We start from the raw sequence: 275,726 nt of genomic DNA on the forward strand, positions 1-275,726 counted from the left end.
GTTATAATCTCCATCATTTATTCATATTTCCATTAAACATAAAGTCGTCAACTATTACAGTACATAGACTCTACACTTCAATAAGTTAAGAAAACCAAAATCTCCAATCATTTTGTTTATTTCATTGCTTTGCTAGGCTTTTCCACTGCTATATTTTTGTAAGTTTAACATATTCGGGTAATCGTTATTCAAATAAGATAAAACGTAAACTTCGGCGGCAACGAAGCTATAATATCCTTCGCAGGTTCAAGTTTTCTTATAAGATCTTGATTTTGATAGCACAGTTTGTATAGCAGCTCTATATGTACGAATAATAACGAGAGTATTAGAAAAAAGGGGATCCTACCCCACTTGGTGAATCCCTTTATTTATTTGGGATGATTATTGGGCGGTTTGTGAGAGGGAGCTTCGAGGTTTGGGGTTTGGGGATTGTGGCCCCGGAGCGCTTCATTGTAAGGGAAAAGCAAGCTTTTGTTTGTTAAGTGCAAGTTTGTATGTACATTTTTGAAACCACATAATTAAATTAAATAAATAAATAAAGAAAAAAAAAGAAAGGAAAATAAAAGAAAAGAAAATAAAATAAAATACAATAAAAAATAAATAAAAATAATAATAATAAAAAAAAAATTAAATTATATAAAAACAAATAAATTAAATAAAAAATAAAGAAATAAACTAAAATAAAGTTAACCGGAAGTTCGAAAATTTTTCTATTAGGTATATAGTATATTACGAGAATGAGGTATATAGGATCTGATCCAACCCATTTTTGGCACACGGGCATACTGATATCAGATAAATATTCTCTCTGAGTTTCTATAATATATCCCAAGGATTGACAGATATTTTCGATTAAAAGTTCGCAATAAGAATTAGGATCCATAATTTCGGTACCTGGGAGCTTAAATAGTTTTGTTTCGATTTATATAATTTTCGGTCATAAGCTGGCACACTTCAAAGTCAATATTCGTGCAATGTTTTATCCCGATACATTCATTGGTGTTTACTTTGTATACTGGAAAGTGAAAGAATCAATTGGATTTTAAAATTGTGTTACATTTGAAGTATTTGTGGTTGTAGTCCGCTATCACCAATTTTTACACTGCGGCATAAGAATGTGAGAATAATGCCACCTACCGAATTTGTTTAAAATCGGTAGAGCGGGTTCCAAGAAATGGGTTTCTACCTAAATGTAGGCAGTGCCACGCCTATCGTCCAATATTAACCACGGCTTCTATAAAGTACTCTCGTACTATCTCGGATGTAAAATTTCATGTCTTTGACGTATTGGGGAGGGGTTATCATCTCATGATCGTCCTTTCTTTTTTGCCATGGAACAAGTGCACAATATGTTGCAAGAGTATAAAAATATGGACTTAGCTCACAAATGGAAACGTTTTTGGCTATTATTTTTAACTTAAAAAAATTTGATGACCCTCCGTTTTTCTTTCACTTAAAAAACAAGTTTTTGGAACATATTGACCTTTCCGGTTTCCACAGCGCATGCGGAAAGACTTTTCTCTCAAATTAAGTTAAAAGTAAAACTCATAACCAGCTGGACACCAAAACTTTGAGTGGCACGAAAGATTATTTAAAAACAAACGACATTTTAAAACATTTAATAACTACAATTTACATACAATACTTAAGTAATAAAAATGTATAAACTTTTTAACATTTTGTTTGTTTATTATAATTTAAGTTATATAAGTTTTTATTTTATAAATTAATTTGAAGACTTACTTTTATTAAAATCTTTTAAAATGATATTTGTTTTGAAAACAGATTTTTTTCTTAACTTTGGTAGATTTTTGAAGATCCTTACATTAAGGATTTTTCTTGAAAATTTTCTGGCAACACTATCCTACATATATATCAGTGGTCGGCATGAGAGGAACTGCGACTGTGTAGGTGAGCATGAAATTAAGGACACCCAGGGAGAGCTCTGTTATCTTAAATTTTGTGAATCCTTATAATTTATATATTGTGCGATTAAAATAAATATATTATACCCTAAAAACCTTCGCTTTCTTGTCTTTAAGTAAAGTAAAACACAAAATGTAATTCATAATCTTAAGCATTCATAATGACAAAGAATTTCATGCAGGGCACATTTCGCTTAGCGGCTTGACCATGTATGAATATGTTTCGACAATGACTAAAGTTAGAACCAGTCCCCGACGTTCCACCCGTATTAAACAAAATTTGTCAAAAGTTATGCCCGTAGTGGCAACGCAGAAATCAGTTGTTCTGTTTTGTTTTCATTTCACCAATGTTGTCATTGCTCAATTTGTATACATAAATTTGCACACATTTAGCTTTTCAGATATCATTTTTTATAATGTAAAAACTCAAAACTAAAATCCAACTCTTAAAAATATTCTACCTTTATATTTAAAAATAATTATATTCGACTGTAATTTTGAGATAGTTTAAGAATTTTTCAAATATATTCAAGTTTTTATTTTAATTACTACAAAATATCGAGAATACCTGGATTGTAAGAGAGCAATCACCTATCTCGTGAGAATAATCAGCTAATTCGTTTCTACGGAAAAAAAATCAAACGGCCTAGAAAGCTAGGCGATAGAAGTAAAACTTCATGGATCTCGTTAGGCTCTTGAAATGAAATACTCACCCTAGCCAGCAAGTTTTATGAGATAGAATGTTTCCGACACTAATAAAATTATTTTTTTCTGACAAAACGTTGACAAAAACCAAATGACAACTTTGGCGACATACATACATAGCAGCTCGCATACATATAGATTTCAATTTCCGACTTTTAGCATCGTTGCATGCGAGGTGAATAATAGGATCAATTGTAAAATTGAAATTTAGCTGATTCTTCAATTTTACTGAAACCATTCACAAATTCAATTTCATTCATTTTTATTTAAACTTCATTTTCGCGCATTTGCGGTAGGATTTCCATATAAAAACCAAATTTGGTTGACCAGGCGCACAGAAAAAAGAGCGCAGTGCAGAGTTATAAGCGATCGCACTTCGTTTTGTAGCATAGGCGCGTTCCTTATGATTGAATTTGAAAAATGTAGGGCGAGCTTGCTCGAATCTTATTGGGCGTCTTCGATTTTTTTGTCGCTTGCGCCAATGCTTACTTTTTTACAAATAGCATATTGAGGGACATACATACATATGTACGTATGTGTACATATATGCAAATATATTTGGACATGCGAATGAAGGAAAGGCAATTTGAAGAATATTCACATACAAATTGTTAATTTGAAAGAAGTACACGACGAAAGCTACTTATTGCAAATTTACATCAAATATATTGCCTGAGTTCAAATCCTATCACAGGAGTTGTTTTATTCCTTTTTTAATTTTTATAAACCTTTTTTATTACATTTATTTTAATTTAATTTTAATTTTTCCCTCATTATATAAATGTTATTCAAAACTTATTATTGATTTTTGTTATTCTAATTTTCCTTGATACGCATGCCAAAGAACATCTGCGTATATATTAGCCGTTAGTTAATAAGGTGGTGAAAATTTGCTTGGTACCTTCTTAGAGTGGGGTAGTTTGTTGAGTTCGCCTTTAAAGAGCGGAGGGTTCCTTTTTGACGTGGTGTAATTTAATTTTCAAATTTGCGCGTTTTCGATGTTTCTTTTTAATTATTTACATTTTAGCACATCTAACTTTTGCGCCTTCTCCATTTATTACTGTCGATTTTTCGTTTCATTCGATACTGGAATTACAGCCCAACGAGCGCAAAGAAGTTTCACTTCAAAAATCAAATTTTCACGGATATCCCACCCTATGGTCGATATAAACGATGGTTAGTATTCATTTACATTGTGCTCTCATAAGATAGGTCGTATTAGCTGATTTGGTCTACGGTTTTACGTCAGTGACTGTTTCCAGCATAATAGCACATTAGGGTTGGGCATGACAAGGCTACCAAAACTGAATGAAATACTCATATAACTAATTACAAATATTCGTACAGTACCCGGAGTAATGGTCACTACAGTAAATAATATCTTTAATTTTTTTTTCATTAATTTTTAATCAATGTGTGGTATATATCTTGGATGAATTAGGTTCAACAATTTGACATTTTTATTATTAATTTGAATATTTTAAACAAACGAGCTACAATAAAAAATTTTCAAAAATAGATATAAGCGAAACATATTAAGTTTTGCATAAAATTCTAATATAAATAAATAATAAGTACGTACATATGTTTGCAACAATAAGTAAAATAATATCAACAGAATTCACCTACATTTACAAGCGTAAATAGTCCCATCACATCTTCGATCAATAAGCTACTTGAGACAATTCCACGATTTAAATACGGGTCCAAACTTAGAATTCAATTCACGTGTATTTTGTTTCCATATATTCGGACCGTATTCTGTCCTCTTTTCGGAGCAAAAGTTCCATATTGTTAATGTTTCATCATTGCCAGATGTCGCCAATCTGGTTCCATCAGGGCTCCACACCACGAAACGTACTCCACTTTCCGGAATGCATAGCAAATCTACAACACGATTCAAGGAAGACATGACGAGTATTTTAAAATCCCAGCAACCATCGTCACCTTTAAGAAATAAGTTCAAAATTGTTTTTACACTGTATTGATACAAAACGCTCCTGCTGAAAATTTATTTGAAGTAAAGCAAATGTTAAATCATATAATATTTAAAAATATAGTGTAAGGGAAAATTGACAACCAGTTAATTTTAAACAAGATGAGTCATACCTTTATCTTTCTTGACATTTTCTTCTTTCTTTCTTATCATTACATTTTTGCTCACCTTCCAGCCTTTTATACTAATTGATATTTATATAGTTATATACTTGATATACAATATATAAATGAACAGGATTATGATTTATTAGCTGTATGGGTGCAAAGGGAAGTATTGGCACGTCTTACCCATTTTGGACACAAGGTCACAATATTATCAGAAAAAGATTATATCCGAATATCAATAATCAATAATAAGATCTCATTGGTTGAGTTTTGACTTATATGCTTTAATTTAAAGAATCAGATTAAATTTAAAAATGTTATATATGGGAAGTAGGCGTGTTTATACAATCCGCTTCCGGTTTTAAGTCCGGATTTAAAATATTACTTAAGAATGTGTAAGAATATTACCAAGAAATTGGAGAAGTAATTATTGATATATATGATTTTACTTAAAGGAGGGCGATGCCACGCCCATTGTCCAATTATATTATATAAGTTATGAAATTTAATGATTCTGATTTATTTGCGTTTTAGTTATGGTACTTTATACAATAGGTTTTCGATTAAGGGTATTTTGTAGGCGTGTCACATATCCAATTCAAGCCTACATGGACGAACAAACGGACAATCACCCGAATTTCAATTCGTCGCATGATCGCTTGATTATTTATAAAGGGTATAGAACTTTAAATTGCAATAAAATAACGATGGATTATTCGATTGACATGAGTTTTATTTATCCGAAAGATTATATTGTGGCATTACATTTTAAATATGATTTCTGGCATATGGATCGGATGTAGTCCAATCTGGACGTCCAATTTTCGATTACTCTTTTCCGACATTTGTGGCCGTATATCGGCTAAAACACGGCTAATGTTGTCTTCCAAATGGTTAAGCTTTTGTGGCTTACGCGCATAGACCAATGACTTTACATAACCCCACAGAAAGTAGTCTAGCGCTGTTATATCACAAGATCTTGGAAGCCAATTCACAGGTCCAAAACGTGAAATTAGGCGATCACCAAACGTGTCTTTCAATAAATCGATTGTGGCACGAGCTGTGTGACATGTTCCGCCATCTTGTTGGAACCACAGCTCCTGGACATCATGGTTGTTCAATTCAGTAATGAAAAAGTTAGTAATCATGGCTCTATACCGATCACCATTGATTGTAACGTTCTGGCCATCATCGTTTTTGAAGAAGTACGGACCAATGTTTCCACCAGCCCATAAAGCGCACCAAACATGCATCTGAGGATAAACTTCACTCCAAATGCGGCAGTTTTGTTTGTTGACGTAGCCATTCAACCAGAAGTGCGCTTCATCGCTAAAAAAAAACAGAAGAACGTAGTGCGCAATACGTATTCTGCACAGAACCATTATTTTCGAAATAAAATTGCACTATTTGCAAGCGTTGTTCGGGCGTAAGTCTATTCATCAGAGATAAGGAGATGCCCAACTCGTCTCTCACTGGAAATGAGAGCGCAATTGATAAACGTCAAAACCTACTGAACTCAAGCAACTGTCAAAGTTCAGTAGGTCTGACGTTTAGCAATTGGAAAAAGAGGGACGGCCAGATTAAAATCCTACAGAAAAATATGTAAACAGAGAGATTTTGTGCTGCTGTTGAAGATCACTAACCAAAATTAGAAAACAATGAAAATGAAAGAAAACGCGAAATTAAAATGTATGTGATGATATTTTTTTGATTACGTATTGAAAGTTCAAAAATCAATTGTTTAATATATCACAAAATCACAAAAAGAGAGTATAAAAAGTTTCTGCATATGTTTAACGGATACATGTATAATAATATTTAATCTTAATAAATGATGGGTATTTTAATTTAAATTCCGATCTGGCTACAATGGAAAATGTTATAAAAAACACTAATTTTGAGGCGCTCTCACACTGGAAAGAGTTGGACATCCCATTATCCCTGCTATTCATGATGAATTGCTAAACCAAACTGAGAATAAGTCACTTTACAGCTGTTAAATCAGTCGCCATCTTGAACAGTAATGCCAACTAAAGTTCTATGCCTCGAAAAAACACCCGTTATATCATATGTATTGTCAATATGATAAAAAAAATGCATTTCTAAAAATATATTGAGTTACTGATGCAACTTACCTGCCATAGAAACACTCACAAGAAGTTCAGCCGTAATTTTACTAAAGCTGATATAGCTTATAATAATTCTTCGGTCCATCCTCTGGTAGTATGCCACTATTTCTTTGCTTGGGACGTGTAGAACTACAATTGATGCCGGAGCCGTTTCGGCTTAAAATACATATATAGATATATACAGGTACTTCCATCGAAAAATTACATTCAAAATTTTTTTTCGTACAAAAAACTTTTTTTCGTCTTCTTTGAGGCAAAATATTGGAAACATATTTTTTTATTTCGACTCAATATGAAAAAATTTTGAAGCTATGAATTTTCGAAATTTCAACTTTTGGAAAAAGTACCTTTTAACATTTGCGAATTCGAAGAAAGTAGTTCTATATAAGAATACCATAACTAGCCGGCCTATTCTTTACGATTTTTTCTAAGCTATCTAATGGGATAAATGTTGAATTTATTCGACTTTTTTTATGAATAAATAATTTTTTTTCCAATTTGGAACCAATTTTATTCAGTTTCTTTTATTGAAAAAATAAAGCATACAAATAAATACCTTTCACAAAAATCGGATTGATTACACCAGTGTTTGTTCTTTAAATTTAACATTTTTTCTTCATAAGCGAGGTGTAAATGATTCAGAATAATTCTAAAAAATATCTAATACATCTTGTTTCCAAGATATTTATTATTATACCCTAAACAGGGTATATTAAGTTTGCTACGAAGTTTCTTACATCCAGAAGAAAACGTCGTAGACAGTATACTCGTAAAATTTATATATAAATGGACAGCGTGACGAGCTGTGTCTATTTAGCCATGTCCGCCCGTCCGCCTGTCTGTATATACTAAAGTAGACTCTTAGTTTTTGAGATATTTTGAGATACAATTTTTCACACATATTTTTCTCCCGAAGAAGCCGCTCATTTGTCGAAACCGCTGCTATCGAATCACATTAATAATATATAGCTGCCATAAAAACTGAGCGATCAAAATGAAGTTCTTATGTTATATGAAAACTTTTTCATTGGTGAAGGGTATTCTAACTTTAGTTTTAATATAAAAATTTTGACTTTGATCTTTGAAAATTGCGAGAGTATAAAAATGAAAACTGTAATATAGCTATAAAACACTTACGATACGAGTATTAAAATTTTATTATTTGCTTTAATGTAATCTAATTGTCTAAGTGTAGCAACTACTTTAAGTACTTACCTATAACCAAATCATCTCCATTCCAAGGGTGCCAATCAAAATGAGTGTGCAGTTTGCGTTTTGAACAAACTACTAGATATACATCACAGGAACACCAATTATATACGACGATATCTCCACTTGTATCCCCGCTGGCAATGTATCTCATATTCGGTGACAGCATTATTCTGTTAATCGGCAACTTGTGACGCCGAACCTTTCTTACTACTTTTAAATCCGGCACAGAGAGAACATATAAGCACCCCAACCCTGTTCCGCCTATAATTTGTGATCCAGAGTGGTTCCATATTAAGCAATGCAAGTCTGAGTGGTCTGCAGAGAATACTTTTCCATTTATGGCCAAAGACTTTGTTGAATTAACAACTTTCCACAATTCTAAAACTAATAAAAATAATTATTATTATTCAAATGTATAATTTAAAATAATTTTAAATACTCTTTGCAAGCGGTTAAATTCATATATTATATTTGTGTGTACCAACATGTGTATATAAATATATAATATAATATAATATATACACTCCAGTTCACTTATAGCATTTTCTTTTCAAGATTAAAATGTTCCCTCATTATATGGCAACATTATATAAGTGCCCCATTACATTTTATAAAAATGTTCCAATTTTTGGATGACAGAAAAACGAAAAATATCAACCTACTCCCTTGTAATTTTCATTATCGAGCTTAAAAAATTGATCGATTCATTATAAATAGTAAATTTAAAAAGAAATATTTATTAATAAGTAAGAAAGGACAACTTAAGGTTTTCGAATATATTTTAATTAAAAGTAGGAAGTATTGCATTCATAAGTAACAATCAGAATATACACTATTGTTAGAAAAACATTCTTTCCGAATTTCATAAAGATTTTTTACATATTGACCTATACCATAGATGCGATATAAAGTCAACCGGAAGTTCGAAAGTATTTATATTATTATTATATTGAAAAGTTATAGTCCGATTTTGACAATTTTAGGACATATGATTAAACATCTTGAGGGTACTATTTGTGCAAATTTTTACTCTGCTAACTGCATTGATGTTTTACAAGTATTTGTATATTAGAAAGTGAAAGAATCAGATGAAATTAAAGTTATGTTATACGGGAAGTCGGCGTGATTTATCATCTGATTTCGCCTAGTATCTGAGAGAAATGTTTCATTGTTCAATTTTTACACCGGGTCCTATAAGCCCTTCGCTACCATGCTAGTTGTGAAAGATAAAGCTTGTTGCCATTTTCACAGCGTATGAAAAAGTGCTAAAAATACTTCCTCCTAGAAAATTTGGTTGAATTAGCTTCAGCGGCTTGGATGATTTGTACATTAAACCACTTAGGGAGCGGGGCTACTCCCACTTTAAAAAAAAAAATTTCTGTCACTTGGTGTCCCTTGTTACCTTGATCCCCTGTACCATATTACAGTTCGATATCTTAATTTAGTGCTTAATTATGGAACTATAGGTTTTCGTTTAATGGCGTTTTATGGGCAGGGAAATGATCCGATTACGTCCATCTGCAATACCGAGTACCTTTGGGTGCCAAAGAACATATGTAGCAAGTTCATCAATATATCTCAACTTTTACTCAAGTTACGAAGTGCACAGACAAAGAAGCGGACGGACAGACAGTCACCCGGATTTCAACACATTTCGTTAACCTTATCATTTATATATATAACTTTATACCCCTTTATTTATTTGGGGGGAAAATGGTGAAAGGAAAATATATACATACTACATGCTTAGACAGATAGACCTGCACTACGCAGTAAGGGGTTGGTTGGGGCGGTTTTGTGAGAGGGGCTTCGAGGTTTGGGGTTTGGGGATTGTGGGCCCGCGGCGCTTCATTGTAAGGGAAAAGCAAGCTCTCGCGTTTTAACTAAAAGTGTGTTTGTGGGTGTGTGGTGGAACTTTTCTCGTATAGTAAAAGTGCATGTGAGTTTTTTTAAAGCACATTTTGTTGATATTTTTAATTTAAGTGCATGTTTGTATGTACATTTTTGAAACCACATAAATATGAAGATTGGTTATTTTGTTTTGTTCTTAACGAACATATAAAAAGCCTACAATTAAAAATATATTTCACTAGAGGACCCCGTCCACGCGTTGATGTGGCTAAGGTATACATTAATTACATACTATTTAAGACAGTAAAATTGTTTGATTTGCTCTTATATATCTTTGACTTGCAGTATTTCGAGTTCTGCGGTCTAAGTTTGTACATCTGCTTGGTGGCATTTTTAAAAACGAAAATCCAACTGAAAATAAAAAATTACTCCCTATATTTTCTGTTTAACCATGTATACGAAATTTTAATATTGTGTAGTCATCAAAAATTACTAAAAATCAATATTAAGCTGTGAACTTACCGTGATTAACAAACACTTATTAGCAAACATCAAACTTCTTAATCTTTAAAACAAAACAAACGTCAGATTACCACTGATTACTAAATAGGTTGTGCGAAATTTGTATACTGCGTTCTGAAATCTAACTCATTGTATACATATTTTATTATATTATTAAATACTTACATTAAATTGAAATCATCACTGGTATTATTAATATTACCGTCAAAGTCGGTACATTTAATTATGGCGAGTAATTTTCAAAAATTAGTTAATTAGTGCGATAGAATTTAATTAAGTAACCACGTTTCCGAACAAACGATGCTCTTTCAATATAGTCTATGGCTGTGAATGACGATGACATTCGTTATGCGCGTTTTTTAAAATTTGCAAAATTAAATGTATTTTTTCAATCTTTCTGAGACATTTTCTTAGTATTTTTTCCCCTAAGAACCTTCTACAGAGTATTAGAAAACTTAAAAACGATCTAGCCGTTCTCAAGTTATGGCGTGACAACGGGAAACGGGTTTCATTTTTATATATATAGATTATTAATTTTTATTTTTAATAATTTGCGACAGTAGATGTTTAAGGCTTCAAAGCCTATAATAATAAATTTATTGTAAAGGAAATAACTGTCGTTTTCGAGAATTTGATTGTTTCCATATCAAAGCTCCGTTTGAACACCACCATAATTTATTATGGTCCTTAAAAGTTTATGTGTAACAGTAGATACCGAGTTCCTCCAAAAGCCGGTGTATAACATTGAAGAGGAGAGTACAGAATATAATTAAATGAATCTTTCTAGATTATATAATTTACATCCAGATGTTGTGCGCTGTGAGTATCATTTTCATAATCATTCTTATGTTAAAATCAACCGACTACAAATTAGTTGTGCCTTTATACATTTTAATCAAGTACATACTGGATAGTAATTTAAATTATAGTGAAATAAAATAAAATTAGAAAGTTTAAGCTTACAGTTTTTATTTTAAGGGTTAAGAAGAAGAAGAAAAATAAGTATATAAATACATATTTTTCAAATATCAACCTCATTTTAAATTATCGTGGACAAAGGGATATAACACAATGGAATTCAAGTTTTATATTTCATTATTACATGTTTTTAAAGCTGCCTATTTTGCACCATTTTGGAAAAACTAGATAATAAAGGGCTTGCAGTAAATCAAAATCAATCGAAAGTGAGCCTCTTTTAACGCATTATAATGAAGAAAATGAAGTGTTGTCAACGACGGCATTATCATCGTCGTCGTCATCGACCCCCATTGTAGAGATAACACATCCAACTCTACCCCCTACAGAAATAACTCAACCATCTACAACAATCACAACATCGTATATAGTTGACTTTACAACTGAAGCGAAGCCTATAAGAATTTTTACTATAGATAAAGCTATAGAGGCCTTTCGTAAAGAGATTATTGAAAAGGAATCTGATATTGGAGGATTCATTGAAACAAAACAAGCATTTTATCAACATTTCAAATTGGAATATAATAATTTTGATATCCCGATTCGTTGTACTTATGATAGTAGATAAGTATATTGAAAAACTATTGAGTATCAAGTGCTTTGAATATCGTGAAATTGAAACTGAAGTTGAACTTCTGTAGACATCCCAACTTTTAAACCAAATGTACAGTGATTGTTTACTATTAATTATTGAATATGTGGCACTTTCCATGTAAAATTTATAAGTTTTAATGTAAGCTTTTCTTTGTTTGTAGTTGTCTTCATAACAAAAGCATCTTCTTTAGCTCGTATTAAAACTACAAGTAATTCATGTTTACAATTAATAATAATTTTATCGAAATCTTCAGCAAATCCAAGTAAGTTTTTCAATGGTTTACAAAAATTTAAATGATCAGTCAGGAATATTTTCAAAAGGGCACCACCCTGCATTTTTTAGATTTGTACTTTCAAATGTGTTAAGTGATACATAATTTTTGATTTCTGTTGCAATACCCAACTTTCTAGTGCGATCGTATCGTATCTCCTCGAATAAATTGGACATACAATTATTTAGCAGCTGTACAGTTTTTGAAAATAGTGAATCTTATTTGATATTAACCCCTCAATGTATAAAATACTTTCATTTTGTAGCACATATAGGTCTTGATTTTGTATGGGATCCGAATTTCATCATTGTTTTGAAACGATTGTAAGTATGGTATGTAGCTATGATAATCCTTTTTAATATGCTATTATCAAAAATGGGCTTGTACAAAACGTTTATTATATCACTCTTTTTTTCAAAATAAATCCTAGACTTATTAGAAACTCCTTATTCGATGGGGTTAAATCAATTTTATGTTGAACAAGAGAATTTTCCTCTTTAGAGCATAGATTTTTTGCTTTTGTAGCCAATACTTTTGAAGATGATTCAAAACTAAAAATTCTCTTTTTTTTCTTTAGATGGGTTTTAAATGTAGTCTTATTGATATGTGTTCTCCACGAAAATTAATCAGGCTACCCATTTGATCAACAACTTTAAGAACTAGAGTGCTTATTTGATGAGTATTAACTGGTAAATATATAACATTAATAGGTATTTCTGAGATTTTATATCCTGGGCTAACTCTAAGAGAAACTGATGTATTGCATGCATAGATATTTCGTTTATATATGCGCCGTTGATGATATTACATTCAATGGATATTGCGTTTATTTTTGTTATATCCACAGGATTTTCAGAGTAATGAACAATCCTGGCTCCAATATTATTTTACTGAAACCTAATAATGGACAAATTCAGTATTTTTTATCAAAATTCACTTCTTCGTTATTACTCATAATTTCGGTTTGAAATGTATTAGGATTACCTTTTATATCAATAAACCCTCGATTCAAAGGTTCATATATGTTGACAATTTTCTCAACTATATCCTCCAGTTCATATGTTCCAACAGGTATCTCAACAACACTCGATCCAATGTCAAACAAATTATTTTTTCTCACATTTGGTATTGTGTGATACGAGTTCAAACTAAATAACCTACAAACATAATCTGGTTTGAGATCTATTGGAGGGAAATAATTTGCAACCCGTATAGTTGAATTACCATTTATTGTTAATGTAATCGACATGTTGATTGGTTATCATTAGATACTTAACTGAAATAGCTTTTAAAACACTTTTTTATTTATAATACATATATATTTATTTATTTATTTTTTAATTTAAGTCATTAACATTCACCCAGGAATTGTGTTCAGAAGAAAATTCTAACCATTTAACATAAACTCTATTGTTTTATTATTCAGAATTACATTTATTTCTCTGATTTGGTGTTCTAATTTGTTTTTCATCTTATTTAACGTTTCTAAAAGGAATACTTTCGAAATGACATCATCGTCTTCTATAGGAGCAGCTAGGTTAATTATTATTTTCTTGTTTAAATTAAGATTTTTGTTTCGGTCTAGACTTGTTTTCACTTTTGACTTATTATTGTTAAATGAGGAATGTTTAAATTTATTTATACTTATATTATTTAATAATATTGGCTTCTCGCAACTCTTCAATAATTGATATAATCTCGTTTTGATGGTTGTTATGACCGGCACTTGTTAAAGATCCAAGCAATCTCAATCTATTTTGTTCACTTAGTTTGTGAACACTTGTATCTAATAAAATCTGTCGATAAGTCTTCAAATCACACTTTTTATAATGTTGCGGGTTTTTATGAGATATTAACTCAAACAGACCTGGTGTCATTTTCCATTTATCCTTTTCGATCTGTATAACATCTTTAGAATTAATTTTTAATATAAGCCTTTTTAAATATATATAAATATTTGGGCTGATATAATGATTTTGAATAAATGTATATATTATATTTCGGAAATTAAGCCGGTTTGGGCTTTTAATTAAACTGAGCATAACATTAGTTTTTCCACAATCAACGTTCGTATGAAATTCGGTAAAAGTGCACTATGACTAGTAACATTTTTAGCATTTATATAATTGTCTGCGTTATTAACCTTAAATTGGAGACGTTGTTTAACTACTTTCATTTTGTTTACTAAAATATAAACCATTACTTTTATAATAAAAACATCATTTAATTATAACTCACCCACACTAACCCATATTATTATTGTAAAAAAAAATCACCTAATGGGACTAATACATCAAAGGATTGGGCAAGGTTTTGTAAATATTTTGATTGATTCTTTGCATATTGAACTTCATTTACCCGAATATCAATTTTGTGGTCCGGTAACAAAACGCCGACAATGGTTAGAAAGAGGAGATAAAAGTGTAAATCCATTAGATGCAGCCTGCAAAGAACATGATATTGCATATCCCCAAGCAAAAGATATAATTATTAGACTCCAAGCTGATAAAGTTTTATCTGAGAAAGCCTGGCAGCGTGTTACATCTAAGGACAGTGATTTCAAAGAACGACCAAACGCTTGATTCGTTACAAATGCAATGAAAGCAAAACTCAAACTGGAAATGGGTATTAAAAGTAAGAAAAGAAATACATTTAAAAGTAAAAAACGTATAAAGATGAAAAAGGGAAAGTATCATTTAACAATTTTTTTTGAGGAAGGCGCAGTCATTTAATGAGGCTTATAACATTTCTCAGGATGCTATAAAGTCTAGCTTTAAAAACAAAGAATAAACATACCGAGAATAGTTTCACTCCCGAAAATTGGTGGAATTTTACTATTATTTCCTATTTTAACGGCGTTAGGTGCACTTGGTGGTATAGCATCTGGTGGATCAGCTATAGCAAAAGTTTTGAATGACGTCAGGAATGGAAAGGAGCAGTTTGCTCAGGCTAGCCGGCAGATTAGATATATGGAATCAATCGCAATGAGGAGGGGTTTATTCCTCAAGCCTTATAAAAAGATATGTTGTTTATATTTACAACCCTATCCAAAAAACGAATTAAAAGACAGTTAACAAACGTAGATTTAAAAAGTAAGGAAGGGCTAAGATCGGGTGTAACCGAACCTTTTTTACTCTCGCAAAGTCAAATGGTATACTCGTTTGAGATTTCTTTGCGGATTGACCGATATTTTCGGTAGAAGGTTAACTATAAACACTGAGGTCCACATATTCAGTACCTGGGGGCGTTAATAGGTTTGGTTCGATTAAGACAGTTTTTGGTCACAAGGTGGCATACTTTAAACGTATTATTCTTGCAAAGTTTTACCCCGATTAAATCATTGTTACTTGATTTGTATACTGGAAAGTTAAAAATCAGATGAAATTTAAAATGGTGTTATATGGGAGAGAAGTGTAGTTGTAATCCGATTTCGCCCATTTTCGCACTATATAAAAATACTAGAAGAATATTATGTCCCAAATTTGGTTGTAATCGGCTAAGCAGATCCAAAGATTTGGGGTTTCACCTAAATGTGGGCGGTGCCACGCCCATTGTCTAAATTCGACGGACAGACAGTCACCCGGATTTCAACTCGTCTCTTCATCTTGATTATTTATATATATCTAACTCAATTAGTTTTAGGTGATTCAAACAACCGTTAGGTGAACAAAACTATTATACTCTGTAGCAACATTTTGCGAGAGTATACTGAAATATTGCAAACATCTTAAACATTTCAAGGGAATTTTTATTCGAAATTCTTTACCGAATAAACCAAAATCTCAAGAATGTACGATTCTTAATATAGATGATGCTGATGGTCCTGGTACTCATTAGTTATCTTACTATAAAAACAAAAATTATAAAGAATATTTTGATAATTTTGGAAATTTACAGCCACCGATAGAACTAATTAATTACCTGAAGCCTCCAATATATTACAATTATGAACAGAAACAAAAATATACATAATATGTGGTCAATTATGTTTGTAATTTTTATTAAATAAAAAATAAACATTGTAAAATATAAACTGTTTATTTAATTTTTCTTTTTTTCTTTCTTATATTACATAATAAAGTACTACTAATATAATGTTTCAAAATAACCATAAGCATAAGTATCAATATGATTATCCCGTACAATTCGTTAACATCTATATTGATTAGAGCTACTTTATAAATATTTTGAGTATAAGCCGTAAGAAATTAAGATCTAAATACAATACATACATTGTTGCATTATACACTTTATTTTCCAATAGACATTCTCTAAAATCACTTAAACTCAATGCTGACACACTTTTTTATTCCTTTAATTTTTATACCCTGAACAGGGTATATTAATTTTGACACGAAGTTTGTAACATCTAAAAGTAAACGGCAGAGACCACATAAAGTATATATTATATATAAATGATCACCGCGACGGGCTGAGTTGATTTAGCCATGTCCGTCTGTCCGTCCGTCCGTCCGCCCGTCTGTATGTACGCGAACTAGTCCCTCACTTTTTGAGATATAGATCTGAAATTTTGAACACGTCTTTTTCTTACCAAGAAGCTGCTCATTTGTCGGAACGGCCGATATCGGACCACTATAGCATATAGCTGCCATACAAACTGAACAATCGGAATCATTTGTTTGTATGGGAAACTCTTTCATTTGACGAGGTCTCTTCACTAAATTTGGCACGGATTATTAGTTAAGGCAACAATGTAATCTCCGAAGAAATTATTCAGATCGGATGACTATAGCATATAGCTGCCATACAAACTGAACAATCGGAATGAAGTGCTTGTATGGAAAACTCTTTCATTTAACAAGGTATCTTCACGAAATTTGGCATCTATTACTTTTTAAGGCATTCAATTAATCTCCGAAGAAATTTTATAGATCGGATGACTATAGCATATAGCTGCCATATAACCTGAACGATCGGAATGTATGGAAAACTCTTTCATCTGACGAGATATCTTCACGAAATGTGGTATGGGTTTTTACTAAAAAAAGTTATGCAATTTTTAAAGAAATTGTTCAGATCGGACTACTTTAGCATATAGCTGCCATATAAACTGAACGATCGGAATCAAATACTTGTATGGAAAACTTTTTCATTTGACGAGATATCTTTATACCACTATAGCATATATCTGCCAGACAAACTCAACGATCGGAATCAAGTGTTTGTATGTAAAAATTGTTCATTAGATAAGATATCTTCACGAAATCTGGCATGGATTTCTCTCAATGGCAGCTATATGCCATACAAACTGACAATCTAAATTAAGTTCTTATATGAAAAAAATTGTTTACGACAAGTTATCTTCACGAAATTTGGCATGGATGATGATTGTCCAAGATATCGCTACAATCTTCGAACAAATTATTCATATCAGACCACAGCTATCATAGAAACGTACCGATCAAAAAAAATTTTTGTATGGAAGTTTTTAGTATGCATTATTGCTTAAGATATGACTTCAATCTTCAAACGAATTGTTAAGATCGGACCACTATAGCATACAGCTGTCATATAAACTGACCAATCAAAATCAAGTTCTTGTATGGGAAATTTTTTTATATGACAAAATATCTTCACAAAGTTTGGCATGACTTACTTTTTTCATTAAATAGAGAATCCATTTTCTCCGAAATGTAATATAGCTTGTAATAGAAAATTAAATTCTTAAATTTTTCCTATATGGTAAATAGTGAGTAACATAACTAATCAATCTTCTCCAATATATTTACATTGTAATCAGATTTAAACACTTTACAAAAAATATATTATAAATAAATCAAATTAATTAATAATTTATACTGTCCAATTTGAGCTTTCAATAAAATGTTTCTTATATCTGCCAAAAACTGTTTTGCTTGTGCCAAAAGTAAGGTATGACATGTAGCTAATTGGGACAATAAGTTGAAAATTGTGTTAAGAATGGATACATATGAGTAAGGAGCAAAAATATTATTTAATTAACCATAAAATAAACAAATCCCTAATTATTCAAGAAATATTATTATATATTAATTATAATAGAACACTAACTTTGAAAACATAGTTATTTAGTTTTAAAACCCTAATTAACTGATGGGTAGGTACAAAACATTCTAGGTAGAATAACAGGTAGGAAATAAACATTGTTCGAAGCGTAACTCAAAACCATAACCTAGGTAAAAAAAACTTCGATAATGCCCCTTTTGTATTTAACGGGGAAATAATATTTTTAATACCCATAAAATAAATAAATCCTTAATAATTCAAGATATATTATATTTATTAATAATAATTTTAAAACCCTAATTAACTGATGGGTAGGTACAAAATATTCTAGGTAGAATAACAGGTAGGAAATAAACATTGTTCGAAGCGTAGCTCAAAACCATAACCTAGGTAAAAAAAACTTCGATAATGCCCCTTTTGTATTTAACGGGGAAATAATATTTTTAATACCCATAAAATAAATAAATCCCTAATAATTCAAAATATACTATATTTATTAATAATAATTTTAAAACCCTAATTAGCAGGTACAAAACAAAACCTATGGAGAAAGTAAACATAGTTCACAGGGGAGGTAGAAAATATAACGTAGGTAAAAAAGAACCTCTACAATGCAACTTTTGTAATTAACGCCATTTCTTCGAAAATTCAACATTTCTTCGAAAATTCCTTGATGATACCAAGAAGTGCAAAAGAGTTTACAGATGTGAAGTCAGGCTCTAAAACATTCAATAAATAGGGCCCAACACATCGGATCACTTCAGTTTATGCGAGCAGCTTAAACTTTCAACAAGGCACACAACTTTTAAATCAACGAAAAAAATTATTTTCAAATAATAAGCATTATTTTAAGTTTATTATTATTTTTTAAGAATAAGCATTATTTTAATTCTATTTTACGTATTAACATTCGGAGCCGATGGCCACCGTTCCTCTATGTAATTAGTTTTAATATTTGTAGATTATTCCTAATAAACAATAATAATAAAATTAATTCTAATATAATTTTTTCACTGTTTATTTTTAGTATATTTTTTATTTGTATAAACATCTTATTAATTTATAAAAATGCCAAGAGTATCTAGACAATCGCAGGAACAAAGACATCGCAATGCTCTGAATCGAAGCCGACAACAATATAGTCAAAATTTGGAAAATAATAGACAGAAAAACGCCGACTATATTGCAGAATTACGCAGCTCAAATTTGGAGTACCGCAATGAGGAGAGAACACGTGACAGTTCTGCACGTTCCACTAGACGACAGAACCTACTTCACAGAGCAGCAGCGTAATACAGTAGACGTTTGAATTCAGAATATAGAGTAGCGGAACAGGAGCGCAACACAATAGGTCGTTCGAACAGGCGCTTGGAACCGCAATATAAAACTGAAGAGCAGGAACGCAACACTGCGGACCATTTAATTAGGAGAACCAATCCGGAATATAAAGTAGATGAGGCAGAAGTAAGAGGCCTGCTTAATGCCCGTCAGGAAAATTTACCGCTTGAAATGGAAGAGGATTTAAATCCAGGTGGTCAGGAGACTTTAATGGACAATGAACCCATTGAAAATCGATCCATTGCACGGGTTGCAATGGCACCAGGATAAGGCCCAAAGGACGTTACAACCGACGACGATGCTCAGGAATTGTCGTATCCAACGATTTACTGCGGAAAAAAGAGGACATCCACAACAACTTACAGTAAAATTGCACGTTCTGAAATTCGACGCTATGATCGGCGCTGTGTGCGCGTGGACGTGCTCCTGTATATTTATAAGTTCTACGAGTTGGAGCGCATTAAAAATGCAATTTCCATTTGCCTGCGTAAAAAGTGTGGATCGAGGAATATAACTACTGCAAATGTGAGGAATGAAAATTTTGTCAGCAACCTTATCCAGCATGATGAAGGCTATCATGTACCCAAAGGACTTCGACCCTCACCTGCACATTGGAAGGGTGAAAAGAAGAAAGTTTTAGCCATGATCCGGCAGTTTGTATTGCGGTATTCTATCTTGGAGTTTTGAAGCGTTTGATGCACTGTATTCGACGTGTTCGGCCCAAATATCGCGAAGATGGAAGTTGGCGTTTGTTGCACGATAATGCGCCGTCTCATCCATCGACGCTTGTGGCCGATTATTTGACCAAAAATCACATTTTAACAATTAATCACTTCCCGTATTCACCTGATATGGCACCGTGCGACTTCTACCTTTTCGAAAAAATGCATTTGCCGATGAAAGGAAAGCGTTATGCAGACGTGGAGGCTATTCAAAGGCTTGCACTGGCATACTGGCGGCCATACCGGGCAACGAGCTAAAACACTCGTTCGACATGCTTTTGGACCGTGCAAAAAGCTGTATTAAAGCAGAAGGAGACTTTTTTGAATAAAATTATTGATTTTGCCGATAAAACCATTTGTTTTGTCTTTTTTTTTAAAGTCCTGTATATCTCCCAGAGTGTCCGATATTTCCGGTAAAAAGTTCGCAATAGAGGTTTACATAACCGATATCTGCGGGCTTTCATAGTTACGGTCTAATCGAACATTTTTAGGCCTAAGGGGTACTCGACGTTGAGTTTGCCGGTGTGCCAAATAAAATAAAATGTTAATTAAAATTCAACAAAATGTAACTTTAATTACCTTTAGTATATAGGGTAAAAATATAGACAATTTGTGTGGGTTAATTGTACAATATTTATGTGTGTGTTTGTTAAGTGTTATATGTATAATTCAATTTATGTGTTATTTATAGGTTAGGCTTAGACTATACATTTAACTACAACCTGATGTGGCTTAAATAATCCCGCGTAGATTTTGGTGGTGCTGCTGTTGTTGTTGTTGTACTGCTGGGGCGATCTAATTTTCGCGCCTTTTCTGTCCGTCCGCGTTGATATCTGCTCCTTGGTCTGCTGATTAATTCCAGTTGGAATTATGAGCTATGTTGGTGCCGTTGAGCCTTTTGCATTGTCCTCTAATTCGTATTTATACGAGTTAGGAGAACAATGCAGGGATGTGTTCATTTGGTATGAACATTCCGGCCGCCTTACAGGGTCTGCGAATAAGTTATTAGATCTATTTCGCTTTGGGTTAAGGAATATTGTTTTAAAATGGGTTGAGTTGTTACTTAGGGTTTAAATCGCACAAGCACCGGTTAGAGTCCAACCGAGTGCGGTGTTTTTTGCGATCACGGTGCTGTTGTCTGGGTTGAATAATCCGGGTTTCATTATCCTTGGGTAGATGTCTGCTCCCAGTTCCATCATGATTTTATCATCCTTGTAGAACATAGGGTCGGCTAGGAATAAGTGGTCGAATCTCTTAAAGATTTCGCCACCTATATCACGATTGTAGGGTCGGGTCGGTAATTCCTGCGTCATAAGGCAGTTAGCTCCGACATGCCAGTCGGGATCAGTTAGTGACCCTATGACGATTTTTCATATGCGATGAGAGTCAAGGTACGTTTTCGGTAACCTCAATCTCTGAACTAGCTCCGAGGCAATAATTGTCACCTTTCGGGTCGGGTTAATTATGGCACGCATTTTATTCGATTGGCCATCGTGTTTTATTTTTATCATGGCAGTGGGTATAAGGGTCGACTTGGCCAGTAGTGTTGGAATCTCTTGATCTTTGTGCAGTCGTTCGTCGCCCTTTGTTGTTTTGGTTTTCTCTTTGCAAAACAACCTGGGGTGTCCATGTAGGGTTTAATGGTGCTCACCGTTACACATGTTGCATCGTTTTGCGCTGGTGCATCTTTGTGTTGAGTGCGATCTGGCTAAGCAGTTGACGCAGTACTTGTACTTAATTACTGCGTCAAACTTTTCGTGAATGTTCATTTTTATAAATTTTGAACATGTCATGTTAGATATTCTTCTTTCCATCGTTTGCAGAAGTGTTGATGGAGTATTTTTAACTTTTGCCATCTATGTGCGATGCTTAGCTGCGTATCTTCTAAGTTGCGTTCTGCGGGGGTTAATAAGGGAATGGCCTGGAGATAAAGGTTCTATATTCCTGGGGTCTTCACTTAGTGGGCTTAAAGGTCGAGAATTCAAGCAGCTTTCGATTCGGGTTAGAAGGATAGATAATTCTTCGGAAGTGAATTTTTGGATCTGAGACACCTTTTTTAAGTGGCTCTTTAAACTTTTCACTCCTGCTTTCCAGAGTCCAGCCATGTGTGGAGCTTCTGAAGGATTAAAGTGCCAGTTGATGTTTTAGTGATTTTATGAATTCTCGTCGATCTTTGATTAAGAGTTTAGATGCTCCCACGAAATTAGTACCATTGTCAGGTGTATTGCTTTGGTTGCAAAACAAACAAATACGCATACATAACCTTTTGTGATCAAGCACGCTCTGCCGGTGTAATTTTTTATGTCATAGGGACCGGCGAAGTCGATTCCTGTTGCTGCGAATGGGCGGGTTAGAGTGGTACGTTCCGCTGGAAGAGCTGCCATTATTTGGGTAGTTTCTCTCTTCTTGTGTAAGACGCAAGTTTTGCACTGATGAATAATGGACTTGATGAGCGTTTTAAGCTTCGGTATCCAAAATTCCGTACGCATGAGTCGTAAAGCTAGTTGGTTGCCACCAATCGTTGTTAATCGACTGCTATAGGGTAGTATAATCGGATGACTCTCGTTATATGACAATGCGGCTGAATAGCTCAATCGGCCATTAACTCGCATTATTCCTTTAAGGTCGATTAAAGGGTCAAAATGTTACTTTTTCTGTGTATGCTGGTTTTTTGAGTTAAAGCTTCATACTCCTCCTGAAAGTGTTTTCTTTGGGTTAAAATAATTAACTTCATGCGGGTAGTTTTAAACTCGTCTGGAGTTATTTCCAACGTTGTGTGTGGCTGTTGTGATCTGTTGGGTGACGCATTCGAGCAGAATCTGAATAAATAAATATGCTATGAATCAAATGGCTTTGGGTAGTGATGAAAATCTATCCAGTATAACCTCTTGTGTTGTGTTGACGAAAGTCTTGATTGGCCGCAGTTCCAGTGTTGTATCGATTGCTTTTCGGGTAATTGGCCAATGTTTCGGGTCGAGTTTTAGCCATTGGGGTCCGTGCCACCAGAGGTCATTGTTAACCATTTCCAGAGGTGTGCATCCGCGACTGCCCAGATCTGCCGGGTTGTCCTGGCTTTCGATGTGACTCCAATTTTCGGTTCCAACTTTTTCTGCAATTGTAGCAACTCGGTGGGATACAAAGGTTGTACATGAGCATGGGGGTTTGCTTAGCCAAGAAAGGACATTGTAGAATCCGTCCAAAGGTGAGTGCGGTACTGAGTAATGTTTAATTGGGGTAGGGTCGCATACACTAGATTCGCCAGAAGAACCGCTCCGCAAAGTTCTAGCCTTGGTAAAGATATACTTTTTATTGGGGATACACGAGTCTTGGATATCAAAAGAGTTGTCCAGGTGTTTGTGTTTGTAGAACCACTGATGTATAGATTTGCTGCATAAGCTTTTTCTGATGCGTCAGAGAATCCGTGGAAATTGATGATCGCGGATGTCGAAAAGTGGGTCCACCGAGGAATTTCCATCAGATTTAGGGTTTCGTAATCCTTTATGAAGTTTTCCAGCGATGGAGAGTTAAGGGTTTTAAACTTTCATCCCAATCGGATTTATTGAGCCATATTTGTTGCATTATTATTTTGGCTGTGACTACAACGGGACTGAGCCAACCAGCTGGGTCGAACAATTTTGCTATAATCGATAATACTTCTCTTTTAGTAAACGATGTCTTATCGTGAATAGGGTTGATGAGAAAAAAGAAAGCATATTTTTTTGCATTTCATCTGATCCCCAGTGTTTTTGTGCTATTGGATTCCGGTAAACTAAGTAAATTGGTATCCAACAGGTGTTCTTGTGAGATTCCAGATAAGACTTTTGGGTCATTTGAGGTCCATTTGCGTAGAGCAAATCCTTCAGACACCAAAGATGAAGTGAGTTCGTCTCGTGCTATCTTCGCAGTTGCTACGTCATGTGCTCCTGCAAGTACATCATCGACGTATATTCCGTTTCGAAGTATCTGTGCTGCTGGGTGGGTTCCTTGTACATCATCCGCTAATTTGAGGAGGGTACGGATAGCTAAATATGGGGCACAGTTAATACCAAACGTAACAATTTGTAGTTCAAAATCTTCTATGGGGTCGTTAGGCGATCTTCTAAATAAGATTCTTTGAAATGGAGTGTGTTTGCTTTCAACAAGTATTTGACTATACATTTTTTGAATATCTGCATTGAATACAATTCGAAACATACGCCACTTTAAAACTAGGATTACCAGGTCTGCTTACAGAATAGGTCCAGTGTGCAATACATCGTTGAGGCTGTTTCTATTTGAGGTGGGGCATGATACGTTGAATACCACTCGCAGTTGAGTCGTTAAGCGATCGGGTTTGATGACTGCGTGATGTGGTAGATAGTATGTTTTTGTCTTCTCTGCGGGATCATATTATATTATATTTTGGTGATATGACCGAGTTCCAGGTACTTGTTGATGGCCTTGTCGTATTCTGTTTTTATTTCAGGTTTTCTAGATAGGGATATTTTTTATTTCTTAGAAACTGAGCTAAAGCTATATGTCTTGAGTTGCCCAAGTTTTTTTTTCTGGGGTTTTAAAGGGTAATGTTACCACGTAGCGCCCAGTTGAGTGTCTTCGGGTTGTTTTTTGATAATGTTGCTCACACAGTATATCCGAAGTTGAGGGTAGATTCTTTTTCGGAGCTTCTTCGACTTCCCAAAATTGTGTGAGCAACTTGTCTGGGGTCGTCTTATTGAAAAATGACAATATTGAGGTTAAGATGGGTTTTTCAGATGTGGGTCCGGAAAGAATCCAACCGAATTCTGTTTCTTGGGCTAGTAATGACCCGAGTACATTTCTCTGTACTACACTGAGAATTATTTGTGGGTACAGATCACTTCCGATAAGGATGTCGACAGGTCTGGGTTTATAGAAGTGAGGGTCAGCTAAACTAAAACCGAATTCTTTATTAGAAATTATTCTATCAAGTGAGTGAGTGGGTTAGTTATCGGTTAAAGTTTTTAAGATAAACGCGTGTCTTGTTATCTTAAATTCTCTTTTTGTTGGTGAACGAAGAGTGAGTTCGCAAGTTTTGGTAGCTGTTGCGGGGACTGTGTTGTTCAATCCGGTCACTTGTGCGTTTTTCTTGAATGTGGGTATGTTCAATTTTCTGTGGAACTTCTCGGAAATGAACGTAGCTTCTGACCCAGAGTCGATTAGTGCTCGAGCTGTATATAATTGCCCTTTGTAAAAAACTTGCACTATGGCAGTACCTAGCAAAACCTGCTTCCTACTTGAGTTATGTGGGTCTTGAGTTTTATTTTCAGTGGATTGTAAGAGGGTTTTGTAGGCTTGCGGGACTAAGGGTTTGGGAGGTACGAATATTGGTAGAGTCAAGAGGCGGGTTCGAGGCTCTTGATCCTTGCGGGAGAGATTGGGAGCGGAATGAGGCCTCCATATGCAGAAGAGTGTTATGTTTCTTTCTACATATTCTGCATGAGTATTTGCTCTTGCAATCCTTGAAGCTATGCGATAATGCAAGGCAATTAAAACAGTAACCATTATTTTTTATTACGGTTATTCGGGTCTCGACATTCATTTGTAAAAACTTTGGGCATTCTCGAATGGAATGTTGAGTTCTACATAATTTACAACTCTCAATGTCCTTGGGTTTTTTTGAGATGATACTCCCTCTTACAGGGTTTTCACTAGCGTGTAAATCAATTCGAAGTTCCAGAGACGTTCGCGTGAAAGGTATTAAATTTGCTGTCTTTTCCTTTTCTATAAGGCCCACTGTCGTGTTGGGTAACTGGAACGGGGTCAGTTAGATTTCCTACTGCTTTCAAAGATTTGTATCTATGGGTGAGAAACGCGTCGAAAGTTTTCCATGATGGTATTTCGGAGTTGTCTTCTAGGGTATCCTCAAATTGATGAAGTAAAATTTTAGGTAGTTTCAATCCACATAAGAAGATTAAGATTGGGTCCCAACTAGTCGTGTCTATGTATACATTATGAAGATTTGTAAGACAATTGTTGACGGTTCTCTGAAGGTGTTTAATAGCGCTTCCACTTTCCTGGTTTGCTTGGGGTAAATTGATCAAAATTTTTAATTGCGCGTTGACTTGAACTCGCTTTGTTTTCGTATTGCGATACCAGGTCCCTCCATGCCATCAAGAAACCATTATTTGTTAATGGTCCGTTTTTAACTATTGCTCTTGCTTCTCCTCGGGTTTTTTGAATTAGGTGAAACATTTTATATTATATTGTAAGTACGTACTTATGAGCAATTTAAACATATATATATGTTAGGTGTATGTACGGATTGGTACCAAGAGTAACGCTACTTGGCTCTCAAAAAATATATATTATATATTGTAAGTACGTACTTATGTATGTATTATGAGTAAAGTGCTAAACGGAATATGGCAATAATAAATTCCCAAATACTTTGCACTTAATACCTGTTAAGCACAAGATTTATTTTATTATATATATTTGGGGAAAACTTTAGTTTCGCATCCCACGATTTCAGGGGTAAGAAGGGTATGGTTGGATAGAGGAGATTCTCCAGATCTCGAATATATATAATTATTGCCGGAAACTTATAGTTTTCGAGATATTTGCATTTTAAGTTGAAAATTTCACAAATTTCATTTTACAATTTCTCGATTTATGGTTATCTTTTCTTTTATATTATGCACCTATTACACACTAACACTTCACTACAATGTTTCTACATACTATTTATTTTATATTAAATATTTAAGTATTTGCTTTAAATAAGCATTCAATTTTTACACAATTTTCGTAATATGAACAATAACAAATGGGTTCCATGTTGTCAGATAATAAGTGTTGCCATATCCAAACGGATGAAAGCCATCAAAATAAATAAAAAACCCAATCACTCTCTACAAAATATTATGAACTTAATTTTCCATTTTAATAAAAGAAAAAGGTTTTATGGCTTAAACGTATGTTTTATTGCATCTGATAATTTCACAAATGGATCATGATGCTGATTTACTATATTTTTACGCCATAAGTATTCGTATATAAAATTTTCAAAATCTTCACTGTTATTGTAATTATCCTTAATGAAAATTGAAGTTTATAGAGAGTGATATATTCTCTTTAACATTACTTTTTTTTTAGTTAAGATTTTTTATTTGCACTGGCGGCCTTCGGCCGCGCTTCAAAAAAATAACCCTGGTCGGTCCAACACCGGGGTGTTCATAATTCAATCGCGTCAAACTTCTTTCTGCACTGGCGGCCTTCGGCCGAGCTTCAAAAAATTAACCCTGGTCGGTCCAACACCGGGGTGTTCATAAGTATTCGTATATAAAATTTTCAAAATCTTCACCGTTATTGTAATTATCCTTAATGAAAATTGAAGTTTATAGAGAGTGATATATTCTCTTTAACATTACTTTTTTTTTAGTTAAGATTTTTTATTTGCACTGGCGGCCTTCGGCCGCGCTTCAAAAAAATAACCCTGGTCGGTCCAACACCGGGGTGTTCATAATTTAATCGCGTCAAACTTCTTTCACCTCACGCTTTAAAAAAAAGGACAAAAAAAAAAAGGCTTTAAAAAAATAACCCTGGCCAATCCAATACCATAATTTATCAATAGAAGGGAATGAACAAAATTATAGTTCATGTATTTGGGGTAATCCTCTCTTATTGTTCATTTTAATTCGCTTTCACAATATATATTTATATATATATATATAATAGATATGACAACACTTATTATCTGACAACATAGAAGCCATTTGTTATTGTTCATATTACGAAATTAAATGCTTATTTAAAGCAAATACTTAAATATTTAATATAAAATAAATATGTAGAAACATTGATGTGAAAAGTTAGTGTATAATAAGTGCATAATATAAAAGAAAAAATAACCATAAATCGGGAAATTATAAAATGAAATTTGTGAAATTTTCAACTTAAAATGCAAATATCTCGAAAACTATAAGTTTCCGGTGGCAATAATTATATATATTCGTGATCTGGATAATCTCCTCTATCCAACCATACCCCTCTTAACATCCTATTTTTCTACGTTGATTGTTATGCTAGAAAAAGTAAAAAAAATAGTTAAAAATAAATTTATAAAATTTTACAAATTTATGTCAACTTACCTCTGTCCTTTAAACATGCAAATTACTTGCATATTTCACTAGTATTTTTATTTCCCTTTCTGCGATGTTTCTATTGGCATTAATGACCAATATATTTTTTCCTTCGCACTCATTCAATATTTATTTATATGGGAAATAAAAAATCTGTTAAGTAAAAGTAAGAAAGGGCTAAGCTTGGAAGTAACCGAACATATTATACTCTGGCAACTTGTAAGGATCAAAGCAGGGAAAAAAATTTCAAATGTTAAGAAAACATTATTTTAAAAAATGTTGTGCAACAATTAAACATTAATTATTCGATGAAATCGTAGATGGATTACAATCAAATTTGGTATTTTATTAAGTTATATTATAGGTCACAGACTCACTTAGTTTTATTACTATATTATACTTCTCGTCAGCTAAAATTGTATTAAAATAATCTTCCAATAAGATAAGTATATGGGATCTAAACTCAACTGAAGAAGATAAGTTGGAGCCAGAGGATCGCAATTTATTATTTTAGGGATATATAAGGACCAATGTCTAGACCAATTTCATTCATTTTCCTTGTAAAAAAACTTGTTCATTTAATTATATGAAAATAATTATATGGGAAGTCGGAAATTATTATACAGATTATATTGCGGACAGAAGAAGGGATGCGCTGATTGAGTTAATTTTGACATTGCTGAGGTATACTTAAGATCATATTTTCAACCAATTTTACAAATATATAACTCACACATTCAACGACATGTCCGGCATTAGGTTTGAAAAAAACGAAAACAACGGGTAATTCGAAGACTAAATTCACATATTTTCGGCATTAAACTATAGTACAGCTATACTTTAAGTGTGTTCCGCGGAACCCTAGGGTTCCGTGATACCTCTGTCGGGGTTCCACAAGAATTTAGAAAAAAAAAATCAAAAGACCTATCTCTGAGACAAAACGCTATGAACGTTATTTATTTTTTTATTTGTATTTGTACAAACATGTGTTACAATAGCTGGTACAAAATGTCATAAGTTTGGTATCAACAATTTTTTACTTGTACAACCCGTTCGCTCTAAGTTTGCCGGTCTGTGTAATGCGCGTACCCTCCCCCATGTGACAACAAAACTTATAATGTGTCATAGTTTTACCCAAATACATACACAATTTTTGTTGTTCGAACGTACTTAAGTTTGCCGCTGGCGATAGGTCATACCTTGAATACTTGTGAGCGCGCAGTTTCTTTGATAAAAGCCGCCTCTGAATTAGCACTATAGTTGTCAACAAGCGACTTTCGCCTCTAACTTTTAAAGGATAAACTCGATATTGTTTTCAACGCAATTTTTAAATTTCTGTTTTTATTTTTGCTTTTTGTTTATCAAAAGCACCGACTCGAGTATTTTTGAGAATATTCGAGATCGAGTCTAGGACTAAGTATAAAAGCGGCGATTGCGCGTCGCGCGTCGTCAGTTGACGATTAGCGTTCGGAGCGATAAGTTACTACCTACTTACAAGCTCGCTAGCGAGAAACTAGTGTTCATTGTTTTACTGCCTGCTGTATTCTGTTGTCTCAGTTTTATCGGTACATTTCTTCACTATAGGTGCTAAATTTAGTCTCTTATACGCAGTAACTATTGTGCATTATTTAAACCCCACTATCCTGACGTGTAACATTATAAATAAAGAAGAATGGAACGTTGGCTTAAAGGTGTTAAACGTGTTGCAATAACATCTTCTAATAACGCTGAATGTTCAAAAGCAGTGCGCGCGAAGAATATAGCAATCACCGATCCAGAAGATGATGCCTCGACGTCAAGCTTGACGGTTTCAAAAACGAAAATAAGGAAGTATGATGAATCTTATATCAGTTTCGGATTTGTTGATTCCAACGGCTCACCTCTCTGCATGCTCTGTAGTAAACTGCTTCCTAATAGTTCCATGGCACCTGCCAAATTGCGCCGACATTTAGAAACTGTACACCCCGAGTCTAAAGACAAGAATAAAGAATTTTTTGTTCGCAAAAAATATCAGTTATTAGAAAGTCAAAAAAATATGATGCATGTAACACAAACTATCAACGAAAAGGCCACGGAGGCATCATATTTAGTTAGCTATCGCATTGCACAAGCAGTTGAAGCGCACACTAGCGCTGAGAATTTAATAAAACCATGTGTATTAGACATAACAAAATGTATGCTCGATGAAAAATCTGCAAAGCATCTATCTACTGTTCCGCTATCAAACGATACTGTTTCACGACGAATCCATGATCTGGCAAACTACGTCAAACAAGAACTAGTTACACGTCTACAAAATACACGATTCGCCTTGCAAATGGACGAGTCGACTGATGTCGCTGGTTTGGCTACCCTGCTGGTTATTGTGAGATATCTATATAAAAGTTCTTTTGAAGAAGACATGCGTATGTGTTCACCGCTGCTTACAAACACTACCGGGGAAGAAATTTTTAATAAAATAAATATATTCTTTGAAGAAAATAATCTCAGTTGGAACAATTGTATTGACATTTGTACAGATGGGGCCAAGGCGATGACATGTAAAACAGCAGGAGCAGTGTCACGAATGAAAAATAAAGCACCTAATTGTAGTTCCAGTCATTGTATTCTGCATAGACAACCACTTGCGATGAAGCAAATGCCGTCAAATCTAAAATTAGTTATGGATAAAGCTGTAAAAATAATTAATTTTATTAAATCACGACCACTACAATCCCGATTGTTCTCATTATTGTGTGAAGATTATGGCAACAAACATAAAACACTGCTGCTCCATACAGAAGTGCGATGGCTGTCTCGGGGTAAAACTTTAACAAGGCTATTTGAACTCAGAGCCGAGTTACAAATGTTTCTTTCAGCACATACTTCTTTTAATTTGAAGGACCGTTTGTATGATAAAAATTGGTTGTTTCGATTGTCTTTTATGGCGGATATCTTTCAAAAACTTAACGAATTGAATTTATCGTTGCAAGGCAAACAGGTAACAGTGTTTCAGGCCTATAATAAAATAACTGCTTTTAAAAGAAAATTAGATTTTTGGATCATTTGCATTGGTAAGAAAGAAATAAAAAGCTTTACGTTACTCGGTGAGTTTATAAGCGAAAACGACTTAGAAATGTTCGAAGATGATATGTTTGCAGAATTGGTCAATTATCTCAGTTCGTTGCGCGCATCTTTTGAAAAGTATTTTCCCGAAGAACACAATACAAAAATTAAAGTGAATTCATGGATTCATAATCCTTTTTTACCTAATTTGGAAAAGCCTGAAAACATGTCAAACGAGATATATGATCTCTTTTAGAAATGTCATCCGATACAAGTATGGAGTCACTATTCAAAATGACGCCTCTCAATGAATTTTGGTGCAGAATCCAAGATGAATATGCAATGCTTGGCCAAATGGCTCTGGATATTCTTCTCCCGTTCCCAACTACATATTTGTGCGAGACAGGATTTTCTACTTATGCAGCCACAAAAACAAAATATCGCAATAGACTGGACGCCGAAGCTGATATGAGACTCCAACTTTCTTCCATCAAACCTGATATCAACCAATTGATGAAAAATAAAAAACAGTTTCATACCTCGCACTAGTTAGATTTTTTCTTTTTTAAAGTTTTCTATTATTGTCCTTGCCAAGTGGTGAAGTGAATAATAATTAGTCACTGTTACATTTTCCTTTTATTATGCTGATTAATAAAGAATACACTTATAAAAACAATTGTTTCATTGTAGGATTCCATCAAGTATTTTGCTTCCCAAAAGGGTTCCGTCATTAAAAAAGTTTGAGAACCACTGCTATAGTATATCCAATATTATACGTTGAACTATAGTTCATGGTTAATTTTGCTAAGATATCTTACATATTGACTGATATACTTGTATATGGCATAAGGCCAACCGGAAGTTTGAAAATCTTATGTTAGCTTTATAAGAGATAGGGGTAATATTGACCCGATTTTATCTATTTTTGGCAATACAACATACAGGTTGATTGAAAAGCTTCTGCGCTCGAAATGAAAAAATACCGTTTTTGGTACGAAATATATTGTAAAAGTAGAAGTCCGTGGTCTTCGAAAAAGTTACATAACTTGAAAAACGGAAAAACTCGAGCCTTTAAACATTTAAAAAAAACCGTAAGTAATCCAAAACTCCACAACTCCAAACGCAGGATTTTCAAATTTCCGTCTGCGATGAAATACAAATCTATCATTTCAACTGACAATGTTTTCAATATGTTTGCAGAATTTTTCAAGTCAAAATACTGTAATAATTCTTCCAAAACTTTTTCTTATCAGCACGTGCTGTGTTCGAATACTTTAATTAACGCTCCAATTATTTCTGAAGAAGACGTCCTACTTAATTGAAATAAGTTAAAACCATCTTTTAGTTACGGCCCAAACATGATACCCTCATGCTTCCTAAAAAATAGTGCCAAATATATTTACTTGCCTTTGACAAGGATATTTAATTCCTCTCTTAAACACGGTATATTTCCTTCAATATGAAAACAGTCATTTATAATTCCACTGCATAAAAGTGGATTTAGATCCAACATTGAAAACTATAGAAGTATCGCAAAACTATCAGTTATACCTAAACTTTTTGAAGCAATCATCACTGACCATATAACCTTTTCGATTTCACCGTTAATTTCCTAATCTCAGCATGGAGTTCGTAACGGGAAATCGACTCTAACAAACTTGCTTGAATTTATAAACCATGTATCATTGGGTTTTAGGGAATATAAGCAAACGGATGTTATATACACAGACTTTAGCAAAGCTTTCGATAAAGTAAACCTCTCGATTCTCATACATAAACTTGATCTGCTGGGCTTTCAGCCAAGATTTCTTCAATGGGTAGCTTCCTATCTTTATAACACAACGAGTGATATTTGAGGATACACCTTCAGATACAATTAATGTTTCTTCAGGTGTTCCGCAAGGTAGTCATCTTGGCCCGATTCTGTTGTTGTTGTTTATTAACGATATTTCTTCAGTAATTGAATTCTCAAAAATTTTATTATACGCTGACGACGTAAAGCTTTTTAAATCATACACTTCAACTGAACAAAGGTGTCTGTTGCAAACAGACTTAAACAACATGGTTGCATGGTGTGATAGAAATGATGTGCCATTGAATCTGAATAAATGTAAGACTATGTGCTTTTCCCGTAGATCTGTGCACCCCTCTTCTTATGTAATAAAACACCTTATTCTAGAGCAAGCTTTTAACTATTGTATGTTGATTTGGGAGTTAATATAGACCCTAAGCTTAGTTTAAGTCTTCATATTGATCCCACGGTCTTAAAAGCAGTCCTGTCCTCAGTTTTGTTAAACGTTGGTCTAAAGAATTTAGAGACCCGTATATTACTAAAACACTTTTTACAACTTTGGTTAGACCTATATTGGAATATGGCTCTGTTGTGCTAGGAACCCTAACTACCAAATCCATTGTGACAAGTTAGAGTCTGTTCAAAAACAATTTTTACTTTTTGCCTTAGCGCATTTCCGATGGGATTCTAAGGTAAGCCTACCTCCATACACTAGTCGTTTAAAACTTATTAATCTACCTACACTTTCTAGTCGTAGGGAAATGCTTGGCATAATATTCTTAGTGAAAATCTTGAATAGAACAGTTTGTAGTTCTATTCTCCTGTCTGAAATTAAATTTAATATCCCGATTCGCTTTTCGAGGCAGTTTAGACCTTTACTGTTAAAATCCTGTAGATTAAATTTTGAACTAAACGAGCCATTCCGCTGTATACATACATATGTCATGATTTTAATTCTCATTCCAGCACATTTGACTTATCTGACTCACTTTTCAAAATTAAAAAGACTTTATTGTTTTCTCTTAATGAATGCAAATGTAACAATATATTATATTGTAACTATAAATCTTAGCTGTTGAAATTTTTGTTTCTGTAGCTGAGCAGTTTTAGATCTCAACACTTAAAAAACTGTCTTGTCTTTTCTGACTCGGCTAATTCCGCACGTATGCGGATTGCGCCCCTCGCGTCGGTTTGGCGGGAGGAGGGTAATCGTTGGGTTATTATTAAAATATATTTTTTTATTCAATATAATCTCCCTTAACTTCAGTACACTTATTCTATTGATTTTCCAATAATTTTATGCCTCCCTATAATGACTTTCCGGAAGCTGGGTAAATACCCGTCTAGGGCTGTAATAGCTTTTTCATTCGACGAAAAAAGCTTTCCACGAAATAATTGTTTCAGTTTTCTGAGGAAGTAGTAGTCGCTGGGAGCCAAATCTGAATACGTATTTTAATTCGTTCAGTTTTGTCATTGTTAAAACACCATTGGTGCATTGTCTTTATAAAAGAATTATTTATTTGTGCTGCAAACCACGTCTTTTCTCACAAATTTTTTCATCCAGCTGATCCAAAAGGCTGCAATAATATTTGGAGTTGATTGTTTTACCTTTCTGCAGATAATCAATCAAAAAGATTCCTTTCGCATCCCACAAAACTGATACCATAACTTTCTTTGCTGATCGTTGTGACTTCACCTGCTTTGGAACTGAACAACCAGTTGTAAACGTTCTTGATTCAATTTAGGATCATGGTGGTAGATACAAAGCTCATATATAGCTCCATAGTTATTAAATTACGCAAGAAATCGGTTAAATACTGATTAAAACGCTCCAAATTATGATCAGAAATTATTATTGTTTTCGATCCAGTTTTGGTTGAATTGTTAACGTGTTGGGCACTAACTTTCCAAACAGCTTTTAGATATGTAATTCTCCTTGTAAAATATGAAGTACTCGTTCGTTTGAAATGCTTTTGACATTAGCAATTTCACGCTTAGTCAAACTTGGATCTTCACTAACAATATTAGGAACATGCTCAATGATTTCTGGTGTGGTTGCGGTACTTGTACGACCACGTTTAAGTTCACCAACCCAAAATTCAACGGTGCGGTGAGGACTCTTTATACACTTCTAACAATTGTTCATAAATTCCCTTTGCTTTTAAACCTTTCAAAACAAAGAATCTAATCACTGGGCGATATTCAATTTTTTTTTCATATTAAAAAAATACTCTGACAGGTCAACTTCAAATGGCTTGTAAACGAAGAATTAATTGACAGAATGACTTGTAACTTTTCATGTGTTCTTACGACAGATGTACCATCATGTTGAGAAAAGGCACAAAGATACACTTTTATTAGGAAAATACGCTCTCTCATTTTTATTGAGATAACTCACATATTGGCTGATATATGCGGTATAAGGTTACACGGAAGTTCGAAAATATTTACATTAAATATAGGGGGCTAAGGGAAATATTGACCCGATTCACCCTATTTTTAATACGCAGACATACTATCATCAGAAAATCATTCTCTCCGAATTATATATCTCACACATTGACCGATATTTTCGATAAAACGTCAACTATAGGCACTTGGGTCCGCATATTCCGTACCTAGGGGCTTGAACAGTTTTTGTTAGATTTGAACAATTTTTGGTAATAAGGTAGCACATTTTATAGGGACTATTCGTGCAAAGTTTTATTCCGATATACTAATTGGTGCTTTATTTGTATACTAGAATGTGAAAGAAGATGGAATTTAAAATTGTGTTACATGGGAAGTAGGCGTGGTTGTGATCCGATTTTCTCTCTGTTCTTCGCACTGTAACATCGGAATATTGTAAGAATGTGTTGTAATGAGTTTGGTTAAAATCAGTCGAGCAGATTCCGAGATACATGTGATTTCACCTAAAAGTGGGCGGTGTCTGACGCATTTAGTTACTGATTTACACTTTTAGTAGTTTTTAACAAAACCGCTACATAGGGAGTTCGAGGGGTTATTATCCGATTTCCGGTTGAAAATATTTACTGTGCAAATTTGGGTGATATAGCTTATTGGTTTGGGATATACATATTTATATTAAACTTATTGGGGATCACGCCCACTCTTTCAAGATTTTCAAATTACAGGTGCCCCTCCTTAATTAGATTCGTTGTGCCAAATTAGAGCTCTGTATCTTAATATACTATGGCTTAGTTATAGCACTTTACACGTTTTAGATTAATGGCGTTTTGTGGGCGTGGAAGACAAGAATTTGCGAGAAGCTCCCTGGAATGTCCGACTTATTAAAAATGACGCGATCAGTGTGGCACGCAAATGATACATCGTTCGCTGCTCTTTTCGCGTAAGCTCCTGTGAAATAGTACAAAACGAATTGCATAATAAACATTTTTTTAGGAGGCCTTTAACCAAAAAGCACATACAAAAAGTGGACAAGGTGATGAAAGAACATCTACGATGAGCCCGCTCTATAATTCTTTGAAGTTGATCAAGCCGACTTGGCATGTTGAAGCCAAATAACACTTCAAATTTAATAAATGTAAGTATATACATACGTACACATAGCCAATAAAGTCTGCGTTCATCCGAAACATTTTTTTAAGTGAAGTAAAACCACAATGTAAATACATAGGTAAATCAGTTAAAATTGTTTGCATGTATTTCTTCTTTATATTCTTAAATTTAAAATGCAAGAACAAAAATGTGTATTCCTATTTTCATTTTTGAGATAACGGGATTTTAGTGTAATAACAATTAAATATAGGCACCAGAAAGTCTGCGTTCAGTTAGCTTGAATTGTAAATACCGTTACTTCTCATGAATTTGTTCCTTTATAATAAGTCATTTAAAGAGCTCGTGACGCGTTTTAATAATATTTAAAAAAATGGAAACTAAAGGAAAAGAAATTAGTCTGTCGGAAAAACAAATTAAGATGTGAAAAGAAGGCGAAAGTTTCAGAAAAATTGGGCAAACTATTGGAAGTACGTATTCTTCTGTCCAGCGTGTCGTAAACAATTAAAAAAAAAACGGAATTTTAACGTCAAAACCGCCATCTGGCCGGCCAAAGTCTAACTATTTTCGCAGTATGATTCAGGTCATTATCTTGCTGGAACCAAAACGTCAAAGATAATCCAATATTCTCTGCACGTTGTTTCAAATTGTTTTTTAAAATGTTCAAATATCACTTATTCATTGTGGATTCAATAAATTCAAGCTGACACACACAAGCTGACAAGCCACACAATTTGTCGACCTTTTATGCCAAAAATGCAAAATTTGCTTTCATCCGAAAATATTATTTGTCTCCAGAATTCCGGCGACTTACATTTGTATGTATTTTTGTAATTATTAGCAAAATCTAATATTATTAGATTATAAATCTTAAATATTATTAAAACGCGTCACGAGCTCTTTCAACGACTTACTATATTAAAACACAATAGAATCTACGCTAAAAGAAGGAACAAATTCATGAGAAGTAACGGTATTTACAATTCAAGCTAACTGAACGCAGACTTTCTGGTGCCTATATTTACTTGTTATTACACTAAAATCCCGTTATCTCACAAATGAAAATAGGAATATATGTACATTTTTGTTTTGCATTTTGAACTTAAGAATATAAAGAAAAAATGCATGCAAAAAATTTTAACTGATTTACCTATGTATTTACATTGTGTTTTTACTTCACTTAAAAAATGTGTCGGGTGAACGAAGACTTTATTGGCTATGTGTATATACATACATAATAATTTATTTTAAAAAATTACTAATTGTTTTCCATGTGTAAATTTTCTAATATACAAGACAGTCCGTCGATCTTGACCTTTCAAACAATACTGTATGAGTCGGAAACTAACATACATATGTATATCTGACGATATAGCACAATCTGCGCTATCCACATTTACGACTCAATTTATGTCAATATGTGACTCCTCCACCCTAGATAAATAACTAATTTTTAATTATTTTAAAATTTGGGGCTCACACCGGAATGCTACAAAGTTATTTATTATTTGTATTTTCTCAATTAGTGTAAACTTACATCTTATTATAATTTTTTTTTGTTTTAGCTTTTTCTTCTACATTGTTGTTTCTATTTTATTTTTCTCATGTTGTGGACTTAAAAACGAGCTAATCATATTGAATTTTAATTAAATTTTACGTTTACATATTTTTGTTACACATTTAAATATATTATACATATTACCAAGATTCATATTGCTTAGTTCGCTTATGCCATAGTTTATATTTTTATGTATTTTTAATTCTTAAAGTTTATTTATATTTTTTTTGTTTGTTAATTTCTCTGAGAAATTTATTACTTTTTGAAACTGTAATGCATCAGTTTCTTTTTTTTTCTTCTAGAATATCCTTTTTGTTTTGATATGATTTATTTCTAATCTTAATTTTACAATAATAACAAATTTTTAATGCATTTTCTTTAAGTACAATTTCTCTGTTGTTTTGATTTCCATCTTAATGGAGTTATTAGTGTTAGATCTTTATGACATATGAGAGGAGTCCTGTCTCTACGGGTTTTAATTTTTAAATACAAATATTGAATCTTTCAATTTCTTCTTTTGATAATATATTATATTAGGGCATATATTGTCTCGCATTCCATTTACATACATACATTTTCCGCTATACAGTTTCTGTTTCCTTGTTTGTGCGATATACATTTGTAAGTATATGTTTGCCATTCTTCCTTCGCATAAACAGGTAGGCAGAAACTAAATATTATATATTAAGTTATCTACATGCTTGTTGTTTGTAAACTGCTGTGTGAGAAGGGAAACTGCCTATTCTCCTGTGCTGATCTGTACGGTAAATGACAATATTTGTGCATACAAGCTATGGCAAATCATATTCGAGCTTTGTCATCGATCAGCCAGCCAGGAAGGTGGATGGACACACTGCGGTAAGTGAAATATATCATAATTCTTTGTTAATTTAAATGCTTGTGTATTTAAAAATAAACCAAATACGCGTTAAATTCGCCTCACTTTATCGGTGACAAATTCTTTATTTCGCATGACCGTACGTTTGCGTGTTTGGTTTGTGAAATTAATTTTCGATGGGTAAGTCACCGCCGCCAGACTTCAGCCAGTTCGCCAGGCATGGATGGCAGTGATCCTGCAGCATCGTCAAAACCCAGCCAGGGTAACTATGCATCAGTCACCGCCAATATAGCCACGGATTTACCAGCCGATCCTATAGAATATATAGTTGATCCGCAGCCAACTGGCCCCTGTAAAGGAAATTCCACCTATTCGGACCAACTTTAAACATGTAAGCCGACTTCCAGTACAACCTTATTCCCGGGCCAGGCCCAGACTATTGATTGCTCTTGATCATTGCCATTTGGGATTACCATCGACAACTATGAAGGTAAACCCGCATGATCCATTTATTGCCAATACCGGGATGGGTGGTGTTTGGTCCAACTTCAACTACGCTACCCTCTCCAGCATTGTGTTTATTTATAAACCGCCAAGCTGATCAGTCTCTCCACAATATGTTAGCTGACTTCTTCAAGACCGAGAATTTCGGTGTCAGAGCCGAAGCGGACACTCGGGCCAGAGCTATCCTGAAGTTCTACACTTGTCGAGTAGATGGACGATTTGAAACAAGTCTCATATAGAGAACTGACAACATAAGGTTACCTGATTGCTACAACATGGCGTAGAAACGTCTAGTCAGCATAGAGCAAAGGATGCGTCGAGATGCAATTTTCGCCACTTAGCAAAAGAACATCATAAAGTCCTACGTCAGAAAGAAATATGCTCGGAAATTGTTGCTAGTAGGAGCCGCTATGTCTACCCCTAAAACTTGGTATTTGCCACATATTGCCGTTGTAATCCCAACAATTCCGGAAAGCTGCGCATGGTATTTGACGCCGCTCCTGAGGTGAGTGGAGTCTCCCTCAAATTGCAGCTCCTGAAGGGTCCACAAGAATATCGGCCCTTGCCGTCGATATTATTCCATTTTCGTGAAGGCGCGGTAGCTGTATGTGGAGACATCAAGGAGATGTTCCACAAACTCCTTATACGCGAAGACAATAGATGCGCACAGCGGTTTCTCTTGCGTAGTTGTGACGCTTCTCATCGGCTGGAGGTTTACGAAATGTGCGTGATGCTGTTTGGTACTGCCTGTTCACCATGCCACAGAATATGTCAAAATAAGTTAACGCGCTGGAGCATTAAGATGATCACAGAACCACTGCCCGTGCAGTTAAGGCGATATTGAACCACCACTATTTCGATTATTTCGTTGATAGCTTCTGCCCGGAAGAGGAGGCCATTTCTATATCCCAAAATGTCCGAGCGATTCATATGGATGCTGTTTTGAGCTTCGCAATCTTTCATCAAATGCATCAAGGGTAGTTGGCACACTCAATGGTACTGATGTCTCACGTCCAATAAATAACAAAGAAGGTTTCGGTTTTAAATTGAAATTCCATAATAATCGTGAAGCAGTGGTAAATGGAGAAAGACGTCCGTCTAAAAGAGAACTCCTAAGCATTTTCGACCCTGTAGGATTTCTGAACAACTTAGTCGTTGGCGCCAAACTGCTTATGCGTGAGTTATGGAAACACGACGTTAACACTGTCTGGGAGAAGTAGCGTAAACAACTATCAGAGGTTGTGGAATACACCATACCTCGTTTTTATTCTGGAAATGGTGTACCTCAAATACTTCAACTTCACATATTTGTCGACGCTAGAGAAGATGCCTTCGACACTGTTGCCTATTTTCGATCACAAACTCCATCGGGTAAACGTGATGTAACATTCGTTTCCTCTAAGTCAAAATGCGTGCCAATGAAAAAGCTTACTGTTCCACGGCTTGAACTTCAGTCAGCTTTTTTGGGCAGTCGTCTCATGTGCATCCGCGATGAACATTCTCTTGATATCATAGACTGTATTCTGCGCAGTGACTCAAAAACGGTCGTCAAATGGATTCAAAGTAAGCATCGTCGTTACAAGCCTTTCGTACAGCATAGAATAGCAGAGATATTAGCCACTACAAGCGTTTCTAATTGAACGACGAAGCTACTAATACGCCTTATGCCACCTAGTACAACTTGAAATGTATGCAACAGGGATCTAGTTCGTCGAAAACGGTCAACAGAATACGAAGAAGACGTCCTCAGACGCATTGAAGCAGCTAGCTGATTGCCAGTTGTGGTGTATGCCGTTTAAACAAAGCTACCCCGGTAGCTTCTTGGATGGGACTGCTTCCTGTAGACAGACTCACTCCCTATGTGAGACCGTTTAGCTGCATAGGACTCCATTACTTTGGACCACTAACTGTCACTGGCTCATGACTTGAGTACCGACTCCTGTATCATTGCTATACGTAATTTTGTGAATGGAAAGAATTTCGTTGTTGCTGACCGAGAAGCCAAGAAGTATTCGACTGCATACGTATACAAATTGAATTATCGCAGAAAAATATCCAGTGGGTATTTAATTTACCATTTAATCCATCAGAAGGTGGGGGCAGCCGATAACTCCCAATGATTTCATGGGAAGGTGTTCTTTAAATGTTTTTAGCGCTATACTATTGTATTAACTTCTGTAGTTGAAAAACTTAAACCATTATATGCTAATATCCTATTGTGTAATTTATTTCTAGTTTTATTGATTTTGAAATGATAATATTCTATCGTTAAGTCGAGACTGATGGTCTTCAACTCATCCATAAGTTCCGCTGAACTTCTCTTTTCCCCGCAAAGGCTCAGAAGTATTTGTTTTAATGTTTTCCAATTACTATCTTGTCCATATTTGTGAATTATTTCCCTTGTTTTTCCTACGCATCTTCCTTTCTGATAATTAAAATAAACTCTTTCATTATTAGCATCAAATGTTGTTATTGTGGGTAATATGTCTTCAATTTGCCTAATAAACGTCCGTTGAACTCTGCAATTCCATTAATGCAGTTTAAAAGGAGTCGAAAAAGTGGCATGGTAGCTGCCTCCATTTTGAGAGAATTTAGTTTCAATTGATATTAAAAAATATATTTGTATTTATTCTAAATCAACTCTATAATTTGTGTAAGAAGTTCCTATTGGGTATTTTAATTGATCGTCTACAGTTTGAGGGGTGCTGCTTACTGTTATCAGAGAATGTTAATGGATAGAGAAGGAGCAAATGTTAGCTGTTCTAAAATGTAAATTGATATGAGGGAGCATCGAAAATGCGCACGTTCGAAAATAAAATGTCACCACACCTTTCAGGGTACGCAACGACTACACCACTCTATAAGCAAATAACAAACATACTTACATACATACATATCCACAGATGTTCTTTGATATGCGCATGATCAAAACTTAAAATAATTAAAAGGAAAATAATTGACTTATGAAAAGAAAATGTAAATAAGGGTCGGCTTTAGAATAACGTCCCACGCTTTCGGGTATAAAATGGGTATGGGCGGATAGAGGAGATCCTCCAGATCAAGAATATATATAGATAGGCGGGACCACGCCCACGTTTAACAAAAATTTAACTGCCCCTTAAGATGCCCCTCCCTATTGTGATCCTGTATACCAAATAAGAGTCTTGTATCTTGTTGTGGAGTTTAGTTATGGCAATTTATTTGTTTTTGAATAATGGCGTTTGTGGGCGTGGCAGTGGTCCGATTACGCCGATCTGCAATACCAACCGTCTCACGGTATCAAGAAACATGTCTACCAAGTTTCATAAAGATATCTCAATTTTACTCAAGTTAGAGCTTGCACGGACGGACGGACAGACAGTCACCCGGATTTCAACTCGTCTCTTCATCCTGATCATTTATATATACATAACCCTATATCTAATTCGATTAGTTTTAGGTGATACAAACAACCGTTAGGTGAACAAAACTATTATACTCTGTAGCAACAGGTTGCGAAAGTATAAAAATATCTGATAGGATTTGAACTTAGGCAAAATATTTCACGCTGCAATAAGCAAGTGTGCTATACAAGCAGCACAAGAGACAATATTTAGTCCACTTTGTCTAATCTGTGAACTCAAACAAACTATTGTTTTTCACTTGCTTCAAATATACATATGCCTATATGTGAATATTCTTGAAATTGCCTTCCTTCATTCGCATGTCCAAATATATTTGCATATATGTATGTACACATATATATGTCCCTCAATATGTCTTTCGCAAAAAATCAAACATTCGCGCAAGAGACAAAAAAAACCTAGACGCCATCATCGGCCAATAATATTCAAGCGAAATCGCGGCATATTTTCTATGTATTTCATATTACAACGACAACAAATTAATTCATAAGGAACGTGCGTCTGCTTCAAAGCAAAGTGCGTTCGTTCATAACTCTGCGCCGCGCTATTTTTTCTGTGCGCCTGGTAAACCACATTTGGTTTTCATATAGAATTCCTATGCAAATCCTACGAAATTAAGTTTATAAAATGAATTTGAATGGTTTCAGTAAATCGAGAAAACTTCAATTTTACAATTTGTATCACTGAAAATGCTACCTATCCCCGGGTTGGTATGTTGCCCACAAGCTGCTTCCTCACAACATTTGCTAAAAATCAGAAATTGAAGAATTTGTCTGATGTTCCCTTCAGAAAGGAGAATTGGCAACATGACCTATTAGCGAGTTAAAATAATATTTTTATTTTATTCATATTATGATATAGTGCATTAAATTATAAAATTTATATAAAATTGCGATTCATATGAAATCATTAACTACTTCTATATACTCTAAGCACACTCCTTACAGTACTTTTATATGTGTACTTATTATCATTATATCATAGTTGGTCGATTTAGCCCATTTTAGCTAAATACGACGCTATGAAAATGCAGCCCAATTGGTAATCGCAATATTTCAAAAGAGCATAAGTCAACTTTCAATAGCAAACCACTGCAAAAAGGACAAACGAGACAACATAGCCGATCGACACTGTCGCAAAATTGTCGATTGATACAAATTTTGCCAACTCCGCCACGATGCGCAAAATTCGGTGTCAATATGTATGCGAGCTCGTATGCATGTATGTGAATATGTATGATTGTCGACAAAGTCGTCTTTTCGTTTTTTTCAACATAATGTCCGCGCGAACTCGCCGTTATTTTCTTGGCTTGCCACCATGCACAGAGGCGTGTCAAGTGAGGATTCATAATATATTAATATGTTGCCTAATTTGTATTGAAAAGTACTAATGCATTAATGATTTATTTTCTTAATATATATGTAAAAATATAAATACCAATAAATTTAAACCTATAATCGTTTTTCGTTTAAATTCGATAAATAAAATATATATCTGATATAATTATGTGGCAGTGCGCCCCAATCCCTCCTTGCCTGCGATCGTTCAACTCGCAAAAAGCAAAAAGCGTAGACAAAAGCAGAGAATGTTGATGAGTAGAGAAGGAGCAAATGTTAAATGAAAACTTTTTGAGTACTAATTTGTAATTCCACAAGAGGGAACATCGAAAAGTATAACTTCGAAAAAGAAAAATACACCACACAATATGCGAAATGCTATAAATAGACACAACGAATATTCCTATATGAAAAATCGTTGCGCATACCTATTTAGATTTATGTTTTCAATTTCTATGATATGACAAATTTATAATTATGAAAAACCTTTTGAATTAAAAATCTGTATTACCGGTAAAAACCCCAGAATTCATAATAAAATAAACATTTAATAAGCTAGTTTTCTAAATTATGTATGTGCGTTGCGTAAGCAATATACTTATTAAACAAATGATAATAATAAAACGGTGGCTAAGCGGCCACGTTTCCACTTTTGTGGTGGCTTATGTCGTAAGCGCGAAGGAGTTAAGCTCATTCCGAATACGAGCATATACGTTCGAATCGTAAAATACATAAAATTAAAATTGTATATAATTTTTTTATTTTATTAATTGGAATCTAAGCATATCATAATTTAATTACTTTAATAGCATATTTTACTTCCTGAGATAATTAAAATATATCAGGAAAATATAATATGTTCATATGTTTAGGTTTATTGAATATTTCCTTATTATGCGTATTTACACAAATGTGATAATCACACATACATTCTTAAATACACGTACGCTGATGCTTGCTTCTTCTTGCCCCGCACAAGCAATGACTTTTGTCTACGCTTTTTGCTTTTTGCGAGTTGAACGATCGCAGGCAAGGAGGATTGGGGCGCACCGCCACATAATTATTTCAGATATATATTTTATTTATCGAATTCAGTTTGAAAACGATTATAGGTATGAATTTATTGGTATATATATATAATATATATTATATTACGAAAATAATTCATAAATGCATCAGTATTTTTCAATACAAATTAAGCAACATATCAATATATTATGAGCCCTCACTTGACACGCCTATGTGCATGGTGGCAAGCCAACGAAATAACGGCGAGTTCGCGCGGACATTGTGTTGTTGAAAAAAACCAAATGACGACTTTGCCGACAAACATACATATTTATATACATACATACAAACGAGCTCGCATACATATTGACGCCAAATTTTGCGCATCGTCGCGGAGTTGACAAAATTTGTTTCAATCGACAATTTTGCGACAATGTCGATCGGCTATGTTGTCTCGTTTGTCCTTTTTGCAGTGGTTTGCTATTGAAAGTTGACTTATGCTCTTTTGAAATATTGCGATTACCAATTGGGCTGCATTTTCATAGCGTCGTATTTAGATAAAATGGGCTAAATCGACAAACTATGAAATGATGATAATAAGTAAACATATAAAAGTACTATATGGACTGTGCTTAGAATATATAGAAGTAGTTAATGATTTCATATGAATGTCAATTTGATATAAATTTTATAATTTAATGCCATAAATAGTGCATAATATGCAAAAATGTAAATATTATTTAAACTCGCTAAGAGGTCATGTTGCCAATTCTCCTTTTTGAAGTGAACATCAGACAAATTCTTCAATTTCTGATTTTTAGCAAATGTTGTGAGGAAGCAGCTTGTTGGCAACATACAAACGCGAGGGGGATGGTAGGATTTTCAGTGATACAAATTGTAAAATTGAAATTTTGCTGATTCTTCAATTTTACTGAAGACATTCAATTCAAATTCAATTTCATTCATTTTTATGCGCATTTGTGGTAGCAATTCTATATGAAAACCAAATGTGGTTTACCAGGCGCACAGAAAAAATAGCGCGGCGCAGAGTTATGAACGAACGCACTTTGCTTTGAAGCAGCGCACGTTCCTTATGAATGAATTTGTTGTCGTTGTAATATGAAATACTTAGAAAATATGCCGCGAGTTCGCTTGAATATTATTGGCCGATGATGGTGCGTCTACGTTTTTTTTGTCACTTGCGCGAGTGTTTGACTTTTTGCGAAAGACATATTGATGGACATACATATGTACATATATGCAAATATATTTGGACATGCGAATGAAGGAAGGCAATTTCAAGAATATTCACATATAGGCATATGAACATTGAAGCAAGTAAACAACAATAGCTGTTTGAGTTCACAGATTAGTCAAAGAAGCATGAATATTGTCTGTGGTGCTGCTTGTATAGCAGACTTGTTTATTGCAACGTGAAATATTTCGCCTAAGTTCAAATCCTATCATATTTTTATATAGTCTTTTTTTATTTTTAAAACCCTTTTTTATTAAATGATATTTTAATTCTATTTTCATATTATTTCCCTCATTATTTATATTTTCTTGTCGGAAGTCAATTAGTCAATTAATTTCGTTTTTATTATTTCAATTTTTGTTTATGCGCATCTCAAAGAACATCTCTGCATATGTATGTATATACATTTTGCTTATAGAGTGGTGTAGTTCGTTGCGTAAATTGACAGCTGTGGTGACATTTTATTTTCGAACTTGCGCGTTTTCGATGTTCCTTCTTAGCAATTAACATTTTAGTACTGCTAACATTTGCTCCTTCTCTACTCATCAACATTCTCTGACAAAAGTCATTGCTTGTGCGGGGCAAGAAGAAGCAAGCATCAGCGTACGTGTATTTAAGAATGTATGTGTGATTATCACATTTTTGTAAATACGCATAATAAGGAAATATTCAATAAACCTAAACATATGAACATATTATATTTTCCTAATATATTTTAATTTTCTCAGGAAGTAAAATATGCTATTAAAGAAATTGAATTATGATATGCTTAGACTCCAATTAATAAAATAAAAAAATTAAATAAAATTCGTTTTAGGATTCGAACGTATAGGCTCGTATTCGGATTGTGCTTAACCCCTTCCCGCTTACGACCTAAGCCACCACAAAAGTGGAAACGTGGCCGCTTAGCCACCGTTTTATTATTATCATTTGTTTAATAAGTATATTGCTTACGCAACGCACATACATAAGTTAGAAAACTAGCTTATTAAATGTTTATTTTAATATGAATTCTGGGGTTTTTACCGGTAATACAGATTTTTACAATAATTAAGAAGGCTTTTCATAATTATAAATTTGTCATATCATAGAAATTGAAAACATAAATCTAAATAGGTATGCGCAACGATTTTTCATATAGGAATATTCGTTGTGTCTATTTATAGCATTTCGCATATTGTGTGGTGTATTTTACTTTTTCGAAGTTATACTTTTCGATGTTCCCTCTTGTGGAATTACAAATTAGTACTCAAAAAGTTTTCATTTAACATTTGCTCCTTCTCTACTCATCAACATTCTCTGGTTCCGTCTTGTGAGAAGCTCAAATTAGTACTTTTTAACATTTGCGCCGCCATTTTTTGAATAGAATTAACATTCTCTGACCTTACTAAATTTTTGTTTGTCTTTGTTATTTTCCGTACCGAAAAACAATTTGGTAGTTCACATTTAAAACTATGCTGACTTCACCTACACTTTTAACAGGAACTCGCTCTCTGTTCGCCAAAATTACTTCATTATGCTCTGCCGCTCTTAACTTCGAAAGTTATTTCTGATCGTTCGTCATATGCAGGGATGGGCACGACCACAATCAAACGACCTTCTTAAAATGACTGTGTGTTGTTGCTCTTACTGTGTGACAAATCGAATTGACGATCAAAAACAATCAATCTATTTGCAGAAGTCGAATGAGCGAGTTTATTATCATGCTATTGCATAGCTTCTATCGCGTGCTTTGAGCCTGGGGACTAAATCAGGAATTATTATTTTGGTAAATAGCTACCCCACCTTTTGAAACATTGGATTGTTAATGGTAATAAATTTCCACTTATCTTGGCTGGCGATTTCAACATCAACTTCGCTGAAGAAATCAGAGCGATTGACAACTTTTCTTTCGGATGAACTGAATTTGAAAATTAGTAATGATCCACAAGAATCCATCCCAAACTAATGTTTTTTACTTCAGTTACCATAAACCTATAGTTTCAATGATAAAAATTTTATTCAACAAAAGAAAACCATTTGTTTTATCGGTCACCACGCTCAAAAAGTGAAACTTAAATTAATATCAAAGAGAAAAAAATAAAGAAATAATTATAATTGCATAAGTTGATAAAAAAAAGCTATGCCATAGCTGTACCACGGCAGTCGCCAAGTGCCACACGTATTTTATTATTTTAGGTTGGATGGCAATTAAATTATAGTTTGACAATTTAGAATTTAAAAAAAGTCAGTATATGATATTTCATCAAGTAAGAACTAAAAAAAATTTCATTCGAAAAATGTGGACCTCCATCCGCATCAACCTATTTAGTCAACTGACTATATACATATGTATATACGTAGAATTTTGATACTGCCAAGCAAAGCACTACTCTGCGACAAAATACACGCTCTTTCTTGAAAAGAAAACTACAATATATTAAATCTCTTAAAATAAAGATTAGAAACCTACGTAAAAGTCAATAAAAAATCTGATCACACAAATAACCCACTGATTTTGCAATTTATTGCTGCGGGATTCTTAGTGGTACTTCGTTGTTTTGCTTGTCATCTGTTCAGTAGCTCATGGTTTTTTGACCTATAAGACGTCTAAATATATGTACATGTATATTTTAATCACAAAAGATTTTCAAAATTAACGTTTAAAACTAAATTTAACAAAATATTTTAGTATTTCAAAACACTTACAAGTTTTAAATAACCTAAACATGAACCTTATTAGCCAAAATATGTATATACGTTGACAATTGGTACTGCTAAGCAAAACAATACTCTGCGACAAAATACCCGCATTTTCTAAAAAAAAAACTATATTAAATCCCTTTAAATAAAGTTTAGAAATATACGTAAAGTCACCAAAATATCTGATCTGAAAAATTACCCACTGATTTCGCAATTTATTTCTGCGGGATTCTTAGTGGTAGTTCATTGTTTTACTTGTCATATGTTCACTAGCTCATGGTTTTTTGGCAGCACTGAAAGTTCATGAGCTCTCTCAAAAGGCAAAGAGAGGCGTTTCGGATCATTTTATCAGAGAACGTAAATAAATAGAGAAGGAGCAAATGTTAAATGAAATCTTTTTGAGTACTAATTTGTAATTCCAGATGAGGGTACATCGAAAAGTATAACTTCGAAAAGGAAAAATACACCACGCAATGTGCGAAATGCGAAAATGGAGTAGTTTAATTGTGTACCATGAAGGGTGGCCAATCAGCTGAAAATTTTAATACCTGTTGGTACTGCAATAATTATTGTAGCTGAAGTGAAGTAGGATCGAGTGTCAACGATGCGAAATTCCTAAATGAAAAATCGTTGCGCATACCTATTTAGATTTATGTTTTCAATTTCTATGATATGACAAATTTATAATTATGAAAACCCTTCTGAATTAAAAATCTGTATTATCGGTAAAAACCCCAGAATTCATAATAAAACAAACATTTAATAGGCAATTTTTCCAACTTATGTATGTGCGTTGCGTGAGTAATTGCTTATTGAGCAAAGGATAACAATAATGGTCTCGGTATTTTGTATTAATTAAATAAAAATAATGAATATATTTCAAATCTTCTTAAATTAACTCAAAATTAGTGTCGAATACAATTATTTATAATTATGTAGACAATTTTTATACTCTCGCAACATGTTGCTACAGAGTATAATAGTTTTGTTCACCTAACGGTTTTTTGCATCACCTAACACGGATCCAATTAGATATAGGGTTATATATATATAAATGATCAGGATGAATGATACGAGTTGAAATCCGAGTGACTGTCTGTCCGTCTGCTCGTCCGTCTGTGCAAGCTGTAGATGCATTGGGGGCGTAATCGGATCGCTGCCACGCCCACAAAACGCCATTAATCAGAAACAAATAAATTGAAAAAGCTAAGCTCCACAATAAGATACAAGACTATTATTTGGTATGCAGGATCACATTAGGTAGGAGCAACTGCAGTTTAAAATTATTTTAAAAAGTGGGCGTAGTCCCGCCCCTAATAGGTTTAATGTGCATATCTCCTAAACCGCTAAAGCTATAAAAAAAAAGTTCACTGAAAACAAATATTTTTAGCCCCTCTATCGACGGTGTGAAAATGCGTGAAATAGGATGGCAACTCCGCGTGGCACCGCCCACTTTTAGTTGAAAACACATATCTTGGGATCCGCTCAACCGATTTCTACCAAATTTTGTACATAACATATTCTTCTCATATTTCAATGCTATAGTGCAAAACTGGGCGAAATCGGATTACAACCACGCCTTCTTCCCATATAATACCATTTTAAATTCCATCTAATTCTTTCACTTTCCACTATGCAAATGAAGCAAAATATATAAAGAAATCTCAAATTCGTATACCGTTTGCCTTTGCGAGGGTATAATATGTTCGGTTATATCCGAACTTAGCTCTCTCCTATTTGTTATTAATTGGATTTTAGTTTTGATGTTTTACATTATGACAATTATAACTTAAAAACTAAAAGTGTGAAAAATCGTGTGTATGCACATATTGTGCAATGGCAACATTCTTCAAATGATAAGAAATTCGAAAGTGAATACAAATTTTTTATATATTTATATATATATTAAATATAAAAAAGTCTATTTCAAAATATGGACGACGAAAAACTAATATATTTTTGGTGGAAGCTCCAAGGCAGCTTTATGATAAAAGTAGTCCCTATTATAGATTTTTGTCGAAAAGGGATAGGGAATGAGATACACACAATGGGTATGTTTGGATTTGTTATTTACGAGTTTGCTTAATATAAAAAGTAAGTTGAAGAGAAGTTTGCCGAAGAAGATGGCTAGCGCTTCGCGCGCGATTCGGCAGAGAAGTTAAGAAGTCTATAGTCAAAAAGTACTAGTTTGAGCTTTTCACAAGAGGGAACATAGAAAAATACAACTTCGACTCTTTTGAAATACACCACGCATTGATTGAAAGGGGGAAAGGCTATAAATAGACACAAAGAATGTTCTTAAACGAATTATGCGCATGCTGCTTTATATTTGCATATTACAAAAAATCACAATTTTTGTAATTTAAAATAATCCTTCAATATAAGAGGATCATTGGTTAAGGCCGCAGAATTTACAACAAAATAAGTAATTAATACATAAATTTTCAACACATTTTTGTGCGTTGCATGATCAATATTTAATAGGCAAAGGATAACAATAAAACAATGGCTAAGCGAACACAGTTTTACTTCTGTGGGATCGCACATCGTTAGCGTGAAGGAGTTAATCCATTCCGAATACAAACGCTTACATTCGGATCCTTCAAACTCATGAGACTTAAATTTATTTTTCTTTTATTTTATTATTTAACATTTAGCTGATCTCAATTCAGTTACTTAAATAACATATTGTAACGGATTTCTCGATAAATCGTCTAACTATAACTCACTATTGAGCTCGATCACTAGATTGTTAAATTAAAGTCCCAATTTAATGCTATACACTTATCTTTATTTTCAAGTTCAACAACTTAACACTTATTGCTCGCTATTCGAACTTACAACTTATTGCTTATAGCCTAATTGCTCTTTACACGGCAACACTCTAATTAGAACTGTGTCTGCTGCACAGTCCGGCAGCCCTTATATAGTAAATTTTTAACAAAAGTTCGCTACTAGAACATTCTGGCAACTACGAATTCGCTGTCTAGTTGCTTCTGGCAGTTTATCGTCAATTCTGATTTGTTCTGGTACTCGTGTTCGCCACACTGCCCTCTACCTAAGTCTGATCGTCCCGATTAGACATATTTGCGGTACCAAACGCTGCAAGCCGTTTCAGATGAACCACCTTTATATTATTCCTTGATCTTCCAATGGTCTGTATGCGATGTACACTACATCACTGAGTCGTTTAATAACCTGGTATGGTTCTTCATAATTACACTGTAATTTGGGAGACAGCCCTTTCTTTCGTTGTGGGTTATATAACATTACCCAATCGCCTTCAATAAACCCCTCAGAGTTTATTGCCTTGTCGTATTTTGCTTTCATCGCTCATAATTTTGGTGCGCTGTCTCACCATAGCATGTATATCCCTCATCTCGTCTTCTAGGATGCTATTGAACTCCTTAGTATTCCTTCCTCCGTTGGCGTTAATTCCAAATTTTAATAAGTTCCGATAAGCCATTAGGAACAAGGATATATGGGTATCCCAATCTTTCTGATATTTGTCTACAACTTTCCTCAAATGTTCTTCCAAAGTTCGATTGAATCATTCTACCATGCCAGCGGACTGCGGATGTAGTGCAGTTGTACGGGTTTTCCGGATACCCAGCTTCTGGCATATCTCCTGTATTAGAGCTCATTCAAAATTTCTTCCTTGGTCAGAATTCTATTGGAACACCACATCTCGATACCCAATTGTTGATGAATACATCCGCTACTGTTCCTGCCTCTTGGTTAGGAATTGCGTATACCTCTGGCCATTTGCTGAAATAGTCCATGACTACCAAAACATACCTGTTTCCTAATTTACTGATAGGAAATGGACCAGCTACATCCACGCCTACTCGATCAAACGGCGCACCTGAATTGTACTGCTTCATCTGACCATGACTCCTGGACCGCGGCCCTTTAGCAGCAATGCACTCGACACAATTGGCGATCCACTCCGTAACTGATTGACGACAACCAACCCAATAAAATCTTTGTTTTAATTTCCCCAAGGTTTTAGTGATACCCATATGTCCCCCACTTGGACCGTTGTGCAGCTCGTTGAGAACTTCAGGAATTCTTATTTTTGGAACAATCATCAGAGCTCGTGAACTTTGCCCATCTTCGCTTTCCCATACGCGATGCAAGCAGCCAGACACTAACTTCAAACTATTCCATTGTGCCTAATAAGCCTTTGCGACTGGGCTTTCTGCAGCTATTTCTTTTCTCGTTGGACGTTTATTCATCTCCAATCCGTGTATTACACTTTTCAAATCTGGATCCTCTTGCTGACATTTCCGTAGCTTCTCCGGATCCCAATCTGATATTATATTCATTAATCGGACATCTATAATGTCTTTTTTGGCCTCAGCTTTTGAGCAATGTCTGCATTTCCATGACTACTACCTTTGCGATGTTCTATAGAGAAGTCGTAACTTTGGAGTCAATCCAAATCCACCGTGCCAACTGTCCTTCAGGGTTCTTGAATTGTATAAGCCATTTTAATGCTGCATGATCTGTCTTCACCCGAAATCGCTGGTCATAAAGGTACTTATGAAAATGTTTGATGCACTTCACCAACGCCAGTAATTCCCTCCGAGTGACACAATAATTTCTCTCTGGCTTGCTTATGGTCTGGCTGTAATACGCAACCACTTTCTCATGCCCATCAATGACTTGTGATAGAACGCCTCCTACTGCAAATCCACCAGCATCCGTATCCAAAATATACGTTGATCCTGGGGCCGGGTATGCTAACATTGGCGCAGTACTTAACCGTTTCTTCAGAGTTTGGAAAGCTACTTCCTGTTCTTTATTCCATTCAAAAACTCTGTTATTTATTCCATTCAAAAACTCTGTTCTTTTTCGTGAGTTCATGGAGGCTACTAGCTACGCTGGCAAAATTTGGAAAGAATCGTCTATAATAAGTACACAGTCCAAGGAAACTCCGCAATTCATGTAAATTTTAAGGAGCGGGCCAAACTCTTACTGCCTCGATCTTTTCATTAGCTGTGCAAATGCCCTCCGTTGTCACTTTGTGTTCTAAGTAGCTTACTTCCTTTTTGAAAAGGGAACACTTCTTTGGACTCAGCTTCAGACCAGCGCTAGCTATTTGTTGGAAAACCTCTTCCAAGTTCTTAAGGTGTTCATCGAAGCTTTTACCCAACACCATGATATCGTCGAGGTATGCCAAACAGGTCTTCCAGTGTAATCCTTTTAGTACCTGGTCCATAAGTCTCTCAAAAGTAGCAGGTGCGTTACATAATCCAAAGAACATTACGGTACATTGCCATAGAGCATCTCCAACGGTGAAAGCCGTCTTTTCTTTGTCTTCTTCGTTCACCTCCACTTGCCAATAACCACTTTTCAAATCAAGTGTTGAGAACCATTTTGTGCCTGATAACGAGTCCAGTGTATCATCGATTCTAGGTAGTGGATAACTGTCTTTCTTCGTTACATCATTCAACCTTCTATAGTCCACACAAAATCTCATGTTGCCATCTTTTTTCTACAAGTACTACAGGTGAGCTACACGGACTCTCTGATGGTTCGATTACACCGCTTTTGCTCATTTCACGTATGGTCTGGCTTACAACTTCACGTTTTGCTAAAGGAACGCTTCGAGGAGCCTGGCAGATTGGTCTTGCATCACTTGTGTTAATAAAATGTTTCACAACTTTGGTTCTTCCTGGTTTGGCATTGTCTTTATCAAATATGGATGAGTATCTGAGAAGAAGTTGTTTAGCCATAGTTTGATAGTTTGTCTCTAGTTCCTCAGTCTATGCGTTAATTTCACTCGATATATCGTTTTCGTCCATAGAATCTTCCTCAATACGCATTTCGCAATTTATCACGGCCTCAATCTCTTGACACTGCCCTAATACAGCTCCTTTGGAGAGTTTGATTGGTAACTTGCACTCATTAAGTACTCTTACTGGAACACGTTTATCTTGTCTTGTCGTAGCCAGGGTTTTGCCTATGAGTAAGTTTGGTGTAGATTCTTTTGTGGCCTCAACAATCCACCACTTTTTTGACCCGTAGTCTCCATCTATTTCTGCCCGAATAACTGCTTCTGATGTTGGTGGAATCTGCTGGCTCTCTGTTGTTATCACTCGTCTAACGTTGTACTTATTATCGTAACCGAACATAAGTGGCACTTCCATATTTCTATAGGACATAATCCTGTTTTTCATGTCACTTTTGATTCCTTGATTCGCTAGAAAGTCTGCTCCAATTATGACTTCGTCAACGATATCTGCCACTATAAAATTGTGTAACATGGCTGCCTTTCCAATTACGATCTCGCACGTTACCTTTCCGAGAACTAGGGTATCTCTACAGTTGCAGTACGCAACTTTGCCCCAGGTAACGGTCTCACTTCTTTCTCAACCAGATCATATCGAATTATGGAATGTGATGCGCCCGTATCCACAGTCAGTATGCGCTTTTTACCGTCTACACACCTACTAACGGTAACGTTACTCGTATTCCTGCTTATTTGTGAAATGGAGATTACAGGGCATTTGCTTGCGGGAGCCAGCCCGTGCCCTTTTCGGCTGGCTCGCTTTAGTTTAACGATTGGTTTGATTTGACGTTTACGTCCAACTGGATTATTGGGCTGGTTACAGTTGCGTGAAATATGGCCACTTTTTCCGCAGTTGAAGCATTTAAGCACACCATAATTTTTCTTATGCGCTTCCGTAGATTTTTCCAGTGCTTTCTGCATGTTGTAAATTTTTTCAAGTAATTGGTTCACTCAAGTGTGTTCCTCTATTTCTAATTTGTGAGCTTTAAATGTTTGATTGCAAAGCAGAGATGCAGTTTCCTGTGTCAGAGCATATTAAACGGTTTCTGCAAACGTTAATTTTGGACATGCTAATGCAGCGAATCGTGTCGTGTTATCTCGTATTCCATTGACGAAAGTCTGAATTTTCGTGTCCTCGATGTATTCCATGGATTTATCTGCATAAGCTAAGTGAGCTAACCTCTCAATCTCTCCATACCGTCTTTTTAATGCACCCATCAACGTTTCATAACTACTCGCCTCGCAGTTTGGAATGGTCTGTAATATCTCCGCTGCAGATCCTTTTAATGCAACGAACAATGCAGTTACTTTATTCGTCTTTTCGAATTGAAGCTTAAAAACGTGGAACGGAACAGTAACATCAAAGGATGGAGGTTTTACCTTGGCAGAAGCTGACGACATAATTGGCTGATTTAATTGTAGCTCACGGAGACGATCTCTTAATTCATCCACTTCAGTTTTAATTTTATCCCGCTCTTCCGAAATCTGTGAGAACACTTCTGCTATTTGGGAGGTCATCTTGCGCTGCGAACTTCGCTTCCAACTGTGAGGACACCTGTGCTGCTCTTTAAATTGTGTCGATATTTCTGTTGATATTTGAGACATACGTGTATCCTCCTTAATTTGTGTCGATATATCCGTTGATATTTAAGACATACGTGTATCCTGTTCTTTAATTTGGGTCGATATTTGCGTTGACATTTGCGATATTGCGGCAAAAACCATGTTTATGTCCTCAATCTTTGACGAGCATTGAGCCTCTTCCTTTTCTTCTATCTTTGATGTCTCTTCTTCTAATTCCATGTGAAAGACATATTCCTCAAAATTAATGTTTTCCGCCTCCATGGCCTCTCTCAACCGTGATTGTAATTCAGTTTTTAATCCATTGGTCTCCAAACCCCGTTGCTCCAGCTCCTTTTTCAGTTGTGGAATCTTCAGATCGTTAAACTTTTCCATTTTCAAATAATTATCTCCTTGGGAATTTATTTGACAATCCCACTTCTGACACCAATTGTAACGGATTTCTCGATAAATCGTCTAACTATAACTCACTCTTGAGCTCGATCACTAGATTGTTAAATTAAAGTCCCAATTTAATGCTATACACTTATCTTTATTTTCAAGTTCAACAACTTAACACTTATTGCTCGCTATTCGAACTTATAACTTATTGCTTATAGCTTAATTGCTCTTTACACGGCAACACTCTAATTAGAACTGTGTCTGCTGCACAGTCCGGCAGCCCTTATATAGTAAATTTTTAACAAAAGTTCGCTCCTAGAACATTCTGGCAACTACGAATTCGCTGTCTAGTTGCTTCTGGCAGTTTATCGTCAATTCTGACTTGTTCTGGTACTCGTGTTCGCCACAATATTTTACTCACTGAAATAATGAGAATATTTCAGGAAAATATGTTTATATGTTTGGGTTTATTGCATATTTCCTTATTTATGCGTATTTACACAAATGTGGCAATCACACATGCATTCTTAAATACACGACGCTGATGCTTTCTTCTTCTTGCCCCGCACAAACAATGACTTTTGTCTACGCTTTTTGCTTTTTGCGAGAAGCAAGTTGAACGATCGGGTATTTTTATACTCTCGCAACCTGTTGCTACAAAGTATAATAGTTTTGTTCACCTAACGGTTGTTTGTATCACCTAAAACTAATTTAGTTAGATATAGATTTATATATATATAAATGATCAGGATGAAGAGACGAGTTGAAATCCGGGTGACTGTCTGTCCGTCCGTCCGCCCGTGCAAGCTCTAACTTGAGTAAAAATGGAGATATCTTTATGAAACTTGGTAGACATGTTTCTTGGTACCGTGAGACGGTTGGTATTGTAGATGGGCGTAATCGGACGACTGCCACGCCCACAAAACGCCATTAATCAAAAACAAATAAATTGTCATAACTAAGCTCCACAATAACATACAAAGCTGGTATTTGGCACACAGGATTGCATTAAGGAGGGGCATCTGCGGTTAAACTATTTTTTAAAAAGTGGGCGTGGTCCCGCACCTAATAGGTTTAATGTGCATATCTCCTAAGCCGCTAATGCTATAATAACAAAATTCACTGGAAGCAAATGTTTGTAGAACCTCTACCTACAGTGTGAAAATAGTTGAAATCGGGTGGCAACTCCGCCCACGCCAGAGACATTAAATTTTATCTCTGGGATGGTATGAGATGACTTTATAGGAATCGCGTTCAATATTAGTCAGTGGGCGTGGAACCGCCCACTTTTAGGTGAAAACCCTTATATTGGGATCTGCTTAACCGATTTCAACTAAATTCGGTACATGACATTATTTTCATATCTTTATGTTAAAGCTTACAACCACGCCTACTTCCCATATAACACCATTTTAAATTCCATCTGTTTCTTTCACTTTCCACTATGCAAATCAGGCAACAATGATTATATCGGGGTAAAACTTTGCGTGAATAATACGTTTTAAGTATGCCACCTTCTGACCAAAAATTGTCTAAATCGAACCAAAACTGTTCAAGCCCCTAAGTACTGAATATGTGGACCACAGTGCCTATAGTTGACCTTCTACCGAAAATACCGGTCAATCCACAAAGAAATCTCAAACTTAGCCCTTCCTTACTTGTTATTAATAGAGTTTATTTTAAAAACTTTTAAATAAGTATAAATTTATGTGTATTTGTATTTTTACGTAAATATTATAATATTATATAAATAAGTCCTAAGATATCAGTATTTCTTAATACAAATTAATCAATATGATAATACAATATAAATCCTCCGTTGAAACTATGAAATAATGATATTAAGTAAACATATAAATGTACTGTATGAAGTGTGCTTAGAATATATAAGTAGAAGTAGTTAAAGATTTCATATGAATGGCTATTTTATATACATTTTATAATTTAATGGTGGTATATTAGCTGTTCCTTTATAAGTTTACTTGGTTCCTGCTTAGAGTGGTGTAGTGAGGGGAAGATACCTTTTTGACGTAGTGTAATCAGAGAACTTAAAACAATGAGAAGGTGCAGGTTCGACAGCGAACAATTTGTAGGAATTTATCAAGGAGTTCACCACAGATGCACGAGAAACAAATAACATTTTTCGCTTTTATAACAGCGGTGAATCTGTACACATACGCTCTCTTAACATAACCAACCGACGAATATTGAAGAGAATATAATATGTGAGCAAAACTGGGCATATTGATATGCCATTTGAAATATATTCCCTTTTATTGAACTATTATTTATTATTTTTTAAATTATTTTATGTTAATTCATTTTTACTTTATTATGAGAAATATATCAAAATACTTTTAAATTATTACTATTAAAGTATTTTGATATATTTCTTAAAATAAGTCATAAAAGTACAGAATTGTGTTTTGCCGTCGGTATTTCACATTCATGCTTCAATTTTTCTTTTCAAATGCATGTGTAAACATATGTAACAGGACATACATATATAATATTATGTCGTTTACACATTTGTATGTATTTTTATGTAGATATGTACACTCATTACTTCATGTGAAATCTCCGTTGACACATTTTTTGCTTTTATGTCAAAAAGTCAATCTGTCGAAGAACTGACGCGACGACAAAGCGTCACAACATTGTTTTGTTGGTAGAAAATCCGAGATGTGCCATACACACTCTTACAAACATACATCGCATATGGGCAAGTGCCAAGTCAATGTGTGTACAAAAAATTCGAACGTACTTACTGTGTGACAAATACAGTCAATCCCGGTTAAGTGCCAAAACCAAAGATGAAGATTTTTTGCGCTTTGTAGTACATAAGCGATTGTGGTACTTAAGCGAGAGGTACCAAAAAAAATTATTTCTATGTATTTAAAAAAAAATTACCGTTTCCTTTAAAAAATTAAGAAAAAAAAAGTGAGATGCAGCAAGACACCGGCAGATAAGAGGGATTGGAGGAGTGATACTTAACCGGGGTTTACTGTATACATAAATCAGAGGAATATTGAATATTTTCTTTAAAAAGTTTCTTGAATTGTAAATCGACAAATTTACTATGTTGTCACTTTTATTCTAAAATATTTTAATACTCATATTTGAGGGGTTGTCACTTTTCCCTTCTAGAGGGAATATCAGAAATTTGTTCAATTTATGATTTTTAGCTTTTGCCATCGTCGCGAAAAGACGCTTGTAGGCAAACGCATGCTCGGGGAGATGTGTAAGGCGTTTGCTTTTATGAATGAAACGACTTAGCTTATTGCTTGTGCGCCAGCGTTCATGAATGAAAATGTTGTTGGTGTGTGATTTACTACAAATTTAGGATTTGTCAATTTGGCTGCCATATTGATTTCTGGTGCTGATGCTATTTGAGACAATTGTTGTTTTTGTACAACAATGTTTGTATTTTTCTTATTGGCTGACGTACTTACATTTGTACGCTTAAATGTATGTAGATTTGTGTATGCATTACTTATTTTGCGCGGTCATATGCATATTTGTACATACATACTTACATGTAGAGCAGTGCGCTCACATGTATTTATTGATAATTGATAATATATTATTATATTATATAATATAAGATATTGATGTACATACATAAATTATTAATTCTGTAAAAATTGAAATTAGAAAATTATGAAAATAGTAAAATATCATTTTTTGCATAATCTTTCACATTTTATCAATGTAGCATTTGTGCAAAAAAATAGTAATTTATCAATTTTTCATCATAAAAATCGTTTATATGGCAAAAAATAATCATGAATATGTGAAGTGGCATTTGTATTTCTTGTTTTCTCATTCATTTCATTTCATTTTTCTCTTTATATTGGTAGATACGTATTTGGTCAGAGAACGTTGTTAAAAATTCTCATTTCTGTTAAATAACAGCAAAACTATACAGAAAGTGGTGAACTCCTTGATCTCAAATTTTCAGCCAACCAATCGAGCATCATACAAAATTCAATTTGCACCTTCTCATTGTTTTAAGTTCTCTGGTTCATGGTATGCCGATTGTCAAAATGTTCCTCCTGACGGAGGGTTACTCGCCAACATTAGTGCATTTCACCACAAACAAATTATAAGCTGATTTCACCAGAATTTTACCCCTGCGGAGCGCAAAATAGCAGAATTGAGCATTTTGAATGTTAAATGAGAAAAATAATGCTAAATTCAATGTTAAGAAATGTACGCTTACAAATTCGTATATTTACAATGCGCAAACGACTTTGCATATAATTTTAAGATATTCTGCATATACAGGGCGGCTCACGAATCGTGCTACAAAAATTAACCGTATTAAGTTTCTTTTTTATCAATTTTTGTTGTATTGTATAGAAAATTTTAATTTTATTTTATACAATTAATTATTCCTCCATGCTTGGCCACGCATATGCGACACCTAATTAGCAAATTAATGCGGGCTGGAGGGTTCAAGTCGGGATTGCCTCAAATATCTATTTAATGGACTGCTTCAGTTCAGTCAGATTTCTGGGTTTGATTTTGTACTCCTCTTGCTTGACATAACCCCATAAGAAAAGACCAAGCGGTCGCAAATATTCTTATACATATATATGTAAGTATATGTATAATTATGTGTGCATGTAAACAAATATGAAAGTACCCATTATAATTGTTAATTTGTCTATATGCAACGTATGTGTGTAAATATGTACATTCATTGTTTCATGGGAAATCTCCGTTGCCACGGACAACCAATGGCCGAAGCTCACGTTTTTTGTTTTCTTGTCAAAGAGTCACTGTGTCGAAGGACTGACGCGACGACAAAGCGTCACAACATTGTGTTGTTGGTAGAAAATCCGAGCTGTGCCGAAAAAATATTAACGAACGGCCGCCGATTGTCACCGCTTCCCTTGCCGCTCTAACAGCTTTGCCCACAAACCATCGTAAATATGTATGTTTATATATGAGCATGCATACATATTGACGCAGATTTTTATGAGACACGGAAAAATATTTTAAAATTGTAAAATATTTTAAATCGACAAAAGCTTTGTTGCCAGTTTTGTCAATTTTTTCTGTGTTTTGTGGGCGTGCGTAGTTGCAACTTTTCCCTTCCAGAGGGAATATCAGAAATTTGTTCAATTTATGATTTTTAGCTTTTGCCATCGTCGTGAAAAGACGCTTGTTGACAAAAGCATGCTCGGGGAGATGTGAGGGCAGAGAACTTAAAACAATGAGAAGGTGCAAACAGAGAACTTAAAACAATGAGAAGGTGCAGGTTCGACAGCGAACAATTTGTAGGAATTTATCAAGGAGTTCACCACAGATGCACGAGAAACAAATAACATTTTTCGCTTTTATAACAGCGGTGAATCTGTACACATACGCTCTCTTAACATAACCAACCGACGAATATTGAAGAGAATATAATATGTGAGCAAAACTGGGCATATTGATATGCCATTTGAAATATATTCCCTTTTATTGAACTATTATTTATTATTTTTTAAATTATTTTATGTTAATTCATTTTTACTTTATTATGAGAAATATATCAAAATACTTTTAAATTATTACTATTAAAGTATTTTGATATATTTCTTAAAATAAGTCATAAAAGTACAGAATTGTGTTTTGCCGTCGGTATTTCACATTCATGCTTCAATTTTTCTTTTCAAATGCATGTGTAAACATATGTAACAGGACATACATATATAATATTATGTCGTTTACACATTTGTATGTATTTTTATGTAGATATGTACACTCATTACTTCATGTGAAATCTCCGTTGACACATTTTTTGCTTTTATGTCAAAAAGTCAATCTGTCGAAGAACTGACGCGACGACAAAGCGTCACAACATTGTTTTGTTGGTAGAAAATCCGAGATGTGCCATACACACTCTTACAAACATACATCGCATATGGGCAAGTGCCAAGTCAATGTGTGTACAAAAAATTCGAACGTACTTACTGTGTGACAAATACAGTCAATCCCGGTTAAGTGCCAAAACCAAAGATGAAGATTTTTTGCGCTTTGTAGTACATAAGCGATTGTGGTACTTAAGCGAGAGGTACCAAAAAAAATTATTTCTATGTATTTAAAAAAAAATTACCGTTTCCTTTAAAAAATTAAGAAAAAAAAAGTGAGATGCAGCAAGACACCGGCAGATAAGAGGGATTGGAGGAGTGATACTTAACCGGGGTTTACTGTATACATAAATCAGAGGAATATTGAATATTTTCTTTAAAAAGTTTCTTGAATTGTAAATCGACAAATTTACTATGTTGTCACTTTTATTCTAAAATATTTTAATACTCATATTTGAGGGGTTGTCACTTTTCCCTTCTAGAGGGAATATCAGAAATTTGTTCAATTTATGATTTTTAGCTTTTGCCATCGTCGCGAAAAGACGCTTGTAGGCAAACGCATGCTCGGGGAGATGTGTAAGGCGTTTGCTTTTATGAATGAAACGACTTAGCTTATTGCTTGTGCGCCAGCGTTCATGAATGAAAATGTTGTTGGTGTGTGATTTACTACAAATTTAGGATTTGTCAATTTGGCTGCCATATTGATTTCTGGTGCTGATGCTATTTGAGACAATTGTTGTTTTTGTACAACAATGTTTGTATTTTTCTTATTGGCTGACGTACTTACATTTGTACGCTTAAATGTATGTAGATTTGTGTATGCATTACTTATTTTGCGCGGTCATATGCATATTTGTACATACATACTTACATGTAGAGCAGTGCGCTCACATGTATTTATTGATAATTGATAATATATTATTATATTATATAATATAAGATATTGATGTACATACATAAATTATTAATTCTGTAAAAATTGAAATTAGAAAATTATGAAAATAGTAAAATATCATTTTTTGCATAATCTTTCACATTTTATCAATGTAGCATTTGTGCAAAAAAATAGTAATTTATCAATTTTTCATCATAAAAATCGTTTATATGGCAAAAAATAATCATGAATATGTGAAGTGGCATTTGTATTTCTTGTTTTCTCATTCATTTCATTTCATTTTTCTCTTTATATTGGTAGATACGTATTTGGTCAGAGAACGTTGTTAAAAATTCTCATTTCTGTTAAATAACAGCAAAACTATACAGAAAGTGGTGAACTCCTTGATCTCAAATTTTCAGCCAACCAATCGAGCATCATACAAAATTCAATTTGCACCTTCTCATTGTTTTAAGTTCTCTGGTGCAAATTGAATTTTGTATGATGCTCGATTGGTTGGCTGAAAATTTGAGATCAAGGAGTTCACCACTTTCTGTATAGTTTTGCTGTTATTTAACAGAAATGAGAATTTTTAACAACGTTCTCTGACAAAATACGTATCTACCAATATAAAGAGAAAAATGAAATGAAATGAATGAGAAAACAAGAAATACAAATGCCACTTCACATATGCATGATTATTTTTTGCCATATAAACGATTTTTATGATGAAAAATTGATAAATTATTATTATTTTGCACAAATGCTACATTGATAAAATGTGAAAGATTATGCAAAAAATGTTATTTTACTGTTTTCATAATTTTCTAATTTCAATATTTACAGAATTAATAATTTATGTATGTACATCAATATGTTATATTATATAATATAATAATATATTATCAATTATCAATAAATACATGTGAGCGCACTGCTCTATATGTAAGTATGTATGTACAAATATGCATATGACCGCGCAAAATAAGTAATGCATACACAAATCTACATACATTTAAGCGTACAAATGTAAGTACGTCAGCCAATAAGAAAAATACAAACATTGTTGTACAAAAACAACAATTGTCTCAAATAGCATCAGCACCAGAAATCAATATGGCACACCAACAACATTTTCATTCATGAACGCTGGCGCACAAGCAATAAGCTAAGTCGTTTCATTCATAAAAGCAAACGCCTTACACATCTCCCCGAGCATGCGTTTGCCTACAAGCGTCTTTTCGCGACGATGGCAAAAGCTAAAAATCATAAATTGAACAAATTTCTGATATTCCCTCTAGAAGGGAAAAGTGACAACCCCTCAAATATGAGTATTAAAATATTTTAGAATAAAAGTGACAACATAGTAAATTTTTCGATTTACAATTCAAGAAACTTTTTAAAGAAAATATTCAATATTCCTCTGATTTATGTATACAGTAAACCCCGGTTAAGTATCACTCCTCCAATCCCTCTTATCTGCCGGTGTCTTGCTGCATCTCACTTTTTTTTCTTAATTTTTTAAAGAAAACGGTAATTTTTTTTTAAATACATAGAAATAATTTTTTTTTGGTACCACTCGCTTAAGTACCACAATCGCTTATGTACTACAAAGCACAAAAAATCTGCATCTTTGGTTTTGGCACTTAACCGGGATTGACTGTATTTGTCAAAGAATTTACGAAAGTACGTTCGAATTTTTTGTACACACATTGACTTTGCACTTACCCATATGCGATGTATGTTTCTAAGAGTGTGTATGGCACATCTCGGATTTTCTACCAACAACACAATGTTGTGACGCTTTGTCGTCGCGTCAGTTCTTCGACAGATTGACTCTTTGACATAAAAGCAAAAAATGTGTCAACGGAGATTTCACATGAAGTAATGAGTGTACATATCTACATAAAAATACATACAAATGTGTAAACGACATAATATATGTATGTCCTGTTACATATGTTTACACATGCATTTGAAAAGAAAAATTGAAGCATGAATGTGAAATACCGACGGCAAAACACAATTCTGTACTTTTATGACTCCACAATGGTGTCAAGTACAATTAATGAATTATTTTAAGAAATATATCAAAATACTTTATTAGTAATAATTTAAAAGTATTTTGATATATTTCTCATAATAAAGTAAAAATGAATAAACATAAAATAATTTAAAAAATAATAAATAATAGTTCAATAAAAGGAATATGTTTCAAATAGCATATCAATATTCCCAGTTTGGCATACATATTATATTCTCTTCATTATTCGCCGTTTGGTTATGTTAAGAGAGCGTATGTTTACAGATTCACCGCTGTTATAAAAGCGAAAAATGTTATTTGTTTCTCGTGCATCTGTGGTGAACTCCTTGATAAATTCCTACAAATTGTTCGCTGTCGAACCTGCACCTTCTCATTGTTTTAAGTTCTCTGGTGAGGGTATCTGTTTTTATGAATGAAGCGAGGTTGCTTGTTAAAAGTACGCCTGCGTTCATGAATGAAAATGTTGTTGTTGAATATTTTACTATAAACTTGTGACGATTGTTGTTTTTGTAGAACAATGTTTGTAGTTTTTGCGGGTGACATATTAACATGTGTACGCATATACATATGTATGTATGTTGGTTTGTGTATGCATTATTTGTTCGGCAATTTTATGTATAAATACATATATGCGTGTACATATAAATCAATGCGCGCACATATAGTGTATTGATAAGTGATAAAATCATGATTTGAATTTCTGAATGCGTACATTCAAATACATACGTACATACATATGACTATATAAGATTAATATGATAAAAGATGTATATACATACATATATTGTAATAAATTTAATCTCTATTATTATAACATAAACTATTTAGTATGAATGTATATTAGGTAAAAACTAAATAAAATTATTAAATGCCCAAATAGACTATAAATATTATTTCGAAATTCCATAATTTCATAGATCTTATCAGTTTTGCATGCATTCATAAAAATTCGCAAAATGATATTCATATTAATAAATATGATTGCATATAAACGTATAAGAATATAAGCCAAAAGGCTAACATGCAGCTGTAATATCAAAGCAAGTCTCTGAGAATAATTTTCATTGAATTCTCAGCTCTGTTCACTCTTCACTGTTAAAATTTCTCCTTCCGAGCCAGATTTGGTGAAATTCACTAATAAAATCTTGTTAGGTTTTGACAATTCACACGCTGGTCCGCAATTGAACCTTCTCTATGATATACGTTCTCTGGTACTATGAGGAGTGTGCTTAGAGTATATAGAAGTAGTTAATGATTTCATATGAATCGCAATTTTATATAAATTTTATAATTTAATGCACTATATCATAATATGAATAAAATTAAAATATTATTTTAACTCGCTAATAGGTCATGTTGCCAATTCTCCTTTCTGAAGGGAACATCAGACAAATTCTTCAATTTCTGATTTTTAGCAAATGTTGTGAGGAAGCAGCTTGTGGGCAACATACCAACGCGGGGATAGGTAGGATATTCAGTGATACAAATTGTAAAATTGAATTTTTCTCGATTTACTGAAACCATTCAAATTCATTTTATAAACTTAATTTCGCATTTGCGTAGGAATTCTATATGAAAACCAAATGTGGTTTACCAGGCGCACAGAAAAAATAGCGCGGCGCAGAGTCATGAACGAACGCACTTTGCTTTGAAGCAGATGCACGTTTCTTATGAATGAATTTGTTGTCGTTGTAATATGAAATACTTAGAAAATATGCCGCGAGTTCGCTTGAATATTATTGGCCGATGATTTCGTCTAGGTTTTTTTGTCTCTTGCGCGAATGTTTGATTTTTTGCGAAAGACATATTGAGGGACTACAAATGTACATATGTGTACATATATGCAAATATATTTGGACATGCGAATGAAGGAAGGCAATTTCAAGAATATTCACATATAGACATATGAACATTGGAGCAAGTAAACAACAATAGCCGTTTGAGTTCACAGATTAGACATAAGAGTTTGAATATTGTCTGTGGTGCTGCTTGTATAGCAATATGAAATATTTTGCCTAAGTTCAAATCCAATCATATATTATATAGTCCTTTTTTATTTTTATAACCCTTTTTTATGAATTGATATTTGAATTCTATTTTAATATTATTTCCCTGATTATTAAATTTTCCTGTCAGAAGTCAATTTCTTTCGTTTTTATTATTTCAATTTTTGTTTATGCGCATATCAAAGAACATCTGTGCATATGTATGTATATACATTTTGCTTATAGAGTGGTGTAGTTCGTTGCGTAAATTGACAGCTGTGGTGACATTTTATTTTCGAACTTGCGCGTTTTCGATGTTCCTTTTAAGCAATTAACATTTTAGTACTGCTAACATTTGCTCCTTCTCTACTCATCAACATTCTCTGCCCTCATCGTAATTAACATTTTAGTACAGCTAACATTTGCTCCTTCTCTATTCATTTATTACAACGACAACAAATATATCTATATATTACAACGACAACAAATTCATTCATAAGGAACGTGTGTCTGCTTCAAAGCAAAGTGCGTTCGTTCATAACTCTGCGCCGCGCTATTTTTCTGTGCGCCTGGTAAACCACATTTGGTTTTCATATAGAATTCCTACGCAAATGCGAAATTAAGTTTATAAAATGAATTTGAATGGTTTCAGTAAATCGAGAAAAATTCAATTTTACAATTTGTATCACTGAAAATCCTACCTATCCCCGCGTTGGTATGTTGCCCACAAGCTGCTTCCTCACAACATTTGCTAAAAATCAGAAATTGAAGAATTTGTCTGATGTTCCCTTCAGAAAGGAGAATTGGCAACATGACCTCTTAGCGAGTTAAAATAATATTTTAATTTTTTTCATATTATGCACTATATATGGCATTAAATTATAAAATTTATATAAAACTGACATTTATATGAAATCATTAACTACTTCTATATATTCTAAGCACACTGCATATAGTACTTTTATATGTTTACTTATTATCATTGTTTCATAGTTTGTTGATTTAGCCCATTTTATCTAAATACGACGCTATGAAAATGCAGCCCAATCGGTAATCGCAATATTTCAAAAGAGCATAAGTCAACTTTCAATAGCAAACCACTGCAAAAAGGACAAACGAGACAATATAGCCGATCGACATTGTCGCAAAATTGTCGATTGAATCAAATTTTGTCAACTCCGCCACGATGCGCAAAATTCGGCGTCAATATATATGCGAGCTCATATGTATATACATATGTATGTTTGTCGGCATAGTCGTCATTTGGAACTCGCCGTTATTTCGTTGGCTTGCCACCATACACAAAGGCGTTTCAGCTGAGGACTCTTAGTATATTATTATGTTGCTTAATTTGAATTGAAAAATACTGATGCATAAATGACTTATTTTCGTAATATAATAATAATATACGTAAAAATATAAATACACATAAATTCATACTTATAATCGTTTTTAAAATAAATTCGATTAATAAAAACTATCTGAAATAATTATGTGGCGGTGCGCCCTCCTTGCCTGCCTACGTTCAACTCGCAAAAACCAAAATGTGTAGACAAAAGTCATTGTTTGTGCGGGGCAAGAAGATGCAAGCATCAGCGTACGTGTATTTAAGAATGGATGTGTGATTATCACATTTGTGTAAATACGCATAATAAGGATATATTCAATAAACCTAAACATATGAACTTATTTTCCTGATATATTTTAATTATCTCAGGAAGTAAAATATGCTATTAAAGAAATTGAATTATGATATGCTTAGACTCCAATTAATAAAATAAAAAAATTAAATAAAATTTCAGTTTTAGGATTCGAATTTATATGCTCGTATTCGGAATGAGCTTAATTCCTTCGCGCTTACGACCTAAGCCACCACAAAAGTGGAAACGCGGCCGACTAGCCACCGTTTTATTGTTATCCTTTGCTCAATAAGCAATTGCTCACACAACGCACATTCATAAGTTCGAAAACTAGCCTATTAAATGTTTATTTTATTATGAATTCTGGGGTTTTTACCGGTAATACAGATTTTTAATTCAGAAGGCTTTTCATAATTATAAATTTGTCATATCATAGAAATTGAAATCATAAATCTAAATAGGTATGCGCAACGATTTTTCATTTAGGAACATTCGTTGTGTCAAAAAGATTTCATTTAACATTTGCTCCTTCTCTATTCATTTACGTTCTCTGGTATTATAGCTTCAGTGCAACCGAAGTTAACGTTTTTTCTGTTATATTAATGGTTTAGCGCTGAACATGATTAAAGTTAGTCTAGACCTTGGTGTGAATCTCATATGCGTAATATCATCAAATCCGATCTTTTGGTTGACGTTTTGCACATCAACTCAACATATTAAATTTAGTCTCTTCGGTTATGGATATGGCAGATATATTTATCTCATTTGAGGATGATTTGAATACAATTTTCGTCGAATAATGAATCACCTAAAACTAATCGAGTTACATATAGGGTTATATATGTATAAATGATCAGTATGAAGATACGAGTTGAAACCTTATTGAATGTCTATACGTCGGTCAGTCTGTTCTTCGGTCTGTGCAAGCTGTAACTTGAGTAAAAATTGAGATATCTTTATGAAACTTAGTACCGTAAGACAGTTGGTATTGTAGATGGGCGTAATCGGACCACTGCCACGCCCACAAAACGACATTACTCAAAAACAAATAAATTGCCTTAACTAAGCTCCACAATAAGACTGTCATTTGGTATACAGGATCACATTAGTGAAGGGCGTGGTTCCGCCTCTTAATAGGTTTAATATGCATATATCCTAAACCGCTAAAGCTATAATAACAAAGTTCACTGAGAACAAATTTTTTGAGCACCTCTATCGACAGTGTGAAAATGGGTGAAATCGTGTGACAACCCCGCACACTCCCCATATAACGATACTGTTAAAAACTACTAAAGGCGCAAGACATTAAATTTTATCTCTGGAATGGTATGAGATGACTTAATGGGAACCGCCCACTTTTAGGTAAAAACCCGTACTGCTTAACTGATTTCAACCAAATTCGGTACATAATATTTTTCTCATATTGCCATAAAAAAAGTCATAAAAATTGGCCTTGTTAAATTTAAGACTACTCCTCTAAAGTATGGATTAGAATTCAACACCGACAGGGGCTTAATGTATGCTTTCATATTAAATAGTTATGTACATACCTTCGAAGGTTTTAGCGACTTATGTAACAATATTTTGACAGACGTTCGTTTGACAACATCAAACGTCAATTTAAACTTACAACTTATTATCGTTGCCATAACTGCAAATTCATGTTGACAAACCCTTTAATCGTTTCCGCTACATTTTTTACTAATTTAAATTACCCCACTTCGAATGAGCTAATGATTTCGAACTGCAGAGAACGCAAATTGTCGGATCATAAACGCAAATTGAAAAAATTACCATCTGTCAAAATTCACGACACCACTTTACAAAAGCTTGTGTATTCACGAACAGCATACCTTTAAATGTTAGTATACCCAACCTCTCAACCTATTTAGACACACAAATGTGTGTATGTATGTTACATTGTAATCTCTTGAATCCTTTGTTACAAATAGAGTGTTTAAACAATTTGCTGATTGAGTCGGGTGTTCGTCTTTGCAGTGCTAACCTGCCAACCTTAGTGGCTTGTTGATATATGGATGTGTGTATGTATGTACATACATGTATATGATACACATGCACAAATATTAAGAACAACGCACAATTAGGTTTGTGAGTATTTATTTATTTTACACTTGTCCCAGCCTTTACTTTTTATGAGTACACGGAGTGCCAAACGTTAAACTAGCCTAATGACAAATGGGTGACTTGAGAATGTGCGAAATGTGTGACCTGATGAGGGTGCGGAGTGTGGGATTCTTTAAAGTTTAGATTGATGTATCCATTAAATTGCGCTATTACACCCCCAATTAGTTTGAAATTGGCCGCATAACCACGTAGAATGGTTTGTTAACAGAAGGTTTGATTGTTAAAACACAGTGTTGCTGCTGTTGTGTTTCATATACCCTGTCTATTTCAGCATTAACATAAATTTTACCTAGTTTATAACATGCGGATGTATTAGGTTGGCCCATATCTTGCCGAAAATTAAAAAAATGTTTTTCCTTTTAAAAAGTAAATATTTATAAATATTTGATATATTAGTTTAAAATTAATTTTAAATTTTCTTTGTTTAAAAAGCAATGCGATGGTGATTTGCCCTGGATGTGTGTGCAAATTTTGATGGTTTCAACTGCCCAGATTACGAATTTATTCATGAAAATATTGAATGTACTCTTGCTTTTTCTTTATTGCACATGTCATATTTTGATCAATTATCGGCTAGCTAGTAATAAGGTTTATTTTTAAAAATTTTTTTCCAATCTCAGCTTCCTTACCGAAAATATGCGAAAAACTTTGTAGAAGGTTTTAAGGTTTAAATAAAAATGAAATGTGGATATATATTAATATACAGTCAACACAAATGTCCAGTTTTCCTCAATGCAAATATTATTTTGAGTTTCAAAAGTATGACCTCAGAAATCAGAAAAATCTACCATTTGAAGTGAATAGGAGGTTGAAACGTATAGCCAAAGTTAATTTCCCAAAATGAACTAAGGGATTTAATATGTGATCAATTTAGAAATGATAAAGTAATCTGTCGAAACGTCGGCCGTGGATGAATGTTATTTTAATTACATTTATAGAATAATTTCGAAACTTAGCATGGAAAATTGGTGTATGGAAAAGTTGAAATGTGCAATATTTGTTGGTATTCAAGTACGGCGATTCATCAAAGATACAGATTGTATCAATGTTATGACTGGTCCGGAAAGAATAGCTTGGAAAAGTTTTTATTAATAGTGGAAAATTTCCCAGGCAACCATAAAAAACCAAATTATGAAGTAATTTTGAACAAAATACGGACAAACAAAGTTAGACTTAGTATGCACAGTCATCTCGATTTTCACATAATCTACGAAATTATATTGAGGAATAGAGAGAACCGTTCCACCAGGATCTAAAAGTTAGAAAAGAGCAAATCTTACAAAATTATTGATAGTTCCATGAATTGGGAGCACAAATATATCCAAAATCGATCTTAAACTAGGGCAACAAAACCTCTAAAGTGGTTGTAGTGTAGTTTCATTTATTAGATAAATGCGTAAGTTTGAATGTAATATATTTATATTCTCAATTTAATACATATTAATAAGTAATTCTAATTTAGTGTTTAGAATTTTTAAATTTATAATTTAGGATAATATTAAATTTTAAAGCGTATTCATATTTTTAAATAAAGTAATTCGTTTAGCACGAACAGTATATTAACTGTATTCACATATATGTATATACTTGAACAGCTCCATAGCTTCACGTGTTATCAGTTGAATATGAATTCAATTAGAAGCACACTGTTTTGTTTGTAATTGAGTAATTGGTGTTTTAAAAATCAATAGTAAAACATTTTCCAAGCTTAAAGTAAAAAAGAGCACACCTCAGATGTGTAGACTGTATCCAAGTATATATAGGTACTCGTTGAATTCACAGTGATATTCGTTAGATTGGCGTTCATACGCTTTCGGAGTTGCAGTAACAGAGTGCACAACCTTAGCAAATTCTCCCACAAAATTGTGTTGCCCTAATAATGAAGGAATCACGCATACGCTTGAATACGCACACAATGCACACACACTAACATTCAATATCAATCAATTTTAAAAAATAAACTGTTTTACTGGTTATGAGTTCGTTGCATAAATAAAATCTAACTGGTTCATTGAATACCCTCTGTCTTGGTTTATTTGAAAACCTCTTTGATCATAAACGATTTTCGGATGATAATTCAAGATTTTACAAAGCTATTTTCGGGCGCTATATATACATTTTATTAAATCAGTATTATCAAAATATAGAATTTATTAATTTAATGAATATACACTCGCCAGAAAAATTATCCGTACACCTCGACATGAAAACAATAAACTGAGAAATTTGTGATCAAATAACTTATTATGTATAAAAATAGTATCGAAAAGTTTAATTCAGTATTTTTACTACACTTTCAATGACTTTGTTTTTTAGACATACACTTTAAAAAAAATTTCACAGAACAAAAACAAAACAAGTAAGGAAGGGCTAAGTTCGGATGTAACCGAACATTTTATACTCTCGCAAAGTCAAATAGTATACTCGTTTGAGATTTCTTTGTGGATTGACTGATATTTTCGGTAGAAGGTCAACTATAGGCACTGGGGTCCACATATTTAGTACTTAGGGGCTTGAAGGGTTTTGGTTCGATTTAGACAATTTTTGCCCACAAGGTGGCATACTTTAATCGCATTATTCACGCAAAGTTTTACCCCGATATAATCATTGTTGCTTGATATGCATAGTGGAAAGTGAAAGAATCAGATGGAATTTAAAATGGTGTTTATGGGAAGTAGGCGTGGTTGTAGTCCGATTTCGGTCATTTTCGGTTACCAGATCTCAAGATATTTTGAACGCGGGTCTTATAAAGTCATCTCATACCATCCCAGAGATAAAATTTAATGTATCTGGCGTGTTTAGTGCTTGATTTATCGCGCTTTTAGTAGTTTTTAACAGTACCGTTATATGGGGAGTGGGCGGAGTTGCCACCCGATTTCACCCATTTTCACACTATAGGTAGAGGTTCTAAAAAGATTTGCTTCCAGTGAATTCTGTTATTATTGCATTAGCGGTTTAGGAGATATGCACATTAAACCTATTAGGGGCGGGACCACGCCCACTTTAAAAAAAAATTTAACTACCGTTTCCCCCCTCTATTGTGATCCTGTATACCAAATAAGAGTCTTGTATCTTGTTGTGGAGCTTAGTTATGGCAATTTATTTGTTTTTGAATAATGGCGTTCGGTGGGCGTGGCAGTGGTCCGATTACGCCCATCTGCAATACCAACCGTCGCACGGTATCAAGAAACATATCTACCAAATTTCATAAAGATATCTCAATTTTTACTCAAGTTAGAGCATGCACGGACGGACGGACAGACAGTCACCCGGATTTCAACTCGTCTCTTCATCCTGATTATTTATATATACATAACCCTATATCTAACTCGATTAGTTTTAGGTGATACAAACAACCGTTAGGTGAACAAAACTATTATACTCTGTAGCAACAGGTTGCGAGAGTATAAAAAGCACACATAATGAAACAGTAAAAGTATTCGTACATTTTGATTATAATTAAATATAATTAAATTATTTTGGAAAAATTTAATATCCTAATAACTAGTAGGATAGCCCTTACGTTTTAAGACCTCGGCGAGTCGATGTGGCATTGAATGACCTAGTTTGGATGTGTCATGATTTGTAATTTTCTCCCATTCATTTATGATCACATTTTTGAGCATTTCTCTGGAGGTTATGGTGTGTTGGCGGATTCTGCGCTCCAGTAAATCCCACAAATGCTCGATGGGGTTGAGGTCTGGAGATTGACGAGCGCAATTGATTTTTTATGTTATAAAGCAACCAAAGCCTGGTATTGTGCGCCGTGTGCTTTGGATCATTATCCTGTTGGAACAAAAAATTATCACCAAGCCCGAACTGCTGAGCACTTTCCTTCAAATTATTTTTCAAAATACTTAAATAACCGAATTGATCCATTATTGAATCTATAAAAACGAGTTTGCCTACACCTTCTGCCTCCATAAACCCCCATACCATCACACCTCCTCCGCCATGTTTGACGGTGGGTAAAAGATTTTCTTTATCAAGTGCAGTACCACTCTTACGCCACACCAACTTTTTTCCTTTAATGCCAATGTATGTAGAATATCCAGTAATTTCTAAGTATTTGTTATAATGGAAATCGTTTTAGGTAACGTACTAACCCATATGGAAAAGGAGACGTAAACTGAACAACGAGGCCTAAATTCAGGTGCAACACAACTTTTTATACTCTCGCAAGCGGGTGAAATATTTTCAGTTGTTGACAAAACTGCATATTGTGTTATAAATAAATTCATAAATATTTGGCATATACTCACTTAGATTTATAACTATACTTTACTTTAATCTTCTAAACTCAAATAAGATATATGTATGTAAGCAAATGGGCTAAATTTAATATATTGAGTATATTAGAAAAAAGTCAACCAGATATTCAGAAATCATTTTATTAGTGATATGAGGCTTAGAACAAGGTCTAGACCGATTTCGTTCATATTCAGCGCTAAACTACATAAATTGTTCACTTAATTTCATTAAAATATCACACATATTGATTGACATTACATAACCTCTTTAAAGTCAAATGGAAATTCAATAGAGCAATCTGTTAAATTATTGTTGGTGGTGCTGCTTGTATAGCACAGTTCTTTATTGCAAATTTACATCAAATATATTGCCTAAGTTCCTATCAAAGATTTTGTTATATTTCTTTATTAATTTTTATAAACCTTTTGTATTCAATTTATCTTATTTTAATTTTCATTTTTTCCTCATTATATAAATTTTGGTCAAAATCTATTATTTCTTTTTGTTATTCTAATTTTCCTAAACACACATGCCAAAAAACATCTGCGCATACATAAGTATATTAGCTGTGCCTTTATAAGGTGGTGAAAATTTGCTTGGTTCCTTGTTAAAGTGGTGTAGTTTGTTGAATTCGATTATCATGAGGGGAAGGTAACTTTTTGACGTGGTGTAATTGAACTTTCGAATTTGCGCATTTTCGATATTCCCTTTTAATAGTTTACATTTTAGCAGAGAACGTAAATGAATAGAGAAGAAGCAAATGTTAGCTGTACTAAAATCAGAGAACGTATATGAATAGAGAAGGAGCAAATGTTAGCAGTACTAAAATGTTAATTACGATGGAGGAACATCGAAAACGCGCAAATTGGAAAATAAAATTTCACCACAACTATCAGGGTACGAAACGAACTACACCACTCTATAAGCAAAATGTATACACATACATATGCACAGATGTTCTTTGATATGCGCATAAACAAAACTTAAAATAATAAAAAGGAAAATAATTGACTTATGAAAAGAAAATATAAGTAATGAGGGAAATAATATGAAAATAGAACTAAAATATCATTTAATAAAAAAGAGTTATAAAAATAAAAAAAGAGTATATAAAAATATGTGATAGGATATGAACTTAGGCAAAATATTTTACATTGCCATAAAGAAGTGTGCTATACAAGCAGCACCAGAGACGATATTCATGCTTCTTCGTCTAATCTGTGAACTCAAACAGCTATTGTTGTTTACTTGCTTCAATGTTCATATGCCTATATGTGAATATTCTTGAAATTGCCTTCCTTCATTCGCATGTCCAAATATATTTGCATATATGTACACATATGTACATATGTATGTACCTCAATATGTCTTTCGCAATCAAACATTCGCGCAAGTGACAAAAAAACGTAGACGCACCATCATCGGCCAATAAAAATTCAAGCGAAGTCGCGGCATATTTTCTAAGTATTTCATATTACAACGACAACAAATTCATTCATAAGGAACGTGCGTCTGCTTCAAAGCAAAGTACGTTCGTTCATAACTCTGCGCCGCGCTATTTTTTCTGTGCGCCTGGTAAGCCACATTTGGTTTTCATATAGAATTCCTACCGCAAATGCGCGAAAATAAAAATGAATGAAATTGAATTTGAATGTCTTCAGTAAAATTGAATAATCAGCAAAATTTCAATTTTACAATTTGTATCACTGAAAATCCTACCATCCCCCTCGCATTTGTATGTTGCCCACAAGCTGCTGCCTCACAACATTTGCTAAAAATCAGAAATTGAAGAATTTGTCTGATGTTCACTTCAGAAAGGAGAATTGGCAACATGACCTATTAGCGAGTTTAAATAATATTTATATTTTTGCATATTATGCACTATATATGGCATTAAATTAAAAAATTTATATACAATTGCCATTCATAAGAAATCTTTAACTACTTCTATATATTCTAAGCACAGTCCATATAGTACTTTTATATGTTTACTTATTATCATTGTTTCATAGTTTTTCGATTTAGCCCATTTTATCTAAATACGACGCTATGAAAATGCAGCCCAATTGGTAATCGCAATATTTCAAAAGAGCATAAGTCAACTTTCAATAGCAAACCACTGCAAAAAGAACAAACGAGACAACATAGCCGATCGACATTGTCGCAAAATTGTCGATTGAAACAAATTTTGTCAACTCCGCCACGATGCGCAAAATTTGGCGTCAATATGTATGCGAGCTCGTTTGTATGTATGTATATAAATATGTATGTTTGTCGGCAAAGTCGTCATTTGGTTTTTTTCAACAACACAATGTCCGCGCGAACTCGCCGTTATTTCGTTGGCTTGCCACCATGCACATAGGCGTGTCAAGTGAGGGCTCATAATATATTGATATGTTGCTTAATTTGTATTGAAAAATACTGATGCATTTATGAATTATTTTCGTAATATAATATATATTATATATATATATATAACATATTCATACCTATAATCGTTTTTAAACTACATTCGATAAATAAAATATATATCTGAAATAATTATGTGGCAGTGCGCCCCAATCCCTCCTTGCCTGCGATCGTTCAACTCGCAAAAAGCAAAAAGCGTAGACAAAAGTCATTGCTTGTGCGGGGCAAGAAGAAGCAAGTATCAGCGTACGTGTATTTAAGAATGTATGTGTGATTATCACATTTGTGTAAATACGCATAATAAGGAAATATTCAATAAACCTAAACATATGAACATATTATATTTTCCTGATATATTTTAATTATCTCAGGAAGTAAAATATGCTATTAAAGAAATTGAATTATGATATGCTTAGACTCCAATTAATAAAATAAAAAAATTAAATAAAATTTCAGTTTTAGGATTCGAACGTATAGGCTCGTATTCGGATTGTGCTTAACCCCTTCCCGCTGACGACCTCAGCCACCACAAAAGTGGAAACGCGGCCGCTTAGCCACCGTTTTATTTTTATCCTTTGTTTAATAAGCAATTACTCACGCAGCGCACATACATAAGTTGGAAAAATTGCTTATTAAATGTTTATTTGATTATGAATTCTTGGGTTTTTACCCGTAATACAGATTTTTAAGAAGGCTTTTCATAATTATAAATTTGTCATTTCATAGAAATTGAAAACATAAATCTAAATAGGTATGCGCAACGATTTTTCATATAGGAATATTCGTTGTGTCTATTTATAGCATTTCGCATATTGTGTGGTGTATTTTTATTTTTCGAAGTTATATTTTTCGATGTTCCCTCATCTGGAACTACAAATTAGTACTCAAAAAGTTTTCAGTTAACATTTGCTCCTTCTCTATTCATATACGTTCTCTGCTAAAATGTTAATTACGATGAGGGAACATCGAAAACGCGCAAGTTCGAAAATAAAATGTCACCACACCTATCAGGGTACGCAACGAACTACACCACTCTATAAGCAAAATGTACATACATACATATGCACAGATGTTCTTTGGTATGCGTATAAACAAAAATTGAAATAATAAAAGCGAAAGAAATTTACTTCTGACAAGAAAATATAAAGAATGATGGAAATAATATGAAAATAAAATTAAAATATCATTTAATAAAAAAGGGTTATAAAAATAAAAAAAGAGTATATAAAAATATCTGATAGGATTTGAACTTAGGCAAAATATTTTACATTGCAATAAAGAAGTGTGCTAGACAAGCACCACCAGAGACAATATTTAGTCCACTTTGTCTAATCTGTGAACTCAAACAGCTATTGTTGTTTACTTGCTTCAATGTTCATATGTCTATATGTGAATATTCTTGAAATTGCCTTCCTTCATTCGCATGTCCAAATATATTTGCATATATGTACACATATGTACATATGTATGTCCCTCAATATGTCTTTCGCAAAAAATCAAACATTCGCGCAAGAGACAAAAAAAACCTAGACGCCATCATCGGCCAATAATATTCAAGCGAACTCGCGGCATATTTTCTAAGTATTTCATATTACAACGACAACAAATTCATTCTTAAGGAACGTGCGTCTACTTCAAAGCAAAGTGCGTTCGTTCATAACTCTGCGCCGCACTATTTTTTCTGTGCGCCTGGTAACCCACATTTGGTTTGCATATATAATTCCGACGCAAATGCGCGAAAATAAAAATGAATGAAATTGAATTTGAATGATCCTACCATTCTGATCACCACTGATCCTACCATTCCCCTCGCATTTGTATGTTGCCCACAAGCTGCTTCCTCACAACATTTGCTCAAAATCAGAAATTGTAGAATTTGTCTGATGTTCCCTTCAGAAAGGAGAATTGGCAACATGACCTCTTAGCGAGTTAAAATAATATTTTAATTTTTTTCATATTATGCACTATATATGGCATTAGATTATAAAATACAAAAGTTGGAAAAATTGCATATCAAAGGTTATTTTATTATGAATTCTGGGGTTTTTGCCAGTAATCCTCCTTTTTAATTCAAAAGGCTTTTCATAATTATAAATTTGTCATATCATAGAAATTGAAAACATAAATCTAAATAAGTAGGTATGCGCAACGATTTTTCATATAGGAATATTCGTTGTGTCTATTTATAGCATTTCGCACATTGCGTGGTGTATTTTTCTTTTTCGAAGTTATATTTTTCGATGTTCCCTCATGTGGAATTACAAATTAGTACTCAAAAAGATTTCGTTTAACATTTGCTCCTTCTCTATTCATTTACATTCTCTGACCACGGTATATACAATCTTCGAACACACTACATGTGTATGTATGTAGTAGAGTTTAACGATTGAGTTTTTGGTAAAAAAAATTTTATCCAAAGAAATAATTGAACATTTTTTCATAATGATACGCACTCCACCAATTTCATGGTTTTATCGTATATTATAGGTGTTGTACATTGTTATTAATATAATAAATGGTGTTCATAGTTCCTTAGATCCTTACAAGAGGTCCACTCCACGAAAAACATCCCTGTGTATTTTCCGTTGACTTGCTGATTAGGGGATCGTCAGACATATTATTTTTCCTTACCAGAGTCGTACTAAGCAATCTTTGTCTCATCATTGCATAAAATCTTGTGTCAAACTGACAGAGGTTCGTCTATAAACTTTTTAGCAAATTCAAGTAGCCGTTTTATGTGCACACTTTTCAGTAAAGGTAGAGAAACCTACCTTCTTGGGCTACGTGCTGTTAGGTTACCAGAGATCATCTCTTATCATTTGTAATTAATTTTTTACCTGCCTGAAAGTCGTAAATTGGCACCTATTAACTATTTTTGTGATGAGCTCATTCTGATTATTTGAAGTTTTTTTTTGTATTCCCCATTTTTCAGCTTCGGTGACCATATTTCCGTATGTAGCTCCTTCTGAAAGCGATCTTATAATAACTTCCGTTTGCTCAGTTGAACAATGTCGAGCTGCTCCCGGTTTTAAAAGATTAACAATTTTAACTCCCAACTCAGATAAGAATATTAGAATGTTCTGAAAATTTGTGTAGCCGAAATTCGAAAATTTTTGTCGATAACGGGAGATCAACTGCCTATTGATTTTGACCTTATTTTTTCACACAGGTAGTTTCGGGCCCAAAGCAACAAAAAACGCCGTAACAAAATTTAACGTGCATATGATAACCAAGTTTGGCATTTGTTCATATGTTTGTCGAAAAAAAGTTAAACAAAGTACTTTTGCAAAAATTTTGTTCGAGAATTTCTGTGTTCGCTTTGGTTGTTCTTATTATTTCGAACACGTCTGTTCATATCCTTATCCATCAAAATTTGCTGAGAATGTAGAATGTTCTCCTATTCACCAATACACCTTGTTCTGTTTTTACACGGTAGATTGGTTCCAGAAAAACCGTGTAAAAAAGACATTGATCATATGCAAAAAAAGGTTATTGATTCCTTATCTTTAAAACTTATTAAAATTAGTGAAATACAAGGATTTTATAAGAGTAGGTAAAAATTTTATTTTATTAAATCACATATATAATGTTGCAGTTTTCGAAATTTTGTTTTAGGGATACATAAAATGTTTAACAAAATCAAAAAAATTTAAATAACTGAATAAATATAAAATATGTTTTTGGTTTACCTTTTACCTTTAGCGTTAAAATTAATTTAATGTAGCCTTGGAAAAGCAAATTTGCCTATATATATACACACGGTCGTAAAAACGATTCTTTGTCGCAAGACATCAGTTGCCGCATTTTGGTGTGATTTCTGGGCGGAAATTTTTTCGGCATTTCCATATCATAAGTTAAATTTGGTGTTCGTGAAATTGTCATGCATAGCACTGAAACGAACAAGCAAAAAAACGATTGAGTGTCTAGAAAATTGTATGTATATATGTGTGTGCATAACGTGCAAACAACGGGATGATTTATGCTGCCAGTTGTTGAGTTGCACACATGGCAATTGGAGGTAAAAAATTGCTTAATTATGCTCTCACTTACACCAGACCAAATGGTTTTATTGCAACATATACTTATGTATGTGTAAATAAGTATGTATAGATGCCCACATCTTTGTATAGGCACACAATTTTTGTATTTTAAAAAACATAAGAGGGGTCGAAAAACTTTTAGTTTTTGCGGTAAGGGTGCTTAAGCGACCATATAATTTACAATTTAGTTTTTGGTAGCCACATCCCCGAAATATCTGTAGAAAAGATATTTAGTATGAATATATTTGAGTATTATAAAAATAATATTGAGTCATATATAATTAAATGTAAGAGTTTTTTTTAATTATCGCAGACTCTAATTTCTTATTGAGAATAATATTTATAGCATAATTGGATCACAACTGCTAAACAGCGAAGAAAATTATCAAACGTTTAGTATGATAAGTAATGCTAATATTTTATTTGCCAAATAATTTGGCTGAGCGTTGGGCACCGGATTCACCGACGGCAAGAGAAAGCCAATGCCCATGATTCTAACAAGTTTTTCAGAATATTCAACTTGGATCTTATCAAATGTGTAAGGCAAAACAAAGCATGTGTGAGTGTTAGATATTCCCTATTTATGATCTTAATGGGAACGTTCCAATATTCCATTGTAGTGGTTAATTACAGGAAAAATTGTTCTTAGTCAACCCTACAAGAAACTGCTGATGAGTTCCATAATACACAATTATATTTTTTATGTCAGTTGTAACAGACAGTTTATTAGTCAACTGACCGCCACTGTTATTGTTGAACAGAGACATCTTTGAATTATATTGCTTAAATGTCTATAGCATAATAATTTAGTACTGTCACCACTGACAGTCAAACAAATAGTAAAATGACTGTCAATATTGATGGTTGTCAGAAAAAAAACGTTTATCAACACTAATAATCATTTTTAAACACTTATCTCTTTGCGCAAAAGCAACCCTGTCAAATATGCATTAAATTCCATATAAGTTTCTCAACAACTGCGCCAAACAATTTTTACTGTTCTTCTTGCCACAAACGAAAAAAGTTGCACGCTTCTTGTGTTAAAAATATAAATTTTTATAAAAGAGAGGAGTTTTTAAATATAATATACATATGTACATACGTAAGTTAAATAAGTTTCAAATAAAACTATATATTTAGTTAATTTCCATTTGCAATTTTAAATTCAGAAATATACACTGATTGGGAAAGACGTACGCAGAGCTATTGAGAGGAGGAGATGGAATCAAGTGGAAACTTCTTTTCATAATGTATTATTTAATTTAATTTTTTGTTGCATTTCTTTTTATATTTATGTATATTATTATAGTTAATTTGGACTAAAAGTTTAAAATTTATTAAAGAAATAAAAATTATGTTATGTATATACTGCGCAAAAGAATTTTGCACTTGTGATAGATTTTCAGTCATAACTGACAATTTTCAGCTTTGATGGTTTGATGATCAGCCATGACTCATTAACAGGCATGATAGCAGTACAGATATATAGTGAATCAATTCCGAATATCCCTGTGTTATAAAGATATGAAAAATCACACACATGCGTTTGTTTACATCAGTTTTATCATTACAATAAGGGCAGACTTCTATGATTTAATATATTTTAAAAAGTGGGCGTCGTCACGGGGAATAATGGGATCTCAGTCAAAACAATAATAATTTTAAAACCTTTTACATTCTTTAAATCTTTTAACAGAAGAAACGTCATTTCGACTTATCGTTACCTTTCCAGTGGTATAAAATAGCTTTATCTCTCTAGTCTTAATATAGTTTGATTTTTAAGACATGTGGTTTTCAAAAAGAAACTAAACGCATATAATTTCATGTTGTGGCTAAGGATTTAGATTTATTACAAAAATAAGGATTTGCCATTATGTTTAAAAAAAGATTTCGGGCAAGTTACCGCCGCGGTTGGCTCGAATATTCGACCACTTTTTGCTGCAATTGGGGTCGAATGTGAGCATTAAAAACGAAAAGTTTCCTTCAATAAATTGATTGTTTCATTGGCTATATTGCATGTAGCGCCGTCTTGTTAGAACCCAAAGTCGCCCACATCAACATAATTAAATTCAGGCACAAAAAAGTCATAAATCATGGCTCTATAGCGTTCTGCATTGACATTATGACCGGGTTCATTTTTGAAGAAATATGGAGCAATGTTTTTCTCTACCCATAGATTACACCAAACAATGACTTTTTGAGGATGTATCGGCGTCTCAACAATGCCTTGTGGATTATCGTCACTCCAACAATGACAATTTTTTTTTTTTTAACGTACCCATTGTATCAAAAGTAAGCTTCATCGCTGAACAAAATTTTTTTGGGAAAATCGGAATTGGTAGCCATCTCTCTTTCAAAATGCGACACGTTTGATCGTCGGTCGGCTTGAATTCCAGCACAAGTTAATTTTTATAAGCCCGCAAATCAAGACCCTTCTGAAAAATTTTTCATGCCTACTAATTCTGTTGCAAAACTACCCAATTTTTTTATCTTCAAACTTTGTTGTTATACCTAAAAAACAGTTGAAAAATATAATATTAACAATTTTTTAAAATAAAATTAAAGTACTTGTCCATGAAACTTCTATTTTCATTTAATGCATAAAGTTGAAGAAATACGAATAAATATCAAGTTTTTGCCGCTTTCCATTTTTATTTCACATTGAACACATGGTTGCCATTCATGACTATTTTTCAGTTAGTGTGAATATCAAGAAATAAATTATGTAAAAATCGTATATTAATTTACATTGTAAATACATAGAAACATCTGATAGTAAATATTGTCTACCAACCAAACTACTCAGTTCAAATGGATCTTCCAATCCGATTGGACCAAAACGGCAACGCTTCTCACTATTATACTCTCAGCTTTCGCACTCGTCGGCTAGTTTTTGGATTATGAAGCGTTTTTCCAGCAGAAATTGGTTAACAATATTTACTGAAACGATATTTGCTAAAATATTCGTTAAGGGAGCCCAGCTTCAGTATTAACAACCAATTGATGCTCTTCATTTCTTTCCCACGAAATTAATTTTTTCTTGGATGGCAAAAAAATATTTGTACGCAATAAAACACATTCATACAGTTCACAGTTACAATTCCATTTGAGTGTGCTTAGCACTTATAAATGTAAACATTGCTCAAACACATCTACTTCTTTACAGATAAATATATATACATATGTACATATACTTATGTATATGCATAATCAAGTGGAAGTAATAAATTCCTAAAAGAACGGATCCTTATGCAATTCCGGACAATCAACGGCCGCAGCGGCTGTATAACAGAATAAAAATGATAATAATGCAGTAACACAGTCATACACCTACAGATATATATATATATATATATATATATATAAGTAAATACATAAATGCGTTTATATACTCTCAGTTAGCGAGAGTGTTCCGACAATTAGATTGTTGGTCGCTGCAGGAAATGTAGCTGTAGTATTCTCGAAAGCATAATCCTTATATTGTTTTCCGCCCTCTTCTGCTCGGTCGATTGAATTTTCATAGTTTCATATGCACAAACATAAGTGCAAGTTATAAATGCATAGACTATAAACTCACTGCAAAATGAGCACTGCCGAAAACAAAGTGAACAGTCGACAACAATGTATTTACAAATAAGGGTATTAACAAATGAACCTGTCAATCTTAAATTGAATTCTCTTTTGCGACTGTTTATTTATGTATTTAATGAACATAAAGAACTATATCGCCATCTGCCTAATTCCGAAACCGCGATCGACAAGAAACTAGTAGGGGTTTCACCTTTATTTATCCAGTAAAGCAAGAGAGAGACATAGACGCATATATTTCTACAACTACATATTACATGTTTATTCATACGTTATGAGCTATGAATCGCCATTGCATGTGTTTGTCTCGAGTTTATTCGCGAAAACAAGCGACTTCAAATAACCCTATAAAAATTAGTGTAGCGGTATTAAATCGTACGATCTTGAAGACGACGCCACAGGCCACATCGGTCCTGGGGATAATGCGCTCACCAAAAGTTTCCTTCAATAAATTGATTGTTTCGTTGGCAGTACCAATGTCTTGTTGTAACCGAATGTCGTCCACATCAACATCATAAAATTTAGGTATTAATCACGGCTTCATTTTAGAAGAAATATGGACCACTGATTTCCTCTCATAGAGCGCACCAAACAGTGACTTTTTGAGGATGTAACGACGTCTCAACAATGGATTTAGATTGGTGGCCACTTTCCTTTGGACCCATACACTGCGCATGTGACGCGCTTAATAGCGTTCGGCTTCAATTCTTGCACGAGTTGGATTTTGTAAGTCTGCACTGTACGGCATCTCTGAGGATGCGCATTGTTCACTAGAGTAAACATGGTGTGAAACTGAATCATGGTTGCTCGAATTTATTATTTATAGACTAACACGCCCACTAAATGCCATTAAAATCCGATTTTTCGATTGGATATGTATATCCAGCATAAAGTGGGGCTGCGGAAATCATTAAATTAGGTATGCATGTTACATATATGGGGTTAGTTCGAGGTCTGGAATGATTTCGTTCCTATTTGGCGCTAATCCACATTGTGGTCATGTAATCATAACAACTTAATTTCTTATTAAGAAAAAACGTTAACTTCGGTTGAACCGAAACTTATACCTTACCTATATCTTTCACAAATACAAAATATTCCATAAAAGAACTTGATTTTGATCGATCAGTTTGTATGATCAAAAAACATATAGGATTGTTGCAAGTTCTCTGGTATGACAGCTATATAATATATTAGTTCGATCTGAACCATTTCTTCGAACACTACACCGTTTATAAATATAGGCAATAATCCATGCTAAGTTTCATGCAGATTTTCATCAAATAAAAAAGTTTTTCATACAAGGAAATGATTTTGATTGGTTAGTTTGTATGGCAGTTATATGCTAAAGTGCTCAAATATCCTCAATTCCATTTAATGACGAACTTCTTGGAGAGAAAAGGGCGTGAGCTAAGTTATATATCAATTTCTCAAGAACTGAGAGTCTAGTTTCTGCTGGTCATTTACATATACATATTATATGTGGACTCCGACATTCCCTTCTGGGTGTTACATACCCGGTATCAAACTATATATACGCTGTTCAGGGTACAAAAATATTCTAACGATATATTGAGCATATTTTACCTAAAAATGGGTGGTTCCCTTTTTGTTTGTTATACATTTATACAGATACCGCACTTGAAGAAGTTTAAAATATAAAGGATGTGTGGTGGGTGGGAGGTTTATTAGCAGATTTCACCGACTTTTGTATAATTTGCCACTGTATTTTTTGGATTAGTTTTCGAAGTTTGTAAGGTAGGTAGGTATATAAGTTCTCCACTTTTCAATAAGTTTTAAACAACAGGATGTCCGATTCTGTCCATCTGGAAAAATAAGTTTGCAAGTATCGCTTGCACGCACAGAGGGACAAAAAAATATTACCGAATATCACATACATATATTTATGTCGAACTATTACACTCTGTGCAACATGTTGGGAGAATATGAAAAAGAAACTTATTATATGGGGTATTTAGAGATTTGGGTCAAAGTAAGGGCTGAATTCATCAAATATCGTTTTGCAATTTGCACACGTCCTTTCTTCACGAAGTTTGGTATGGATTTTTGTCAAGGGCATCGCTACAATCTCATATTGTCCAGATCGGACCATTACAACATATAGCTGCAACTCAAACTGACCAATCAAAATCTAGATAAAAATCGTTGTATACCCTTTAATGCTAAAAAACATGCACCTGTCAAGGGTATTATCGCTTCAGTGCAACCGAAGTAAACCTTTTTTCTTGTTTTTGTTACTATTTAGCAAATTCTTGTAAACTGGGTTGAAAACTAAATGGTATTGAAGAAGTGATTTTGGGCTCCTTTGTTAAAATAAAACTTCCAGCTTCTAATGCACACATACACCTATCTACAAATACATTTTAATCATGTAAAAGATTTTTGATTGAATGAAATATTGATAAGCAGTAAATTTTAAAATTAATCGGCTTCAACATCATTCTTAAAAATTTGCATTTTCAATGTTCGAACTATGTGTATTATTGCATAAGTATATCTTCGTGAATATGTGTACGATAAATACTTATGTACGCGTTTATATTGTGATGCATGAGGGGCATGGATAAGTGCGAACGTTGGCATCTTCAATAAATAAAATGTTACAATCTACTAACAAATTTGATAAAGGTTTTGAACAGGCTCTTAACCACACGTAATCATAGTGTAATCTCGAAAATTTGCATCAGCGTCAAATTGCACTGTACCACAGATATTCAACGGATTTATTATTCTTATCACGTCCACCACTTTTATGGTAAAGGGATCGCGCGTTGCGGACGCTACTAAATTGGAGTTCACCGACAAGCGGAAAAGTAGTCATATAAAATCGCTAGCCAATGAAAATTACGACCGAAAGAATTTTTTGTTTTCTATATACTATATATATAAATATTACGAAAATCGTGAATCAAATGTGAAGTGAAACAATAAATTTCTTATTTTTAATTGCAAAGACGATTTTTGATAGTGACTAAAATTAGTATATTTAAGTAATTCGTTAGACATTTAACAGGATCAAGCAGCCAACTTGTTTTACTAATTCGCTAAATGTTTCACAAAGTCACAAGTTTTAGAGGCTATATATGAGTAACTGCATACTTTGTGCGCTTAAAAATAAATTTAAATGGCATGTTGAATACATTTGTTACGCCGCTTTTGTTGCTCCACAATGCATTTGCGAACTGGTAAATGATGGCAACATGCACTCCAACGCTATCCTAATGACTTTCCTCTTTCCTTCGATTACGTCTCTGCATTAAGCTGAGTATAGATTCTGGCCTTTGATTATAGCTTCTGACGTGGCAGCAGTTTAGAACAGTACAGTACAGTAGACACTGAATAAAATATTACTACTATTATATGCGGTCTTATTCTATCGATATAACAAAGTCGCGAGATCAAACACGATTGCCCTTAAGCAATCGAAACCGGCAACAAGCAGAATGCAACTGCATGAACACTTTAAAGGATGTTACCGGACGCACAGGCTGGTGAGCGCAGCCGGAGGAAGCTTCATAATATCACTCATAATTTTTAAAGACGCTTACCACAATGCCGCCTTTACTCACCGAAATTTTTTAAGAATTCTTATGCAAGCTTTTGGTGAGGCTTGTTGCAGCTGATGTTAGTGATTGCAGAATTTCTTATGATGGTATATATTGTAGCACAAACTAAATTTATATGTGCTTAAGCGATAGTATGGTAATACTGCTAAAACCCTCAGCACAACTAAGCCGCTGTAGAAAATACTTGCTTATTTAGATGACAGGATTTAAGGAGTACCAGCACCGCCGACGTATTTTGTATAAGTAATTTTTTTTTGAGTTGTCAGACAGCGTCCTAAATCAAAACTAGCATTCCTTTATTTGAAGTTTCTGTTTCTCAAAACAGAAGCAGAATATATATAATGAATGCTTGATATATGCTTGATTCCGTACTGTTATGGTTAGGGATGCGCTCGAGCGAATAACGTCAACGAATTGGAGCATAAGGTCGACAAAGTATATAACAGAAATATTAATATATTGGTGCTACAAAAAAAAATATCTTTAACATTTTCAACAAGTATTATTCTCATTCAATATTTGTTAAGATTGTATTGATGAAATAAATGTATCTATCCCACAAATTAATAACAAAAGAAATTTGAGTTTTGGGAGAAAGTAATCACAACAGATACAAGATAGAGTTCTATATCAGATGGAAGTATAACCAAATTTTCAAAGTAAAAAGATGAACTGCTTTAACCTGCAACGCTTTTCAAAATTTTAAATATTACTGATTTCATATTTCTGGATCCTTTGTAAAGCTATAATGTAATCAGAATTCATGCGGTAAAAATGAACAACTACAAGAGTTTTTCGTCTGGCTTCACAAAAGACTGTACGTAACAGTCTAAGTGTGATCCATTTTCTGAGGGATCAGCTATCTAACCTAACCGATAATGTGAAAGAGTGTTGAGAGTTTGTTTTAAAGTATAAAAACAGGATTTGGTTATTAAATAAAAGTAGATATTTTAATCTTAATTTCAGGTAATTTTTGAAGTAATGGAAAGGCAATTAAACTTTTTAGCATCCATTTTTTTACTAGTTATTTATTAACGTTACAAGAATACAGTAAATAATCAAGAAAGTTACAAATTCCAAAAATTATCAGCTGATGAAGTGGGGGGTTTTAAAAAATTGCACGTGATCATGCCCACTCATTTCAACTGTTCTAGCAATTTGAAACCAAAAAAAAAAAACAACGTATTATCTGGAACTACGTAAGAGTTGGAAAAATTTTGTTTTCACAAAATGGCGACTGCCTGAAAAAAAAAACAATTTTTGTACCCTTCTTTTTGACTGTTCCAATTTTTTAAAAATAGTAAAAATTTAAATTTGGGAATATGGCTATTTCCAGACATAGACAAGTCTATAAGTCTATAAAGAAGGCTCTATAAAAATTTCAGGTAAATCGGTGCAGTAAAAAATGATAAATCGTTTTAAAAGAGGCTGTTTCGAGAAAAACGCCTTTAAAGCACCATGTATAAATATACCTCTGTGTACCTTTATCTCTGATATAATACCAATCTCTCCGAAAATTATTGGTCAGTTTGGTTCGTATAAAAATATAACGCTTACGCTTTGGTTAAGCTTATTTTAGTGTCGACGCAGAATAGATTTTGGTATTTATTTGTGTTCCCATTTACTTATTTATCAAAAATATTCAAATACATATAAATATATCAACATTTTCCACATCAAATTATACGTGCTTGGGCATTTAACCACGATATTTAAAAGCATTAATATTCGCTTAAATGTAAATTGTGAAACCCTAATTATAAATGTCAAGTACATTTTATAATCTCGCAGTTCCATAATATTATATATTGATTTTAGAAAATTGTGATGTGATGTATTTAGCTGGTTCAGAATCAGCTGAAGTTATTATAGCCAACATAGTTTCATTGCCACAACATTAAAGTTGTCCAAGTTCATATAAAAATAGCAGTATCATTCAGTTTTAAAAGTATTAACCTAAAAAGAGAGCTTCAGAAGGCTTCAGTGGTGTAGTTGTGAAAAGTTTTCTCAAGAAAGCTTTTAAAAAGTATCATCAGCATACTTGTATGCTAATATGATCAAAAAGCAAGGTGAATTTGTTTATAAATTGTCAATTATTTATTTATTCTTCCAAATTAATTTTTTATAGTAATCCCAGTCCAATAAAACGCACTTTTACTAACGCTTTTTTCCAGTCCTCGAAACAATCGAAATAGTTTTTTTCCGGTATAGCTTTCAAGACCTTCTTCTATGTAGTTTTTATCTCCTCAATTCCCGCATTGGTCTTTTCAGTTTGTTGAATAGCCAGAAGTCACACGAAGCCAAATCAAGCGAAAACGGTGGTTGCGGAACGAAATAAGTCGAGTTTTTCGGGTTCAAGACCTGCCCGTCTGACATGGCTAATTCTGAAGATTGCTTTGTATTGTAAGTATCAAAAACTCGTTATAGTAGAGGAAGCGCACTTTCATATCGGCCAGCGATAGTTGCCGGATTTGATTATTGGTAAACTTGATTGACACCGTGGCTGTTAATACTCGTATGTACCTTGGGTCGGTAATGTTATTGCCATATAAAAAAAATCCATATTATGTGCATTTTAAGATATCGTACATAAATTATATAACTTAAAGAGTGTCCTCGTCTGCAGGTGTCCGGTAACAAAATCTCTTTTTCCTAATACTCTTAAGCCTCAACTATAATTAACACACTACTTAAACATAGATTCAAATATTACACATTATTCTCACTTCTCGAAAAAGGTCAAAGAGTTCAAGGTAGTTTATTAGGAATAGATACTTAGTGTCATCAGTTGAATCAAGCCTCAACATGAATAATGCGTAAGAGTCGGGACACCGTTGATACCTAGCTTTTTAATAACTAATGTGAATTGTTGCTTAAAATATACAAAATAAATTCTAATTTTGGATAATGCAATATTTTTAATACTTTGAGAAGTGAAGATTTGGTTTTACTACCCAAGCGTAGCCATTATAAAACAGTATTCTCTTAATATAGAAGGCAGGAATGTTTTGACGACATTGCCTTAGTTCACGAGCTTTTTTCTCTTTGTGTGAATTACTGTTGAAAGGCAATGCAGAGATAGAGCGAAGCGTATTGTGTTGGCATATGGCATCCACTCGTTCTCGAACCAAATTAAAGCGTGGCAGTATGCAAACTCTTACTTATTGCACACGACAAAATAGCAAAAAAGTTACTTGAGTTACTTAATGTGCACTCGGGTATTCGGCTGTCTGGTGAGGCGGTTGCTGACTGGCTGCTGTGGAAGCATTGTAAAACTTGATGACCAAGTACATGCATAAGTATATATACAAGTATGTACGCACAAGTGCATGCACAGCCATGCATAAATAAGAGCGCGCTTTGCGGTGCTACCTCACCTTGGCGTTTACTCCTGCACAATCGTAATGCGAATGGCTGCATAATGATATGCAGGCATAGAATGCAACAACAGCATGTGCGGTCAATGTGGAATAAAGAACAAAACAAGGAGGGACTGAAAAGAGAGTAGACCGTGCGCGCCAAATCCTATAATTAAACAATTATTGCAACTCCCACTTTTTGCTTGTGGCATTCGATGGGACAGTCCTTACGCTGTGTGCGCTACTCCTCCTTTTCGGGATCAGAGAAACGCAATCATCAGAGCTACGGCTGCCACAACAAGAACTAAGGGAACGATTATGCGTTTGCGCTACATTGACAGGCACATCAGAATTTAGCAAATGCGGCACAGGCGCAGTCATATGGTAACAGCTTATGAACCACCTTCGTCTCCTTCGCAGGCTGCATGGTTTGTCAAACCGACTTAGCCCGACACTGCGTCTGTGTATCGCAACTTCAAATTGCACATTAGCGCAATATGTTGGGCCCTCCCCACCTGTTGCCCATTTTTTGGTTGATGTTGTTTGATTCTGGCATTCCTACTTGTCTCCGACGAATTTGTTATCGACGCCATAAAGCAAATGAGCATGCGTGCATACGCATATACGAGTATGTACGTCATGCTAAGTATCTGCATACCTTTTTATGTATACAACATAATATTATATAAGCCTCTATGTTGTAAAAAGAGTGGTATTCTTAAGATTATGTGGCATATTGCAGCCCCCGCAAACACAAGCGAGCAGTTAGTGGTTATAAAGTACTATTAAAATCACCGACCTATTCACAGGGCAAAAAAATACTATTTTAGCCTTGCATATCCACCTTCGGCCGTAATTATATAGATCCCCTATTACGGTTGCCTTAATGCAAATAGCAATTATGCATCGCTTTCGAGGAATTCCCGTAGACACGTCATTTGTGTGGCAACGCACACGCTTTGGTTATCGTCAGCTTGATTTGCAGCATCGCCATCCATCTAGCCATTCATCCATCGCGTGCCGACGGCAGGTCTGAGCGCAATAACCTGTGCACTGTAGGCACACGTATCTAACATTAGTGTGTTGGATGGCGTTGCATTGGCATCGGCAAGAACATCAGCGTCAGCGTCAACATAAACTTAAATGTATACATAACAATAAAAACATATAAAAACGGTAACCGAAAGAGTATTCGATTGTCTGAAGATATTAATGAACTGCAGCAATTCGGCCTACAAATACGATGCTCTATATATACATCGGGTTGAAGTCAACTATGTATGTACATATGTATGGTATGCATGTGTATGAGTCTCCGTATTTGTATCACTCGGTTAAATATATCTTCGTCGATCAGCCTTCAATGTAAGTTATAATAAGGAATATAAAAAGTAAAACCACGTGACAATGTAAGACCCTAAAAATACCTGCGTATTTTCTTATTAGGATTAAATAGAAATTTGGCAATGTCTTCGCTCAGCTTAACGTCTTTGATCGGTGTAGGCCCATTCCCTAGGCAGTAATAAATAGAATAATGAATAATTAAGCGCTTTCAAAATAAATTATTAAAAATAAATTAGTAAAATTGAACAAATTATACGGCATACTACTGTTTTTTGTGTTGGTGCAATAACCAAAGGGGCTAAGATGCAGGCCTTCTTTTGCCGGCCTTTGTACCTTCTGAAAATAGAAAAGCCATTAAATTCCAATCTATTATCAATTTTTCAAAATATCGGTAAGTTTAATGACTCAAAAACATACCAATACATTCATACATGTAAAGCAGCGGTAAATTCGAGTGATTGCGCCGTCTTGTATGGCTAAACTGTTTGAGTCCGTCTCGAGCCATAGGCATGTGTGCCGAGGCAGCGTTAGAAGAAAGCGTTGAAATCACAGAATGCAACATTTAAACTCATTGGTTAATTTTTATACTCTCGCAGCCTGTTGCTACAGAGTATAATAGTTTTGTTCACCTAACGGTTGTTTGTATCACCTAAAACTAATCGAGTTAGATATAGGGTTATGTATATATAAATGATCAGGATGAAGAGACGAGTTGAAATCCGGGTGACTGTCTGTCCGTCCGTCCGTCCGTGCAAGCTCTAACTTGAGTAAAAATTGAGATATATTTATGAAACTTGGTAGACATGTTTCTTGATACCGTGAGACGGTTGGTATTGCAGATGGGCGTAATCGGACCACTGCCACCCACAAACGCCATTATTCAAAAACAAATAAATTGCCATAACTAAGCTCCACAACAAGATACAAGACTCTTATTTGGTATACAGGATCACAATAGGGAGGGGCATCTGTAGTTAAATTTTTTTTAACGTGGGCGTGATCCTGCCCCTAATAGGTTTAATGTGCTTATCTCCTAAACCGCTAATGCAATATTAACAAAACTCACTGGAAGCAAATGTTTTTAGAACCTCTATTGACGGTGTGAAAATGGATGAAATCGGGTGACAAGCCCGCCCACTCCCTATATAACGGTACTGTTAAAAAATACTAAAAGCGCGATAAACCAAGCACTAAACACGCCAGAGATATTCAATTTTATCTCTGGGATGGTATGAGATGACTTTATAGGAACCGCGTTCAAAATTAGTCAGTGGGCGTGGCATCGCCCACTTTTATGTGAAAACCCATATCTTGGGATCTGCTTAACCGATTTCAACCAAATTCGGTGCATAACGTTCTTTTCGTATTTCTATGTTATAGTGCAAAAACAGGCGAAATCGGACTACAAACACGCCTATTTCTCATATAACACCATTTTCAATTCCATCTGATTCTTTCACTTTCTACTATGCATATCAAGCAACAATGATTATATCGGGGTAAAACTTTGCGTGAATAATACGTTTAAAGTATGCCACCTTGTGACGAAAAATTGTCTAAATCGAACCAAAACTGTTCAAGCCCCTAGGTACTAAATATGTGGACCCCAGTGCCTATAGTTGACCTTCTACCGAAAATATCAGTCAATCCACAAAGAAATATCAAACGAGTATACCATTTGACTTTGCGAGAGTATAAAATGTTCGGTTACATCCGAACTTAGCCCTTCCTTACTTGTTAATTATGTGTTTTGGGGCAAAACAAATGAAATTGCATTCCACATAAAAAACTGTTGGGTTTATATTAATAGTTTTCAATTGTTGAAGGGGCGTTTTTAATATTTTATTTTTTGCTAGTAACATAAATATAGGAAATACAAATATTCATTCATCTACATATACTTATAGCATGTAAGTATACAAGTACAATATATGCATGTGTATGTAAAACGATTTTTTTCCGTCCGTCCGCATGTTTTGTATATGTATAATATATGCTAATTGGTTCCTCAGTTTTTGATATATCGATAAGAAATTTTGCACACGTCCTCTTCTCCTCAAAAAGCTGCTCATTTGTCGGAATCACCAATTGAACTACTATAGCATATATCTACAATACAAAGTGAGCAATCAGATTCAATCAATTTTGGCATAGATTATTATCCAAGGCAGTGGTACAATCCTAGAAAAATTGAAATATTGAATTGTTCATATTGGATATGACAAGATATATTCATGAAATTGGACCGGGATTATTATCTAAAGTTACCGTTCAATCTCCGAAAAAATTGTACAGATCATATCATTATAGCATATACTCCCATACAAACTGGCTGATCAAAATCAAGTTTTTAAATAGACTCTGTTTTATTTATGGAGGGTATAAAGAAACCGTGTTTTTTTTTGTTAATGATTTTTCATAACTGTTTAAGGGATTAACAGCTAGCGCAGTCGCGGTTAAAGCTAGTATTCTTAAATAATATATGCTTTGTTAAATAAGTTTTATAAAAAAACAGATATAGTTTGTATTAAAGGAACAATAAAATTGCGAATGGTGTTGAAAAAACGGTTATATTAAAAATTAATATTAATATTATATCATACATTTTTCATTTAAAACTAATAATGTATTTGGATATCACAAATATAGTGATAAATCTCCGTCAGCTTATCTTAACACTTTTGCAAATTTGTTTAACTTTTCTTCTATAATTTTTCAATTATCAAGAGGCAAATATACTCGTAATTACAAATATTTTAGTGAAATAAGAAAGAAAAAAATTGTGAGAGAGCGTTTAAGATTTTCGGAAACATTCACTTAAATTTCGATTACAAACATATTTCGATTTTCATAATATATCTTTTTAGCTCCTGCCTCTACAAATTGCTTTCGGACATTTCATTACTTTTTAAATGAAATAGGTAATGGTATCGGAATAATTTTTATGAAAAGAATTACCAAAAACTAAAAGATATAATATATAATCTGTCGCGCTAAATTGGCACTCTCGTTTTATGGAAAAGGCGTCTGATCTATTTGCATCCTTACTTTCTCTGCAATATTCTTAATAAAATCACTCAAATTACGTCATTTGCATAAAATATGGTCAGGAATGGTATTATATCAGTATTAAAATTTAAAAATATTCAATTGTATAACATATCAAAAATATAGACTTTGTCTATAACAAAATAAAATTAGCTGTTGAATATGCGTATACTATTTTAAAATCAAAAGGCTGTCAATATTAAAGAATGAGTTCAGCGTTAATATATTTCTGTCTTATGAATATTAAACCCATATATTTTGAAGTTAGATCGGACTGTATATGTTTTACAGCTGGTGGATAAGATGTTTCTGACTAAACAATAAAAAATCCTAAATGATTTTTGATGAAGATAAAATGAAATTAATCGCAATTGCTGTTACTCTAAGGCGTTGGATTGCATATGCAAGAACTCTGTTGCAAAATATGTGCAGCTGAAACTTTAAGCGGCCACCAACAACAACAAATTGATGATTCTGAGCAGTGTTAACTTAAGTATAAACTCAAATTTTTACTTCGATATTAGATAACGTACACTGTAAAGGGATTTAGCTGCAAAGAAAAGCCAATATTCGAGGCAGAGGCCTATTTTAAAGAAAAAAAATTCTGTTGCCATAAATAAAATAAATAATAATATTTAATTTTGCCAAAAATTATTTTTTTTAATGCTACTAACATCTTAGCCTTTCTGTTATAAATAACTAGTGCTGGTTGTTGTAATGAATACAACGAACTTTAAGATATATTCTTATTTCCTTTCATCGAATAATTCTTATTGTTTATATTTGCAATATTTTATATTCTATTGTTATTGATGGTTTTTAATATATGAACGTTTTAAAAGTTTCGCAAATTGGTGGTATTACTTATCCGATGTAAATATTGTCACGCCACATAAGTACAACGCTGACGACATTGACGACTACCCTACGGACGCTATTTTATAACTGTAACGATTTCGGTTTTGTTATTGACTTCGGACGTGTAACAATTATTTTTTACCACTTGATCAGTAAAATTTATGTTTAAAAAAACGAACGCGCTCAAACAAAGTCATTTAGTGCACGTGACAATATACATATGTATATAAGTATGTACATAAATATTCAAACAACAGAAAGCGAGCAACATAAAAACGTAGGTATTTTAGGACCATTCACTGCAGCACATTTGAAAATAGCATATACTTATGTATAAGTATGGAAAATGAATCTGTTATGAGCTCATTTTATACTTGTAATTTTATTTATAACCTCTAAACTAATTTTTATATCGTTAATATTAGACTTTTTATTTTCACATATTCGAACTGCCGTGTAGTTTCCGATTAACTAAACTGTACTTTACCGTTATAAAAATATCCTTAAATTTGATAGAAATGGTCTTTCCGTACTGTTCGAATAACGAGTGAATAACGACGCAGTTCCATTCACATCATTTCTAAAATCTGATTTAACTTGCATATTTGAAAATGTACGAGGCAAGGTTCTGGAGAGTATTTGTATCAAAGAGAAAATTATTGTGCATGCGCTGGAGAGTTTTAACATTGGACAGCGCTGACTGCTACCGACGTAGGTCCACAGCTACTCGCATGATATATGCAAATAGTAGACGAATGCCCCAGAAGTAAATTGGTTCTCCATCTCAAGCTTTGCTTCGGCAAAATCGCTGAGGATACACACTATGCAGTTGGCTCAATTCAGTGATACGTGCTTATGTATGTGGTTATATGGATGTGATATAAATACCATGTACGATAGCCATGTAAGTGTATATACATACATATGTACGAACGTTCATCAGCTACAGTACCAATGATGTCGCTCCACGAAGAGAATGCAAAGATGCAGAATCATCCCCAAAGCAAAATGTTATCGGGCAGAAAAAACATTATTTTTGCACTTCATAATGTAAGGGGAGTAGGACTTACCAATACATAAGAGTTATATACAAGTCAACATACTTATAAAATATACTTGTAATATATGTATTGTATATACTATATATACTTACATACCTACACATATGTACTCTTCTTTGTATTAATTTGCATATATCTTTGGGAAAGTGCGAATATTCCAAGCATCCATGTAAAATGTACATCACATGAGGCAGAAACTACTCTAAAATTAACTAAAACGCATAGAATAGAAAAACCTTGTTTTTTTCTTGTTGTCCTGGATATTCTAGCAAATTTTGATGTTTTCAAGTGTCTATATTCCGTATTAATAAATGAAAGTATTGAATGTGCTTTTGTTTTTGTGATTATTGCGTATTGTATATTGATCAGTTAACGGCTAGTTAGTAATAAAATTTATTTTTCCAGTCACGATCAGAGTTCTGTGCACCATTTTCTCGCTTTAAAACACCACGTTATCTCCACTCTCGGGCTCTTAACCAAAATTATGAGAAAACTTATGTGGAAGGGTTTAATAAAGTTATTTTCTCAAAATGAACTCAGTGATTTAATACGTGATCAAATTATTTCAAAGCTGTGGATAAGGAAGAATATTGAAAGATGCAGAATTGATCAAAGGATCGTCGCATGATGGCACATTACCATTGTCCTTAAAAAGAGATTGTCAACTAGAAAATTATAAAAGAAAAGCTCATAAAAGACGTTTCATTAAAATATAACGAATGTTTTCGATTTATTTCTCTCTGTTTACTTAGGTGTATATAAATATTGTATTTGTTATTTTGTTTCATGTTTTCTGATTTATATGGCAGCTATATGCTGTATTGGTCCGATATCGGCGATTCTGATAAATTAGCAGCTTCTTGTGAAGAAAAGGACGTGTGCAAAATTTCAGATCGATATCTTTAAACTGAGGGTTAATTTTGCGTATATAAAGACAGACAGACGGACATGGCAAAATCGACTCAGCTCGTCATGTTAATGATTTACATATATACTTGTATGTTAAGGGTTCCGGACGTTTCCGTCTGGGTGTTAAAAACTTATTAGCTAACTTATTATACCTTGTTTAGGGTATAAAAATATATGAATGTTTCAAATACGACCTTATGTTAAGCGTAATTGCCAAAATTTTATTAGTATTCCATTACAAAATTACACTGTTTTTCAAAGAAAAAAGAAAAAAAAACTAAATAAATGTTCAAACTCTCAATCTGAACATTGTTTGACGCAAAGTAATACTTGAGTATAGTATAATTTGTTAATTCCAAAATCCATACATTTATATTAGATTCAAGAAAAAAGAATTATTTTTCTCACTGCTGTAGACTTTTATATAAAATAAAGCATATATAAAGATACATATGTATATTTACCAGAATATATGGGAATATATGAGTGGTGGTGATGTAGAAAGATGCTTGTGACTGCGAGGGGTATTTGAATGAAAGTTTGCCTGCCTTAAGGCTTAAATAAGCAAATTCCCTGCTTGCGCTCTGTTTCAGCTCCAGCTGCAAATATTAAATCAAGGTAGAGGATTCATGTGAACATATATTAAACTATATACACACACATATACCGTTTCACTTAAACGAACATAAGATTACATTCAAATCCATTTGCAGGATGGCCTTTGGCATATGTACGTTTATTTAGCTACAGCTACGAGAATACTCACAAGTATAGCATTTATGTACATATGTATATATGATGTATCGTATATATGAATCTATGTATATACCATATGTATGCACATGTATGTATATTGATCTCTTCACTCTCTGCCTGGTTACTTGAGATGGCCGGCGTATTCCTATCTTTCCTACGATTTTAGCTACCTCAGCAGGTGAGGGTGGGGAAAACGTCGAGAATCACGTATGTACCCCGTACGCGACCACTACAAAACTTGCGTACCCTCTGGCACTCAAGTGCATGCATGCTGCCGTCCCAACATACATACACGCATACTCGTACACATGTATGTATGGGCAGTATATACACATGTTCATGCATGTATACATACATATGTACACGTGTATATACGCAAAGTAACTACAAGAGATTTCCGTTTTGAAAAGCCCTCGCTATCTTACGGCACGAGTAGGTGTACTCGCACGATGATAGTCAGCATTCATGCTCATACGCATGAAAATGGTTACCAAGTGCAGCAGCAGAAGCAACAACATCAACCCAATGTGGCTTGGCACAGTCGATCACAGAAGCTGCGAAGTGTACTCCCCCAGGTAGTATATAGCCAAAGGCTGGGTCTTCGCTGCAATCATCCAGGAATATCATCACGCTTGCAAGTTTGCTGGAGTCTGTGGTCGAAACCACAAGGGGGATTCGGAAGTTATTGTTGTTTTTCGGAGCATTATTTTGCAGGGAATATTTAGTACAACTGGAGTATGCATAAGTAAAAAAAATCTGAAAAGACAAAGTGAACCGAACGGTAAAACAATACGGAAATTAACTAACCGGATGAAGGCCTTTTTCAAATTTGTATAACTCAATTCCAAAATATACTGGCAATATTTTACTTCTTTCGAAATAGTGGCTGATTTATATGTATGCGCATGGAGATTCAATTCAATGTCTGTGAAAATTTAATAGTCTGCGTTGGTACTTAGTTATATGTACGTAAATAAGGTTAGAAGGATTGCCGACGGTAGAAACGACAAATCAATGATGTATTAGTGAATGTGTTAACGCCAAGTTCCCGTTTTGTAAAAAATCTAGAAAAGCACCAAATCTTAAAATCAAACCCCGAAGTTTAGTAGTAATTTTCACACTGGATTTCCCAAGCAACTTCCGAAGGAAGGTGAATTTCAAAATACAAATACTAAACATAATATGGTTAATTACAATTAATCGCATTTATTGCAGGAATTGGACATGTCATTCCTGGCAACATTGGATGCTAATGCATGGCAGGTAATATTGCACGTGTAATGTACCGTTACATACATATATGTTTGATTCCTAAAAATTAAAAATAAATCGACGATTGCCAATCATAATCATAAATTATATTGTAGTGGTTTTACTGCAATTCAAGCATATATAAGTACAAATACAAGTAAATAGCATTAAAGTAAGACATTCGAAGAATGTTATGTAAAATGTATAAAAAATTTTCGAAAAAATATTACACAAGTAAGAAAGTGCTAAGTGAAACCGAATATTTTATACTCTTGCAACTTGCAATAATCAAAGCCGGAGGTGTTGGTAAAACTTTATATTAAAAAATGTTAATAAATAAAATAATTTAGCATTCAATATTCGATAAAATCGTGAATGGATAACAATGAAATTTGGAATATTATTAAGTTAGATTATAGGTAATGGACTTACTTAGTTTTGTTGCAATATTTAACTTCGTGTTAGCTAAAATTATATTAAAATCATGTTCAAATATATGTTAAATAAGCTCAACCGAAGAGGTTTAATTTAATATAATGAGTTGATGTGGAAAACGTCAATCAGAGGCACGGAATTCAATAATATTAGGGGCATGAGGGTGAAGCCAAAATCTAGAACAAATCAATTTATATTCAGCGCTTAACTTTAATTTAATTTTATTATTTTTAAGAAAACTTGTCCACTAAGTTTCATCAAAATATCACACATTTTGATCAACGTAACGGTTTAAGATCAGCTGGAAAGTTGGAAATCACTATACAGGGTATATTGGGGACAGATAACAATCTTGGCTTTCGGCATTGCTCATGTAAATTCGGGCACATATTTTCAAGCAATTTTCAAATCATCTCACGTACTGGTCGACATATTCGCATTTTTTCGACATTAAACTATAGAATATCCAAACTTTCAGTTAATTTTGCCAAGATAACCTACATATTACCCGATAAACAGGTGTAACGATATGAAATGAGTTTTGTTTTTGTGAACTACTAATTTTGAATGGGAAAGTCTCATCGTTGAAAACAAATAGTAATCGGAAGGGGCCAAACCTGTTGAATACGGCGGGTGGGTTAGCAGCTCCCAGCCAAGTACTTTGATTTTATCCTGAACCGATTTTGCCTTGTGTGCAGGTGCATTGTCGTGTAACAAAATTACTTTGTCGTGTCTTCTGACCCATTCTGGTCGTTTTTCAGTCAATGCATGGTTCAAATTAATAATTTTTTGACTATACCGATTAGTATTAACAGTTTTACAATTTTTTAGAAGCTCATGATATACCACACCCTTCTGATCCCACCAAACACAGGGCATTGACTTCTTACCGAATCGATCTCTTTTTGCAGTAGATGTTGATGTAGCGTGTTTTCTCCGTTTAGGATTCTTAAGATAAACAAATTTTTCATCGCCAGTGACAATTCGATGCAAAACTGATTTTCTTTCGTGTCTTTGAAGCAAAATATCACAACTGTTCTTTCGGTTTTGCATTTGTCTATCATTCAATTCATGTTGCACCCATTTTCCACACTTTTGGATCTTTCCCATAGCTTTCAAACGGTCTGAAATTATTTGTTGTGCAACATTTAATATGGCTGCCATTTGCTCTCCACTGAAAGTTTCATCTTTATGCAATAATGCTTGCAATTTTGCATTTTCAAGCTTTTTTGGTTTTATTAATTATCACTTTCCTGATACAAAATTTCAAGTTTTCAACAAAATGAAAAACTATGAAATTGTTTGTTCATTGACTGTTTCTATTTCATGTCGTCTGGTCATGTTCATCATTTATATATATATACATATATTGGGTTGGCAACTAAGTAATTGCGGATTTCACTCATAGATGGCTTCAGTTGAATTTTTAACACATTTTGTTATTTGATAGTTGGCAATTCAGCTGTCAATCAGTAAAAAGTTTTTTGATCGGTTGCGTAGTTTTCGTTTGGCGTTCGTTGAAAAATGGAAGATCAAAAGGAACATTTTCGTCATATTTTGCTTTTTTATTTTCGCAAAGGGAAAAACGCATCGCAAGCTCACAAAAAGTTATGTGCTGTTTATGGCGACGAAGCCATAAAAGAACGGCAGTGTCAAAATAGGTTTGCCAAATTTCGTTCTGGTGATTTTTCACTCAAAGATGAAAAACGCTCTGGTCGTCCAGTTGAAGTTGATGACGACCTAATCAAAACAATAATCGATTCGGATTGTCACAGTACCACACGTGAGATTGCAGAGAAGCTTCAGGTATCACATACATGCATTGAAAATCACTTAAAACAACTTGGCTAGGTTCAAAAACTCGATAATGAATTCCTCACGAACTGAAAGAAACGCATTTAACGCAACACATTAACAGCTGCGATTTGCTAAAGAAACGTAATGAAAATTATGCATTTAAAAAAAAAAGATAACTGAAAAATGGGTTGTTTACAACAATATCGAGCGGAAAAGATCGTGGAGCAGGCCAGGTGAACCAGCTCAAACAACATCAAAAGTTGGTATTCATCAAAAGAAGGTTGTGTTATCAGTTTGGTGGAATTATAAAGAAATTGTCTACTTTGAACTCTTACCACCCAACCGAACTGTGTAATCGAAAAGGTGTTGTATTTCATCATGACAATGCAAGCCCACACACATCTTTGGTCACTCGGCAAAAATTATTGGAGCTTGGTTGGGATGTTTTACCACATCCACCATATAGTCCTGAACTTGCACCATCGGATTACTTTTTGTTTCGATCTTTACAAAACTCCTTGAATGGTAAAAATTTCAATAATAATGATGATGTCAAATCGTACCTGATTCAATTTTTTGCTAATAAAAACCAGAAGTTCTATGAACGTGGGATTATGATGCTGCCTGAAAGATGGCAAAAGGTCATTGATCAAAACGGGCAATACATTACAGAATAAAATTATTTAGTTCCTTGAAAAAATTGTCTTTGATTTCCGCAATTACTTAGTTTCCAATTCAATATATAATATATGATTAGTTTTAGGTGATGGGATGGGATTTCCCAGGTAACACCGAGAGCGTTTTTCGTTATTTAAATTTTTCATTTTGTTAAGTTGTTATTGTAAAATTAAAATTATTAACTAATTTGAATATAACTCTCCGGCAATAACTAGTAAAATATGTATAGAAATTTACATAAACAGGTATAAAAATAATCACAACTTCATAATTTTTTCTCCAATCGACATTCAGGCACAACATTCTTGAGATATTATTTTATTCATTTAAGACAAAAAAAATCGAAAAGAAGAATTTAAAAACCCAACTCCCCTCCTTAAACCCATGTCATTACTGTATTTTATATAGAGAAACTCTCCAGTAATTTAGAAAAGCTTGATAAAAAATTTGTAACAAATTGTGAATTATCTTTAGAATTCTGGATTCAAGCTAAGAAGTTTAAAGTTGGTCTGAATTCTTCGAAATACGACTTGGAGTAAATTTTATGACCACAAGTTGAAACTGATGATACAATCCTTGTGGTTAGAGTGGCCTGGGCAATTCCGAGCCGACTTCATCACTAAATTATAATTTAATATAAATTTAAATTAAAACCTACCGCTAGGTGAATAATAGGTGCACATAGGTTCATTAAAATATTACACTTATCGTTGTATAAATTCTGGTTGAAATGAACCAGAATTTGTTTTATTGGGTTTTGGGGGTACATATATGGAAGGAAAGTATATATTAATTTTTAATGATAAGAAAATACGAGTGTTAATAGATCGATTTAGGTCATATTGGCTTACAATACCACATTAAAGTGTCATGTGTGTTGGGTTTTTCTAAAAGTTTGATGTTTTCAACAAAGATTTTTAAAGATTTAACAATTTTACACTCACTTATTGCATCAAATGAACCCATATATCAATTTTTAGTATTTGAACAGTACTTTAATTTCTTAAAAATCTCAAATCTTATTTAAAACAAGAAATAGGTGTATACATTATGATTAAGATAAATCAAAATTCTCGTTATGTCTTTATTTATGGTACATGGCGGTTAGAAAAGATAGAAAGGAATATTTGAGGTTTAAAAATGATTAAAATGAAGCGTAACATCGCCCGTAATGTATTTAATATATATATCTCACAAACTGCCAAAACTATTTCAGACATACTTAGTGTAATCATTTCTCTCAAATACTTCTTAATAATGAGTTACGATACTACTCTAGCAAAGACGTCCATGTCCATACGACATTCATATTCCAAAATACAAAAGTGCGATAACTTTCTTAAGTGAATGTATTATCTCAGTGAAATTGGTCGATGAATTACTCTAGTACCCATATACTACACATAATGATTTGCAGTATTCTAGTATAAATTTTACTATAGTATAGACCCAAGTCTAGCCCCCAAATACCTAGTTTAAATATGTTTGACTCTCTTTTTCTAACTTTATTGTCATTAAATGAATTTGATATAATGTGCTTGTATTAATTCAACTCTATAGTTTACTCATCACCTCAAAATATAATGTGGTAGTTTTTCGCGTTTGATTCTCGCAAATTTCGTAAGTTTAAATTATCAGTATGCCACAGCTGAAGATACTTACATACATAACTGTAATTTGATATAAGGTATCAAAGTAGAAAGGAACATCTGATTTTGTTAGTGAATTGAAACAATTGTTTTCAGCATTTCCTTATACAGAGTGAATTGGGGAAAATCGGATTATCACCACGCCTACTTCCTATATAATGGTGAAGTTGAAAATTATTAAATGTGCGATAACTTACTAAATAAATACGTTAGAAGCTTTAGAAATAGAAAGATGATACGAAGAGGCTGCATAGGCTCCGCTCATTTTTCTCAGTGTTCCGTTTGAACGCGGTTCCCATAAAGTCATTTCATACCATTCCAGAGATAAAATTTAATGTCTCTGGCATGTTTAGTGCTTGATTTATCGCGCTTTTAGTAGTTTTTAATAGTACTGTTATATGAGGAGTGGGTGGGGTTGTCATCAGATTTCACCTATTTTCACACCGTCGATGATATGCTAATTTGTTCCCAGTGAATTTTGTTATTATAGCTTTAGCGGTTTAGGAGATATGCACATTAAACCTATTAGGGGTTTAATGCCCCTCTCTAATGTGATCCTGTATACCAAATAACAGTCTTGTATCTTTATATGGAGCTTAGATATGGCAAGTGACAGACAGTCACTCGCATTTCAACTCGTCTCTTCATCCTGATCATTTATATTTACATGACCCTATATCTAACTCGATTAGTTTTAGGTAATACAAACAACCGTTAGGTGAACAAAACTATTATACTTTGTAGCAACATGTTTCGAGAGTATAAAAATTATTTAGCAACATTTTTTACAATTCCATATTTATTTTAACTATTACTTACTTGAAGTAATAGATAATATCGTATCTTTTTTATATCTGCTCTGCTAAACAACAAAGAAAATTCTTACATCTTGCTTTAACATCCGATAAGTGTCTGGGCCCAAGTTTATGTGCCATATCGTCAAAATCAATGCGAAAGTACATTGAAGCTGTGTGCATCAGACGGTTCTTAGAATTAAATTCAGTCAGGTCCGAACACTTGGGTGCAACAAACTTTTGTATAACAAAAATAAATATTTAAATCGTCCAGTAGATGCAACGTTATCAATTTCAAAAATATTGGAAAATAATAGAAATATCGCAAATTGTCACAGCGTAAAATGAAGAAAGTTGCATAATAATTTGCTTCGCTTTGCTGTACTACGCCTCGATGAGAACGTAATCTGTAATCTATTTTCCACATTTTTCAGCAAAAAATATTAATATTCAAAGTAAAGAAATCTAAAAAAATCCCATTCGACTCTTTAAACCGCTAAATTAAGGGGGAAACCTCTAAGTTGGTAAAACTGCTTAAGGATGTAATTTCATACTTCAGAACTTAATAAACCAATGTCAACCTAAGGCACATAACATTAGTCTGACGTTATTATGTTATAGTGTGGAATTGAAAGAAATCGACAACAACCATGCCTACTTCCCATATAATAGAATTTTAGAATGACGAAAAATCCTTATACAAGTATTAGATATATTGGACAAAAGGGCACAATATTGTCTCCGAAATTCAACTATAGGCAATTAGATCCATACATTGCATTGGGGGCTTGAAAAGTTACCCGATTTCGTAATTTTTAGACCTTAAAAGGAGTACCTCAAAGGCGGTGTTTGTGCAAAGTTTTATTTCAATAATTAAAGAGCCGGATATAATTTAAAAATGTTATATTAGGGAAGGAGGCGGATTATAGTCCGATTGCGCCCATTTTCGAAACATAACATAAGAATATGAACGTTATTATATGCACCTTTGTTCAAATTGGTGGAGTAGTAACTGAGATATAGGATTTTACCTAAAGATGGGCGGTGCGCCAACTTTGTCAACAGATCCTCATATATTATTTAGGATGCGGAATTTTATGCTTTTCCTTAACAGTATTTTTTAGGCGTGGCTATAGTTTGATTTCATCTGCATTACCAACCCTCCTTGGATGTAAAGGAATATGTATATCAAGTTTTATCAAGATACCTCAAGTTTTACTCAAGTTGTCACTTACCTGGACAGATGGACGGACGGGCAGACAGTCGCCCGGATTTCAACTCGTCTCGTCATCATGATCATTTATATATACATACATAACTCCGTATGTAACTCGATTAGTTTAAGGTGTTACAAAGAACCGTTGGGTAAAGAAACAATAACTCTCTATAGCAATATGTTGCAAGATCATAAAAATGTAAAAATTCAATCAAATATCATTAATGAAATATTCTATAATTAGTATTAGTCTGGGTTTTTCCTAACTAGTTCAATTTCAGTCAGGTCATACTTAACGTAAACTAGTATATTTTGAGACTTATTTGATGGTGTACTGTAGGGTATATAAAAAAATATATACATCCATACAAATGTACGTAAGTAGTCTCAGCGTCAATTCATTTGTGAAATTTTGTTTCAATTGAAGTGCAAATGCCCTTCAGCTTTAAGGCGACAGTTATTTTGGGGGTTATATTTTTGTCATTAACGTTATCGTTTAGGCGGAATAATAGAGTTACATAGCAAACTGAAGATCAGGTTTGTGTGGCTAAATTTAAACCTCCCACTGCAGATATAAAATAATTATAATAGAAGATGACGAAATGGTTGTCTGGTATAAAAACTCCTTCCCCAGAAAATGAACACATATATAATATAATATGAGGTTTCATTTATTAGTCTGAGTGAAATTACGATAGTACAAATCTTCAGGATTATTTTATTAAAAGCTCAGTTTACCATATATAAAAAAGATCGTTATTACCTATATGTATTCATTCAGATAATTTGGGGTATTGTGGAATCCAAGACAGATTTGCTTAGTTGTCAGAATTGTAAACCAATTCTGATTTTCAATGGTGTCACAGAAGCTGATTGCTTTTCGTCTTTTCGCACATACTTAAAACCAATATTCGAATAAGCTGTTTACTAATGTAACAAAACTTGCAAATTAATATATTTGGAAGCGTTTGATAAATCTAAAATACTGAATTAACTATATTAAAGTTTACAATGATTTCCGCTATTTTATTTGAGTGCTAAATTACGTTTATTATGTTTTGCAAATCCTCTTAAAATATCTGTACTTTTTCCATTAACTAAATGACATTTTGTGTTTTGTTCTTACGTTTTCCCCTATAGAAATAAAGATAAATTGAATTGTATAAATAATATAAATTAATTTCTTAACTTACATTTCAAATATGTCAGCGACAAATCCGATACAGTTTCTGTTTCGAACGTCAAACTAATAATATCTGAATTCATGACACCGCCTACATTTTTTGATCGGTTCCAATTCTGTTTCCGACAACTATCAGATTTAACATCACTAAATGATTCCCGCAAAGTTTTTAGTGAACTACGATTGTAAATCAAATAATCGTAAATAATATATTATATTATATATTCGATGCATAAATTTTTGTGCCGATAGATGAACCATGCTGGAACGTCTAAAAAATATGTAAGTGGCAAATATAGCTACTTCTGTTGTATGTATACATCCATATACATATGGATATCATATAAAGAAGAAGTGCAGTTATTATTATTTTTCTGTGGTAAATAAAAGCAGATTTCGCCGTGTCTACAAAAGTGAGTGTGTGGTATTGAATGCGGTCTGTTTGTATATTTTCCACTTATGTCCTTCCCCTATTAAGCGTATTCTCGTAGTCGCATAATGTTTGTCTAGACCTGTCGACCAAATGAACCGAATAATACATCAAACGCCCTTAACTGGGGGTGACAAATCCACAACAGTTGATTACTCTTTGCCATTCAACACTTTCAACCGCACTGTTTTACAAATTCATAGCCTTTTTAAACCGATGTATGAAAGTATGTTTGCGTATTTTATCGACTCTTGTTTGTGTCATCTAAACATAACATTATTTTCTACTTGTTTTGCCAAGAATTATTAATCAGTTTTCCAAAGTATTAATGAAACGAGCCAAGAATACAACGTGGCTATAAGATTGCAACTGCATGTCAAAGTGAGTTTTTTCTTATACTAGGTCATTCTTGTACTCATACCCAGAAATTTATTAAAAGCTTGGGTTTTCTAAAATACATTACAACTAGTATGTAACGCCTACTAGTTACATATGACTACCTCTATTAATATTATATAAATTTTTTAAACTTGAGTTGAACTAAGCGATGTTAGGGATTTTGGTTAGTTTAAATTTGAAACAATATGATAACTTGAAACATGTCAGAAACAGTTAAACTCGGGTGCATCCACACATCATAAAGAAAGTCGTCGAGACGTGCTATGCTCAAATGCAGCTGAACATTTCAAACTTTCGCAATTTGCAGACATTAAAGGCGTGTTGGAATTCAACATTCGCTATTATATTAAATTGTGATTGGATTACAATAGTCTATTGTATTTTAATAATATAAAAACAAGAAGAAACGTTAACTTCGATTGCTTTGATAATATCCTTCACAAATACAAAAGATTCCATACAAAAACTTGATTTTGCTCGGTCAGTTTATACCTATAGCAGCTATATGATATAGTGGTTCAATATCAGTTCCGACCAATTAGCAACTTTTTTTGAAGAATAGGACGTGTGCAAAATTTTAGAGCGATATCTCATTAAATTGAGGGACTCGGTAAAGCAACCCAACTAATAAATACACAACAAAAGATCGAAAGGGGATACGGACCTCATTATAGCTCTCTCCGATTTACCATGTCTCTACTCGATATTTCTTCGCGCTACTCTCTTGCCAAGAAAATTACATGTAAAAGCAACGTAAGCAAAGTTAGTCGAATTCATACAAGAGAGTACGCGGATACCTCATCAAAGTCGGTTATCCTACTTTGATCTTCAATGCTACCAATTTTTATTCTTTATATTTTAGGCCAGCAATACCGTTGTGATTGGCTCAAATGACAAATTATCATAAAAAATGAAATTACAATTATTTTTTTATTTTTAAAAACTTAGGGCTAAAAAAATTGTAATTATTCATAGAAAACAAAACTAAGGCGTTACTAAAACGTTTTATAACATGGAAAGATGAATTAATCAACCAAAGATAGAATCGCAAAACAATTGCGCATGCGTCAGAAGACATGTTAGCACAGGATTACTCCGCAAGTGCAGCCCATTTTTTTACCATCCAAAACTAGGCAAATCGGAGACAGCTAATATTGGGTATATGGTACTAGATCAAGGCCCCCAAGACCATATTTAATGCTAAAATACATTGTAACCAAGAAAATTTGTCAATATAATTTCATAAAATATCAAACATATTTAGCGATATATGTATATATTTATGTATATACGGTATAAGGCCAACCGGCAAGTCAAAAGCCTATATTGAGTGTGCTCGAGCAAGGGAAAGGTTTGAACTGATTGCATTACTTTTAGCTTTAACCTAAAACATGTTGAAGACGTTATATGAAGATTAACGAAAATCATTATATTTATTACCTAGGGGATGAGGTAATTCATTGACTTATTTCACTAATTCTAAATAAATTAGGTGGTTAAAAGTACTTTAACCTAATTACTTAAGTTAATTATTATTGGTCGAAACATGTGTGCATAGTCAACCAGGAAAAAGAAAACATGTTCAGATATCTTATTTGTACATATGACCGAAATATATATACTTGTAGTCAACCAGGAAAACGGAAATCATTTGTTTAGGGATGTGTGTATGGGCAAAGAGGAGAACTAAACTGTTTTCATCAATTTATTCGACAAGGCCACTTCATCATTCGGAGAATATGCCCACTTAGAATCCTTAAGATATTATACACATATAATATGATCAGGATGACGAGTTGAATTCCAGTTGTCTGTCTGTTCGTGCACTCCATAAATTAAAATATCGTTATGAAACTTGGTATACGTGTTTCTTGATACTCTAAGAAAATTAGTTTTAAATATGGGCGAACTCAAATCCTTTCCACGCTAGAAAATGCCGTTAATCAAAAACCAGAAAAGTGCTACAATATAATAAATCGCAAATCTAGATTAAAAGAAAACTGGAATTTGGTACAGGGTATAACTCACGAAATAAATACGTCAAAAGTCATAATCGAAATGGTACGGAAATTTGATAATGGATATGGAGAAATTTCATATCTGCGTACCTACCCCAACAATAACAATCAAATTTAGTTCGTTACATTACCCTGTTCCAGTGTGAAAAAGGTCGACACCATACTACAATCACGCCTACTTCCCATTGAGCACAATCATAAAATTCATCACTTTACATACAAGTATATAATAAATCAAGCACCATCAGAACCAATCTTTTGAGAAATCGTGCCTTTAAGGTGTATTATCTGTATTATCTTTTACTCAAAAATCTCCTGAAATTGACAAACGGGTCAATACTACCACTATATCGATCAATACATAAGATATTTTAACAAAGTTACTTACACTCTATTCTGAATATGTGTATACATAGGTTAACTTTTGAGGTATTTTTAATTTAGTTTAATGCCAAAATTAAATGTTATCAGCTCGGACCATCCTCTAACTCTAATAATAACCCAATATTTTCGACTATCCATTTAATTTCGTACCCTTTTTTGTTGGTCAAGGATGTGGTTTACCTGTCAATATTATTTAAATTAATCTAAATATAGTCCTTTGTCTAAACCTCATAACCCTTAAATAATAATTTTCGATTTTCTTGTTTATTTATTATATATTAAATTTAACTTTTTGGTTGAGTTTAGTTGAGTATATGTACCATATCTCTTTTGAGTTACTTAGATTGACGCAAAGAAAAATGTAGTGCTGAAACTAAAAGAGACTGACATATCTATACTATAGGTTAATAAGAGACCAAGTATGATTGTAATTCATGTCGAATAATGCATGTTTAATTCTTAAGCAACATTTTTTAAGGGGGTAGGGTTAATTCGTGTAAAACGAGGTCCATTTTTATGATTTTTTTTAATGAAACAATTTTTTCTATTTTATGGTAGTTTTTTTCTATTTATTAGTACTATACAGTGGTACAATAGGTATGACATTTAAAGAATATTCTGTTAAATTTTGATGGAGAAATATTAAAAAATACGGCAATGACAGCAATTATTCAAAAGTGTCTCGGAAAAACGAGGTTGTGGTGTCGCTCATATCTTGGTACTGTATATATTTGTTAAATAATAGTTTTTCGCAGGTAACGCCGATCGAGTTTTTCGAAATTTAAATTTTTCATTTTTTGTTTTGGAACACTTTGAGGAAAAAAAACGCAATTTTTTGTGAAAAAATCGAATAATTTGTTATTGTTAAATAAAAATTATTAACAAAATAGCGTTCCAAATATCAAACTGATCAGTGTAGAAGTTTCGAAGTTTCAACTATTTTCAATCGAAGTTTCATTGATGTTGCCAACATTGTAACTGAGGATTTGACAAACAACTGAACATTTTTAACGAAAAATCAAACAATTCAATTCATTTAGTGTTCACAAAAGGGGTTTGATTTATTTTACGATGACAAAACTGTTGTGGCAAAAACTGATGTGCGGCGGTTTAAATGGCTTTTAAATAATGTTTGTTGCAGATTCATAAGATATTTTCGTTTAAATATTGTATGTAAATAATTAATTTTTTATTTATTAAATGAGATAAAGGAACATTACCACAAACTTTCCGTTTTTCTGCTGACGAAAGTTATCAAGAATGCAGTTTAAATTATTTTAACTTTGGTCTGGCGCAGATTACGGTATCTATGGTTGTTAAGGAGGATTCAAATATTATGAACACCGTATTTTTGTACAAAACACAAATGACTGAAGAGGAGCAAATCGCTTTAAATTTTTTATTAAAAAAGTAGATTCCTAGGAACAAAAGATTTTATCGACTCTCTATATTCGAGGTACTTCCCTCAATCCCTTAATTTTATTTTTACTGTTTCCAAATTGTAGCTAGTCTTGTCCAGCTTCGGGATTTTTCTCCAGAGGTTCAACAAATTTTTCACCATTCTATGTATTTGTACAAAATAACTGATTAAAATAGTTTAAAATTAGAAATAAAATAGTTTATTTACCCGTTTTCCATTTTCTATTAATACTAGTAGTATTAGTGTTTTGATACTCTAGTCAAATCCACTTGCATAGAGTTGAAAGCCGTAATACCACAATAAAGTTGAAGTTTGACAACACTTCCACCGAAATTTTTTTTACGGATTGATTTGATATCGATAACATAACTTAAAAAAAAAATGAAGTTGTGTTGAAACCGTAATAGGAGCTAAGTTAAATAATATTACAACTTTTTGTGCTGAAATAATTAGCACTCTTAGTATTTTGTATGCGGGCAGAGTGCGCTCACTCAAACCACGTGAATTTTTCTATAGGAAAGAATACAAATTTGTACATGCATGTGAGCACACTTGCATACATATACATGAGCATTCTTGACATACATATGTATGCATATCCAGGTAGTAATTGTGAAGTGTTTTGTTCATTTTTTATGAAATTAATTAAATATCGCACAAACAACGAGCACGTGACTAACGTAATGTATCCGTTTATGAATGTGGTAACCTTTTTTAATTTACTAATATAAAAAGTACATCGTACAACCCTAAAATAAACACTACCGTAAGAACTGCGTTAAATATCAAATAATGAAAGGAATTTTTTTATGGCCCACCATTCAGGTGACTCCTCTGTCGTGTTTTTTTTTTTTTGCCGACGCGGTCGAACCAGCTCGTACTTGATACTTGTACTAACAACCGACGTTGTTTTTATACTCCTTTTGACGTATCGACGGAAGATCATAAAAAAACATAAGCATCACGTCCAAACGGCGCTCGCTGCCACTAACATGTCTTGGCTTTTCGCTTTTAAATAAGATGACATCCTCTCTAATAACTTCGGCCTCAAGTTCGGCGAACACAATTCATCACTTAGCACGGCAATAGGGCTCTTGAATGCTCTTAAACGATATAAACAAGGTCACGTGCTGGGTAAGCTGCTGCCTCTTAGTGGTTGATAATGAATGCCGTGCAACGTGATGCCGTCGGACTGCAACGCGTCTCTACACACTAGAATTTTACTTCAGCGCCATGTCAGTGTTCATAATATTAACATAACGAATTATTAGCCCAACCAGAACATTGGATAAGCAGATATCGCTGCATAGTATGATATTTCATAAACGAAAATCCTTTTAGGCGTGCATAATTGGCATTTAAATAGCCTCTAAGGATGTTACAAGCGACTCTATGTTCAGTTTCGATACCTACCGCATCATATTGTTGAATTTGTATATCTAAATGGAACTATATATATGTACATATGTGTATGTGATACGTATGGCTGTCACGGAGCGCGATAGTGCAGGTAATTACATTATCCCATAATGAAATCATTTCCACAAGCTTATGACATTTGAATACCAGAAAAATTAGCATTCGTTGATGAGAAATGCTGAGAATTTTCTAACATAACAAATATAATGCTATTGTGCATATGGACGCATATCTAAGCAAATATGAGTTTTAAAATACGGTTTTTATCTTAAAGATGGCGTTATTTTCCATAGTACTAGTGTTACGTGTCGCATCCTGTCATACTATACGGCGCTGAAAACGTGTTTATTCGCGATAAAAGTTTGTCTTTGACAGTTTTTCGATTGATTGACTTAGTACGTTGTGAGCGCTCATCAAAGATGGACACCAGCAAAGAGAAAATTCGCTATATTTTACAATTTTTCTTCGATCAAGGCGAAAAAGCAGCCAAAGCGGCTGAAAAAATTAATTTAGTTTATGGGCCCGATACTGTAAACGAACGTGTAGCACAAAAGTGGTTTGCTAGGTTCCGTTCCTGTAATTTCGATGTCAAAGATCCACCACGCGTCGGGAGGCCTGTCGTGGAAAATTGCGATAAAATCATGGAAATAGTGGAAACAGACCGTCACGTGAGCACTTACTTAATTGCTGAGCAACTAAATATAAGTCAGGAAACCGTTTGGAACCATTTGCATAACCTTGGATTCAAAAAGAAGCTCGATGTTTGGGTGCCACACGGGAGCAACAAAATCGACCCGTTTCTGAAGCCGATTGTGACTAGCGATGAAAAATGGGTTACTTACGACAACATCGAGCACAAACGGTCGTGGTCAAAGCTCGGGGAAGCGGCCCAGACGGTGGCCAAGACCGGATTGACGGCCAGGAAGGTTTTGTTGTGTGTTTGGTGGGATTGGCAAGGAATCATCTACTACGAGCTGCTCCCCTATTGCCAAACGCTCAATTCGGCCCTCTACTGCCAACAATTGGACCGCTTGAAGGCAGCACCCATCCAGAAGAGGTCATCTTTGATCAACAGAGGCCGAATTGTGTTCCATCAGGACAACGCCAGGCCACACACGTCTTTGATGACGCGCCAGAAGCTCCGGGAGCTCGGATGGGAGGTCATTATGCACCCACCTTATAGTCCAGACCTCGCACCAAGTGATTACCATCTTTTCTTGTCCATGGCGAACGCGCTTAATGGTGAGAAGTTGGCCTCAAGAGAAGCCTGTGAAAATTGGCTCTCCGAGTTTTTTGCCAATAGGGACGCAGCCTTCTACGAGAAGGGTATAATGAAGTTGGCATCTCGTTGGTAACAAGTTTACGAACAAAACAGCGCTTATTTGTACACAATATACACAAATGTACACTTTACTTGACCAATATTTTGTCTACAAAAAAAAAGTAATCTTGCGTATAAAATCAATGTTCATATTAGACACAATCAACTTACTAAAGCCAGTTTTGAGCATATGCCATAATATAATATATACTTGTACATGGTATACGAGGTGTATTCAAAGGAAAAGGTGAATTTTCTGTGTATATTCGATTGTCGATATTTTGTTTTTGTTATAATCGGACACATATGTTTATCATGTGGTCGCATTAGGAGCCAATTTCGATTAGTAGGGCCCAATCATCAATGCTTATTTGTAATTTGTTGGCCAAAAATAAAACCGTACTACCAGATTTGGCTCCCTGTGACTTTTTCCTATTCCCAAAACTGAAGAAACCAATGAAAGAAGAGCGTTTTGCCGCAATTCATCAAGTCTGAATCGAAGAAAGCGCTGATGGCCATACCGAAAAACACATTTCACAAGTACTTCGAGGATTGAAAAAAGCGTTGGCACAAGTGTATTATATCCGAGAATAATTAGTTTAAAGTGGTCAAAATAGATATTGATGAATAAATAAGTACTTTTCAAAAAAATTCAAAATTCACCTTTTCCTTTGAATACACCTCGTATAGTATAGAGTGGGACGAATCTTTTTTTTTTAAATCGCGTTTGCGGGAAATATTCTACGGATCATTCTGAACATCTTTGCCTATGAGAATATGGGTCTTGGTCAGTTTGAGTAAGAAGAAGCCTGAAACTAATGTTTCTGGATAGTTCTCAACATTAGGCTCCCATCAACCTTTCCCGGGGAAAGCCTAATTTAACATATTGAGTATTTTTGAGGAATAATTCAACCAGGGAATCGGATTTCATTATATTAGGAATATGAGGTTTAGAGCAAGGTCTGGAAAATCGGAAATCATTATATCGGGCATATTGGGACTAGGAGAAGGTCTGGACTGATTGCATTAACTTTTGGCATTACTCCAGTATACACTCGGGAATAAGTTTCCAAGCAGTTTATGAAGGTAACTCACACATATTCCACGTAAAGTCTACTACAATAACGAAAATCATTATACTACTACAAATATGTATATACTATATGCGTGGTGGGGTAATTCATGAAACGATTTTACGCATTTTCGGCATTATAGTATATTAAAATTATGCGTTCACTTAGTTTAGCTAATATATCTTAAGTGTATATACATATGTTTTAAGGCCAACCGGAAGTTTGAAATTCTTATATGTATAAGGAATATACGGACCAGAGGAAGTATTTACCCGATTTTATCCATTTTAGGGATTTAGGGATATTATGACACATAATTACCAGAAAAAGACGATCTCAGAGTTTTATTAAGTTAACTCACATATTGGTCGATATATGTATACGGTGTAAAGTCAACCGGAACTTCAAAAAATTGAGCACATGGGGGAAGTACTTGTATTAACCTAATCTACTCATGTTTAACACAAAGCCTCATTATAACCAGGAAAATATTTTTTGTGAATATCTATAATCACAAGAATGACAGACATTTTCTGTCAAAAATCAAAGTATAGCCACTGTGGACCACATATTCGGTAAGAAAAATTATGGTCCATATATACATTAAAAGCACTATTTGTGTAAGGAAGTCACTTGCTTGCTTTGATCATATTGCGTATTAGTAAAATGTTTGTGTTTATTGTACGGGAGGTTTTTATAAGTCAAATTGAGCAACTGTCATTTTGTTTGGAGCCAAAGTGAGCTACGGTTTAGAAAATAGTATCCCGGTTGACTGACAATAAAAAACGCAAATAATTCACCAAACCCTACATTTCTCAGCACCATAAAATTAACAAGAAACTCCAAAGTAACAATACAATGTAAGTATAAAATAAACGTATAAAACGAATTGTTTTGAATTTTGAAAGAAAATAAGATTCAGAGATGAAAGTAAATACAATATTTTTGGGTCGGATGGTCGGCGTATGGTTTACCCGGAGACAAATGAAGAGCTACAAATTAAAACCGCCAACAATTTAACGCGGTGAAGGATCCGTTATCAGAATTGCATATCTGCTAAGGGGTAAGAAACCTTATATTCATAGATGGCACAATAGGTACTTTTCCATTTTCAAATAGTTCGAATGACACCAAATGTCATCGAAAAGTACACTTAAATGTTCTATGCTATAGGGATGGGAAAAATATCCAAAGATTTGTGTCGCAAGTTGATAGAATCTATCCTAAGACGCTTGGATGGTGTTTACAAAAACAAAGGTTAGCATAAAAATTACTTAACAGTCTATGTCAATATTAGTTTTTGTGAGCAATAAGTATTTAACTATTTCACATTTGTAAGACACTGTACATATCTGTGTATGTTTGTAATTTGACTTAATGATAACCCATTTATATCACCCATATTATTTATTAAGATCAATAAATATAGTCTTTTTAACATCGAAAAGTGAGTCAAATAAATCAAATGTGCAGGAATGATAATTGAAATCATGACAAAATTTTAACAGTGAAGGTCTAAACTGCCTCGATAAGCGGGTCGGGAAATTAAATTTGATTTTAGACAAGAGAAATTAACTGGAAATTGTTCCATTCAGGATTTTCACTAAGAATATCATGCCAAGCATTACCCCACGACTAGTAAGTGTAGGTTGGTTTTTAAGTTTTAAAGATAGTGTACAGAGGAGGTTTTAACCTAGAATCCGCTCGGAAATGCCATAAGAAAAAAAATTGTTTTTGAACAAACTCTAACTTTTCAGAATGAATTTAGTAACTAGAGTTCCGTACCACAGCGCCATATTCCATAGTAATTCTCAAAACAACAAAGTTTAAAACTTGCTCTAGTCTATCGTTTTTATTACATAGGCAGTGAGATGCACAGATCTACGGGAAAAGAACATCGTCTTACATTTTTTGAGATTCAATGACAAATCAAGTATATGATTTAAAAAACTTTACATCATCGGCATATAAGAAAATCTTAGAGTACTCTATTACAGAAGAGATAGGGTTGATAAATTACAAGAACAGAATCGTACCAAAATGACTGCCTTGTGGAACACATGAAGAGATATTAATTGCATCTGAAAGATTAGAATTAATGCTATTACTAAGAATATCCATTGAAGAAATCATGACTGAAAGCCAAGAAGAGCAAGTTAAGGTACGAGAGTTGAGAGATTTACTTTATCAAAAGCTTTGCTAAAGTCAGTATATGGTATATAACATCCGTATGCTTATGTACCCTAAAATACAATTGTACATGGTTTTCGTTAGAAAGAAATTAATAGAGATATCAAAAAAGTTTTGCGGTAATAGCTTCAAAAAGTTTAGGTATTGCTGATAGTTTTGAAATTCCCATATAGTTTTCAATGGATGACCTAAGTCCACGAAATTTGTAACACCCAGAAGGAAACGTCGGATACCCTATAAAATATATATGGTACTTGTACATATAAATGATCAGCATGATGAGCTAAATTGATGTAGTCATGTCCGTGTTTTTAAGATATGCATCTGCAATTATGCACACGCTCTTTTCTTCCCAAGAAGCTGCTCATATGTTGGAACCGCTGATATCGAACATATAGCACACAGTTGCCATACAAACTGAACGATAAGAATCATGTCTTTGTATGGAAAACTTTTTTATTTGACAAGATATCTTCATGAAATTTGGTACTTATCATTTTCCAAAGTAACGGTATAATATCCAAAGAAATTGTTCAGATCGTACTACTATAGCATATACATAGCTGCCATACAAACTGACCGATCAATATCAGGATATTGATCCTTTATACCCTTTAGTGCTTTAAGAAATGCTTCGGTGCAGACGAAGTTGCCGTTATTTTTGTTAATATTCATAAACGCGTTTTTAAGTACATCCAATTATGTTTTGGTAAAACCGCGATAAAATTAAGAAATTGTCACGTACAAAACCGCATGCTGGCTTTTAACTCGCCAGGGCTTCTTGTTAGTACGGTATTCTTTTGCAGCATGACGCCGCAATAACTAACGAATAATGCGTGCGCATATACTTACATATACCCATTCTAATTTATATTGCTATACATAGTCCGTACCATAATTGTGGCTCTAAACGTTCTATGAAATTAAAAATAAACTTCAAATTTCATCATAAGTGTAAATATTTATGACCTATTGATTGTTTGCACATAAATTGCAAAGATTCTGGGAGATGAATGACAACTTAGGTCATCGTTATAGTGCTTAAAATCGAGATTGCCTCAATAAATACTTAATTTCGTTAAAGAAAAATTCATTCAGTGTATTATATCTGTATCAAAATACTATACGAAATAGGCGTGTGCCTAAAGTTCGCTCCGAATATTGTATGCTGTATGCAAAATGATTTATATTAATGGACGAATATCATGTTTCACGCGTATTCCGAGTTCGTTTTGGCTGTAATGCAAATTTGTCAGTGGGGGTCGGCACGCGCTGCAATTGCTGCGGACACAATTTCATACAGATTCTTTCAATTCGCATGCGCTGCAATTGAGTTAGCGACGATTCAGTGAAGATGGTAACGGCGGTCAGCCGATGGTTCGACCAATATAGCGACAGACATGCGAAGTAGACTACATTAAAATTAACAGGAATAAATTTTCAAGTTAAACTAAGAGTTAGCTCACTTTTCGTTTTAAATACTGAGCTCAATGCAAATGCAATGCGCAACTGACAATGCGCCGGCAAGCCAAACAAATACGCGCAGAGATTAACTTACATCGATAGAGTATTTAGTATGAATGTAAGCAGCTAGGTGGCAGCCCGATGAACCCCCATGGCTGTTGAATAGCATCCCGCCGAGTGCCACGCTCACTTTTACAAGAATCCACAAAGTCAATAAAGTGTTTACTCTCGTCTTGGCGGTGTTCGTGTATGTTTTGAATGCTTGCTGAAATGTCTAAACACTTGTTTAATAATAATATTAGTACAACCGAAACCAGTGTCAGTCAAATATATGCAATAAAATGTCGGCGTGTGTGTACATAATTATTTGTGAAGCAATCAACGTATCAATTTGAGCAAACATGGACACACAAACTTCCCCATATTAAACATACTTATGTATGTGTATTAGGGTGGTTAAAAAACCAATGTTTTTTTCGCTCCGAACTCTTATGAGCTCTTAATTGTAACGGAAATATTTTTCTCCTAACGGTTATCTATTTTTTTCTTGTTATCAGATAGGAAAATTCATATCTCGCTTCTAACTACTTAAAAACATATTTCGTTTCATAGATTTTGTAGGAAATTGAAAGCTCTATAAAATGGTCTGTTACGGATTTTTCGTATACTTAACCGTTTAAATTTATATTTACGGTTGAAGTTTGATTATTTTGAAGACTATTTTCTCTACAAAAATTATCGTTTATTTCCTCTTTTTTTTTGTTCTTTGATATGCATTGATTTTTGACGATGAATATTTCGTAAACGCTTAATTTAATCGAAAAATTATACATTCCATTTTTGTTGAGCAGACAATTTCCTACAAGACTATGAGCTTTGCAGTTTAGTGATTATTTTCATTAAGTTATAAAATTCAAAAGAAAAAAACAAATTTTCGTTAAATAATCAAACATTAACCGTTAATAACTTTTAAACGGTTAGGTTTCGTACAAAATATGTATATAATAATATGTGCAAGTAGGAGGCACCTTGAAGACAATTCAATTAAAATGCCTAAGATTTTGTGAGAAAATAAAGATTAATAATAAACTAAGAATTATGTAAATATGTAGATGAAATACTTTTTCACATTTTAACATTTTTCAAGATAGTTTCTGTTGTAGACAAATATCAAAAGGATATTGGGATTTTGTGGTTGGTTTTGATCGATTGTCTTTTGAAACCCTTTCAGACATGCTATAGATTCCATGATCCATATTATGCCCACGGTGGCTAATGCAGTGTCTAACAGTGGAGGAGAAACGTCATAATATTTTTTAAGACTTTTACGCATAATTTAAAATGATTAAATAAAGCCTGCTTTATAGATTGTGCAGAAGGGACTCATGTAAATATCACTGCCTCATGGTCAAGAAAGCACTTATATCGGTGAAAATGAAACTCATGATAGATTTTCTTAAATTTGTAAGACAAAGAGAAAAGTTGGATGGAAAATGAAAAACAAAACAAGAAAAAATGTTAACGTCGGTTGCACGGAAACTATAATAGCCTTCTCAAATTAAACTAGAAAAAACGTTAACTTCGGTTGCGCCGAAGCTATAATATCCTTCACAAAAACAAAGAACTTGATTCCGAACGTTAAATTTGTATGGCAGCTATATGATATAGTGATCTGATCTGACCATTGTTGCCTTAAGCAATAACTCGTGCCTAATTTCGTGAAGATACCTCGTCAAATAAAAAAATGTTCCATGCAAGCACTTTACTCCGATCGTTCAGTTAATATGGCAGCTATATGCTATAGTCATCCGATCCATACAATTTCTTCGGAGATTAGATTAATGCTTTAAATAATAATACATGCCAAATTTCGTGAAGATACCTCGTCAAATGAAAGAGTTTTCCATACAAGCACTTCATTCCGATTGTTCAGTTTGTATGGCAGCTATATGCTATAGTCATCCGATCTGAATAATTTCTTCGGAGATTACATTGTTGCCTTAACTAATAATCCGTGCCAAATTTAGTGAAGAGACCTCGTCAAATGAAAGAGTTTCCCATACAAACAAATGATTCCGATTGTTCAGTTTGTATGGCAGCTATATGCTATAGTGGTCCGATATCGGCCGTTCCGACAAATGAGCAGCTTCTTGGGGAGAAAAAGAAGTGTTCAAAATTTCAGATCGATATCTCAAAAACTGAGGGACTAGTTCGCGTATATACAGACGGACAGACGGACGGACGGACGGACGGACGGACGGACAGACAGACGGACATGGCTAAATCAACTCAGCTCGTCACGGTGATCATTTATATATATACTTTATATGGTCTCCGACGTTTCCTTCTGGGTTATACAAACTTCGTGGCAAAATTAATATACCCTGTTCAGGGTATAAAAAGTGGCCATACAAGAACATTTATTTTAATCGCTGAGTTTGATATCATAGTGACTATAATAGCCCGTTTTGAATTAATCCTCCAAAGATTGTAGCTGCCTTGGATAATTATCAATGCCAAATTTCTGAAAGATATCTTGTCATATAAAAAAGTTTTCCATAAAAGACCTTGATTTTAATCGTTTAATTTGCATGGTAGCTATATGCTATAGTGGTCCGATATGGGTGGTTCCGACGAATGAGCAGCTTTTTGAGAAAAAAAGGCCGTGTGCAAAATTTCACATCGATATCTAAAAGGTAAGAGAGTTCGTGTATATACAGACAGACAACATTTCCATCTAGGTTTACAAACTTCGTGTCAACCTTAATATACTCTATTCAGATCGCATTGGTTTGTTTAAAATTTGCCTTACATGCCAATTTAAATTATCAAGTTAAGACCTAATATTAGCTGAGAGAAATTAGCTACAAATTGGTCTACTTAAGGTAAAAGTTGAGCTTAAAATATTTAGCCTAGAATGTTTCTACGACTGTGAATATATTTATAGGTTTTGAACGACATTCAAATTAAACTCAGCAAATAAATCAGCGGGCTCTAACTAATCAGAATGAATCTAATAACAAGGATTCTATACCACGGAACCGTATTAAAATGCAGAATTCATCAAATTCGGAAAACGTACCTTAAACCTTTAACGTCACATGAATCCCTAAGTTCTTTAGCTCAATGCCTGCCAAATGAAAGAGCAGTTCTTTATAGTGTGGGGGAGGAAGTTGCATATATTGTAAGGCACATTGTTTTAGGGTAGAGTTTTTAAGTATCGAAGCAAAGTTGAATCGAAACGCGAGTTAAAAGTAGGAGAACCCAAAACCTATTGTGGGAGCGAGAACGATTAACCAGTGAACTCCTACTTTTTGATGTCATATCTAAAGGCGCCTGTGTTTTAAGTATTTGGCCGAGCTTTTAAAGAATGTGTATGAATTAAAAAAAAAAATTACTATTCTATCTTTTCGTTTCGATGGAGAAAACTGACATAGGAAATATTTATTGCGTTTTCTCAAAGTATATTCTTTTGAGATTAATTCTTTTTTTCATAAAGATTTGAACACTAGAGCCAAAGCTACAGGTGTCAACAGCGCGCTCCTACCATGTGACCCAAGTACGGGCCAAAATTTTAAACGCGATTATCTCAAAATTCTGTTTTTCAAAAAGTCCCGTTGCCGTGGGCAAAGGTTTCTCAATTTCCATGTGACCTACAAGTTCAGCCTTGTGATATAAACTAAAGAAAACTGTTACTTTATTTGATTGCAGATGATCCATCGCTTACCATCATGTTTAATTTTCTCGGCACTGCTTGGCACCCAACAGTGTCAAAATGGGTGAAATCGAGTGATAACCGCGCCAACTCCCCATATAACTAAACTACGTAAAGTGAATAACTCTATATAACTACTTATATGAGAACAGAAAGGCCTCATAGGAGTCGGTCAAAATTGGATAATGAGTGCGGCGCACCCACCTTTAGGTGACAACTTATATGCATATCAGTACCTGAAGATATTTTCCCAGATTTGATTCTTACAAGTTTCGAGAGTATAAAGTGTTCGGCTACACCCGAATTCAACCCTTTTTTTACTCATTTTAACTATGTTTTAAATGAAAATAATTAAAAGCATACATAACACGGGTCAACACGAAATTTAACCTCGACTTGAAAGTAATTGATAAGCAATTTTTGTTTGCATTTTGCGGCTGTTTTCGAGAGCGAAGCGTGTACATATGTATAAGTGCCCAATACATACACAAAATAACGTCGACGTTTTGCATAGCTGTTGCATATATCTACGAGTACATGTACATACATATATGCACATGTAAACAATGAAAAGTTTATGCAAGTTATTTAATTAATGGTTTCCTTAGGACTTACGTCTAAGTCCATAAAAAACCCGATAAATGTGTGAAAAACCTACCTACAGGTGGTGCTACTCCAATACATACATCCATATGTATTTACATATGCTCGTCCACGCATAACATTCTCTTCAATCTTGATATTGGAGCACATCCGCTTTGAATAGGCGACTAAAGCGGGTGTACGTACATGCTTTGAAATTCTGATGTTAACGCACTTTTATGGGTGGATCAGGATTCACAGTTGCTTAAATCACTATCAAATACTACAGAACTATGTAAATACATCCGGAAATACAACTTCGCGTCTAAAAATTATTTCCTTAGATAAGAACGTGTGTATTTAAATAGAACATGTAGTGTATGTTTTTCGAATTGCCAAGAAATATCTGGTAAGTGTGCAAATATTAAATATTTTTTCATTTCATACAGCAAGGAGTGGCAAAATTGCGAAAACAGATCGACCTAAACTTAAATTTTAGGTTTGCACATGTTAACGATAGAAGATTCTATACCGTTTTTAAAATCATACGGTTAATTTGTTTAGAAGTGCTTACATGTTTTTCTTTGTATTGTTGAACGTTCTATATTTTCAAAAGCTTAAATACCCTGTTCAGGGTATTATAAAAAGAAGTTAAGATTATTTAATACTTAGCATATGTAGTTTTTACTTTTATATTGTGCCCAACGACATCCGCTAATATAATTTCAGTAATATGCTAAAAGTATTAACCGATTTAGGTAGGTAGGGTGGAGGTCTGTCGATGAACCTAGGCCTTTTAGGCCCACCGGGACTGAAATCCTCTCTTTCTATTATGTCCTCTCCACCACCCTATGCCCCTGTTCATCAATACAAAAAGTTTTATTTTTGCAACTTCCAAGAAGCAGCGACGCTTTTGCTATAAAAAGCTTTGCATTTGCAATAATCGTTGTATGGTATTCCCAGTCATATTCCATTCTTGCCACGTTGTTGAGCAAGTCGAGGTATCAGCTTTATATATAACATGTTTTTCGATAAAAACCTACAAGTAGCCAGAGGCATATACATATATTTCCTCTTTATCGGAGTTTATTGTAGGGTGGCGTCTGACCTGGCTTGTTCATCTGCTTCACAGTTGTCACTGTGTCCTAGGACCCGTTGCAGGTTTATCATGAATAGGATGTTAAATCTACTAAGAAATCAAGGCATTCTTTCACTATCTGAAACCCTAAGAGACTTAAATGATTTCAAAGAAGCTTGGATATCTTTATAGATATACATATCTCTTGTTGTGGGCACACTCTTCGTCAGAACAATAATTGGGAGGATTCCCTCATTCTAGGAGCTGATTTCACGGTCAGTTGCTTACAGAACAAGCCTGTGGGCAGTAAATATAAAAGACCGTCAATAAGTATACTTTTGATTAAATATTCAAAGTAAAAAACAAAAATGGGAGCTATTTTTTATTTCATATGAGTTTGACATTATGAGTGACAGATAGCAAGCATCGGACGTTAGTAGTACAATTATTTTAAATCGCTATATACAGCAAAGCTTTAGCATATAGCACATGATTTTAATACATACATATGTATTCGGATTATTACATAAATACATACATATGTTTAATTTAAAATATTCAAACCTGATTTTGTGAAAGCAGGAGAATCAGCCTCATGTGTATTAATAAAGAGCAGATGCAGATGTTTCCGCTGATCGCATTCAAGCCTGAGGCATGAACTGCATCTGAAACTGATCATACGAAAGAATGCAAAAGCTACCATTTCTAAAAAATTAGCAACATATTTTTATATGATTTCGGTTCATACAAAGATACGAGAGGATGGCTACTAGTTGTGGATTGAACTTTTCTTTTTCTTTTCATTTTCGCATTCGCAAATAGAGCAAACGGATTAAAAAGATACACAATCCAGTACCCAAAAGGATTTTTATTGCTGCCATACAAGCATATTTGTATCTATATACAGTTATGTTCATATCAATAGCAACACGAAATTGAAAATAAAGCGACTAACTTTGGTTCTGTGTGTTATATAGTTATAGATTTTACTACGAAATATACGTTGTTTACGAAAATAGCAGTCTTGCATATATTGACACTAACTTAAATATTAAAAAAAAACATAAGGGAATTAATTCAACCTACATATGGTAGGGTGTTCGCAACTATTAAATTTCAAGGTCAAAGGTCACAAAAATCGGTTTTTTGCGCTTTTTTTGTAAATATCTCATTTCCTATGGGTTTTTTGCTATTGGTATTTATTATTTAAATTTTTTTCACACGGTGAACCGTTTTCGAGATAGAGGGCTTTGAGCGCGCGGTCACAGCATCACTTCAGGTCAACCGGTGCCTCCGATCAAAAACGCGCCATATATAGTTGATGAACTATCGATAAATCAATGATTATAAATATTTGTCAATTTTTATTAACTATTATATTATATTTTATCATTTTCTTCATGCCTTAAATCTTTATCTATTCAATAATACTGATCACCGTTTCCTAAAATTAAAAAATAATGAAGGGAAAAACTTAAATCTTACTATAATTATATTCCCATTAACACTAATGACATTTTAATTAGAAAATAATTAAGTGCATCTTCTTTAAAATCTGTAAATTTGTAAATAATAGGGCAAGATATTGATTTACTCATCATTTTCATTGGGCGTACACTGTCTTACGAACAAGAAATTTTCTTTAAAAAAGTTGGGAAAGGCAATGTAAAAACGGAGATATCCTCTACTAAAAGTTTTGATAATTATCCTCATTCCAAAACACATATTTTATTTCTGCACGCATTAAGTGGATGTGACACAACTTCTGCGCTTTTTAAAAAGGAAAAAAAAACATTTTTAAAAGTTTTTGAGAAACTGAACAATTTGGATGAACTAGCTGCAGCATTTGAGGAAGAAAATTGTTCGGCCCAGAGATTATTAGAGAGTGGAACTCAAACCTTATTGGCAGTCTATAATAATCTGTGAAAAGTCTCGATCATCTTCGTTATATGCATTAGTCTACAAAACTTAATAAACCTGTGCAGCTTTCAAATATTCCACCAACAAGTGCAGCTGCTCATCAACATTTCGAACGTGTATATTATCAAGTTCAAACTTGGTTAGGGCATGATTTGGAACCCCAAGTATGGGGTTGGGCAATGCGAAACGATTTTCTGGAGCCTATCACGACAATTTTACCACCTGCTCCAGAACATTTGCTAAATACAATTTTCTGCAACTGCAAGAGTGGTTGTGGTTCGCGATGCGGATGCAGGAAAGCGGGCTTGCAATGCTCTTTAGCTTGTGGCCAATGTAATGAGCAAGCTTGTCTCAATGCTGTACCATATCAGAGCGACATTAACGAAGATGGAACTTTTGACCCCGAAATCATGGAAGAACTTGAAACAAATGTCGTTGAAGACGATAATGAAGACCAGTTTGAAATTTACCAGCAGCCGGAAGACGACGATGAAGAGGAAGAAGATGATTAAAATTATAAATTGTAGTTTTTGTACCCTTTATTCCATTTTTTTACTTTTAATAAAAATAAATGTATTGAATGATATTTTTTAATAAATTCTTTTTAGTTTTTTTTTATCATGTAAGAAGTTGATAATATTAATAAGGTTTAAATTCAAATATAATTCCTATATTTTCATTAACAATTCTGCAATTTCATGGGCAGGTAAGTGTTGTTAAATAAATTAATACTGAATAAAAAGTGGATAGGTTAGGAAAAAATGATAAAATATAATAGTTAATAAAAATTGACAAATATTTATAATCATTGATTTATCGATAGTTCATCAACTATATATGGCGCGTATTTGATCGGAGGCATCGGTTGACCTGAAGTGATGCTGTGAACGCGCGCTCTAAGCCCTCTATCTCGAAAACGGTTCACCGTATGAAAAAAATTTTTAAACAAAATTTGTAGAGAATTTTGTATTCTACAATATTGATAATAAATACCAATAGCAAAAAACCCATAGGAAATGAGAATATTTACAAAAAAAGCGCAAAAAACCGATTTTTGTGACCTTTGACCTTGAAATTTAATAGTTGCGTACACCCTACCATATGTAGGTTTTGAGACAACTTTTAGGGTGTCAATATACAAGTATTTACAGACTTACAGCTGGGTATCTGAATTCCGAGATTCTTACCTAATTTAAGCTTAAATGACTGGACTATAACCTCGGCACTGCATGGAGTCAACTAACTTCCGACATCGTTTAGTAGGAATAGCATACTAGGACTCTTGTATTTTCATGCAAAACTCTGCAAATTTAGACATTTAGTATATGCTGATATTATTATGAAGAGCTTAATATGACCGTATACAACTAACTGCCTACGAAAAACCTTTAACCATTAATTTTTGCTTACACATAATATACCGCTAAAACGGCGCATATTAAGAGTAAAGAACAATATAAAGTGAGAGCTTGTAAATTAAATTTAGCAACTGTTATGAATAGCTTAATAAAGTTATATGGCGTGCTGCTATTTTAGTGAACACAACTGTATGTACATTAAAATATGGATTCGGAAATATGCATGTGAAGACATAAGGCATATAAGAATGTTTAAACCGATAGGCACAAACATGTGTACATGTTTATGTACATATATATGTGGTATATGCAATAGTGTATGTATCTATATAATATGTATGTAGGTATTTAAGTGCATGCAGTTAACAGAACTCCTTTGCCGCAATGGCTTTATGTCATACAACATTGGATAGTATCTATACAACTCATTTCCTTAAGCTAATAAGGATATTATGCAATAATAAATACTTTTCCTATCACCAGCCGTTATTTATGAAAATTAGATGTTATATTGCATGTAACGAGTTTTTATATCATAATATTAAAATATATGCGTTTTATTTCTTCTTGAAAGCCCCATGTCGAAAAAACCTTTATATGCGTAATAGAATGTTAATGGACACATTTTTTAGACTGGAACGTGTGAATAATAAAGGAGCCAAAAATAAGTACTGGCCTCAACTCCTGGTTCTTTAATGCTGCGAGTACATGTAATTCTTGTTTCGATAAATATACTTAAGTGAGTCCCATTATACTTACACATGTATTGTAGATAAAAAATCAATAATGGAAAGAAGCGACTATGTTGTTTAGCTTAAAATATCGGTTCAGTAGTTAAAGAGATATTAATGAATTAAAAACTCTCACTCCGGTTCATTCACACGTCACTTTCAAATTCGAAAGGCGAAAAAATTGGTTTTATAATTCATATGGGCGGAAGTATAGCATGACTTGCTTGTGTCCAAATCCAAAATAAATGTATTGCATAAGTATATGTATAACATTACAGAGGTGATTATATAGCGTTAAAATCCATAAAACTTGACAAAATAATAGACAGATCACACAAAAACATTAAAATATATATGTATATTTCATATGCTGCCCTTAATCTCACAACTTCAGTTTGTTTTTATAAAAGATGATTTAATACTTGTATGTATACAATTTAACAAATGAAGCTTTCTATTAGAGTTTCTGGAGATAAAAGAGTTGCTGGAGATAACAAAGCTCCATGCATATAAAGGAGAACAAGAAAAAACATTAATTTCGGTTGCACCGAAATTCTAAGAGATTTCATACAAGAACTTCAACAAACACTTCTAGATATGTGCCCAATAGGTCTCAGGATTTGGATAGGATCATTTAACTGCCTGTTGAAATTTAACTGAATCAATTCCTTTCTACTGACGGCTTCAAATTCCGTTCCTCGAAATTCTATACAATTTCTCAATAGATATTATATTTTTTACCGGCAACTACTATCAAATACACATCAGTGAATATAACCCCATTCCAGAAACTTTCATCCTAATTGATGCGTTTTTGTCAAATTCTGGACAAAGTAGATGAATTTTAGGACATATATAAAAGTTTCTTTCGCGGAATCGAGCAGCTCAAACTGTTGTCGTTCAAAATTTTGGCACAAAAAAAACTAACAAGTTTGCCCGGTACTTTAGTAATATGTTCCGTTACATTTTGACCACGTCCCATTGAGATAACTTTGCTGGGCGACCAAAACGCAGCCTGTTGCCAACCAAACCATTATACTATGTATTATTGTAGTCATAGTTTGCGTTGCAGAACAGCTAAAATTTAGTATTTTTGTGATTTGCATGAAACTGTCTTATGCTCTAAATATAATATTTGTATACTCTTGCAACATGTTGTTACGTAGTATAATAGTTTGTTCACCTAACGGTTGTCTGTATCACCTAAAACTAATCGGGATACTTAGATATAGGGTTATATATACATATATAAGTGATCAGGATGACGAGTCGAGTTGAAATCCGGATGTCTGTCTGTGCAAGCTGTAACTTGCGTAAGAACTGAGATATCGTAATGAAACTTGGTACACATGTTTCATAGGAAAAAAGAAAGGACATTAAACGAAAATCTATAAAGTGCCATAACTAAGCACTAAATTAAGATATAAAACTGTAATTTGGCACATGGGAGGGGCACCTCCGGGCTAAAAATGGGCATGATCTCGCCCTGTATAGGGTTTAATGTACATATCTTACAAACCGTTCAAACTAAAATAATCAAACTCAAGAACTTTTAAGCCCCCTATCGGCACTGTAAAAATGGATGAAATCTGATGATAGCCCCGCCCACTCCCCATATAACGGTACTATTAAAACCTACTTAAAGCGCGATAAATCAATGACTAAATACGCCAGAGACATTGAATTTTACTCCCGAGGTGGTAGGAGAAGACTTTTAAGGAGCCGTGGTCAAAATTCGACAGTGGGCGTGGCACCGCCTACATTTAGTTGAAACCCCATGTCTCTGGACCTACTCGACCGATTTGACCACATTTGGTATGTAATATTATCTTGACATTGCTATATTCCAGTGCGGAAATATGTAAAATCGGATTACAACCACGCCTATTTCCCATATAACACCATTTTAAATTCCATCTGATTCTTTCACTTTCCACTATGCAAATCAAGCAACAATGATTGTATCAAGATAAAACTTTGCACGAATAATGCCTTTAAAGTATGCCACCTTGTGGCCAAAAGTTTTCCAAATCGCACCGAAACTGTTGAAGCCCCTAGGTGCCGTATATTATATATGGACCCCAGTACCTATAGTTGACTATTTAGCGAAATATCGGTCAATGTGTGAGATATATAAGTTCAATTCAGCAAAATTCAGAGAGGAACCTTCTCCAATAATAGTATGTTTGTATGCCAAAAATTGGTTGAATCGGGTCAATACTTCCCTTAGCCCCCATATACCTAATATAAAGATGTTTGAACTTCCGGGTGACTTTATACGGCATATATCTGCCAATATGTGAGTTATCTTAATGAAAATGAGAGAGCGTGTTTTTACCCATAACAGTGCATTTTTGAGACTAAAATGTATTAAATTACGAAATCTTACCCTAACGCCCATATAACTAATATCAGTATTGTCGAGCCTCCGGCTGACTTTACTCTATATGATTGATGATGGTATGTGAAGTACCCTAATAAAACCCTGAAGTATTTCATTAGTCTGGGTATGAGATATTGGTAAAAATTGATAAAAAAAACCGGGTCAATACTATTACTTGGTCTAAACCTCATATCCCTAATAAATTCCGATTCTCTGGTTGACGTTTTCCACATCAACTCAATATATTAAATTTAGTCTTAGCCTTAACTTAGCTCTTCTTTACTTGTTATTATTTTATTTAATCACTTTGATTACTAGAATTAACTGATGTACACTGAGCAAGTAAGTAGACTTCAATGGAACCTTCACGAGAGTCTATTTGCATTTCTAATAAGTGTGAGCTTAACAGTTTGTGCTTTTTTTGTTTTCACCTTTGTAGTGAAATTCAAATTTTGTTGTATACCACATAAATACATACTAATCCATGTAAATGGAATTTAACCAAGCCAGTACTATTACTCTTGGAAATAAGAACCGTTATATTTTTTAGTGAGCATTTTGCTACCGAAGACTCTAAACTACCAAGTAAAAAATAAAAGTTTGAAACTGAAACAAATGTATTATATTTATATAATATAATTAGTTTACCTACATAATTTAGTTACAAGTAGCACCATATATGCCAACGTAAGTTTTCTGTCAATTAAAACAAGAAAAAAACGTTAACCGAAGATATTGCATAAAGGCGCATTAAAAGATCTGTATTCTAATTTTATTCGGTCAGTTTGAATGGAAGCTATAAGCTATATTAGTCCGATATGAACAATTTTTTCGAATATTGTAGCGATGCCTTGAAAAATAACACCGGTAAATACGGTTTTTGTCCCACAAACTTTGTGATCTACATATCCATTTCTGACCTCATATATGTACGGTTAACAACTCCGACAGTTTTTGTTATGTGTGCAAATAATTAACTTTTAAATCTCAGATTTTGGTTATTTTTGTTTGACTCAAACGAAAGGAATTACAATCAAGTTCAAACACACTACCCAGTATCCAGACTTGTCTTCGGCCAACAGACCCACCCTATATAGTGCCGAGGCGAGCCAAAAATAAAAAAAGGAATATTTGTAGGACCACAAATACAGCAACTAATAAGGGATAAGAGCTTGGAAGAAACAGTGAACGATCAAGAAAAATTCGCCTGGAAATGCTTTATGAACGTTGTCTAAAATTTTTTAGGATTTATAGTATTATTTCTATATTAAGCACTAATTTCTCTAAATGTAGCTGATGTTTGTACTCTTTAAGAAAATACATGTTATCATAAAACCGTGTTAGTTTTTTTTCATTCACATATTATTGTTTAGTGGCCCTAGTACATTTAAAATATGTTGATGAGTTAGGCGTGACTTGAAACCAACCTCGAATGGTTGGACAGTAACCCGAACTTTTATTTGTACCAATATGGATTGTGCCACAATCCCTTAGTTAAAGATGGAAATCAAGAGACTTCCAAAAATCAAGAATCCATAAACCGGAATATTACAAACACTTAATAAAGGAACTTATAATGTCATATACAGCTTTGGGTGCAATATGGTAGGTCCTTTAATATACATTTTCTGCACTCTCATCTGGATTTCTTTCCGGCAAATTTGGGAGCTATGAGCGACGAACAAGGCGAGAGACTCCATCAGGGCATTTCCTTAATGGACAATCGCTATCAAGGGAATTGAAGTGCAGGATTGCGTCATAATTTCTCTAAATGTAGCTGGTGTTTGCACTTTTTAGGGAAATATATGTTTTGATGTTACTAGAAAACCTCAAGGGTACATTTTTTTTCATTCAAATATTATGGTTTAGTGGCCCTAGTACATTTAAAATATGATATAAGTTTTCATGTGACAAAATAAGTTAAAATTTTATGAACCAGTGTTATTTATATACATATATACGACGTTTCCTTTTGCATGTTATAAATATAGTGGCAAACTTAGGGTGTATAAATATTCAAAAAATATAATATTCGAAACTTATTTTCGTACACGTTTTTTCATTTTTTTTAATATTGAAAATAAAAATTACAAAAACCAGTAAGGAAGGGCTAAGTTCGGATGTAACCGAACATTTTATACTCTCGCAAAGTCAAATAGTATACTCGTTTGAGATTTCTTTGTGGATTGACTGATATTTTCGGTAGAAGGTCAACTATAGGCACTGGGGTCCACATATTTAGTACTTAGGGGCTTAAACAGTTTTGGTTCGATGTCTCTGGCGTGTTTAGTGCTTGATTTATCGCGCTTTTAGTAGTTTTTAACAGTACCGTTATATGGGGAGTGGGCGGAGTTGCCACCCGATTTCAACTATTTCCACACCGTCAATAAAAGTGCTAAAAACATTTGCTTCCAGTGAATTTTGTTATAATAGCATTAGCGGCTTAGGAGATATGCACATTAAACTTATTAGAGGCGGGACCAGGCCCACTTAAAAAAAAAATTTAACTGCAGATGCCTCTCCCTAATGTGATCCTGTGTACCAAATAACAGTCTTGTATCTTATTGCGGAGCTTAGTTATGGCAAGTTATTTCATTTCAACTCGTCTCTTCATCCTGATCATTTATATATATATAACCCTATATCTAACTCGATTAGTTTTAGGTGATACAAACAACCGTTAGGTGAACAAAACTATTATACTCTGTAGCAACAGGTTACGAGAGTATAAAAATATTATCAGCAAGTTCCCCACAAATAAAATCTTAAAATGGAATACACAAATTATTGTATTTCTGGCAATTACACGAAATACTTTACGAAAACATGGCTCAAATGTCACACCAAATAAATACTGTTATAATGGTGTCATATAAGAAGGCAACGACAAAAGCTCCGAGGCTTCTCACAAAAGAGACTAGAGCATACAAATAAGGTTGGCTTTAAACATTGGAAAAGGGAGACCAACAGAAGCGGTGGCAAGCAAATGTAACATGTTCGTGAATGCATTCGGACCACTACTAACATATGAGCGTTGCTCAATCATCCTCTCGACGTAATGTGGGAGGATCGGCACTTGATCAGAGGAGGTTTATTTCGAATTAAAATCCCACAATGACGATGCTTCCCCTTCGTAAAAAAAAACATATGTATGTAGGTCCGACACATAATCTACGTGTATAGGTACATATTGTACATTCATGCACATACATTTATAACAATTACCATACGGAGATCATGCACTTAAATTTCAAGCACCTTCATAATATACATGAGATGTATGTTTGTATGTTGGTTCGGTAAATTTTCGAAATAGCCAGAAGTACCATTTTTATTGGCGTAAACTGTCAGGATTTTTGCGATTGTGCGTACCTGAACCTGTTTAATACGATTTTAAGTATATTGTTGTCTTACCCGGCAGCTAAACTCGTGAAATACCGCGGGCCTTCATAGCTCCCACTAAAGTATCGACTCGAACGACACGAACGTTCGTATTCAATGAGATTTTCGCAGATAAGATTACAGGCCGCGCTCATTGGGGAATTAATATCGTGATTATTAAAAGAGAAATACATATTAGGTATTTCCAAGCTAAACTTCAAATTAGTGTGATTTCTCGTAATTTTTTCTCCGTAATAAGTGTGCTTCTACTCTTATAAGATTTATTTTGAAATACATATGTATACATATTCACATGTGAACATATAACGAGATTAAATATAAAACTAGTTTGAATATATATTTATATGTACATATACAAGTATATTTAGAGTTTGGTGTTTGTACTCACAGTGATTGCCAATCAAAGCGCTTTTGCAATTGATGTTTAATATTAACTTATTCATTTAAGAAACTATGAAATACAATATAAATATATACAGCTTCAATCAAGATATTAATAATAATATAAATAATAAAAGATTTGTATTAAATGGGAATTACTCTTAAACAAAACAAACAATAGCCCCAGACCGAGTTCAACCTTTGGCATATTCTTAAAAGTAAAGTAATGAAAACTAAATTTTAAAATTTTTGAAAATGTGTGATACATTGATAGCAGTTGAAACAATCCAAAATTTATTAAATTCTATTCCAACACGTTTTAAAACTGTCTTAAAAAACTAAAAAATTCTAACAGTATTTACTGAAATTCAATTTTAAATTAAGTTCATTAATTAACTAATAAAATATTACTATGTTTTTTATTTTTAATTATAACTCACTTTGAACTATTACAAAAAATTGTTTAGGTTCCTTTAGTTTTTTTTAAATAAATTGAAATATACAAGTGTTATCGAAGACAAAAAAAAATGGAATCTAAGAAATAATGGTTTTTATGATGATTAATAAATAATTGAGGAAAAAGTTTCGTCAAGCAATAAACGTTTTCTAGAAAATTAACAAAATATGTATTTTTGTTCCTGTATGGATTTATTTGTGCGTTACTGTATGTAAATATGTATGTATATACTGAAATATGTAAATATCGTTGGCTACAATGGGTCGTATTAATAAAAACAAGCAATTACTTCGAGTAAAATCTCGGAACAAAGTAAAAGTATTGGGTATTTGGTAGGACTTTGTATGATTAAAAATTAAGCTTGTTGAGTAAGTTTGGATATTCGAAGTGAGTAAACAAAATAAGACGATGGATCAAGTTTTGAAAAAATATTCATTGAACGAAGTAGATATGGTATTTTCATACGTACACAGTAAAAGTAGATGTATTTTTATGTTTATTAAAGAAGAGTGGAACGGTGATGACGATGCTCCATCTGGGTCAAATACGGACTCATAACCAGCACCTCGAGGTAGGTTTGGTTTGGTTCTGTTGGCAAAGTTTTACTTACAGATAATAAAAAGAGTTGCTAACCTAAAGCAGCCTGAAGGCAAAAGCAGATTTAAAAAGAACGGGTAATCTACCGCTTCATTTAAAATATTCTGAAAAGCTATTTCTTGATTTAAAACATGCTATAGATAACCCAAGCACTACGCCATTAAAATGCAAATATAAAATCGAGCGATAATATTATATTAAATTTATTAAAGATATACACTTTTAAATGTATGTTAAGGTGGGTTTTGAAATAGGTGTTTCTCAACCAAAATATTCTGAAAATTCTGATGTTAACGCGAGCATATTATCCAATGACGTATCAGATACTCCAGAGACATCGGCTGCATCTACTAAGAAGCCATAAAACAAAAACGGTAAAACATTTAAAATCAATTAAAACAATTGCTCATAATTATACATTTATACATACTTATCTTTGAATAATCGAATTAATAGAACAATTTGGATAACAACGCGTTGCAGCATTCCCTTTTACAAGATCAAATAAAATTTTTAAATATGCAGAAGAGGAGTATGATAGGAAAATGCAGTTGTACGAATTAAGGTCAAGGTTTCGGAAGCAAATTGTTATCGTTTAATAAATAAAATTAACTTATTCAGGTAAAATATATGCAATAAAAGATAATATTATTATACACAACGTACAAATTGTTTTGATTGGATGTACTTGGTAAATAGTTAGCAATAACTCTTCACTTTTGTTCGCATTTATAATTATAATTATTGGTTGTATCTATTCCGGGCACTCTAAACTCGTCACTGTTTTCAATTTATCTTAACGGCTGAAAATGTGTGCTTTTAAAAATTTAGCAACGTTATGAAGTACGAAAGAAGTGCCAATTATAGAGGAATTCTCTCTGGGACCATGCGAATTTTCGACAGCAAAATCGGGAACCTTTGTTTTAATTGATCAAACATACGCTCGATTATCAAGCGCTCTTTCGTATGTATTCTGCTGTATATTATTTCCATCGGTGTTAGAGGGTGTCGTCAGCCATGGTGTTAAAGGGTATCCTTCATCCCCTAAAAGAATGACGCCTACTTGATTTTCATTCAACATAGCTTGAATATTTGAATTTCGCAAAATGCGTGTATCATGTACAGCCAGCCCATTTACAGTTAACTCTTGTGAATATTTCGTTTCCATCGCATGTTGACTTTATCCATTCCGACGCTTTATTGACTATTTTTGGCACACATACCAATTCGTTAAGCAAGCGGTAGTTTGATGAACATTGATGATGATCATTGCCTACACCAGCCTAAACACATTAGTATCTTTGAGTATAAATTCCTATATAAAAATATGTATAATTATGAAGCAAGAAAAAACTTAACTTCGGTTGCACCGAAGCTATAATACCCTTCACAAATATAAAGGCTCATTACAAGAACTTGATTCCGATCGTTCAATTTGTATGGCAGCTATATGATATAGTGATTTAATCTGAACATTTACATACAAGTACTTGCTTCCGATTATTCAGTTTGTATGGCAACTATATGCTATAGTGGTCCGATATCACCCGTTCCAAAAAATGAGCAGCTATTTAGTGAGAAAAGGACAGGGGCAAAATTTCAGATCGATAGCTTAACATGCTTACATGCTGTATATATACTATAGGGTCTCCGACGTATACTTTTTAGTGTTACAAACTTCGTGGCAAAATAAATATATCCTGTTCAGGGCATAATGATATGTTTACGTGAAAGCCTGAATGGCATATGTAGCGTAAAAAGGACTTCATTATTATACATTTGAAAGAGCACCACCTCGTCTTTTCGAATATGCAGGCAAAAAATGTTCTGCCAAAAAATATACATTTTGAAAACAACAAATATAATTGTTTAAAATTTCTACCACCTCCAACTGTTTTTAATTTGCAATGCTTTCTCTCTCGAGCATCATTTTTGACCACTAGCGGGAATGTTATTTCAAAATTAAATTTTTTAATGTTGTTAGGTTGTAAATCCAATTGATTTTAATTAAAAGAAACATGAACGAAATGTTCTTAGTTAGCTATACAATAGACTCTGAATTTTTCCAGCAAATATTCTCATTTAGGCTATTTAACTTAGCGAATTGCTTGAATTTGAAGCAAACTATTTTTTTTATTAAAACGACCCAAGGGCTGAACGTACTATAGCGAGAGCTTATCGAGAGTTGCCTCTAAGTGGCTATGTTGAATTCAATACTCGTACAATATCCGAATGGTGTGGGTATGCTTTAAGCAAGCAACTATCCGGATGAAAAGTCGACTCGAAGGATTCTAGTGGTGAAAACTGAGAAAATGGGCGGCATTTCGTAGACCCTATAAGTATATTACTTTAGAAATGATATGAGGGATGAGCTGAGCCGACTTAGACATATCTGTGCATATATACGCGACATGACGTTTTCTCCCCAAGTAGTTGCTCATTTGTCGGAACCGCCGATATCGGACCATTATGAATATAGTTGGTATAAAATCTTACCGATGAAACTCAAGTCTTTGCTTGGAATACTTTTTTATTTGTTAAGGAATCTTCACAAAATTCGGCATAGATTACATTGTTTTTGGATGCCAAATGTCGTTAAAAAAAAACATTTTATATTATTTTACATTAGACGATTAGAAGAAAAGAAGGGAAAGAAGGGACTGTTTTTAAAGAGACGACCTCTAATGATGAGGTATATCATTTAAGATGAACTGATGAGATTTACGAACATTGTGAATACGAATATTCTGATATTTAGAGTAACACTATAATACAATGTTCTTGTATACATACATACAATTCAAAATTACAAATTTTAATGATTTCAAGTTTCTAGTAATAAACTTTACTTTTCAATTCATGATTAGAAAATGTTCTGTTTTTCTTATTCCCTCCCAATACAATAATGTCGCCAAATTTTCAAAATTTACAGTATTTGGAAGTGAATGGGAGGATTAAACATCTATGCCAAGCTAATTTGCGCAAAATGAACTGAAATTAGGAATGATAAAACAATTTGTCAAAGAGGTGCGCATGGAAGAATATTGTTCTAATTACATTTGTAGAAAATTGGAAGGTTTCCTTATTTTTTAAAATATAACCCACATTATAGATATACATACATGTGTTTCTGTTATTTTTTTCTGATTTTTGTAATATACGATGGAAATAAGGATTTTTATAAACGAGATCAAAATCATTGATCATGAATTATAATATATATTGTATATATATATATATATATATATATAATCGGTCTTATATCTGACCAGTGCTATTGTATCTAAATATGCGAGATTAAATATATTAAATTAAGAAAACCAATTGGCTGTTCGCGTATTGTCCACGCATTGCAGAAAAAAACAACAGCTATGCGCTGTTGATTCGCTGTCGAAAATCGGAAGATGAAGCTTGCAAATGAAGTTTTAGATGTAATCATCGCACAAAACAAGTGAAACAAAACGAAAACAACGCCCAGGTTGCCTGCTTATTGCTACAGCCCCGCCAGTAGCGCAAGCCAATGCCACCACCTCCCTTAAGGGCAAAATCGCTGTAATACTATGCCTGCAGTGCACACGAAAACATATAGTATTTGTGTACATAGTGGCTGGCAAGCAAAATGTGTGTGTGTGCATCACTTCTGTATACCCATATTTATATACCTCATGTTCGGGTCGGTTTGTATTGATCGGTAGCCGGCGTGAAATCACTCGTAGCCGTGGCCGTGAGTGGATTAGTGATTCTCCCCTGTATGTGTGCAGTTCCGTAGGCCCTCAATGTTTTAAATGCTGTAAGCACGCTCCGCAGCTAACACAAACGGCCAGCCTTCTTGAACAGAAAACGACAACTTGGGCGTGGCTTGAAATCAACCTCGAATGGTTGAAGAGTAACTCGAACTTTTGTTTGTACCAATATAGATTGTGCCACAAACACTTAGTTAAAGATGCAAATAAAGAGACTGTCAAAGTTTTCTCTTTCGGTTTTCTTTTCATTTGTTGTCTCTTCATAACTAGCGGTAAAATGAACAATGTTATCAGAGAATTTTACTTCTAAACCAAATTAAATATCATTATCCACGCGTAGTCATATTATGTTTTAAATAAATATTATAAATAAATTTTGAAAGACATTTAATGACATTGTAGTAAAAGAGGACGTAGAGAGGGCATCTACACTTGAACGGTAAGAAATAAAAGTTAATGAATCAATCAGTATTTAAAGTTGTGGTGTAGGCCTATGTACAATCCAAATTCCAAACACTATTAATAACACTATCCATCTTTTTAAATTATGTCTGATGGCTAAGGATTTTTAAATAAAAACTGTACTGAGAGATACCAACAGTAACATGAAAACACGTTAACTTCGGTTGTACTGAAACTATAATACCCATCACAAATACAAAAGATTCCATTCATGAACTTGATTTTGATCGTTCAGTTTTTATGATAGCTATATGGTATAGTGGTCCGATATCGGCGGTTCCGACAAATGAGCAGCTTCTTCGGGCAAATTTCAGATCGATATCTCAAAAAATTAAGGACTAGTTATACAGAGAGACGAACATGACTACATCGACTTAGCTCGTTATGCTGATTATTTGTATACATACATACATATGTATTTATTATAGATACATGTGTATTTTAGTTTGAATTTACCAATAATCGGATAGATTTCTTGAACAAGTGAAAGTAAGGATTTTTGGCCATTAAAACTTTTCAATTAATAATTTAAATAATTTTTATGCAACTCTATCCAGTCAGTATTTTTTACAAATTGTTTAATTTTTAATCTATCATCTTTCAGTCAGTTTTTAAAGCGGGACTTCGACGATGATATGATATAAAGATATAAAATTTTTAACATACAATTCCCTACTTTTGAGTTTTTACTTTTTAATTAATGAAAAAATGTACATTAACTTTTGCTATGTTTTATTCGAAAGAATTGTTGTCAATAAAATTGAAAGCGACCTCATCAAGTAATCAACGATGAACATTTCAAAAGAATCATTACCAACTAGCCAACTTTTTGTTTTGAAACAAACCAATGATATGGCAATAGCTTTTTTCGGAAAATTATTATTTCTTATCATCCATATAATTATTATATTATTCATATAATCGCGTAACGCTTTTATTACAGCAAAGGAAGGATGTACTATGTATATATGTATATATCTCAATTATTTGAGCTTTCGAATTTCTCTTATTTACATACATATATACTCTTTTATCAGCTACGAGAGAGAGAGATCCTTAGCGGCATAAGTAACATATATATACATATGTAAAAAACAGTATGTGCAATAGCATCAGGCGGGAAATGTTAAGAGATGGTTTCAGCAAATGAGATTTTGCCTCAGGCAGAAGCATGCAGCCGAAAGAGCGAATGCGCTTTCCGGCTATAGTTGTACACTTTGTTGAAACGGCCGAAAGCGAGACAACTGTTCTCCTGCCTTATCTGACTCATTGCATGTTAGTTTGCTACGAACTGTTCACCCCTGGCATTGTTGAAGTTGCACATAGAAGGAGATCTACTGGCCAGTAAAACAATATGGAAACAACAAACGAGGCAGTGCAGCCGAAAGCAACGCAACAGCATCTGTGTTCTCTGCACGACAGCTACTATGGCATCAACGACAGTCGCGACAGAAGTAGTAGTTGTTTACCTATATACCCTAAAGGTTTTTATGTCCAAACAGAAAATTTAGTTTCAGTCGAAAACTACCGTCTCTGACTGCACAAGGGTAAATGTCGTTTTCGGGTTGATGCTGATATTCAACGCCAACCCATTGTAGTGCGTGGCGCTTTGTTTTTGTTGTTTTTTTTTCGCTTTTCACCAAAAGGACGCTAAAAAAAATTATTATCAAGTAAGACACATGTATGTCACAAAATTGAAATACGCAACTGAAAGTCAATACATAAATCTTTTATGTATGTACATAAACCTTTTTACAAAAATAAGAACCGAACAAGTCTTCAATATAGACTGTTAAAGCTTTAAAGTTTCAACTAACACCAGTCGCATATGGATATTATCTTGTGTTATTATATTTACATATGTACATACATAGTACATCAATTTTTGTGAAAGCTACGATATACTGCGATAATAGTGTGAAGTGATAAACCGGGTTTTCAGTTGTAATTTGTAAAAAATCAAATTAAAATTCCTACTTCATTAGTAGCCGAGTGATCTCTGAAAAGTAATGTGCAATCATCGTTTAATTATCTATATGAATAATCATATAGTTGCCTTTTATAGTGCCATTAGTGTATCATAAAAGATAAGAGCGGATATTGTTCGTACCTGTAATTATTATTTACACTTTTGAAATTGTCAAGTTTCATCAAATTAGCTCTTGAATTTAAAATCTATTTACAAATGCATATCCTACATCGAACCAGTGATCACCAGTTCGAGGACCAGAAATTCATGATGGTGAGTGGATACGTAATTAATTACACTTTATTCTATTTTGAAATGTAGGTACTACGAGTTTAGCTTAATATGCATATATATGTACGAGTATGTATGTACATATGTGTTTGCTCTATGACTTTGTCGGTCTAAGTCTGTTATACGTAATATGTTGTTATGCTAGACGAGAAGAAAGCAAATTGTATGTACATATCTGAATGAAGTTCATTGCGAATTGGGATATCTGGATGTCTATAGTATATTCGCACCAAATTTCATAAATTCATTCTTGTTGATTGAGACGACCCGTTGATTGGGAGCCGGATTGATCGACATCGAGAAATTCTTATTTTCAGCTACAATTTATAGGAATGGCAGAGATTTTTCTGAAAGCCTACAAGTTTTGTGACCGTTTTTAATAATAATACTGGTCTACAGTGGTTTTGTTGCCCTGGATACATATAAGATCGATTTTTAATTAGTTGTGGTCACATTGCCTGAAACTATTTATGGTAAGATTTGCGCTCGTTTATTTTTAAATTTTATATTAAGAAAAACACAAAACATTAAACAAAATAACAGCAATAACTATTATTTCCTAAATTATTCAAAATTTTATCAATGAGTAAAACAGGACATTTTTTTGACTGATCTGTCTAGATATCTCCACGTTTTATTTTTATTGAAACCTTCCGGATAACTTTTTGCAGATTTTCGGTAAGGAGACTGGGAGTGTGGATCACGTAATGTTTGTAATCGCGAAGATGTCGTCCAATTCTAGTTATAGGTATTAAAAAGCAAATTATCGCGGATGGCTTTGCTATGCAAATATGTGTACATACATATATCTCGAATTCGAGCCGCACCATTTATGAAGATTTAATTAAGCCTATAATATTCTCCTAAATATCATACAAGCAATGAGATGGGAATGACAAGATGACTTCAGCGATTTCGAAAAGCCCGTGCCAATTGAATTGAATTTTTCTTACACTATTATAGTAGCTTTTCGATAGCGTCTACAATATTTCAAGTTTGTTAGAATCCACAGATTCAAAATTCAAACCATTTGGTTGCCGACTGTTTTTTCCATCATAATCCCACATTATGAAAGTAAAAAATGTGCTGTAGCAAAATCCAAAGGTTTTCTATGCAAAAGCGCTAAGGACATCCTGACTTTGTTGAAGCAGCTGATATTGAAGAGGTAATATATACCTGTTTCAAATTAAAGAATTTTAAATTGTTTTATCCTATTGTGATTTTCGTACCAAAAAAAAAAAAACAAACAGTTAATTTTTGGTAAATACATAGTACTTAGAAGTTATACACTTTTGTATATTATTTTCATCATATCTGCCTTTTTCATTTTTAATAGAGATTACGTCAGAACTTAGGATATTATTAATAGACGTATTCTAGAACTCTTTCCACTAAAATCAATCTTTAGGACCGAAACTAGTAGTTAATATTTATAAGTTCTAGACAAAACACATAAATGCAGTTTACTGAAAGATCCCAAAGTATGCGAAGGTCGGTTGAAACAAATTGCTGCATCAACCACATAATTTCCATTTTAAAAGGATTGTGTCACTTAAAATATGAAAATTTCTATCTAATTTAATACTAATATCCAGCTATATGCTATAGTGGTCCGATTTGAACAATTTGTTTGATGGTTATAGCGCTGCCCTGGATAATAAATAATCTATGCCAAATTTTGTGAATTTCGTACCTTGTCTAATAAAAAAAATTTCATACAAGGACTTGAGGTGGGTCGGTCAGTTTGTAACGCAGCTATATGCTATAGTAGTCCGATATCGGCGCTTCCAAAAAATGCGCAGCTTCTTGGGGAGAAATGTGTACAATGTTTCAGAGGTATATCTCAAAAACTGAGGGACTAGTTCGCATATACATATACATGGACGCTTTCTTTTACGTGTTGCAAACATCGTGGATACCCTGTTCATGGTGTAAAAATAGATCAAATTGGCATATATTTGGGCACACTAAACAAAATATTTCCAAATACTTTATTATGATATATTACATACTGACCAAATTATTAAAAAATTCCTAACGCGTAGAAGTTTTTGTGATGCAGTCAAGGAGTGTGGGGTCAAACCACCACCATTTACTAAAATGACAAAAATAGCTGTACGTTATAGAAAATTTTTGTATTTAAAATCGTATCAGGACACCTCAAATACCCCCACAGACCACTTAGCACATCAGTCGCAAATTTTTCCTTTAAATTTGTTGAGGTGTGAAATTAGAGTAACCGATCAGCCAACATTTCCAAACTATAATATATAACGCATAAAAAACTTTTCACCTGAATATACCGTTCCACTTTGTGTCGGCCTGCGCCGGTTAAACGACGGAGACCTGCATGGTAGGTTGGACGGACGGACGAACGCACGGGCGGCCAGTGATTTGAACAAAATTATTATGTATGTACCTTTTGCAATATGATATACATAGGTACCTGCTGCAGCCAGATTTGGGATTTTTATGTAACATACATATACATATGTATAAGTATTTTCTACGCAAGCCAATTATCTGTCAACAGAACCCATTGCACACATCGATTTCTTGCAAATTAGCAGTATATGAACGTAAATGCCAATGATTGACACTTAAATTTATATAAGCAAAGACATGTAAAAGATCAATCAGCTCAATACACGCAAAAACAATTACTATCCACTTAATACTACGTATGTAAATCTAAATTTAGCTTATAAACATACATATAGGAAAATATACTTGTATACCATTCAAATACTAAGTGTTTACTATAAAATTTACCGAACATGTCATTACACAGTTGGTTTATATGGCAGATTTCCATTGCCCCATTTAAGACTGTAAAAGCAAGAGAAGGACATTTTATCTGCATATTACCATACACATAATTCAATATAATACATAAATTAATCAAATATAGTTTAATACGTTAAACTCAAATTGAATGAAATAATGAAGCGGATCATTTATGCCAAAGCAGTAAAACCCGAATACGTTTAAAAAATTTTATAAATATTCTTTCTAGATTTTTGTTAACTCTATTGATCAGCTTAATTACTTGTCGATTTTCTGTGGTATAATACCGTAGACGACCGAAATGTCTGATTTTATTGAATGATAAATCATAATCGGAAATTTTAATCATAAATGGAATCAAGATTTTCATAACTGTACATACTAACTAATTTTCTAATAAAACATTTAAAATTAAAATTTTTAAAATTAATTAGTTCCGTGCATGAATATAAGTACGCAGTATATGTACCAAAATTCAGTATTACCAAATCTCGAGTTTCTATCACACTCTTATTGCATTCGAAATATACCTTCATATATCTGGCTTTAATAAAAATAGTATTTCTCAATATTTTTAATTGAAAGCTTTTTATCATTTGAAGCTTTAGAAAATTGTTTTCTTTTGGAGTTGCTAGAACTCTATATATGAGCACCAGCAGTACTCCAACTTTACATTGAAATGTTTATAAAATGTACACAAACTATGTAAAAACTAGTAAGGAAGGGCTAAGTTCGGGTGTAACCGAACATTTCTCTCTCTCGCAAGGTAAGTTGAAATATGGGATTTTAGTACAAGTATATATTTCAATTAAAAGCAATAGAAAGTATTGCATTCATTATTTACAATCACAGGGAAGAAGATACACTGTTATTTAAAAGATATTATTCTTAAATTTCATTAAGATTTCATACCTATTGGCCGATAGAAGTCAACCGGAAGCTCGAAAATGTGGGTGTGGCAGTGGTCCGCAATACCAACCTCACTTGGGTGCCAAGGAACATACTTATGTGGCAAGTTTCATCAAGATATCTCAATTTTTAATGACGGACGAAGCTCCACAAAATTGTATACAAATTCTTTGATCCATTTTTTGGAATAAGCAAAAATCGAAGTCGAACCAAAACGCGTCCAAGCAAAACAGTTGTTAAAAATTAACTAAACATTCAAATTGGCCGACCTTGTCAGCACAAGGGATATGAGTACGAACATAACGCAATAAAACAATAGAAAATATACAATACACCTATCCCGCGACAAATTAGACGACAGACGTTTTCCGAAGCGTTTTTTTGAATTTTGTCATTCAATCATCACTGGCCCAAAAATTCCCCTTTAGAACTTAGAATGAAACTGCTTCGCCATTGTCTTTAAAACGGCACCACTATTAGGGATTGGGTTACGACGTTGAGTCATAAATCATTTGCAGAGGGCCTGCACCTACTCGGTTTTAAATTTCTTATATTTTATAGTACAAACCAACGATTTTGAAACTCCATGTTTCCTGGATATGGTCTTTACTGAAAACCGCTTGGTGGACTCGTCCAAAATCATTAGTTTATTTTCCAATCATAAACGCTTTCTATTCGACATTTCACTTTCTATACCAAAGGAAATGGAACCAATAGCACGAAAAAATAATATTTTGAACTATCTGAATTACATTTAATCCAAAGTCAGTGGGTACTTGAAAAAAATTAATTTATATTTTCTGGATGACCATTGTATTAGAATCGTCCATACGTCAATTTTTCTGTGGAAACATTGTCATAGTTTTGATTTTGTGTAAATCTTGCTCAAATGAATTTATAAGAAAGTGACTAGTTTAGAAAATTATTAAGACTAACATATATATGGGTTCAATATGCCCTTTTAAAAAATGCATGCGTAACTCATATTTTATTATAGTATATCACTGGTCTACAGTGGCTTTGCTGCCCTAGATACAAAATCGTTTGTGAATATATTTGTGCTCACAATTCATGAAACTATCAATAATTTTCTAAGATTTACTCTCGTTTATTATTAAATCTTTACTTTCATTTTACTTTTCAAAATTAGAAAACATTAAACAAAATAACAGATATATTTATAATGTCAGTTTCGATTTGAAAAATTAAGTCTGAAAGTTATTCAGCATACTTTTTACAATTTCTCCATAATTTGGTGCTTTATAGTTAGCTAAGAAATTTCAGACTATAAACATCAAATTTTTTAAAGATTAATTTTTTAGAACAGTCATTATTTTGATAAAATATAAATCTTTCATTAATTGTATATATTTGAGAACCATCAAATATTCCACCTTTCCACTTTTCCATATTAAGCTTCGGAACTTTTCTACAGCTGTAATTAAATAAATATTCTTCCTCGTCCACCGCCGTCAATCCTAATTCGATTATGTATTAAATCACTGAGTTGGTTTTGAGAAAATCTTTTTTGGGGACATCATGCTTAACAATAACTTTCGAAACGGAAAGCGGGATTTTCATTGAGTAAAACATGAAGATATCTCCACGTTTGATTTATATTAAAACTTTAAAACCTTCCGCATAATTTCGGTAAGAAGCCTGAGAGTGAGGATCACGTGATGTTTGTAAGCGCGAAAATGGTGGTAATTAGTGTTCTATGGCAGAAAAACCAAATTTTATTACTAACAAGCCGATAATTATTATAATTATAATTGTTCAAAATATTATATAAGATATGCAGTAATCATAAAATCAAGAGCACAGTCAATATTTTCATGAACAAATTCGCAATATGAAAACATCAAGGTTAACATATTCAGCGCAACAACAAAAATTGTGTGCTAAGCTTTCACAATTTCACAAATAAATCTGAATGAAAAAAAACAGTACAGTACAGTAGTACAAAAAGTAATTTATGTCAGATCAGTAATGATTTTTCGCGCCCAAAAAATATTAACAATCAATTAATAGAACGTTATGTTTAAAAAATTTCAAATTAGCAAAAAATATGAAAATGTTGTTTTTACTAATCACATCATATCAACATATGAAAATAAATCAATATATTAAATAATAAATTGTATTTTCACAATTTCAAACAAGCAGTAACTATTCCAATTTTTACTGATCAGCCCCAGTTTATAAAATAAAATTAGGTTTCATACCTATTATATATATCTAACCAAAGCCTCTCGGTATTTTATTTACTTTTTTTATGATTTTAAAGCATATTAGCTAGATGAATGTTTTGTCACCGACAAGCGTTTACTTACTATGAGTTTTGAATTTAAGTGACGAGCAATTCAAACTAATTCAATTGAAATATCAGCAATAGCATCGATAAAGCGAAAACACGTCATGCCTATTACATAAGCATGTAATAAATAATAGTAATACTTAGGTATATATTTACATATTTGTGACATACATTATGTAATAAAATAATATTGTATAAACACGGTGATTATTTAGGTTCATTAATATTTTTGTTCTGTTGTGTTAAATTAAAAGCGACGGAGCAAAATATTTAAATCAACAACATCGTTAAATTTTCCCAGTGTTTTTTGCACACTGACTGTGATGCATCGGACTACCCATAGTTGCAATTTGAATAATTTTGCATTTTGATGTGATGTGAGAGAACTTTATGGGAAAATTGCACTAATAATAAAGGGTTTGCAAACTCCTTAAAACAATCAAACAAAACTGTGTCCATTCCGATCCTTTTATATATTTTTTTAATGTTTTTAGCAATTTGCCTTTGCATCCCACATAATGCCACTGCACGCAAACCGTATACGCTCGATTCCCATAAATTATATTTGGCAACGCATCACGCGACTCAATCTTTCGATCGCCACTTTTCATTTTACACTCGCAACAGAGTAAAAAAAATTTTGTAAGTCTTTCGTTTTTAACTTTTTTATTTTTAAGTAACTGCTTATTTATTACGTTTGTAGGCGATGTTTTTACCTCGTTGCTTTCTTTTTTAGTTCAGGCAGAAGTACCTGCTTAGAACGAAGTTTCGATGCTGCAGTCTTACGTTATGAAGTTTTAACTCTTAACCACTTTCTGAGAACCAAAAAGGGTACCTTATAATTTGACTAATTGAATGGGGGTGGATTTTATTCGCACACACGCTTTTACACAGTCAACCGCTTAAGTTTACTTCTAAGTATATGTATGACATATGTACGTGTGTATATTCATATGCAACTAAGGCTGTGTGCCAAAGGCTTTTTTCTATGTGTTGAGCTAGGGTGAAAAAACTTACTTTGGTGTAAACAAATTTTGAATTTTTCTGTGCTAAATGGAATTTAAAATTTTTACAACTGAAACAACAAACACAATTGCGACGTTTTAATTTTTGTATTTCAATTAAAATTATTAAGTATATTCGTAAAATGAATATAATTCAAAGATATCTGCTATAATACTTATGGAACTCGAAGAAATCAATTCATTTGAATATTTATAATTAATTGGAAATGTATCTCCGACTTTTTTACAAAGATATAAGTTCTGCTGAATATATACATAAGTATTCAGGTATCTTTATTTTAGTTTGCATCATTTTCATAAAGTTGAGTAGGTGTTAGGTGTGACGCATATTTTAATTCCTTTTCTTCGTAAATAATATTAGGTCAAGTCAAAAGTTCGTTCGGTTTTTATCTAAGAGGTGGCGTTATTGTCCATGTACTGGTGTTACGTGTCGCATCTTGTCATATATATGGCGCAGAAAACGTGTTTATTCGCCCTAAAAGTTTGTCTTTGACAGTTTTTCGATTGATTGACTCAGTACGTTGTGAGCGCTCGTCAAAGATGGACACCAGCAAAGAGAAAATTCGCTATATTTTACAATTTTTCTTCGATCAAGGCGAAAAAGCAGCCAAAGCGGCTGAAAAATTAATTTAGTAATATTTGTTTTCACATTTACAAGTAGTCAAGACTAGCTTTAGAGCTGGGTTAAATTCTGATATTCGCATTCTCCAGGAAAAATGTAAAAATTTCACTTTCATCTGTCATATTTTTCAATGCTCTACCGTTTGGCACACAGCCTAAATAAATAGTAAAAGCAGACAATTTTTACGGTTATATACATATATGTACATATGTATGTACATCGGAGCAATTTGCGCTTATTGTAAGAAAATAAATTATACTTTGACATTCTATTCATACAACGCACAAATATTATAATTTACGATATTAATTACTAATATTCCAGTTCTTAAGACAATTTACTGTAGATTTCATAATTTTCTTATAATTGAAATTACCGCGTGTTTTTTTAAACGTGTGGTTTTCAAAGAGGCAAACTTTTTGCGGAGTTGGTCTATTTGACAGCCGTTATTTGATTCATACTCAGTTTGGATTGCCTGAATTAGAGAATGTTGTAGTGACAACTTTTGGTTCCACAAAACGGCGCTACATACCACACAACCTACGAAATAATCAATTTGTTGAAGGAAACTTTTGGTGATAATAATAAAGTTAAATTCTTCTCTCTCTTCTCATTAAATTATATGAATCTGTCCCTTCTTCTGTCGGTATATTCGTGAACTAGTCCCTCAGTATTTGAGATATCGATTTGAAATTGTGCGCATGTCCTTTTCTCCGACATTCGAAGAAATTTTTTAGATCAGACCACCCTAGCATATAGCTGCCGTACAAACTGACCGATAAAAATTAAGTTCTTGTATGGAAACTTCTTTATTTGTGAGGGTATTCTAGATTCGGAGCAGCCGAAGTTAACGTTTTTTCTTGTTCTACTCTTGCAACATGTTGCTACAGAGTATAATAGTCTTGTTAACGTAACGGTTGTTTGTATCACCTAAAAATAATCGAGCTATATACAAGTATATATTATATATAAATGATAAGCATATCAATATTTCTCTAATAGTTCAATTTTGGGAAGTTTAGTGACTTTAAATCAGAAGTATTAGATACTTAAAAATTAAACCTAATTTGTTAAAAATGCATACGTTGGGTGTGCATACAAATTGTTACATCGTAGGTTTAAATTATGGCAGACAGTTCCTTCTAATAACAAATATACAGACCGATTTAGAAGAGTAAATAAATAAATATATAAATATTTAATTTCATGAATATTTAGAAATATTTTCAATGCTGATCTATGTATGTACATATGTATAATTTTTATTTAGTTTGACAATCCAATTCTATAAACTAAAGTGTAATTTCCTGCCTTCATATATAAATAAATGTATTTTAGAATCGTTTCTAATTACAGAAATAAATTTGCTTTTGGAAGTTGCCATAGCATTCATATTTATATTCATTTGTAGAATCAGTTAAAACAACTACAATGAAATTTAATTAATCGCATTCAAAACAGGAACGTGTGTTGAGCTCGTGCCTTGCGTATTCATTTTCGTCCACGAATGCATGAAAAGTATCCCAGTAGGAAAGCGATTACAAAGATAGTAAGAATTCTAGTATGTGGTTGTGATTCTTTAGTTAAAGCTTGCGCAATATTTCTGGTTTTATATGAAATCTAGACAGTAGAGAGATTTCCGCACCTACATCAAAACACATTTTTCCCCTTATTTTAAAACGACACATTTCCTTCCTTCTCTATTTTTTATTCAATAGATAGAGATAGATTTACATTTATTATAATTAATGTACTATACTGATTCAGTTGTTTCTGAAAAACTGTATTTTATTACTTTCACGTTAAAATTAAAAAAATGGGCTACATTCAACCTGTTTATCTTACTGCTGTAAAACGAGAATAGACTCAGCTGTCATTATTTATGGAACCTTGTACTATGGGAACATGTTGCAGTCGCTTCTACCAGATGGGATTTGACTTTATTATTTATTAAATATAAATTTAAGAAAACGCCAAAATTTCAGACTTTTTTTGCAATTACAAGGGGTACAATATACCAAAAGGGCTACGTGCATATGTATGTATGCATACTTGTATAGACGTCCGTGCGTTTTCATGATTGGGCTTATAAGAATGAGCAAATACACATGTATGTATATAGACTCTTATTGGAAAGAGTAAGCCTGTAAACTTTCCGGTATGAAACGAGCTTAAAGGTAGAAGCGAATGCATGATGGAATTTTCATGTTTATACTCACGCATATAACATATTTATACGGAATACACACACACTTATAAGTATGTATGTTTGGAGAAGCATAGAGAAGCACGAAATGGGTTTATATGAATATATCTTACTGAGATTTCCTTCTGCAGACAATTTGGTTTAGACATGCTGCCGGAGACAGTGAATGCATTTATGAATGAATTTTACTACTTCATTAAAAATTGTTCAATTTGCATGCGTTGGAGGAACCGAAGTCTGGCCGACACAGTAAAATCATAATATATTAAAATCGATTACCGTCCTCGTCTTAGGTATTCTTGGCTAAATTCGGTACTTTTGTTGTGAATATTGTTTTCGCATACCAATGTTCACACATATGTACATATAAAACTTGCCATCCATCTATAGCCCGAGATGAAAGCAACTGACATATAGCGGGGCATCGTTTAATCATTGTTTTTAGTCACTTACAACTCTTGCTCCTACACTGTCTCGATTGTTTACAAATTTCATATTTACCAAAAACAAAAGCGAATGATCAATTTGCTGAACCGGAAGTAATTTGTTGACTGCGAATTGACTTTAAGCTAAGCTTTACGTTTTTAAGAATTTTTAACAATCAGACAACATAGTTTATGGTTGTATCAGTCTTGTTCTCAAATTGAAAACGAAAGACGTAATAAAGTGCTAAGTTCGGATGCAGCCGAATATTATAAAAGGTGATCCATTTCGAGATTCCATACTTTTTAAAAAAAAAAAAAAAAACCACAGAAAATTCAAATTTATTGGAGAATGTTTATTATCATTCGAAAGAACATTTTTCGGCATTAATATTTTACAGATTATCTCTTTCAAATGTTGGCCGCGGCTACGTCTCAGATGGTCTATCCGTTGAGTCCAATTTTCGATGACTCGTTGGAGCATTTCGACTGATAACTGGCGAATGACACGCCCGATGTTTTACTCCAAGGCCTGCATCGAAGCCAGTATGTCCGCATAGACTTTAGACTTTACATATCCCTACAGGAAAAAGTCTAACGATGTGATATCACACGATCTTGGTGCCCAATCGACCGCCCCAAAACGTGAAATTATCTACTCACTAAAGTGTTCTCTCAATAAATCCATTGATTAATCCGATGTGCGGGCAGTAGGCCGTCATGTTGAAACCAAATGTCGCCGAGATCACGAGCTTTAATTTAAGGCACCAAATAGTTGGTTATCATGTCGTGATAACGGTCGCCATTGACGGTTACGTTCTCACCGATGATGAAATGGCAGCTCTTAAATCTCTTCAGGTTGTTCTTCGTCCCAAATACGGCAATTTTGCTTGTTTACATTTTATTATTACTCATTGAGCCAGAAATGGGCCTCATCGCTGAACAAAATTAGGCTCGAAAACGTCTGATCTTCTTGGAACTTTTCAAGAGCACATAAAGCGAAGCGAAAAAAGTACCTCTACTTGGATAACCTCTTATAATTTTTAATCGATGAGTTTTATTACTATATACTATAGTATGTAGGTTATTAACTTATACTCACTTATCTTCATTACTACATCTGGCTTTATATCCGAAGTATATATTTATATTAAAATCAATTCAACTAACCTAAAGCTCTGTACTCAGGTACGGGTGTTTTTTTAGACGTGTGGTTTTCAATGAGGCAATACTTTTTTCAGATTTTGTCTTTTCGACAGCTGTTACTTGATTTATATTCAATTTGGTTTGCCATTTCGTAATGAATAGACTTACTCCGAAACAACGTTTGAAAATCTTTTACCAAAATAATTTTTCGGTTCGCGAGATGCATCGCGCGCAGCGTTCAATATTCGGTCGACATAATCGACGAGCAGAGTCGGTAGTTCGAGGAACGAGGAAATTGAAGGAAATTTTTGGTGAGCGCATTATCTCCCGTCGTGGGGTTGTGACGTGGCAGAACTATTTTTTGCGAGGTTATGTGAAATCGCTTGTCTACGGAACGAGACGATTGACGACAGGGAAAAGAATATTCAGCGCATTTTTGCTAAGATACGGCCCAATTGCTGCAGATAGTGATGGAAAATTGTGCCACTCTGCAGAAATTTATTCGAGCCAGCCGCGGACACTTGCCCGAAATTATTATCTTTATGATAAAGCAAAATTCTTGGTCATAACTTTAATTATATACGTTTTATTTCTTCTTGAAAACCACAACTCTAAAAAACACCCCTATTTATAATATAATATTATAAATATTGATTTTACAGAGAATATTAATGAATTTATAACATTCTCTGCTATAAATTAGTAGCCGAAAATATTTATTTAACATTTACGCCATTTCTATTAATTAACATTCTCGTCTAAATCAATCGAAGCTCGCCACCTCCGCGCACGAACTTCGCTAAATTATCTGTCGGTATAGCAGTTTCCCTACTCCGGGTGTCATCTAGCGGCGAATTTTCAAGAGCTTTTGTCAGAGGATGTTAATGCAGAGAATGTTAATAACTAGACGAGAATGTTACAAAATACTAAATTGAGCTTTTCACAAGAGGGAACATCTAAAAATACAATATTTGAAATACACCACGCAGTGATCGAAACGGGGAAAAATCTATAAATAGACACAAAGAATGTTCTTAAATGAATTATGCGCTTGCTGATTTACATTTGCATATTACCAAAAATCATAATTTTTGTAATTTTAAATAATCCTTCAAATTATATAAGGGGATTAAGGCGCAGAATTTACAATAAAATAAGTAATTATTAGATAAATTCTACAACACATTTTTGTGCGTTGGATGAAAAATATCTAATAGGCAAAGGATAACACGATATACGATAACGGCCGCGATTCCATTCTTGTGGTTGCTCAGGTCGTAAACGTGAAGGAGTTAAGCCATTCTGAATATAAACGCTTACATTCGAATATTTATTATTTGCAATTTTACCTGATCTCAGTTCAGTTACTTAAATAGCATATTTTACTCTCTGAAATTATTAGAACATTTTATGAAAACTTGTTCATATGCCTATTTATACAAATGTGAAAATCACACATACATACATTCATAAGCACACGACGTTGTTGCTTGCTTCTCCTTGCCCCGCACAAACAAAGACATTTTCTTCACTTTGGAGAACGAAGTTGAACGATCGCAGGCAAGGAGGCATCCGGGGATGCACTGCCACATAATTATTTCAAATATATTTTTATTAATTCGATTTATTTGAAAAATATATCCTTTTGCAGGCTTTGTTATTGAAAATTGACTTATGCTCTTTTGAAATACTACCATTACCGATTGGGTTGCAGTTTCATAGCGTCGTATTTAGATAAAATGGGCTAAATCTAAATACTATGAAATAATGATAATAAATAAACATTTAAAAATACTATTTGGAATGTGCTAAGAACATATAAAAGTAATTAAAGATTTCATATAATTGGCAATTTTATATAAATTTTAAAATATAATATCTTATATAATGAATTATATGAAATAAATTAAAATAATATTTCAAGCCGCTAATAGGCCATGTTGTCAATTCTTCTTTCTGAAGGGAACATCAGACAAATTGAAATATTGGCTAATTCTTCAATTTTACTGAAAGTTCAACAAATTCAATCAGCGCATTTGCGGTGGGATTTCGTTTTGTAACATACGCGCGTTCCTTATGAAGAATTTATTGTCGTTGCTATATGAAAATATGCGCGAGCTTGCTCGAATCTTATTGATCTACAATTAGTTGCTTGCGCGAATGCTTGAATTTTTACAAAAGAAATATTGAGGGACATACATACATATGTACATATGTGTGCATGTATACATGCGAATAAAGGAAAGACAATTTCCAGAATATTTCCATTCAAATTGGTTGTTTGAAACAAATAAAAACTAATCATGTTCACGCATTAGGGTAATACGTCTAAATAATAATTGTTGTGCTGCTTGTATAGTACAGCTCTTTATTGCAAATTTACATCTGGTAATGTGGACAGAGAATGTTAATAAATATTCATTAACATTATCGGATTTGGATATCAGTTCGAGTTAAATATTCCAAAAACATTACGATCCAAAGCATAGGCTGCTTTATTATGGTCCCAGGCAATGAAGCACACCACCTCAAAGCCCCGTTTTGAATATATTCGAAACGTCAATAGAAATTCATGTCTAGGAAATTTTGGGGGGAAACACTAGAAAAAAACAGATTTCTACTTTTTTATACATGCATAAATAATAATTATACTATACATATGTATGCGTTACCATTATAAGCATATTTCTGTTCAAACAAAACCTTTTTAAGTACTCAGCACTAAGTATTTAAAGTTGTATTCATTTGCACATGGGCATATTTATTTTGTGCAATGATATAAAATTAACCAGGTTTAGAGTCAAAGAACTCTTAATGACAATTGATCATAGGGAAGTGGATAAAATTTCATTTGAATGTCAAGTGAAATGACGAAAGTTAATAATGTGATTGTGTAATAGATAAAGAGGTTGGATATGTAGTTGTATATATTCCGGTACATAGTCTGTATATATTGCTATGTAAATTCGTGTACAATATTTATTTGGTTAAAACTAGATTTGCGCAATTAAACATTGGTGAAAAAGTAAAAAAAAATATCGTAAAGCACCTCAAAGCCTTCTGCTTCCAATATAATTTACGGGAGTATTGACCAGTGTTAATTTTGTTTCGAATTTCAGCACATTCATGCCAAACAATAGAAATCTAACTTATGAATACATGTCGATAAAAATACCTATATGTATGTATGTAAATGACCAACGCAATCCACGTAAATACGTTCAAACACTTCATATGCACACAAGCATGTACGAAAAAGCATGTTAAAGAAAACAATGCTCAAGTGGAAGGGTCAAGTTAAACCAACATAAAATTCGCTTTGGTTTTTATAGCTAAAACAAGTAAGGAAGGGCTAAGTTCGGATATAACCAAACATTTTTACTCTCGCAAAGTCAAATGGTATATTCGTTTTAGATTTCTTTGCGGATATTGCCGCCTTGCTCTATGTTGACCGATATTTTCGGTAAAAAGTCAACTATAGGCACTGGGGTTCATATATTCAGTACCTAGGGGCGTGAACAGTTTTGGTTCACTTTAGATAATTTTTGGGCACAAGGTAGCGTAATTTAAACGTATTATTCACGCAAAGTTTTACGCCGATATAATCATTGTTGCTTGATTTGGAATTTGATGGAATTTAAAATGATGTTATATGGGAAACAGGCGTGGTTGTAATCCGATTTCGCCCATTTTCGTACTATAACATAGAAATATGAGAAGAATATTATATACCGAATTTGGTTGAAATCGGTTAAGCAGATCCCAAATTATGGGGTTTCACCTAAAAATGGGCGGTGCCACGCCCACTATCTAATTTTGAACGTGGTTCCTATAAAATCATCCCTATAATACCATCCCAAAGATAAAATTTAATGTCTCTGGCTTGTTTAGTGCTTGATATATCGCGCTTTTAGTAGTTTTTAACAGCACTGTTATATGAGGAGTAAGCGAGGTTGTCATCCGATTTCACCCATTTTCACACCGTCGACAGAGATGCTAAAAACATTTGTTCCCAGTGAATTTTGTTATAATAGCATTAGCGGCTTAGGAGATATGCACATTAAACTTATTAGAGGCGGGACCAGGCCCACTTAAAAAAAAAATTTAACTGCAGATGCCTCTCCCTAATGTGATCCTGTGTACCAAATAACAGTCTTGTATCTTATTGCGGAGCTTAGTTATGGCAATTTATTTCATTTCAACTCGTCTCTTCATCCTGATCATTTATATATATATAACCCTATATCTAACTCGATTAGTTTTAGGTGATACAAACAACCGTTAGGTGAACAAAACTATTATACTCTGTAGCAACAAGTTGCGAGAGTATAATAAAAAGATAAAAACATATTACTGGATTCTGTTAAAATGATTTCTGATTGCGAGTTTGCCACAAATAAGATTCGGAATTCTATTTACACGCCAAAGTTTTATACATACTTACATGTATATTCGTAGATATTTAGGTACCAAATTATATAATTCACCAGCTTCCACTTCGTTTAGTCAAGAAATGAAAAAAAACGGCCCAGAGATTTTTTATAAACCTAAAAATAAACAGGTTTGGAACTGATAAATATTCCATTTGATGTTGGTGAATGACAAGATAATCCAAAGTAATCAATCAAAATTATTTTAATTTGAGACACACCAGCATTAAAGTAAATAAGTATGTGTAAATTTATATATTAGGCGGGTCGCAAAATTCATTTTATTTCCTTTCCTTACTATTGTATTCAAAAGCACATAATTTAATACAAGATTACTATTAAACTTTATTTCTTCAAATGTTGAAAATAAATATCTGTTATAAAATATCAAAATGTCAACAATAATATAATAATGAATTACGGTTAACTTCGGCTGCACCGAAGAAAGAAGAACCTTCACAAAAAACAAAGTTTTCCCGCAAGAATGTATGGCAGCTATATATACATACATGCTATAGTGGTCCGATCTGAACAATTTCAGATTTGTAGCGCGGCTTTAGACAATATTCTATGCCAAATTTCGTGGAAATATCTCTTAAAATAAAGTTTTTTATTCGAAGACTTGGTTTTGACCGTTCAGTTTGTATGGCAGGTATATGATATACGATTAGTGATTCAATCTGAAAAATTTGTGCGCAGATTATAGCTTTGCTTTGGGCAAAGGTATAAACATATCATCATATTAACTATTCTTATTTGCTTTGCTTTTGCTTCAATTGATGTCTAGGTGCAAACTACATCAAAATAAAAATGCTTGTAGGATCGCATTTATTTGTTCTCTTTAAAGAACTCCCTCTAGAAAATAACAGCAATCAATTTGGCCATATTATTATATTAATTTAGAAGCTTATTCAAATATGTCAAATAACTCGGGTTGTGAATTACCCCATTCAAAGATTTACATAGTATATATACGAATATGTATGCAAATTGATGTAAATGAATTAGCGTAACCGTTATAGACATTAAAATAAAAATCAATTAGCTTTTGAAATACTTTCAGGTGTTGCAAAACTTTATATTAAAAATATGTTGCGTAAGAATTCAACATGAATGGATTACAATCAAATTTGGTGTCTTATTACCTTATAGATCTGCAAAACTAACACAAATCATTATATTTTATATATGGGAGCTGGGGAATTTCGTGAATCGAATTCACACCTTTTCGGCATTAAACTATGGTTTATCTAACATTCTAGGTTCCCTTTTGCTACGATATCTTATATATTGACCGATATATGCGATATAAAGTCAACCGGAAGTTAGAAATTCGTATATAAGGTATATGGAGGCTAGGAGATGTATTGATCCGATTTTAGCCGGATTTGGTATTCGTCATATCATTACCAAAAATAGATGTTCCCTGAGTTTCATTAGGATTGCTCACAGAGTGGCCAATATACAAGGTATAAAGTCAAGCGGATATTTGATAATCCTTATATTAGGTATATGGGGGATAGGGGAAGTATTGCCCCGATCTCTCTGAGTTTCATTATGATATTTTTCATATTGACCATATATTATTGACCACACCATTTTTTACACAAGGGCGAAAATCCAATTTTCGTTTTATACCCAAATTGTAAATTCAGCAATGTAAACAAAAATATGTACATATATTAACAGTAAGTAACATTGTACATTACTGTTATGCCGTAGGTTAATTTAGCAATGTAAGCGAAATTGTATAATAAGAGAATCCGAGCGTTGGAACTGTATTTTTACATTCCATTCGCAACCGGTAACTGGTGCCCAACAAAGTATAATATAAACTCGTGATATTCAATGTTTGCCAAAAACTAAAAGTGGCTAAACAAATATAAAGTGATTTTTTCTAATAAACCTTAAAAAAATCGGCTTTCAAAGGATGAATCCTCAAAAACAAAATTCATCCGGAGTAACTTAAAATATATAACCGAAGGATATAAAGTCATTGGGAATCAACTAAGAAAAAGGAAGTAAGTGACGCCACCTCTGCACCACAAGTAGGAGTTTAAAACAGGGGTCGGCATGAACTGCGACTGTGTAGGTGAGCACAAAACTAAAGCCACCCAGTGAGAACTTTGTTACATTAAATTTTGAGAGTATTTTTCATTCTTTGTTCAAACAAGTACTTCCGTGCTTTCTGATTTATTTTATATATTGTACGATTTAAATAAATATATCAGAACTTAATTTTTGATGTTTTAACTTTAAGTAACGTAAAACACAAAATGTAATTTAAAATATCATAAAGCATTCATAAAAACAAAAGTTTCGTCCAGAGCACATTTCCCTTAGCGGCACGATCATACGTGATGTTGTTTCGGCTCTGTCTCGACAATCGTTCAGACGATGGAGCGTAAGACTACGTGTCAGTTTGCACAATTGTGCTAAGAATCGCCGACCACTGGTCTAAAACCTCTAAAAGGGACCAAGCAGAAACGTCCAAATGCTGTTCCTCATCTCTTTGTAAGTCCAAATAAGTAAAACAGTTATAACATACAAAACTATCAAAATATTAAAAAAAAAGAAAAAATTATTTAAAACAAAAAATTTTGTAAAACATTTTTTATGATGGAACTTACAAATGTACAAATCAGGGTTATGAGCATCAGAATAGGTGAATTAGGGTCAGTCTCTAAAATTCAATAACCTTACGTAGACTGCGCCAACGACAGAAGCAGAACTAAATGAAATGAGTAGACTGCCAGATTATGTAAAGGATTTACAGATCAAAATCCAGTCCAGTACATTTAGAAACAAAGTCAGGGAATTGGCTGACATCGAGTTAACAAACTTAAGCCAGAAAAATATGAGCATAGATCAACTCTAGGCTTAAATAAATTACCAGCTCTCATTTATTATAAATAAAATTAAGGCCCAAGGGCACTCAAAGGAAGCTTTTTGGGCCCTGATAGATAGCTATTGAAACGTTACACGTGAACTCTCTAGGATGTTAATCATCCAAAAACCACAAACACTATCAGAAGCTTACGCTTCCTGTTTAGAAATTCAAAATCTCCATCTAATAAATCAAACTTCAATAATATGAATTACAAAAACAATAATTTTTCTGTAATACCAAAATTATTAAAACGGCTTAATGTTCACGAAAAAAAATCAAATATATAATTCTAGGAACCAATATGTCAAACAAACACCATTATTAGCATCACCTTCAAGGCCTGCCCAGCCGAAACCTCCAATTCCGATGGAAATTGATCCGTCACTACACTCCCATAAATTAAACTATATAAACAGGCCGAACTATACTCTCGTAACAAGGTCACAAAACACTTCAAACTTACCAAATAATCAACAAAGACCGTTTCATATTGAACCGGAAAAAGAGCAGACTTATGAAGAACAGTACGGTGAAGAGATAAATTTTATGATGGACGCCCATCAAGCCTTCCTTACATAGAGTACCACACCAAACACAAAGGAGTCCTCAGGATCTTAATTGATACTGGGACTAACAAACAATTCGTTTGTGAAAAACTTGCAGGAGGCTTAAGCAAATTAGATAAGCCCACAGGTGATAATAACTCACAAAATAAGTGGTGAATTTTTCAAAAACCTAGGCATTACTTGACTTTTTCATACTACCAAATTTAAGGACTTTTAAAGGTATTATAGAAGACGACACACGCAAAGAATTAGGGGCTATTATTGATAGAAGAAACAATATTTACGATTGGATAATGTAGAAATTAAATTGCTAGAAAAAATTATTAAACAAATAAATAATATTCAAACTACTTGCGGTAATGATGTAGAAAATATTGTGAAGAATATGCAGAGATTTTTGGTTCTGTTTTGAAACGGAAATTAAAACAACAACGAACGAGCCTGTCTACTTTAAATCATACCCTTATCTAGTAAACCTTAGAGAAGAGGTTTAAAAACAAATAGATGAAATGCTAAGGGAAAGAATTATTATGTCATCGAAAAGCCCTTATCTCCTTGTAGGTAGTGCCAAAAAAGACAGGCCCATCTGGAGAAAAAAGATCCATAGGACAGTTATAGATTTTAAACGATGTCACTATATCAAAATGAAACAAAAGGATATAGAGAAAACAGCGTTTTCAACAGCTAATGGTAAATACGACTTAACCAGGCTGCCCAGGATATTGCCGCCTCAAAACCTAAAGGAAATTTTTTATTACAGGAAATGTATTAAGGACTTCACCAATCAAACGAAAGGTCTTTATGCTCAGGCAATGGCGAAAAATAAAAAAGGGTGAATATTTCACTAAATTATGAATGCTTAAAATCCTTGAATGGCTTAAAAGAATTACTTATTTCATTAGAAATTCTTACATTTCCGGATTTAAAAAAAAAACTTAATTTTAAAAACCGAAGCGTCCCATCTAGCCATTGGATCCGTTCTTTCACAGGTTGAAATTGGCAAACCAATTATTAATTCTATTTTCATAAAATGGGGTAAACGCAAAGAACACCAAATTCACTTTGGTCATATGATTAGAAACGATAGTAACAACTATCTATATAAAATAGAACAAAATGGATTCAATTTTTAATACTTTGTTGAATAACCCTTATTTTTAACAACATTGTCCAGTCTTCGCGGTAAGCTTTGAATTAAATGTTGGCATGTTTGCACTGATATGCTGTTCCAACTTTGTTGAACCATTTGAAACAACTCGTCATTATTTTGCAGGTTTTTGTCCTTAAGATCTCGTTTCACAATTGCCAATAAGTACTCAATTGGGTTGAGATCATGACCTTTCAGAGGCCAGTCCAAAACATCAATATTTTTATCCGAAAGCCAACTTTTCAATAGCCTTGAAGTGTGTTTTGGATCATTGTCATGCTGAAAAATGTAATGGACTGGCATATTCTCAAAGAATATGTTTCCATTATATTTTCCAGAAGGCTTTTTTTTATTGTTCCATTATCCCTTGAATACGCACAATTGGGCCAACACCACAATACGAATAGGCTCCCCAAACAATATAGAGCCACCACCGTACTTTACTCTTTCCACAGTGTACCTGAGGTTTAGGGCCATTTAGGATTTTCTTTAGTATTTCCTTTGCAAATCGTAACCGCTTCTTGACACTAAGATTTTTTTTAGGCAATGCACCCCCGAAGGCCCGACTCTTGTAAGCGCCTTCTTATCATACAAGCTGAAATTTCTTCATTAGTTTGATGTCCAAAAAGTATACAGCAATTCGATTTTTTCTAGTGTGTCTTTCTAATTCTAAGACCACCACTGTATGTAGTGAAGTTTGCTCTAAGCATCATTTAAATTGGTTCAGGCGTTTTTGAGTAGTTCTTTCTTTCGCTTTATAAACATTTATATTGATATATACATACATATGTTTGTACATATTTAAATACATTTGAAAAAGCGTAAGCATAAGCCGATCGGCTTGATAAGTCACTCGGCAAGTTTTAAATTTAAGAGGCAACAATAATTTCGTTGTGTCATAGCGTAAACATGTTAATAAGATGTTGCAGGAATCCTTTCTTACGTAATAGACTCCAAATAAGGTAACAGCACGTATTTCCGTCTTTTCAGCAGTTGTTTAGATTTGGACGCTGTAACTAAATTGACAACCATATTAACGTACAGTTAACAGGCGAGTCTTGTGTAGGTCGGCACTGAGTACATACACATATGACATATTAATGTGTATATGTATATGAAATTTTTAACATTATATTTGGGAATTATGTATTCTATAGCAGAGTGTATAATATCTGCGCGTTTAAGTATATTAAGCTAAATATTGATTTGATTTAATACAATTAGATATATTATTGATGTGCTTGGTATGTTAGTTTAATTATCGTTCTACAAAGTTATTTAACGTATTAATACATAGTCTTTAGTAGCCAAGCTTAATTACATAAAAATAAATCATTTTACATACCTCAATGCTCGGTAATGCCAAATTCCTTTTAGATCCAGTTAAATTTATCTAAATGAAAACAAGTTCATTTAATGCTGTTGTCAAATTACTGTGAATTCTGAGTTTCCCGAAGTAAGTCATGTACAGATGTGTGAACTAATTTATTTGTTGTTTAAAATTTAGAATTCGTTTAAAAGTTTTTAATATGTTGTATAGGAGTAAGTTTCAGCAAACGGAAGAATTTTCAAATATCAGTACGTAAGTATACTGTTATACTGTATATTACAAAAGTTGCCTTGATTGTGATAAAATATAGATATCTATTTACTCGTATATACTTTTGTGTTGAAACCAAATGTTTTTCCATAGTTTGGGAAAATATTTCATTTAACAGTAGATAACATATACCTATATATATATATGTACTATGGGTATATTTATTAGTCTGCACATTCGGTTTTGAAAGCAGGAATATCAGATACCCCATTAATAGTTTATTAGTGATCCGCTTTCTTGACTCGTAAAAGCTGATGTCTTCGTCATCAATGGCGTTACCTGGTTAGATATTGTACTGACCTATCTGGACTTGGTATTCTAATAATTATAATATTAATGCGTTAATTAAGTCTAGTATTTACTTCTTCGCTATCTGGTACCTAGGAAGTTGGTACTTTTTTAACTATCGATAATATGCTTTCACAGTCCGTTGGACCTGACTGTATCAAACGGTTAAATTAATGAATGATGCAATTAATGAAGTTTTTTTTTATACTCTTGTAACATGTTGCTATAGAGTTGAAATCCGGGAGACTGTCTGTATGTCCGTCCGTTCGTCCGTACAAATTATAACTTGAGTAAAAATTAAGATATCTTAAACTTGGTACACAAGTCACTTAAGAAGTATGGTATTGTAGATGGGCGTAATCAGACCACATATTATTAATCGAAAACTAAAATGCCATATATAAGCACTAAATTAAGATATAAACCTGTAATTTGGTACAGATAGTTGCATTGGGGAGGGGCATCTATGGTTGGGGCATCCCGCCCACTAATAAATTTAATGTATATTATTCCTAAGACATTCGAGCTATATGAACCAAATTCCCACACTTAGGTGAAATTACATATACCCAGAACTACTTGAGCAATTTCCACCAAATTCGGTACATAGGATTATATTAACATTCCCATGTTACAGTGCCTTTGAAATATACCACCTCTTATTGAAATATTTTCGAACTTCCGGCTTACTTCATATCGCTTATATCGGCCAAAATGTGAGCTATCTTAATAGAATTAAACGGATGTATTTTTCTAATAATGACCCATTTTTGTGCCTAAAATGAGTAAAATCGGGTGAAAAGTTGCCATAGTCCCCATTTAACTAATCACAGAATTTTAAAACATCCGGTTGACTTTACTCCAAATATGTTGGTGATGGTATGTGATGTACCTTAATGAAACTTAGGGAGTATTTTATTCTGTTAATAGTATGTTGTATTGCCAGAAATGGATTAAATCGAGTCAATATTACCCCCATTTCTCATATACCTAATATAATATTTTCAAACTTCCGGCTGGTCTTATGCCATATATATCAATCACTATGTAAGATATCTTAGCAAAATTAACCGATTAATATTGGTTATACAAGTACTATAGTTCTGCGTATACTATTGGATATACTATAGTTTAATGTCGAAAATATGTGAATTTAGTCTACGGACTATCCCAATTTCCAAATACTATATATATTGATTTTTGTTATTCTAACAAACCTTATACCGAACATGTCATCCAATATGTGAGTTATATATTTATAAAATTGCTTGAAAATATTCTTTCAAGTATACCTCAGGAATGTCAAAATTAACTCAATTAGCCCATCCCGTTCTCTGTTCCCAATATAGGCTGTATAATAATTTCCGACTTTCCACTTGACAAAATGTGCGATACTTTAATAAAATTAAATGAACAAGATTTTTAAAAATTTTGTGGGAATATGAATAAAAATGGTCTAGACTTTGGTCCAAAACTTATATCCCTAAAATAATGAATTGCGATCCTCTAGTTGACGTGTTCACATCAACTCATTATATTAAATTTAGCTTCTTCAGTTAAGTTTATATCCCATATACATAAATATCTCATTTGAAGATGATTTAAGTACAATTTTATCTGAGGCGAAGTAATATATAATAATAAAACTAAGTGAGTCTGTGACTTATAATATAACTTAATAAAATACCAAATTTGATTGTAATTCATTCACGGTTTCGTCCAATAATGAATGTAGAATTGTTTAGCAACACTTTTATACTTTTGCAACATATTGCTACAGAGTACGATAGTTTTGTTCACTCGTATGATAGTTTTATTTACCTAACAAATGGGGGGAATCGGACCATTGCCACGCCCACAAAACGCCACAAACGAAAACCAATAAATTACTAAGTTTCAAAATAATATACAAAACTGTAATTTGATACAGAAGATCGCAGTAGCAAGGGGCAGTTGGGGTTTGAACATATTTTAAAAGTGGGCGTGGATCCGCTCCCTAAATGGTTTAATGTACATATCTTCCAAACCGCTTAAGATATATCCACCAAGCTTGCTAAGAAGAAGTCATTTAATACCTCTTCAAACTCTATGAAAATGGGTAAAATCGGATATTAACCACGCCCACTCCCCATATAACGGTTATGTTGAAAACTACTTACAATTACTCACTGAATAAATGAGCTACAAGCATTAAATTTCACAACACGGATGGTACAAAAGGGCTTTATAGGATTTGGGATGGAATTGGCATCGATCCCTTTTGGTGAAATCCTATATCTATATGAGATTACCTAAATATTCCTATTACACACTGCAAAAATGAGCGAATGAGTATGAGCGAACAAACTTTTAAATTCCGTCTGATTCTTTCTCTTTACAGTACACAAACTAACTTGCCCTCAAGGTAATTCATCTTTTACGTCCAAAAATTTTCGAAATCACACATAATTTGTGCCAAAATGGGTGAAAGCAGGTCAACACTTCGCTTACACCCCTTACACCCCATATACCTAATATAAATATTTTCGAGCTTCCGGTTCACTTTATACCGCATCTGTCGGTCAATAAGTAAGAAATCTTAATGAAAGTCAGAAAGAATCTTTTTCAAATAAGTGTATCCTCTTTCCTTAAATGAATAAAATCACGGCGATACTTTCCTTACTTTGATATAATGTTTTGGCAAAACCTGAAGGTGTTCCTCCGCCTTTGTTCCTTGCAAGTTGCAAAAGTATAAAATGTTCGGTTACACCCAAATTTAGCGCTTCCTTACATGTTTGCATTTATGAAAGTGACTTTGGAAATAAAATGATGAATCATCTTAAGAAAATGTATAAAAATCTGGATATATTGAAATTTTTTATACTAAAATAGGTATTTAGATTATTCTTAATTTTGTAACTGTTAGGTTAACAATACATCTGTAACAAGACAATTATACTTTTGAATAATAGAAAAAGAAATAAACCTTCAGGATATTTAGATTTGATAATTATTATTTGTTTTACAATGAATATTTACATTTAGACAAAGAGCTTTAGCACCTAAGACTTTTCAAATCAGTACAATTCTAGCCAAATCTATTTTATTATGTTTGCCTGCAAATACATGAGAAAGGTCTTGACGGGTACTAGTTTCGAGAAAACGGCTTGCTATGTCCCACTGCAAATCAAACTATTCAGTTTCTGTATATGCCTAGATTTCTTTGATTTCTAATACATATAATCGTATTTCAAATTTGGAAGAAAAAATGCTTGTGTTGCATTGAGTGAAAGATCTATTTAACAATGGATTTCCAGACACATAAGTATATGGGTTAATACCAATGACGTTAAAAATTCTTGAAACCTTCTGCACAAAGAATAAAATCCAAAAAAATAAAAGACAATTAGTTTCCTAAAAGTTCAAAAATTGAAACATTTCAGTAAAACTCTTGAATTTGGTGCAGACAAGACATGTCGCGACTACATTAATATTACCTTGATCAGAAATACACTTATATTTTTTTATTTATTTGTATTTATTTGAATTGAAAAATCGATTTGAACTTTTCCAAAAAATCTAATATTTATAAATATGTAGAGTACTTGTCCATATGCATATAAAATCGGTGATTCCAAACATAATGATTACACCAATTCCCGGAAGTGAGTGAATGTAACATTTTTGTGAATTTGTTAGAGTATAAAGAAAACAGCTCATAATGCTTTCCTACAGGATGTCAAATGTCATTTTGATAATATTGTCACTATTCCTTTCACACAGTTTGTGCTGTTGTTAAAATAGAATGCTGAAGGGTACGAAATTTACACTTTCTCAAGTAACCATACAAATACATATGTATGTATGTATGCACATAATAATAAAGTGCAATACTTTTTACTTGTTAAATTTAATGTAATTTCATCATCAACCATTAATACAATCATTATATTAGGATAACAATATTTATTATAATTTAATAGTGAAATATGAATTAATAAATACTATACATATTTAAACTTTTGTAAGGCTTCTGTGGTTTGAGAATTTTTGAAAAGTGGGTCTGGCTCCGCCCTCTAATAAGTTTAATGTGTTTATCTCACAAGCCATATGAGCTATATCGACCCACCTTGCTAAGAGGAATTTTTTGACACCAGTACGCCATATATGTTACAATAAATTTTACACCCAAGATGACACGGAAAGGAAGCTGGTGTAAAAATTAAACAATAGGCATGGCACCTCGTCCATGGCAGTCGTGATACCAAAAATGGATAATATCGATTAAATACTTTCCCTGGCCCCATATATATAACAGGAAGATTTTCGAACTTCCTGTTCTCTCTGTAACCTTATATACCCGTCAATATGTGAAATATTATAGTCCGCTCTAATAACAATGTGTCCTTGTACCCAAAGTGGTTCAAATGGGCCAATAATTACCCTAGCCCCCATATACCTATTATTCGAATTTAAAACTTCCGGTTGAATTTATAGGTAACTAGCGTACCCTGCCCGCTTCGCCGGGCTAAATTTTGCTTTATTTTTCTTAACCAACAAAGTTACAACAGTAAATATTTAATTTATCTCTTAAATATATTAAATTATTCAATTATCTTCATATTCATTTCTTCTATTCTCTTCTTGAGCGGGTGAAGATTATTACCTACACCCATATACATGTTAGTAAATAGAATATCATTCTTATCATTGATACAAAAGCATATCAAGCAAGGACTATAAAATATAAATGTTAAAGAATTAAAATAATTATATAACAGTACGTTAAAAATATAAACGATATAAATAAGATAAAGTACTTTGATAGTAATTTAAAACCAGTTAAAATTAATTAATCAGATGTAAATGACAGATAGAAGTCTTTTGTTTCAATTTATGAATAAAAAAAGCAAAGATACATTAAATTAACAGAACAAAAAGCTAGTAATTATAAATATATACAATATGAGCGATGACCATTTCATACAGCAGACTCATTAGTTTGTTAAAACTCATCTTAAGGCTAGTGGGTAGACTACATTTTTCATTTGGAGTATAAACGTATAGGTTTTTAGGTGTGCCGACTCGGGAGTAAGCGACATACAAGTGGCCCGTGTGAAAAACACGAATTCTCCAAATTTAAGCCGGCGATAGTCAACGATTGACCTTGTGCTTTGTTGATAGTTATCGCCAAAGCAAGACGCAAAGGGAATCGGAGCCGCTTAAACTGGAACGGTAAATCGTTGGAAATCATCGGTATTCGTGGAATCAGTACGTCTGACAATTTTTTAATTGTTAATCTGGTACCGTTTCATAACTTAGGTGCGTTTAAATTGGATTGTCTCGGTAGCTCGTGATGAAGACTCTTTGTCACGATTTTGTTGAAGCCGTGATTCACGCTCTTCTTCAGTAAATCGGTTTAGCCGTTTCGGAGCGTACATGGAACATACACACATAATTTCTTTTATATATTATATGTATATATAGATAGGTAAGATATCTTTGAATTGACTTTTTCCTCATATACCAAAAATATTACATTTGGCATCTTTAGTTAAGTTTTTATCACATAATACATCTCATTTGAGGATGATTTTAATATAATTATCGCTGACACGAAGTAAAGTATAGTTATAAAACTAAGTGAGTCTATGACCAATAAGGTTAGTTAATAAAATACCAAATTTGATTGCAATCCATTCACGATTTCGTTGAATGATGAATATTGAATTCTTTCGCAATTGTACTGCAATACCGGGCCAACCCGTGACAGAGTTGGAGCCAACCCCTAAAACACTCGGTCAATTTTCGCAGGCGCATCAAACTGGCTAATGGAGTGGGTAGCTGGCTAATAACGCAGATAAAGACATAAAGAACATCATGTATACGGTTCTAGGCCACAAGGTCATTCAGGAAAACAAGATCGCCGATGAGATTGCCAAAAGTGCCATCATGGGTACCGAATTAGTTCAGGAAATACGCAAAATCGATACACAATAAAATCTCCGAAAGGGCTGACAGACGGATCAAGGTGCGAATGCCTTACATGTATGCAGGATCGCCAAGATCATGTGCAAGCGAACAGGCATCCCATGCGAGCCGTATGGGAATTTTTAACCATGACACATGTAAAAAGTGCTTGGGAAGTAGGCATGAGAGAGACGCTGAAACACCTCCTCTGCTTCTATCAGGCCTTATCTGGAAGTCGGCCTTTGAAAGCGGCCAGTTTTTAACATATCAATATTAATAATATATATCTGTCAAAACCATATCATCTCATATACTTGAGCTGATAAAAGTGGAATTTAATTTAATTACACTTAATATCTTTCAAAAAGTCATTACATACCTTTTTATTAAAAATAACTTTAAACAAGAAGCCTGTACTTAAGTGCACTCATTAAATATTTGATAAATTTTTTTAAAGCATCTCGACTTAAATTTCATTAAATTATCTGTGGAACATTATTGTTTTTCTAGTGATTTCTTAACCCATTATTTTCGTAATAAAAATATTTAGGTGGCGCTTTGTAGAAAAATACAAAATAGAAAAACATATACTTGATTGGATTTTTAGAAAAATAGTTCTTTTGTAAAGAGGTATCTTGAACAAAGCATTTTCTTATATACATACATACATACATGCATACATACATACATAAATATCATATCATTTAAGATTCAGATTAATATATATAAATATAATATTATCCGAATTCTGTTATCCGAGTTCTGTAGCAGAATATTTTAGCTTCTGACTTTCAAACAATTCATGATCAATCTTGACCCGTTATTGATTATGTATGGGTACAAATATAATTACGGCAGAGATATTCTCATATATTAGCAATAAAATTGTGGATTATGTGCTTAACCTTGAGAGAAATTGACGAATTTGTATAATAATATTGAAACATTTTGTTACTGCTTGTCATTTTATCTCTGCACGGTAGCAAAGTAATATGTATGTATAAAACCTACAAAATATATTTGTGTATAAATGAGTATGCTGTATTCACATTTGCCGCTCTTTCATATTACATCTATCAGCGCACGCAGTTAGTAGCTAATGGTAGTTAAATTTCAACACGAAACACCCGAATATTACGAGTGGATGAGCGCTGCGAACTATTGCGTTAAACGAGCTGGGACTCTGGTCGTTGGCAACCCAATGCTGTCGGGATAAACAGACGACAAGCCGTCGTGTACCTTTGTATGTGCGGTGCGCGTACTCACAACTCACCATTCTTCTATGGTTCTTATACCACGCTGCTATCATTCAATTTTGCTATAACGTAGAATTTGTTGCTGATTTTTTTTAAATGCAAAATACGCGTTTGCGTGGTTTGGACAACTTTTGCCTGTTTCATTGCTAAGCGGTGTAAGAAAGCAAATATTTTTTACGCACTCTTATTCGCAGTTGCCGCGTAATTCGTGAAGGTGGAATCGTGTCGCATTATTTCCTCCTGTAAGAAGAATTAGGTCTATACAATTAATGTGCTTGTAATTGTAACTCAAGATAAGTGTGTGATCTTATTGTGACTATGAAACATTTTTTATTAAATTATTAACACAAAAAGATTACATTAATTTAATTAAGTGCCAATAGAAATATATATGCTAAAAATTACTACAGAAATGTGTTGAAATCAGTTTCTGTACTCAAAATAAAAAATGTGAATATGACTTTAGCCTATATCGACATGCCCACAGTTATAAATGTCCAGGTAAAAATATTTAAAAAAAAATTAACCACATGTTTATTAAATCTATGGATATAAATAACGAAAAACATTTAACCAGACAAAACAGCAGGAGATCGTTTTTTCTTAAAGTATTTTATAATTTTTTTTTTTTTTTTATTGTATTTATTCAAAAGCATGAGACGAATTAGAATTTTGAATAATCTCTTTTTTTTATTGAATTTTTAATTGTGTAGACGCGAAAAAAGTGACCGTCGCTGCAGCTTTGCGCACCAATATGAATTAGGAATACTATCCTGTACAGTGTAGATCATCTTAGCCGATAAAGATTCCTCTTTAAGTCTTAAAAATTGGACATGTTCACACATTCAAAGTTATAACTATTAACTAAATTACAAAGTTATAAGCATCGAGCCCCTTGAAATATGTGAGCACGGATCATTCTGCACTTTTTCTTCTTTTTTGACGTTTTTGCAAATATGATAATGCATGTCATGCGAAAGTATTGGTTGCAGCAAAATTTACTTAAAAACTAAATAATTATTCTAATGTTTGTTCTATGTAAAAGATGAAGAAAGCAATAATATCATACAGTTTTTTATGTTATTTTGGTATCAAAACAAGAGTTGAAACAGCTTACTAAATAATTTAGATTGTTGCCAGCACTGGATGCTTGACAGGTATGTTTACAAGAAGTGAAAATCTATCTTTGGTTGAAAAATTCAAACGTTAAATACCTAGCGAATAGTCATAAAATTTATATACTTATCTCAAAATCTTATCATTAAAAGCAACTGATTTTTTAATTAAAAACCTTTTTTTTCATTTTTTTTTTTTGAAGATAAAGAACTCTGTTCTTTCGGTGTTTTCCGTCTGCTAGTAAAAGTAAAGTTTTCAAGCGAGATCCGAAATAAGAACAAGACCCGCTCTAGAATAAAATGACAAAGTCTACCATAACTCCAAAAAAAAGTAATATGTGTTCAGTTTTATTAAATATTTACTAATTGTCTAAATACATTTTCCCCGATATATGACTATAACGAAAAATTATCGATTAGAGTTTTTTCGTTGAGATTATTAGATCAACAAAAATGGTTTTGAAGCTTGTTTTCATCTTTATGTTATTTAATGCCTGAAGAAAATTAATCTTTGTGACGTTATAGTAAATACCTATTTCCACGAATATTCAAAAGTATGTACCGTTATCTGATAATTTTAATTTATGGTATTTTAATACCGGTTCTAACTGCCAAATGAGTTTTTATCTATGGGAATTAATAAGTCATACTTTGTAAATAATAGTGTTACTACACGAAACTAAGCATTAATTTTTTTTCCAGGAACGCCTCACTAGTCATGGGAGCTTGGGGTTGTCAAGCAGTAGCCCCGCTTACACGACACATACGGGTGGCCACAGTGGCCGTGGAGGACCTTCTTCTGGACACGGTAGCCATGGCAGTACTCACGGATCTACAGCAACAATGCATCATCAATCTCTTCAATCAGATTTCCAACCGCCCTATTTTCCTCCACCGTTTCATCATTCAACTCAAAGTCCACCCCAACAACAGGTAATACATGAAACTGTAATTTAGTTACTTTACCTTTAAGTCATCCATTCTTTGAGATAATCTTTGAATATATCTATACTTATCTATTAAAAATTTCCAAAAAAAAAACCAAATAAGCTTAAGGGGGGGTAGGGTTTCAAAGTAAAAAAAAACTTTTTTTGCCAATTTTTTTCATACTTTCAACAATATAGAGTAATTTTTTCATGCAGAAATATTGAAGCATAAGCCGGTAACAGAGCTTCCCCCAGAACGTCTTGAGAAAAAAACAATTTGCCGTGTTCACCATAACTCGGCTGGAAATTAACTGAAAAAAAACCAAGAAAAGTTAGTTAAATTATGATCAAATCTTCCTCCCCAACGTTCTATGATAATTGTTTTTCATTTAAACATTTTTGGCGGCTATTTTAAGTGTAAACTGTTATTTTCCACTAAAAATTTCGCCATTTTAGGGGAGGTAAACACCCTTTATGTAAAAAAAAAATGTTTACTCAACGTAGGGGCGGTATTTTATATATCGAAAATGTGTATAAAGTTTGAAATTAATCGGTCAAGTAGTTTTGAAATGACAGTAAACACGGACTTTGAAAAAGTAGTTTTGAGAAAAATGCGTCTAAAGTTTATGAACTATTGGTTGGATCGTTAAAGGCCGGAGATTAATAAAACAGTAACTTTAAGAATATTGCTTCTATCGACCTAAAGGGCATATTCTTGAAATGTTAAACAATAAGATAAGAGAAAAAAAAATCGATTTTTCGAAAGTAAAAACCCTACAGGTCCTTTGTAATGCCAGATGGAGGTTCATTATTAATACGAGCTGAAGTTTGTCTCGTGCAGGACGTCAACACTTGTTCTATGTTGTGTCCTGTAACTAAGAGAATAACCTTCCTGCAAATTTGTAAAGGCGTTTAATTTATATTCCAACCAACATGGTGGGATATCTGAAAATGTGAGCTCCCAAGTGTTTAAGACTTGATCTCGCAAACGCGGAATAATCAAAAATGAAGGGTTGGCTTCCAGTAAGATTCTCAACCCTGCAGCGTGGACGCGGATAGAGCAATGACCTATTATAACCCCCACGACCAGGGAGAGTCTAACCTTACTGAGGACAAAAAGTTGAAGAACCGACCTGTTTCCATTCTACAGATAGCGGGGGTAGGGTACCTTTCCTTCGTCAGGTTTACAGTTACCTGCGATTCCACTGAGTCCTGAAAGTTATGTCATTCGGTAGTAATAATTATGGATACCGGTATGTGTCTCTACAGCGCTAATTTGATAAATATAGTATTAGTTAGATTCATTTTAATATAAATATCTCGGATATAAAACAAAATGGAACAATAAAATTAATTGAGACTATGGCCTATAGTGCGTATAAATTAACAATATACCATATATGATTGTAAAACAATCACAACTTTGTCGTTGATTTTTGATTTTTAAAAATTGCGGGAGTATAAAATGTTTGGCTGCTCGCAAACTTAACCCTTCAATTTTTGTTTTACTCACGTTTAATTTTTTGACACAGGATTCCTTATCTTATACTTAAGAAATATTCGTTGTTTGAATTCTCAAATGTTGTAAAACCTACTTTGAACTGCACATTGAATTAAATTGCTCACCGCAGACTTTACTTCTTTCTTAGTATTCATTTTGCTTTCAACAAACTTAAAATAAAGTTCATATTACATGTTTTTTCAAACTCTTACAATACCAAATTTACTTTATGACTTCCTTTAAAGAACCTAGAAATTAACTATAAATAGGAAACCTAATACGCAAGCGTCCAATCTCTCACCTTACCCAAATTATGTTGTTTGCGAAAAAATTAAACTACCAATTCACAAAGGGAGTTGCAAGATGAAAGTCAATAGTAATATGTCTACTTAATTTAATTAAAATATCACGCGTATTGGCCAACTCACGTTATCGTTTGCACGGGTAAGAAAATTTTGACATCATTTTGATAAACATACCTATATTTTAGTTTTAGATTTAACAAGCAACCGTTAGGTGAACACAACTTATATTTATTATTAATTTCTTAATGTCAATCTGTATTGTAAGAAGGCATTCCATTAGCGCGTAGCCGGAAATCGTTTCACGCACTGTAATGTGCATGGAATTTTCCATCGAATTTTTTTAAGTTATAAAATTTTCATAGGAACTGAAATTTCCATCGATGACATTAAAATACAAAGAAGTTGGTCTATATAATACAACACTTAAATTTTATGATAAAATGTACGTATATACTAAGGGAGGTTCAAAAATCGAATATTTTTTTTCGCTTAGTACTTTAAAAAATAGTTTCTTAGACACCTCTAAGAAAATTTCTCCAAGTATGAGCTCTTAGTTGTTATGGGTCAGCCCTCCGCCTTACAATTGTATACAGTTTTACTTGAAAAAAATTTCCCTTCATAGATTTTTGGCAATTTTAGTATAAACCCTAGTATATATGTACCTACATATCTGTGAAATACTCAAATAGGCTTTTAATAGCTATACCAGTATTTTTAAAACATACATTAAACATAACTACATTTCTCTTTATCCATCATTTTTCCGTTAACATAAAATTTAACATCATGTCAGAGAATTTTAATATTTTACTTTTTATCGCTGACGCAATTATACATACATATCTACATATAAATTAAATGTGCCCATTTACCAAAATATAACTTATCGAACTTATAAAGTTCCAGAATTATTTCCTTTTGAAAAAATTTTTTTCAGCCTTAAAAACTTTTCTCGTACAACCTCTAAGAAAACAGTAAATTATATCAACGGAAAGGCATATATCGACCGCATCAATGTCAAATTCTGAAAATTCATAACTCCAAAATTTTTCATATTGGGTCCAAATAAAAAAATTTGTGTCCAATATTTTGTCTCAAAGAACACAAAAAATTTTGTTTTGTTCGAAAAAATATTTAAACATAAATTTTAGATGGAATGACCCATATGCATTATTAAATAAAGTTAACATAAATAAAAATTATACGAGTAGTTTCAATTTGATTTTTATAATGGCCTGACTTGTAACAGAATTTATGGCAGGACTAAGTACTTTGTTTCCTTCACCGTGTTACAAGCTTCGTGGCAAACTTAATATACCCTGTCCAAGGTGTAAAAATTGTTTTAAATTTATATCAATAGTTATACTAATAATATATTACTGTTGTCTGATTATTTTATACCATATTTCATAACTTTATATACAAATATTATACGGTTTCCATGCAACAAAAGTGAAAATAGATAAGATATTATTTATCTTACTTTAACTAATTAAAATAATATTAATGAAATGCTAATAATAGTAAATGAGAGTTTATTTGGAATTACATAATTAATCTAATATTGATTAGGTACCTGTATATTTACAGAACCATGGAGCTTTAGAGTATTTGGGTACAGATCCATATGGACAACCGTTATCATCACTGCACCATGCCCCTTTGCACCATTATAACCAATTAGCGGGCTTACGAACAACTCAGGATCAACTTGGTATACACAGATCTCACAGAGAAGCGGAGCTACAAGGCCATGTGGTGAGTGCTCTTCAAATCATACTATATGATTTTGTAATAAAATGATAATTTATATTTTAAGTACGAATATGGAACTATAACATATAAGTATTATTGTTCATAGAGATATAACACATAAACCTTTGAAAAAATGTTTACGCTGATGCTTAGAACGACTTATTCTTATAACAAAGTGATGTAGCCTCCCATCTCCATTTCTTTCTATTTTCAAAGCGATTAGTGAAGTATGTACATAAAATAAAGGCTTTATAAACAGCGGTGATCCTTCTAAATATTATATATTAAATGTCACAGAAATAAATATCACCACAATTAGTTGAATTGAACTCCATAAGACTTCAACTATATTATTTCTAATATAATATAATTACGTTCACTTATTTTGATAAGGTATTTAATATATCGACCGAATATATAATTACTGTACAAAGATAACAACAAGTTTAAAATTCTTATATTAGATATATGGCAGCTAGGGTTGGTATTGACCCGAGTCTATTACTTTTGGCATCACGACATATTTTTACCAGAAAAAGATGCTTTCTTTGAGATAACTCATATGTTGAACTCTGTAAAAAAGATGACTAAAATCAAATTTGTATATGATATTAGGTATATGAGTGCTATGCAAGTATTGTTTCAATTTTACCCATTTTTGACCCGAGAAGACATTATTATCGGGAAAAGCCGATCTCTGAATTTCAATAAAATGTTATATCCATAATACCATATAGTGGCCGGGGTTCCACTTTTCAAAAACTTTCAAACTACAAATGCCCCTCCATACTTCGAGGCAGTGTACCGAATTGTAGTTTCGTATCTTAATTTGTGGCATAGTTATAGCACTTTATAAGTTTTTACTTCCCCAGATTCAGATCATCGACACTACCAACCTTCTTATAGTACCAAAGAAAGCTAAGTACATACATATAATATATAAGTTTAAAAACTTTTATTTTATTTTTATCAAAAAATATATTTTGGAAGCTATGGTCCTTTATTAAAGCCCTAATAAGAAGTAAAAGTTACAATTAATTATTATTAACTCTAAACCTAAGTTTTCTGCTCCAACGGAGATGTAATACGCTGATCTTGCGCTTCCCACAGTTTCGTACTGCACGCGTCGCAATATCAGCGATTTGGCTTGTGTCATATTGCATTACTTTGTATCATATGATATAAATGAATAATATGATACTTTTTGAATGTGTGGCGTGCTAACTAATTTTCCCCTGGAATTCAAACGTCCTCGTTTGAATCTTTGGGTCTGTCGAAAATTTGAATGAGTCCATCGATTGCCGGTTGCATTAATTTGATGGATTGATTTTTTGTGGGTTCACTTATAAAGTATTTTCCAAAAATTAGGACTGTCATTATTATTGATGATTTATCCTTTTTTCTGTTTTTATTGAGCTTACTTCTTTTGTGTATTAAAGTTAAGGTGTTCTCCAGCGAGAGGATTTCTTCGATATTGGTTGGTGGGGATGAATATTGTAGAATTTCCGGTTTACTTAATGTTCTTTTCTCGTTATATACTATTTTTTAATGTTGCAGATTTGTTGTTGAAAAAAAATTTCCCATTTCCTCTAAGGTTAGAATATGTTGATTTTTGACCTCCGTGCAGGTTGGCAAACGACTTTTTAGAAGATTATTGATGCATAAATCCTTATGTAAATCTACTAGATTATTATTTAAACATATTTGCAAGAAGTTGTACTTTTTACAATCATTTTTATTCCATAGTTTGTCTTTTCGCAATTTAGAATTGTATTAAAATTGATTTCATTAATTTTTCCATTTTTACAGCTCTAAAGTCTGTTGTTGTACAAATTTGATTATCCACGGTGGGAATAAATTATAATTTTGCTCTTAGTCGCAATTTTTATTTCAGAAAATTCAAGAGCTTCATCTAAATTTATATATGTAATGTCATCATTGTCTTTAATTTTCTTGCAACATTCTTCATTTGAGAAGATAAACGAGATTATTATATTGGTTCTTGTTTAATGTATTGCGTATGCGATATTCAAAACTTCTTCTTTAATTATTTCTAACTTATATTTTAACTGTAAGAATGATTCTATTTCTACATATATAATTATTTTTCATTATGTATAGTTTTAAAATAACTATATTATTTATAATATTTGTTATTTCACTAATTTTATCTATTGCGAATTTAAAAATTAGTACTTATCACAAGAACTGAACATAACCAGTCTGATATTTTGCTAACGATCCATATTGGGGAATTCTATGGAGATTTCGATCTACTTGTTATTCCGTTAGCAAGAAGTTCTTCGACTTAGCGTTCGATTGTTGTTCGTATTTCATTGTTAACGGGAATGGTGTAGGTGAGCTTTTTTATTTTGTTGTTTTAGCGAGAGATGCGAAATATCGATTCCGACATTATTGACTTCGTGTGATATCCGCTGCTTCAGCGCTATATTTATATTTTGGCAAATTGTCATCAAATTCTTATAGGTATGGATGATTACTTTCGATTGTTTAAGTGTGTCGTTACCTCCTATGCCATGAAACGACCTAAGAGTTGGTAGTATGAAAAATTTTATTTTTCTTCTGTTGGTCTAAAAATATCTACGAAGGTGTGGTGCGCAAATTCAATCGTTCCGGCAACTGTTTTTACCGTAAAGGGCTTTTCGTTCAAAATTGGGGCCCTAATTCTAGTTGATTGGATATAATTCTTATTAGATCCAGTATCAATCAGAAAATCTTCTGTGTCTCCGCGCTTAGTTCTAAATTCTTAATAATGAAGCGAAGGCATTTTTTTTAAAAAAAATGAATAGTATTAAGGTAATTTTGTTTTGTGGTATCATAACTGTTATGAGAAACGTCGAAATTCTGTTCGATTCTGTTCCTTCGTGATAATCGTTTGAATCTTTTCCTTCCGTGTTACTAGGGAAATTTCGTTGTATTTTATTTGGAGAATAAGCTATTTGTACGTAAAGCGGACGTTTCGGTGGTCAGTTGTCTTGGAAGGCACCAGGTCTATTTTGGTAGTTAACCTATCTTGAATTTATTGACTGGTCCACCTCCATCGGAGTCGGTGCTTTTGGTGCAAGTTCGGTCTGTTATTAAAGGAAGTATTGGATTGATTTCTAAATTCTAGCGGAGTATGAGGGTTATTGAAACTTGGTGTGAATATTTTGCGTGTAATTATAGTTATTACGTGGGACGGTAGATTGCCGAGCTAGGCGGGAGAAGCATAAGAGTATTGGGGATAACGATTTCGTGGTTGGTTTATGCGTGTTATGCGCATGATTCATTCTGTAGGTCATGTTGTCTAATTTTTGACACAGATGTAGGGATTGAGGCAAGGTTGTCGGTTCTCGCATGCTGAGAAGAGGAGGTAAATCGCCGGTTAATCCTCTAATGAATATATCTAGGGCTTTGTCCTGGTATGAATTAGTCATAGTCCTTATGGACTAGTCACTTAAATCAAGATATGCAATTTTGTCTAGTATAAAAGAAAGGGCATGGTATACCTTTTGGTATGTACCTATGTCTCTTTTATCCGAATAATGTATCATGAGGCATTTCCAAATTTGAGTTCATTCGAGTGGAGTATTGAACGACTCCAATGCAGTGTCGGCATCACCAACTACTTTATGTCTAATAGTGTGTAATATGCCAAAGTACTTACGGGTGTGCTTGACCCCATCGTATGCCTAAAAAATCTTGTCAACGCTCTTCCTCCAAGAGTTAAATTCTGCTGGTCGTCCTGCAAATTCCCTAAGGCATTTTACCATGTCAGGAGTTTTGTGCGTTCAGTGTAACGCTGTGGCCGGTAACATTCTGCGAGTTTATTTGTTTAAGAACCTCTCTAACTATTGTGGTTACTATCGTAGGATTAGGTCTAGGAATATGTGAGAGATGCGGGGTTTCACTGTAATCTATCCTCATCTGATTCAGTTGCTCAATTAGCTTTTCAGCAGTGTCTGGCATATCGCTTATTTACTTTTTTTGTGTTCTATAGTGACAAGTATCTTTTTTTATAAAATTTTATAAATACAAGTAGTAGAGATTTTTATAACAATCTGGTTTTTTATAATAATAATTATCTTTAATCAATTGCAATCATCTTTTCTTAATTTTCTTTCAACTTCAATTTTGTATAATAACAGTTAAACAGTAAATATTAAACGTTTAAAATATTTCTTATATAAATAGTGTGCAGCTTCCCATTGATTGGTGTTCTACGTTTCGTTGTTGTCCTTTTTCCTTCTGGTACTGGTACTTTTTCTTTAAAATTTTATATTTGTTGGTGCACTCGTACCGTACTTTTTGATTTTTTGACCTTTTTATTACATTCGCGGGATGGTCCCTGCTTGGGCGCCAGTTAAAGAACTTTAATTATTACCAAAAGATTGTTCGATTTGCGCGACGCATCGCAAGAAAATTTGGTTCAGCGATGAATTTGACTTTTGGTTCAATGGCTACGAGTAACATATGTAAAAACAAAATTGTCTCATTTGGAGTAATGATAATTCACAAGCCATTGTTGAGACGCCGTTACATCTTCAAAAAGTTACTGGTTTATGTGCTGTATGAGCAGAGAGAATCATTGATCGTTATTAACACGCTCCATATTAATGACTTTCTCGTGCCTGAATTGGAGGATGTTGATGTGGACAAGCGATTTAACACCGCTGATATCCGGCCCCAATTGACGTGGTCGAGTATTTCTGCTCTCGGATGGAATTTATTTAAACCAGCCACGGGGTCACTTCCTTATAATAATGCTAAATTCTTGGCCATAAGCGTTTTATTTCTTCTTGAAAACCACTTGTCTAAAAATGCACCCTTTACATATTTATTTATAAGCAAGTACTTAAATATGTATGAAGTGTGGTTAAGCTTATTTTCATGCCATAAAGACCGCTATACTTTTTTGTTAGCTGCATTCTGCGCTGCAAGAAAACATTCCAAACAGAATACTTAAAATATTTTTACCTATTCCATTTTAAGGTTCATACTTATTAACAAGTTATTTACGGAATTTCCTTTGGGGTAAGTTACTTTGCCCGACTCGAGACCACCTCGTTGCCCCACTTATAAAGACAAAACAATCACATCTACTTAAGCGGGATTGGTTGGTAAATTACTTTTAGCAACCCTTAATCTTAAGCATTGATATTACTACTTTTTGGAAAAATTCCTCCACCAAATACTGCCAAAGTGGGTATTTACTTATACAAATATAAAAACTTAGAAATAAATATACCCACGAACAAACATAATTACAAATTTGTGAGGTAAAGTGTACATACTTACATATGCATACGTATGTACATTTTAAAATGAGTTACATTTAACCAACAACTTTAAAATTATAACATCTCAAAGTTATACTTACGACCTTATAACAAACTAACTAATGTTGTATAACTTAGTTTCTGGAAAGCAAGCTTCGTAGTTTTTACCTAAAACGTTTTGAAAAATAGTGCTTGCTAGAATAATTATTTTTACTAGTTCCAATTTTATAAATTGTAAAACCATAACTATTACAACTTTTCAAAACAAAAAACAAACCACAAAGATCGTAAACTTTGGTTATACCAAAGCTAGAATAACCTTCACAAATAAAAACGTTTTCCTTACGAAGCTGGAATGGCAGCTTAAGGTATAGTGGCCCGATCTGAATATTAAAGCATCGTCTTGAGCAATATTCCATGACATATTTCGTGAAGATATCTCTTCAAACAAAAAATTATCCATACAAGAACTTAATTTTGATCATTCAATTTATATGCACCTATTTGCTATAGCGATCTGATATCGGCGGTTCCAACAAATGAGCAACTTGAGCAGAAAAGACGTATACAAAAGTTCAGATCAATATCTCAAAAATAAGGGACTAGTTCGCATATATTCCGCCGGACAGGCGGACATGGCTAAATCGACTCAGTTCATCTTGCTGATAATTTATATAAATATATTATAGGGTCTCCGACGTTTCCTTCCGGCTATTACCAACTTCCAGACAAACTTAATATACCCTGTTCAGGGTATAAAGATAACAGCTGTATTGGGTATGTTAGGGCTAGCAGGTTTGGACTGATCGCATAAAGTTTTGGCATTACAAGTATACTTGGGAACATTAGTTCACGCAATTCTATGAAGTTAACAATTTCATACATTTCAGGCAGTAAACTAGGTTATTTTTAGTTACATATTGGCCGATATATATACGGCATAAATCCAACCGGAAGTTTGAAAGTCTTATATTAGGTATATGGGGTTAGGGTAAGTATGGACTTAATTTTATATACATATAATAAATATTACTCTTTATCTATCTTGATTTGTTCTAAGTGTTAGAAACAACCGTTAGGTGAAGAAAACTATTAAACTCTGTAGCAACATGTTGCGAGAGTATAAAAATAGCTCTACCTTTGGCGAGCATCAGATTCAGATTTCAATTTCACAATCAGTTTCATGATCACGTCAGTAAAATTCTAATTCAGCTACTTTACGTTTTTCTATAATTTTATATGCATATGTATTAGGGTGGGTCAAAAATCCGAAAATTTTTTTCGCTTGGTACTCTGAAAAATAGGTCTTTAGACACATCTCTCCACGTGTGAGCTCTTAAGTGTAACGATTTTTTCCTAATATTTATATGCATTTTATTGAGTTGCCCAAGCTTGTTTTTTAAAAAACTGTTACATTCGTGAATAAAGATTTCCGGAATTTTCACCGATTAAGATTATTAACACTTTACTAACACTATTTCCATGAGTATTACACACTAACAAAAACTTATTTTTGTAAAGGAGTTATTACGAACTAGGATTCACTAGTTGTGCTAAATTATGTTATGTTAGCTGTCGGGATCGAAAATGGCATTCCATGGGCTTGATTAAAAGCAGTACATTTTTTTCAAATTAACCAATAAAAAAAGAGATGCAAATCAGAATATTAGAATATAATATCAAAGGCACCACTTATTACGAATTATGTATGGGCAGGTCAAGCGGTTTGTAAAATATACAGTTTGATTAAAGGGATGTATTTTAATAATAAATCATCAATTTATATTTTTGCCTTTCTTTAAATAGCTTAGAAACAATCCTTATTCCAATTTTTCAGTACTTATATAGAAAAAAAGTTATAACGATAACTGACAAAAAACTAAAAGAAATTGTGTTTCTTTTATAATTAATATGTATATATTAAAGCTAATCATAGAATTAACAACATTAGTCGTTGGAAATGTTATCAATGTTTCAAATGTGATACCTATAAGATATAAGACAAAAATAAAAATATAAAGTGTCCAGATCTATTAAAAAAGTACTTGTATATTTCTTAAATTCAAATTTCAAAAATATTGTTTGCAGGCGCAGCTGTCGCATGGCTTCCCATATACAGATAGACGAGCAGATTATGGTAGCACCTTATCAGGAGGTGCCACACATGGTGGTAGGCTTGCTCATGAACATGATCCCTTAGCCTTACATCAAGCACTACAGAACGCTGTTGATGATGTCCAAAATCCCGGTATAGATGATAATGTCGCGTTTATGTCAGATCTACCTCTAATTAAAAGTAAGTATTATTATGATCGTTTACTAAGATGTATGGTATATTCAGTTATTATCTGCTCATATGAACAGAAGCCAGGTTGAGTTTTCGTTTTTTTACGTGATTATTCTTTTTATATTTATTTATATTCAAGGTTTAAATTTTATTTTAATGAATGAATATTTTCGGCTCAAAACTGCACAATATGAAAATTAACAATACTTGTCTAAAGATATACCGTAATAACACTTTACTATGGTACTCGTAGCAAGCTTAAGTTATTTAACACCAAATAATCTGATATTCCTGTGAATATCGAAGAGTGTAAAATTCGGAACAACGAAATTTAAACACGAGTGCATTATGAAATTGGAATAAGATCCGATACACAATATCCACAATAGCGCAGTTGCATTCACTCTTTATATATTTATGTTGTTAGTGTTTATAGTATTTATCCTCTTGAAAGTGGCTGAAACTTTGATGCCGTTTGTATGAGGAAAAATGGAATAAACAAACACACACCTGGTGTTAGATTCCTTTTTGAATCATATTTCACAGGTATTGTATAAAAGAACCCCTACCTATCTTCGCACATTACTAATTGGCATAATTATATTTAAACAAACGCCCCAAATATTATTTCAATTGTTCATATATATGTTTATATGTACAATCGACGTATCTGCACTTTCATGTTTATACTTTTGCTCGTACTTTAACGTATTCATCCCTGTGATGCAAGCAACATGTACTCACCGTTAGAGAAATATGATTACATACATATGCAAATATAAATATAAGTATGTACATTAGAGTGGGTTGATTTACAGAGAGTCAAAAGTCATTTAATATTCTATTGAACATTTCGCACATACAACCGATTATTCAGTTATTTTATTTTCCGGTTGCCTGCCTTTAATTAAAAAGCTAAAAGCACGTTTTTTTGCAGAACTCTCTAATATATACTTAACAAACACAGGGAAAACAAAATCGGACAAATATATCTCCCATATAACCGACCATATTATTCAGTTTTTTCCCATTATAATGCCTTTATTCAAAAAGCTAAGATATCGTAATTATATAGAATAATCGTCTAATATAATATATACTTAACAATCACAGAAAACAGTTCTGAAAAATCACGTTCTCTTAGCTTTTTAATTAAAGGCAACCGGAAAATAAAATAAATAAATAATCGGTTATATGAGAGATATGTGATATAGTTATTCGATCTGGCCGATTCCGACAAATGATCAATAAAATGTCAAAATACACCTATGTGTTGAATTTCATTCAGATATCTTAAAAACTGACCTCACCTTGTTACTTTTATATCCTGATCAGGATATATTAAGTTTACCACGAAATTTGTAACGGCCCCACAGTGATAGAAACAGCTGATTTAGCAGCGATTGACTAAATTTTCAAAATAAAAATTTGCGACTATGGAGTTTTGTAATCAATTACTAATATATCCGATTGGTCAGAACAACGTTTCGAATTTGCGACTATGGAGTCTTGTAATCAATTACTAATATATCCGATTGGTCAGAACAACGTTTCGTTTTGTTTTGATCTCAATATTCACACAGCTGTAATGCTTCAAACATAAATAGTGTTCCATCAGCTACAGTCAACAACTTTCCCTCCATTTTTTACTACTTGCTGCAATTATTATAGAATTTATTTTAATTACATTTCAATTTTATTTTTTGCGTTTTCATAAGGTTAAAGGTATGTAGTAAATAACAAACAAAGAGTTTGTGACCTGTGATTATGTTTCCTTCTATAAATCGATGTTAATTTTAATGAGTACGAGGTTTACTATTTATTAATAATTTAAGATTTGATAGAGCTGAACTTCCGGATTTCGATTGGGTTCGGTATCAATATTATTTCAAAAACAAGAAAAAATGTTAATTTCGGTTGCACCAAATACCCTTCACAAATACAAAGGCTCTTTATAAGAACTTGATTCAGATCGTTCAATTAATATGGCAGCTATATGCTATAGTGATCTGATCTGAGCAATTTTTTCGGAGATTACATTTTTGTTTTAAATAATAATCCATGCGATCAGGTTGTATGGCAGCTATATGCTATAGTGGTCCAATATCGGCCGTTCCGACAAATGACCTGCTTCTTAGGGAGAAAAGGACATTTGCAAAATTTCCGATTGATAGCTTAAAAACTGAGGGACTAGTTTGTATATATACAGACCGACGGACAGTTAGACAGGCGAACATGGCTAAATCAACTCAGCTCATCATGCTGATTATTTATGTATATATTTTATAGGGTCTCAGACGTTTCCTTATGGGTGTTACAAACATCGTGGAAAACTTAATATATCCTGTTCAGGGTATACTTAGTTGAATGTTTCGAAAATGAGTTGCAATATCGAAAATGAGTTGCAGTGGTTTGCATAATGTAATTCAATTAATTTTTTAGCAACAATGTTAGTGTCCAAGGGAGTGCTATATGCAGTATGGCATGAGGAAAGTAAGTCTTCCAAAAAACTTCTAGCGGTGCACACATACATCTAAAGCAATATAACTGAAACAAGTAGATGTGAAAGAAATTACGGCTTCAAATAGCAGGGAAAATTGCAAATTTCACCAAAAAGTTGACCTCGAAATGGAGAGAAAACCATCGAACTCGAAAGAACTTTGAAAAAAAAACAAGGAATGGTTAGATGACAAAATTATATTGGTGGGCCTCAACTCAAAAGGTGGGCGACCCGAAATAGTGTTTGAAGAGTGCCAGGAAAAAACAAAGAAGAAAAAAATTTCAGTCATCTCTAAAAGAATTCCGTGAGATGAGCTTGTATCACTCTAGCAAGGGAAGTGCTACTAAAATGTTATGTTTTTTAAACTCTGAAGAAAGTTTAAAAAACAAACTTAAATCTTAAATATTAAAATTTAATAAGAACCTTTCGGCTCCGCCACACTCGAAAAAACTCGCGCGAAAACACTATGGAAGGCTTGGCGGATTCACTCTTTTTTTAATCAGATCCGCTTATCGTCATGCTTTCCAAAGATTCAGTTCCATCTTCAAAGAGTTTTTATTATTTGGATTATAAATGATTAGGATACTCTTAAATAAAGATGTGTCAGATTTTAGCTAACTAAATATGTTTTGTCTGTTATTACTTTTAAGGCAATATATATTTATCAAATAAAATTAATTTTTCAGGAAAAGTGATTTTTATTTGAAAGTTATAAATAAATGTCTGCTATCTTGACCATTTTTCTTACATGTAGTATTTGCAAGGCCAAAATAGATTCTATGTGTTCGTAATCATATAGTTGTCCGATTCATACCAAATTTTATAAAGATGTTTCTATATGTATATTACGTAAATATTAAAGAAATAATAACAATTTATGAAAGTTGGTAAACAAATGTCTTTGATTCTTACCAAACCAAACAGATATGGAGTGGTTTTATAAGAAAAAAAAAAATGTTTAAGTTTAAATAAAAATAAAATTGGTTTGGTCCAATATGACAAAAATTTTAGATTCACTTACGGTATTAACTCTTATGTGAAGTCCTTACTTCTTAAGCAACTTGGGATGAACAATAAAGAAAAAGATTGTAGCACAAATCACCAAGATGCCCGACTTGTGTTTCCCAATACTGTATTACAATATTTAAACGCATGTTTATGTACAAAATATGCGAACATGAGTTCATCAAAAGAGGATTATGTTAAATACAATTTTTTCTTTATATCTCATTAAAGGTATTAAAAGTGGGAAAGAACTTGGAAATATTGGATCCGGTTCCCCTAGTGAGGTATTTTGTGCTGTTCCGGGACGACTTAGCCTTTTATCCAGCACGTCCAAATACAAAGTAACAATTGCCGAAGTTCAACGAAGGTTATCACCTCCAGAATGTCTAAATGCGTCTCTACTTGGTGGAGTTCTTCGAAGGTTGGTAGCTTAAATATTTTTTATACACTAATATGTCTTAATTTATTATATTCTCGAAATATAAAGGAAAAAGTTTTGTTCATCCAAAAGTCATTCTCTTGAATCTCTTCGGTTGTTCTTCGTGCAAAATGCGGCAATTTTGCTTGTTTACATACCCACTTAGCCAGAAACTTTTCAAGAGCCCATAGAGGGAAGCGATGCCGCTTGAGAAGGTCGAGCGGCTTTAGTTCTTGCACAAGCTGTATTTTGTACGCTTTCAATTTAAGAAATCGGCGTAAAATGCGCCAAGTCGATCCTTACGTCAGTCCGAGATGCTGCGAACGGCGCCAAATCGACTCTCCACGGTCTTCGTGTACACTCTCAGCTAGGCCGTTATATTTTCTTCACTGCGTGCTGGACCTGGTCTATTCGGTCGAATATTATCCGTTAATGAATGCTGGGTCTCAAGATGGGTAATGGTATTGCCAATAATACGCTCAGTATGTTGACCATAAGTTGAGCGAAGCGCGGGAAGCTCATTCTTTACAGAACGTGAATTTTCGTATTAAGTTGAACAATTTGTGAACGTTATTCAATCGTAAGAAAGTCTTTCCATAATGAAATGCCAAACAATATATAGCAAAAATAACATGACAGCTTGACAAGACTCATGTGACCTTTACTTTGATCTAGGAAACAGAAATGCATTATTTTTTCATTAGGACGAAATTTTTATTTACCATAGTTACAATTATCCGATTCAGGTGAAATATGCAAAGGTTTGGTTCTTGTTGTAATTTTGAAGGTTATTTTATAATGCTACTTTCAAAGAAACCGCTCGTCCCATTTGGCCAAAAACTGGGTCAGTCAGTTTCAACAAGCTTCTCTTTAGGCGAATTTTTCACTAACATAATCATTCGTCATTTGCAGGTACAGACAATAATCACTTTGTGCTAGAACCAAACTATAAGCTGATTTTATGGATAATCATCCCAACCGGAACTTCTGGCGAATTACTACCGATGTGTGAGGCCTGACGTTGTCCTAATGGAACACAATTATTCTCCTGTTACCCAAATTTGGCCACTTTGATGGCTTACTTCAGCCGGTCCAATTGTTGACAGTGCAGATCCAGATTGAGAGTTTGGCCGTTGTGGAAAAGCTTATAGTAGATGATTCCCAGCCAATCTCACCAAACACACAGCAAATCCTTCCTCACAGTCAGTTCTGGCTTGACCACCGTTTGCGCCAACTCACCGTAACTCGACCATGACCGTTTTAACTTGTCATTGTAGTAAATGACCCATTTTTCATTACCATTAACCACCCGCTTCAGAAATGGATAGATTTTGTTGCGAGTTTGCAGTGATTCGCAAATAGAAATTTGGTCTATGATTTTTTTACCTTAACGTATGGCATCCATAAATCGATATGCAACCTCATTTAGATGGTACCAAAGTTCCCGAGTCCTGGGTTCATTGCTTAGTCCAACCGTCATACTAAACGATTTCCATTATTTTATCGAAATTATCGACAATTTCGGAATGTGGTGCATCATTGATTCCTACAGTATCAGAACCATAAACACTTTTCACATTTTCAGCGGCTTGGCTTGCGTTTTCACTTTTATCGAAGAAGAAATGTAAAATATGGCGTATGTTTTTTTTGCTTGCGTCCATCTTTTGATGCGTGTTCAGACAATACTGAGTCAAGCGCTCACAGTACTGTCAGAGAAAAGTTTTTTGGTAGGAAATCGCATCTTTCTAACGGCATACAAGTATTGCGTAGCCCAATCGCACTTATACAACGCGAGATACATATTACTAAAACCATCTACTGGAAAACTAATGGATTTCTTTTTAATTTACCTAATTTTGTATAATGAATAAAATGATATGAGTTAGTTAGATTGATGTATAAATATTCCGAACATAAAACATATTATATATGTATACAATTTTCGGTTGCCCATGAACATACCTTACTTATTTATATTATTATATTTTTACTCTAATAGAGCTAAGAGCAAGAACGGTGGACGCCTACTAAGAGAAAAGCTTGAAAAAATTGGTTTAAATTTACCTGCGGGAAGACGGAAGGCTGCCAATGTCACATTACTAACGTCCTTAGTAGAGGGCGAAGCTACTCATCTGGCAAAAGATTTTCATTTCGTTTGTGAAACTGAATTTCCAGCTCGTCAGCTAGCTGAATACGTCATAAGACATCAAACAGAACCCCAAGAATCCTATCGCCGGAAAGAACTACTTATTCATTCACAGCAGGTAAAACTATAACTTAAATATTGTACAAAATTTTTCGTTTTTGTAGTTTTTAAAAATAAAAAACCAAACAAATATTTTATTCAAAATTAAAAAACTAAACATATATACTTGTGTATATAAATGTACTTAAAAAACCAAATAAAACTCTAACGCAGTCAGATCATTCAGTTTATTTTGTGTTTCAAATTATCTGCCTTTTTTGTCAAGAAGGCATCAAATATATTTGTGATTAGTGTCTTCCTTTTGCGTTATGTTAGAAGCTGTTGATAAGTGGATAAAGCATCTATAACACCCCGTCTTGCTTTTGAATTTCTGTCAAAATTGGGATCATTTTCAATAAATTGATCCATAATTTGAGTTATAGTGGTCAAACTCATTTTTACAAATACCAACGAAAGTTCTTTTTGTTTTCTGTTTCTTGCTCAGCTAATTCCTTTTGCTCATTATAAAAAAGACTAGCTGCTGTTTCTTCGACTATTTATTCGACGTCTTCCACATTTAACTCATCCAGACCAGTTTGTTTTGCTAATTCCCCTATTTCATTCAGATTGTTAAATGCCTTCGCTCTTTCTTAACTTTGGCATGGATGCACAATTTCGGGGAATAACCGGTTTAAAATAAATGAACGCTAAACCGAAACAGCTTTAAGCGGGGTCTCACATATGATATACTATATTATGGTTAGGTTAGGGTGTATCTTTTATTGTCAGAGCAGTTATACGATATATTGATAGCAAGAGTAACTAAATGAGATTTAATGGTGCCTTTCCGAAAAAACCGTCTATTTTAATATGAGTTAATTCCATTCAATTGACAGTAGAACCATACGAACTAATTTCAGCTAATACATGCGATATATTTTCTTTTCTTTAATCAACATATATATATGTATGGTTTATTCTGATAAGTACTTCATTCCATATAAACCATAATTTAGTTCTAGAATTAATTTATTTTCTTTACATACTTAGATTAACTACAAGTACTACATATAAGTATGTATTTATTTTGTATAATATACATATATAGATAACAAAGGAATTAATGCAAGTACTTAGCCAAGATCGCACAACACAATATGGCACGCGGTCACAACATTTACTGGAACCCTCCATGCAGCGTCACCTCACACACTTCTCTTTGATTACTCATGGGTTTGGATCTCCTGCTATAATGGCCGTACTACATGCTTTCCAAGTAACGTTCACTCCGATATAAATATAGATGATTAATCGCAAAATACTAATGTTACTATTATTTAATTTCAGACTTTTCTCAATGAATCACTCAACTATTTAGATAAATTATATCCTTCAAATAGTGGAGGTATGGTGTCCTCTTCGCTGGACAAAAACAAAATTGATAGTGACAAGAAATGATAGGCCGGATTCGCTTTATTTTATTAAACACAAAAAGAAAAACGTTTTAAACGAAACAAAGTATAAACTTAAGTAAAAGAAAACAAATATTAGTTCATCGAGCGTAACTTTAATTTTAATGTCGATTAAGCCGTTATTTTTATTATAAATGTACCATTTGTTAATAATTTTAATTCTGACACATACCTATGCATATATGTATGTATGTATGTATATAATATGTCTATGCATAATGCATTTCATAGTTGATTATACATACATAGTATTTGCTACAAAATAATTTTTCATGTAATTAAAAATTATGCCGGCCATACAGGATATACTTGTATATGGTATAAATGCTCACTTTATACACGTATACATACATATATATAAATATCCCTATCCATTATCTGTAAGTTTGCTTGATTTTTGAAGGAGTTGTTCAAGGTAATTTTCGCACATATGTTTATATACCCGCCAGTTAAAATGTTTTGCCTGCGTAAAAATTAAATGAATCAGAATTGAGAGAATAATAACAATATTTTGTTAAGGTTTTATTTAACAGAACTTGTAATTATATTTGTTGAGTGCCTAACTTTTAGATTTTCGAGTCAGGATGTGTTAAACACACAAGTTTATACCTTCCTCTCATAAAATGCCTTGAGTAGATTTTTTAAACATTATGGAACGCCCATTTGTTGAAATATTCAAAAAGAACGTTACAAAACAGAGGAAAGCACAACATTCAAAAAACTCTAAGCACTCATTATAACGGGTGTTTTTTAAGACGTGTGGTTTTCAATGATTCAAACTTTTTGCGGATTTGGTCTTTTTGACTGCTGTTACTTGGTTAATATTCAGTTGGGTTAGGGATTTTAAAATGAAAGGTTTGGAAATCGTGATAATTATTACCAAAATAATGGTTTGGTGCCGTAGTCCAATGTTCGGTCGACATAATCGCACAGCAGATTTCGTAATTCAAGCAATCATGGATCGGTTTTATACCACGTTTACTCTAGTGAATAATGCGCATCATCATAGACGCTGTACAGTGTGCACCGAAGACGCTCGAGTAGAGTTTCGAAGAAGACCCGAATGAGTCCATCCCCCATCGCGCGCAACAATTGGAGCTGTGCCTATCCACGAACGGAAGATTTTTCGGAAGGATCTTGGTTTGCAATCTGACAACCTCAAACTCGTGCAAGAATTGAATCTGAACGACATTAACGCGCGTCGCACGTTCGGCGAATAATTTTATAAGAAAATTTTGTTCAGCGATGAAGCTCACGTTTGGTTGAATTATAATGTTAATAAACAAAATTTAGACGCCGTTGCATCCTCAAAAATTCACTGTTTGGTGTGCCCACTGCTGGACTATTTTTTGTGGGGTTACGTGAATACGCTTCACTATGCAGATAAGCTCGTATTCGGCGTGTTATTTCTGATATACGGCCCAATTGCTGCAAAAAGTGGTCGAAAATTGGCTGGAACTTATTGGAGCCAGCCGCGGGATCACTTGTCCGAAGTCATTTCTGAAACATAATGGCAAACCCTAATTTTTATAGTAAAGCTAAATTCTTGGCCATAACATCAAATTATATGCGTTTTATTTTTCTTGAAAACCACATGTATAATCGAAACACCCTTTATTTGTACATAATATGCCATGCCAATAAATCATTAAATCCTTCTAACCAGAGACGCTCAACTTAAGCCGCTCTTTTAACGCATTTATTTATTTATTATATTGTAGTACCTACAAGAACATGCGATAATTTAAAATGCATTAAAGAGTATTGTGTTCCTTTGCAAAACAAAACTAAAATACATGGCGGGTTAATTATAAATCAATTAAATAACTAAGTAACATTTTTTTGTTTTCTCAAAATGGGAGAGTTTATAGATTAAAAAAATTGCATAGTCTTCTTGAAATAAGGCATATATGAAGTATATATAAGTATGTATGTAAAACAATAAAAACAAAGGAATTAATGACAAACAAACATAAATATGTAGAAGCCATAAATAAATTCTATTACAAAGATATAATAATTTAGAATACATTTTCCTTGTTTGTAAAAACGTTTAGTGTGTAATTTTGAATTTCTATTAATTCTTCTTAATATTCGAACATATCAATAATATAAATTTTTTCACTGTTTACCATTTTAAAAAACTTCTGCACTGACCTAAATTTATAAGGAAGTACTGGTGTTTATTAATAAAAAAATATGTTTGGGGACAATCTTGAAATTCTATATACTTGTAGTTATATAATAGTTTCGTGTAAATTTTACCTTTTTAAACAATTAAATTATATATACAACATTTTCACATCAGATGACTTTAGCGCAAAGTCTTTGAATTTACGACTACAATTTAATTTTTTTGGACTTATATTGGATTTATCAGAAAATATAACAAAGAGGGCTCATGAGAAGCTTACTTTACTTTAAAAAAAATCTACGTAAATTACACCAAGGTAGATAATTTTTAAAACAAAAAATAATCATAGTAGACTGAAATCCATTGGAAGAGAAAGAACAGATAACAAAAATGAAGAGAAAAATTATTTACAAGCGATCTGTGGTGGGGTAGAGGAAGGGAAGAGGAGTGGTTGAATTTTAATGGATTAAAAACTGTTTATCTCGATTTTCAGCACAACTACAAGTCCTACAAATATAATTTATTTGGGCTAACTGTAGGTAATGAAATATCTACGACTTTTGTATTGACATCTTTTTCCCATAACTTCTAAATTTATTTGAAAAATTCAAATTCATTCTTCATTTCAAATATTTATTTTTTCACCTTTATTTAATATCGGAGAAGGACTCTAACTTTCATTCGAAAATTTTACGTCAAATATCGGCGGACTTTCAAATAAGTCGGTAAGCTTTGTATTTATTGTAATGTATACTTTCTGATGGTGTAAAAAATATATACTATAATATTATAAGTTTCCTAAAAAAATGCCAAAAAATACTCTACTAAATGATTCAAACCTGCTTTTTTCATTCCTATTTTTTTGTAATAGTAGCAGTAAAAGCAGCTTCATTTTCCAATTGGTTTTAACCTACTATGAATTTTTTCACTGTTTACTCTTTTTCAAAACCTTCTGCACTGACCTAAATTTATAATGAAGTACTATTATTATTAATAAAAAAATAAATGCAAATTTAATTTTTTCAGTAAGTAAAATAATTAGGTGAAATTTTTAAAAACAAATTGCTCATAAACATTCAAAGCGTGTCTACATACGCATTACCGAAAAGTTATGGAACATACACACATTTTTTAACCAAAACCACTAACCATATGTATCTAAATTTAATGTTTAAAATTGAATGGCAAGAAAATGTATTATATGAAAAATTCTTTTAAGTGGTAAGTTGTGCGTACTATACTTACATACATATGTATGTATATCTATAGATGTGTGTTTAGGTATGGTATAAGTCAGAGGTAAACCTGAAATTTATCAAGCATATAATCATATATATGTATATACATTTTTAACTAAGCACATTAGTGAAAATGCTTTAAACTGTAGGTATGTCCATGTGAATGCATAGCTAAATTCTAAATTAAAAGTTTTCAACTAGTTTGATAAGTAGTAAAAATAAAGAATGTACATATAACGTACTAAATGTATGAATTATTTCATAAGAAATTACATCTGGAGCACTAGCCTATAATGCTACCTTTTCCAAATTGATACATATTATATATACTTAGCCATAGTGATCTATAAGTGATTTTTTAGATTTAATTTATCTTCAATTACATTTTACAAATGATAAATATATTAAATGTTTTCCAAACGAATTCGCAGTTTCTATGTATCTATTTCAAAGTACTCTGTATGAAGTTCCAATTACGTTCAAAAGTAATCTCATAGAGCCCAAGGATAAATTTTAGTTGCCATAGTCCCCTTTACTGAACCAAATAAAAAGCATGTAAGAAAAGACTAAGTTCGAGTGTAACCGAACTTTTTATTCCCGCAATGTACATATCATATAAGAAGCAAAGGCGGGGAAATGGATTACAACCGAGATATTTATATACATATATTAAAACCAATCTATTAACTCAATTTCGATATATGTATGTAATATAAACTCAAATGAAATTTAAAATATTGGGAATATAAGGGAAAAGAAACTGGAGGCGAGGATACCGTTATATTGCAGGTTGAGGCTTAGACCAAATTCAACTGTATTAAGTATGAGTTTATTCATAGCTGAAATAATTGTACAATCAATAGTTAAAATGTATTAATTGTTTTTAAAATTATTATAAGAGAATAATCACATAATTTAAAGATTTATACGTAAATAAATCTTAATGTCGACAAACAAAGTTATGGCATAAGAAAGATAAGTTGTAGTAAATCCTTTCGTATTACAGACAGCTAATGAGATGAATATTCAATATGCTATCTTCATGTTTGGAAACTCAGTGTATAACTCGTTTATCCGTAAGAGTTTGAAAAGGTCGAATGGTGAAATACGTTTCAAATTTTTTTCAGAACAAAATGCGTAAAAGTGCACCAACTCATCATACACTGAAAATTATATATTATAATTAATATAAATAAATAAATTTTATATAAATTTTCCTTAAATGTTCAGAAATTTTACGAATTTCTTCGGGATTTAGATTGCCGAATTCAGTGATAACGCCAAATTTTTCTTTAATAATTCACATGCTTGGCATCTTCTCCACAATTTAGAATCGAGGTTGGCAAGAATGACATTAAAAGTTTTAACTCGAAATTTAGGTCTCGCTAGACTTGGTGTTCAATTTTTCACAAATAAAATCACAGGTGATCACAGCTAGCAGGAGCTTGATAGGATGAGTGACAAGAGGTTGATACATACAATACTCTTTGCATGCTGAGGCGCGTAATTCAAACTTAAATTTGAAAAGGTGGCGTCGAAGAAGTGACTTTGTTTGAAATTTTCAAAGATAGCGATAACTGAATTTTTAATTACAGCAAATATCTCGTTTACCGTTGGTAAACAAACGCATCATAACACGCAAAACTTTACGATAAATGAGCTTAATATAAACCAAATCTTACGATTAACATGGTTTTATATCTTGTGACGTAATTCTTTTGAGTTGAAAAAAAAGCTCTCTGCTCAGCGTGTAAGCTGTACACAAAAACGTAAATACTTTTGTTAATTCGTGAAATAGACTTAATTCATCAATTTTGAATTTTAATAATTAGAAGTACGAACTGTTGCCTCAGTTATTTACTGACAACACCATTTCTTTTATGAATTTCAATTATATATCGTACACATTGACCGATATTTTCAGTAAAAAGTCAACTATAGGCACTGGGGTTCACATATTCAGTACCCAGGGGCTTTAACAGTTTTGGTTAGATTTAGACAATTTTTGGTCACAAGGTGGCATACTTTAAACGCATTATTCACCCCGATCATCGTTGTTTGATATGTATAGTGGAAAGTGAAGGAATCAGATGGAATTTAAAATGGTGTTATACGGGAAATAGGCGTGGTTGTAATCCGATTTCGCTCATTTTCGCACTATAACATAGAAATATAAGATGAATGTAAATTATGTACTGAATTTGGTTGAAATCGGTTAAGCAGATCCCACGATATGGATTTTCACCTGAAAGTGGGCGGTGCCACGTCCACTCTCTAAATTTGAACGGGCTTCCCATAAATTCATTTCATACAACCCCAGAGATAATATTTAATGTATCTTTTGTGTTTAGTGTCAGATTTATGGCGCTTTTAGTAGTTTTTAACAGTACCGTTATCTAGGGAGTGGGAGGAGTTGTCACCCGATTTCACCCATTTTTACACTATCGATAGATAGAGTTATTATAGCTTTAGCGGTTTATAAGATATGCACATTAAACCTATTATGGGGCGGGGCCACGCCTCTTCCTAATGTGATCCTGTATACCAAATAACTACTTGTATCTTATTGTGGAGCATAACCAAGCAATTTATTTGTTTTTTATTAATGGCGTTTTGTGGGCGTGACAGAGGTCCGATTACGCCCATCTACAATACCAACAGTATTACGGTACCAAGAAACATGTGTACCAAATTCATAAAGATATCTCAATTTTCTTCATCCTGATCATTTATATATATTATATATAACTCTATATCTAACCGGATTAGTTTTAAGTGATACAAACAACCGTTAGGTGAACAAAACTATTATACTATGTATCAACATGTTGCGAGAGTATAAAAATTGGCCCCAAAGAGATTACTATTGCAGATGGGCGGAATCGCATTATTGCCGCGCCCAAAAATCGTAGTAATAAGGGGCACTGTGTACCCCTAATAAGTTTAATGTACATATCTCACAAGCCATACAAGCTAAATCGACCAAACTTGCTACGAAAAAATGCTTTTGGCACCTCCTCATATAGTGTGAATGATTGAAATCGGAACTATTCCCACTCCCCATATAACGGCTATGTTGAATACTGCTAAAAATGAGATAACTCATTAAATAAATACGCCAGTCATACATTTTTACAGTAAAGATGGCACGTAAAGGTGTCAAGGGAAGCGATGTAAAAATTGAACAGTTGGCGGGACACTGCCCGCCTTTAAGTGAAATTAAATATCTCTGGAACTACTTAACCAATTTCAAGTCACATTCTGAAATCGGGCTACAACCACGCCTACATTCTATGTATCACAATTTAAATTCCATATAATTCTTTCACTTTACAGTATTTAAATCGAGTTCCAATGACGTTATCGAATTAAAACTTTGCATACAAAGAGTATTTAAGGTGTTTCACGTTTAAAAATAGTGGAAATCGGCCCATAACTTTTGAAGTCTGCAGACATCGAATATGTGGACCTTAGAGCCTATGGTTGATTTTGGCCTATCTATGAGGTACCTTAATGAAAGTAATATAAAGATTTTCGAACTTCCTTTTGACTTCATATCGATCCCGCTGTAATAACAGTATGCCCTTGTGTATAAAACAACAATAATCCTCCTATACAAATTTAAAACATCCGGTTAAATTCAAGTAAGTGGGATGTCCTAGCAAAATTAAATGAACATGACCAATAACTAAAAGTATTACCCCAGCTCCTTGCAAATTGTGAGAGTATGAAAAGTTCCATTTCACCCGAACTTAGCCATTATTTAGTTGTTGATAAAAAGTTTAATTTGAAGCTTCTCATATTAGGTTCTTGGGGACTTGAGAAGCTAGTGTACTATTTGGACCATATTTAGATGCCAGTTTTCAGACCTTAATATATAGGTTGAGCTATATTATATATAGAATTTAAAATTATGTCACTGATGAGTATATGCGTGATTGTAGGCGGATTCCGCTCAAGTCAAATCTGTAATACAAGAAGCCAAATTTAGCTTAATTGGTTCCTGAGGTATGAGATTAAACTTTAACATGGACCCATTTTCTGTTATATACGATTAAATTTAACATTTCTGTCGCCGTTATATGGGGTATGGATGTGGCTATTATGTTTTGTATTGCTTATACAAGATATGTAGATTAGAGGGCGGGGCCATTTTCCCTTTCCAAAAGGGTTAAGCCATAATTTAACGATTAACGTCACTTTTTCGTCACTTCTGCAATACTAACGCGCTCAGACTGCCCAGGAACACGTGTTTCAAGTTTTATCATGCAATCTTAATTTTTATTTAATATACATATGTTTGATTGAGGGACGTAATTATTTGTTATGTCTTTATAGGTTAATAAAAGACAGGAAATTTTTTCTCGTATTCACCACAAACGACTGTAGTTTTATATTGTGGTTTCCAAAAGATGTACTAGTCAAAAAATACCGTAAGTATGATGCACTTTAGAAATTGGAATTAATTGCATAGCCTTGGAACTAAGCAATAGATTTATCTAAAATTTCATGGTATCTCGTGTCCTAAAAGCATGAATGATTGAAAGACTTCCATTATATTATGATAAAAGGTTATTTATTAACTTTATGATGATGCGGACAACTATTTAAAATCAAAGGAGAAGTATAAATACGTACGTTCTTGAACTGCTTCTTCATAGAATATCAGTAAAAATATTGTCTAAGCTATGCGCTCAGAGCTCGAGTCACTGGTATAAGTTATTTGCAATTTCTGCTTAACTTATAGTTATCTAAATAAAAGTTCTAAAATTTCAATCACGAAATAACGTCACTGAAATTACAGTTTAATTTTTATGAAATACGTTAATTTGTAGTTTTCGGAATATACTTACTTCATGATTATGCGGATAACTTTTCCAATTCAGAGAAGAAGTACAAATACTCACGTTTTTGAACTGCTTCTTCATGGAATATCAGTAAAAATAGTGTCCAAGTTATGCGCTCAGAACTCGAGTATAAATTATTTTGCGATCTCTGTTTAACTTATAATTATCTAAATGAAAGCACTCAAATTTCAATCACAAAATGACGTCACTGAAATTATAGTTTAATTTTTATGAAATACGTTAATTTGCAGGGGCAATATAGAAAATAGGTCTTAGTCATTTAATCACACTGACTGGTTGAAGAAATTTGTTGTTGGAAACTGAAAATGAATCATTAAAATTTTAGCTTTGTTTAAGTATTTAAAATTTAATTACCATCAAATGTCGTTCAATAGACAAAAATAACAGAGGAGTAACGCTACCTTGATGTCAATAACTTCATTGAATGAAATTTCATGAAAATTTTACAGTATTCTAGTTAAAGTTGCTACTCTAAGGCAATAATAACAATTTTTCGCTTTGTGGTAAGATCCCTATTTAAGCCAAAACTATTATTCTTCATATTTAAAATCATTGTTTTATAAAATACATTCGTGCTATAACTTAGGTGTAAATTTAAGAGTTTTTATATTTTTAATTTATCGTTTTAATAAAACGGTATTTTCTATTTGGCTTTGGTTTTTTATGTTCCCAACTTCAGATATGATATTTTTGACTTTTAATTTGAGCTCCATAATTATTCGAAAACATAATTTTTATGTTTTATGGATGTACATTTTTCGTGCCATCGTAACCCCAATGATTGCAACAGGGTTTACAATTTGACAATTCCAGAAGAGGAATTTAATGATCTAGAAACCACCAAAGGCGCATATACGAGTAAAATAAGCCTTTCCATCTACTAGGAACGTCGCCCACACCATAACACTGCCTTATCCAAAGCGTCTTCTTATGACAGCTTATTGAATTTAAATCGGCCAAATCAATTTTTTTTTATCGAAAAATAATTGTTTCACTTTCTCTTGTCTATTGTAGCATCTACTGCTAACCAGTCACAATTTTTTTTATTTGAATATTGATTTTCGGGTCTAAAGATATTTTACAATTTTTTCGTATTCACCTAATATATTCGTTGAGGCATTTTCTAATTACTAAGAAAGTATGATGATACAAGTATATACATACATATACAATATATGTACATGTATTTTATTATAAATATGTATTTCAACAGCACTATGTAAAAGTTTTGACAAATGCAACTGAAATTAAAAGAAAAATCAAACGCATCTTTCAAATTGTGAATAAGCCATATCCATATCCATACTAATATTATAAATGTGAATCTAGGTATGTTTATTACGCTTTCGCTCCGAAACCACATCACACACACGATCATCATGGAACTTTGTACTCATATGTATGTCTTATGGTATTCGAAAGGACATACGATATTTATTATTAATAATAAAATATATTTTTTACGAATTGTGAAACGAATTTTTTTGGCAAATCATATACAGTAGCTCCATCGCATAATCGGAAAAGAGTTTGTCTAATATTAATGTTCAGTATACATAAAAACAAAAAAGCATAATGTGTTATTTTTCGCTTTTATTTACACTTCATAACCCTATCTCACTCATCAATAAGAAAACACCAACTATCCTTTATGATAACTGTACATTTTAGTAGAAAAACATAAATGACTCAATTTTCTGCACTCAACGAATAATCGGACAAATCTCACTAGCAATAAAATTTATTTAGTGTTAGAGAAGTTCAGAATTTTGAGAATTGTTTTTAAAATTGATCCAAAAGGAAAGCAAACCTCGGTCCAACTATAGCGAATAGTGAAATTAAATGGTGAAGGTAAAACCGTGCGTGAAATAGCTGAATTGGTAGGAAGAAGCAAATACACAGTCCATGATGTGATCAAGAGGTTCCACGATGAGTTCAGATTGGCCAATAGAAGCAGAGAAGGTCAGGGTAAGATATTATCTGTGCGAGAAGAGCGTTCTATACTAAAGGAAGTCACAAAAGATCCTTTCAAAACGGCAAAGTAACTGCAAATTTCTTTAAAATTTCGAAGTGGAAAAGATGTTTGCCTAAATATTGTTCGTAATACGTTACACAAATACGATTATTATGGTAGAGTTGCAAGGAAAACCCCCATTAGCCTTTAAAATAAAAACAAAAGGCTAAAATATGCTAAGGAGTATTTATTAAAATCAGAAGACTTTTGGAATCAGGTAGTTTCACATTATTTTATCTCAAAATACATTTATTTTGATAGTTTTCACTTTTTTAAGGTTTTATCCACAGATGAAGCAAATTTAATTTGCATAGATCAGATGGCAAAATGTTTGTGTGGCGTAAACCAAATGCCGAATTTGATCATAAAAATATAAAAGCCACGGTAAAGCATGGAGGGGGTTCTATCAAGGTTTGAGGCTGCATGTCAAGTGCCATTCTGGAAAAAAGGGATATGCAACTTAGTATTGACTGCTTTTGTTTTATATATATAGTGGCACTATTTGGTTTTGTCCGATTATTCGTTGAGCACAAAAAATTGAATTGTTTTAGGCTTTTTGATGAAATTGACAGCTTATATTGAAAAAAATTTAAGTTTTCTTTTTCACTTAAGCAGACGATAATATGAAGTGTAAATCGAAGCCAAAAACTACACATTAAGCCTTTTTGGTTTTATGTATGGAGAATATTAGTATTAGGCAAACTCTTGTCCGATTTTGCGATGGAGCCACTTATACTTGTAAAATAAATTTGAAAACTTTAAAATTGAAAGACATATGACAGATGATTGTTTGTCGAAAATTTTCAAAATGTAACAGAACAAAAATGCACCAAAAGCGTAAAAAAGACACAATGTATGTAGTTCTTTTTTTTTTTTTTTTTGTTAATAGTCTTTGATATTTCTTTAAGGGATTCAATGCGAGCGGAGTGTTTTGCGAGTGTTTGTATTCAAATAACCAAAATTTTACAAATATACCTGACATACTAAAAACAAGAAGATTACTTTTTCTTCTTATTTTTCTCATCCTTTTTCTTGAAAAACTTTCTTCTTGCTACACTGAGTTTGTTTGATTTCTGGTACCATTTCTGGAACTTTTCCATTAGCTGAAACAAATTAATTTTCCAACAATCAGAATATGTACTATACAAATATATGTTGAATTTTAATGAAATATACTAAGTCATTTTACTATTTACCTTCTCTTCTGGAGGAAATATTGATTGATTTCTGCCAATAAAGTTTGTTAAAAACTCGAAAGGACTTAAAGGTTTCGACTTCAATTTCATACGGCGGCGCACATCTAAAGTTTCTGCAATATTATCCGTGACATCACCGGAATTATAATTTTTAAACACCTTAGCTAATGCAGAGTAAATGTAATCATCAACGGAATCATCACCAGCATAATTTGCCAAAACTTCTAGCCAAAGTAGGAAGCTGGTGCCATAATCACATTTGGGAATCAATAACGACTTTTGAAACACACGCCTCATTTTTGGTTTTGCAGACCATGGAGCGTCCGTTGTGCCCAAAAGCATTATTTTATCTTCTTTTTTGATTGTTTTTAAAATCTTCGTGCTGATAACTTTTTGAAGCAACCGAGGATTCAAATACTCTTGCTCTTTAGGAATCCTTTTCCAAAACACTCTGTGAACGTCCTGTATAAATATTATCGTTGGTTGGAACGCTTTTGCAACTTTCATAACCACGTGCATTAAATAGTTCAAGTCTTCATTACTGTAAGCTTGTGTTTTCTCAGGACTGAGATTCATAAACACAGCATCTGTGCCAATTGGTAATTGAATATACATATGTATATACATATTTTAAGATATATGCAAGCATTAATATTAAGTGTAATAAATAAGTATATTCATATTTAGTTTCTTATTAACTTATATTAAAGGTCATAGACTCACTAATTCTCATTACTACATGTATGTAAATTCTGTGTTTATTGGCAAGTGGAGGTAAATGAAGAAGCCAGAGTAAAACCGGCAGTGGCTTAGAGATGATCTAGAGCAATTCACTGCAAAGCATTTAAGATGATATAATGCTCCTGCCACCTTTGAGACACTTCTGGAACAAGTATTAAAAGAATTGTGTTGCGTAAAAGCTTCGATGAACACCTTAAGAACCTGACAGAGGTTTTCCAACGGATGGCTAGCAGTTGTTTAGCTGAGTCCGAGGAAGTATTCCCTGTTCAAAAAGAAAGTAAGTTACTTAGGACACATGCAGACTCAATTAAGTGGGCACTGGCTTCCTTCTCGAAATATAAGTCACCAGGGGCTGACGGCATCTTCCCAGCACTGCTGAAGCAAGGAGGGAAAGCTTTATTGCCGTACCTTGTTTGGCTGATGAGAGCTAGCCTTGCGTTATCTTACATCCCATCACCGTTAAGAAAAGCAATGGTTATCTTAATACCTAAGGTAGGAAGGAAGGACTGTTCACTGGCTAAATCTTTCAGGCCTATTAGTCTTACCTCTTTCATGCTAAAAGGTATCAAAAAGATTAAAGACAACTACATTAGAACGAAAACGCTAATATGCGCAACCCTACATGCAAATCAGCACGCGTACAGAGCAGGCAGGTCTACTAACACTGCTCTGTACCAACTATCATCTGAGATCCAGAACTTGCTGGAGAATAATGAGGTTGCGATATGTGTTTTCCTAGACATTGAAGGTGCTTTTGATAATGCGTCCCACGCAAGTGTGATCAGAGCACTGGAGAAAAGGAACGTACAAGCTCCTATATGCAGATGGATAAAGGTTGTCTTGCATACCAGGATAGCAGAAACCACGGTGGGGGAGAGCATGAAACGTCTTGTTACTACGAGAGGCTGCCCTCAGGGCGGGGTATTGTCCCCGCTTCTATGGAGCCTTGTAGTAGATGAACTCCATAAGATGAGGGAAATTTGAGAACACTCTCTGCGATATAGTCCAAAGGCGCTTAAGCCTAGCGAAGGGATGGTGCGATACGGTAGGGTTAAACATTAACCCGTTAAAAACAACCGTCATCCCTTTCACTAAAAGAAGATCTCTTTTGGGCTTAAGAACCGTAGAGAGCTAGAGGTGTCTAAGAAGGTTAAATAATTAGGTCTCACACTAGGCTCCACCTTGGAACAGGCACGTGGAGTTAACGCTGCCCAAAGCCACAAAGGCACTCATGGTGTGCAGACGCCTGGCCGGCATATTCTAGGGTTGCAAGCCAAGTATCATTAGATGGCTGTACACCATGATCGTGAGGCTTATTGTTACATAAAGAGCGGTGGTCTGGGCGTCGAAAGTAGTGCAGTCCTTGATAAGTCTTCACGGCAATGTGCACTTGTCCCACCGCAGCACTTGAGGCCATGCTAGAGCGCACACCGCTCCATTTCGTTATTAAACAGACTGTGAAGCATACCATGCTGCTCATGAAAGCAGAGGGATATGGAAAAGGGAAGTTAATCTCGTCTCAACAAATTAGGGCCATAGAGGATAACGGCCCTTCTTCCAAGAGACGGCGTAATGAAGAGGGTAAAATTTATGAAAAATTTTAAAGTTACTCTCGGCAGTAAGGCGGACTGTAGTGATTCCACGCTCGACCAACTGTTGAGAGGTAGCAAAATTCAGTAATACACTTCCGGAAGGAGTTGGAGCAGGCGTTGCGGGATCGCCTACCAAGCTTTCTATACCAACGGGTTGTTTTCCGAGCATCTTTCTAGCAGAATTATTTGCCATAAATCAGTGTGCAGTAATAAATCTCCAAAGCAACTATCGCAATAAGGGTATTGCTATACTCAGCGTTAGCCAAGCGGCGCTAAAAGCGATCTCAGCTTATAAGATTAAATCGCTTCTGATGGAGGAGTGCATAGGAAAGCTGAACCGCCTATCAGCTTGTAACCGTGTATATCTGATCTGAGTGCCGGGGCATACAGGGGTAGCCGGCAACGAGTTGGCAGACGAGCTCGCCCGCTCTGCTGCTGCTTCTAGGATGATTGGGCCAGAATCACACACTAAAGGAGCTGCTTCGCACGGAGGAGAGAATGGGCAGAGAAAGTCACTGGCAGCAAGAACCGCCATGCGCGTATGCGCCATGCTAAACTGCTACTGAGAGGGTATAATCTAGCCAGATTCAGAGCTATGATAAACCTCCCCAGAGACGAATTCCGACTTCTTGTCGCCCTCTACACTGATAACTGCGGCTCAAGAAACATCTGTCTAACATGCACATAGCTTCTTGTGAAAACTGCCGGTTCTGCGACATGGGGCCGGAAACCCCAGAACACCTGATTCTAGATTGCACTGCAATTTGTAGACGCAGGCTCAATGCCCTCTGTTCCATTTATGTCGACAGGGATCACATTATCTCAATAGCACCCAGCAGGCTTCAGGAGTTTGTCAGGGTGCTGGGACTTTGGGAATACATGTGATGGAGGAGAGGGCACAAATAGACCCTAGGTCGCGGTGCAAACCTCATATAGGACACAAAGTGACAACGGAGGAAAGTTCCCAGGTTCCTGGGATGAATTAAAGCCTGGAACAATAGCGTATTCATCAAAAATTTGGTTACGAGATATGTTGTTCCAGTAGAATTACATGCTGACCAAGGGAGAATTTTTGAAACAGCTCTAATACAGGAAAACAGGCTATCTGAAAAACACGTACAACTGGATTACATCTGCAGTCCGATGGCATCGTAAAACGATTCAATCGAACTTTAGAGGAACATTTGAGAAAAGGGATAGACAAGATTCAAAAAGATTGGAATACTCATATATTCTCGTCACTGAGGGCTTATCGGCCTGTAGCAAGGTAATTTTGGTAAGGAAGTTCGATTACCGATTTATTAGAAGTTTCGAATTAACACCACCGGAGGAAGGAATGCTGAGGAAGTCAACAGCATTCTATAAGACGAGATTAGAGAAATACATTCATGCTATGGTGAGACAACGCACGCAAATTATGAGCGATAAAATAAAAGCAAAATATGATATGGCAATGAACTCTGAGACCATACCAAGTTATCAAATGACTCAACGATGTAGTGTATCGCATACAGACCATTGGAACGGCTTGAAAGTTTTGGTGGTCTAAACGGGACGATCAGACTTAGCTAGTGGGCACTGTGGCGAACACACAGATATATCCAGGCGTCGAAATTCGTGATTGCCAGTGAGGTGGAGTGGGGATCTAGCAATCTACTATATAAAGGCTGCCGAAGGGGAAGGCGATATAGGTATATTATATATCTAATTATAGTATTGCCGAGCAAAATGTAAATGAGTTATAAGTTTGAAATTGTAAACTCGGTTAACGAGTAATCAAGTTATTTGAATTAGAAACAAAGATAATTGTATAGCCATTAAATTGAGACTTTTATTTAAAAAGTTAAAATCAAATTTTATAGAACTCAAAGTCAAATCGGCGATTCATTTAGTAAATCCATTACAATGTATATAACTCTATATAGATCTCGATTAGTTTTAGGTGTTACAAAAAACAGTTAGGTAAACAAAACTATTATATTTTGTTGCATCTTGCATAAGTATTCAACGTGCGACAATACCGTTAATGGATTACAAACATATTTGATATCTTACTAACTAATATTTTAGGTTGTAGACTCAGTTAGTTTCATTACTATATATTCAAAATAATTTTATTAAAAACAAACTCATCAACTCAAATGAGATATATTATATTGTTATATGCACAATACATACATATGTGGCAAGATAAACTCAACTAAGGCTAGACCAATTTCTTCCATATTCAGCGCTTAAACACATTATGTTTAATTTCATTAAATTATCGCATATTTTGACCAAAATCAACGATTTAAAGTCAGTTGGAAAGTCGGGAATCACTATGCTGGGTTTATTGCGACTAGTAGACGAGGTAACAAAAATCATTACATGGAAGCTGTTTTAATTTGTGGACCGATTTCATACATTATTACACAAGAACACACAGAAGATACGCTCTCTGAACATTTAATTAAAATAACTTACATATTAACCGATATATACATATAAAGTCAACCGGAAGTTCGAAAATCTTTATGTGAGGTATCTGAAAGCCAAAAGGATTCACGTGATTTTACCCACTTTTGATAGGATAGACTTAGTCTACAATAAGTATAAGTATTTCATAAGCGAAACAAAAACATTTATGCAGAAACTTCCAAGGACGCAAAAAATGTTATTCCAAGGGTTCATCGTGGTCACCATCCTGTGCTGTAGTGGTTAAGCGAACAGTCTTCGGCAAAGGCGTTACACTTCTCCACTTCTGTTAATAAGGGGTTTAAGCTGGGGCAAAAGTGTACCAGCTGCATGTTTTGAAGGCGTGGTAAAGCAGTTAAGTAATACTCCCTCGATGAAGAGCATTGGATCTTAAACCAAGATTCTGCTCAAGCGCACAAGGTAAAAACCACCAATCAGTGACTTAGGAGCAATATTCCCGGTTTCATAGCTGCAGATGAGTGGCCGACTGGAAGTCCAGATTTGATTCCATTGGATTAGAGTTTGTAGTCAGAGTTGGAAAACACGGCCTGGCGAATACCCCACAGAAATTCGGAGAGTTTCAAAAAATCTTTGGTTCGAGCAGCTTCGTTAATACCAATAAAAAACTGTGCGTGCTACTATGCAACAATCGCCGAATGGGCTGTGAGCTTGTGTGAAAGCAAAAGATGAACATTTCGAATACAATGCTGTACATCACTTATTTAATATATATATGCGTTATAAAATCAAATTATCTTTCTTAAAATATGTATTATAATTTGATTTTTATAACGGTCTAAATTTGTAAAAGAACTTATGGTAGGACTAAGTATAATTATATACTACTATATACGTATATATACGTATATATACGTATATATATATATATATATGTATAATAGTATAAAAATTTAACATATGGATCAATATCCGTTTTTGGATGGAATAGTGGATGGATTTTCATCATTTTTATGCGCTGGAAGGTACATACCGAAGTCAGTAAGTTTTAACATCGAATGACAAAAAACGTATCGAAATATGGAAATATCTTGCACTATTACCGATACATGCAAAATATGAATTGAAACTCTACCAACTAATTATATTGGTTGTATAGGGCTTCACATTATGTCTGAGAGAACATATTCACTTAGTGCTATTAAAATACTTATCGTACATATATAATTGGCAAGTGAATAGACATAAGTATATAAATGTAGGTATATATATATGTATATATATGAAATTAAATACTACTCTTGTGACTTACTTTACCTATTTCAAATGCAATAATTTGAGAAAGCAACTTCTTTCCATTATTCAACGGTCCCGCTATACAAAGAGTTTTAGGTTTATCTACAGTAAATTCTCCTAATCCAAGCATGCATTCTTGAACAACCATTTTAATATCGCCTTTAGCCGGTCCCAATGTACTGAAAATATATAACCCAAAATAAGCGATCATTAAAAAATTAAAAAAGCTTATATGTACAATTAAAAGTTAACAAAGCAATAAATTTAAAACGCTTCTAAACTTTTTTCAGGTCTTCAAAGATATATGCTGTATAAGATTTCAATAAAAGTTTTGAAATTCTTGATTTGCCCTAAAAATATTATTTTCATTGTACAAAGAGTTGAAATAAATGAATGAATACAAGCGTGCTTACCCTCAATATGCTTTACAAATAACCGATAGTGTACTATTCAGAATGACTCAAATACTTATTAATAACTCTATAGGTTGGCAGAAATCTCCCATTGAACCCTCCCCGAGGGTGCCGACTGATAATGCATACCACAGTTTTACCGCCCCTGCCGTAGATGTGGGGAATCTAGCTAAGGTCAGCCAAGTGACAAAGGTCAGCTAAAGAGGCTAAGCCGTCATACAAGAGGCCGAAGACAAAGGGCGTAACGCCCGCAAAATCCTTTGTAGAGAAATGGCCCCGAACCGAATTATCATTGGCGTTCTGGATGAGGGGGATCCCGAAGGAAGAATCCTCAGAGCCCAATGGAAATGGGTGCAGGCTACCAATCAATCCAGGTCTGCCACCGTCATGCACAGATGCTGGCTGGTACCAGGGCCAATTCAAAATGATTGAATCCGACTACGAGAGATCGGTCGCATTATACAAAGCTGCTATAGCCAAGGTGGGAAAGGTATACCCCAGGCCAAAATTGGTAGCAGTAGACAAAAAGGACGTACCATCCAGACCAAGGGCAAGGGTATGGATCCCGGCTACACCATCACAGCCGGATCAGATTATGCAGCCCATAAGAGCCTGCAACCCGAATCTGCCCACGGATTGGTGCAAGTTCGTCAAAGCATTTGAGGACAACGTAGCAGAATCTGGCGTGAAGACCAAAAGGGTCACGATGCAGATCATGCTGTTACTTGCAAAGGAGTCCATCGAACCGCTGACGAAAAGTGGCGGGGAGATAAATTATGGATTCACCAAAGTGAGGATAACCCCATACAAGTCGGACGCCGATGCTGCAGACCATCTAGCATCGGAGAACGAGATATGCGTAGTAGACGAAGATCCTATGGAGTCCTCGAGCGACGTGGAAAGTCTAGAGCAAGGTGAGTGTTCTTCTGGGTCTGAGCTTGACTCTCAAACTTGTATGCTGAGAAAGAGCCTTTAAGCGACTCTATATATATAAAAATAGTTAATGCTTCTTCTACAAGTTAATCTTCATCACAAACTAGCTTCAGCAGCCCTAATTAACCGCGTGGCAATATAACAGCCGAGGAAGAACTGGTGCCACCTCTGATGGTAAAAGAGGTGGTACGGGATAGCGAGGCATCCAAGTGCATGACTATACTTGGATGCGACTCAAACGTGATTCATACAGTCTGGGACAGCACAGATGTCAATGACTGATGTGAGTGTCTCTTTAATTACCTACTAAGCACTAAGCTTCTGTTGTGTAATAAGCGAATTACGCCAACGTTTATTACAAGAAACCGACAAGAAGTACTGGATATCACACTTGTGTCGGAAGAACTATTTGACAGGGTAACCCTATGGAGAGTCCTTGAAGAACATTCTTCTTCGGATCACCGATATATTGAAATAATAATAGTGGTGTTTAAATGTGTATGTACTATTTTGGTGAACACTACCGAGATATTAACACTTTTAAAGATATTAACACTGAATTACAATCGCGTGAATAATTTAAATTAAAGCGTTGTTTTTCGTATAATTAAATTGGATCGTTGAAAGTCAGCTCGGAACGAAAGTGGTGAGGTGACGCTCAGGCCCGTGGACGAGAAGCGAGTCTTCGAATGTGGTTTTTCGAAAGATGATATGAGTTGCGCGCAGCTACAAAAAGAATGCAGAAAATAGTTCAATTTAGCTAAGTAATCCCAAGGCGAGTCAGACTGGGATAATTATTACAACCTCCTTAGGTCATACAAAAAGGAAGTTAGGAGAGCATAAAGAAATTCTTGGAAATCTTTTTGTAATGATATCGAGAACACGGCGGAAGCGTATCGTATATAAGGGCACAAATGCATAGTATCGGTTATCTTCAGAAGCCAGACCGCAGTTGGACGATATCCAGTGAAGAGTCATTGGGACTACCTACTTCCCAGGCAGCTCTGAAAGCCATACTGTTGAATATACTCAAGACAGTGGAGCAAAAATAGACTCCACTCTTATAAACATAGTGTCAGAAAGCAACGTACGCTAGGCAATAAATAGCTTCAAGCCCTTCAAGTCGCTGGGACCAGACGGTGCAATTAAACCATATCAATGCGCTTTGGAGGGAAGTCAAGATAATATACATACCTAAGGCGGGCAAAAGCTCGCACACAAGTCCAAAATACTTCAGACCAATTAGCCTCTCCTCATTCCTTCTAAAAACGTTGGAAAGGCTAATAGAATTACATATAAAACCAGAAAAATTGGCTGGTTCGCAGCATGGTTCCTCAAGGAGGCTGTTATCTCCACTTCTTTGGATCCTGACCATGAATAAGTTGCTGTTGGATCTAGGAAAGAAGGAGGTACATGGTATGTTTCGGTTAGAATTAAATTCCCAAATACTCTCTCAAACCTTAGGCAAACAATCTTAGACGATATAAATCTTTGGGCCGTATATGCGGACTAAACTTAAATGTTGGTAAGACGAAGCAAGTAATATTCACCGGAGAACATAATACTCCAGTAGTTACGGCGCCAGTATTAAATGGTATCAGACTAACAATTGGAGATAAGGCAAGCTACCTAGGACTAATCTTAGACAGGAAGCTTTCATGGCTACGGCACTCTACACCTGTAAAAGGATGGTGGGCTCCAAATGGGGGCTATTGCCTCGGATAGCTTATTGGCTCTACACAGCAGTTATCAGACCAATCATATATACATACGGCATATTGGTATGGTGGCCTACTTTCGTTGTTGATTTACGTGAGTACCTGCCGGCGACGGCCTTACCTCACGGTGCTCCAAAGCACAACGTATCAATACAATGCGTTGATAAGCGCCCCAAATAATACGAGCTATTTGCAAGTATTAATTTGGTTACCAGTGGCAGTCTGGGCACACACTACCATCTTGGTAAGATTCGAGGCCGACCTAAAAGCTCTTCCGTTTTCGGGTACGGAACCCAGTTGCTTTTTGCAACTTCTTTTTAGAACTGAAAAAACAGTTAGGCTGAATTTTCAGTTCTTCCTGCATTAAGGTTTCAACCACAGCCACCACGAATCTCCCCAAAGGGGTCATAACCCAATGAGCAGATTGGACCGAAGTCCAAGGGCTTTCTGCTCCCCGTGGTACCAGAAAGTCTCCGGTAAGACTGTGTAACCGAAACTACTGCCAGTTGAGCAACCCATTACTCAATGACTGGTGACATTTGTCACTTGAACTTCAAATGTCTTTTAATTTGCTTTTCCATTTAAAGTCTATAATATTATATCATTTCAAGCTGAGTATTATAGCACTATTTCTGGCATACTATGCTGATATTACTGAGCAAGGTACATAATAACAGTCATAGTGCATATTGGCTTTTAGTCGCCTCTTACGACAGGCATGCCTTACTGCGGGTAAATTCTTACCCCTACCCGTAGGGGGATGGTATGGTGGCCAATAATGGAAAAGAAATACGGGATGAGCGTATGGAAAGTATACAAAGAGCAGCCAGTATAAACATTAGTGGAGCTCTTAGAACAACGCCAAGCCAGGCACTAAACGTCATTTTACATTTACTGCAAGCAGACTTGTTCTGTAAGCAAGCGGCAGCAAAGTCCACTCCCAGACTGAGGGAATCCTCCCAATTAGTCGCCTGCAACAAGGGCATTCTAGGATACTTAGCATATTCCCGTTTCTACCAAAACCCACGGATTTGCGATATCCAATATAGTTGGCGCTAAATTCGGTCCACAACATTGCCTTCCCCACCAGAGAGGAGTGGGAAAAGGGCGGGGTGGACGGGAATGCAAGAATTAGCATCTACACGGATGGATCCAACCTGGATAATCGAGTGGGAGGTAGTGTCTTTAGTGTCAACATTAGACACCAAAATCGCCTTCCGTTTACCAGACCACTGCAGTATTTTCCAGGCGGAGATCACAGTAATCAAACAAAGCCTTGTGGTATTGACAAAAAGTGTGGTCACAACAAGTAGCATATATATATATATATATATATACGGATAGCCAAGCGGCCTTGAAATCACTCAAGTCTCTAATAGTCTCATCAAGGATAGTAAAAGAATGTCTCGATCTATTGAAGGACCTAACATCCTACTTCACGATAACTGCGAAGCAGATGAACTAGTCAGAACAGGTACCACTTTACAATTAACCACTGAAAAACAAGGAATTTATATGTCTCTGGCAACTTGCAAACATTTAATCAGCGAACATGCGTAAATCTAGCTGAGTCTTGGTGGAGACAATCAATAACTTGCTCACATAGCAGACTAACGTGGCAGGAATGCAGCGTGAGTCGTAGAAACCGACTATTAAAATTCAAAAGTAATGACATAAGAACTCTGATAGGAGTACTAACAGGTCACTGTCTATTTGGTAGACATGCCAGCAGCTAGGTGTACCTAACAATGACTATTGTAGAAGCTGTCAGGAAGTAGAAGAAGAGGAGACTGTAAAACATCTTCCATGCGAATGTACAGAAAAAGAATCGCAACCATCGGTCGAGGATTCCTTGACGACGTATCGAAAGTTGCTCATATAAAACTATTTGTACGATGAGCATCATCAGAAGCACAGGTTGGTTCAGAGAGGAGACGAAAGAGTGAGGGAACATTAGTCCCGGTGGTATCGAAAGGGGCTTCCTATAGGCCTAGGTGCGTCGTTAGGCAGCCACTCTACCTACCTATCTACCTATTAATAACTTAATCCACTTATTTCATAACATAATAAAAAAAAAACTTACGTCAAATGATCTTCGTCTCGAGTGTCGTCCGCAACAAAGTTGAAATCCGAAATAAACGACTCGAATGTCTTCTTCTCGCATTTTTCTATTATGCCGTCTGCTTTAAGCTCATCATACAATGACTCAATTGTGCGATCAGCTGTCATGTCTTTAATCTTCTTCTTTTTCTTCTTCTTTTTTTTAGATTTAGCTTTTTTGTGTTTTTGAGGTTTATATTTTTTATTCAGATCCATGCAAAGAGCTTTCCGAAGTATTTCATATTCCAATCTGAATTATACAAAATAATATTATTACATTAAATAATTATCAATGTATTAAAACAGATTATTGATTCTTATTATTGCCTAACTATCTTATTGTACCCTACACCATAAGAGTTTAGTTACCCATAGATGACCACCTTCGCAACATAATTTTTCATACTACATAAATAATTGCTTCGAAGTTGCTATAGCGGAATAAATCGAATGATATCTACTTTTGGGCACAATAATGTGTTTGGAAAGTGATGCCAGTCTACATACAACCGGACTTTTATATCTGTTATAATAATCGTCTATAATTAAAAAACCTTTGATGTAATGTTATAAAGGTTAAATTATCTTCGTCAAAATTCTGTTAAAATTATGGTATAACAGGCGAATGCTTTTCACCCCATGGAAACAAGACGTTTTTCTGTATGTCGACATACGAGGTGTGTTCAAATGAAAAGGTGAATTTTGAATTTTTGTGATATGTATTTATTTATATTTTTAGTCAAAAAATCACGAATAAGCATTGATGTGTGAGCTGGTGCATTATCGTAATGCACAATGCACGATTCATTTTTCCACAATTCCAATCTTTTGAGCTGTATTGCTTCACCCAAACGTTCTCGTATTAGCACTTATTTAAATTTTCAGTAGTCATACAGAGCGAGTCACTAGATATACCATTCCTCTTCACTAGATATACTTTCTTTGTTTCCGAATTTGTGCAAAATTAAATTTCTTTTTGGATATTAGGCAATTAATTTATCTTGAATTTTACGCGGTATGTCAGGGGAACATTTTATGTCTTTTCATTTCTACCTTATGTATTATTTGTGCTGACATTTTTCAGGATATTTATGGGCTCTACATTGATGATAATTTCACCGATGGATTGATTTATTTAACCTTTTCGTTAAACTAAAGTATGCGTATGCGTATATTTTTAAATCAAGTGGATTAATGAAAAATATTAGATTAACATATAAGGCTGCGGTAATTTTTTTCGGTACCGAACTATAGTATGTCGAATATAACAGGTTCACTTAATTAGATATTAATTAGATATTCTATATGCGGATGGATATACATATATGGTATAAAGTGCACCAGAATAACGAAAAATAATAGAAGATAGAAAAAATGATTTAACTACCGCATATATTCATCCACCAATGCTCTAAGCTCTCTATGCATAACTGCAAGTTCTCCTCCCGTCACCCAATCCTTTATTGCTTCATGATTTTTATTGAGATATTCATCAATCATCCTCCAGTCAATAGAGTATTGCTTTATAGTTTTCTCAATATTCACTACAAGAAAATATATATATACTCTTTTTTAAAATGGTTACCAATTAAGAAGGTTTGATATACGTTTAACTAGCGTATGAACTTATAAATAAAAACGTTATTTCTTATGATGTCACTATTTCTATCTCTTTAGCTATCCCCTAAATTAAGGACCGGCGTTATTATGTAATTGTATGTAACATCAAAGAGGTGTTTAGCTCGTAAAAGACATAATACTGAATTACACCTATGTATACGTAAATGGCACACAATAAAATCATCAAAAGAATCACAAGTTTGCGTATACTACATGGGCTGAGAATACTAACATATACTGAAATACTGTCAAAGTTTCAAAAAATTTCACCAAATCATGAAACTCAAAGTGATGCTACCTCTACTCAATTTGTTTAAAATGGAATAAAATGAATTTCGTGTTTTGATACAGCAAAGAAAAATCTTATATACTTTCAAAATTAGAAGATATAAAAACTACCTACCGAAATATTGGGTTTTTGAGGCCAAAATCGTAAAACTAAGAAATTACTTTTTTTGATTATGCTAAATATTGGTTTGGTCCAATGCCAAACAATATGAGATATGGCTAAACCTAATCCTCATACACCAATGTCACTACTGTGCCAAATTGGAGTTTTTTGGTTAATTCGTGGCAAAGTTACAGAACTTCATACTTTTTCGAATAACAATGTTTTGTGGATACCACATATATTTCAATTAGTTTTAGATCTTGCAGCACTCTTGGTTGGGTAGTTGGTTGAAGAGGGAGACGCTGAGGCACCGTTAGATGAACCAAATTAATTTACTCTGGAGCACGCGGTGGTGAATAGCCCCCATAGTTTATAAGTTGATGAGACGAAATATATGTATGTGTGCATTATTTAACTAATGAATAAACTTACATATATGTTTATTAGTCTTCATATCATGCGCTATATCATAAATGCCTTGTTCCTTCATCTTTTTCCTTCTCTTAGCCTCTTTGATTTTTTCTTTTCTTATTTTGTCCTTTTCTTTCTTTCTTTGTAGTTTTACTTTCTCTGCTCTTTTTTTCTTTTCTTCTTTGGACAAATTCATTTCGTTCAACTTTTCTTTAAAATCCTCTGGAGACAATGTTTCATCGATCAAAACTAAAACAGTTCCAGATTTTAAAGCATCCGGGTATGGATGAAAATCGCCCACTTTATCATAACTGCAATAGGATACCTTTAGAATATGACCACCTTATAATATAATATAGAAATGCAAATCTTACAATTCCTTGAACCATGCACGTATATGATCGGATATGTCCTCCATTATCCATGGAGACCTTTCTTGCAACAATCTAGTTCTCTCATCAGTCATCAATCGAATGAAATCCTCATCCAGTTTTATTTTCAGCTTTTCATTTCTGTATGTTTCCATAAACGAATCCATATACTGGTTTGGGTTAATTAAACGCCTTTTAGTTCTCATACCATACAATGTTTGTTTGAAAATATTCCTTTTCTTAAGTATTTTTTGGCTTTTATGAGACCTCCATGCTAACTGAATCTTTAATGCTGCTTCGTTACGTATCATATTTAGTTCATCTTCATCGATCTCTACCATTATAATTTACATTTATAAGTCTTAATAATAATAAAAAGTAATAATACTATTCTTAGTTACTTACCATCTTTCGATTTTCGATCAATTTTATCTGCTCCTACTAAATATTTGCAATGTTCATTTTGTTTTACAAAGTCCGCATTGAACATTGTTCTTTTCACTGGTATGCTCATTGCCTGATCAGGTTTGTAAGTAAATATGTAATGAACTTTTCTTCGTTGAAATACTTTGAGATTTCTTTTATCGTATTTGATAGCGGATTTATAAACACGGGCACTTCTAGCTCTTTCATGAGCTTGTATCAGCTTGACTGCATCACTCAAAATTAATTTGCCCTTCTTATCGGCATAAGTTTTCTCTTCTTCATTCATAAAAATTCTATTTTCGTACACTATATTTTGTAGTTCAGGAGGACGACGATATAAAAATTGCGGAGAACGCCAAATAACCAAATCATAAGGGTTGAGCTTTCTTGCAATTAAAGCTTTGTCAGTGTAAACATATTCACTTAATTCCAAATTCTTCAGCTCTGTTTTTAGTTCCATTAAACGTCGAACGGCAGATTCGACTAATGGTCTAACCACTTTACGCTTCTGGACTTGAAACGTATAGTTATAAACATAGCTCAGTTTATTGACCAATTCGACGTATAATACATACAGTTCCGAAAATATTCTATACGTGACCAACGGGTTGGTTATTGGGTCTTTCCTCTTTAATACATTTTGCCTTTTTATGATGTCTTCAATATCCGTTCTTGTGCCAACCCAAAATTTGTAATTAAAATCAAATGACATATTTGCAGTTTTATGTCCACAAACAATTTTGTCTTAAACTTTATTTTTATCAATTGTTTTATTGTATTTTTGGCAACACAAAAAGTCAATTTGAAAATGATGTGCTCATAACATGATTGAATTCTTATTGAATTATGGCTCATTTCAATCATATCTTCTACAAGACGGAGGTAACCAATTCACTGCTATACTCGTTAAGTTTCGTCTCTTGTACTACCACATACCCAAAGCTAACTTTTTGTTTTTTTACACAGAAAATTCTGTTGCACAATTCTCCAGCTATACAATTCTTCATTAACAATTGCTGGCATTATCTGGGAAAAAAAGTTTGTAAATTCATGTGAAAGCGCTTCTTCTGATATGTTTGTTAAATATTATATAATATTATTTTGTTTTATAGAATAAAAACCTAGCAATGACGTTTATGAAGAGCGTAATTTTATGTTGTGTCTAAAGAATTGATTAAATATAATTGCAGCTAAAATTCTAATGTCCTAAATACTGGGTTCATTACTTATAATCCGAGCTGACAACCTCTAACTTATATCACAATTGCTCTTAGCACGACAGTGCTCTAACTAGAACACAATCCGGAAGTTCTTGTATAGTAGATCGTTAACCAAACTTCACCACTCGAACATTTTGGCAACTACGAATTCCACTGTCTGATTGATTCTAGCAATTTATCGTCGATTTGATTTTGTTCTGGCACCGTCATTCCCCTAATCATTCACCCGTGTTCGTCGCACTGTCATTCACCTAAGTCTGATCGTCCGGATTAAAAATATTTGTGGTACCAAACGCATAGCATTTACATATGTATGTCTATCATATCGTTTTTTAGGATGCTGTTGACTTTCTTAGCCATCCTTCTCTTATTGGCGTTAATTCCATCCGTTTTCCGAATACCAAGTTTCTGGTACATTCCTTGAATTAGAGCTAAATCGAAATTTTTTCCTTAGTCAGAACGTAATTCCGATGGAACACCGAATCTCGTTACGCACTTTTTGATGAATACGTCCGCTAATTGTTCAGCCTCTTGATTAGGAATTGGCAATACGTGGAAATTTTTTTTGACTACCTTATGTGTACTGCTTCATCTGGCTATGACTGTTGACTCTCAACCCTTTAGCTGCAACCGACCCACTATAATCTTTGCTTTAACTTCTCCAAGGTCCTCGTGATTCTCAAGTGCCCTCCACTTGGGCCATTGTGCAGCTCGTTGAAGACTTCATCTTAAATTTCCCATACTTGATGCAAGCGGCCCACGCCAACTTTAAATTGCATTGCTCTGCCTAATGTGCTTTTGCGACTGAGCTTTCTGAATCTATTTCTTCACTCGTTGTATACACGTTTTCTAATTTTTCAACTGTGAGGACACTTGTGCTGATATACACGCTTCTTGCCTTTCTCCCTGTAAAGACATCTGCTCATACTGTGATGGTTATTACGTCCCGTGCGCCACCAACTGTGCTGACATACGTGCCCCAATTGTTTCAAAGCCAACATATGTGATGCATCCTCTGCTATTTGTGAGGTCACTTGCGATATATAATATGTACGTACATCTTGCGTTGCGTTGTGATATTTGCGTTGACATCATAATTTTTAACGGGCCTTGTGCATCTTCCTTTTCTTCTATCATCGTAGTATCTTCCTCTAATTCTAATTGAAAGACATATTCCTCAACATTAATGTTTTCTGCTTCCAACGCCTCTCGTAATCGCGATTGTAATTCGGACTTTACTGCATTTGTTGCCAAACCACGTTGCTCCAGCTTCTTTTTCAATTGTGGAATCTTCAGATCGTTAAATTTGGTGCTTTTCAACTATTTTTCTCCTTGGGGAATTTATTTGACAATCCCACTGCTGATACCCATTGTAACGGATTTCTACCTTGTAACTCACTCTTGAGTTCGATCGCTGGATTTTTAAATAAAAGTCCCAATTAAATGGATATACACTTACCTTTATTTCTGATTCTAACAACTTAACGCTTTATTACTCACTATTAGAGCTCACAACCTCTAACTTATATCTCAATTGTACTGTTAACGGCAGCACTTCAACTAGAACTGTGTCTGTTGCACTGGACATTCTTACAATTACGAATTTCGCTGTCTGCTTGATTCTATTTTGTACTGGTACCGTGCTCGTAACAACACGCTTAAAGATTGTTGAGCGCGCGTGGACACTACTGGTATTGTTGGTACCAATTGGGTCGGCAGAAATCCCCGCTGAACCCACCCTGAGGGTGCTGACTGATAATATAAACCACAATTTCACGACGTAAACAAGGACGGGTTGTTAACAGTCCGCCCCTGCCGTAGTTGTGAGGAATCTAGCTAAGGTCAGAGTTCTTACCTGGGATCAAGGTGTCATGCGCAATCCGGATCCGCCACCTTCATGCACAGATGTCGGCTGGTAATAGGGCCAGATCAAAATTATTGCGTGCAACTACGAAAAATCGGTCGCACTCTATAAAGCTGATATAGTCAAGGAAATTTGTCAAGGCCTTCGAGGACCCCGTAGCAGAATCTGGCATGGAGAATAAAAGGGCCACGATGCAGATTCTGCTTTTACTTACAAAGGAGTCCATCGAACCGCTGACAGGAGATCAATTATAGATTCACGAAGGTGAGAGTCACAACCTACAAGTCGAAAGCCGATGCTGCAGACCATCTAGCATCGAAAAACGAGATATGCGAAGTCGAAGAAGATCCTATGAAGTGCTCGAGTGATGTTGAAACCCTTTTACTGAGAGAGAGCTTTTAAGTGACTCTCAGGAAGACGCGGATGTAACAATAGTTAATGCGTCTTCTACAAATTATCTCCATCACAGCAAACTAGCTTCCGTAGCCCAAGTTAACCGCGTGGCAATAGAACAGCCTGAGTTTGGCCTCATTCAGGAGCCATGGATTAATGGAGGGCGTTTTTTTCGGATTGAGGACACGGAGCTACAAGCTATGTATGGCTAATTGTGAAACTAAATTCAGAGCATGTATAATGGCAAAGAAAAGCCATAACGTTTTTATGTTTCATTGAAGTAGCAACCATGACACTGCAGCAGTAAGCTGGGAAACGGGCACAAGCAGTTACCGGCTGGTATCAAGTTATATACCATACGACGAGGAGCATGTGCCACTTCAGCTGGTAAAAGAGTTGGTATGCGATAGTGGGATATCCAAGTGTATGATTTTACTTGGACGTGACTCAAACGCGCACCATACAATCTGGGGCAGCATAGATGCCAATAACAGAGGTGATTGTGTAATAAAGGTAGTATGCCAACGTTTATCACAAGAAACCGACAAGAAGTACTAGATATTACAATTGTGTCGGAAGAACTGCTTAACAGGGTAACTCAATGGAAAGTACTTGAAGAACACTCCTTTTCGGATTACCGATATATTGAATGTATCATTGAGGAAAGGGCAGATAGAGTCAACAACTTCAGGAATCATACTAAAAGGAAGGCTGGTCCACATGTACTAGAATTAGGCTACCATGGTGGCTTCCCGAACTAAAAAAATTACAGAAAGGCTGCAGAAATCAGTTCAATTTCGCTAAGCCTAAAGTCATACAAAAAAGAAGGTGAAGCAAAAGAAAATTCTTGTAAATCTTTTGCAACGTTTCTAAAGCAAAATCCACAGAAACAGAAACAAATTGAAAAATCTGTGGAAGTTAAAGAAAACACTCTAATTGCCTTTTTAGATATAGGAATTGCTTTCAATAATATCCAGCCTAGGGCCATACTGAGCGCGTTGAGGATCTGAACATCTCTGAGCCTCTCAGAAAATTAATACTATTTATACTTATGAACTTCATCAGAAGCACAGATTGGTTCCGAGAGGAGACAATAGAGTGAGGGAACATTAGTCCCGGTTTTATCACAATGGGCCTCCTATAGGCCTAAGTGCGTCGTCAGACAGCCACTCTACCTACCTACTTACCTAGTACCAATAGCATAATAATAATGATTAAATGAGTTGTAATAATATTTATTTTGAGATCGCCATCGGTGCGTTTATAAACGATTATTAAGGCAGTTAATTTGTTAGCAAATTTAAACAAAAAATGGTGTTTGCGTCAGATATTTATTAAGTAAAAAGTGAAAGGGTCCTGAGTACAAGTAAGTATATATTAGACGTCTTCGATTGGTAATTTGTATACTCTGTTGTCAAAAAATTTACATGTGAAAGTAACAACTAAGTTTTCTTTAAATGACAAACAAAAGTACCAATTTTCTTTTTTTTTCTTGTAATTTTAAAAAATAAGACTGAAAATCAATTAATAATTTATAGAAAACCAAAATATGTGGTTACAGCTACGCTTTTTAACTTGAAAAAAAATTCTCCATAAAGCTGTGTGCCAAAATTAAAATTCTGACAGATGAAGGTGAAATTTTTACATTATTCGTGGTGAATCCGAATGTCAAAATTTTACCTTGTTCTTGAGCTTGATATTTATTTGTAATTATGCATTTATTTATGTTATTATTTATTTAATTCAATATGGAAATTATACTTTTAATAACGAATGTTCTTCTCTTCTTCTATATTTTCGTTATTTAAGTAAAAAGTAGAAACAATATTTTTGTAATTAATTAGCAGATCTTAATGTATATTTTTGTAGAAAAGTCAAAAAACATTTCAGTTGACTAAAGAATGGATAAGCTGCGAGTCTGAACGGTCCGCTTTAGAATATCTATATGAACATAGTAAGTCGGGTTGTAATGGAAATATTTAAGAAATATCTCTCATAAATTTTTACATTTTATAGTAAAATGTAATAAAGTATGCACAGAAAAAATATTTAATGAACTTGAAATCAATAATATGATCTCTAAAATAATTATTAGAAAGAATTCTAAAATTTCGGGGTTTAAATTTTCACTTTTCAGAAAAGACCATGCATTAAAATCTCCAGTTATTATTTTTGCCTATTTGCTACTAGTCTCTAGGGACAGCTCCGGGAGAAAGTTTTCGAATTCATTAATTGCCACGCCAGAATGAGAAGTAGCTTACAAAATACTTTCCATGTATGTCTGCCCACGTGAAACCGTTTTGGGCTTCTCTCGAGCGTGATGTGAAACCTTGTCCTTTGCAGAACCATATTGTTTCCTTTCCACTTATATCTTTAATCTAAGTGCTCTCCGAACGCTGAGTATATGGCTCACTTAATAGGGCGACATCTATGCTCTCTTCTAGCACCGTCTGTTTTAGCAGGTCTTTTGCTGCAGCGGAATGGTTAAGATTTAATTATAATATCTTCATTTTTCCTTTATACTTTGCTTCCCTAGGTTCTGAATCCCACACTTCTTTTGTAATGCGTCGCAGATTTCTTCAGGAGTGGTTATCTCATCCAGGTCCTTGCACATAATAGTAACGTAATTTTTTTTTTTGGCTGTATTACTCTCTTATCTGCTTGGTTTTCTTATTCTATAAGCAGGTCACCTTTGAGGGTTTTCCTGGTATACCTCACATTTGAATCCAGTTCTTCAAGGCTACTGTAAAATTTTATTTTCTTAAGAATATCCGCATACGACGCTTCCTCATTTTTTGTTAAAATGATAACATCTGGTTTCAACCTAATTCTTTTTTCGATTTCTCATTCCCACGCTTTCCCTACCATAACTCATTTCGACGGATTCTCTAGTTTTTCAGCCTAGTCATACAAGCTTGTTATGTAGCTTTAAAGGTCCCGCATAGGTTGGTTTATAGGTCTCTGTCCACACTCATGCTTTTAAGCTCCTTAATTTGTATGCCCAGTTTGCAAAAATTTTTAACAATTTCGGTGTTTTGCAGTTGTACAGTTGGTGTTACATGAGTATCGGGGTCCATATCTAACTGTATGAAAAAAAGAACATGAACATGGTACACCTTTATGTGGTATAACGAAGTCGTCCTATTCATCGACTGTCGTTGTTGTATCGGTTTATTATTAGTTTCTTCTTGGTTCTTTCCTTTTCTCGGCTTATTGGACCGGTTTACGAATGATTATTATTTACATTTTCAGCGGTTGGAAAGAAGCATAATTTAACAAGCGGCCGGGATAGCGTTCCGTTTTGCGTGCGGTGATCACCCACCCTGATATGACCGTCGGAGCCGTAGTGAAGTTTTTCTATGCGGCCAAGCTCGTGAATTAAGAACGACTTTAATTCAAAGTTATAACGTCGTAAACTCTTCATAATTAAATTTGTAGTTTACAGCTGATTGCCATAAACCAACTCGGCAGGATTGTCAGCATTGGCTACGTGTCGGCAAGTGACTGATCCTACTAAGTCAAGTATTTGAGACCTTCGATTAGAAATATACGTCTTCCATACATGTGGTGGTTTTTCTAACCAGGTCTACACCATGGAGTAGTAGCGCGCCACAGAGCTTAACTCGAGAAGAAGCCACTTTTGCTACTATTAAGTGGCCTGCGGTCGCTGCATCGCTTTGTGTGTTACGTCACCGCAACGTTCCAAAACCAAAATAAGCAATGATGACAAACTACAAGTTTGTTGGAGCCAATGACCCAATTGCACCAATAATTCCGATTTCGTCAGAATGACTACAAATGCATTTTTAGCAACGTAAACACAAAGTGTCAGCAACCCGTATTTCCTAATTGTATTCTCAACTTTCAAATTCATTCGCATTACCAAATCGCATATTTAGCTAAGTAAGCATTATTGTAGAATATAAGCGAATAATTGTAATATCACACAGGGAGAATGTAAAATAAAGTATAACCATTCACAACAATCAAATAATTGTTTTTTTTTGGCGCAGTCGGTTAAAAAAAAACAATAATAATGTGTCTAAAGATACATAAGAAAGGACACTAACCGAATTTATGTCCAGTGCGAAAAATATATCCTAAGATATACAAGTACAAAAGGACTACAATCAAAATTTAGTCCGAGTTAAAAAACATAAGAAAGGACACTAACCGAAGTTTTGTCCAGTGCGAAAAATATATCCTAAGATATACAAGTACAAAAGGACTACAATCAAAATTTAGTCCGAGTGAAAAAACATAAGAAAGGACACTGGGTCCATCTGCAACATGGAACGAAATTAAAGCGGAATTAATAAAAAACTTCGGAGTCAAGGAAATATATCATGGGCTTTACAACCAAGCCATTCGCACCAAATATACCAACGTGAGTAATTATTACAATACTTTAAAGTTTATTTTAGATAAGTTAAACAATAAGTACGAATTCGATCAAACAAAACCTGTAGAGTTTTCTCCCAGCGTCAATGAATCACTAATTCTAAAAACATTTCTGAACGGCATAGACCCCACATTGAGTAGTATCATTCATAGTAGGAATATAAATAATCTGAGGGAAGCTTATTATACACTCGAAGAAACGGGTTTAATTTCACGATACGATAATAACTACAATAGACAGCCACGTACCTCAATACAATTTAGGTAGAATTTTAGAACTTCAGGCCAACAAGATCAGTCCCAAGGACAACACAGCCAAAATCACTATAATTCAAGACAACAAGACCGTTCTTCTGGACAATATAGACAAAACAGTTATAATTCAGGACAACAAGACCGTTCTTCTGGACAATATAGTCAAAACAGTTATAATTCAGGACAAGACCGTTCTTCTGGACAATATAGACAAAACAATTATAATTCAGGACAACAGGACCGTTTCTCAGGACAATACAGGCAAAATTATCATAACTCAGGACAAAACGATCGCTTCTCCAGGCAATATAGGCAACCCGATCATTTATACAGACAAATGAGAGTTAATAATTACACCGCACCAGAGCCGATGGAGGTAGAACACATCGAGCAGACAAATTTTCACTTAGCCACCCATCGACATGTTTACCGATAGTAGAACTCACTATAGGCAAAGATAAAATTAGATGTTTACTAGACACTGGCTCAACGACATATTTATTAAACAAATCCTGTTTACCGCAATATAAGCGAGTAAAACTAGAAAATATTTTTACATTTAATACCTTAAGCGGGCAAACACAAGTTAAATATGAAATTATAACGGAATTACCGAAAGAATTTAATGACGAAAACCTAATGAGCTGGAAGCTCACAGATTTCAAGGCAAAAAATTTTGAAGGGATAATAGATAATAATATCCTTACTCCCTTAAAGGCACATATAAACCTCGAGGACGAATACCTTGAAATCAATAACAAACGAACGAAATTCGTTGGTACATGCCCATTTAATATCAACGAAGTACATGCACTAGACACAATAATTAATGCCGACGAACAACTTTATAAAAAGTTAATTAGAGAGGATACGAATTTCGAAGAAGCAGAATACCTCAAAACTATCATATCAAAAAATAGCGATTTATTCTTTCAGGAAGGGCAAAAACTATCCCATGCCCACACAATACAGCACGAAATAGTTACAACAACCGATATTTTTCCAAAATATACAGGTATCCCCAAATACACGAGCAGGAAATAAAAAGGCAAATAGCCGAAATGCTCGATCACGGCAAAAAATTAGATAATTCAGCACAAAAAAGTGGCGCATCGTTATTGATTACAGGAAACTGAACGAAGTTACAGTAGACGATAAGTTTCCAATGCCAAACATAGAAACTATTCTCGAAAAATTAGGCCGAGCTCAGTACTTCACGACACTCGACTTAGCAAAACGATTCCACCAAATCCTAATAAATGAAAATGACCGAAAGAAAACGGCATTTTCCACACCGTTTGGGCATTACGAATTCAAAAGGATGCCTTTCGGATTAAAGAATGCCCCGCCAACCTTTCAACGATTAATGAACTCGATTTTAAGAGATTTAATTGGCGTGATATGCGTCGTATACCTAGACGATATCCTAATATTTAGCACTTCTATAGAAGAGCATGTAACAAGCATAAATAAAGTTTTCGAAAGGTTGAGAAAACAGAATTTAAACTTACAAATAGATAAATGTAACTTCTTCACTAAAACAACAGAATATTTAGGGCACGTATTGACTACAGAGGGAGTTAAACAAGGCACAGCAAAAATACAGGCCATTCAAAAACTCCAATTACCAAAAACACAGAGGCAAATAAAATCTTTTCTAGGTATCACGGGATATTTTGAGAAATTCGTGAAGGACTATGCAAAAATTGCCTACGGCTTGACTAGATATCTAAAGAAAGACATCAAAATAAATTTGAAAGACCCACAATATGTCGACTCATTTGAAAAATTAAAAACCCTTTTAGTAAACCCACCAATATTAAAATACCCAGATTTCCATAAAAAGTTTAAAATTTCCACCGACGCAAGTTATCATGCTATCGGAGCTGTCTTACTCCAAGATAATCATCCAGTCAGTTTCGCTAGTAGAACACTGAATGAACATGAAAAAAGATATGCCACCATAGAAAAAGAACTCCTAGCAATAGTTTGGGCAGTAAATTACTTTAGGCCTTTCGTTTATGGCAGAAAATTCGAATTGGAAACAGATCATCAACCGTTGGTTTGGCTTAAGTCCAAATACAATGGCAAGGACATAAATCCGAGACTCCCGAGATGGCTTTTAAAATGGGGCGAGTATGACTTTAATATAAGTTATGTCAAAGGAAAACAAAATAAAGTAGCAGACTTTTTGAGCAGAATAGACGTAAATACTGGCGAAATCAATGCAATATCTGATAACACAACTCATAACAATACCAATCAGGCTCCCTCAATAGAAGAAGACAACATTAGTACCAATGCCACTATACATTCGCAAGTGGAGGAGCAAAACGACCATTTCCCCATCCTAGACACAGTAGTAAATCGTTTCCACTCACAAATAATACTTACGCAACACAAAAATCAGGAAATAAAAATCATAAATTTACAACGCAAAATTTTCTTAAATCAGGAAGATATAGATGGAAATAATATGGCAGATATATTTAGAAGATTCCTAAAAAACGGAAAAGTAGGCATTTTTCAGAATTACCAGATAGCGAATACAACAAGGTTCAGCAGAAATTACTAGAACTCTTCCCAGCAAGCATAAAATATTACAAATGTTCGTATCACGCTGTAGACTTAGAAACCGAACAAGAAACCTATAAGTGGATAGCGAACTACCACAAAAAGGAAACAGGACACGCCGGAATAGTAGAAAACTATGAAAGGCTGAAGAGAGCAATATACTATAAGGATCTGAAGAAACTGATTCAAAAATATATTAACAATTGTGACATATGTAGTAGGGCAAAATATGACAGAAGGCCGATTAAACCAAAATTTAAGTATATAGAAACCCCAAGTGAATGCAATCAGATAGTTCACGTAGACATTTATATTAACAAAAAACACAGTTTCCTAACGTTCATTGACAAATTTTCTAAACACGCTGTAATACTGTACAAAACCAAATAGCCATACAGGGAATGCCGACATTGAAAGGTTTCACAGTTCTTTAGGCAAAAAGATGAGAATTTTAGAAATAGAAGAACCCAGACTGACAACTCAAGAGAAAATGTATAAAAGCTTAGAATGGTACAACAACTCCTTTCACTCAACTATAAAATGCAAACCAACCGAGGTTATAGATGGAAAAGTAAGCAAAGAAAAAATGCAAAAACTTATAGAATACACAAAAAAAACGTATAATTGATAATAGAAATAAAAAAAGAGAAGATTACAATCGAACAAATGAAGAAGGATATGTTAAGAATTACAGAGCACTTAGGCATAAAAATGAACCCAAATATAGGAAGTTACACTTAGATAATATACACCCAGCAAATATAAAAAGACCAACTAAATTTTCAGGTACTCTGGACACTAATGCTTTTCACACTAATAACACCACCACAGACAATTAAGGCTACACTCATCGTGGAAAAAATCGAAAGCAACGAAGGCTACACAGAAATCTTTTTAGAAAACATAAATTTAATTCATAATTACAACACAATATTACACATCATAGACCTATCCGAAATAAAAAATATTATAAACACCTTAGAATCAAACATTGAAATTTTAACACACAACGAAAACTACGACTACCTGCATAATGAACTGAACACACTTATTTCCAAAATGCAAACACTCGTAAGTGCCGTTTCAGACAGGGACGCAAAAGAGTCTCAAACCAGTTTATTGTGGGCGAGGGGACGACGAGGAAAGACGAAGGGACCGTGCCACTCGTGTTCGGGTGGCACGCTTTGTGTTCTTTTTCGTAACAGCTCGCTGCTACCCTTTTCAGCATTCCTTTTCACTTTCAAATCCTTTGAATGGTTGCAAGAGCGCTCGGTTTCAAATGAATTCGATCGCAAATTTGAGTTCTGTTATCTATTTTTGTATGTAATATGCAAATATGTATGCATAGAATAATAGAAATATTATGACAAATTGTAAATAAGGAGAAAATTAAGATATAGATTATGGAGTAAAGAAATTATGAATTTTTAATACGCAGTAAAGAAATTATGAGTTTTTAATACTTAAAGATTAGGAAATTGCTATTATAAATTTGGCCTTGAAAATATTAGTTGCGGATATTCAATACATTCTTGTGGATTAGGGAATTCCCGTCTTTAGTATTTTTTTGAAACTATTTAGCGGGTAGGTACTTGTATTATGCATATTGTTCTACCATATTCATGGTAATTCATTGCAAGCAAAATGTGTGACCATCATCTCAACATACAAATGAAATACGCAGCATGCAGTGTTGCGCGGTGTTGCGCAGTCGAACCGCACAAATATTTACGAACATTTTGTGAAAAGGAATGCAGAAAAACTAGACTCGAGTTGCTGGACTCTTTTTGACCGAATGCCCAGAGCGACACCAAAAGAAAATTTGAAAAAGATCAGACTCTTTTGCATCCCTGTCTGAAACGGCACTAACACATAGAAACAAAAGAGGACTTGTCAATATAGTAGGAACAGGAATGAAATGGTTATATGGCACAATGGATGACCAGGACAGAACGGAAATAGAGGAACATCTTAAAGTAATAGACGAGCACAATCATAGAGCCATTTCTAATTTAAATAGAAATAAATAACTTTTTCAATAAAACATTTACAGACATTAAAAAGACAATAAAAGACGATAGAAAAAAATTGAAACTAGTATAAACGGACTAGGCGTAGAAAATATACGCTTGGAGAAACAACTCATTCATTTCGATTTATTGTTAAAAGTAAGAATCTTAAAAGACAAAATTGATCAATTACAAAATAATATTGCCGCTTCTAGGCTCAATATAATGAATGAAAATATTTTAACAAAAGAAGAAATCATAAAATACGATATAGACATGTTTAAATTACAAAATATAAAGTTATACACAGCACAGTATAAAAATAGTAAAATAATTTTTGTTATTCAAATACCTAATGAAATTATAAATGTTAGAAAATCAATGTTTTCACCACTTCCTAATAATATATCACAAGAGTTAATGTTCAGTACAGAAGAAGTTGTAAAAATAAATAATACATATTATTCATTTCAAGAAAATATAAATGTAAAGAAACTAAAAGAATCAAACCTATGTATCCTAAGAAACAATTGTGAAAGTATAAGAAATAATAAAACAGAGTTAATTGCAATAAAAGACGGATTATTATTATTAAAAAATTATGGAAAAACATTCATTAATAGTACATGTGATCAAAGAACTCTGCATATATTGGGCCATAATTTAGTAATATTTAACAATTGCAATGTAAAAATTAATGAAAATATTTTTGAAAATACGAGAATTCAATTGGAAGAACATTTTATAATACCTAATAATTTCAAAGTTAATAACGTTAAAACCAAACTGACATTCGAAGAATTAATGGTGCAACAAATCGAAAATATAAATAAAATAAAAGAATTGGAATATCACAGAAATACATCAGGGGAGTCTCCAATCAAGAGGGGGAGGGGTTACGTCACCGCAACGTTCCAAAACCAAAATAAGCAATGATGACAAACTACAAGTTTGTTGGAGCCAATGACCCAATTGCACCAATAATTCCGATTTCGTCAGAATGACTACAAATGCATTTTTAGCAACGTAAACACAAAGTGTCAGCAACCCGTATTTCCTAATTGTATTCTCAACTTTCAAATTCATTCGCATTACCAAATCGCATATTTAGCTAAGTAAGCATTATTGTAGAATATAAGCGAATAATTGTAATATCACACAGGGAGAATGTAAAATAAAGTATAACCATTCACAACAATCAAATAATTGTTTTTTTTTTGGTTCCCGCCGGTAAATTCGACCTAATTCGCACGTAGATAGTGGTACAATATGCCTTCTCAGAGGCGTCGCAGAAGCCGTGTAATTCGACTTCGTGTTCGGGGGAATAGTTTTCCATCTTCGGATTTGTATCTGCGAAATGTCTTTCAGATTGTTTGCGAACTGAGACCATTTTTCTAAGCGAAGAGGTTTCACTTGTTCATTCCAGTCGATTCCGTCTAGCCATAATTCTTGTATCAGGATTTTCACTGGTATCATAATTGACGAAAGCTATCCTGCGGAATTGCCATTGAATCCCCAGTTTTTGTTGTACTTTCCTTTTTGCATTTTACGAAATTTTGTTTTGGTATATTTTTTAATATATTTGGGTGATTTGACCCAAGACCATACCATATTTCCAATGCCATATTTTCCAAATGTGATCCGAAAACCCAATGTTTTGATGATTATAAAATTTGGTAGTTTTGAAATAAATTTAGAAGACATTTTTTTACCCATGGATTTTCTCAAGTGGCAACACTGATCGCAATCAGCTTCAATTCTTCATTGACCTTTATATTGAGTTTTGAAATCGGAGATCTGTACCACTAGTGTTTTATACCTACCGCCAGGTACTTCATTAGTAATGGTTTTTGTATTTCGACATTCATCTCCTTTTGAGGTTGCATATTAAGCAGTCAACCATAAGGGGATGAGTAGGGAAATACACCAACCTTCGCTGGATAACGTATGCCTGCAATATCATGACTCAGCCAGCCCAGAGGAAACTTGAGACCACGGCATTACAAGCAGCGACATCCATTGTTCAGTCACCACCCGCACAGGGGAAACAGCTAAACAGCATAACAATTAATATTAACTGTCTACGGTAACTTCTACTTTGAAATTAGTGTTGTAAACAGTAATGTCACATAAAAGTTGAAGTTTAATAATATTTCAACTGAAATTTTTATCAAAAATGCCGAATTTCAATAAAAACGCTGTTGAATTGTAAATCATAATAAGAGGCATAAGTAATTGTTTATTAAAATGTTATATATGCCGTTTTTATCATGTTAAAGTCACTGTTATTTGTATATGTAATAAGTTTTTAATTCATTGATATATTTTTATCAATAAATTAATAAAGTACAAAGTAACAATATGTTTTATCAGCTTTCGAAAATTCTTTAGGTACTTCTCATTCGGGCGAAAATATACAAATTTTGTGGTATGTTAAGTAGAAAATTGAGAAAACAACGGAAAGAAATGAAAATCTGTAAAGGAAAAAGAGGACCACCATCTAATTTATTTGATTAACTTAAAAAACAATTAATTTTTACTTTTTTTTTTGTGAAACAACTCCAAACGCAAAATATATTATAAACTGAAAAAATATTTGGGGTAATATCGACCAGGTATTCCTCATTAGCCGAATTATTATTGTGTACACATGTCGCATATAAAGAACTTATGTTTACAACCAGCACCTTCCTCATGACTTCAATTTTTCCAAGAGACACACTGAACCCATATTTCACCAGACCGATCTTTAAAATAAAACGTAGAGCAATATAGGCATTTCGCATCCTACAAATTCTAGAATTTCACCGTCAGATTCGTCCCGGACAATGTAGTTGTCATTCAAGTCCGACGAGGATGAAGAATTTGTCCTCTTCCTTTTTCCTGAAATTGAAATAATGAATAAAATGTTATCTATAAATGTCAAATCAAAACCTTACTTTACCTGCACATTTTTCTCTTGTTGAATTTTTTTTTTTCATAAGTGCTTTAGAAGTGCTGGGTTGACTAAAATCATCATGGTATTTTTTGGGTTCTTGAATAAAAATAGGGAACGAAAGTTTTAAAAAATTAATCAAAATCTTTATTTAAGCAGTCTTACTTGTACAATTTTGTTTTGTAACATTTAGTTTTTTGATAATTCTCTTGGAAGCGCTGGGTTCATTCGAATCAATTTTCTGGCGTCTGTTGGTTTTTCTTGGAGGTTTTTTTCAATGAAATTTTTAAAGATTTTTTATAAGGCGAAGATGTTATCAACGTGGGCTTTTTTTCTGTCCTGTCACGATTGGATGACTTCTTTTTTTTATAGGAACCGCAGATATTTCTATCGGTGTTATGACAGTAGACATGGTTTCTAATTCGCTTAGAACTGAACGATTTATATTTTCATTACAAATATCGCTTATTGGGTTGTAAACTCTCTACAATGCTTTCGTTAGTTAGTGTTTCCTCTGGTACTTCGTAGATGCTTTCAGACTCTCGACAGCTAAAAACTCATCGTCGCGAAATATATGCCGGTTCAAAGAATATATATACCGGTTGTGCGAAATCCATTAATTGCAATTCCCCACTCTGAACTCGCAAATATGCCTTTCCATATAGCTCTTCCATATCGAAGTGTGTCAAAGTTCTGTCATTCGAACGCATCTAAACACGTATTTCTTCTGAAAGATAACTCTCAAGAGGTCCCTTGAAAGTTTTATCTAGCGGCTGTATTTTGTGACTTGAGTGCAGATGGATGGATGATGATGGATACATCAAATACGTGACTTTCCCTAGCCAAATCAAACAACTCTATATTTTTTGTATGACTCGAATGACCTTCCAAGACGAGCAGTACTGGTGAAGCAGCAATGGTAGTGATCTTTAACAGCGGTAACAAATATCTCTGTTCACATATTATTTTGGCAAGATTTCAATCTGGCCGTCCCTCTTTTTCCAATTGCTAAACGTCAAAACCTCCTGAACGTTAACAGTTGACTGAGTTTAGAAGGTTTTGACGATTAGCAACTGAACTTCATTTCCAGTGACAGGTGAGTTGGGCATCTCTTTATCTCTAGTTTAGTGCCTACTAACACCGCTAATCACTCTGAACAAAACGTCTACGTATGTAATCTAAATGCCCCATTCACATATAACTTTCTCTGCTTTGCTTGACAATTCATACTTTAACCGCGAAGCGAAGAAAGCAAATGGTAGGCTTTGCTTTAAGTATTTCTCTCTAACAAAAATGGCGAATGTTGCTTGGCAGAGCGCAAAAAGATGAGAGTTACCTGAACTAATTTTTTACTCATACAAAAACATACATCGACCTTTTCTGTCAATGCAAATTTCTAGCGCAAAGAGAAGCAAAAGTTCTATGCAAATCGGCCAAAACACTCCGTCCAAGGACTCCATTCGTCATCACAGTAAACAGCTTTATTAAAAATCTTTCCTTCTAAAACCAATGTCGTCAAAAACGTCAAACCTTAATGGCAGTCTTCTTAATTTTCTACTAATATTAGACGATTTCTAACATTCCACAATTTTTCTTACTCGAGCAGCACTCTAGTATACATGTTTATAACAAAAGTTTCGGACATTTTTGTCAATTTGGCCCTAAGATATTTATAGAAAGTTTAACAGATACCACTGGTAACGCTCTTTGGTAATTAGCATGGATAAAATGATGCGAAACTCCTCCCTTTGCCTTTTGAGAGAGCTCATGATCTCGTGGTTTACTTTGGCAGCACTGAAAGTTCATGAGTTACTGAATAGAAGAGAAGCAAAACAACGAATTACCACTAAGAATCCCGCAGAAATAAATTACGAAATCAGTGGGTTATTTGTGAGATCAGATTTTTTAGTGACTTTTACGTTTGTTTATAATCTTTATTTAAAGAGATTTAATATAGTTTTGTTTTAAAGAAAGAGCGGGTATTTTGTCACAGAGTGTTGTGTTGGTTAGCAGTATCAATTGTCCACGTACAAGGTGCATTCCAAAGTAAACAGGACTTTTAAAAAAAAGACAGAACAAATGGTTTTATCGGCAAAATCAATTAATTTTATTCAAAATAGTCTCCTTCTGCTTTAGTACAGCTTTTTGCACGGTCCAAAAGCATGTCGAACGAGTGTTTTAGCTCGTTGCCCGGTATGGCCGCCAATATGCCGGTGCAATCTATTTGAATGGCCTCCACGTCTGCATAACGCTTTCCTTTCATCGGCAAATGCATTTTTCCGAAAAAGTAGAAGTCGCACGGTGCCATATCAGGTGAATACGGGGAAGTGTTGATTATTAAAATGTGATTTTTGGTCAAATAATCGGCCACAAGCGTCGATCGATGAGACGGCGAATTATCGTGCAACAAACTCCAACTTCCATCTTTGCGATATTCGGGCCGAACACGTCGAATACGGCGCACCAAACGCTTCAAAACTCCAAGGATACCGCATTAACGTTTTGGCCGGGTGAAACAAATTCTTTGTGGACAATACCCTTGGAATTATAAAAACAAATCAGAATTGTCTTCAATTTTGACTTCTCCAGGCGCGATTTTTTTGGTTTAGGCTCATTTCTCATTTATGTCCTCACGACCAATTTGAAAACGTTGAAACCACTCGTGCACTCTGCTACGGGATAGGCAATCATCGCCATAAACTTGTTTCATCAATTGAAACGTTTCGATAAAAGTTTTACCAATTTTAAAATAAAATTTAATGTTGGCTCTTTGTTTGAAGCTCTTTTTCGAACCGATGACAAAAACATACTGACACTTAAAACGCAATAACTTCACTTCCAATAGATGAAACTGTTGATTACTGTTTACTTTGGAACGCACCTTGTATATACATATTTTGGTTAGAATTCCCATGTTATGTAAACTTTGACTTCCGAATAAAATATCAAAAGATATTTATTTATAGTGTATAAAAAAGAAAAAAGGTTCATGTTTAGGTTATTTAAAACTTGTAAGTATTTTGAAATATTAAATTATTTTGTTAAATTAAGTTTTAAAAGTAAATTTTGATAATCTTTTGTGATTAAAATATACATGTTTATAATTAATATATACATGTACATATATTTAGACGTGATGCAGGATATCTAGCTTGTTAAACTATTTTAAATAATGTATATTTTTCTGTAAAATCGAAACCGAAAAATACCTAAGAAATACATTAAAAACCCTCAAAACTCATTTCTTTCCTTAGTGGCAGCACTATCAAATGTTATAAAAAAAAAAAAAAACAAAATACAAACTTTAACAGCGCTCTCTCGATTCAAAGAGTTTCGTATCATGTTATTATTGGTAATAAAGCGCATGAATTAGCCGATACAGGAAAACTATCAGCAATTAAGGGGCATCTCAACAGTTTAGCAATTGATGTCTAAATCAGTGGTCGACATGAGAAACTGCGACTATGTAGGTAAGCACGAAATTAAAGGCACCCACTGAGAACTCTGTTACCCTAAATTTTGTGAGTATTTTTCATTCTTTGTTTAAACAAGTACTTTCATGCTTCCTGATTTATTTTATATAATTGTACGATTGACATAAACATATCAGACGATAAAAACCTCTATTTTATTGCCTTCAAGTAAAGTAAAACACAAAATGTAGTTCATAATGAACAACTTTACATCGAATTCGCGCTTAAATTCTAACATTAGTACAAAATAAATCAAATGTAAAACAAATTAATTTATTAAAAAAAACTTACATCCATTTGTACAAGCATTAAACGTCGCGCGTCAAGAAATTTTTAGAAAAGTTACAATTTCTCCGTTTTCTGTAGCTTACTTTACTTGTTGTTGTTGTTGTAACGGTTACCTAGTCCCCGTTTGCGTGATAAATTCCAGATTTGTTGTCGTCGAGGTCATCTAACGGGAGGCCCAGGAAACGAGCTGTTTCGACTGGGTCGGACCATAGGAAGAAGGGTGTTAGATGGGTGGGGTTTGTTGGGCATGCAAAGAGGTGGTTAGTGTCATGCGGAGACTTATTGCACGCAGGACATGTGTTTAGTATGTCGGGGTCTATTCTGGATAAGTAGGAGTTTAACCTGCTACAGTATCCGGAACGAAGTTGCGCGAGGGTCACTCTGGATTCGCGAGGCAGATCGAGCTCTACGTCTGCGATGGGTGGTGTTTTGACTTCAAGTACGCCATTCACTGAGAGGAAGTCGGTAAAGGTGTTGATGGCTCCACTGTAAATGGCGGTCAGTGCATGTCTAAAGTTCGTTGCGTCCGAAGTCCGGTCGGCGTACTGTCTAATGTCGTCGACGTAGTCAAGGAAAGATCTCTTGATGTTCCTAGGAAGCGGCTCCGCTACAGTCAGGCGACTACAGGGGTGGTTTCTACGAAAACACCTCAGTAGAAACTGCTTGGAGAGGAGTTCGTTGTGTCCTTAACCAGAAGCATACGGGCCTCACTATGTAGGTGTTCGATTGGAGATATCAAGAGGCATCCCGTGATAGTTCGGAGAGCGGTGTTCTGACAGGTCTGTAGCTTCTTCTTCTGCGTGTCACTGCATCCAGGCGACCATATTGGGGCTCCGTAATTTAGGACCGGCCGGCCGATTGCCTTGTATGTTGCCAACAACGTTTCTTTGTCTTTTCCCCAAGAGCTGCCGGCAAGCGACTTGAGGATTTTGTTGTGGCTCTGTACTTTGGCAGTTATCGCGGTCGTGTGAGGAGTGAAAGAGCACTGACTGTCCAAAGTAACGCTTAAAATTTTAGGATTATTTACTGTCGGAATTTTTGTGCCATCGACTGAAATATTCAGGTCCAGTCTGTACACCTTCGTCCAATTTGTGAAGATGGTCGCTGTGGATTTAGTGGGAGAGAGTGTTAGGCTCCTTGCATAGAAGAAGCGAGAAAGATCGGAGAGGTAGCTGTTTAGTTTTGAACACGTGCCATCGATTCCATTTCCCGACGTCAATATCGTACAGTCATCAGCGTACGAGGTCACTGAAATTCCCGCTGGTGGCTGGGGGAGTTTCTAAATATAAAAATTAAACAGTAGTGGGGAGAGGACACCGACCTGCGGGACCCCCTGTTTAATTTTCCTAAGTTTGGAGTTTTGACCTCGAAACAGTACGGATGAATGCCGACCGCTCAGGTAGTTCATAGCTCACCGCTTCAGCCCTGGAGGGAGCGTTGATTGTTCTAGGTCTATTGTGGTCTGATGAAGGTTGGGAGGGGGAGGTTGGTCAGACTGGGAGTCATGCTGTCTGTGTGAGCTCCTTAGGGCCGTGGAGGTCCTATCTTGGCCACTCGACTGGAGTGGCAGCGCAGTGCGCGAACATGGTGCAGGTTGCACAGCCGTTGAGGCAGATGTCGCATTATTGCGTTGACAGCATGGGGCCACGTAACTTGTGGTTCACTCCCAATGTGTCTTAAAGCCTGAACAGGTCTTAAGATGGCTCCATCCATTGCATGTATTGCATCTAACAGAGGTGGAGTTTGGATGGAGCCTTTTAGCGCAAACGCAGCAGTAAAAGCACGGGTCAGGAGGATACGGAGCAACCCTGCTGCTAGACGTTGCTCCAATGACGACAAACTTAATCTAAAACTCACCGATCCAAACAGGGTTAGATCGCCGAAATAACAGGCCCTTGGCCGGATAAAATCCGGGTCAATTCCGGTACCGCAGAACCGGCTGTTGTGGGAATTGCTTTACTTCTTAACGCGCTGTCAAAATCGCTTAGCGTTGTGGTCGCGTTTATTTAGGTATGCGTCATACAAAATCTATGGGCATGAGGATTTTTTGACAACTTGCCGCTGCCGCTTTTATTTAGGGACAGCAGTAAACAATAGAGTGAAAGCGTACGTGTAAAGTTAGCTTGCTCAATTGTGTTACGAAATGCCGACCACTGATCTAAATACATTTCATACCATACATTGCTAGCAATGAATTGTCATTTTAGTGGTTTTACAGAGCTGTTTTCATTTGCAGACGAATTTTGAAGAGGCAACATGTACATGTATAGCTTAGGTTGCATGATGCCAGTAAAGATAAAATACCAGTGTTTTACGTTTCGTTGCGTAAACTGAAATTTAGCAAAGTAATAATTAAAACATAAATTTTAACAAAAAATTTAAAATAGTAATTAAATACGTATGTGTATATATGTCAGTCCTTATATATATATACAGCTGTGTTCACAAAAATAGCAGTGCGAGAAATGCAATCAAGTAATGTTATTTTTTTCAAGTTCCGTTACGATTATTCCAACGACTGCGCATTGCTGTTGTAGAATGGAATGTGTATAAGGAAGAAACGAAAAAAACCCGTTAGATTTGCGAGATTTAAGCAAATGAAAAACTCTTTTTGCTAGAAGCACCAGTCTTTGGCTGTTTATTAAAATAGCAGTGCGTATCTTGATAAGCCAAAAAAATTTTGTTAAGACGTTTAATTGATAAAAAGTAAGTGGTTTTGTGTTAGTGGCTATTATTAACATTAGAAAACACTAAAATAAATTTATATTTTTTAACTTAGTGGGCAGGGGCAAACATTGTACTCCTAAAAAAAGAAATATTATGACTCAAGCTTGAATGTTAGTGGCGTTACTATTCGGCGACGTCTTAAAGAACAAAATCTCAAAGCGTGCCATCCACGAAAAGTTCCACTGTTAGCCACCATACATGTCAAAGCACATTTGGAGTTCGCCAAAAGTCACCTTAATTGGCCCATTACAAAGTGGCGAAATATTTTATGGAGTGACGAAAGTAAAATTGTGTTATTTGGTGGAAAGGGCTCCAGACAATATGTCAGACGTCCACCTAATACAGAGCACGATCCTAGGTACACTTTGAAGACAGTTAAACACGGCGGATTGAGTATTATGGTATGGTGGAGTGGGCCCTATATTCATGATTGATGGGATCATGGATCGATCTGTATATGTTAACATATTAGAAAATGTTATGTTTCCTTATGCCAATTGAGAAATGCCACTAAAATGGACGTTTCAACAAGATAACGACCCTAAACATACAAGCAAACTGGTCAAAAGCTGGATGGCATCAAAGCGGATCGATCTTATGTCTTGGCCTGCGCAGTATCCGGATTTAAATCCAATTGAAAACCTATGGGGAGATGTTAAACGATATGTTGCAAATGCAAATCCAACATCTCGATCACAGCTTTGGTAGGTTGTTCAAAAATCATGGGAGCGGATCCCTGTCAAGCGCTGCCAGGACTTGGTGGATTCTATGCCTCGCAGATGCCAGGCCGTAATAAAAAATAATGGGTACACTACTAAGTACTAACCCAAGCAAACAAATTAAAATAGTTTTTTGGAGTTCAACAATGTTTTTTTCAACTAATTGTAATGTTTTCATTACTCACTGCTACTTTTATGAACAGCTGTAAACAGCACTTTTTTGTTTAAATTAATAATGTAAAAAAAATTAACAACATTTTGAATAATAAATTGATTTGTTTTTGTTTAAAATAATCACAAAGTTAAAACAAAATTAAATTTGTGAACATTCATTTACTTTTTGATATATAAAATTAAGTTTAAAGTTGCAGCTCATGAGCAGTGCTATTTTTATGAACACAGCTGTATATATAGGGTTAATATTTTAATGATAATTGTGAGCATATGTAAATATCACTGCTCATATTTAATAATTGAATTGGTAAAGAAACTTTATGCAACAATTATTTAAGTCTTAAAATATGAAATTTTATTTTTCCAAAAAATACATTTTTGTCATCCTCATAAAATTTTTAAACAGTTCAAGAGCTCAAACATGCGCTATATCAGCTCGAACATACCCACCCGACGCTATTTCGAGAATGAATATTTCATGATAGCAAATGCCCACATAAGAACATTACCAATCTCATTGGCAATGTATTTGACAGACGGTTAGCAGTAATGTACATTGCTTGTGGGGATCCGGCGTTACATACGTTAACGTCTGATGCTTTGAACACATAGAAGACTGCACGACCGCGAAATTTTCTTCTCGGCAAATGTCGCCTTGAAGTCAACTTCTTGAACATTTTGAAGACAGTAGCGACATATCAAACAGCTGATGTGCACAATTTCGTTGTTGCCGTACTAAAACCTTTCACTTCAATTAAATTTAAATATTTTGTTTAAAGTGAAATTTTTTGTGCAAAAAGTAAGTAAATACGTCAATTTATATGTTTTAAATTATCAATTGTTATTACAAATTATATATCAGAGCTTTTTTATTCTTCTGTTGGTAAAAATAACGCTAGAATTGTTAGTTTTGAATAGTTTTACATTTCACATATTAGTGGCAGCAAGACAGCTGCCCACTGTTGTCGGCAAAATTAGAAATGGTTTTAATTTAAGGAGAGCAATATCTGTGTCCGTAAGAAGTAGTAGTGTATTTCAATATTGGAAAGATGCTGCCTGTCGCTCGTCGTCATCTATGTGTTCAGCGCTTTCCTTTGCCCCGCACTGGTGGCCTTCGGCCGCCCTTCAAAAAAATAACCCAGGCCGGTCCAAAACTGGGGTGTTCATAATTAAATCGCGTCAAACTCCTTTCTGTACTGGCGGCCTTCGGAAGCGTTTCAAAAAAATAACCCTGGTCAGTCCAACATCGGAGTATTCATAATTCAATCGCGTCAAACTCCGTTCTGTACTGGCGGCCTTCGGCCGCGCTTCAAAAAAATAACCCTGGTCGGTCCAACACCGGAGTGTTCATAATTCAATCGCGTCAAACTCCTTCTGTGTCACATGAAGAGAGAAGATACAGACACATTACCAACGAACAGTTTAAGCACTTACAGCCCGCAGTACTCATCAAGTATCTAGTGTGAAGGACTAATCCGTATTACCATTATCAAATCTCGTGTTTAATTTTCTTATTATTTTTATAATAAAATGTGAATTTAGTTGTTGATAATTATTATTATTATTTTATAACGAAGGATTAGTAGAAAAATATCACTATGGTATTCTAAATGGCACAACTATCGCTTCGTTGTGATCGATTCGCAAATTTAATAACGCGGTGTGACTTTCACGCAAAAAATTCGATATCTAAAAAAGAAATAAAATAGATTAGTTAATACAATGGGTTAGAAAGCTATCACAGTTGAAATTACTTAAAACAAAAACATAATTTTAATTTTTATATAAAAGGCATAACCCGATACCTCTTATACATTTTATATCTTCTCAATTCTGAAGCCTAAAAAGCGTGGAGAAACTTCCAAGGTTTAGTAAAACTTTATATTATACAAGTAAAAAAGAACCAAGTATCATATTAACTTATACCAACTATACCCAAAGCCAATGATACAATTTTGGGTATGTTTTGGGCATGCTACGTTGATACTTCGGAGTGTATGTTATGAAAGTATTTTGTGATTTTTATGAAGAAAGAATTAAATGACTCGTATATAATATGTTAAAGATTCGAACACGATAATTGCAGTCGAATGCAAATAAAAATTGCTTGTCGATTATGTATTTTTTAATGATTTATTTAGAACATAGTTAAATAAAATTGATTTCCCATTAATGGTTTAACAAACTGTAGCGTCTGTATATTGAGATCAACAACAGCTGAGCGATATGTTGTGTAAATGTAATGGCACAAACAGTTACCGTCTCAAAACCGTGGACCGAATAAGCTGATACGACCTATCTTATGAGAGAGCAATGTAAATGAACAGTCACCACCGCTTCTACCGTCCGCTTCAACAGACCGTACGGTAGGATATCCGCGAAAATTGGATATTTTTTCCGTAGAAACGAGTGAGCTGAGAGTGAGAGAGCAATCTCTTGCAACTCAGGCGGCCAACCTTGATATTTTGTAGTAATTAAAAAATGAACTTGAATATATTTGAAATATTAACAAAATAACTCAAAATCACAGTCAAATACACTTAATTATAAAAAGGTAAACTATTTTTAATAGTTGGATTTAAGTTTTAAGCATTATGAAAAATGATAACTAAAAAACTAAATGTGTGAAAAATCGTGTATACAAATAGAACACATTGGTGAAATGAAAACAAAAAAATACAACTGATTTCTGCGTTGCAACTACGGCGATAACTTTTGACAAATTTTGTTTGATACAGGCGGTAAGAACGGAAGGGAGGAATGTCGGTGACTGTTTGTGCTATAAAAGCCGAGAAGTGGCTTATATCGGAGATATTTGTATATTTTAAATCACTTCAACTAAATTAAAATATCGAGCATGTTGATTAGTATATCATCTGATCATTTCATCGAAACTGGTCCATTTAAACTGCCTGCGCAAACCGAATCCATAATAAAGAAATTTTCTAGATTGGTACAACCTTTTTTTATGTTCGTGCGAAGTTATTTATCTCCATATGCTAATTAGTGTGTGTTTGACAACTTTTTGATTACGACGCGAAAACTTTCTGTGGCGTTTTCAGGATAGCGTAATTTGAAAACTGATTTCACCCATTTTCGCCAGAAAACTATCATATCCAACATCACGAAGCCAGCCAGAAGCTTCAAAGTTCAAGGGACATAACGCATATAGTGCAAAGATTAATTCTGATATTTTCTTGGGTGCTTGATTTACATACGGTAAAATGAAATGATCAGAAAGAATTTATTGTGCCTGGTTATTATCCGATTTCGTTCAGTCATCAGACTGTATCAAGAAATGGTACTTTCCTTTCCCACGACAGTTGGGTCAGAAAAGTAACCGGAACGGACCGGAGTTTTTTTAGCTCAATTTCTGTCTTAATTATGCAGTTTATGTGGTATCGCTTAACGCCATTATGTTTTGTGCAACATGTTGCGGGAGTATGAAATTTAAACATAGCGATTTATGAGCGAAATACAACTAGCGTTATGAAAACTGTTTACCAGTTAGAGATAGCTGCTTTATCTAAAACTCAAAAAAATAAAAAGGAATATTTTGAAGAAATTTTATAGGGAAAACCAAATTGCTTTGTAGTTAATAGATAAAGTAAAAAGTAAAAATATTTTTATGAAGTCCTTACAATCTGATGGCTGCTAATGGATAATCAATATTACCATGACAAAGGGTTGCAAATAATGCATACAATTTTTTTAAATTTTGTAATCCCAAATACGAGATAAAAAAAATTAATCCCACAAACCGGATTAAAATGTACTTTAATTTAATTTTTAATCCCAACTAATGGATTAAAAACTAAAAAGGACAAATTTTACTCCCAACATCGGTATTAAAAAATTAATATTTAATTTTTAGCAACCCTGCCATTATATAAATTTAAGAGTAGTTCTTTTTTCGGCTGTCATATCAACTACCGGACGTGAAACGAATAGTGTTGTCAGGAAAGTCAACATTCTCAAGTTAAAATATTAGATAAAGTAAAAAGTTCGTTCGGTTTTTTATTGATTTTTCAAAAGATGATAACTTTGTGTGCATTTGTCCGATTTAAGTCAAATATGTGCCGTTTTGTTCATAAATGTTTTTGCCAACGAGATGCCAACTTCATTATACCCCTCTTGTAAAAGACTGCGTCCCTATTGCCAAAAAAATCGGAGAGCCAATTTTCACAGGCCTCTCTTGAGGCCAACTTCTCACCATTAAGCGCGTTTGTCATGGACAGGTCCAGGAGCTTCTGGCGAATCATCAAAGACGTGTGTGGTCTGGAGTTGTCCTGATAGAACACAATTCGGTCTCTGTTGATCAAAGATGGCCTCTTCTGGATGAGTGCTGCCTTCAAGCGGTCCAGTTGTTGGCAGTAGTGGGCCGAATTGAGCGTTTGGCCATAGGGGAGCAGCTCGCAGTAGATGATTCCTTGCGCATCCCACCAAACACACAGCAAAACCTTCCTGGCCTTCAATCAGGTCTTGGCCACCATCTGGGCCGCTTCCTCGAGCTTTGACCACGACCGTTTGCGCTCGATGTTGTCATAAGTGACCCACTTTTCATCGCCAGTCACAATCCGCTTCAGAAACGGGTCGATTTAGTTGCGATTCAGCAGCGATTCGCAGATGGAAATTCGGTCCATCATGTTTTTGCGTTAGTTCGTGTGGCACCCAAACATCGAGCTTCTTTTTGAATACAAGGTTATAAAATGGTTCCCCACGGTTTTCTGGCTTATCTCTAGTTCCTCAGCAATTAAATAAGTGCTCACGTGAGGGTCTGTTTCCACTATTTTCATGATTTTATCGCAATTTTCGACGACAGGCCTCCCGACGCGTTGTGCACCTTTGACATCGAAATTACAGGAACGGAACCTAGCAAACCACTTTTGTGCTACACGTTCGTTTACAGTATCGGGCCCATAAACTAAATTATTTTTTCAGTCGCTTTGGTTGCTTTTTCGCCTTGATCGAAGAAAAATTGTAAAATATAGCGAATTTTCTCTTTGTTGGTGTCCATCAATCAATCGAAAAACTGTCAAAGACAAACTTTTAGCGCGAATAAACACGTTTTTAGCGCCGTATAGTATGACATGATGCGACACGTAACACTAATACTATGGACAATAACGCCATCTCTTAGATAAAAACCGAACGAACTTTTTACTTTACCTAATATAAAATCAAACAAAGTAAGGGTGATGATAAAAATAATTTATCCACACGACAAATAGATTCCGAAATATCAATAAATTAAGGATTGTATGGTACATGCGAAGTGAAGTGAAGTCATAACGAAATTCCAAAATAGTGTGACAGAGAAAATCGCGCATCACATATAAAATTGTTTTTAGTTGTTTTATTATTGTAATATATACTAAATTTGCATTAAATTCAGAGATTATGGCCAATAATGTACTTATGACGGCAAGAATATAATATATTTTAATGATGTGCTTGTATATTTGATGAAACGGAAGAAATTATCTATAATTAAACTATTCGGTTTTAATTTTAACATTTTTTATCTTTACAGTAAAAGTGTTCTGTAACGTCAAATTATACAACACATCATTTTGCAATGTTGTTTGACTTTGCAAACCGAAGATGTATAAATATTGTATCGATACTTTGCAGTAGTACGTTTTCGAAATCAGCCACTCACTTTAAATACTAAATTACCTGCAACAAATCGTCTGGAGAGTTCATTATACATAATTGATCGTTTGCATTTGATATATCTCTTAGGAATCCTATAAAAAAAGAAAGATATATATGTATAAAAACAATAAATTGCTATCTCGGATACACAAATAATTGAATGCAACAAAGCTTATGAACCCACTTAAATAATTAAATAATTGTAAAAATCATATACCAATAATTAAGGGCAGTATATTTCGACTCCATTATTGACTGTTGTTTTCCATGAAAGTTGGTTGTTATCGAGTAAATGATGATTAGTTCTATTACGATATTTTTCAATAATTTTATATCTTCGCAAGCAATACAAATCTTGATTAGTTATACCAGAGATAAAGAGATGCCCAACTCATCTCTCAATGGAAATGAGAGGGCAATTGCTAAACGTCAAAACCTCATGAACTCAGGCCATTGTCAAAGTTAAGGAGGTCTGACGTTTAGCAATTGGAAAAGAGGGACTGTTGAAGATCACTAACAAAAATTTTAAAACAATGAAAATGAAAGAAACCACGAATTGAAATGTATGTGATGGAATCTTTTGTGATGCCATGCTTCGTAGTGTTATTTTTAATTAATACTGATGAAAAGAAACATTTACTAATTGGGAGTTAATACATTTTTTCACTTTTTAAGTATTAAAAGTTCAAAAATCAGTTGTTTTAATATATCACAAATCACAAAAATGGATTTAATAGTTTCTGCATATGTTTAACGAATACATATATAATAATATTTTATCTTAATAAACACTGGGTATTTTAATTTAAATTCCCAAAATTATTATTTTGTCCGATCTGACTACAATGGAAAATGTTATAAAAAAAACGCTAATTTTAAGGCGCTCTCACACTGGAAAGAGTTGGGCATGCCATTATCCCTGATTATACTAGAGGCGTTAAATGAGTGATTACAAAGAGAGTTTTTAAAATATGGCTTTAGTTTGCAGGTTTACTATATTTCTTTGTCTTATCAGTCCACGTAATTGGCATTCGATTTTAACCAATTGTTTGTGTCTGTACAATGCCATCCATTTACAAGTGTAGACGTAGGTTAGGTTAGGTTACTCTGGTAGGCTCGTGCGTCACGCATAGACCAACTTTGGTCCTTAGCGATGCCAGATGGAGTGCCGTTTATGAGAAGTAGGCATCCTTCAGGATGCCAGCGCTTGACACGAATTTCAATAGGTTCTACGTCTACAGTCTTCTATTAAGAGGGAGTAGGAACTTTGTGTATTTTTGATCTTCCACTTGACTTTTGCAGTTTTGCCTTCCGATAGGACATTGTCAGCGTAAGTCAAGTGTAAACATAGCTTTCCCCATAAATAAAGATACATATAAGTTTAGCCTTTATAAAATATAGGCTTAGTAAAAATAATACATAATAATATCTCAGGAATCAGGTGTCTAAATTTCAAGTCGATTGGAACAAAATTTACAAAGCGTTTTTCTCACAACTCACGTTTTCAAAGTCGGTGGCCCTCATTTTGAAAACTCGAACGCTAATTCGGTATATAATTTACCAGGTAACGCCCGAGAGTTATTTTCAAACTTCTTAATAATATTTATTTTTACAATAACAAATTAGCCGAGTTTTTCGAAAAAAATCACGTTTTTTTCCTTTAAAAAACGTTTGAGCGTTACCTCGGAAAAACTATTATCTTACGTATGAACATTGATTTTTGATTTTGGATACGACAGCACCAAGTTATAACCATCTTTTTTTCGTTCGAATAATTGTTGCCATTACCGCAACCATTGATTTTAATGGAGATTTAAAAGTCACAAAAAGTTCACAAAAACATGCGTGTTTTCGCACGAATAATCCCTAGTTCCTCCTTAATTGGAAGTTTAACAAAATGGAGTCCGTTCGAATAGGGGTTTCACATCTGACAATATTAAATTAATTAAATACGTTCTATCCATACAATATGTACCTGATACTTCTTTTTCAGGGTGTTGAATACTATTCCATTGTTGCTGCAGGCGTTGAGAATATAGCTTTATTCGATCATTGTACTCTTCATTTTCAAGGTTGTGTAAATCCATAGCTCCCACATCAATCATGTTCCTAAGAAAACAAAAAAAATTTATGTATTTGATGACTTCAATATATTTTAATATACAATATTAAAGCTAAAAGATATTTTACATCTGACCTGACGCCAAACTCTAAAAAATATAATATTTCTACATATGTAGTCAGAAAACAATATGTATTAAACCTAGATCTCCCTATCATGGGGAGATCATATTGATTAAATCTTTCCTTGACATTATTTTTGTATATTGTAAACAAGAATTCATGGCAAGACTAGGTAGCATAAAGGTTCTAGTATAATTTAACGACATTCTAGTCTGTCAAATGATCGTGGGTATGGAGCGGTACATATAGATAATTCGACAACCTGCGCAATGAACGACGAAGCCCCACCAGAAGTATGGAACAAGTAATAGCTCGCCTGATATAACCATCGCTAGTGGTAGTCTGATAAATAATATAACCTGGAGACCTATGCTAATGTTGTTGTTGTTGTAGTGGTTATCTAATCCCCGCTTGGGTGGTGAGGTTCAGGTTGATTGTAGTCAGTCATCTAACGGTAGGCCCAGGAAACGTATTGTTTCGATGAGGTCGGACCATAGGGAGAAAGGTGTTAGATGAGTGCGGTTCGTTGGGCATGCAAACAAGTGGTTAGTGTCATGCGGAGACTCATTGCTTGCTGGTCATATATTTGGTACGTTGGGATCGATTCTGGATAAGTAGAAGTTTAACCTGCTATAGTATCGAGAACAAAATTGCGAATTTTAATGCCATCGACTGTAATGTTAAGATCCAGTCTGTACTCCTTCATCTAGTTACTGAATATCGTCTCTGTGGATTTTGTTGTGGGAAAGTGTCAAGCACCTTGCAGAAAAGTGGTCGAAGATTGTCCGATTTCAATATCGTACAATCATCTGCGTACGAGGTGATAGAAATCCCCTCTGGTGGTTAAAAATTAACGGGGAGAAGACACCACCCTGCGGAACCCCCTGTTTAATTTTTCTTGGTTTGGAGATTTGACCTCGAAACAGTACGGATGATTGCCGGTCGCTCAGGTAGTTTATAGTCCACCTCTTCAACGGGACGGTGGGTCGCTCAATGTACTCAAGTAGCGTGGTGTGGTTGACTGTGTCAAAAGCTTTTGACAAGTCCAACGCTACGAGATTCGCAATCTCACAGGGTGACTTTTGGTTTAGGCCATGAACTACCTGCATATATAACACTTAATGCAGTAGTACGGGAATTTAATGAGTGGTCAGCAACAGATTGAGGACCTTGGTTAGAAAGCTTACTCCCGTCGAGCCTAAAGGCTTTAGCATCAGCATATTTATTCCATCTGAGCTAATGAAAGTAAGTATCGCCATATCGTCTTGACAGTTTCCAAAGCTTACTCACGCCTATAGAGAGGTTACAAGACTTCAAGTGCTCTACCCATTTCGTCCAGTTATGCTGCTTTAACATACGCAGCGATTACGTCCATAGGAATGGGTAGTGCGGTGAAGGTGCTCTCGGTAAATTTTGTGAAGCCGACCCAGTTAGCTTTGTTTAAGTTAACGAAGGTACGGTTGTCCACAGAAACAAAGTCAGGAGGTTTCTCGGCACGATTACGATTCTTTGGGCGCCGCGATCTGATGGTATGGACGAATAGAGAAGGTCCTCAGGATTAACAACTGTAAAGTAATGCACACTGACAGTTTCAAGAAATGTGTGTGTTTACATTCATGACAAATAACAGTGTTGCCTCATATATTGTGAAAAAATATTGAAAAAAAAATCTCTTTACCATATGAAAGGGAAATGGTTCAAAATTAACTTTGTTTCACTTATATATTTTATATTATCTTAAATAAATAAGTTATATATTATTTCCCGTTGAGCTCCTTTCAGCAGCAATAACCCTGGTCGGTCCAACACCGGGATGTTCATAGTTCTTTCGGGTATAATTCTTTTCGGCACTGTCGGTCTTCGGCCGCGCTTCAAAAAAAAAAATAACACTCATCGATCGAACACCTCTGTTAATAAAAAGAAGTGAAACACTGAAAACGGTAATTACTAATTATTGTATAACATTATTTATCCCTATTTTATATATAATATATAATCCTTATGTATGAAGTGTTCGTTCTGAACCTTTCTATATCTTTTTATATCTTTTTTTTAAGTATATTTATTATCTTAAAAATTTACAATAAATCTATATTTTGGATATATTTCAAAGTGTACAGTGTAATTAAAAATACAGTGACTCACACGCCTAACCGGATGCGTGCATTGCCAATGATGGTACCATCCAATCATAAAGTCTAAATCTAAAAAATGTCACATATGATCCATCAAACTAAAGCAAAAATATTTTATTTAATTTTTGGAAACTTAAAAATAGTAATAAATTAATTCCCCGCACACAACTTAGCAAAACAACAAGCAACATACAAAATTCGTTCCACACAACTAACCGGAAAATTCCTAGAAGTAAGCTTCTACAAGTAACGGTACTTTTGATCGTTGTGGAATTTCACCTGAACAAACATTGAATGTTCTTTTATGCATATAAGTAGTTATCGGTAAGTCTATGGGTAAGCAACACGACAATATGACGCCACCACGCACTCATACTTGTACCGAAATTCGAAAGCTAATTAATCAGTTACGAGAAGAAGGAAACCCCATTAAAGACGTTTCGAAAATTGTGAAGAGGAGTACTTCAACTGTCTTCGATATTATAAAAAAGTATGAGAAGGAAAATAGGATTAATAATATTAGTACAGCTGGTCAAGGAAAGAAGCTAACACAAGCCGGGGAGAAGTTCGTAGTCTAAATTGTTGAAAAACCCCTTTTTCTCGGCGGAAAACTTAAAAAATATATTGGAAAATGAAAAAGGGAAGAAGGTTTCAGCTGAAACAATTCGCCTTAGAAGCTTCGATTTACACGGTAGAGCAGTTATAAAAAAGCCGTACAAAATCCGTCCGAAAAAATAGAAAGAAAAGGTTAGAATTTTCGAAATTGCATTTAAAAAGAAGAATTCTTGCAAAGGGTAAATGTCAAAATTATGATTCGGTAATGATTATAACAGTATTATATATTCTTTCTTAAGGTTCTTTTCACAGACGAAAGCAAGTTTAACTTGCAGGGATCTGATGGCCGCAGTTTTGTATGGCGGAGTAAATACAAAGCTTACTTGACAAAACATGCTAGGGCAACTCTTAAGCACGGTGGTGGGTCGGTAATGGTTTGGGGATGTATATATATCGGCTAAAGGGCCGGGCAACCTCCATTTTGTGCAAGGTATTATGGATCGTTTCCAATTTGTTGACATATTAAAGGAAAATGTAAAGCAGTCATGTGTCACATTAGGAATTAAAGACAATTTTATATTTTAGCAAGACAATGATCCAAAGCACAAATCGGAGATTGATCGTACTTGGTTAATATACAATTGCCCTTATGTACTGGATACACCTGCCTAATCCCCAGATCCGTATGGCAAGAAGTCAGTCGAAAAATGTACCAACGGCAGTATTCCAATGTTGCTGAACTCAAAACGGCTATTTTGGAGGCTTAGAAGGCAATACCAACTGAATTTTGTCAAAAGCTTGTTGCCTCTTTACCAAGGCGACTAGAAGCGGTTTTATCTGCAAAAGGATATGCTACGAAATATTGGTAATCGTTAGCTTTTTGAAAAATCCGGTTAGTTGTGTGGAGCGAATTTTAGCAAGTTATTTGTTTAAGTTATGCGCGGTGAATAATTTTAATACAATTTTTAAGTTTTCAAAAATACAATTGACGATTTTTCCTTTAATTTGATGTATCATATCAACCTTTTTAAGACTTTTACTCTATGATTGGATAGTGTCATTTTTGGCAATGCACGCATCCGGTTAGTTGTGTGAGTCACTGTATATGATGCGACATGAAGCCAGAAACCCCAGAACATCTGCTAATGAACTGCACAGCAGTCTGTAGACGCAGAATCAATGCCCTGGGATCCATGTTTCCAAACATGGATTGTATCGCTTCACTACCACCCAGCAGAATATTGGAGTTTATCAAATTTAAATACAAATATCTTAAAAACTATGAGTCTGAGGCGTATATATGTGCATACATTTTTAATCCGTCCGTACCATCAGATCGCGGTGGCAAAAGTTTCGTAATTTTTCCCTGAGGCGGGTACTGGTATATACATTTCTTACTCCATACCATCAGATCGCGATGCAAAAAACATGGTATTTTAGCAGAACATTTTGAGTATTACGTTTGGTACAGAGCCGCATTAAATTCAAGTCGCTAGCGAGCAGCATCTGGGACATCTAAAACTACACGGAGTGGAAGATTCACCAATTTATACTTTTTTCGATTTTCAATGAATTTTACGGGTCGGCTTTAAAATACCGTCCCACGATTTCGAGGATGAAGCTGGAGCTATAGAGTCATGATTACTAACTTTTTCATTCCTGAATTGAACAACCATTATGTCCAGGAGCTGTGGTTCCAACAAGTCGGCGCAACATGTCACACAGATCATGCCACAATCGATTTATTGAAAGACACGTTTGGTGACCGCCTAATTTCAAGTTTTGGACCTGTGAATTGGCCTCCAAGATCTTGTGATTTAACACCGTCAGACTACTTTCTGTGGGGTTCTGTAAAGTCATTGGTCTATGCGTATAAGCCACAAACGCTTAACCATTTGGAAGACAACATTCGCCGTGTTATTGACGATTGACGATACCATTGTATAAATCTACAAGTAGCCAATCCTAAGATTTTCACTAAACACACGCAAAAATATCCCACTTGGTATGGGTTGCCTCGAAAATTCTACTACTAAAATCACACTTGGTACGGGTTGCTAACCAATATTCTGCTACTAAAGTCACACTTTGTACGGGTTGCCAACCATTATTCTGCTACTAAAACGTCCAAATGACAGAAATCTGCTATAGTGTGTTGCCGTGTTATGTTTTAAAATTTATAACTTTAAGAATGTTTTTATTACATATTCAAATATTTTTCGGTTGTTTTAATTCCTAAAGAATAAATTTACATTTTATTATTTAAATTAATATTTATTGTGTTGAAATATTATTAAATGTTTCCAATTTTATCAAATATATTATTTTATAATTGAATTGTACCTGATTTTTATATATTTATTTTCGTTTTTGTTAAATCAAGTTGAATATTTCAACTTATATTGTTAATGTTATTATTATTCATGAACCTGATTCATGTGCCTGATTTTATGTATATATCTTTTCGAGTTATAATTGTTATGAAAAGTAGATTGTTTTAGAACTGTATATATTATATGGGTGAATATAGGCCTCTTGGGGAACCGAACACCCAAAAGAGATCGGTAACGCGCCTATATTGCAACCTCAGAGGTGGTGAGGAAAAGCAATAAATATATAATCTTTTGTTTCGAAAATTTTCTTGAAAGTTTTCATTATTATTTTCATTACAAATACATGTTCATAAACAAATTGTTAAACTACATCCTTTTATTTAAAACTCTGTGTCAAAAAAAGGCATATTCGATCAGGTGATCACGGCTGTTTCACACACATAGGAAAACAGCTGATTCTTTGGCTACTTGTAAGCTTATACAATGGACGATACACGGCCACAAATGTTGGAAAGTCATCGAAAATTGGACGTCGAGATTGGAGTACATCTGAGCCAGCCGTGGCTGTCATATGCCAGAAATCATATTTAAAATGTAATGCCACAAGATTATCTTTCCGATAAATAAAATTCATGACGATCAAGTAATAAATCGTTGTTTTATTGCAACTTAAAGTTCTATAGTTTTACACCCTTTATTTGTCACTTTTATATTCACTAACACTTCACTTATTCGTTTTTAGACATTTATTTAATATTATATTACATTTTGCAAAAATAGCTTTAATTCATTACTTAAATCATTGTTCAATTCTATTAATTTTGACAATTACAAAAGGGTTGTAAATGTCAAATAACCAGTGTTGCCATACTAATATATTTTGCAAACGAAGAAAAATAAAATAAAAAGAGAAATTATACCCCAAATACAGGAACTATAATCGTTGAAAGACACTAATAAATTCCTTAGTTTCCTTCACTTAATAAACCCCGGTATTAGACTGACCAGCGTTATTTTTTTTGAAGCGCCGTCGAAGGCCGCCAATGCAAAAAGAATTTCAGCGCGAAAAGACCTTGGTACACCCCGGTATTAGGCCGACCAGGGCTATTTTTTACGTCAACGCAAAAAGGATTTCTACAAGAAAGAGTAACATTGTCACAGAGGGTAGAACATAATCCTTAACATCAATGCTCTCTGATATATTATTTTTCTAGGTTTTGGATTCCTTATTTGGGGCATTATCTGTTTTCATTTCTTTCAGTTCATTTAAAAATGATGTCGACAAGGTACACTGGTTATTTGAAATTTTGCAACTCTTTTGTTGTTGTTGTTGTAAAATTTATGAACTGAACAATGATTTAAATATTGAATTAAAGCTTTTTTTGCACTATATAATGGAAATAAGTATGTACTAACGAATTAGTGGAGAGTTAGTGGATATAAAAATTGAAAATATAAGTTTATAAATCATTTAAAATCGTAAATATTCCGAAAACTGCAGCTGTATCTATATATATTATTGATCTGCATTAGGATTATTTTGTATAACTTAATAACACCTTTTAAGAATATATACAAATTTAAATTGACTTACATGGCTGTACTTTGCACTAAGCGACATAATGCATTCTCATCTTTTTTAGGTAAAGATTGCGCAAACTCGTTGCTAAGATTTTCAGAATTAGTTTGCCTTAAAGCTGGACTATTATGAATTGCAGGATCAGCTAATAGGTAAGTCCGTTCACTTGGCTCATAGTTATACTGCAACAGTGATTGATTAAAATACAACGTACCATTTGCATTCCTAAACTAACCTGATTTCCAATATCTTCCGAGCAGTGAATGCATCCACAAAATGTTCTTAAACAATTCCATACTGGTCGTAAGTACTCCATTTCATTTCTTTTCAAGAAATAAAAACAATTACAATGGATGAAACAACTCCAATAATTCTCTTAACCGTACATAGTCCTATCACTTGATCCAATATATCGACTAATAGCATAAACAGTCACATTCCTCCCTTCCGTACTTACCGCCCGTATCAAACCAAATTAGTCAAAAGTTATGGCCGTAGTTGCAACGCAGAAATCAGTTATTCTCTTTTGTTTTCATTTCACCAATGTTGCCATTGTTCTATTTGTATACACGATTTTTCACAATTTTTTTTTATAGCTGTAATTTTTCATAATGTAAAAGCACAAAACTAAAATCTGCCTATTAAAAATAGTTTACCTATTAATTAATAAGTGTGTTCGACTATGATTTTGAGTTATTTTAAGTTTACTTTTTTATTACTACAAAATATCGATATTCGAAACCCTGCGTTGCAAGAGACTTCTCTCTTACTCTAAGCTTACTCGTTTCTAGGAAAAATTCAATTTTCACGGATATCCTACCGTACGGTCTGTTGAAGCGGACGGTAAAAACGATCATTTAGAATGCGCTCTCATAAGATAGGTCGTATCAGCTGATTCGCTCCACGGTTCTGCGTAGGTGACTGTTTGTGCCATACACTTTACGTACGTTCATATAGCTGAATGAAGTACTGCTTGTCTACACGTACAATTCCAAATGTCTTAACAGTTTTGTCATAAATGATATGATACGAAACTCTTTGATTCGAGAAAAAGCTGTCAAAACCCACATGTTTTATAACATTAGTCAATCATGCCACTGTCGAGAGAAAATGAATAGCGTATTTAAATAATAACTCTTGGGTATTTTGCATGTAGATGTTATTTAAAGGTTAATGTTGTTCAACTCTAGGTATAACGTGCTTTACATTTGCGTCGCTATCGAACGACGAAAACCTTTTAGGTATTTTGCATTTAGATGCTATTAAAAGGTCCTCAGTTCCCAAGTAGACCTATATCATGCATATACAGCCCTTAGCATGTGTATTCTTATTACAAAATTTTTAAAACATCATATAACATAAAAAAATAATGTATATATAAAAAAAAACTATAAAAAAGCAACAGTTAAAGTGATAACAAAATATCATGGTTTTATGATTAACGTTTTAAATTAAATTAGCAACAAAACTTTAGTTGCACGTTATTCAAAATTATTTGTGTCGTTACTCGAAATTTCGTTCGCACTGCTTTTGTTAGCTATTTTTTGCGTGTTTATTTCTGGCATCCCGCCTTTTTTGATATCTGCTGTTCAAAATTCCATAATCTTCAGGGAAAGAGAATGACAGAAAAATTTGGGTAAATGAGAGAGTCTCGCATCATGTCGTCCTTAGAAGCGTTCATTGTATCATACACTTTGTTTTCTGTGCTTCGCAGTTTCAGTATGGATTGTCTCGTAAAACGAGGAAAGTTATATGTGAATGCACCAGCAGCACTGGAAGTGACAGTCAAACCTACTTTGCTTCTAATGACAGCAGAAGGGTTTGGCAGGGGGAAGGCAAGGGACAGCACTACCAAAGGTGTAAGCTTCACTAAGAAGTTTAAAGTTTCCCTTGTCAGTAGGGCGAAATGGAATGATTCCACGCTGGACCGACAGCTAAGGGAAAACACTATCAAGTAGTACACCGACGGCTGGAAAATGTCGATGGGGATTGGTGCAGGACCACGCACCAAGCTCTCTATAAGTCGTTGTGTAGAGATAAACCTCCAACGCAGTTATAGCAATGAAAGTATTGCCATAAAAGGTGCAATTCAATTATCCGATTTAGTCCGGCACATGTCTACCTACCGAACTTTACTCTTGATTAATTATTAAACATTAAATTTCATTTTGTTATTGCCATTGTGTGGTTCCACGGCGGAACTTAGTTAGCATTCATCGGCAGTGAAAGTTATAAAGCGCATACATCCACGTGGCTCGGAAGGTGCCTTGGAAAGTATTGATATTTTGTTCTATCATCCGTGTTCGTCACAATATTTATTTCTAATTTCTAATTTTTAGGCGGATGAAATGGATGCACCTATCAGATACACCTAAATTTCGTTGGAAATGATTTATATGCTTGCATTGGCATTTGTTGCATCACCACATGAGTAAAGGTTAAGAAAAGAGACAGTTTTCGATAAAAATGTTTAGTGCCAGTAGTGGAGATACTTGTAGTTTCGGAATGTGGTAATTTAGATACAGGTAGTTTTTCGAATCAGACAAACTGGACAGTATAAATGCTTTATGGTACAGAGATTTTATTTTTGTGAGTTACGGTGACCAGGTAGGAGACTGTACCTCTAGTTCGCATGAAGTATATGACCATGACTTTTCACGTGATTAAAAATACGTGTTCATTTGCTGCAATGAAATGTCTCGGAAAACCCATTTGCAGTATGAAAGATATAGAGATTTTTTTAGAGAGGATTATGGCGATGGAAATCGATCATCCAGAATTGCTGCACACCTTGGTCATTGGAGCCTTGGTCTCAACCATTAGTTTTATTTTTTGCGCGTCAATAAGATATTTTACAGCAAAATATTTTCAAAGTTTTAACACATCCGAACCCCTGCCATTTTGTTCGCGACCAATGGTAAGATTGTTTTGCATTTAGCCCGGGCTGTAGGGTGACAGAGGAAGAAAAATATAGTGATCATACTAAGTGAGTCTACGACCTATAAGTTAATAAGATACCAATCATGATTGCAATCCTATCACCCTTTCGTCGAATGATGAATGTGGAATTGTTTCACAACATTTTTTAATATAAAGTTTTGCCAACTGTAAGAATATAAAATGTTCGATTACACTTAAATTTGGGCTTTTCTTAACTTGTTTTGTGTCCAGGATGATCCAACATAAATTTTAAAAACATAAGTTTTAAAATTTAGAACAATTCATAAAAAATAAAATAAAGAAGCATGTGTTCAAAATTCAAAGAGAAAAATAAAATTTTCAATAAAGTACCAAATGAAAAATTCAGCGGCTTTGAAATCACTGAAGTCTCTTAGAGTTTTGTCAAAGATAATGAGAGAATGGCTTGATCTCTTAGAGGGAATCCTCGCAATTAGTCGCCTGTAATAAGGGACATTCTAAAATACTTCGTAAGTTCACGTTTCTACCCACTACCACTAAACTAATGGGTCCAAACTAGATAATCGAGTGAGAGGTGGTGTCTTTTCAGAAAAATTGGATACCAAAATCGCCTTTCGTTTACCAAGAAGTAGTAGCCAAGCGGCTTTGAAATCACTCAAGTCTCTTAGGGTTTTGTTAAAGATAGTGAGGGAATGGTGGTGGTTATTTAGGTGCACCTTACAATGACTATTGTACAAGCTGTCAGGAGGTAGAAGAAGAGGATACTGTAAAACATCTTCTATGCGAATGTAAGGCTCCGTACAAGAAAAGAATTGGTACTATAAATTGATGGTTTTTAGACGACTTCACAGTATGAATGGGAGCACTTGTTTATCTTTTAAGATGGGTTAAGTTCAACTTACTCATGAACGAAACTCATTTTTGATTTGCGTACTTTTTGCTCCGCTTCAGAGCAGTGTGAACCTCGCTCGCTAGATGCATTAAATGAGAGAATTCAGGATCATAATCAGGTACCGGCTCTGTTGCGTCGTCACACTTTCCTCACCAATATCAGCTTCAACTTCTTCATCCCCAAAAATATCTTCCTTTATGTAGAAAACCTGATGCGCACGACCTATAAATGTTAATTACGAAAAAGTAATAAGGTTAACATAAGAAGGCAATCTCTCTTTTGGTTGACAGTTGATATTCTTGTTGTTGTTGTAGTGGCAGAAAACATTCGTGTAGTAATTTCGAGGAAGGGAGCCGAGTTGACCGGTTAAGAGTTGATCGGATTATATGGTTATCATCTGTCCATTTGTCACTGCCGCCATAACAATCACCATAGCAAACTTTGTCACCCCGTTTCAACACAGAGAAAAAAGGTACCGGTTAGCTTTAAATACATTTTGCTGTGCCAAATGTAAAGTAAAAGTTTGACATTTAAATATCAAAACAATCGCAAATACGACGTTTATCTTGATTTTTAAATTATTATTTAAACACATTTGTAAAACTGAAAGCAAATACTTTGCTTCGCTAATTACAATATTAATGAGACTAGAAAAATTTAATAATTTTTAAGATTTGCTATTACTTGAAATTTGAATACAATATTCCGACCGACACTTAAACACGAGATTTAGGCTGTTGAGTATATTAACTCACTAATTTACTAGATTTAGAAAAATGACACTTGTTAATCTCGTAATCGAGGAGATTTGAAGCTAATCTACTCGAAATCTCTCTGTGCGACTCTGATTTAGAGCCATTTGTTTGTTAGTGGGAAATTCAACACATTATCTCAGCTGATTTAGAAAAAATAGATGGAAAATGTAAAGAAACAAAAAAGTTGTAAACAAACAAAAAAAATTAAAAGCAATGCATCTGAATTCACATGAATATTGACTTCTTAAGTCAAAAAATGCGCCCATTATTTCAATTAAATGGAAAATATTTGAAATAAGACGACTTTTATAACAAAGTTCGACATAAGGTTTTTTTTAAATAAATTTTAGGCGATATGAATTTTTTTAATGTCAAAAATAACATTTCTCTCTGCGTTAAGTTGGGGGTACAAAATTTGCTAGGGCGTAAACAAAGTTTGTGCCAAATGGAAAGTAAAATTTATTAATTAACTACATTCGTAAAATAAAAATACTTTGCTTTGTTAATAACAATATGAATGAAACTAGAAAATTGTGTTCATATAAGGGTTTGTTACGGATTCAGAACTTTAGGCAACGTGATAGCTTCTTCTATGATACTTGCATTTGTTATACATACATACATATTGTGACGAACACGGATGATAGAACAAAACCGAATCAACGATAAACTGCCAGAAGCAACTAGACAGCGAATTCGTAGTTGCCAGAATGTTTTAGAAGCAATGTTTTGTTACAGATTTACTATATAAGGGCTGCCGGACTGTGCAGCAAGGACAGTTCTAGTTAGAATGTTGTCGTGATAAGAACAATTGAGACATTAGCAAGAAGTTGTAAGCTCAAATAACGAGCAATAAGTGTTAAGTTGTTGGAATTAGAAATAAAGATAAGTGTGTAGCCATTAAATTGGGACTTTTATTTAACAATCCAGTGATCGAACTCAAGAGTGAGTTACAGGTTGACGATTTATCGAGAAATCCGTTACAATTGGTGTCAGAAGGGGGATTGTCAAATAAATTCCCAAGGAGATAATTATTTGAAAATGGCCAAGCTTAACGATCTGAAGATTCTACAACTGAAAAAGGAGCTGGAGCAACGGAGTTTGGCGACAAATGGATTAAAAACTGAATTACAATCACGGTCGAGAGAGGCCATGGAGGCGGAAAACATTAATGTGGAGGAATATGTATTTCACATGGAATTAGAATAAGACACAACAAAGGTAGAAGAAAAGGAAGAGGCTCAATGCTCGTCAAAGATTGTGGACATAAACATGGTTTTTGCCGCAATATCGCAAATATCGACACAAATTAAAGAGCAGGATACACGTATGTCTCAAATGGAAACGCGATTGTCAACGCATTTGGAAGAGCTGTTCGCAGCGCAAGATACACGTTTTTCAGTAAAGTTGTCAGCACCGAAAAAGCTCGACGTGCATATGTCAGCGCAGGTATCCTCACAGTTGGAAGAGGAGGAAGCATGTGAACCGGGATCTTCACAGTATAAAGAGCAAGAAGCTTGTATACCAGCCCAAGTGTCTTCGCAGTCGGAAAAGCTGAAATGGCGCATGCCAGCGCAGGTGTCCTCACAGTCGGAAGAAGAGGAAGCGTGTGTACCAGTACAAGGGTCCTCATAGTCGAAAGAGCTGGAACTGCGTATGTCAGGGCAGGTGTTCTCACAGTTGGAAGAGGAGGAAGCGTGTGAACCATCACAGGTGAAAGATCAGCCTAAAATTGAACCTGAAACGGATGACTCTTTGCCAGAACATCCAGAATTGGAAGGTGCATTACATGAAGTGGAGTTGAACCAATGTACAACGATTGGAGAAATAACTACAGGAAGGCCAGTCACAAAATCATATTGGGCAGAACGGAGCAGTTTAAAGTTAGTGTATGGCTGCTTGCATCGAGTATGGAAAAGCGAAAATGGGCAAACCTTCCGAGTACTTATGGTTGTTCCAAGGGTTGGAATTCCTGATGTTCTTAACGTGCAACACAAATGTCCAAGAGGAGGGCACTTGAGAGACATGAAATCATTGGAGAATTTGAAGCAAAGCTTTTATTGGACTGGTTGGCAATCAGCTATAGAAAGGATTGCGAAATATGCTGATAACATTGTAGCTAAAGGATCAAGGTCCAGGAGTCATGGGCAGATGAAACAGCACAATTCGCGTGCGCCAGTTGAGAAAATAGGCGTGTATGAAGATGGTCCATTTCCCACCAATAAATTAGGAAATAGTCATGTTTTGGTGGTCAAGGACCATTTCAATGAATGGCCACAAGTATACACAATTCCTAACCAAGAGTGAACCAGTGGCGGAGGCATTCATCAACAAGTGGGTAACGAGATTCGGTGTTCCAATGGAGTTACGTTCTGATCAAGAATGGAATCTCGAGTCAGCTTTAAATCAAGGGATGTACCAGAAACTGAGTATCCGGAAAACGGATGGAATCAACTCCAAGAGAAGGACGGCTAACGATGTCAGCACCAGCCTAGAAGACGAAATGGGGGACATAAAAGCTTTGTGTTTGGTATCGCAAATATGTCTAATCGGGACGATCAGACTTAGGTGGATGGCAGTGTGACGAACACGGATGATAGAACAAAATCGAATCAACGATAAACTGCCAGAAGCAACTAGTTAGAGAATTCGTAGTTGCCAGAATGTTCTAGAAGCAATGTTTTGTTACAGAATTACTATATAAGGGCTGCTGGATTGTGCAGCAAGGACAGTTCTAGTTAGAATGTTGTCGTGATAAGAACAATTGAGACATAAGCAAGAAGTTGTAAGCTCAAATAACGAACAATAATTGTTAAGTTGTTGGAATTAGAAATAAAGATAAGTGTGCAGCCATTAAATTGGGACTTTTATTTAACAATCCAGTGATCGAACTCAAGAGTGAGTTACAGGTAGACGATTTATCGAGAAATCCGTTACAATATTTATGTACATAATTTTTTGTGTTCATCCGATAATAATATCTAGCGATATTGTAACGGATTTCTTGATAAATCGTCATAGATTATTAAATAAAAGTCCCAATTTAATGCTAAACACTTATTAATATTTCTAATTCCTTAACACTTATTACTCGCTATTCGAGTTTACAACTTATTGCGTATAGCTTTTTACAAAGAAACACTCTTATTAGAACTCTATGTGCTGCACAATACGGCAGCCCTTATATAGTAGATTTTTATCAAAACATCTCGACTCGAATATTCTGTCCACTACGCATTTGTCTATCTAGTTGGTTCCAGAAGTTTATCGTCGATTCTAGTTTAGTCTGGCATGTGTGGCGAACACTGCCCTCCACCTAAGATTGATCATCCGGATTAGACATATTTCTGGTACCAAACGCTGCAGTCCGTTCCAGATGAACTACTTTCATTTTATTCCTAGATATTCAAATTGTCCGTATGCGATACACTACAACGTTGAGTCGTTTAATTACCTGGTTTGGTCCTTCCCAACTATACTGTAATTGGAACGACAGCAATTTTCCGTTGTGGGTTATATAACAATACCCAATCTTCTTCTTTAAACCCCACACAGTTCATTACCTTGTCGTATTTTGCTTTCATTTTATCGCTCATAATTTCGGTGCACTGTTTACCATATCGTGAATATTTTTCATCTCGTTTCTAGGATGCTGTTGACTCCCTCAGGATCCTTCTTCCAATGGCGTTAATGCTAAACTTCAATTCAATCGGTAATCGAAGATCATTACCAAAAATTACCCTTGCTGGATTCTGCCCCGTGGTTTCATGGACAGAGGACCGATAAACCATCAGAATATATGGGTATCCCAATCTTTCACAACTTTCCTCAAATGTTTTTCCAATGTTCGATTGAATCATTCTATCATGTAATCGGACTGCAGATGTAGTGGTAGTCGTAAAGAACACCCGGTTTCTGGCATATCTCCTGAACTTGAGCTGATTCAAAATTCCTCCCTTGGTCAGAATGTAACTCTTTTGGAACACCATATCTCGTTACTCAATTATTGATGAATACGTCCGCTACTGTTTTTGCCTCTTGGTTGCTATTTGCTGAAAAAGTCCATGAGTATCGAAACAGCTACATCCTTGGCAATTCCTTTAAGTGACGCACCAGAATTGTACAGCTTTATCTGGCTATCACTCCTAGATCTCGGCCCTTTAACTGCAATGCAGTCGGCACAATTGGTGATCCACTCCGTAACTGATTGACGACAACCAACCCAATAAAATCTTTGTTTTAATTTCTCCACGGTTTTAGTGACACCCATGTGTCCTCCACTTAGACCGTTATGCAGCTCGTTGAGAACTTCAGGAATTCTTACTTTTGGAACAATCATCAAAACTCAGCCAGACACTAACTTCAAACTATGTCATTGTGCCCAATAAGCCTTTGCGGCTGGGCTTTCTACAGCTATTTCTTCTCTCGTTGGACGTTTATTCATCTCCAATCCATGTATTTCATTTTTCAAATCTGGATCCTCTTGTTGACATTTTCGTAGCTTCTCCGGATCCCAGTCTGATGTTATAGTCATTAATCGGACTTCTATAATGTCTTCTTTGGCCTCAGCTTTTCGTTTCCATCCAACTGGATTATTGGGCTTGTTACAGTTGCGTGCAATATGGCCACTTTTTCCGCAGTTGAAGCATTTAAGCACACCATCATATTTCTAATGCGCTTCCGTAGATTTTTCCAGTGCTTTCTGCATGTTGTCAATTTTTTCAAGTAATTGGTTCACCCAAGTGTGTTCCTCTATTTCCACTTTGTGAGCTTTAAATGTTTGATTGCAAAGCAGAGATGCAGTTTCCTGTGTCAGAGCATACGAAACTGTTTCTGCAAACAACAACAGAAACAAAGACAAATTCCTACAACGACTCATTGGCCCTCTGGCGGCGATTTCGCAACTCCATTTGAAATATCTGCTTCCTGTGCTCACTTCGATACCATCTTTCTAATGCACCCATCAACGTTTCATAACTACTCGCCTCGCAGTTTGGAACGGTCTGTAATATCTCCGCTGCAGATCCTTTTAATGCAACCAACAATGCAGCTACTTTATCTTCAGCGTTCCAATTATTTGAAGATGTCGTCTTTTCGAATTGATCGAATACGATCTCTCAATTCATCCACTTCAGTTTTAATTTTATCCCGCTCTTCCGAAATCTGTGAGAAAACTTCTGCTATTTGAGAGCTCACCTGCGATATCCGTGCATCCTGCTCTTTCAACTGTGCGGACACCTGTGCTGATATAAGTGCATCTTGCGCTGCGAACTGCTTTCTTAACTGTAAGGATACCTGTGCTGATATACGTGCATCTTGCAATACGAACTGCCCCTCCAAATGCGTTGACAATCGCGTTTCTAACTGCGACATTTGTAGGGACATACGTGCATCCTGCTCTTTAATTTGTGTCGATATCTGCGTTGACATCTGAGACCTACGTGCATTCTGCAATTTTCCTATCTGCGATATTGCACCAAAAATCATGTTTATGTCCACCACTTTTGACGAGCATTGAGCTTCTTTCTTTTCTTCTATCTTTGTTGTCTCTTCCTCTAATTCCATGTGAAAGACATATTCCTCAACATTCATGTTTTCCGCCTCCATGGCCTCTCTTAACCGTGATTGTAATTCAGTTTTTAATCAATTTGTCGCTAAACCACGTTGCTCCAGCTCCTTATTCAGTTGTGGAATCTTCAGATCGTTAAACTTGGGCATTTTCAAATAATTATCTCCTTGGGAATTTATTTGACAATCCCACTTCTTACACCAATTGTAACGGATTTCCCGATAAATCGTCTGACCATAACTCACTCTTGAGCTCGATCACTGGATTGTTAAATTAAAGTCCCAATTTAATGCTAAACACTTATCTTTATTTCAAATTCCAGCAACTTAACACTTATTGCTCGCTATTCGAACTTACAACTTATTGCTTATAGCTTAATTGCTCTCTACACGGCAACACTCTAATTAGAACTGTGTCTGCTGCACAATCCGGCAGCCCCTCTATAGTAAATTTTTAACAAAAGTTCGCTACTAGAACATTCTGGCAACTACGAATTCGCTGTCTAGTTGCTTCTGGCAGTTTAACGTCAATTCTGATTTGTTCTGGTACTCGTGTTCGCCACAATATGTAGGATTAGATTGGAGTTATATGATAATTGGCAACCACATAATCAAAGTTCGAATAGTGGATTATAGAAATAGTGTAAACGGTAAACCATCGCGGCCATCATCGGTTTCAGATTTTTTGTTCAGTTAGTGACTGACGCAAAACCGTAGACCGAATCAGCTGATACAACCTATATTAAGAGAACGCAATGAAAATGAACACTCACCTCCGCTTCTATCGTCCGTGTACGAGGATTTTCGTGAAAATTGGATTTTTCTCGTAGAAGCGAGTCAACTGATTGCTGGTTACAACACAGGGTTGGCAGTCTCGATATTTTTTAGTAATTAAAATATTAACTTGAAAAAATTTCAAATATTCTTAAACTAACTCAAAATCACAGTCGAATACAATTATATATAAATAGATAGACTATTTTAAATAGTTGGATTTTAGTTTTGATCTTTAACATTATGAAAAATTATAACTGAAAAGCTAGATGTACGCAAAATCATGTATATAAATTGAGCAATGGCAACATTGGGGAATTAAAAACAAACCCTGCAAAACGGGCATCTATTAGTAAACGTGCTAACGACTGGTTATTGTTCACTTATACTCGATACTTTCAACTATTTGTTACTTTTGTTCAGAGAGTTGGAAAAAAGTAACACATCGCCATTTGATGTTCAATGGCTTTCTCGATCTATCCAACGGCAATTATGGCAATGTTACAGTCTGTTAAAGGTAACAAATACTTTGGTTAGTGAATAGGTTACTTAGGTGTTATCCATAACAAAAGTATTTGTTACCCAAATTTCTGTTAGTGCTATTGTTTTGGTTAGCAGTTTGTTACCTTTAACATGTAAACATGTTAGGTTATTTGTTACCTATTTCTTAGCTATATCTATTACCTTGATTTTACTCAATGTTATTTTATTTGTTACCCATTTGTTAAATTCATATGTTAGCGTATCGGTTATCTTTTTGTTACCATAATTCAATTCCAATTCTTTTAAATAAAATACTGTATTTTTTCTATTGTTTCGTTTTATTTAAATATAAAAACGTATTTACTTAAACTAAATATTAAAATTAATTAATACCTTAAAAAGTTTAAATATAGATATTAACACTTTATGAGTTATCAAGTAAAGCACATCTAACCTCTAATCTTATAAACAATTACTTATACGATATTTATAAATCTATATGCATAAAAAATATGGTTTAGTTCCTTCATCACGATAATGCATCATGTCATACTACATTAGTTCTGCGCGGGTTTTTTGCCAAAAACTCGACCATAAATTTATGTGCCTGTTTCATATGTGTATCAAAATGCGACATTTAAGCCATTACATCATAGGAAATAACATCGGTGCGACGATTCACTTATGTCATTTGGACATTGCTCATCTTTTGCTCAGAGGTTAAACGTTCGCATTCTTTGCATTGCAGCTTTGTGTGTTGAGAGAATGTCAGCGAAACAATTGAGGGGGCATCTGAAATAAAAAAAAAAATCATATGTATATGTAACTAAACAGAGACTAACTTTCGTGTCGTATTACCTGTAGATATACAAACGATCCGAGAATGACATCCAATCCAATTTAGGCTGGTCGCCAAATGGTGTATTTTTTATAGCATAAAGAAGTATAAAAAGGTCTTTATTTTGATCGGTCAACAATTTCTTCGAAGATTTCATTGCTTGAAGAGATGAAAAAGTTTTCCATACAGGCACTTGATTCCGGTCGTTCAGTTTGTATGGTAGCTATATGCTATGGTGATCCGGTCTAAACAATTTCTTAGGAAATTGCATCATTGCCTCAGGCAATAACCCATCCCAAATTTCTTGAAAATACCTCTTCCAATGAAAAAGTTTTCCACAAGCACTTTATTCTAGTCGTTCAGTTTGTATGACAGCTGTATGTTATAGTGGTCTGATATCGGCGGTTCCGACAACTGCGCAGCGTCTTGGTGAGAAAAGGACGTGTGTAAAATTTCTGGTCGATATCTTAAAAACTAAGAAACTAATTCGCATATATGCAGAGGGCCAGACGGGCATGGTTAAAGCGACTCAGCTCGTCACGCTGATCAATTATACCATACCAGTGTACAGCATAAGTGAAGGTACGGTTGGTTAATTCTACTCCTTTTGATAATATTATATTACTAAAAATTAACGAAAATAACCCAGATAAATTGTTAGAATTTCTTTATTTAATAATTTATTTCTCTTATACAAAATTATTAAAAATTACCTTCACTTATGCTGTACACTGTAAATACTTTGTAGGGTTTCCGACGTTTCTTTTTGGGTGTTACCAACGTCGTAGCTAACTTAATACACCCTGTTCAGGGTATAATAATGGATACTAGTTATCTTAAAAGTTAAAAGACTTCGAGATTACTCGAAGCAAAAGTTGTAGCGACCATTTAATGGATTTTTATACACTTGCAACATGTTGCAATAGATTATAATAGTTTTATTTACCTAAAGTTGTTTGTATCACCTAGAAACAATCGATTTTGATAAAGGGTTATGGTATATATATTGTAACGGATTCCGTGATGAATCTTGAGTTCGATCACTTAATTTTTAAATAAAAGTCCCAATTTAATGGCTTATCTTTATTTCTAATCCAAATAACTTAACGATTTACTACTCATTATCCGAATTTACATCTTCATACTTATATATTAATTGCTCTTTACACGGTAGCACTCTAATTAGAACTGCGTCTGCTGCACAATCCGGCTGCCCTTATATAGTAGATCTTTAACAAAACCTCGGCACTAAAATATTCTGGCAACTACGAATTCGCTGTCTAGTTGATTCTAGCAATTTATCGTCGATTCGATTTTGTTCTATCATCCGTATTGGCCACACTGCACTTCACCTAAGTCTGATCGTCCCGATTAGACATATTTGTGGTACCAAACTCAAGGCATTTATGTCTCTCATCTCGTATTCTAGGATGGTGATAACTTCCTTAGCCGCCCTTCACTTATTGGCTTGACTTAAAGCTGACTCGTTACCCAGTTGTTGATGAACACGTCCGCTACTGGTTCAGCCTCTTGATTAGGAATTGTGTATACTTCTGGCCATTCGTTGAAATGGTCCTTGACTACCAAAACATGTCTATTTCCTAATTTATTGCCTACATTCACGGCAATTTGCTCAAATGGCGCACCCGAATTGTACTGCTTCATCTAGCCATAACTCCTGGAAGTTGACCCTTTAGCTACAATGCACTCAGCTTATTTGGCAATCTTCTCCATAGCTGTTAACGACAACTAGTCCAATAAAACCTTTGCTTTAATTTCCTTAAGGTTTTTGAGTTTCTCAAGTTTTCTCAACTTGGACCTTTGTACAACACGTTAAGAAATTCTAACCTTTGGAAGAACCATAAGTGCTCGAAAGCTTTGCCAATCTTCGCTTTACCATACTCGATGCAAGCACCCGCACATTAACTTTAAACTACTCTCCCAAATATGCTTTTGCGACTGGCCTCCCTTAGTTATTTCTCCCCTCGTTGTACATTTGTTCAACTCCACTTCATGCACTACACCTTTTAGTTCTGGATCTTCTTGCAAAGAGGCATCTGTTTCAACTATAATTTTATCCTGATCATCCACCTGTGCTGATATACACGTTTCGTGCTCTTCCGACTGTGAGGACCCTTGTATTGGTATACACGCTTCCTGTTCTTTCGACTGTGAGGACCCCTGTACTGGTATATACCCACGCCCAGCTCTTTTGACTGTGAGGACACTTGTACTGGTATACAAGCTTCTTGCTCTTCTGACTGTGAAGACCCTTTTCCTGGTTCATACGCTTCCTGCTCTTCCAACTGTGAAGACACCTGCACTGACATATGCACATCCAGCCTTTTTTGCAGCTGACAACTGTGCTTACAAACGGTCTCAGAAAGATTTCAACGCAGCATAAATAACCTCTATTGAGCATTGAGTCTCTTCCTTTTCTTCTATGTACCTTCGTTGTCTCTTTATCCCATAGATCGTTAAATTTGGCCATTTTCAAATAATTATCTCCTTGGGAATTTATTTGACAATCGTACTTCTGACATTAATTGTAACGGATTTCTCGATAAATCGTCTGACCATAACTCACTCTTGAGCTCGATCACTGGATTGTTAAATTAAAGTCCCAATTTAATGCTATACACTTATCTTTATTTCCAATTCCAGCCAATTCCAGCAACTTAACACTTATTGCTCGCTATTCGAACTTACAACTTATTGCTTATAGCTTAATTGCTCTTTACACGGCAACACTCTAATTAGAACTGTGTCTGCTGCACAATCCGGCAGCCCCTCTATAGTAAATTTTTAACAAAAGTTCGCTACTAGAACATTCTGGCAACTACGAATTCGCTGTCTAGTTGCTTCTGGCAGTTTATCGTTAATTCTGATTTGTTCTGGTACTCGTGTTCGCCACAATATGTAGGATTAGATTGGAGTTATATGATAATTGGCAACCACATAATCAAAGTTCGAATAGTGGATTATAGAAATAGTGTAAACGGTAAACCATCGCGGCCATCATCGGTTTCAGATTTTTTGTTCAGTTAGTGACTGACGCAAAACCGTAGACCGAATCAGCTGATACAACCTATATTAAGAGAACGCAATGAAAATGAACACTCACCTCCGCTTCTATCGTCCGTGTACGAGGATTTTCGTGAAAATTGGATTTTTCTCGTAGAAGCGAGTCAACTGATTGCTGGTTACAACACAGGGTTGGCAGTCTCGATATTTTTTAGTAATTAAAATATTAACTTGAAAAAATTTCAAATATTCTTAAACTTACTCAAAATCACAGTCGAATACAATTATATATACTTATATAGATAGACTATTTTAAATAGTTGGATTTTAGTTTTGATCTTTAACATTATGAAAAATTATAACTGAAAAGCTAGATGTACGCAAAATCATGTATATAAATTGAGCAATGGCAACATTGGGGAATTGAAAACAAACCCTGCAACACGGGCATCTATTAGTAAACGTGCTAACGACTGGTTATTGTTCACTTATACTCGATATTTTCAACTATTTGTTACTTTTGTTCAGAGAGTTGGAAAAAAGTAACACATCGCCATTTGATGTTCAATGGCTTTCTCGATCTATCCAACGGCAATTATGGCAATGTTACAGTCTGTTAAAGGTAACAAATACTTTGGTTAGTGAATAGGTTACTTAGGTGTTATCCATAACAAAAGTATTTGTTACCCAAATTTCTGTTAGTGTTATTGTTTTGGTTAGCAGTTTGTTACCTTTAACATGTAAACATGTTAGGGTATTTGTTACCTATTTCTTAGCTATATCTATTACCTTGATTTTCCTCAATGTTATTTTATTTGTTACCCATTTGTTAAATTCATATGTTAGCGTATCGGTTATCTTTTTGTTACCATAATTCAATTCCAATTCTTTTAAATAAAATACTGTATTTTTTCTATTGTTTCGTTTTATTTAAAATAAAAACGTAATATAAAAACGTATTTACTTAAACTAAATATTAAAATTAATTAATACCTTAAAAAGTTTAAATATAGATATTGTAACGGATTTCTCGATAAATCGTCTACCTGTAACTCACTCTTGAGTTCGATCACTGGATTGTTAAATAAATGTCCCAATTTAATGGCTACACACTAATCTTTATTTCTAATTCCAACAACTTAACACTTATTGCTCATTATTCGAGCTTACAACTTCTTGCTTATAGCTTAATTGCTCTTATCACGACAACACTCTAACTAGAACTGTGTTTGCTGCACAGTCCGGCAGCCCTTATATAGTAAATCTGTAACAAAACATTGCTTCTAGAACATTCTGGCCACTACGAATTCGCTAACTACTTTACTACTTGAACATTCTGGCAACTACAAATTCGCTGTCTAGTTGCTTCTGGCAATTTATCGTCGATTCGATTTTGTTCTATCATCCGTGTTCGTCACACTGCTCTCCACCTATGTCTGATCGTCCCGATTAGACATATTTGCGATACCTGGTGCTGACATCGTTAGCCGTCTTTCTTTTCTTGAAGTTAATTCCATCCGTTTTCCGGATACTCAGTTTCTGGTACATCCCTTGACTTAAAGCTGACTCGAGATTCCATTCTTGATCAGAACGTAACTCCATTGGAACACCGAATCTCGTTACCCACTTGTTGATGAATGGCTCCGCCACTGGTTCACTCTTGGTTAGGAATTGTGTATACTTGTGGCCATTCATTGAAATGGTCCTTGACT

General features: G+C 34.1%; 5 protein-coding genes and 1 long non-coding RNA gene across 11 annotated transcripts; 3 read left to right on the forward strand and 3 right to left on the reverse strand.

Moving 5' to 3' along the window:
• Positions 1-4,285: 4,285 nt before the first annotated feature.
• On the reverse strand, positions 4,286-21,667 carry LOC106623904 (protein cortex-like). The gene is made up of 4 exons (XM_070111461.1): positions 21,436-21,667; positions 8,078-8,458; positions 6,869-7,018; positions 4,286-4,577 (listed from the first exon to the last, which is right to left on the reverse strand). Exons 1-4 carry the CDS (start codon positions 21,665-21,667, stop codon positions 4,303-4,305), a joined length of 1,038 nt encoding a protein of 345 aa, XP_069967562.1. The 3' UTR covers positions 4,286-4,302.
• Positions 21,668-30,125: 8,458 nt separating this feature from the next.
• Positions 30,126-39,589, forward strand: LOC118682526 (zinc finger BED domain-containing protein 5). Its single transcript, XM_036371491.2, has 2 exons — positions 30,126-30,818; positions 39,401-39,589. The coding sequence occupies exons 1-2, from the start codon at positions 30,126-30,128 to the stop codon at positions 39,587-39,589; spliced, it is 882 nt and encodes a 293-aa protein (XP_036227384.2).
• A 61,757-nt stretch (positions 39,590-101,346) lies between these two features.
• TfAP-2 (transcription factor AP-2) lies at positions 101,347-195,423 on the forward strand. Of its 3 annotated transcripts, XM_036371508.2 has the most exons (9): positions 101,347-102,060; positions 102,126-102,173; positions 176,478-176,708; positions 180,080-180,265; positions 187,630-187,837; positions 191,565-191,754; positions 193,751-194,015; positions 195,045-195,212; positions 195,284-195,423. In XM_036371508.2, the coding sequence occupies exons 2-9, from the start codon at positions 102,135-102,137 to the stop codon at positions 195,392-195,394; spliced, it is 1,398 nt and encodes a 465-aa protein (XP_036227401.1). In that variant the 5' UTR covers positions 101,347-102,060; positions 102,126-102,134; the 3' UTR covers positions 195,395-195,423. The 3 variants fall into 3 exon arrangements, with proteins under 3 accessions (XP_036227401.1, XP_014095266.1, XP_014095268.1); XM_014239791.3 differs by lacking the exons at positions 101,347-102,060; positions 102,126-102,173 and adding an exon at positions 144,343-145,082; XM_014239793.3 differs by lacking the exons at positions 101,347-102,060; positions 102,126-102,173 and adding an exon at positions 144,345-145,082 and having other exon boundaries at positions 180,098-180,265.
• Positions 195,424-195,738: 315 nt separating this feature from the next.
• LOC106621084 (IQ and AAA domain-containing protein 1-like) lies at positions 195,739-222,104 on the reverse strand. Of its 3 annotated transcripts, none has more exons than XM_014239789.3 (9): positions 221,265-222,104; positions 220,863-221,193; positions 220,510-220,799; positions 219,454-219,610; positions 218,050-218,316; positions 212,924-213,081; positions 206,859-207,445; positions 206,638-206,765; positions 195,739-195,871 (listed from the first exon to the last, which is right to left on the reverse strand). In XM_014239789.3, exons 1-8 carry the CDS (start codon positions 221,995-221,997, stop codon positions 206,661-206,663), a joined length of 2,628 nt encoding a protein of 875 aa, XP_014095264.2. In that variant the 5' UTR covers positions 221,998-222,104; the 3' UTR covers positions 195,739-195,871; positions 206,638-206,660. The 3 variants fall into 3 exon arrangements, with proteins under 3 accessions (XP_014095264.2, XP_014095265.2, XP_036227399.2); XM_014239790.3 differs by lacking the exon at positions 195,739-195,871 and adding an exon at positions 204,557-204,889; XM_036371506.2 differs by lacking the exon at positions 195,739-195,871 and adding an exon at positions 204,906-206,100.
• A 23,570-nt stretch (positions 222,105-245,674) lies between these two features.
• Lamtor1 (Late endosomal/lysosomal adaptor, MAPK and MTOR activator 1) lies at positions 245,675-259,186 on the reverse strand. 2 transcript variants are annotated; one of them, XM_036371509.2, is made up of 5 exons: positions 258,997-259,186; positions 258,777-258,943; positions 251,951-252,084; positions 249,997-250,067; positions 245,675-246,006 (listed from the first exon to the last, which is right to left on the reverse strand). In XM_036371509.2, exons 1-5 carry the CDS (start codon positions 259,075-259,077, stop codon positions 245,914-245,916), a joined length of 546 nt encoding a protein of 181 aa, XP_036227402.1. In that variant the 5' UTR covers positions 259,078-259,186; the 3' UTR covers positions 245,675-245,913. The 2 variants fall into 2 exon arrangements, with proteins under 2 accessions (XP_036227402.1, XP_069967956.1); XM_070111855.1 differs by having other exon boundaries at positions 249,980-250,067.
• Positions 259,187-260,232: 1,046 nt separating this feature from the next.
• LOC138857867 (uncharacterized) lies at positions 260,233-262,063 on the forward strand. Its single transcript, XR_011397082.1, has 2 exons — positions 260,233-261,035; positions 261,101-262,063. It is a non-coding gene; the product is annotated as an uncharacterized lncRNA (long non-coding RNA).
• The last annotated feature ends 13,663 nt before the right edge of the window (positions 262,064-275,726 follow it).

Source organism: Bactrocera oleae, chromosome 6, assembly GCF_042242935.1.
Source record: "Bactrocera oleae isolate idBacOlea1 chromosome 6, idBacOlea1, whole genome shotgun sequence".
In the NCBI taxonomy this organism is placed as follows: Eukaryota; Metazoa; Arthropoda; class Insecta; order Diptera; family Tephritidae; genus Bactrocera; species Bactrocera oleae.

Bases quoted from the DNA above. Each gene is read 5' to 3' on its own strand.
- LOC106623904 (XM_070111461.1), bottom strand. From the start codon at position 21,667: ATGACGCAGGAATTACCGACCCGACCCTACAATCGTGATATAGGTGGC. The intron at 7,019-8,077 runs GTAAGTACTTAA...ATGTATTTTAAG, and splicing joins TGGAGATGATTTGGTTATAG to CCGAAACGGCTCCGGCATCA. The intron at 4,578-6,868 runs GTAAGTTGCATC...TATTTCTTAAAG, and splicing joins TGTGAGTGTTTCTATGGCAG to GTGACGATGGTTGCTGGGAT.
- LOC118682526 (XM_036371491.2), top strand. From the start codon at position 30,126: ATGGAACGTTGGCTTAAAGGTGTTAAACGTGTTGCAATAACATCTTCT. The intron at 30,819-39,400 runs GTGAGATATCTA...CACCGCCGCCAG, and splicing joins TGGCTACCCTGCTGGTTATT to ACTTCAGCCAGTTCGCCAGG.
- TfAP-2 (XM_014239791.3), top strand. From the start codon at position 145,026: ATGCATATCCTACATCGAACCAGTGATCACCAGTTCGAGGACCAGAAA. The intron at 145,083-176,477 runs GTGAGTGGATAC...TTTTTTTTCCAG, and splicing joins AGGACCAGAAATTCATGATG to GAACGCCTCACTAGTCATGG. The intron at 195,213-195,283 runs GTAACGTTCACT...ATTTAATTTCAG, and splicing joins CCGTACTACATGCTTTCCAA to ACTTTTCTCAATGAATCACT.
- LOC106621084 (XM_014239789.3), bottom strand. From the start codon at position 221,997: ATGTCATTTGATTTTAATTACAAATTTTGGGTTGGCACAAGAACGGAT. The intron at 219,611-220,509 runs GTAAGTTTATTC...ATTTTCTTGTAG, and splicing joins GAAGACTAATAAACATATAT to TGAATATTGAGAAAACTATA. The intron at 213,082-218,049 runs GTAAGTTTTTTT...ATATATTTTCAG, and splicing joins CGAGACGAAGATCATTTGAC to TACATTGGGACCGGCTAAAG.
- Lamtor1 (XM_036371509.2), bottom strand. From the start codon at position 259,077: ATGGAGTACTTACGACCAGTATGGAATTGTTTAAGAACATTTTGTGGA. The intron at 250,068-251,950 runs GTACATATTGTA...CTTTTTTTATAG, and splicing joins CCCTGAAAAAGAAGTATCAG to GATTCCTAAGAGATATATCA. The intron at 246,007-249,996 runs GTAATTTAGTAT...TTTCTTTTTTAG, and splicing joins CTCCAGACGATTTGTTGCAG to ATATCGAATTTTTTGCGTGA.